The 202,918-nt window shown below is 43.8% G+C and overlaps 3 protein-coding genes across 5 annotated transcripts; all 3 read right to left on the bottom strand.

The window, feature by feature from the left end:
* Nucleotides 1-16,079: 16,079 nt before the first annotated feature.
* On the bottom strand, nucleotides 16,080-26,878 carry ARL5A (ARF like GTPase 5A; the record flags this gene model as incomplete). Its single annotated transcript, XM_082001611.1, has 6 exons — nucleotides 25,974-26,878; nucleotides 23,883-23,943; nucleotides 20,687-20,834; nucleotides 19,442-19,525; nucleotides 16,647-16,798; nucleotides 16,080-16,128 (listed from the first exon to the last, which is right to left on the bottom strand). Exons 1-6 carry the CDS (start codon nucleotides 26,017-26,019, stop codon nucleotides 16,080-16,082), a joined length of 540 nt encoding a protein of 179 aa, XP_081857737.1. The 5' UTR covers nucleotides 26,020-26,878.
* A 9,619-nt stretch (nucleotides 26,879-36,497) lies between these two features.
* Nucleotides 36,498-146,370, bottom strand: CACNB4 (calcium voltage-gated channel auxiliary subunit beta 4; the record flags this gene model as incomplete). Of its 2 annotated transcripts, none has more annotated exons than XM_082001742.1 (13): nucleotides 36,498-37,418; nucleotides 41,449-41,634; nucleotides 48,152-48,247; nucleotides 51,242-51,393; nucleotides 53,005-53,114; nucleotides 57,131-57,189; nucleotides 59,320-59,400; nucleotides 59,515-59,534; nucleotides 59,910-59,986; nucleotides 62,395-62,525; nucleotides 66,435-66,557; nucleotides 66,896-67,015; nucleotides 146,263-146,370. In XM_082001742.1, 13 exons carry the CDS (start codon nucleotides 146,368-146,370, stop codon nucleotides 37,158-37,160), a joined length of 1,524 nt encoding a protein of 507 aa, XP_081857868.1. In that variant the 3' UTR covers nucleotides 36,498-37,157. The 2 variants fall into 2 exon arrangements, with proteins under 2 accessions (XP_081857868.1, XP_081857869.1); XM_082001743.1 differs by lacking the exon at nucleotides 146,263-146,370 and adding an exon at nucleotides 101,865-101,909.
* Nucleotides 146,371-151,773: 5,403 nt separating this feature from the next.
* On the bottom strand, nucleotides 151,774-176,508 carry STAM2 (signal transducing adaptor molecule 2; the record flags this gene model as incomplete). 2 transcript variants are annotated; one of them, XM_082001307.1, is made up of 14 exons in its annotated part: nucleotides 151,774-152,005; nucleotides 152,233-152,402; nucleotides 153,901-154,054; nucleotides 154,712-154,766; nucleotides 155,570-155,657; nucleotides 155,840-155,922; nucleotides 156,667-156,761; nucleotides 157,499-157,685; nucleotides 158,428-158,497; nucleotides 160,191-160,337; nucleotides 163,135-163,248; nucleotides 163,448-163,523; nucleotides 167,154-167,238; nucleotides 176,469-176,508. In XM_082001307.1, 14 exons carry the CDS (start codon nucleotides 176,506-176,508, stop codon nucleotides 151,774-151,776), a joined length of 1,596 nt encoding a protein of 531 aa, XP_081857433.1. The 2 variants fall into 2 exon arrangements, with proteins under 2 accessions (XP_081857433.1, XP_081857434.1); XM_082001308.1 differs by having other exon boundaries at nucleotides 163,135-163,230.
* Between the last annotated feature and the right edge of the window lie 26,410 nt (nucleotides 176,509-202,918).

Raw genomic sequence — 202,918 nt, 5'->3', positions numbered from 1 at the left:
CTCAGCGCATGCTCGTTAGGGTTATTGAAGGGTGGGATGGTTTAACGCAGTCGTTCACGTCACAATCTGAAATTAAGCGTAATGATCTACGGGCACGGGGTTACGTCAAGTTCAAACACTTTCATTAGGGTCCATCATCTTCGGTCTTAGCTGGTGCGTGCTCCTCTTTCATCAGATTGCAAAGGACGCGAATAAAAGCCTATTTACCAAGTCATTGGAAATCGAACAGCTCCGGGACGCTAATTGCTGCTAATTGCTGCTCAGTCAGCGGGGGCCGGGCAGCCCTGCAGGCCCCTCCTGCCTGTCCCGCGGCTCCCAGCCGGTCCCGGGCTGGATTCGGCCCGCAGCAGGTCAAGAGTCTTGGAGCGACACCAAAGTATCTCTTGCTGAAACGTAGAGGAAAGGTTCAAAAGTGATCTAACTCTCGCAGAAGTGGTTTTAATCCACAGATTTCTGAGCCACAAACATGGAACAAATATTTTTGTTTGTTTAGTTGTTGAATTTTTTTGGCTTTGACATTGAAAAGCAAGTAAATAATTTTCAGGTTGGAATGGAGTCGTTCCTACAACGAAAGTGTCTGCTGAAAGCTCGCAAAACCTGCCTGTTTAAAAACAATCCATCTCCTTCACTGTTTAAAAATACCGGAAAACTTGTTGCTTTCAAATTTACTAAAGACAGAGTTTTTTTAAAAAGCAGAAACAAGCTAGACTAAAGCAAGACTAAAGATAGACTTTAACAAGCGAAGCGCCTTTAGGATCTCCATCAGACTGTCGACAGTGGTGTACACCTTATAGAATCATAGAATCATTAAGGTTGGAGAAGACCCCTAAGGTCTTCCAGCGATGCCTCTGTTATTAGCCCTAGTTTTAAAAGATGCTTAAGTATCTAATTGCAGTGAAATCCATTGGAGTTAAGCAGCTACTTATTGCTGGGGACCTGAGCCCCGAATGCCCATCTCCCATGCTGGCAACTTATTTTAGCACTATGACAGCTACCCTTCGGCGGTCATGATGCTTTATGGTGTTTCTCTCCCGGGCGGCTTGTTGCGGACCCCGAAGGTGATGCCCCGTCCCTGCTGCGTGCCGGCGCAGCTTCTTGCGGGTCCGTGTGCTAGATCTGCAAGGGGTCTGGACGCGCTGGGCGCTGCGGGGAGCTGACGAGACAGAGGAGGTTCCCGGGCAGTAGCTGAGGGCAGGGGCACAGGCCGGGAGCGGCCGGGTCACGGGCACGGCAGGCGGCCAGCAAAATCCCCATGAAATTGCTGTGTGACTGTCTTGGATAAAAGCTCATCCTAAGATATCAAGACCAACTTGAGTAAAGGGTTACCAGTCTTCAAAACAGATTGTTAAATTAATCCGTGACACTGTCAGCAGTTATTTGGGCTAAGAGGGGACCGAGTTTTTATCAGCACATGCAACTGATTAGTTAGAGGAAAGACGATAGTCCGCAAAAACGCGATTGGCACAGGAGAGACCAGACAGGGATAACTCTGTTTTTGTAATACAGAGCCAGCTGAAATCCATGAGGCTCCAGCTCTAGAGCGAAACCCAGCAGCTTTTAAAATCATTGCAAAAACTCCAGCATGAGCAGGATTTCCACCCCAAATGCTTAACAGAAAGACAAAAAGCTGAAAATGCAGCTGAACAGAAGAGCAAGCCCATGCAACTCAAAGCTTAAGTTTTAATAGATAAAGATAGGAATTTGGGGAAGTTAATTTTGCTTTAACATTCGTTCATGTAAAATCAGAATAAATGGACTTTATACATGGATACCTGAAAGACTAAAAAACTAGTTTTGTTTAATGTCAAGCTGAGTAAATTTGAAATTCAGCCTACGTTACAATCTTTACTCCAGATGATAAAAATAGTGTCTGCTACAGCTGCTTCCTTAAGACAGCGGCTCTAAAAGCAGAATTTTCTAAGGGAAGACCTTAGAGTGGCAGCGGCTTTATGGTCTTAAAAGTTTCCCAGTTATAGAAACACCCTAATTCTGTGAAGCTGCAGGCTGAAAGCCAAACCACGGGCAGAGGTCCCAAGCAGCCCTTCTTTCAGGTGCAGGTGAAGCCGAGCACCATGCAGCCCAAATTCACGGCTGGCAGGAACCTCCCCGAGTTCACCGGAGGCAAACGCGACGTCCCGCCCGGGCGGTGCCGGGGCGGAGACGGGCACCAGGGCAGTGCCCCGGGGCGAGCACTAGCGAGGGACCTGCCCCCGCGGAGGGCAGGGCCCGTCTCCAGCAAACAAAGTACTTGCTCGAGAGAGGTGGTCACCTCCTTCCCCAAGCTGTTGCAGTGCTCTCCTCGTTACAGGAGTTAATAAATTACGTCGTGTGCGTACGGAAGGTGCACTGCGAGCGTGGAAGAAGGACCTTGCCTACCGCCTGATGGAGGGACCGAATGGAGCGTGGAGCTGCCAGGAGCCTCTTCGCTCGCTGCCGCAGGGCTGCTGAGCCCCTCTGCCCCACTGCTTGTTCTTCAGAAGCCGTTGGTGAGCTAAAACAACATTTTCCCATGTTTAACAATTGATGGTTCCAGCTGTGGCTCTTCAAGCACAGCTGCAACTGCTTCCCCCCACCCAGGTCCTTGCAATCTGCTGTTCCTTCTGGGACGTCTTTGATGTACTGAGCTTATGCATGACTTTTCCTTTTAAAATACTGGGCTGAGGATTCAGCTTATCCATCAATTTAACTCAAAACCCCACAGCACCCGTGGCACGCAGGCAGCCGCCGCATTAGCCGGGACACAGCGTTACAGCTTTTGTCTCGTGAGTTCATCTCATATTTAACGGAGAACGTGGCCTTTGACTCCAGTTCCAGAGCCGTCAGCTTGTAGCACCTCACAACAAAACCCGCAGCGACGCTCAGTTCCATCAGTTTTTTTTTCTTTCTAATTGATTGCAATTTGCAACAGACTTAGCGGTAAGAGTTTGCTAAAACCTAAATCCTCTGAACAATGTAGCAGTACAAGAAACGTACTGCCGCAAAGATACTAAGGTATTACCCCTTGTGACAGAGGCCACTCTCGTGCTTAATGACACAGGATCACAACCATTAAAAAACGCATTACATCCACATCAGACCTAGTCCTGACCCGCGGGGCTGGGACAGGCGAAGCCCCGCCGGCTCCCGCTCGAGGACAGCGCCGAGGGGCACGCACTGCTCGGACACAAGCCGCTGCGGGGAGAAGCCTCGTGCACGGTGCAAGGGGTCAGGAAGGGATCGGGGAGGGCTCTGGGGCGAGTCTGCATGTGGTTTAAACACAGAATCAAACACCAAGGCTTTATGGTGGATTCAGTCAAAATACTGCGTTCGGTACTCCGTTTTTGAGACCATTCTCACGCTCTGCCCCTGGTTTGGTCGCGAGAACTAAATCACAGTTTAGTGACATTTTATTAGTGTGTGTTGGCACGGTGAGAGCTGACCCAACCATTTAAGACGTGGTTGTCCACCACCTGCAGCTACATCACCTCCTTAAATACCACCCTCAGCCTAAGCCCGGGGGCCGGGGCTGTGGCAGGGCGGCGGAGCGGCGCAGCCCTCCCAAGCCGAGCAGGAGCGAGTTTCCCTCCCAGCACTGCCCGCCTTGGGGACCGGCCGCTCCCGACTGACCGACGGCGGGACCGGGCTCACTGCCTTGTACCACTCGCGACGCAGCGCTGTCGCCCCAGACGCTTTCTGCTTTTCCCTCTGAAGGACCCAGGTACTAAGGAAAGCGACAGCATTGGCCCAGGCGAGGCTCAGTAACAGTGAAGCGCAAAGGAAAGTGAGTTTATACGTGCCACCGTGGGGGAAATGAGGCAGTTTATGCGACACATCCTACCCACGCGGACGGTATGACTCAAAACTGCATCTCTTGTAATCTGCTCCTATTTTTCCCCCGTTCCCTTCCGCATAAGAGGGGATCTGTTCAGACAGGCTCGCACACGAGGACGCAGAGCGACAACCGGGCAGCTCGGGAAGACGCACGCACCCCGGCGGCGCTGGGCGGGGGGTCCGCTCTCGCCGCAGGGTGCCGCCCGGGCAGGGCACGCAGCGCGTCCCCACATGCAGAGGGACAAGCCCCAGCCACGAGGGACCCTGCCCCATTTCCACAGCTTCTCAGGAGTCCTGCGCCCCTCGCTGCAGCCCCAAACTAGTCACTGCAAACCTGGCCTAAACCCACGGGTTTTGTCCCAAGGCTTTTTCTGTAATTCTACCAAATTCACATTTGTGGTTTGTTATGCCTATGAACCCTGCAAAAGAGAGACCTGAAGCAGATGCGGGTATTTTTCTGGGTGAAGGTAAGGCTATTTTTAAAATAAAAACAGGGTTTGGAAATTTCACACCTACGTAGGATTTCCTTCCCCTCCCAAAATGCCGTGCAGCTTCGTGGTGGGTGAATTAGAGCAAGCATTCAGACCTTGTTCCCGCTGAAGTCTACGACAATCAGTACCATGCCAAGGACCTCAGTCCATGCTCTTCACCCAGTAACCTCCTCACATCAGTGACGGCCTCTCCTGGGGGCCCCGCTGGCCACTGCTGGCTTCAGCTGTTAACGGTACCTGGTGTAGGCTGACAAATGGGACATTGCCATAAAAAAAGCCACAGGTTTTCCATCCACCCGACAGCGCCGGGTCTCAGCCCCAGAACTTGTCTGGGCTCCCCAGGGTGCCTGGACTGGTGCGTTGTGATTAGACTTTCAAACATGAGGCTGACACATTCCCGGCTCCACGTACGAAGTTTTTTTCTTGTTTGCCCAAAACGAGATGCTGAGTGCAATGCTACGCTGGAGCGGGGACGCTCAGCCTGTGGCTCAGTTAGCAGGGAGCCACTGTCTGGGCACAGGCATCATCTAAATTCATTGAGATTACACTGTATAGGCAAGCAGGCTCTTTCGGTCTCACCTCCCTCCCGCCCTCTCCCGCTCCTCACCACCTATTCCCGCCCCTTCCCAGGGCCAAAAGCAGCTGTTTAAGCAGCCTGAACCATACTGATTTAGCTAAAAATTATTTGGAAGGATAGAAATAAAAGCAGTTTTGTCACAGCTTGGTCCCCAGCTGTCACACAAGCGTTCAGGGTGCTGTGAGGGAGGGAGCAGGGAAGGGGCTTTCTTTTGGCAGCAGCACAGGCTTAAAGTGTTTGATCACCTTGGATATAGGAAAATTCACTTTAAAAAAAAAAAAAAAAAAAGCCTTTAGTCTGAAGTATTTGCTAATAAAAAGGAAGATCCTGCCCCCGCCTGGCCTCCCTGGAAGGAAGCACCCCGAGGTGGGGCCGGAGCAAGAAACCCTTTGCAGCAGCTTCGCAAGGGCAGCGCCGGGCAGGATGCGAACGCTGGCTCCCCAGCCCCTCTCCGCGCCCAGGAACGGGTAATAATTCAGGTTTTGGATCTAGGTTTGACGGGCAGAAAAGCGGAGATAATTATAATCTTCCTGGAGCAGCTCCAGTCACACCATCGTTTGTTTGTGGGGTGCAGATGGGTCCAACTGTGCCGTGCGAACGGGAATATATCAGCTTCGCCATCTGCTGCCGCTGTGGGAAGGGAACCATAGTCCCCTCCGTAAACCTGTGCCCACTGCTGAAAACCAGAACAACAATAGTTTTCTTCGCTTTGCAGCTATAAACCTCTACCCCATCACGCACTCCGTATCCCACTTCGGGGCAGAAACGGCCGTTGGCAAAAATTACTCGGCCTGCAAAGCTGAGCCGTCTCTCCCCAAGGGCCGCGAGGGGGAAGGGGGAGGAGAAACCCGTCGGTCAAAATCCAGGAGGGACGTCTTGCTTTCAGAAAAACAGAAATGAGGTTCAATTTTAAATCTCAAATTGGCTGAAGCCCAGATACCCCTCAAATGCCGTCCCCGCCTCCCTGCCCCAGCCGCCCGCTGTCCCGGACCTCCCATCCCTCGCTGGGCTCAGCGGGACGTAGCGGCTGTCGCTGCTGGCAAGCGGCGAAACCCCGCGTACGAATGGGATTTTCCCACCTTATCTCAGTTCAGAGCTACCTCACTTAGCAACACGCGCATCTTTTTTTTGCATTATCCCGGGATTCTCCTTAAATGCACCAGGAAAGGCAGGAATTAACCGTCGAAACACACGGCAGAAAAAACCTTTCTGGCTGGGTTCAGGCTTCTCTCCGCCGCAGCGTGGCGAGAGGCACGTTCCTCTCTGCGGGATTTTACCTTCAAGGAATAGTCCACACAACTGATAAAAATAAGGTTTGGCTGCGGCAGTTTATCCACACGCAGATCGTTAAGGGATTCTTCGTACAAGGCAGCCAAAGCTGTGCCTTTAAGACTTTGTCTGCAGCGGATGAAAAGCTTTGGAGCTAGCGGCTAATGCCTTTTGTGTAAAACCAGTTGTTTTAAGCAGCCACTTTGTCTCTTGCACAAATAGCACAGGTTCATATTCGGTGCCGAGGTCCAGAGGTGGTCAGTGGAGTGTAGGTGTCCGGAGGAGACACGGATTTCTGAAGTCCTGTAAAAGAGGGTCTCGTTGGTCTTAGTAATTATTATCAGCTCACACCACAGAGCAGGCAAATGATTACCAACAAGAGACTCACCCCATGCAGCAAAGACCCTCCACGACTGAGCAAGGCATGGAGGAACCATGCTACAGGCTCCTCCGTGGCATCTGGGGAGACTCCCCTGTAGGGCTGCGTCCAGCTCTGGAGCCCTCGGCACAGGAGAGACACGGACCTGCTGGAGCGGGGCCAGAGGAGGCCCCAGCAACGCTCCGAGGGCTGGAACAGCTCTGCTGGGAGGACAGGCTGGGAGAGCTGGGGGGGCTCAGCCTGGAGCAGAGAAGGCTCCGGGGAGACCTTCCTGCAGCTGCCAGGGCTGAGAGGGGCTGAGGAGAAAGATGGGGACAGACTTTTTAGCAGAGCCTGTAGCGACAGGACAGGGGGTAACAGTTTTAAACTGAAAGAGGGCAGATTCAGACTACACATAGGGAAGAAATATTTGACCATGAGGATGGTGAACCCCTGGCCCAGGTTGCCCAGAGAGGTGGTCGATGCCCCATCCCTGGAAACATCCCAGGTCAGGCTGGACGGGGCTCTGAGCAACCTGATCGAGTTGGGGATGTCCCTGCTCATGGCAGGGGGTTGGACTAGATGGCCTTGACAGGTCCCTTCCCACCCAAACTATTCCATGATTCTATGATCTTGCACACCACTAGTCGTGAACAAGTACGGGCACAATACAAGGACTGGTTACTATTTATCACTTTATGAACTCACGGCAGTTTTGATTTCTCTCTCACGCACCTGGCTGACACATGCAAAAGCTGCACCATGGAGAGAGAGAATTTACTGTTAAAAAGTGTTCTTTGGAAAACAGCTTTCCCTTATTACGTTAACAAGTTCTTAAGCAACTAATCATTCTCCTCACTTTGTTTCTTGAGACATGTTTTATGAAAGTCTGGATGAAAAATAAAATATTGAAAGTTCTTACGACGATTTGTCTATCAAGTTCAAGAACTTTCCTTCATTTATCAGCTAGCCTGTTCACTGCAGTGTAAATAGTACAGCACCTTCAGCACCCTGGGGCAAAACGGATTCGACACCTGGCCCAGTAACTACGGAGAGAAGCGTACTGCTCATGGGAACACGCTACCAGCAACGGCAACCTGTACTCAGATATGTTGTCAAATATATTTAAAGATTAAAAAAAAAAAAACAAAAAACCCCACTTCTTAACCGAGAAAGCAATTGGATTATTTGTCACTTAGTACACTGTATACAACTGAGCAGGTGCTAAAAGGACAAGAAAATCTGTATCACAACAGTGAGGGAAGACTTACCGACCGGCACCGCCTCGCGTGGCGCAAGCTCAACATTGAGGCCAGCGTCTCCCCGGCCGACCGGCCACCATCGCACCAGGATGAGACCAAGCATATGCCCAAGTCATCACTGCCCACGGCCTTAAAAACAATGCTCATGTACACTGGCAAAACGCATTATGCTAAACAAATTCAAAATTATTGTAATATAGATATATCACCTTGAAAAACAAGTTGTCAAGATTACTCTGAAAATGGTATGGTGAGTCTAAAATGAAGAAGTTATCTGGCCAACTTCATACAAACAGTTCGGTTTATTAGTTGTTTACACAGATCTAATATGCATCCATTAATTCGTGTTTCAAAGCAATACATACAGGTAATAACGGGGCGTCTGTTAGGATTCAACAGTACAAGGACCTCAGAAGCAAGCCTTCAACAGTGCCAGCATTTATACTAAATCTTTATTTATGTACAAAAAACTTAGACAATTTTCACTGTTACTATTCCATGACCTGCATCTCTTTGCATGACCCCAATAGTTTGCCAACACATATATATACACACACCTATATACACTGGGGTAGGGGGAACCAAAACCAAACCAAGAAACCTTCCAATTCTGAAGAACCAGGGACAAAAAGCAAGACAGTAAGTTAATAATAACAAGAGTTAACTCTGAAGACATTGACTATTCTGTAGTTTTGTATTTAATTCAACCTCGTATTAAAGACCCATATTCAGAGCGAATAAATCAATGTAGGCTATGCAACGGAAAGAGTAATGACACGACTTGTAATTTTAAAAGTGGTAATAGGATCAAAAGAGTGTTACATTATGTTTTAATTTAAAAATAACACAATTAAGGAGAACATAGCAGTCTTTAACTTTCATACAGCCAAGAAAAAAAGCCAAAAAGTAACAGCATTTTCTGTTAAAAAGTCTATTTACAGTTTCATACACCAGGTGTAAATGACTAAGCCAAGGCTCATTTCAGCAGGTTGGCTCCATACAAGATACTCAGTTGCTGGACGCAGAAGTAAAACAGTCTGAGTTTAGCTGTGGCAAACATTTTTTTTGTGCGCAGTTAAAAAGAGTAAAGGTATGTAATGCTAAAACCATACCGGAACAAAAACCTTCGGAAATACTTATTTTGAACGTATTTTTTACGGATCAATGTGGTGATCTATGGACTAAGACTAGACAGCACCAAGGGGACATGAGGCAGGCAACAGGCACATGGCCCGAGGAATGAACTCTGGACTAAACCAGACAAAAATAAGTATGTGGTAATGGTGTCTTTTTTTTTTTTTAAATCACCTTATATTCAATTGGATTAAAAATTAAAGTAAGAGCAGTTTTCAGAAAAGCCATAGGGAAGTCAAGGAATAACAGAGTTAAGAGGAAAAGAAACAGGCAGGATGCAGCCAAGAGCGGGCACGGCTTTGAAGGTAGCTCACCGTTCCTTCACCCTCCAGCAAAAAACGCACAGAGGAGTACAGCAGCATGCCACACGGACACACCGCCCAGCGCCGGGGGCAGCTGGGGACAAAGCCCACCCAAACGGGAAAAAATTTCAGCTAGACACATCGCTAAACCTGGAGGCAGAAGGATAAAGAGTGTGGAAAAGCCTTTTACCATCTATGACACCAAGGTGATAGAGGGGCGATGTATTCCCTTATTCCTCAAAACTCCGTTAACAACATCATCTGCCTACGCGTTACTTAGCAGAGAAGTTATTCTACCAGATTTCCATGCGGATACAAATAGTGCACCGGTAGAAACAAAGCAAGCAGTCCAAAATTAACACACACGGAACAAGACTGTTCGGGTTGCAGAGCTGCTGACCAGCAACATACCTTTAGTGCAGTAGCACAGTAATGTTTGTTTTTAACCCAGCTTTGCTTTTAACTCTTTTGCTTTCTAAGAAGTTACCTGTAATTCCCCACCGCTCCCAAGGCTGCAAACACCAGCGTGCGATACGTGAACGTGCACGAGCGCTACACCACTGAATTTAGCATTTTCTAAAGGCAAAAATGCTGTTTTCCTATAATTTTAATTCCCATTCTATTTGAAACCATCCAACACCTACTTATTACCAGATTTGTCCCAAATGCCAAACAATCTCCCAGTACAAACCCCGTCATCACAGGTTTGGCAGAACGCTGCATTTCACCCCAATAACGCCTAGATAACCCCACATGCTAGGTCAGAAATCGTATCTTTGCTTGAAAAGTTTCACTGCCACACATCCACACAAAATGTTCAATGCAAACAGTAAAATTCTGACAAGTGCTTTCATCTTAAGGTAATAAATACTGGTAGGTTTTCAGTAATTAGCGATTCTGACATTATCTAGAAATGTGTTTATATGCTTATACACGGCTTCTCCCCTCCCTCCCCAACAATTTAGATCAGATTTGTGTTTGTTTCACTTCAACAAGAGTTAAAAGAACTGAACAAGTTCCCTTCAACTAAATGAAAATCAGATTTTAAAAGCTGGGAAAGACAGAAAGAGGTAAGAGGGAAACAATTCAAGGAATGTTCCGATAAAATTTCAAGAAAAGTTACTTAATAGAATCATAATTGGACTTTATTATAATAAATAGCTTTATAAAAAGTTTTCGCTAAATTACTTTATAAACGTGCATAAGTTTGCGACACAGACGTGCTCAAGCCAGGAAATGCCAGCCCTTGCAAGTCCCAGTATTAATTTGAAGCAATAATTTTATATGTTCTAGAATGAAATTTTATTGCAGTATCAGTGTTAGCCACATACTTAATGCATTTCTTTCAGAAAGAAGACAAACCTTTTAGAAAGAGAAGTACAAAGTACACGTGATGAAAAGAAATATTACCCGGGTCATAGGATTAATGCGTGTACATACAGACTTTGCATTTGTAACAAACAGACAGATAATATACTATCACATAACTACATCATTAGCACACTAATCTGATTAGTTTACTTTATACTCAAAGAGCCGCAGGTTTAGTGTTGGACGTTCGTATCTTAACCCAGTACTTGGTAGAGTCTAGGCACCAAGAGCTCGGCTCCCCCCGACACCTGCTCGCCCTCCCCGGAGAGCCAGAAGGGCAGACTCGGATTTGGAGCAGCACGTACAGACCAAGCACAGGACTGTGGCTACAGGATGAAAAAATTTGAAAGAGAACATCGTAAGAAAGTTGAGGACGTGTTGAAAACATTCATGGAAACTTAATATAGACACAGTTTAAACTGGATCGGTTACCATTCCTCTACCATATACTACCAATTCCTCAGTTTATTAGCCATGAAAGTGCTCAGGCTTTCCAATCTGAGGGTTTTTTGTTTTATTGTTTTAATCTTTCAATCTCTCCACAGGAGAATATATCTTTTCTTGGCCACCTCTTCTACCCTCCACAGTATTTGATGCAGGAAGTACATAGACAAGAGTAACACTGAGACGATGATTTACAAAGAATGATTTATAGCTTTCTAGGTAAAGCAGCATTTTCTAACTTAATTCAGTATCAGCTAAGTGTTCTAAATTTACAAATAGGAAAAGCTTAAAAAAACCCACCCAACTTGCGTCCTTACTCACAAGACATCTGTCTTAAAAGGCTAAGGGTGGTACATGAGTATGATCCTGTTACGAAGAAAGACTACTATCTGATGTGAAGAACATTTTCAAAAAAAGTCTCTGTACAATATAAAAATTAACCAGTAAAATCCTAGTAAGGCAAGAATATAATTTCTGCTTATGATTCTAAAGCACACTGTAAAAAAAGTTACAGTGGCAACCACTTACAATTTCTCATTTTTGTACATTTAATATATTCACTGCAACAATTATATTCAAGTCACGTTTGTTTTTATAATACATATCACAACTATACGCAGAGACGCTTTTCTTTCTTAGTGCCATTCTTCGTGACATCAAATCATTCTTGTCCTGTAACACTCGATGCACCATTTAAAGGCTTCATATTACATTCATTTGAATTAGCTGAAAACTGTTTTTCAGACATAACTAGTCTGACAGTCGCAGAGTTAATGTTTTACTAGCCAGTTAAAAGGAACTACCTACAAGAGGATGCTTACAAGGCCAAGTATTCTTGGATTAAGTTATTTAACCAGAGTTCCTTGAAAAGAACTCCAGCTAACCAATCTGACACAAGGACAAATTCAGTATTTCCTTTCACAAAGCAAGCTAGCTATGTGATGTCTGATAAATGGAAAAGTGCTTGGAATGTAGAGGATAGAAAGAACTGTAGCAAATAAATTTATCATAAATCATGTTAAAACCAGTGTGTAGGGAGGGGGAAAAAACCACTCATTTACACACATTTAGGTGCTTTTATAGAAATATATATACTTTAAGGAAAATGGTAATCCTAGCATAGGAAGAAAAAGAAATGATCACTGATTTAGTTTTAGGCACTTGAGCTGCATAGACAGTAGAAGGTGCCCATCAGATACGTATAACATTCACACATGCATACCTACGCCTAGGAACACGCTATATAATGCATAGGAGAACAGCTATTAAGCCTCCCTGAATTAAAAAAAAAAAAAAAAAATTAAGCTAGGTAGATCCCTGTTCACATTTTCCAAGTTCTATACTCCACCTTTCCCGACTATTAAAAACTTGCATAATTTTCAGATCACAGAGGCAGCATATTATAGAGATTACCAAGTTTATTATTTGCTAAACCAAAAGAAACATTTTAAGTATTAGATTATTGAAATATGACTTACTGCTGTATTTTTTTTGCTAGTAAAATGGCATTCTGCAGCATAAACTTAAAGACCCCTCCTTTTTTTCTGTATAATATCCTAAGAATGAATTTCATGAACAGCAGCATGAAATGAACATCATGAACATCTTAAGCTTTAGCTGAAAGCCAAGGCAACACAACACACAGAGGGTGAAAACACAAAAGCAATACAAATCAAGGTCATGACTCATGTTAAGACAATCACTTCCAAACAATAGCCGAGTGAAGTTGAAAGCAGCAAAGTTAACTTGCTTTCCTATCGACAGAGTGGTGAGAAAAATGTGAATTGTCCTACAGGGAAAAGAAAAAAGCTGTAAACAAGAAGCACATACAAAAAGGGTTTGTCTGTCCAAAAGTTTGTCTGTTCTTCTGCAGCTCTACTAGGTAACTAAACTTAAAAACATTTCTAACTACACAAAAGGCAAGGTGTATAGGAAAGGACTGTGACAGCCACAACACTACCATGAGGGCACATACTTGCATATTCTTCTAGTGTTCATCTCATTAGTATCTGCGCAAACACACTTGTTCTCACAAAGAACCTTCGGGCAGACAAACCTTCCTACAAAAGCTTCCACTGCAACGTCTGGATGACGCTACTCTGCTTTTGCTATGCTTTGCTGCGTTTAAAAGCACGATCACACCAGCCACACAAGGTGAGAATTTGGAATCGTCACCTCTGTTTACAATGGGGTGACAAAGAGTTCCCAGCTACTATAGACAAAATCCATCATCCTTACAGAGACTGCAAATCCAGCACTCAAAACCAAGGTGTGTCTTCCTTTCATTCCTAAGCCCCAGTTGAGAACGCTGCAGGCACGCAATGCGTCAGTAAGCATTAGCCACCACTGAATTGTAGCTACTGAAGAGCACATCTGCCCTCTAAAATACTACAGGATCACAAAATAGATAGAAAACTCATTGTTATACGTGACATGACACACACCTTTTTTGTAGTCGGGTTAAGGCTGGATTGTTCACCGTCCAACACACAGACAACGATTTAATTTTTGGATTATAAACTCTTTAGGGCACAAAAGACATTGTTTTAACAGGCAGTCTTCATGTCTGCAGTTATTCCCAACTCCCTACGAAGGGCTCTTGCCACTTGTGAAACAGAGATGAAGTAAACCACGCAGTATCTTTGAGGCCACACAAAGTGGAAGTGGCCAGGATACTGAGAGGGGGAAAAGAGTAAGCATAAATTTACTTATGTGTAAACATATAGTATCTGATTGCAACATAAGCCATACCTGGAAAAAAACACCACACTTTCATTATATAGATGTACTAAGCCCTGCAAGTTTAAGCAAGGGAGTAAGCAGCAAATTTCAGCAAGCAGCAGGTACCAGAACAGTGCTCCGTGTTTTTTCTTTCATTAACAGGACTCATTTTCTTATAAATAAACAAAAAAACAACACACACAACCTGTGCGGATTCAGGCAAAGGTACGCAGTATTCAACAATACTAAAGCAAAATATTTCAAAGGGATGAAAGGGAAGACATAAGACTCAAAAACCAAACACTTCAGTTTATAAGCAAGTCTGCTTTTTCTTTTTTTTTTAAGACTAGAAAACGTACAATTCCATTTCATATGCAAGTGTGCACAGACCTCATTTCTTGAGGATACTACCAGATAAACTGAGAAAGTCTTTGCATTAAATTGTTACTTCTTCAAACATTTAGACATTTTGCAATACACTAGTTAAATACCAATATCTATGTGCATGCACTATAAATATATGCATGTACACATTAAAATGCTTACCAAAGACAGCAGATTCCCTAGCCAGTGAGCATCATAAAGAGATACCAAAAATATATTAAAAAGTTAAATTCTTTACCTGCCTTTGTTAAATACAGACTTTTGAAATTGCCTCCCTTTTCCCCACAAGTACACAACATGATCCCCAGTGGAGCAGGCAAATGGGAAGGCAGGTGCGCCGACCAGATTATCCCATAACCAAAGATAAGCACCTTAAAAAGTTCAACTAAGCTTTTTCTTTAAAATGACTTTTCAATCCTTATCAGATGTATGGGCTAAGAAAGGGAAGGACATTTTAAACAAAGTTTTATTTCATTTTACTATCCTCCCCAAACATACACGTCCAATACAAAAGCCTATGATTAAGGCTACTTACGCTTTCACAATACAGACGACATTTCAAACCATCCAACTGTCATCCCACCGAAAAGCCTGTATCCTTTAAAACTGTAATTCTGAAAACTGCTGTATGGGACATCCATCCCGTTAGGTACTACAGTAAGAAAAGATAATCACATAGTGTTCTGAGACTTCTTTATAACTCACCTGGGGACCATGCAAGGGAGTTATATTTTCAAGAAGTACTGCCCTGGAACTTCTGTGGGAACACAATCAAGGGGTCACTTACAGCTTTTCAAGTAGTGTAATCTGTTTTGTTTCCCACCCCAGTTCTATCCATTGCATATAGATACATATACGTTTTACGCTACCAAAGAGAAGTGTGCCTTCCTCTGAAAAAACACCTAATACAGAGTATGACTTGTTTTGTAAGATTCCCGTGGGACTTTTAAACGTATTTTGTGCCTTTTCTTTGGTTAAGGAAAAAAAAAAAAGATGACTTTTTCCCTTTATGACAGCTAAAGGTACTTCTACTAGACTTGAATCATAAATGAACAGCACTGCAAAAAATGAAAAGCAGTACCATAGGGCAGCGTGACATGCACTTTTTGGACTACAAGATAAAAAATAAAATCCATTTCATTTTAAACTCTTTGGCAAATTTTTAATGCTTGCCGACACTGCAATTTGAAGCTCAATCCATATGCCCCAATCCGTTATGGCATTCTCCCTAACTGAAAAATCATGTGAAAAATCAAGAAATGGTCTCAAGAGAGAGTTTGCTTTATAAAGTTGTGGTGAGCCAACTGTCTGATGGACTGCCCTATGGACAACAAAGGAAAAGAAGTTGTGACGTGTTGGCGATGACAAATGTTAGTACCACTGTCAACATACTGATTCAGCTTTACACACTGGTCTGAACAGATTGCAATCAACCTAAAATTGAGGTATCAATATACACAAATATGTACAGTACACATACAGGAAAATATTTTTGCATTTGTAACATCGGTAACCTTAAAAATACTGGAAAGTTGATATCTATGCCATTGATTTGCTTGCTAATTTACTGGAATAATGAAGCCAGCATCTTTGACTAGAGAGGACTACAATGGAATAATAAAACTCAAAATTAAAAGCGCCTTCCTCTCACTTCATCTTTACCATGCTCAACATTGGACTGTTCTGAGTGGCTGTATCTTGAAAAGAAGGTTGATCACAGCTTTTACACGCATCCTCAGAGGAAAACAAACAGGAAATCAAACTGGAGCCATCAACTGCATCTTTCTTTTTGCTGAATGGTCTTAGTTTATATACATGTTTGTGTGTGTGTGCACCTATGTAGAAAATAAAGTTGAATTCAGTTCAGTATAAATACATCTAACCCATTAATTCTGCCACTGTGATCATGGGTACAGCTCTTTTTAAGCAATGTCTGTGCAAAGAGGTCATTAAAAATCATCTGATCTTAAGTCTTGACATCATCCACTCGAGTCCTTGGCACAGTCTGTAAACAAGAGAGATAATTTTTTAAGGAATACATCCACTTCTCAGGATAGCTTCAAAGACAACTCCATGGCACCAACTTAAATTCTTCCTAAGAACTCTGTAATTCTGACTGAAGGAATCACTTCCAGAAACAATTCACTCTGAACACAGCGTTTCCTACATCTTATGCAATCTACGGGTGAGAAACTTCAGATCCCAGCACTTCAAGACATGCACTGAAGTTATCTCGAATTATGATTATTCTTAATTAACGAGAACAGATTTTAGGTCGTTCCCACCCCTGCCCTCATCAGGCCCAAATCATAGAAAGTTTTATCAGTGTGAGGTGAGACTGTGGATTTGATGTGAGAGATGGTTTTCAGACCACATTGATCCTAAGTCAGTACGTTCTGAGCCCAAAAATTTTTATGTGTAAGATTATTATTGACGGGAAGAAAGTGCGTTAAAACCAAAAGCCTCTATAGAAATACCAAAATAACTCAAGATTCCCCTCCTACAGACCAGAATAACTCTTACCCTTCTCCAGTTAGAGCACAGCATGCCTGGATGTGCCACTGGTGATCCTTAATTGAAGTCAGTTTCAGAAACTGAGATATTTCAGCTACTGTCATACACTCTTTAACATCTTGCTTGTTAGCAAAGATCAGCAAACCTGCTTTTTTTAAGTCCTAGGGAGAAAGAAGAAAAAAAGAAGATGATTACAAATCAGGCCTCAAAGACAAAAGATGTGATACCAAAGTAGAAAACCTTAAGCCCCAGCAAAACAACCCCTAAAGTATAAAACGCTGCAGGCTGATTGACACGTAACCTCAGAAAATCCTTTGATCCAGCAGACCGAATGTCCAATTTTTGCTTAGGATGATCTGTAAAACTACACACAATATTGTGCTGTGCTCCGTGAGGCTCAGAGGCATCCCGTACCTCTGTAGGTGTGCAGCTGCAGTAACCCCACGCACCTCTAACAGTCAAGGCCTGCTGTTTAACCCTGACCTTGCAGGTCACTCCTGCCCGTGTACCCCAACCAACCACTGCATTCCCCCTAACCCAACTTTTACATATACACACACCATACTTATGTATTACCACACTGTTAAGATTGATTTTAGTACCAAATTAGAAGACTGTGCAGCAGTTCTTACGTGGGGAAAGAGTGGGTTACCCCACCAGAACTTTTTAAGCACTGGTAAAACCTTGCCAAGCCCGACTGCAGTAAGCACCAGCAGCGTGCGTGCTGGCACCCAGCCCGGCACCGTGGCTCACCAGAGCCAGAAGTACCCTCTGTCTGCGCCACAGCCGTCTGCGAGGGAAATCCCACCCATTAAGAAGCATTATGACTGCCACTGACAGTGTAAAGCAAGCTGTAATACCGTATTTAGAGGATACACAGAACTCGTAGAAAATAGTCACTTACACTGCTTTAGAATCAAAGGATGGACATCTACATGAACAAACACATTGCAATAAACTTCTTTATAAGGCATGTGCAATATTTAAAATATCAGTACGAGCAATTTAGAGAACAATGACTCTAGGGACAAGCTTATTTTATCCCAGGCTGCTTGGAATTACACTGGTACAGGCACATATTATTGAAAATCTCTCCCTCCAAAAGCAAAAAGCAGTAAAATTCATTCCCAAATGATCTACTGGTCCAGAAAACAGTTGGAACTGACCTGGGCACCTCAATTTTGCCTTAACAAAAATTCAATTGAACTGCTTAACAAAAGCAAAAGATTTTCAAGGACTGCAATGAAAAGCTAGTCTAAATAAATATTTGACTTTCATTTCAGCTTATATGTGTTGTTGCTCTCTTCAAACATCACAGCATCTGGAGAGTTAGCAGAATATACTGAAAACATCCTGTTGTAAAACAATGGGCACATTTGCTGTTAGATGGGTGCTTCTGGAGCACAGAGTCTCCCAACACGAAGCAAGGGCATTCATGCTGCCTGAAGTTCCAGATTTCCCTCATTTCAAATTCAGTTCATTAACAACTTCTGCATCTTCCTTTATAGATTATGAAAGAGAAGATGCAGATTTTGTTTAGGAACTGCAACAGACTGAAGAGTACATCTCTGAAATTCTAATTATGACAGCAGCAGACCCAATGGCAACAGTCCCCCCATGCCACATTTAATAATTCACCACAACCAAGAAAGCCAGACCTACTTCATTAGAGTAAACATAATTTTAATTTAAATACAAACGATTAGAAATTCAAGACACTAGGCAAAGCAGTCGTTTTTTCTCAAATGCTTTAGATCACCATGATGACTCAAAGAAAATACATAGGCAGTCCTTGCCCTTCCTGCAGTCACCTACTAAACAGAGGCTATAGTTCAAATACAGATGTAATATTTTGGGATATAATGCCATCAACTTCACACACATCTTTGTATTCCAACATTAAATTTGGAAGCTCAGTGTCATCTCATACTAACTGATCCAGTTTGCATTAAACTTGTCTTATGAATCCCAGCACTAGTCAAGCTTATACAAATACATCTTTAGTAAAAATCGGGGCTCCAGTCCTGCTGCACTGCGGGGATAGATTAAAATCTTTGGGATGTTCTGGTCATGCAATAGGTGCTCCATGGCTTATCAGCAGCGCAGTATTTCTAAGTCAGACCCAGATAGCCCAGTTTTAGACCTGACACAGGGCTCAATTTTAAAGAGGATCTTTACAAGTTAACAAATTATACTCTCATTCTATGATTCCAAGTACACCTAGAATGATGGCTACTATAGCAGCCTGTTTCTTCAGTTTTACAGCTGGTTGCTAAAAGACATATTATTAATGTATTTGTTTCACTGTGAAAACAGAAAACATCAAGCAACCATGACATTATCAAAAATAGTAATTAAGCTGTTGGGTGAAAATCTTTTTTTAAAATTATTTCATTCGGCTCTTAACATGGATTGAACTATAAAAAAACCCACAAAAGTCATTTACAGGACCTAACTTCTGTTTCACTGAAGCACTCAGAAATTGAAAAGCTACTTTTGTGGGAGTTCTCTTCAGTAATTTGGTATTAATTTACAGCTTTACTGCAAGCTTCATGAAAGACAGAGCCTCTAGCAGGAACAAGACAGCTCTGACACAGTACTACCTGCAGCTGGGAGAACGTGACTGTTAATGTTCGCCTTGGGCTTGACCGGAGAGGCCTTCTCTCCATTCTGGTCTGCCTCCAGCTAGTAGGCGTAAGTAAGAACTTTCACAAAGAGCGTGTGAATCTGCTTCCCTTAACATGTATCATCCAGATCTTACCCACAATAAATATTAAAACAAAGAAAACACAGGGTCTACTCACCTCATGTGCTAACATTTTATACAGTTCTTCTTTAGTCACAGAAATTCTCTCTCTGTCTGTACTGTCCACAACAACTATGACAAACTTTAAAAAGCAAAAAGTTAGTCAGAGAAGAAACTCGATCTTTCAGCAGAACACATTACTGTCCCCATCACATTATCCAGACAGTCAAGTGGATTATCAGATATCATCCTATTCCAGGGACACTTCTCCCAGACAGAGTGTGATTACCCACAGCACTGCTATGGTTTACAACTTACACCCTGTTTTGTATACAAAAGTAGCTCTGACACATCTTTTGACTTTCCAGTTTCAAGTGAAAAATCTGTGTCGAAATCAAGTGTTTCTCTGTAATCACAGATCTGTTTTTGTGCTTTGTTTGCATAACTGCGGTAGCACAGAAATCCCCCAAATAATTTGCTGCAGTCTTAAAAAGGTAAACTGTGTCAGCTTTCTCCCTCTACTTCAAATACTAGCATGCAAATAGATATTTGCAAGGGATTTTAAAAAACCTCCATAAGCTCCATACTTCCAAAAGCACACATGCAGATATAGGTCACAGCATCTTATAGGGAAGCACAGGAGAACAACGTTAATTACTAGAAAAATATTTTTTTTTTTTAAAAACCACAATGTATAGCACATAGGAAACCTTGACTGAAATCATTATTTTAATCAAGTCCAGTATATGTGCTGCAACTTCATTGCTAAAGAGTTCTTAAAATTCTTGGGGCTGCTTAAGTAAATTGATCATGGGAGCTTGCAAGACAGAGCAACACCAGAGATTTGCTGGAAAACTTTTGCTCTTTCAGTCTTACTCCTGAGGGGTTACACAGGTTTTAGAGTAGCTGCTACAGAGATAGAGCAGTCGCTACAGAGATAGAGCAGTCATGGTCCACAAGAGGGGACCTGTAAACATGGGCACCTGCAATACCAAGACAAACTGAGCACCTGCTCTAAGGCTGCAGATCCCCAGAAACAAAATCCTTACAAACAAGTTGCTTTTAATTGCAACTCCATATTACACATCTTACATAAGAAATATAAAAGTGAGTTGTCCAACAGCTTGCTAAGGAGGAGACTTCAAAAAAAATCAAAACAGGAATACCCTGAAGTAGCTACGGTAACGTTCAAAGCACAGTTAATACAGCCATCTGGAAGTGTCTGGTACAGATCTCCGGTACGCTGTATTCCCTTCACCACCAATGGTTCTACTAAGTCTGCCAGCAAGGTGTTCATTCTCACCTCTGTGTTTGTATAGTAGGTGTTCCATGAAGACCGAAGAGACTCCTGCCCTCCGATATCCCACATCAGAAAGCGCGTGTTGTTAACCACTATCTCTTCCACGTTACTCCCTATGGTGGGTGAGGTATGCACCACTTCATTCATGGAGCTGCAGAGGGAAGAGGGCAACTTGGTGAGAAACTGCAAAAACCGGCAAGTTAGCTGCATTGTTGAGCATCTTAGGATTCCAAATCGACCTCCTTCTACAAAAACTAAAGCTGATGATTATTCTGAGGTTGAAATCTTAGTCGGAGAATTATACCAAACACTCCTTACGCAGCAAATAGAGACAAGGTTTGACGGTGGAAGGTGAATAAAAATAAAAATAGCAACAAAAAAGGACTCAGTGAACTATATAATAATCGAATTATAGAGCTGAGAGAGCATTCATAAACAAAACTATATTATAATTTATTAAATCATAAAGCTGAGAGAATATTTGCTTCAGAAGCTGTTTTAAGCAGTCAGCTTTTCTTTTTCCAGGCTGATTTTGGCAAGCATGGGAGAGAGCCGTTGTTTTGCTTCAAGAATGTGGTTAAGCCACAAGATTTCCAAGGTTGCAGAAAAACAACAGCTCAGCATCCAGCTCCACCAAACAGACTACATCTCGCTCTCGTTCCAGTACGGGCCAGTAAGGGTGTACATTCTTCACGATGCAGTTACTTTATGTCCAAACTTTCTTCTCTTTCCCTTCAGCATAGTCCAGTAACTACTTTTTGGAGACAAATGCAGACATTAAATATTTCAAAAACATTGAGATACTTTAGAGATACTGAGTGCAACTTGGTCGTTAAGACAACCAGTTTCACATCAATAGTGATAACCAAATGGGTACTCTGGATACTCCTAAAGTTCAAATTATTTAAACTCTTCTGTATGCGATATGCAAAAAAAATTCAAAGCAGCTTCAAGGAAAATGTCAACCATTTTCAGAGAATTTAACTATTTTTTCTTCTGATAATCTTGATACATTTTTTCATTTCATACGAACATTTTTTGAAGTCTCAGCAGACCTTTTAGTTACAGTGACAGCAATTTGAGACTTGTAACAGTGCTGGAATATTTGCTGAAGAGGATACAGGGAACCAAGGAGATAAAGGGATGGTCCAGTGTTCTGAAAAGGAATCCCAGTTACCCAGTGTCTTAGCAGCATATAACAAGAAACCTTCCCACCACACATTTGTGGGAGGCTATATAAAGGCAAGGGAAGGATTAGAAGAAAGAACCATAAAATCAAATTAAAGATAACAATGGTATAAGATGATGCCTGTGGCTGATTTCATATTTAAAAAACAGGTTTTAGCAGAGTTCTTTTAAAGCTTGGAAGAGACGTATCATGAATTCCCTTTCCTCAGCTGAACCTGCAACCTTTCACATTCAAGCTGTTGGCATCTTGCAGTTTGCAATACGATAGGTGGATTTTTCCCTCCTCCTCACTGAAACAAGGTGAGCATGAAGCTTCATGGCATTTCTAGACACCTGATCACAAAATTGTACCGCTACCTAAGGGGAGGGAGAAGATCTGAGCACGAGAACAGGAAGAAATGAAGTGCCTGTGAAGCTGCCGTGATCTGTTAGAAGAACCACCACTCCAACGTCTGCTGTTACCCTCCATGACATCAAAGTAGCGGCCAGTACACTAGTGGTCCTGCTAGTTATCTCTGCCCATCTCTTAGGAAGAGAGTTAAACATACTCATTCATGCTCAGAACACTCATCTGCCATGAAGAAATGGTAAGAGAAAAAAATGAGATATGCAAAGATGGACATAGGGTTTAGGGAGAAGCCAAGCAGAAGGAACAGAAGACAGAGCTCTGCCAAAGCAGCAGACAGGGGAAGGGGAATACAATGAGAGAGAAGGGGAAGTCCTGTGGAGCTAAAAAGGGTATAAAGGAAAAGGAGGCGTATAGAGATCTACTGTACAAAAGGGAAAAGAAAACACCGAGACTGCAGAATAAGATGAGAAGAATCATGAGACATTCGCAGAGGAAGTGGAAAGACACAAGCAACACTAAAACGCACTGAGGACAGCCTTCAGCTGCAGCAGTTACTAGTATTAAAAAACCTCTTCATTCTATTTATGCTTTTAAAAATCTCTTACTCCCGATTTAAATAATGACAACCACTTTCATCCTTTCAGTTCCTCTGCAGAGCGTGCTAAGGCATACATGGCTGGAAATGTTGCACGAGTTCTGTGTTTCAGAAAGGCAAAAGCAGATCATAATTTGACAAAACCCAAACATTTTAAGAAAGCATATTTTAAGTGTAGGATTGGACCAGTATGGCTATATCACTTAACGGGAATTATTTCTGATACTGACACAGGGATAATTCCTAATACCGGACTACTTCACATGAGAAACTACAAATCTGTTCCTATTAAAAACAGACTTTGAGTAACCTGTCCCACCTAGCAGCTTCTGAGTCTGTGGACAAATTTGCACCCTTTTATCAAAATGCAGTTGAGGACCAGAGATATGAAGCTCATACAAGTTTCATGTAAACCAGTAGCAAGGTTAACGCCAAGACAAACACAAGTCAGTGCCACTATTAAGGGCGGAAGCTCCACGACAGCTACGAACGCTGGTGGCTGAAATAAAGCCTGGGCCAGGCAGCATGGGCTGTCACCAGCCGCAGAGCTATGCTGTCCTGGGTTCAGGCAGAGCTCAGCCTTCCTCCTTCATCCCGTACCACAAATGACATGAAAGTACATCTTGGTATGCAGGGGACAAGTCATATAGCAGGGAGAGGTCAGGCTTCACTGCTTTGCCACTCACAGAACAATTTAGTATTTATATGCTGCAGCATGGATCAGTTTAGCAACATTGTCCTGTGGCTAAACCTCAATATAATCATATTTTATGGATCTGGCAAACAGCCTACATGGTGACACCAAAGGCAGTTGTGATTAAGTAGTAATAGTAATGTAATCTGATAAATAAAAGCTCTGAACAAAACCTTATTCATATACCAGGCAAAATACAGACATTTCCAAACTCTAAACACATGCTTTGACCCACTGTCCCCTATACTATCCAGTAATCTTCAGCGTAATGCTCGCAAAGTAAAAATGAACGGGGAAAGCAGCAACAAGTCAGAGTAAAATATACAATGCACACCTTGACATACATGAAATGTCATCTGCAGTTTATACTTACAATTGATAAAGAATGGTTGTTTTTCCTGCATTATCCAGACCAACAATGATTACTTTGTGCTCTGAAATAAAAATATCACTAGTAAGTCACATTGTTAACTTTGCTATCACGGTAACAACTGTCTTACGAAACAAGGTTAGTGTTGCATTTTTGACTGATTTCCTAAGCAAACAATGCCAAAATCCAGGTGCCACATTTCATGGGCCATACCTAAAAGTTCATTTGCCTGTGGAGGTGTACAAACCAGTGTACCGTTCTGAGTAGGAAAGTGACTGTCAATTTTCCCCCATCTGTACATCTACAGGAATGATTTCTGAGAGATTACACGTGGATTTTTTTCCTTCTCTAAACTGCTAGAGCAACCTCACTCTGGAATCCTTTCCCAAGCGTCTACGCATTTTTGCAGACTGTAACAGACTGTACTCTCTATTCCCCCCAACCACAGTAGTTTGCCAGAACACATGCTTACACATGTTAAATGTTCATTTCCAGGGCTGTACTTTTATTATGGCCTGCAACATCTTAATCTATTTGCAAAGAGTTGTTAAAAGCCACAACGATGCTGGTTTGCACTGTGAGCAGGGTGATCCACCTGTCTCCCTCAGCGTGCTCTTTTCCTTTCAGCAGGTTTGGAACCTGGAGAACAGATTTGCCTACGAATATTTTACAGAACGCATTCACCCAATTTAGTTTTAGATGAACCAACGAGTACTGCACAAAACTACTCTGACACATATGCAAACATGTTTTGGAGCTCAATGCCAGAATCAATTATTGTTCCTTTTTAGCACCTTCTTTCCTATACATTGCAAAACTGAATTTGAATTCTACAGCTGGTGTTGTCAAGCACATTCAAATTTATGATTTCTAGGAGCACTGCCTGCTCTCAGCTGTATTACACAACTTTTACTTGCACAAATAACCTTGGCTTCAATGGGACTATTCATGCAAGTAGAAGCTTTGTGAGAGGGGCTTTCTTCCCCCCCTCCCCAGTGGTCCACACAAGGGCAACAAAAAAGCCATTATAAGCCTGCCCAAGCTTCAGATGACCAGAGATCAATTCCTTCTGTTAGCAAAGTACATTCGCATTGATTTATCACAGAGGAGAGAGGGAGGGGATAGGGGTCAGGTAAGTAGGGTTTCTTGGTTTTGATTTTATCAATATTGTGTGGTTTTGCAGAGTTGTCATATACCATCAGATATAAAATCTGGTTTTAATAACTTTGCATAACTGCACAATATTGTAAAAATATCTGCTTACCTGACCCCACATAACTAGGAACTTTTGTTTCTGGTGTGATGTTGCCAGCATAGTGGATGTTAGGAAATCAGTTGGAACAGAACATCTGAGGTGGGGCTGGATGCTACAAGACAAAAATATTTTGTTGTATTTGCACCAAGTGTTAATGGGCATATAATTGGGACATTCAACATGCATGTGCAAGAGCATTTAAGTTCACTCAAAATCAAATTTAAAAGACCTTACAAACACAGATAAGCACGTCAGCATGTCTTTTATAGTTAAAGTTACAACTCTCATTAAAACCTTTCAGTAAGGAGACAGGCTTTACTAATCTGAAGTTACTTATAACATTTACTCCATAAATGAGCAATTTTGCCAGATATCGAGGTCTGTCACTTAAAACCATTAAGAAAGCATACTCTGCAGATGACAAGATGAAACTACACGCTACAACACCGCGACACAGCTGTGTTCTTTCGGCGCACGTTAATAAATTAATAGCCACCTTTCCAAGAAATGAGCTTTCCAATGACTTAGAGGAGAGGAAAAAAATTTTAAAAAGGTTAAAAACCCCCAACCTCTCTGGCCGCAGCCTGTCCTCCCGGGCCACCCCTCTCCCCACCCCGGCCAGGGCTGCGGGAAGGCGGCCACCTGGCCCTTTAGCCCCGGTGGCCAAAGCTAACGAGGGCGGGCAGCCATCCCCTTACCGAACCCGGCCGCCCCCAAAGCGGTTTCACAAGCGGCGGGGAACCGCCGCCTCACCCCGCCGGGCATCGCCCTCAGGCCCGGCCCGCCACCTTGCGCGCCCCGACACGTCCATGAGCCTCCGGCCGCCGCCTCACCCTCACCCTGATGGTTGAACAGCCTCCATATCCTGGTGAAGAGGATCCCCATCCTCAGCCGGGGCGGCTCCGGGCCTCGCCGGCTCCTCAGCGCCTTACTGCGGGGTTATCCCGCTCCCGGCCCGCGGGCGGCTCAGGGCCCGGCCCAGCGCCCGGTTTGCCGGCAGAAAGGCGGGCTAGGGCCTCGCCGGGCCTGCTCACGCTCGGACATCGCCGCCGCCCCGCTGCTCTCGCCTCACCGCCTGCCCGGGCCGGCCGCGGAACGGGGAGAGCAAGGCGCCGCGCTGCCAGCAGCGAACCTCCTCGGCCACCGTAGGGACTGGGAGGAGGCGGGGGCGGACGGTGTGACGCGAGGAGGCGGGGCCGCCGCGACGGCCGCCATTACGTGCTCGCCCAGCTGCCTCGCGTGAGGCTGGGCAGTGGGGCGGGTGCGGCCTTGACCGCGGTAGCCGCTCGCATTAAGGTCTTTCCTGCCTGAGGCCGGGTTTCTGAAAGTCACTGCTCAGCAGCTGCAGCTGTGGAAGTTCTACATTCCTCTTATTATTTTTTTTTTTTTTAAAAAGCACCCAGGCTGCCTAAAGAGAAATTTGCTCCAGGTCCAAACCTGCCACGGTGTTTAAAACCTCATGGATTTTAAAAAAAACCCAACAAGCAGGTAATAAATAGGTTATACACACCTCTGTGTAATAGGCTAGAGGCAGGACATGGGATATTTCCCCTCGTTTGTCTCATCCCTGACCTTTAATATCTATAATATTATATATAATTTATATTATATAATAGTATATATTAGATATTTTATATGTATAGTAATACTGCTTTATTTAACAGAGAAACTTTAACAGAGAAGCTTCCCTTCTATTTGCAAGCTAATGCCCAGCACCACCTGCATTTCAGCCTGAAGGCCTTTACTAACTGCTCTACAAACAAAACTTTACGTGGGTTAGTCCCGTTCTGTCTTTCAGTGGCACCAGTGCTGGATGCAACTTTAAGCAATGGGTGTTCTCAGCACTAGGATTTGTAATTCAGTTAGAAGTATTCTCTAGGGAGCCGCAGGTAGGTTGCACAGCTGTTGGACACATCTTCATTTTAAACACTATGGGTGGTTATGGTAAAGAAAACCCACACCTGCAGTTCTCTGAAAAAGTAAATTTAACTTTGGGAGAGCTAGTGTGAAAGAGTGAAACTGGTGGAAAGTCTGGTTCAAAAGTTCAAAAGGCATCTCCTCTGAAGATCAGAGTTTGAAGGCTTTGCTTATCACTTAACCACCACAGTAATCTGATGGAGTTCCTTTTTCTTGGAAGCTTGGTCGGGTGGCAGCTGAGCCAGCCTGGGAGTCATCCTCTGTCCCCACTCAGGATTGGGAAGCCTTCATCTTGAGCTAGACCAGCTCCTCTTGGGATGCCTTCCTTGGGACAGAGAAGCCTTAAAGTCCTGTGACATGCTGTTGTTCCTCAGAACTGTCAGTAGGACATAGTATAACTTCCTGTCATTGATAGTACACATTACTGTCTTTGCTCTTCATTCCCTATTGTCCTGTCACTTGCATGACAGCCTCCCTTTTTCCTGTCCACTGGCTTAATTTTTCATGTACTCTGTTGCAGGCTGGCATGCCTACTCACTCAGTTCCACCTCTCCTTTCTTATTTCAGAGGTTTTTTGCTTCTTTCCTTCTTGCTGCTTTTATTTTTCCTGCTGCAATTATTGGCCTGTACTCGAAGTGGCAAGGCCAGTAGTAATCTCTGAGATTCTCTCTGTGTCTGCAGGCTTTCATGCTTTCTGTTGCAGTGGAGTATATGGTCCTTATAGTTGAAGAAAATAAATACCCCAATAATAAACTGGCATGTTACAACTTTAATAGGATAAAAATAATTCATACACTGCACTAGTAACAGATCTGTAGTCATCTAGGTTTGAAATAACTAGATATAATGTGTTATCGTCCATGGTTTTCATGCTTTACACCTTTTTCAGCATTAACAATAGCGATGCAATATCAGCTACCTAATATGTCAGGGAAAAACACAGTTAGCCCAGACACCTTTCAGCTAGTCTGTGAAACTTCCATTTGCTCAAGAGTCACCAGCAGCATGTGAAAAAAAAAGCGTCTCTCTTAATATGAAGGCTGTTTACCCTTTATGGTTTTGGTCTGCTGTTTTGGAACCATACTGCTGATTTTTAACCTCAACAATAGGCATGACTTCGGAGAAGTAGCGATGCTTTTATCATATGTAAGGGCAATGCACAAATATCTTTCCATACTGTTCCACTGCTGGAGTTACCAAGATTTGTGTATTCCTCCTGGGACAAGCAAGAAGTCTGCTAGCTGAGGGCAGTGGCTTTGGAGAGGCTGACGGGGGAAGGCAAAGGAGAAATCGAGGTATACAGCAGGAAGTGTCAGTCCCCGTGTTAGAGCTGCAGTCGCTGGCACGGCGTGTGACTGGCAGGCAAACGAAGCAGCTCCTCCAATGCAATATGCTTGCCGCAAGTTCAGCATTCAGCCTGTGATGGAATTAATTATTCATTAGCTGACAATTATCCCCCTTTCTGCCATAGCTCAGCTGAGAATTTTAGATGCCTACGATCCATTTCTATTCTCGGTTCTCCTGGTGTAAACACAGAGCAAGTCTGCAATCCGTGGGCTCGCTCCAGGGTTAGGTAGGCTGCACAGCTATGTGAGAGGGTAGCAAAATTAAATTCAACCATTTATTTTGATTCTTTAAGTAGAAGAGCATCGTGGTTTTTTTCCCCCATGTACGTTTGGGTTTTTTTATAGACCCTGTGGCCTACTGAAGCTAAGATCAGACTGCGCTGGCTAGTATAGCCCTGCAGCCAGCACCCCTTGGTCCTGCCACATAACACCCCTGACTACCAACGGCTTGCCTGTACCCAACAGCTGCCAAAATGGAGTGACATTTTCACAAGATGTATGAATATATGGTGTATTTTAGGACTAGGAAGCTACTGAAATTTCATTCCTCCTGGCCCCTCTGGCAGTTAAATCATTGTTTAAGTCAGTCATTTGTACAGCAGCCTGGTTTAACCTGTATTGTTCTGCTGCCTTTTTACGTGCCAAAACCAACGCTGGGCTTCCCTTTGCTGGTTGAAGCTTTCTAAGCAGCACTCAGATTGGCATGGCTTATTGTGAATACAGTGACACAGTTTCCTCCTGGAAACTCGAAAAGCTTTTTTCAGGTCGTGTACATTTTGTTCCAAGCAAGTGTAATGCAGACAGTGGGTCACCTGAGCATGTCTATGCTGCAGGAGCACATCATCTGCCTACAGTAGGAAAGGGAAAATACTCCTACGCAGAAGAAACCTGAACATGTAGAGAAGACAGACAAGTGGCTTATGAACTTTTAACTTCCAGGATCTTACGAAAACACACAAAAGAATACGTTTTTGCTCAGTTACATTTATTTGAAAGACCTTAAGCTTTTTATTAGCAGCTTAGATTAAAACGTGCATGCTCGTAACTGATTTTGGACACTTACGACAAGATAATGCAATTAAACAGAATTTTAAGACCCCTGCACATGCATTAGATATGTAAAAGCCAACATTAATTCACATGTAACATGCAGCTCACCTGGGAAATGTCTTTCTGGCCTTCAAAAGCAGGCTCCTGACAGAAACATCGAGGAAAGCAGCACAACTGTGCAACTGGTTATCGCAGGTGCTGCCGGGCCGAGAGAGATGCGAGAGGAATGCCCCAATGAGCGAAACCTGCCTGAGCCCCGCTGACGGCCCCTACACCTCTCCCCTCCGGCACGAACCCAAGGGCAGTCGTACAGGGGAGCCCAAGGGCACAACGCCCTTGCTGGTCCGGCGGGGCTCAGTACAACCCCGTGCTGCCGTACAGCTGGTTTGCTCCCCTGCTGCGTACCGCGTTTGAAGGCACTGTACTGCTGGGGTTGGTTTTTTTGATGACTGTAGCACCTCTGTTAGGTTGCTGGTTCCTGTTCGTCACTCTTTGGAAGAAGGAGCATGGAACTCTGCTAGGGGCTGCATTTTCCAGTGCTTTGTTGTTTTCAAGATACTATAAACATTATTTCATTTTCTTTTAATTATTCATTCAATCCTTAATACCTCACATCATTCTGATACTTGTTTCTGTATAGGAACCAATTTTAAATTAGTATGAGAACATACTGGGGACCAGATCCAAAGACCATTAATGTTCATGAGAATCCTTCAACAGAGCAGTTGGCTGAAAGTATTTTCTATCTTGATGGAAGTGAGATATTGGATATATTTATGTACTTCTGAGTTGCAGCTATTTAAGAGCAGGTAGATCTAAAAATAAACACCATTCATTTGACAGACTAAATGCATCCCCTCCTTCAGAATCTCATTAATTTTTACTAAAAATGCTAACACGTGAAGCTGCTGCCAAAAGCTATCGGCAAACAAGAAACATACCGCAGCACTCTGAACAGTTTTCTCAAGTGACTCGCCCGAGCTTTTTTCCAATCTTGAATGCAGAACACGAAGGGACTTAAAAGACTTTTGAACGGTTTGTAGTTTTTTCGTTTATTGTAGAAAAGTTATTGTAATGCAGTTCATTTTTTTACATCTAAATTCCATAAAACAAATCCATAGAAATGAGGATACTATCAGCATGCAGTCTGCATTTTCTTTTTTAAATGATTCTGATCACAAAAATAACACCACTTTTTTTCTTTGAAAGCCACTAAAAGCAGAGGGAGAGCAAAGCATGCAACACTGTACACATTTGCATAGTATATTTTACCCAGCATGCCTTGTAGAATGCTACACATACAGTATCTATAGAAGTAAAAACAGAAGGGGCAAATCAGCAGAAAAGAAAACATAAATTTTGTGGGTATCTTCTTCTGTTTTTTAGTAAAGGCAGCAATGTCTTTACCAGCGTGACTCTGAACTGGCTCCCAGCAAGGCAGGGAACGCTGCCAAGCTATCACTGGGAACCAGTTTGGGTGAGAAACAAATTTTCTGGGATCTGAGAAGCCCAAGGTCCAAAGTTTGCAGTTGGAATGACTGTTTTCAACTTCGTTCTTCCCCCCTCTATTTCTCATGCATACATACAATTGGCATTTTGCTCGATTCTCTTCCTATGTCGTTCTTGTACAACGTCACTGACGCTCTCGCTCTCTGCGTGAGGAGAGAACCGGGCGTGTTTCAAATGTAAATACACCTTGGGCCTAAGCCTGCGCTCCTTAAGCTTACTTTCCTTGACATTTTAAATTCTCAGCAAGATCTGTGGAAGTCTTGGCTGGACTCATCCACAGCTCTGACGGTGTAATGTTCTTCTCTCCCCCACCTCCCCATCCCCATACACGAAATCAAGCAGCTCTGCAGCCCCAAGAACTGATTTACTGGGAGTATTTCATTCCAGACCTTGGGCTACTAGTGGATTCGTGGTATATTCATCAGTCACATGCCAAAATCTATACATTTGGCCAAAATCAGAAGTTATTCATGTAATTTCAGCTTTGAGGAGGAAAACTAGCAGAAATGAATGCAGTGGACTTTCTAATTTTAAAAGGCTCTTTTTTTTTTCATTAATCAGTATGGAAGGAATACAAGTTCTTGAAGAACCAATCACATGCAGAATGCACTGCTTAGAAATAAACTGCTGAGTATCAGGCAGCAAGTTAAACTGATCAAAAATGCAATAAATCCATTGATGCCAGATCAAAATATCTACCCCCCTTTTTTTTCCCAAAAATACAATGCCAAATGCAACAGTGGAATTGTTGTAAATTTGTGCTATTACAAATGTGCTTCTTTTTCCTTGCTCTGTTTTAACATTGTTGGCAAAATATATTATTCTGTACTGTACAATGTATTTTCTCACTATATTGATTTTCTACTGCTTATACAGTGTAGAATTAGCATCAAAGCGGACTATGGCGTTAAATTTAACTATATTTTGTTTCTCAGGAAATTTTGATAAGGCATATGATCGTCAGTATGTGACATTTACGGCAAATACCGACTCTCGGAGAAGAGAGTGATAAGTACTGCGTCCAGTAGTAAGATCTAGTCCAGATACTAACTCACTGCCAAGAAATATCAGGGGCAAAGGCACATCCACTAAACATCGCCGAGACCAAGCCAATGCTACTCCCAGCTTCACCGCTTTCAAAGGAATAAAGGGATGACACACTCTTACTAACATTTTAAAATGATTTCTACCTTCTCCCAAAATTATCTATATGGATTCAATTACAGCATTTCTCTTGACTTCTTAAATGGATTCCACAAGTAATGAAAGAGATCGTAACACAAATTTCAATACTAAGACGCATTTTCAGCTCTTTCTCCAAGTTAATTCCTTACATATATTTTACAACGTTATTAAAATGTCCCTTTATTTTTAAAGACATACCTTTATTTTTCTGTGTAAAATAGACTGGTCTTGAATAACTATCTAACAAAGGTTATTCAAATGACGACTCCTCAAATAATACACTCTCTTTTGGCATAATTTTAAAGACAGCAGGAACTTAATTCCTCCAGAGTTGAAATGGGCTACATTCAGTATCTTGCAGTCTTGTTACTCTTTGTAGAACCACTATTTGAAGGAATGAGGGGTAACTGCAACAAAACACGTGACAGCAGAACCCCATGTATCCCAACTTGTATTAGTCCCAAGTGGGGTAATACAACCCAATTTTAAAATACAGATTTTTAGGAGTGAAAACAGATTCATTTCAATGGTATTTTACACAATATACATTTGATTTTTTTCTTTCATGGTCTCCAATTATTTTTGCTTTAAAAAAACCGAAGACCATGGAATCAAGGACAGGCTTCATAAGCACTGAAACTTGGAAAACAAAATACAGCAGAGGATACATTTAATACATTCTTAAAGAAAAAACTACTCATGAAAGCCCTACCTTGTCCAAATCAGTATGCTGCAAAACATAGTATTAGCAATATTATTTTGATAATGGTAACGTCAGTAAAGAGAGGAGATTGTGGGATGTTTCAGAGAAGTCTACGGTATTGAGACTGAACTGCATTCAGAAGATTTGCAGTCAAACTGAACTTGAAGGTATGGGCCTACGCACATCCAGAGGAACTACCATCATCTTGTTATTCCTACAGGTACCTCTCCTCCTCTTTGTAATTTTCACTCTCTTAAGTACGTATTAAACATTTTTTTAAAAGGAGCACAAAAGATTAAACCCCCAAATATCAGCTTCAGAAGCAGCTTTCAAACCTGGAGAAAACATAAGAAAATGTTTTTCTATTTGGAGCAAACACAACGCTAACACTGAGTGCGATCGCCGGCAAACGTGTCTGCCGGGTCACAAAGCCACCTTGACTCCCAATCGCACCTCATTTATCTGGGTCCATCCGAGTTATGTCAAAAAGACACGGTACCGGAAGCCGCCTGAGTGCCCCGTGGCTGGGAAGAAGGGTGATTAGCAAGAGATAGCAGCACTTGCTTCGGAAACTGCTCTTGCTTATCAAGTACAAAGTCAGGGCACCACCTGACCTCCATGGCAAGATGGTTTTTCAGGATAAAATCTACGTGTCAGGCCATACTGCACTATCAGTTCTCAAGCAGATAAACCAATTTTTCCCAGACCGCCCTGTTTAGAAAATGATCATCTAATTTGGCCCACCATTCGTAACTCCAATTTGATGCAGAACTGCTTCAGCTGCATGCCTTTAAACATAATTTCATAATATACTGTTAGAAAACATAATCCATTGTGAATTGCACATCCCATGGGTACATGTTCATCTTTGTAACTCGTAAAAGAACCTGTACATCTGTTAAATATAACTTGCCAAAGTATTTTAAATTAAAAGTTTAACAATTAATTGTCTTTAAAGTGGCTTCAAGATTTTTAATTCTTTGTTAATTCATTCAGAAACGTAGGAATGCACTGACATATATTGTCTTTAGATATTAAGACTGTTGTTATCACCTTTATTAGCTAAATTGTCATTAATCCAAAAGTATCCTAATGAAAAACTCAGATAACAACAACAACAAAAATGTTATAAACATTTCTAAAAATCCTCTGTATAAGCCAGAGCTTAGGAACAGACCTCTGATCTGTAATAATATTTTAATAACAAGAAGAAATGGTGCGAGGACTGGAAAATTATTCTTACTCGTATTCATTCAGGAATACATGAACTTCACGATTTTATATAGCGCCATTGCATAATAAATCACAATACAGCTGGCTAGCACTGCTGAAGTTCTAATACAAATACTATGAGTTAACATGTCCTGATCAACATTGCAGCTTTTGCTGATTACTGCGTTCCCTAAAAATAATTTACTTTTTAAAATAGAGAGTTCCCATAGCTTGTATCTAGAATAAATTAATAAACTATTAGCATGTTCAGTATATTTGTACTTAAAGATATATCTACCTTCAAAGAATAAAAAAACCAGCAAGCAAGGAGACTTGCTGGATCACTTATAACTGATTTCTTATATTAAAATGGAATGGGCAGTGGGAGAGGAGAGGGTGAACTAATTACAAACAAGAGTAAAGTAAACTTAAACCCACGTAATGAAGGAACTCAATGTGTTCTTTCAAGACAATACATGACTTCCCTCACAAGCTTGTTTTTATTAGAACAAACAAAAGTAGTTTTGGCACTTCAGATGCTCCAGGTGATGGAATTTGTGCATATGTGTTGTGTCGATCTTTCCCTTTACTAGCATGACATGGAAGACTTAAAAACAAGGCTCCAAAAGGCTCTAGAAATAAATGACATTTTTGTCTACGAAATGATAAAGTAGTAACCTTGTTTACTAGAAAATATATGTAGGTGCTTCGCAGCTACCTGCTGTTAAAATGCAAATATCTTCAAGCAGTTAAATGATCCGATCCCTAATGCTACTACAGAATAAAGATAAAGAGCTGTCTAATCTAGGTTTATACATCTCAGTGCATCCTTTGCAATTAATACTTTAACGCACACAAACAAGAAACTTATTAAAGCTTATAGAAAAAAGTGTTTTGCCTAATGCCTTCTTTCTCATGCAGGTATGTGTGCTGTACATGTAACAAAGATTTGTAAAAATTATTGGAGAATGCTCCACTGTGCTATAGCAGAAAATATTAGAGAAGGCAGCTGATGAAGCTACCGCTCCCAGACCAGATCTTGCAGTGCTTTCTCAGCCTAAATGCTCTTTTGGCATCTGCAGGCATTCAGCCTGAGAAAATCAAACAGGATCAGGTCTGTCATATCCATTCTGTTACTCCAATGGATGCAGATATTTTCATTTTTTGCTTAGTAACTGGTCCATTCCAATCATCTAGTGGTGTTGAAGGTTGCCTTTTAGGCAGTGAAGTTCTTAAAAAAACTGATCGTGCAACTAATCTTTTAATGCTGCTAGAGATGTACATCATTTTTGGTTGTACCAGATATGAGAGGAATTACTTTTCTTGTTGTTAACATCAAGAAGATAACCAGCCTCAACGGTGGTGGAAAGTACCAGTGATCTCTGCTAACTGGTCCAGAAAGTAGAAGAAACCATAATATTCAGGAAATTCATTTAGTGCTACATGCATTTAAAGCCTACTTTTAGCAGGCTTTGGGAAGAAAATAAGCAAATATAAAACTTAACGATCCTCATGTTTGAAAAAAGAGTTTTGACATGAACCTGCATTAAAAAAATGCATGTTCAGCATAGTTCTGTCAATTTTAGAAAATGCATGCAGTGGGGAATTTCAGGAGTCTCTGTTTAAAGACATTAGTGGGTTGTACAAATTGTCAATTATGGCAAATTTTTCAATCACGCTGGATCTAAGGCTTTGCTGATCATGTAAGATGTAAGGTCCAATCACATGAATTTATCTACCCAAAGAAACTGAAGACTCAGTAGGCGAAAAGAAGTGACTGTTAGGAAGTAAGGCAGCAATATCTCCAAAGATTTACCATAGTTCTTTGAATCAAAAATGTCAGCTCTATGACTTTACTGTGGGCAGATTTTTTTCTGATACTCTTGTTTTTATTGCGCACTAATTTCGACCAATATGTTATTTTAAATGTTCATCATTTATGAATATTTAACCCCGCCCCCTTCCCTCAGATTTCACTACCGTAATTTAAACTGATGTTCTTCTGCAGAGTCCTTGTGCGACACTGGAATTTTCAGACATTCAAAGATGGATTTTGAAAGATGTAATGGACAGGGAGGTACTCAGATGTACTGGAATGTAGGTGCTCTACATACTGGGTAAGAGTGTATTCTCCATTTCGAAAGGCAGAATACTAAAAATGGGAGAAAAAAATTACGTATCTATACAGTAATGTTCCATTTTGGGACTACTAGCTGTATTCAGGTAAACGAGAGGGGGAAAAAAAAAGACTATTCTCAACCTCAAACCATACAAACTATTCTTAAGTTTGTTCCTTTTCCTCCTTCTATTTCTCCTTATCCTGTCATAGTTCATCATTGCTGACCGCAACAAAAGTGTCAGTACTAGCTAAACTAAAGAAATCATTTTGCTGCAACATTCATGCCAGGTCTAAAAATAACTTCAAACTGGAAAGTATTTTGTAACTGCTGCAATAATTTGTGATATTTGGCACTCTCAATAGTTTACATTTGGTTTGTCTGAAAAAGCCATTCCGGAAATAAGCAGTTAGAATAAATCCTTTTATTCTAAGTTTAAATGTAAATTGAGCTTCCAGCAAACAAATACTGTAGCTGACTTTCTGGCTTCTACTGGTTTGTAATTTTCAGATTTTTCATTTGCATTTTTTTTTTTTTCAATTGATCGCAACATGCTCACGTCGACTTTCCAGTCAATTCACCCAAATTCCAACAGGAATTGGTTTATAAATTGGTTCCAACTGGAACTGGTCATTTGGAATTTCCAGCACAGGAAATTATTTTATAAGTGCCTTGATAAATACCCTAAATTACAAACGGATGTGTCTAATATCTAACGACAAGAAAAAGCATGGCTATAAACGCAAATGCTTTACTAAAAAAAAAAAAAAAAAAATCCAAAAAAACAACCTATATGATCGGGCATAAATGTAAGGGCATGGTAACTTTTTTTTGCCCCCTACTTAACATCAAATGACAGCAGAGTGCAACTTCAGTATAACCACGTTACATCTGCCAAATCAAGATGATTTTTTTTTGTTTTTCCTAGCTATGTTATGGCGAGTTATCAACTGATGAATACTGGTTTTCCCCAGGTTCTTGAATTCAAAGCCTATGTCGTGAATCATGGCTATATCCTCCAGGGGATCCTCGGTTCCTATGGGGTTTGTAAATGTCCTGGTACGAGTCAGAGTATTCTTCTTCCACTAGAGGATAGTGATCTCGGCTGTGTTGGGAACTGGAAGACAAGCGGTTCCTGCTCTTCCGAGCCCTTTCATTGTGATAATTTTCATCTGAGGTCATTAGACTTCGTCGCTCAATTGGAGAGTTCTCTGTAGAATGGCTGCTGTGCCTCATACGCTGGCTCTACGAGTGCCAAAGAATCCAAGCATTAATACAGACAAAGAGTATTTTACATTGTTCAGCTTGTTTTGAGACTTATTCTGAGGTTTTTCAGAATCCATCCACTTTTCTGTTACTCATTTTATATTAAAATCTGTATGCTACAGGAATGGGTTACAAGAATAGTCTGGTTCCTAGAGCTGAAAGCAGACCAAATGCAGCATCACAGTGTGTACCTTACGGTATTCACCTTTTAAATATTACAGGCCATTTAACATGAAAAGTGAGCTGATGCATTCAGCATTTATCACTTTTCTCTGATCATGAACATAACATTCATGCTTCTATTCTGCTTAGAAAATTTTGAGCATTGATTTATGTGGTTTTAGAAAACATCTCTAGATGTTTGTTGGTTTTGGGTTTTTTTGTTTTTAAAGCTGTAGCTCTGAGCCCTATTTAAAAACTGTCATATAACCAAGCAAATTATGGACTACTAACCAGGCAGCTACCGGGTGGCTAAAATGATTAGATTATTAACAAATTCTTTCAACTAAAACTTAATAAATATTTTAAATAATGTTGACAGAAAATCCTTTTCAAATATAATTTATTAATTAAAAGGTTTAGCCTTTGCTATCCTCACATTCTTGTAATGATAATGTGCTACATTTGTCACATGAACAAAATTAGTTCACATTTTTTGCCAGTAAACAGGCACAGTGAAGAAATAGCCTAAAAAAAATTTTGTTTGCTGTCATCTCACATGAAACCTCTAAAGAGTAGAACCATCCATAGTCTCAGAAAAAACTGGGTCAATACTTTTCTGTCTCTAGATTACACACCCAACACCATTCTTCTGATCCTGTGATTGCCAAGAGAATGCTGCCGCGATGGTTGCACTCTCCTCTGCGGCATCGTCTGCTCCTCTCGGTTCTGAAATTCTGGCCAGTGCTCTCTGTGCTGTAAAACCTTCCTCCTATTGCTATGCCCTCTCTGTATGGCAACTGTTTAGCTGCATAATTTATAACAAAAGGCTTGTCTGCACGGGGAAGTAACTGTGCAGATGGGTGTACATTTACAGCACAGCAGATGGGGTGTCACACCTCTTTCTGGGGATCGATGCTATCAAGGTTACTGACTGAGAGACAACTCGCACAACGAGCCGGCATGGAAAAGGTGCTCTTCTGCAAATTCACACACTGGGTAGCAACTTCTACCACATTATTCCCAAGTTTTCCTTATAGCACCATGTTTTAGTAGTGATTCTATGTCAAAGTCCACATATTTTCTTCACAAATTCTACTTCTCATATTTATTTGACCTAGGCGTAGAATTTCGATATATAATCAAAATAATCAATGTCAACTTTAATCAACTTTTCAATTGAATCAATAATTCAACTTAATCAATTACAACTTTAACTTTCTGTGCTCACACCCTCTATCTTCTCTGTAGTAATTTACCTCTCTGGCTGCAACCTGCTCCTTTCTAGAAACCTTCCTGTTTCCCTGCCTCGATCGTGTAGTCATTCTGATCCTGCGATTTCCCTCCTAAGAGGTGTAAGCGTGGCACAAACCTGGTGTGGCTGCGTGCTGGTCTTACGCCCCAAATAACTTTTGCTCCTGCAGCACAATCTGAATGATAAACTGCATTACGTTCTCTGCAGTAATGGACTTAAAATGCAAACCCCCTGCAGCATAAGAAACACATATCCCCAGAACTTGAACAGGATTTAAGCCCATTTGCTGAAATTAGACTACACTGTGTAGGTTTAGAGCTAAGCAGGGATTAGGTACAAGGGCAAACCACTGGCCCCTAGGAGTTAGCAATGACAAAATTTACTCTCCCTGTTGAGGACTGCAAACACACACAGCTTAACATCAACATCTTCCTCGTTTAGGCAAGGTCATGACCAAGGACCAAGTGACCACTGGCTTTGGCAGATGCACCACAGACGGTGCCATGGGACACAGAGCTGGAGCACACTGTCACTTATACCCTTCCTTTTTCCCTGATTCTTCTCCATCTAGGCCACTTAACTTCACCCTAATGACCTTCGTGAAGCCCAAAAACTTATGTTAAATCAGAAGTTTCAATTCTCAGTAAACTAAACTCTCAGTAAACTAAACTCCACGCTGCAATCAAGTACAAAAGGGATACTCGCACATCCTGATTAGGTAAAGCATGTACAGATTGTCCCAGCAGATCTGCACCGTTCTCAGGTGTGACCGTTACACGAGACTCCAGGCTTTTGGTATTCATTTCCCCAAGGTAGAGGGCGAGACGGGAGTCACAAGGCATAAGTAGTATAAATTCTTAATATATTATAAGCAACTAAGCTATTTAATTCATAGGATTCATGTGAGTACTTTAATTACCAAATCACATCAGTACAGTTCAAACTGATGCAAACCCTTCTGAAGGCTAGAATTAATCTAAACCCTCTAGGTGGATAAGCACTTCAGATGGTGGAAGTCTTTACTGGGGGATAACCATGTAAAACATCAGAACTCTTTAAATGGGCCTGAAGGCTTCAGTGGCACTGAAAGCCAAACCCTGACACCTCTAGTTGGGCATCATTCACTCAGGGAGAAATCTACCCCTCTGCAGAGAACTAGCACCATTCAAGTCCCACCTAAGCCTTCACGATTAGGGTGAAGTGGGGATTAAGTGATGCGTACCTTCAGCCAGCCCACTGCACAGGGGTGATTTTCATCTTCAGTGTGAGTTTTCCCTAAGTAAATGGAGCAACATTTCACAGTCACTGCTGGTGTCCATTGATCAGAGAGAAATAAATGCCTGAAAAAAATTCTGTGGATACACCCAGTTTTCAAAATGAAACTGAAGAGGTGACAGTTCTGCAGATGGTATTTTATTGTCATGAAGGGATGCAAAACTGAAATTTTAAGGCAAGTGAAAATGGAAACAACATTTCACATGTGCATGTTATTAGTAATAGAACAGTGCTTGTGCATTCAGCCAGTCAGGAAACAGTGACTTACTGACCCTAATAAAATCAAGCACAGCATTAGAAATGTGAGTATCGGGATTCATGCACCTTCAGTGAAGTGCAATCCACTCACAGAAAAAACAGCTTTATGTTAATTTGAAACACTGAACAATGAATCATTTCCTTCAAAATTGTTACCTGCTTCCAGATACTCTACAAGCAGAACAGAGGTTAAATTTGTCAGGTGAATTATTCATTAAATGTAAGTTGCTCAACTCTACTTTTGACATACATTAGAATGCGCACACTCCTAGAAAGTCACACACATACAGAACTCCTTCTGGAACTTTCAGAATTAAAAAGTTCGCTGCAATCCTGCTCTTCTCAAGCATTCATAACTATTAATCAAAAACATTTTCTGTTTCCAAACTTAGTAAAGCACGTACTTCTCATTAAGGACTATTTACATGCCACGTTTGAAGTTTCAAAGTTCAGCCGTTTTTGAGCTATCCCTGTGGAAAAAAATGGTCAGAATTTTTTTCAATGGGTAAAAAAAAAGTATTTTATTCACACTCAAAGAACTCAAAAAGGCGAAGGCATTTTGCTGATACAAGGCATGGAAGTTTTTCACCCAAAAGTGAATGTTTTGTGAAGTTACGAGGGTAGAAATAAAAGGGATCATTATAGACACTGTTCGCATAAATGCTGGCTCAGCTGCTGGGACACAGTGCACATGCTTATTCGCAGTCTGCAAGGGCCTCATTTGCAATGGCATTTTTTCCACATTTAAAAAAAAGGCCATTTTCCAATGACAGAGTGTCATTTAACTCTTCCTCAAGAACTAACTCCTCTATGGCCATTTCATTTCCCATTAAAGCAGGAGCAGTCACAGTGCTTCAGGACTCAGCTGACTGACTGCTTCTTTGCCAGCCTTAGCTTGCCTTCTTACTGCTGGCAGTGGCCAAACAGTGAATAACTGATGAAACAAATATAAGTTATGCTATGTAAAATATATTACACTCTTTTCCCATAGATTAAAAAAAAACAAAAAACCAAACCCACCTGATCTGCACTGGTGTTTGGGACTGAAAGATATTTTCATACCTGTAATCCAGAGATTGCAGCAGGGTATGGTGAAAGTGCAGTGGATCCTAAATTCCGCCCCAGGAGAGGAGTCATGGGTGTGCTACTGGTGGTGTGAGTAGCACGCCAGTATGCCTCAAGGTATTCTGCCAAGTGTTCGCAAGCATCTTCAAGCTGGTTTTCATCCAAAATTACATCAAACATTTCCTGATCACAACAACAAAGTTTGGTTCATTACAATGTTACAGGTGAAAAGAAAGAGATGTTAAATAATTCTCGTCATGCTAATCCTTTGAAATTCACTAAGTGAGAACCAGAGCATGGGGCTGCAAAAGCAAATTATACCAGTGGGTTTATAAGGTGATCAAAAGCCTTAGCTTTTGAGCTCTCGGAAGTCACTGTATCCTTTCAGCGAGGCTCACTAGACGTTGAGAGTGCCCTACCACGCTCAAAGGCACAAGACTCCTTTAATGAACTGATTTTGCTCTAAGAAAGGAACTCAAGCTAGCTGTTTGCGTTGGTTTTGGACCCAAGGACTCGTGTATACTCCTCTCATCCTAACTGTGAACGCACTTCCAGGGCGACGATGCCCCTAAACCCACTTGGGCGTCAGTGAACGCAGCACGCGGTTCTGTTAGCAGCAGCATTTCTGCTTCAGCAAGGCTACTGCAGGACATGCAGCCCTTCAGATACCGATGGCTGAGAGTTCTTCAGGGACCACCTCCACACACTAGTTTTTAACTACGCCTATGACTGTCTGGGTAGGCTTACCCGTCTGTCCTCAAATCTGCAGGACCATGCAGGTATGGCCTTTCTCTCTATTCCTCTGTTCACTGGGGGACAGTACCTGCCCACCAGTGCAAGGCCTGGTCCTTGCCTCGGGCCTGCCCACCGTGCAGTCCACAGAGAGGCTATTTACCACTGGACGTGGAAGGAATTCAAAGCCACGCGGCTTCTGTGCTACCCAAGAAGTCAAAGGGACACTCTGCAGCCAATGTTTTTAGATTATCAGCACGACAAGTGATGATAACAAACAGCCGATGGGAAACAGTCAGAAACTGAGTCCCTTGAGAGAAATATAAACATATTTTCAGCAGTGAAATTTCATACCTCATCTTTAATCTTAACTCACGCCTCAGTGGAAAAAAATATTGTGAAAATAGCACAGGAAATGAAAAATAAGTGCAGGTGTTAAGAGTAACCTATACAAACTACAGGCTGCTTTTCCTCCATGCATATTGATAGATTTATTCAACATACATAGAGCTGACAACTCTAGAATAAGATATAAAACTGCATGATCGATTTATCATAAATCTTGATCATGCATCTACCTTCTGCCCAAAAGTCTGGTCCAGAACTTACTTTCCTCCTCTGCCAGCAAGTAGAGAGTTTTCTTCTAACAGAAATACTCCTAACACTATATCCTTTGGTCGAATTCAGTGTCTATTGATGCTTGGTTTGCTCCTCTATTTGTACCCCTTCTCTATACCTTTTACACCCTCCTTTGCTATTCAAACACATGTCGATACACTACATACTCCATTATATCTCTCACATCACCATTTGTGGAAGAAGTTAGCAATTCAAACATAGTTAAGTTAGGAAATAAAAGAATGTGGCTTGCTTACATATACTTTGCTTTGGCAAATACTGAAATTAAAATATTATACTTGGAATATAACATTTCTTAAATCAAGAATGAATATTGACATTTTCTGCTCTGAGACTAGTAAGCAGTTTTCCTGCGCTGCTTGTTCTTTGCATGGTCACCGATTAGAGGGCAACACGGGCTGTCTATACAAAACTCAGCTTTGCAGGCTGCAAGGTAATTCTGTCTCGGAGCATATTTTCAGCTGTATGGGGTTTTCACAGCAAACACTGAACACTCTTCCAAACCCCTCCTGCTAAACTAGGGAACTGTTTCTCAAGTTTCTTCTTAATCTGGATCAGTTGATTCAGGGAGCTCACAAAATGCTGTATCGGCATGACTAAACGTGCTGCAAGGTGGAGGTAAGACAAAGAGGTCAGGGATGGGAATGCCAGTACTGCTGCCTGTGGCTTCCTTTCTTCACGGAGCTTCGTGCACTTCCGAGAAATACACAGCTGATACTGCAGCTATCACACCTAAACCACCCCGTTCTGGGACGCCAGGTAGCTTTGCCTGGTGTTCTGACAGAGATCTCAATTGAGCTGAACTTAGGGAAGAACTTTTAACAGTTGCAGTAGAACCGTCACCTTTTTAACAGTTAACTGTAAAGTAACACTAGGACCGGTAACGGCGAGCCTCTCAGGCTGTCATTTGAAGGTCACCTGGAAAAGCTGCAGGACTGGCAGGATCCCGATTCCAGGGCTCTACAGTGCTTTACAGCAACAGTAATACAGAGAAAGCACTCAGGCTTTTTCTTGCCTTTAACAGTTCCGCTCGTAGCTAAACTGTGTTCTATTTCTTTGTATTTGTGAGGAAAGAATCTTTCAAGGACATCCTTGTTTGTAAGGGCCATGGAGTAAAGTAATTTCTTCCCAGTTCTCCTTCAATGCATTTTATTCACCACAATATTTTCTTACAACATGCATAAAACAGTTGCAATATGAGCATTTCCATATACTAGTATTTCTTAAATGATAAACATTAAAGCAGCAGTCTTTCCTGAAAAGAAGATAAAATTAGGTGCTGCTGTCCCCTGCTATTTCTTTTGGTTTACTGTATAACCATTGTGAAATATTCTAGGGGCTTTACTCCATGTTAGCAACACAAAATAAAATGGTCAGGACTACAGAGACATCTCTTCACCACAGGAATGTTCAGGACAGGGAGTGTAAGAGGGACTGAGCCTCAGGCGCAGCCCAGTGTTGGTACAGCCGAGGGCAATCCCAAATCCGCCTCCCTGAGGCGAGCTCAGGCGCTGGGGGAAAAAATGCCCCAGACAGAACTGCAAGGATGGAGGTGTACCCAAGAAGGAGGAGGAATGTGAACGTGTAAATATAGCTGGTGTACTTGCTATTTTTAATTATACCAATGCATTTTCGTTCTGCTAGCATGTAATTTCTGGTATTTTTTAGGTTATGTCAAAGAGACCAGAAGGACTCTCTCTCAGCACTGGTGTGAATCCAGAAGTTAAAAATAATAATTGTAACAAACTGTATATGACTAGTGTATTTAAACCTGTATGGTGAGTACAGCTCATGTGTCTTTGAGCCATATAATGTTGCTGCTTAACGGAGTCATGCAGTGATAGGCACGCTTAGCACTGGCTTGACCAGCATCAGTGAAAGATTAGGAAGGAATTAATAATGAAAGCAGTTCCTGAGCTTAAATATGCCAAAAAAGACAGCTATTTTTAAAATGTCTAGACATACAGCACCATCTGATTACTTAAGGCTGGCTCTCAGCAAATGAAAAATAGTGAAGTTTTTATGGTTTTCAAGTATCTTCACATAAATACTCCTCTTGCAGGAATTTCAGCTGCGAAACAGATGAAGCAGGTCACAGTGCAGTCTTTGGTCTTAGCAGTATACTTTTACTTAATTCAATTGTGGATCAACTTGGTCCTTGAATTTAAACTTAACCAAGACTGTCATCTCTCTCTGAGTCCTCTAAGTCAGCAATAACTTTCTTGAAATCAAACAGTGCAAAGCTGATCAGGTGGTTTCTGCAGAAGGCTGTTGTGCAAGTCAGAGTGGAAGGCAGCCTCTGAGCATGTATGGTTACATGTTTGAAATCTGGATACTCTGAAATTTGGAAATATTTTTCTTATCCAGGTGAGGTCTCACTTTGTTGCCTTAGGGAACAAAATACAATTACAGGATTGGGTGCTAAGGCAGAGTTTAACAGATCCTGGGGATGGACAATCTAACAATTGCAATGAACAAGCCACAACATGCACCCTGCTGCCGCATACTGTTGCAATCGGCACAGCTATTTGCCTCATTTCAACTGATGTGATCAAACCTAAGTGGAATAAGAGGAAATCGCTGTATAAAGAGCAAAGAAGGCTCTGAAACATGCACAGGCTTCTCAGTGCAGGTGGAAAAAGAAATACACCTTTCAAATGTGAAGAATGTGCAGCAGATTGTTCTGTGTGTAAGCTCCCTGACGGCTCAGTGTAAATACCACACACTGTATTCAAACAGGTGCAGGTGCAACTCCGTTTGACTTGGCTCGCACCCACTAGGAGTTAGGATGGTATATGCCTTTATAGAAATTATGCTGTACTACAGAAAAGGGTACAACTTGGTTTTAGTTAATGGGACCTGAATGGCTCACAGGAATTCTGTCAGCATTTTAAGAGCTAACAATTCAGTAGAAAATTACAGGTGAGAAATATAACATAGTTGAGCTCTCCAGAAGAACTCGAGATGGCTCGAACATCTTTCAGTGCTGCTTGAAGTGGAAAACAAGGATGAGAGAGTGAGCAAAGCGATCTGCAGTTACTGTAACCAGAAGCTTCCACATCTTTGCAGCAACACAACCAGCTGGCTGTATACGCAGCTGCCATCTACCACTTCCCACAGCTGGACATCTGCAAGTGGTGCTGGTGGGGCAAGAGGGACAGCAGGAGGGTGGCTGCGAAATCCACACCCACGCGAGAAACAGCTGTCTGGGGCATAGTGGGAACTGCAAGAAGCGTATTGAACTGGAAGAATCGAGATATGTCCCCCACATACACACACACCCCACCACCAGCACTTTTCTGGATTATTTAAATTCTTGCTATGTATCAGGCATAGGAGGAATTTGAAGCAGATCTCTCATTCTGGACACATTCTTAAACCATTCCACTTTTAGATAAGGAGGACAGAACTTTCAGTCAAGCCTACTACCTTTTTTCTTGGCATTCAGACATTTCAGTGTGAATCTAGCCCGCACATACACTAAAACACTACAAAAAACCTGCCAAAATTCAAAGTTTTCACAGATCCACATTAATTATTCTTCATTTTGTATCTGGCTGAAACCACTGAGCAAACCATCTGAACTCACCAGCAGTGTCAGTCAACTTGAAATGGTATTTTTCAGAAAGCCGATCCATACATACAGGATTACCCCAGTCTCTTGCTAAGCCAAGGCAGAATGACAGGGCAGACCTGAGACCACAGAGGTCTCTTCCAGATGGGCAAACACAGGCACCCCGGTGCAGCAGAGGCTAGCAGTCTCCATGCACTAGCTAGCAACTAGGCCAAGGTCTACTTGATGGCAGGAGAAAACCTAAAATGTCAGCCAGTGGTCAAGAAGAGAGAGAAAGAGAAAGCTCTCTCCAGGTCTCCCTTTCTGCTGGATGGAGTGCCACCATTCCCACCAACAGTAGCTCTGGGACATCCGAGGGGCACGAGAGCACTGGTCTAAAGGAGATGGGGCTCGGCCTCAATCCCTACCAATGAGAACAGTTAAAAAGCAACATTTATCGCTATAATTTAGGAGGATTGCCCAGGAATACCTGACATACCTTTTTATGGCCAGTGGGGACAAGAGGGGAGGCGGCTGTGAAGTTTGGTACCTTAAGAAGCATACAAAACCAAGTTAAGTTTCATGGAAGTAAACCCTTGTGGATCATTACTCCAGAACACAAGCCGCTTGAACTTTGTTACTTTGAATTGAGAATAAAAGCCATCTGAAACGGAGGCAATCTCTTTAAAGTCTGCATAACACAAGGCAAAGTCTTCTAGAAGCATTATCTGACCATTAGGGTTGGGCATTTTTTCTGCTGATCTCAACTCCCAGATTTGTTCCTAGATTGTTCCAAGACATTTCTTTCGTCAACACTTTGCCTATTTTAAGTCAGAGAGTACCATCATGGAAACCTTGATGTGTCTATTCTGAATTTCTCTGAATTAATCTGATTTCTACTCACAGTTCTTTGGCACGAGAAAGATGGCCAATCAGCAAGCCGTAGGCTGGACTCCCTGATCATTCCCCCGGTGTGAACAGCAGTCCCCCCCGCACTACCAGACCAATGTTACACACAGCTATTACACTGTAAAAGCAAGTCCACATCCAAGTTTGTTTCCACTGAGTAGCTTTCTCTGTTGCAAAAACCAGGCGAGGTTTTCAAAAATAAAAGCAAGTTTGAGCTGCCCCATCCAAACACCTGTACAGCTTTTCTGCACAGCACCTGCCTGCCTAACCAGCCATCCGGGACCTCTGCTCTTTAAGCAGCATGTTGTTCAGGGTAAGTAATCAGTATCTTTGACAAAATGGTGGGTGAGCAGTGACTGTGCTCTGATGAGGTCACTACCATGACTTGCAGGTACTGCTGTGTCAGGAGGCTCAGAGATCGCACGCATGCAGACACACAACTCACACCATACAGATGGTAGGTCCGGACTCCCTACGTAGCTGAAGGAAAGTCCTCTGCAGCCTCCTCTCAAACCAGGAGTCTGAGACTTTGGCCCTTTGGGACCTTAAGACAGCACTGCTCCACAAATGATGTAATTTGCTAATGTGCTAGTCGATCAGTTTTACCATACATCTCATTTTTGACCTGTCACCTTGCCAAAGATCGTAATAAACCCAGCACAGGAGATAATCAGAATGAAAGTATCAACCAACTTGTTTCTTAGCAATAAAAGCTGATCGAGGGTTGCAATTGCAGGGCTGCCTGAATCACCCTGCAAATGAAGTCAAGTCATAACGTATGAACTTGGCTACAATCAAGGACCTACACAGCAGAAATCTTTACAACTCCACGTATCACAAGTTCTTTAGCTTTTCTTCTGTACTTACTGGTGGGCATTGTGCAAGTTTATCAGCTGCCACCAACTGAACATTCAAGTGTTTACTTTGTGATTTTCCTCTAGATTTAATCAGTCGCTGCAAAACCTGACAGAGGAAAAGAGGAAAATGTGAGTTTAAGAATCGCAGATCTCCATAAAGTTCAGACTGAGATCCCATTGGAGGATTACCAAGTTCAGAAGCTCTCCATTCTGTTTAACAAAATGGATAAAATACTGTCCTTGACTATAAGCACAAACCTTTCTGATAACCTGCCTGAAAGGTGTGTACATTTCCCGCTGCATCACATTTGATCCCTTGCAAATATTTCAACTGCAGTATGAATGGTGATTTTGCTTTATTCTACTTGAAGCAACAGGTTATTTTTGACAAACGTTATCTTCTAGAGAACCACGAAAATTACATATATACAGAATTATACTGGATTGCTGGGTTGTCTGCGGCACAACAGTAGCAGCATGTTACTTTGCATAGTAGTAACGCTGTAACTCAATCTGTTCTGAGGCACGTTCTGGGTACAGAAGGTATTTTACGCACTGAGTTCATGCTACTTCCCCCCCCCCCCCCCCGCTTCCATTGTGTTCATTACTAGAATTTAAGGGACGGAAAAAATAGGAATCCTACATTATTTCTCTGTAAAGTTTCAAAGAAAATTACAGGATCATAGAACAACAGAGTATTTTTTAAGTCAGAAGGACCTCTAAAGGTCTCTGTGCCAACCCTTCACTCAGAGTAAGGCTGGCTGGATCACATTGCTTGGGTCCCGGTGCAGCTGAGTTTCACACATTTCCAAGGAGATCCCACCACCCTGAGCCAGGATTGACCCATCTTTGCTCGTGCAGTCCAACATGAAGGTGATTTTCTGCTGCAAGGGCACACTGCTCACTCCTGTCCAAATTGTTACCCATGGAGACCCCAGGGCCCTGGCTGCAGAGCTGCTCCCCAGCCAGGCGGCCCCGGCCTGGGGCAGGGGGCTGCTCAGCCCAGGGGCAAGACTTGCTATTTGCCTTTGCAGAACTTCAAGAGGTTCCCGACAGCTCGTTTCTCCAGCCTGCCAAGGTCCCTCTAAAGGACAGCCCTGATCTCTGGCATATTAACCTGCCCCAGAATTGGGTATTGTCCACAACCCTGGACATCAATAAAGGCCATTAACAAAACCGTTGAACTGTACTCGCGCTATTACAGATCCCTGGGTGACAGCACTGGTAACCAGCTGCCAGCTGGACTTTGTACCTCTGCACCCAGCAGTCCATCTTCCACCTCTCTTGTAGCCCACGCTTACCCAGACCATATCTCACCAATTTGTCCATCAGGATACTACAAGGAGACTACATCAAAGCCTTGCTAAAGTAAAGGCTAACAACAGCAACTGCTCTTCCTTTGTCCACTGGGGTCATAATCTCGTGACAAAAGGCAGCCAGGTTGGCCAAGCATGATTTGCTCTTGGTAAATACCTGCTGGCTGCTCCCAATCCCCTTCTTGTCCGGCATGTGGCTGGGGAACAGCTTCCCACAGGATTTGCTCCATAACCTTCCCAGGGACTGAGGTAAGACTGACTGGCCTGTAGTTCCCCAGGCCCTCCTTCTTACCCTTCTTAATAATGGAGGTGACACCTCCTGGTTATTGGGAACCCTCCCTGATCACTATGGGCTTTAAAAGGTAATAGAGAGCAGCTTTGCAATGGCATGAGACTGCTCCTTCAGATGAATCCCATCTGGTCTTGCATATATCCAGTTAGTTAGGTGGTCTAACTAACTAACTAACACATCAACTTTCTGCTACCGTGGTCCTTGTCACACACTGCAGTGGGCCCACACTTTTCTTAGCTTTCTTTCTGCTTGCCATGTTCTTACAGAAGCCCTTTTTGTTACCCTTAAGATCTCCTGATAGTTCTAGCTCCCACTGAACTCTGGCTTTCTTAACTTCCCCCAAAAGTGTATTCCTCCTGGGATGCCTGTCCCCACATCCATCTTCTGTATGCCACCTTTTTCTGTCCGAGGTCAGGCTGTTCCCTGTTCATCCACACTGCTCTCCTGCCCAGCTCCACCTAGGAACAGACCATTCTTGTGCTTAGAGGAAGCTGTCCATAAAGATCACACAGTTCTCCCGAGTGTCTTTGTAACCCAGACAGTCTTTTATGGGATCCTGCTGAACGGGTCCCTCAACAATCCAGTTCTAGAGTCCAGGTCTGCAATTCTGTTATTTGTACTGCTCACTTCTTTCAGGGTCTTAAATTCCACCATCTCATGGTTGCTGCAGCCAAGGCTGTCCTGGACCTTCACAACTCAGTCCAGTTCTTCCTTTTTGCCCCCAGTAGTAGGTCCAGCAGAACCTCCCCATCACTTGCTGGTCACCTGCACCAAGAACTGATGCATGGCTCTCTGCAGACATCTCTGATGTGTCACGGTGGTCACTCCAGCAGGCGTTGCACAGCATCCCACCATCGCTGTGCTGATTCCATGAGACCCAGAGTCTCTGTCATGACTCCAGGCCCCCTTCTGCACTAACAGCCGTGGTTGCTGCACTCCTGAGCAACAGTCGCATTCACGCTCCATGGCAGGAGCTAGCCAGCAGCCTGGCCACGCTGGTCCAGACTGAGCTGTGGATGGTGCATCACCATGTCCCAGGAGGAAACCACAGCCAAAAGCAGACAGGCTTTGTTTGTCATCAACAGACAACCATCATTGACTGCCTGGGAAGTGGGCAAAGGGCTGTGTGTCTTCTCTGAAGCTCAGCCTAAATTTTGGGCTTGCAGGGAGACAACCCAGAACTACAGCTGTGTTGGGGCAGGGGGGCTGCAAAGGGACTGCCAAGGGGAACCGAGAGCTACAGAAAGAATTTGCTCCTCAGGAATTTTTTTGTCTACTGAATTGGTGGGTGCCTTGTCTAAGGCTCAGACTAAGACTAGGTTCAGGTTTAGGGCAGAAAAAAGAAATTGCATCAGACATTCCTTCGTCAAGCCCTTGATCTAAAAATTTCACTTTTTTTCTCTTCATCTCACTCAATTTCTTCAGATGCAGATACCATACTGCCCACCAGGACCCTCTCAAATACAGATATTTTAAGGGTGAGATACATTACCTTTGGAGAAGACACTTTAACATGGACAATAATTGGTGCTAAAGATGTCTTGATAAGTTGTGCAGGGTGATTGATAGTGTCTGCATCTAGGACGACCAGTTGTAAGGACCTTGCCAGTTCAAAGATTCTTTCAATTTCGCTCTGGACTTCAGCTAGTAAAGGCAAATAAAACAGGTGAAAGCCATTCAACCCCAGCAAAACTTAGACAGAATATCATCACCCATTTATTTTCATAGACTGTATACATTCAGTATATGAACTCCATATGTGAATTGATGTTATTTCCATAAAATAACCTATTACTCAAGGTGATTTTAAAAATAAATATTACCTCTGAGACAATTCTGTTGCCTGAAAATACATATGTACTATGTTCCTTTATAATACCAGTGTATTTAAACATTGGGTACAATTAAAGGCATGTTTCTATTAACACAAAATGGACTTACGCATATTTTCCAAATCTGCTAAATAGCTTAGGAGTCATAAGATTTTTTATTTTAGACAGCAAGTGATGTATGGATATTTCCTAAAACTTTTTTTGTTCTCAGATTGTAATTCTGATTTAACTTAAACAAAAGTCTGCATGAAAAGCAGAACTGTGACCTCCTAATTCTGTAATCACAAAAAATTGTTTATATTAAATAATTGTCAGGGTATTATTTAAAAAGACACTAATGGCAATGTTCACACCAAAGCACTTTTGTCTGAAGAAACAGGACAGATATTTATTTCCATATAAATTATATTTCTGATACTAATTGTTCTGACCCTTCTTAATCATTCACATGCATGTGATGAATTTTAAAGAGAAACTCAGCACAAATTGAAGCCTGTAAGTTATACCACAAAAGCACCTAAGAGCTGTATGTCAGCAACTCACATGCATTTAATTTGCCTAAGAACTGTTCCACAGAGTAACACATGTTCACAGACACAAGATTTTTAGTATTCACCTTTGCAGTGCTTACTTTTGGGGTGCCTACTTCTGTACTAAAACGCCAACTAGAAGTGAAGTGTCCTATGACCTGTATCTCTAGTTCAAACAGTCACTCAGGATGTCAGAGAATTGGGTTTAAGAGCCTCTTCTTCCTGAGAAGACTGAAAACGAACTCCTACCTCCTAGGATGGCGTCCCAGAGACCAGGTTACTGGCATGCACATACTACACACAAATTTCCATCCTTGTGAAAGAAATAAAAATTCATCACGGCAGTGTAACACAGCAGTCATGACATGGTAAGGAGGTGGTGGGAAGACCCAGAGTCTCATAGCTAGACAGCAAAATTAAGCTGTAGCTATTCAGCATTAAATACAAAACCAGTCCCAAGGTCAGGAACAACATGTTTCCTTCTTGGCTGGACAAGGTGAAAGGTCTTTGGCACCTTGTGATGTGGAATTAAAAGCACAGGGCTGAGAAGAGGGAGCTGCGAGGCCAACTCACCTTGGGAGGAAACAGCACTGAACCCGTATTCTGACGGCAGGCCCCTAACTCATCTGTTGCAAATAGCAGCTATAATACTGCTTGCTCTAGCCCAGGTAATTGCTTAACGTGAGGCTAACACAGTACATTGTGCTCTGATGCCCCTCCTCAGTCCAGAAAAAACTGTCTCCCATTTGAGTATGTGAAATTCAGAATTATACATTAAAATGCTGTAGACACATTTAAAATTGCAGAACTGATGACATCTTGAAGGCTGAAATCCTGTCGCTTTCCTCCAGCATGTAACCACGTTCAGAATTACATCTGTGCCAATGTCTTACCTAAACTGGATCTTGTATTTGACCGCTCAATTATTGCCCTCTTGCTTGGATTATTTAGAACAGACCTCTTAGCAAGAGAAATGTCAGCTGTCACTCTAGTTATTGATATCCTATGAGTAAGAACACAGGACAGAACAAAAACACAGTAGTCAAATTTTCAGTGCACTGTGCATGACTTACAGCTACATTCCATTCCAAAGTGCAAATACAATAAAATACCACTCAGACATGTTTTATAGCTGAGTTATGTCATCATTAAAGAACAACTAAAGAGAAATGCTGCATAACTGTAAAGTACTTTCTATTCCCTACGCTATTGTAGACTCTGGTATATAGTTTCTGCTACTCTACTTAAAGCATTAGTTCACTTTTCTCCTCCCCAACTCACTCATCTCCTACACGAATTTACACAGCACCATAAATCCTGCAAGGTATGTGAGTCTTACGGCAGACAGAACAACAGAGCCATAACAGTAACAGCACTTCTCCTCCCAGATATTTAAGCCATTGATTAAACCTGACATTGCTGAGAGGTAAGGTAGGGCCATGGTTTAGAGGGCATGGTGGTGTTGGGTTGACAGTTGGACTTTATGGTCTTAAAGGTCTTTTCCAAACTTAATGATTCTGTGTGACATCTGAGCAGACCACGTCACTGCTATCGGAGTGCCTGTGAGTCACTGAACAGAGCTGCTTGCTTTGAGAGACTGCTTCTCCAACACGCACTCTCCTTTTCCAGACAGGGAGCTGTGCCAATGGGCTAAATGACTTGGCTCCTGGTTGAACAGGAGAAAAGTAAGTTGAGCCACAGCTATCTGTACTGCTAGAGCCTTCCCTTTAACTTAAGGAAAGTGATTTTTTTTTTTTTTTTTTCACTTGATCTGTCAGTGAGCTGACAGGAGACAAAAGGTTATAAAACAAAGACCGCACAATCACTTCACATAAAATCCATTTAGGAGGACTGTGATGAGCCAAAGAGCCATGAATAATGAAAAGAAAGCAAGCTGGAAATGACTAGCCGCTATGCCATAGAACGTGAGATTTATACAGCTCTAAGTGAAGTTATCAGATGGAGGGTTAAAAAGAAGTGCAAGTATTCTTCTACATAACACATAAATAAATTTATTGCCAGAAAATATAGCAGATACCAGAAGTATAAATTAGTTTAAAAAAGAAATGGGAGAAATTAATGGATCATGGATCTAGAGGTGACAATAGGTGATCACACCTCTGGCTCAGGGAGCTCCTAGATCTCCGACTGCTGGAATCAGAGATGTGTAACACTCACCTACGGTGCCAGATATAAGAAGCGTTTCATCCTTCCTGAGTAAGAAGTAATCCTAAGTATCACTGTTGCTGAAAGATGTTAAGGAAAAAAATGTGGCCTTACTAAGTTTTGTTTACACAGTGTATAGAGTCAGGCTTGGTCTACAACAATGATTAAACACAATGCATTTAGAAAATGATGCTCTTAGAGCCTCTGCAGCAGCCATTCCCTGAAGGCCTTGGGCCAGCCAAGCCTTAGCAGGCTCCTTTCAGCATGCCTGCACAACACAGCCCTCGGGCCTTTCCTTTGGTTCACCGGCCAGAAGAGGATGTTGCGGTTACAAAAGGCGGCGGCTGGCAGAAGGCAAGTGGATTAAGAGGTAGGGAAGGAGTCCCGCTACTTCAAGTCTTACTGACTGAAGTCTTTTGAAAAGCTCCTCCTTGGACAGTCATTTTCTTTCTTGGTAACATGGACCTGTCACAAAATTGCAGAAGAGATGGAAAGAACAAAAAAGAAAAGGCTGGGGGGAGAAAGACTGCAAAGCCATAAAAGTTGTCAGGAGGACCAAGAAGTAGCTGAGGTGCCTGAAAAGTAATTTAATTCATTTTCCTAAAGTTACTCAGAGCTAAAGTCAATTGTAACAGCTTGCTTGGGGCTTTTAACTTTTTCAATGCTGAAATGTCATACTTCCCCCTGATCTCGTTGCCAATATTGCTAATGGCAATAGGATTCCCAAGGAATACCTCACTGCAGGCCGAATCCCTCCCTTTTGCCCCTCTGTGAAGACCAAGGGCATGGTGGGGGAGAAGACCAAGGAGCAAGGCAAGGAGCAGTCCTGCCTCCCAGCAGATTAAGCAGCCTAAACAGATGCATCTAAGTGCGTTTTACATTTTCTTCTCCTTACTTGGGGACCTCTGACCTTCATGGATCAGGCCTCTGCTGAGTACATTCTCATATAGGGTATAAAAATATACCTCATAAAGGATATATTCATAGCAATCACGTCATGGCAACTGGAGATGACTTATCACTTCCCGTTGCCATGGTTTCCTACCAAAAACAATGACTCTCCGTTACCCGACCGGCATATGCAAAGCTGACAGATAACACGCCAACAGCTGGAAGAGAACATACGCTGTGGTTCTGTACCTACACCTAATGCAAACGGGCACCGGAGCTCATGCAACAAGCTGCAGCGCAACCAGAGCAGTCCCACTGCTCAGGAGTGGGGAAGGAGGTACTGACAGCTCAGAAAAATGGTAAATTTAACTGCAGGCTGTCACATACAATGCTTCATCTGTCAGGTTTTAAATCAATCACTATGTTTAGAGAATCTGCTAAAATCACTTGAGCCAGGCAATTAAAAATAGGGGAGGAGAGGAGATATTCTGCACAGATGATGATGGTTAAACATTTTGTCTAAGCTGCTTATGGGTTTGTTCAGCACTGCCATCTCCTCACTGCACCCCAAAAGGTACCTTGACCATAAATGCTACTCCACCTCTTCTAACCAACAGACACTATTATTTTCAGTGTCCTAGTGCCAATGTTTTAGGTATTTTCAAACCTGATGTGCTGTTATATACTAGCTAGCACAGTATAAGCTCCTTTTCACAGTTAGAATATACTGAACGAACTAGGATGAAGGAAGGGCAGAACATCCCAAAGAGGTAGCGGACACCTACGACTACTACCGAGCTCCAGTGGAAAGGAAGAGACGCCATGGACCAAGCCTATGTTCCTAGCAAAGAAATCCAAATTATCCTTCTCACACAGCTCATGAGGAAATACCCTCTGCATTCCAGTTGAACAAAATGAACCCTCCTTACAATTTTTGAAGTTCTAACACACTTTTTTCTATATTTTAGTTCTCAGCACTTCCTTCTTCAAACTGCGTTTTTAAGTATTTTTAACTACTGAGAATATTTAAGAGTTGATTTTTCTTAGGTGTTGGTCTGAAGCACTGTTACCACATCCTGTTAAAATCTGCTGTTTCCAATACTTATTTCAGGACTAGGGTGTGATTAGTTATATTTAGAGAACATCCTGCTGTAAAGGAGTCTGGAACGTCACAAAAGATGTGCTGGAAAGAACCTAGCCCAAATAAAGCAACTTCAAAATAAAATCAAGATGCACTGATTATTTGGCGTCTGCACACTTCAGCGGCTGGCTGAGCTGGTCCAGAATCACAATTTCATATCCAATGGTTAAGAAATTTTCATATCGCCAAAGGATTGTGAATAAAACTGTACCTTTATGTGCAATCAGTCATGCTTTCTCAACTGTTCCGTGACATGAAAGGAACGGGACAGCTCTTTAAAAAACAAGCGATGCACTCAGTTCAATTTACCCAACATGCAGGCAGCTCAGGCTGCAGAGCAGTGGCTTGGGAGCTCCAGAGGAAAGCGGGCCAGCAGCGAGCCGGAGCCAGGCTCTGCCAAAAGGGCTCTGCACGGAGCGGCACCGTCCCTCCAACTCCCGGCTGAACAAGCGGCACAGCCTGCTTCCCAGGGCAACATTAACCACCTGAGCCTGGTAATGCCATCTTTAAAGATATTTTGGCACTTTCCATGTGTCACCTTTCACCTAGATTTCTCCTGTAACTTCAGGCTGAATTATTCTGTTAAACCTAAGAAATCCTACTACAGACACAGCAAGTATTAAGACACATGCACTTCTAGTAATACATTAGCTGTGTTCCACCCCACAGCTGACTGCATTTCAGTGTTGATGCAAAGCCAGTAAATAAGTTTTGAACATGCACCAATCTTCTTGCATTAAAAAAAAAAAAAAAAAAAAAAAATCACTAAAATGTTAGTAACACATGGAGGGGAAAAGCATGAAAAGGACAGTATTTCTCACCTCCCATCAAACCTGTGCTTCAGGAAGTCAAAGAGAGCTTTCTGCATCATGTCTGTCACCTTTGCAGAGGTGAGGAAGATTGAACAGGGAGGATTGACAGGATGAAAAAGAAGTCAAAAGTAAGAAAAGAGGTAAATAGAAGGTAAGGATACTGCCAACAATCAATACCTTTTATAGGTAGCAATCATTTAATTTTCATGCTCTCGGCAGCATGCTTTGTAATAAATTATTGCAAGTTTTCTGACTCATTCTCCAAAATGCGGAACGGAGGATGTGAGAGCTGTCACTCTTTCTGCTCTTGCCTTAACTTGCACTGAAGCATTAGAACACACCTCACCACCTTCCATAGCAATACCATTCCCAACAGGCTTCAGAACATGTCAGAAGCATATGGGACTATTCAGGTTGAATAGATAATTTGTTTTTTTCCTACAGTAACATTATTAGAACTGGCTTAAAATTTCAGATACAAGATTTATTGTGTTGAACGACTGTTCTAACAGAAGAGAAAAATAATTCTCAGAGAGGCATATAAGCAGAAAAAATGGATGCCTCCATTCCTGTACATGGTAAAGCTCAGCCCAACAGCTGTCATCTACTTCACTGACTGAGCTCCTTGTCCTTTTCAGGACAACTTGTGCTGACACTTAGCATCTGCCAGTCTACCTAGCAACTTAATCAAAGCCCCCAGGCCTCTGGAAGTTTATTTCTCCTCGGTTATCTTTCAAAATGATTCCTTCAGAATTTAGTCAGAAAAAAAACAGTCAAAAGAATTTTCCCATGGAGGTTGCAAAGTAAGATCAATGCATTTCTGTTATGTAGACCACTACTGGTAATTGAAATTAATATTCTGTGTTACTATTTATACACCTTTATATGTTCAAGATGTCATGTTTAGTATTATTTTCTTAAACAAAGGCAGAGGTATATATTAACAAACAGCCTCTCTCCTCTCCAAACTTGAGAGTCCCTAGGCAAATTAATCTGTGGCGCAGCACCATGAAGTCAAGGGATGACATTTACTCCTGTCAAGAAACATCACCATAAAATTAAAAGGCAGAGAGTAGAACGTGAAGTACCTGCTTTGCTAAACTACACTTTCAATCACTCTTAGGAAAAAAAAAAAAAAAGGCAAGAATAATGCATTATGCTAATAATGGTAACATGTTTTAATCTTCCAAAAAGAACCATTCCAATATGTTTAATAATATCCTATATAGTACTAACAACATTAATGAAGCTAAATGAAGTGTATCTTTGATTTTATGTTCATGTTCATTTGGTTCCTAATTCAGCAAAACACTTAACAGATGGTTAAGTTCACTAAAATGCCCTGCTAAAAGCCTATGCTCGTTTAGCATGTGTTAAATGCTCATTTGAATCTGCAGCAGTCTTGAAAAATGGGTGTCCTGTTTATCTGTGCATGTTGTGATACCTACTTCTACTTTGAACAGAGGCAAATAATTCAGAAGGGTTAAAGGTTTCTTTACAGATATATTTCAATATACTAATAATCTTTAAAAAACTAAACATCAAGGAAACATGCTGACATAATAATCATTAGTTCCCATATTCAGTCTCAGGTGCTGGACAACAAAACTGAATATGCTGGGATAGCCCAGCTACTTTATTTGCCAACACTTGAGTTTCCTGGGAAGATGTAAAGTTTTTGTAAATAAAAAAAGGAGAACAATGGGGAAGCTTCTTCAAAATTTTTGCTAATTAAGTTCAAAGTATGTGCTAGTTAGACTAAAATTGTACATGTATACAGAAGTCTAGCTAGTTAATTTGACTGCTCCAACTGTTTCTTGTAGCGGACACAAATTCTCTTTTTCTCACTGGATTTAATCAAGAATAACTATACTGAAAATAATGGATGTGCACTGTGTTTAAAGCAGTAGAACTGCAAAGAGAGCGCCAGTGTACTTATGTTACCTACCCTTCAGCTGAGACATCACAAGTAACAGACACTGTTGCAAGGTAGAAAAAAATTCAGCTGGTACCTCACACAAATAGTGCAAAGCGCTAACCATACCCTTAGTTTTTGTGTAACATTTTTGACAATTATTTAAGCTAAGATCACTTTAAATTATCATAAAACCGTTGCACTGGACCACACAGGCTGAATGTACTAAGGAAGATTATAGATAAGAAAATACTAACTAATTGCAAATACCTGGAATACATACCTCATAGCCTTTCAGTGATGGACCCACCAAGACAACAGGTCTCATTGATGGTACTACATCATACGGGGGAACATGTTCTGTCTAGAAGAAGAAAACAACCCTTCAGATCATGAACCAGAGAAGATCCATATGAAAATCCCGGGAATTATGTATTAGAATTAAAGAAAATAAAATGAAAATTAAAGTACTACTTACCACTTTTTGTTTCTGTTTTGCTAAAAGACCAAACGAGAACTTGGTTAAAAGACATGCACTGTGTATAACAACCACAACACTTGCAAATGAAATTCCCTTTGTCAAGGCACTTTCGATTTCTCTCAGTGTACCTCCCTTTTGGTCAGCCCTGTTTAAATTGGTCATTCATTCCATTCTGGGGCAGCTGCCACTCTTCCTGAGATTTTTTCCCAGTCCCTTAGCAACTACCGCATGTCTAGAAATAGATGCCTTCCTCCACCTCCGCATGCAAGCACTCTTCTGTAAAATGTCTTAATAAGCCAGCAAAGAGGGGAAACCCGCATTTTTCATACAGGATTTTTAAAACAGAAGTATTAGAAATAGCAAGAGTTTCCTTAAATAAAATTCTGTCTTACCCGTGGAAGTGGGTGTGGCTCGAAATGTGCCAGAAACCATTTCTCCAAGACTTGAAGAAGAATTTCCACTCGATTTCCTATGGTAGCAGAAAGAGCCCCATCAGCACGAAGCACCCAGAGATGCAAACGTGTGAGGTTTTAGGCAGCAGCTATGAGAAATTGTCCCATAAGAAATCACATGGTAAAGGAGAGTCTTCACACACACTCATGCTCGAGGAAAGCTTCCTCTGAAGTGACAGGTGAAGAGTACCAGGCAGGGACACAGGGAAAACCAAGCATCTGTAATTAAGTAGACCTCCACATCTGGAAGAGTTGCGTACAGGCTACGAGGGGAGAGTGGGTTCTGTCTCAGTCTGAGCAAAGCTTTTCTGCGATCTGCCCGTAGGTTGGGAAACGCAGCAGCTCTTGGCATAGGTACCTGCTAAACTCAGCGCATAGCCCAGCTCTGCACGAGATCCCCCCACAGCGCTGCTCTCTCTTGCTGGGTCTCTCTCCCAGCGTACATAACCACACAGACATATCTCTCGGGAGGTTTGGGATCTTAACAGGTGGTTTAAATAGCTTTTGGTGTGTAGCAACAGTGGTTTAAGTGGCTCCTTTTTCCATTCTCTGTACCCCCCTGCTTCCAGCCACGCAGTTCTGCCCTGTGCCCTGCCCTCCTCTCCCCGTGTGATGCGCCCAGCACAACTGCTGTGCAGCAACCCACAGCAGACTGGCATGGTCTGGGGAGGGGGAAGATGTTCAGGTGAATCAGGTCTCTGATTCAGCTCATTGCACAAGCAGCTGAGGAGGAGATGGGAGGAGGGAAGGAGAGCTCAGGGCAGAAAGGACTGTTTAAGCAACATGATTGCTGCACGTGACATAGTCCCATGGTAGAATCCACACCTTTAGCACAGTATTTAGTATTTTTCATCACATACAGACTGTCCAGCAAGAGGATATTAGTCCCAATCAGTATTTTGTCCTTGCTTTCCTGCCATACGCTCTCCAGAGCAGGGATTGTTTACTCCTGGACTTGGCAAATCCTTTGCAAACATATACTAGACTCTAGAAACCCTCTTTAGTAGATGACTTCTCACTGCCTTACTCAGACAAAACTAGAATTCTTCTTCATCACACAGAGCTTTAGCATCACAACCAGTCACACCTTTTAAAGAAATCTTAAGGTACAGATACTATATGACCATATCCAACAAAGGTGCTCAAAAATAAACTATTTTATCATTATGCATTACTTTCAATTTTATCATATCAATCCAGGAATGCTAGTGCAGACTGATTAAAATCTTAATAGATACCCCTTATAATATTTGCCCTCTCTCTTTCACATGTGATTTTATTCCTAATATTCTCCATAGGTGAGATTAGACAAAATCTTCACAAGAATTGGTGATTCAGTGGAGTCATGTCCATTCACACAAGCAGAGCATTTTTCAGATGTGCAGTATCTGAAACAGTATCCTAAATGCTCTGTTAGTGTCCATCTCTCTGAATTAGATCATCTTCTTTCTGTACATTGAGATACACTGGCCTCCTCTGAAACTACTTCAAAAATTATGAAAGCAATTTGGAAAAAGCAGTTAATGTTGTTCACTCATTCTAAAAACATTTCCCCAGATGGCTTATACTTGACATGATTCCTGACCTTGATTAAGTATATTTGCCAATTCCCTGACAGTACTATACAGGCTAAATGATGCTCCCCTTACTGCTATCTATTAGGTCCAGATTCAATTGTCTTATGTCTGTTTACTCTGCAGTACTAAAGGTTTTGTTCTCCTTGTTATCTGTGTGAACATTTAAATTGGGTTTCCAATTAGTGGGAATAATATGCTAGTAGTAAAGTAATAAAAAAAAGAAGAGAGAAAAGTATTTTGTGTATTCAGCCAATAGAAGAGTGACCTCACTGCCTGAACTGAGATTATGAAAAATCAGTTTTACTTCCTAGACCTGTGACCAAGTTTATATTTTTCCAGGGACTTGCAATCTCCAGCTCTAGCAGCATGGAGACATAGGATGGTCGGGCTAGAAGATGAAGAATAAAGGATGTCAAACGACAAAGCTCATCTTCGAAAGTTTGAAAAGTCTGGTTTCCACCAAAATGGAGAGAAAGAAAAAAAACAAAGAAAAAACCACTACAAACTTAAGAACATAACAGTTGGGAAAAAAACATGGCAGCCTCTGAGCCCCAAGTTGACTTAAACCCATGGGGATGTAAAACTCTCTATCCCTTCAGAAATTTCTGTCATTACCGCTCATACTGTATTACTGATCTTTGCTAAAGTCAATATACATTTTCTTCTTGTTTCTCATCGTCAATATTGAACACGTCTATTCTCTGCAAATATGTATTTTCATCTGGAATCCCAAAGCAAACACTCCTCCAAATGCACTTCAATTAAAAAAAAAAAAAAGTAACCTTTGAAAATATTGTCTGGTGTCAGAAACGATTTTAAATTATTTTAAAAGGTTACAGCACTCTTACCCTCCATGGAAACGTCCCCTCTTCTGCTCCTGTTGAATGCGGATATTCTCCAGTCTAAGCGGGCTTGGAATAAAGCCAATCTCGCAGCCCTCCTTAACCAGCCTTCCTATCCACCAGTCATTATTATATTTCTGAAACACAGAAAGGTTACTGGCTTTAGTTCAAAATGCTCCATGTCCAAAACTCTCTAGTTTTGTTATCCACGATCCTTAACTCCATACTGGTCAACAAAACCAGACTCACACTGACGTATGAATGCTGAATGATCAGTGTGAATTTAAGTGAAGTTAAAAGGTGCGAGGCAGTATTTGAAAGGTTAACGTCTTTGCAGCTGGACTGTGGGAAGTGGCATTACCTGTGGCAGTACTGTTTCATCTCTTAACTGCCCCAACACATTCTGCTGTGACTTCTCCTCTGATGACACCAACTAAGGTTGGACATCACTAATATGAGGGTGACTTAATGAGACAAACCAATTTGTGGTGAACCAAGGTCACCAAACTACCTCACAGCGGCCATACAAAGCAGTCAAATATAAAAATAACACCTTCAGATCACCATCAAAACCATTGTTATTGGTTCCTTGTAAAATTTAATGGTCTACACCAAAGATCACCACCACTGCCATTTTCCCCACCTTCTTTCCAGGTACTTGTACGGATATTATTAACATCCCTTTGCAATATCCTTGTGTGGTGGAAAAAGTCTACAAACAGTATTCTAGAAGCCGAAATAAAGACAGACCAACCTATCCAAGACATCGCAGAAAACTTACCAGCTCCAGTAACAAACCAAACCCGTATCTGGTTAACACTATGGTAGAGCTCCAACCAAAGTTATGACACCGCTCTACAAATGAGGCTTTTATAGTGCCCCTAAGCTAAATTCTTTGGAGACATAAATTTTCAAATTTATGACAGCTGAAGCAAAAATTCACCTTTAGGAAGAAACTTTAATATATACTTGAAAGTATAAAAATTAATTTTATCATTAACCTTTAGTAGCATGTATTTTTCTGCATTATTGAAAGTCTGGCCTAACTTTAATGATGGAAAGATGAAAAGCGGTATCATAGTGGATATCGTAGTGGAAAAGGATTTGTTGTAGCTGGCTGCCAGCAGAGCTTTTGAAGACAAATATCTGAAAACCTTATACTCTGCTATGCTTCATTAGGCACCTCAGTGTTCAAGAGAAACATTACTTTTCACAACTGACTTTCAAGTCATTAAGACCAGCACAAGTGTACCAATTTTGTTTGCATCCCTTGAGGAAAAAGTTATCACAGAAATCTCATCTTAAAAATGATCAGTTCTCTTGGCTCCATATTCTGAAGCACTTAAGTTCTTGCAGAAACATATAAATACCACGTCCTAGCTGTCAAAGGTACAACAGTGCCTAACTGAAGTCTCTGAAACAAACAGAGCTTCAACATATTTGAAAAATAAATATAGCCTTTTTATTAAGGCAACCCATACACACAAATATCAACATATACAGCTAAGGGAAATGCAATCCTTATACCCTCATCTTGAAAACCTGTCCTCTTTATATAGCTGTTATTTATGCAAAAGGTTCCATTATTCTATCATTTCAACTTTTTAAGTATTTATTCTTCGTGCTGTTATGACCCCGATTCAGACAATGTCAGTAAGGAAAGTAATTTTAAATATGTTGCTTCTGCTTAAGTCGACAGAACTATTTACATTCTTTAAAATTGACAAATACTTCAGGATCTAGCATTCTGCTGTTGTAAATCAGTGAAATCAATCAATGGATTTAAACTGCTGTAAAACCTGAGTCCCATGAGCATTATCCATTCTATTTTGGTTCTGAATGTACGCCTTGAACATGGGAATCTTTCTTCCATTAGCAAGTCATGGACCAGTGAGTGATGCCTCTAGGCATGAGATAAGAATCAGCGTTATGCTGAGAATATCCGAACAATACAAATGAGAACGATGCAGCAAGGAACACAGGGCTATTTGCATTAGGTCATTACCTCCCATATGTTATTCTTTGCGTTCAGCATGTGGGAGGACGACAGTTCATCCCTATCTGTTGCCATGCCCATGATTTCTGCTGCATTGTCAGTAATTATTGCCACTTCATCTTTTAAGTAAGCACATAAATGTATAGTCTTGTAGGAGACAGATGAGAAATATAGGACACGCTCTCAATATAGCAACTCATCAGTTACTGCTGCTGTTTCCCCTGTCAGCAGGGTGACCTTACTTCTTACCTAGTTTAGCATTATTCTAAAATCGGGAATCATGCTTGTTCTAGTCCAAGCAAGCCTGCCAGATCATTAAAAAACAAATTCTGCATTTTTCCAAGCAGCTAGACTCCAGCATGGGGAACCATTCCTGAAATCCTACTGAGTTACAGCCACAGCTTCACGCAAGCTGAAGGTTTCAGTGTTAACAAAGAAACTATGCTAAACCCTTAGCAGAGCTGACAAATACCAGTGAGCCAGATGGCTTACAGTTTGGTGGCAATGCAATCCTGGCCATTTAGATCTTGGAAGAAAACTCACAGAATGCAAAGACATGGACTCAGGACACTTCTCTGGAAAAATGTACAGAGCAGCGTGATAGGAGCTTAGTACATTAAATTCAACCACTGGCCTGTCAATAAAGGTAGCCACATTCCTAGGAAGGACAAGATCAAATACTCATTTTAATGGTGATGCAGAGAGTTATGCAAATGGTTACACAGGACAATGTACACTAGAAAGACAGTATGTCAGGCAGGGTACACTTCTGGTGCGGGTGGGAAAACATCAAGGAAGGTAGCTGAGAAAGTGATCCAAGTGCTGTAATGGATGCAGCTGTCTGCATTCAACTTTGAGTGCTAGCAAAGGACCTTTTCCTGATGGGAAGCAGGTTTAGAAAGTGGCTTACATCAAGGGAGTTCAGGTGTGGAGCTAGACAGAACAGAACACATTCTTGGGGAACGAAGAGGAGGGGCAATCCATTCTGCATGCAGAGATAGGCAGATTCAGATTCAGTGCTCCACTTCCTCAGCAGGGCTTTAAGCACTGTTCCACACCAATATTAAAAAAACAAACACACAAAAGAAACAAAAAAATTCAAATCAGACTTCCATTTGCAGCAAATTGAGAAAAAGGAACAAGGGAATCAACTGTCTCTCATGTGTCCTTCTCAGAGAGAGAGAATTTAAAGCAAAACCCCCATTCTACCACCAATCTCTGCTTCTAGAGGTGCAGAAGGGGGTGTTTTCCTCCTAAACGTGCTCAGTCTAAGGGAGATCAGTGCTCTCAGGCAATGACAGACACACGTTCAAAGAAAGAGACAAACAAGTACTGAACATACTAAAATAAACCCAGAATGCAGATATGAAAAAATGTTTTTGCAAGCTGCAAGCCTATGTACAAATCTACAAAACAACAGGGGTTTATGCAATTTTGGAGGGCTCACTTCAGATAAAGAATTGCAGAAAATATTCTCAAGATGCAATAAAACGTATTTTTCTCTACCAAAGCCATACTCAGGGCCCATTTATGCAAGTTCCTTTTTTCTTATTTTTGTATCTGTCCTCTTTTTTTATTGTATTATTCCAAGTCTTATTTCCTCCCTTACAAGCCTATCTGGTGCTTTATGAAGACCTGGTGTAACCTGGTGCTATGCCGCTTTCTGATCAATAGAATCCCTCTCTATTACATAATGTCTGATCCATCACAAACTTTGTTTGATAAAAAGAATCTGAATCTGCCATGTTGAAGGGTATTTAAAATACAGCAAGATATTACTTCCTTCCTGTGACATGAAAATCCAACAAGTCAGTAACATCAAGCGTTTAAAAAGTGCAAGATAACCACCCCAGGGTGCTGAACTCTAAAAAGGCTGAAGTACCACCACATCTTCACTAATCAGGCAGATGTGCTGTGGTCTCCTGCCTCCACTTGGCTCTTGGCTCCCTTTTTAATCTGGTATGGCTCAGCCCTGACTGTTCAAATCGTAGTCCTTGGCATGTAAAAAGATTCCCTTTTCATGTTCCCTTTTACTACTTATTGGTTTTACCTCTTTGATGTGTAGGAAGTCCTTGGCATCAAAAGAGATGGCGGTGCTTGGGACAGGAACATCTTCATCCAGAGCTCCACAGTAACTCACGTTAGTCTTAACAGCAAATGCTACTGGTTTGGACTAAAAATAGAAACACACATCACAAAGAGTGGAAACTTTCCTGATCAAGAATTGTATCAAATTACCAAAAACGTAGCCGGGGACATTTGCTATCAAAATTCAGACCTAATAATTTCACGCAAGCCAGCAGAGTTCAGCTCACTAGAGAAGATCCCCATTTATACAAGAATATTTACACTATATTCCCCCAAACAACTCATCTGCAGATAACTTGACTCAATTGCCAAACTATTTCAAAAGAGAGCATCATCATTATAAACCAACAGTGTGTATTTCAACACTAGGCAAAAGATAAATGCCACAGAACTTAGTTATTATTAAAGTTGAAAAGAACACACCTTCGCCCTTTCAAGTTGTATAGCTGCTTGTTGTTCTCTTTCTTGGCGGATTGCTTCTCTGTCTTCTTCCAAAGAGACATCAGAGTCTGAGGGTCGGCTTGTGTATGAATCTGCTGAGCCCTGAAATTAAATTAATGTCACTGAGAAAACAGATGTAAGAAACAGAAACCCTCTCCCCAGTCAGACTCATAAAATACTTTTAAATTATTTGTTTCTTAATTTCTTTGAGTGGGTTTTACATATTGTTTCTAGCATGAAAAATCCGCAGAATTTACAGAGAAATAACCTGGCTTTACCAATCAGGTGCACTAAGCCAAAGACAAAAAACCCAAGAAAAACCTCTCTCCCCACTTCTAAAGAATCTCTTCACTTTCTTACTGACACAGTGAAATACAGCTCAGTTGTGGGTACTGTCCAGAAATATTCATAATATTTAAATCCTGTTTGACAACCTTAGATTCCAGATTGTCAAGGGCCACGTCACATCAAATATAATTAAGGTATTATAAAGCTTGGTTAGAATCACCCCTCCCTGTAAATACAGTACCATTGTAAGTACTTCCCTCCCTACTGTGGGTGCCACTCAAAGTTTTGTTCTGTGCTTCAGGAGGGAAAAACTGGCAAAAGTCACATTATTAAAAGCTACTCATCAGGGCAACACAAAACCTATACAATGGTGTGAAATGAAAACAGCACATACAAGCAGCAGCAGAACACAACAGCCTACAAGGGACAAAATAAGGTACTGCCACAGTTAGATTTTTTTTGTCTGGGACATTATTCAGGACGCCTGGCAACATCTGAAGTATTCAGTGGCTCCTCTCCTCTTTTTATAAAGCAACCTGACTCCAGCATCCTACACAGCTATCTTTGTCTTTGCGTGGAGCCAACTGAAAGACAGGGGTTTAATCTTGCAAAACAGATAAGGTAAGGTAAAGGGAATGTTTGCTCGTGATGAATCTGAAATACCAGTCCCCCTCTCTCCAAATCCCCAAACACACACTTGACCCAGAAGCCTAGCACGACTAGGAATTGAACCTAGACTTCAAGGAGCACCACTGATGGAGCCGCGTATGACTGGGCATTCATACAAAAGGTGAAGTAAATTTTCACTATAGGAGGAAAGTCCTACAAAGATCTCAAAATCCTGAAGTCTGGGTCTAACTTTCCACTCAAGGTAAATGATGAATGGGAAATACATGTCCCTTATTGAACCATTTCCCAAGCAAATGAGATTTTTACTAATAAATTAGTATGTCTGTCTGGTGAACAATGCTCTTTGCTTAAGCCAGACTCCAGCCTCACAGAATCCTGTTCCGTTCGATACAGCATTTGACTAAATTGTGTTTGGGTGGTTAGTCTGGTCCCAGCACAGGAGAGGGCTGCGTCTCACCCTCCCCAGCCCGACGCGCTGCACTGGCTGCAGGTGACATGCAGCAGTCACACGCCCCCAGGTTCTGTATCACAGCACTCAGCTGGTCCGGTGATGGCTGCTATAAAAATCAGTATATAAAGTTTAAAGAGCTGCACATAGTCTGCATTGTAGTCTAACTTTTTAACCTACATATTTTGCATGTCTTAGGAAAAATAATTACACAAAAACACTATCATAAAGAGAACTTCAAAAGCATCAGGATAATGCAGAGCTGCAGAAAGATCCAGCTGCGGTACTGTACTCAGTAGGAGGAATATACAGCAATGTCTGACCATTGCTAAGAGACATTGTTTTTAAATAAGGGAAAGGAATAACATGCTGGACTACGTATGCTATATTGTATTATATAACCAGCGTAACAAATAATTTCTAAGTCATCACATTCCTAGCATGAAGAAGACATATATATCTCCATACTTGTATCTTCATGGAGCTCCAAAATCTGTAACTCTATACATGTTCCAAAAGAGCCATTCTACAGCATTATGACTTGCAATTTTTTTTCTTAAATTGATTTATATCCTATAGTACAGGGACACATATTCTACGTAATCTACCATAGAAGTCAATATTCTTACTCTCCATGTAAACTAACATATTCTTAAATATTGATGTGAATACATATCCATTAGAAGACTTCTGGCAAGGAACCACCGACGAGCATATGTTCTCTTCTTGCTACATACTCACAACTTGGCTGTGAGCATGGTACTGTCACTAGGGAAGGCAGATTTCCTCCATGTCAAGAACAGGACTTGCCTAACATGAGCTAACACGCACCTATGATTTGAACGGACCAGAAAAATTCCCTCCCAGGACAGCCAGGGTGAGAGCACAGCCCGGGGAGCTGGGAAGGGCACAGGGCCTCGCAGCAGCCGGCTGGCTGCAGAGACACACGCGTTTCGGGTCCTGAACAAGGCTAACATCAATAGGCTGAAAACTAGCATTAGCTGCTGGCAGCAGCACAAGCTTTTCCCAGTTCGGAAGCTAGACATGCTGCTCTTCCTTCTGCTTCCTTCGGGATGTAGCAGAGACCAGGGAACTCACCAGCCACAGCACTTGGCTATGCCTGCACCAAAGACACCTCCTGCACTGCTCAGGGGCTGCCAGTTATTCCTCTCTCCCCATCCTGGGGGCAAGACTAAAACTTCAGCTACCAAATGCATCACTAACAGAGGCATAAGAACATCTCTTCCCCAATCAAAAGTGAGTGCAAAGCATGCCAGCTCCTCAAACCTAGGCGAAATGGGTAGCAGGAGACTCCCTGCCTAGCCTACTGTTCCAACCTACATCTCTTTTCACCAGCTGAAGGAGAAGTCTATCAGTGGGAGACTGAATTTATATGGTCAAATATCCTAGTCCTAAAATTACAGCCTGTCCTCCATACCAGAGCCTGCATTGTTCAAAGCAATGAAAAAAGAAGGGGGGGGGGGGGGGGGAAGAGAACAAAACAAACAAAATGACCCAGAGCAGGAGTTGCAAAGATAGACCAACTTTGTGGCAGACAACAGCAGTTTATCATTTATTGTCCACTAAACACTCTGAAGATACAAAATGCTCTATAGCTGCTGATCATCACATTTTTTAGAGACAACAAAGCCTCAATGGCAGCAGAAATGAAGAAGGAAAAGCAATCACACTCTCGAAATAGTAAATCAAAAGGCATAATAATAAATATAAATAATATATTGCAGTAGGAATGGGCTTCTTTCCAAGATTTTAGTCCTACCTGGCATAATACACAGCAACAGGAACGTACCACATCCTGGCATGCCTGAAGCCTGACAGAAAGTCACTGCTGCTGTCATCGAGAGCAGCAGATGCTGTTCCTCACCCACGTGCTCTCTGACCATGTTATTGCCCCCTTAATTTTCTATGTACTGAAAGGTGTATGAGAACAAGGCACAGAACACATAACCGACAGGACAGATATCAGCATCACGCACGTAAGTGGATTGCAGAAATCTTCTGTATGGGGAAACGGTGAACAAAAAGTCCACAGGCTCATAACTATATATTTATTCAAGTCCTCTGGATATGATTCAGTGTAGCTTTGTAAAGAAATTTAATAAAAATAGATACCTACGCTGGATGCAAAGTTTCCCATAACGGTTTTTAGTGGTATATATTTGAGCACTGACTTATTTAATGCTGACAGAACAAAGTAGTCTTAACCAAAGTAGCTGACACTGCAGGGATACCCCAGGCTGCTCTTCAATGCTAATCACTGCCTGTATGCCAAATGATATGGATTGGTACAATCACATCCACATGATCCCTTCTCTTGCAAGTTATGCCAAATAGCAAGTGGCTTATCTGAAAGATGCAGCCCCAGGACTGTGACTCACATGATGCTGAACTGCAGCATCGCACAGAAAAAAAGGCACGATTCTGCAAATAGCAGCAAGATATTCGGAAAAAGCAGCCCAACGCAAGCAATGAAAACTGGTGCCCTGTTACGTACCGCAAACACGGGCCAAGAACACGAGCATCCACATTCAGTCAGAGCAGAAGGCCAAGCAAGATTCAGGTTTACTTTTCTCAGCTCAATCCCTGCCCCACACCGAGCGAGACTGGTGTCCTGCCGGGTGTGCACATCTACCCTTGCAAGTCGGCTCACTGACTGACTTCACGGTCGTCTCTCTGGCTTCTGGGACCACCCCCCGCCCCCAATTCCTGCGCTCTGCATTCGCCGGCCGAGATGCATTTGTAGTTACACCGGACTCTTGGCAGCAGCGACTTCTACTCACAAAATGGGACTCAGAATCTGATTAAGGCTTCCAGGAACTACTCTAACAGAAGCAGTCCATAAATTAAAAATAACCCTTGTTATCCTCAGAAGTCCAGCTTTTGACTCCTTTTTAAAACCATGCACAGAGAAAAGCATCACTTCTTGTATTTAATTTTCGGATCCATTTAAAGTTTTTGGCTGAAGATCAGAATACCGACAGAATATTGTGCAACAAGCCAACACCAACACTCATGCCTGTACAGCACCAAGTGCAATGAAGTTCTGGACTCACAACTCCTGTTTGTTGAACCTGCAATAGATGTGATGATACTACACACTATGATGCAGCCATGCTCTTGTCACAGCTGGGAAAGTATAACTGACTGCCTGACCACACAATGAAAACCAAATTGTGTTAGAAGTCTTAGGGAAGTGAGAGGAGAAGAAAGAGGAAAGACGGCATTCCCCATCTTCTTCTGTACACCAAAACTTTATCAAAAAGACCCCTTAATTTCTTTATTCTCATTGCTTAGAGCAGCAAGCTGAGAGTTTGGGGCATATCGCCTATGTCCACAGTTTCACATTTACACATAACATTGGAGGACCGATTATCACGCTGCTACCCAACCTCAACCTCACGACCCCCTGGGAGATAGAGGAACTTTGTGATGTGGGAGCATATGCAATGAGTTCAAGTGCACACCAGATTTGACAATTTGAAGGAAGCAGCCTCTGCTAGATAATTACATTATTCAAGGCAATGAAAGACTGTCTTCTTATTTCACAGCCTTTTTACTTTGGGCTTCTGTGAATTAATTTTTCTTGCAATTTATTATTTATTTTCTCCCTCATTCATTTTCCTCTCTCATCAATTAGTATAATTCCGCTTTGATAAAAACATTGAGGTTTGAAGCAATCCCAAAAATGCTAGAGAAAAAGGGTAAAGCAGAAAGAACAGTGGGTCTGTTTATTCAGCACTTACAAAATAATGGTAAATCATCAGTCCCTCTTGCTCACTGACTAATCTTACACTTGAGACTGCTGAAAGATAGGTGCCGAGGTGGATGGATGACTGGAAAGGGTAACACAACACTCCTAGCGAACATGGTGTTTGTATGCCCCAGCCTGTGTAGGGAGGAAAAGTTTACATGCATCCTCCTCCTGAACAGTACAAACAACAGCCAGCCAGGTCCAGCCTTCCTGCTTGCTGAAGGGAAGAGCAAAAGAAAATACCAACCTTTAGCTGTTAGGGTTTCAGAAGGGGAAAAAAAAACCCCAAATGACTTCAGTGAGGTTGCAAATAATTTTTTTTCCAACTGCCATAAATACACAGATCTGAATTGCCCTCTATCCAGCCATAACTTGTAATGCTCTGTCATATAGCTTGTGCAATTAAAGCATCAATCCATTAGGAGCTCCAATAAGCCAGATGACAGGCAGTCGCTTTTGAAAAGATTTAGGGTGCTGCAGAGTCCATCACAACCCAGAAAGCATTTCTGAAAACATCCCCTGCTCAGAGAAAAAGCTTCTGCCTTATCCATTAAGCAAGACAACAGGGCAGCACTGTCTAATTGCAGGCGTCCTTCTCCTACAGGAGGACTAGCTATGGGCATTTTGAGCACATCTCTCTACCCAGGAATAAGCAGACATTGAGCACACATGGCAATCACTATGCTTAATAAAGCATACATGCCACTGAAGAGGAAAGCCCTAGTATCTGTGTTCATATGCACACGCTGTTTTCAGCTGAGAACGTGAAAAATGTCTTTGCAATAACAGAGAGTTCACTTTGAAAATCCATAGCACTTTAAAATGACGAAGTATCAGGACTGGCAGCACACCTCGAGGCAGCCAATTATTTTGAATGGCTTGCTGGAGTTCGAATAGTATCAGAGCTAGGGACAGCATGAAATACTTCAGGGGAAGAAAGATCACTCCTGCCCCATCCTCTCCTCACCCCGTCTCTCCTCCTGTGCCTCCTGTTAGTGCCTCCCCGCAACAGGAATCCCGCTTGGAACTGTCAAGCTTCCCCAGAGGTTTTTGGAGGCTGAAGGCAGTTTCACTTCCTCCAAGACACAGTATGCAAAGGCCCCAAAGACCCTAAAGATCCTGTCCTGATGCTGAACACAGAGGTTACTCAGCAGACCAAAGAGCTGAAACAGAGGTCACTCCAATGCTTTTAAACTGGTCAGGACCTCAACTACAAATTTTCTAGCAGACACCCAAGTGTGTGAGCACACATACAGCACAATGGAGGTTTAAGACAGCAATATGGTACAAAACAAGATTGCTCATCATTGTTTAGCTGTTTTATACTGGAAAACAAACAAACATGGCCTTATAAAGCACAATGAGACTTTCTCCTACATGCTGTTTTTCACACTCAGCCTGTGTTGTCACATTCCTGTCTCTGCGAGGTTGGGGACAGCCAGCAAAATCCCGACTGCAGGCTAGTACACAGAAGCCCTGCTGCACAGGAAGTCTGCAACTTATGTAATAATTAGCAAAAGAAAAATTTACATTTACAGATGGCTATGCAGATAGGGGAACTTGTCTTATGTTGCGATTTGTTCCGTGCTGATTCTGCTGCATTGTGTTGACGCTGTACGGCAGAATCAGAACCACGCAGGCTGGGAGGAACTCCAGACCCCTGCGTACCCTGGAGGAAGAGGACAATACAGTGGATCTGGCTGTCTGTGCTCGTTTTGTAGCTGTTGGTTTTTTTTAATGAGCTATGTTACCAGCCATTAAAGCATCAAAAATAGACTTCTGGGTGCAATCTTGATGTGTCCTTTAATATGCAGCTCATTCAAATGTCCTTCTATAAAGCTGGATACTAACTTACGGATCTCTCCCCTGCCTCCAGTTCCCACAAAAGCAGGGAAGTACCACATTTAGGACTGGAGCTGTTGTCACAGCACTGCCAGGAAATGCTAAACTTGCATGCAGAGAAGCTGAAATTTCATTTCTCAGCTAAGACATGTAAGCACGGAGAGACAGGCTACTACTAGTCACTTTAGCTGGATTAAATATATACTATCATGAGGCTTGAATTTTTTTAGGATTTTTGCTTTGCAAGAATCAGAAAGCATTTCTTCCCATTGAATAGAGCCATTCACGATTAACTGGGCACTTCAGTGCTTGTGGTTCCTCCAGCTGCCGAAACCTCTGATCAGAGACCTGCACATGAAATACGGTGCTCCTGGAAGGGACTGGCAGGGTGCTAGGATGCCACGTGGCTATCACTCATGGCTAGGCTGCTATCAGAAGGGGCTGCTTCCAGACACTTTGTTCATTTCCCAAGAAATTCAGTCTTACGCTGAAACACAGAATACAGCAAAGTAACCCTTGCTCTCAAGCCAAACTATATTCCAACCCACACTAGGCATGATTACTCAGTTTACCTGAGCAGCGAAAGACGGAAGAGTTCATTCCAAACCAGTACCATTTGTGTTCTAGCTGCATTCTTCATGTCTTGTTACCACAAGTTATCTGCACGAGTACTGTAATCAGCAGTGTTTTGTACAAAAGCAGGCAGGAAGCATTCCTCCGGCCACAGAGATGAAATCCCAAGATTTCATCCTCCCAAACCAGAGCAGAAAGCTGAGATGCCAAACCCCCTGGTGCAGACAACTCTGTGCTGAGCCCGCTGCTCCTGGCCAGAAGAGCAGGCCAAAGCTCAGCTCAGAGCAGCAAACACCTTGTGCAAGCCATCCCTGCCTGCTCACAGTCCCTCTGACCCACAGCACCAACCTGGGCAGGCAAAGCCCATCTTGGGCAGCCATGTCTTCTCCGCAAGAGTAATTTTTTCTGTATGACAAAAATAGCTATTTTTCAGTGTATGTATTTAGAGAGAATTAGTTATTCAAGTTACATTGCAACACAGGTCTTTAAGTACTTATATACAATACTTCTGAACTTGGCATATACGTGCATGGAAATAATGAGAGAAGATTCTTTTTTACTACCAGAATAGTATATGCAGGTAAAAGGCCAATATAAGCCCCTCAGAGAGGTAGGTGGCTCCTTCTATTTGCCATACATTGCAAGGTTTCAGCAACTCAAGATTTGTTTATTGTTATTATTACTGTTATTAGATTTTCTTCATCGCTTTGTCACTTCTTTTCCATTGCAGTCAGTGCTCCATTCATTCACTTTAAAAAGAATAATAAAACCCCATGTAATCATTTATCTTCAATAATATCCTATTGCTCCTATCTTCAATAATAAGCAACAACAGCCTGCTCAGACTTCAATGTGATTCAGGACGTCAGCACTGCTCAAAACCAAGAGATATATCCTAAAGGCTATTTAAGTCCAGACCATAGCTCTGTGCCTAGTTGGGGCTGAGGTCTCTTCACACTCTGACAGTGGAAGTAGCAAAAACCTAAGAGGCTATCCAGAGAAGGAAGACTGATTTCATTGGCAGGAAGGTTACATCAGCCCATCCTCTACCTGCCTTTCACACAAGACATATTCATCAAGAACTGGAGCCTCAACTTCAAAAAAGACTGGGTGTCCTCTGTCCTCTGCAACTTTCAGCAAGAACTGAAGTCAATGCGCATTGCACGTGAGGCTGTATACCTCCTTAACGTGTTCCCAGAAACTTGACAAAGTTCTTGACAAAGCAAAAGGAGAACAAACAGGCACAGTGCTGGCTGCAGGGTCGTATGCTGCCATATGCCATGTGCGTACAAGGAATGATGTGGGTTTTTTTTAAAAACAGAAGAACCATTCATTTTAGATGCAGTTCACTGTAAGACTCACCATAAACCCTATCTCTGACTGGTCCACATGCATCGTGCAGTCCCTCTGCGCAAGGTTAGGCTCTACACAAGCTAGTCCTAGTATCTGTATTATTCCCACTGCCTGAAAACGTAGGTTTAACTCACAGAAGTTACTACTGTATGTCACAAAGACAAGTGTTACAGAAGATAAGTACTAACATAATTTTACATGAAAACAGGAATCAAAACTTGTGGACCTTAAAAGAACCCCTCACATTTTAGATAACAGTGGCCACTACTGTTGCCCATAGTCAGTGCTCACCTGGTCTCACTTCTCAGGGCAAGCAGATAAATTTAATTACTGGGCAGGTGATGTAATTAAGAGGCAAATACAAATCACAGAATCACAGAATCACTAGGTTGGAAAGGACCTTTAAGATCATCAAGTCCAACCATTAATCCAGCACCACCATGTCCCCTAAACCATGTCCTGAAGCGCCACATCCACACGTTTTTTGAACACTTAAATCAGTGGGTATCTGTTCATTTGGCATGACAACATTACTGTGCTGCAATCAAAGTCAGGGCCAGAAAAATCTGTGTGTGCTAGAAGAACAACTCCAGTAAAATCCTGCAGAGAGGTCCTATCCTAAGCGCTGGAGCAAGACTTCTGTGGGAGCCCAAGGCAGGAGGAGCAACCCTTTGCACTAATGAAACCAAAGGGGTTATTCCCATGGACTAACAGCTTTACAGAATGAGGTGCAGAGATTACACTGGAAGCACAGCCCCTATTTTACTTTCAGTATCCTCTAGAATTATTAATATCCCCCTAGAATTACAAAATCTGTTACAGCTGTTGTAATATTAAACAACAAGGTCCCACAGAACTGTAGGAAAGCATTTTAGTAGGACTTTTTCACAAATTCACATCTAAGAGACAATGTGAATGTGCCACTGAAAGTCCAAACAGGACAAGGTTCAGTTCCCAACCAAATCATTTTCTTGCTAAGTGACAAACACACAAGCCAGCTGCATAACCATTGTGCATTGCGTTGTGATTTCAGACTTAAATGCTCAGTAATTATTTCCTTCTATATGTTTGGTAAATTTATTTAAGACAACTCATTAGGTGTCTCAGCAATTTGGAAATTACTAGGTAGTTAGAACATGTTTTTCTTTGTGAACACTAATTATTAGAAAATAGGGCAATTGTTCTAACATTTCTTTTCATGATCTCTTTTTTCCCCACGAATTTAAGATCTTGCAGTCACATCTCCTTTCTCAAGCTGCCTTCAGTTCAGCAGATTGTGTTTTTACATCTAAGAAATGTGGTTTTAAAAAAAGTACTAGTAATATATACATTTACTGCCAAAATACAACATCTTTTTCTGTAACATTCAAATGAACATGCAAGACGTACAAGATTTTGACCAACATACGTTACAGGTATACATTCACTAGATGTTACACATGGAAAAGGTCTACAGTTTAAAGATCTACGTAGACTAAAAAAGAAGCCCAAAATGGTGGTCACTGAATATGTTACTTGTTCTAATAATTTCCTCTTCACATTTTGCCAGATGTAATTTCTTATGTTATAAATAACTGTAAACTCAAATGTTGTTTTGCCTTTGCTGGAACCTCAAACACTCATCGGTCAAGACAAAGCTTAGATGTTTTCAGTTGCGAAAAGGACAGCATAAACTACTTGAAGTATAAAGACGGACAAAATGTTTCACTTGTTTATCCATGAGTGTTTCCATTCTCTTGACCATAAAAATGCACTTACACATTAACATTAATGATAAATAACTTGTTCAATGCATTGTCAAACTAGTCAAACTGCTCCGGATCTCTCACCTCTGCTGGTAACAACTACATAAACCAGCCGAGGTACCAAAAGTTACCCAGTCCCCTTCACAGGAACACTTCTTAGCTGTTATATCATTCTCGCCTGCTATTCAGCAAAGCAACGAAGCACATGCCTACATGCATCCTCTTACTCAGCAAAGCCCACCATGCTCCTCTGACGACTGCCGGGTAACCTACGTCCCTGCAAGCACCTGCGCGAGGGCTGGGCCGAGTTCCGTACCGGCACTACTGCGCTGGGAGTTGCACCCCTTCCTGGGAAATAGCATTAAGTCCTGATACGAGTCCCTCCTGCCACAGCCGGAGGTCTGGTTGGGTGTCCCTTGGCACTAAGCCTTGGAGCACTCTGGCACAAGGCAAAAAAACCCAAGATTGTCCCTGGGCCAGCTCTAAGCTGAAATATTCGCAACAGGAGGCTGCCAGAACCTGCAGTGTGTTTGCCTGCCGCATTCACAGTAGAACTGGACAATGACAGACATGAGTATCTGCTTATATGTCTCCCTGCAAATCAGTAATTTGCATTTTGGGGTGGGGATTTTTCTCCCCCTCCAAAAAGTGCGTTTAAATTCAGATATTCCCACAGGATGTATCACCTAAAGCACTTACTCTGCAGTCTCCAAGCAAACTAAAAGGTGAGGATCACAGCCAGATAGATGATTACAGGCTCACATTGTTCTTCTCCAAAAATGTCTCTGAACCATGAAATTTGAACAATACACAAACCTTTCAAACTCCATTTTTTTCTTCAACCATAAAAGAGCAAAGATCTGTCTGGGAATGCTCTGATCTGTGTTTTACTCCAATTGCTTGTAGTTAGAAGCATGATTGAATCAACAGCTGAACAACTCTAGTCTGAATTTTGCTTCAATCTCTGCAGCTGGTCCCTCTTTTTCATGAAAGCTATTCATGAGACCCAGGAGGGAAAAAAGGTGTATTTTTCAGTGATAAAAGGCACCAAACTAAAGCTGCAGCAGTACAGAGACACTGCTTTATTTCTTCTAATTACTTTGGCTCTTGCAAGTATTGAGTGATCTTCCCAAGGCTCTGGGGAAGCTACTACTATTGGGTTTTATGACACCTGATAATAATATACCAGCTAATAAAATTGCACCTGTTACCCTAAATGAGCTCTCCTGCAAAGATGATGCTTTGCATCTGTCCCTAATAACACATTATGAAGTCAAGAATGTTCCATAAGTCTTCAGGAAAAAAAAAAAAAGAGACTAATATTGCCCCCAAACTAAACTTAATCACACTGCCAACTACACAAACATCTGTGTTTACCATATGTGGTCTACCACAATGTTTCCTCAGATGTACAGCATGAGGTCTTCAGCCAGGAAGTCCTGAAATAATGTGGTGCGTTTCTAAGTCACTCCCCAAGCCCCCCGTCTCTCCCCTGCCTCCTCTGCATTATTCTCAGAGACCTCTTTTGCTCCCAAGTGCACTGGAGCGCAGACACGTGCTGGACAGAGAAGCAGCAGGTCTCTGAATATTATGGGTGCTTTCCTCTGCTGGCTGTGATGGAGCATTCTTGCTGACGTGGGTGGACCACTTTTTTTTTTTTAAACCACACCTATATCCAATTCCTTTTTACAACATCATAGGCATGTAACTTGCTGATCCAGATGAGGATCAGCTCCTATTTCTCCCCTTATTTCACTCTCTCCAAGTTTATTCCCACTTCTCTCTTATTTTCATCTAGCTTAGCTTTGTTTTCTCTCCCTGGTGCACTCGTATCACCACGTGGCCCTTGTGAAAACAGGGCTGCCCTGTGCCAAGCTGTGCCTGCTAGTGCCCTGTCCTGGGACTGCTCTCAGATACACTTACCTTACCTTTGAATAGAGGCCATCATGGGTTTTTTGGCATGTCTATAAATCAGTCTTTACTCTTTTACAGTGAACTGAATGATGAGTAAGTTATCGTCATGGATTTAGGAACACTTTTGAAGTCAGACGCAGGAAGCATCACCCCAAAAAATCACACTTTGGGACTTCATGGGGGCAATGAAGCACCTGGTGAGAAGGCCAATATCATTTGCTTGGTTGTGTGGTGGTTTTTTTATGACAATTTAAGTTTGTCAACAGGCCAATAACAATGCTTCTGTAGCAATGATCTCTAGAGATCATCCCTACTGTTTTATTTGCCTCTATAGGACTTCTGTGTGGTTTTAGTCTTTGGATCTTTATAAAAAGCCACAGGGGAGTACAACAAAACATACAAAACCAACAAAACCACAAAACATAGTCACTGCTTTTAAGATACCCCACTGTAGCCTGTTTTGCCTGAATTTTATTTGCATAAGCATAAAACTTTGCTAAAGAGCTCTGTATCTAGCCACAAAGGCAGCAACACCAACTGCCTGACACAAGGACCACAGCGGACTGAAGGATGTACACACACAATGGGACGAGACACGTCCCACTTGTGCCAGAACAAGCAGGTGTTTTAAAGTAACACAGTTGTTATTACCTAGCTTACGGTTGCCAAGCAGATAGATTAAAAAGACTATCTAAACAGGCATTTGGAATATTTAAACATAGTATTTCCCATCAACCTATTAGGCTACTAATCCAGCTTGAAGCTTTCCAAAATACCAACATGCAAAAGTAAATACAGCTGAGAGAAGCCATGAATGTTGTCTTATGTTCACGAGCCAGTTTTCACCTCCCACAGATGATTCCCAAGCAGACCCACCTTCTGTCCCACCCTAACTGGCCTTCTGCAATCTCTCACAGTTCACTGAAGTTCACCAATCTGATGTGACAGTCGCAATTTTGTCCTTCCATCCTTGAACGTCTTACCTTCTCCACCCCTCCACCTTACCTACCTTCCCCTGGATGAAATTTACTCTGAGCAGGAAACCAGAGTACGCCTGTACAGTACCTCAAGCCTCAAAACCTGCTCTGTGTGAGGTTTACACACAGATAAACCTTCTGCCAACCTTTTGCCAAGGATGAGTTTCACTCAATTAATGGCACAAATCAAGCTAGGAGTTCTGGACACTGCAGATTTTTATTGAGAAACCTTGTTTCTACAGACAAGGAGAGAAGTATGTATTAGAACTTAAGTTTTTGATCACTTAAGTGAACAAGAACTATCCAACACTCTTCAAACTGCTCCCTGGAAGATAAAAAAGCCCTGAAAATTTCAAGTATTTGAAATTTATTTTCTACCTCTGCCTCTCTTTTTCTTCTGGTGAACAGACAGTGATCTGTTTCTGAGAAACTGATTTATACAAGGAGCTGGAAGTGACCAAGCACAAGCTTGTTACTCATGCTTTCTTCTGTGCCTGAGGATCGGTGGTATTTCAGCTGATTCCTTTGGAAAAAAGGCAAAATTAGAGAGCTCAGATATAACAGGTAAGTTTATTTTCCTGGAAGACTGTTCAGCAACACGGGGACTTTTGACATCAATTTTCCTCAGTATTTGCTATGATCCCCGGTTTCTATTTCACAGATTATGTGCCTAAGGGACCTTATTTTAGTAAATGAGACTCGAGTGCAGAAGTTGATGGCACAGAAACAAAGTAGGTAGGGCGAGCCAGATTACTGCTGTTTTCAAATTGGTGCCCTCGCAACATGGCTTGCACAGCAGAGACTCACAGAATTACATTGCCAAGTGGCTGAGAGGCCACAACCGGGGCAAGGACCCTCGCCATCGCCTCCCTCCTTGTCAACTCTTCCGCACAACACACGCTGACTTGGCATTACTGGAAAGGGTAAAAAATGCCAAATGAAGGGTCTCAGTAATTCTTTCTCCCATTCATTGGCTAAAATGATTTTTCTCAACTTTCAAAAGACCAGTGCATCTCTCCTTGGGTTGCAAACACCGGCAGAAGATTTCAGCCCCCAAAGCAGGAAGGCTCAATATAATAATCTTCAAAGTATTACAAATGTGAGGAAAGAAGCGGAATTTTCCTCGAGACCTCATTGTCAAGAAGATCCTAGCCACCTCTCTGTTTTCACTCCACGCTTTTCCTAATTCAAACAGTTAAATTTAAGAAAATAGATCATTTTAAGGATTTTTATGATCACAGTGTCCCAATTTGCTTCTAGTGTGGTGTCAGCACTTCCCACACCATCAGGTTTTATACAACCAAAATAACCTGGAATATTTCTTTTTATTTTTTAAACAGAAGTTGTGTAGAACATGCTGAACTGTCTCACAATTTGACCCAAAGCTGATTTGGTAAAATCACACAATCACCAACGGTGCTGAAGCAGACGAGTGGTTGGCTTTGCAATTACCCATTCGTTTATAAGCCGCAAACAAGCCCTGCAGGTCTGTAGGGTACCAGGTACTCCAGCTCCGTACCAGGCCCCCATCTCACAGAAGTTATATTCCAGAGAGCACATGCTTTGTAATCCTTCACTGAAGAAACCTGGTGGGCAGCCAAACTCCATGTATTACACAGAGGACTGCTGTGACAAGTTATATTTAGGTGGCAATGACTTCCTCTGAAGTCATCCCATCCACTTTGCTTTTGCCTACCTCTCACAGGTTTTGCTAAGGGTCTCACCAGGGCACAAAAACCCAAACCAGACTTACATCTTCAATCAAATTAAAGGAAAATTACCTTGTGAATGGGAAAGAATTGCGACATGCTGTTACGGTATTGCTGAAATGAATTTCATGCTGCTTAATTTAAGCCAAGCAACTGACAGGGTTTGGGCTAAGGTTTAGTATGTTGTGTTGTATTGTGTTTTTAATTAGCTTTTTCCTTCCCCAAGCTTTCACACTTGGAGGCTTAGATACAGCTTGAAACACTAATAAATGAGGCTAACACCCAGAGCATTTTAGCTTTTTTCTTTTTAAATTTTCCACTCTTTCTTCCCCCATTTGTTTTTGGTTTGTGGTTTTTTTTCTAGGGAACCACCTTTCAGCTGCCATGATCTCTTACTATTTTTCTTGCAACAAGGACCAAATTCTGAAATCACAAGACTGCTGAATTCACAACACACTATTATATATATACTGCTAGAAATATCTTAGAAAATCAGGGCTTTTTCTTACTAAGTACTATACACTCTGTAAATAGCAACTCCTTTCCCCAAAAACTTAAAATCTAAAAACTGTACATGCTGAGAGCAAAATACAAGTGAAAGGGCATCTTGCTATCACCCACTGAGGTAATATTTGATCAACACTTTATGGAACTTAATTGCTGTAATCATTCCAGGACTCCACGGACTTTCTAGGACCTCAGGTCCTAGGGCTGGAAATTCAGTTTGCCCAATTACAGGGCAACTCTGACCTATCTCCGCAGCTCTGAGACCACTGCTGAGTCACGATGGAGCACAAGCACCCCAAACAAACAAGGGTATTTTTACCACTACTACACAAAATGGGCAAAAAAATCCCCACCAATAATATTTGTTCTGATTTGGATATTAGTTCACATGTTGAAAACATACCAGTGTTTTGAGAGGTACTTGTTATTACCATATGTTCTCCAGTGGTTTGTAAGAAGGATTGACAAAACATAGGCCAAACAAACAAACCAACAACACTTTATTTTTGGGAGATTATAAGCAGGAACAAACAAATATCAAAGATTTTTAAAAAAACTTGGGATGCCACTGGCTCAAGTAGTCTCTCCATATGTTCACTGTTGGGATAAATGGGAAGGTACTAAGTTATGCTAGTTAGAACTGCAAATCCAGGAAGAGGGAACAGCTGAAACCTTAGGTTACATCTAAACTCCAGACACTGTAAATATTTTTTTTGATACATAGCATAGTCTGAACATATTTTCCCAAATTCTTATAACTACCATGAGCTTATGACAAACTACTTCAATTTTACATAGTACAACAGTATTTGAGAGTTATTTAAGAGAGTTAAAAATTAGAAACTCAAAAGACAAAATCCTTCTTTTTTTTAATAACTGCGTCCAGTATTACCTCAAAATGGATTCTTAATTAAATGGCTTAGGAGAAACAATAATTTAATACTGCTTCTTACTAGCATCCAATAAGCATTCCAACCAAGAAAAAAATCCTTTAGGAATCACTATCATACTCACAACCTCTTTGATCTGGCAAAAGCAGTAACTGAGAAAGACACCGAAGACCTCATCCTGTGCAAAAAGCTCCTTCTCTTATCAAAATCCCCAAGTGCATCAGAAACACAAATCTACAGAAGCAGCAGCAAAGAGGACAACTTTAAGCACCTGTATATGGTTCTTTGCGGAAAGGGAAAGAAGAAAAGGAGGAAGAGGAAAAGCATTGTCAGCAATAGCATCTGTCAAAAGCTTGACAAGATTTAAAATTGTTATTTTGGTCTAAGTTTTTGCCATTATTTTGGGATATTCTAGAAGAGGTACATCTGCTCCCAGAAATGTCACTGCTGTCAAGGGTTCTGCTACCGCCCTCTAAATCAGCACCGAAATGTAACCAAAAAGGCAGGGAATGGGTACGATGCTAGAGTGAACTCAAAGACTGGTCAAAGGTACAGAAAAATATCCATCAGAAAAAAAGGGAAATGTTCAAAGATCATCAACCAGAACATGAAAATCTCAAGTAAGGAACTAAAGTCCAGAAGATGGTTGCTTCCTCACAACCACCCTTAGGTTGATACCACTCCGAGTCAGTTCTCATTGGGTAGGTAAGCATCTCACTGAAGTCAGATGGAAAACCATTCCCTGCACGTCCAAAGAGAGGAGGACGAAGGTAAGGTCGCAAATCAAAGCCAGTCAGCTAAACTTTACGAACCACCCGAATTCCCGTTCTGCCCTGGGCAAAACAAAGCAAAACCCCCAGGGCTCGATTCTTGGGTAGACAAACTGCTCATCAGACAAGCCCTCAACCTACACTGCAGCTGTTATAATAAAATATTTCAATGTCATGATAACATGATGTTGATCTAAACATATACATAAACAATACCCATAATTACCTCCTATAACAGAAGAGATCTGGGGATGGGCATACACTCAGGTATAGTTTAGGTAAGTATTAATGAATTTGTGGCACCCCTTGCAGGAAACAGATCACCAAAACATCTCCATGCTCCAGAATACTTCACTTCAAGTCCAAATGCCCTGTGCTGCTGGCAGGAAGGAACAGCTTGTATTAAACTCTCATTTTCTTTAGCGCATTTTAGCATTAAATGTTTCGTATTTCATTCTTTATGTGCATTTGCAGAGAGTTTTCCATGCCAGGGGCTCGTTCCTGGAAGCTCTAGGGTTGAACACTCCTCTGGGATCAGGTCTGTGTTTAGCCGCAGTGGCTGCCGTGTACATCCTACTTTCAACAGCACAAAACCTGCAGGAGAATTCAATTACTAAAGAGTTCTCCCCCAGATCGTTTTGTAAATCCCCTTGTGTGCCATTAGCTCCATGCAGAGGGCACAGCGCTGCTGTACTCTCGTTATACCAGCGCTTCTTCCTGCGCCCAGCATCTCTGCCCAGCGTAGCAGCAGGTAGGAAGGCTGCGGAGACAGCAAACAGCGTGGAGGAGGAATGCAGAGGGAGGAGGAGGCCTCACGCCACGCTTCAGCAACCTCTTCCAACCCGCACAGCCCCGGAACTGATGAGCCCCTGGCAAGCATGGCCAGTCCTTCCCACCGAAGGGACGAGCCAGCACAGTACCGTTTTCAGAGAAAGAGGCTGCCAGCGACAAGTGGGGGTGGCAGAGGCCACGTACGCCCCAGTTCTCCCTCGGCCTTACAGAAGCACGAGCAGTAAGCACAGCCAAGCCTTTCTGAGACACGGCCAGGGAGGTGGCAGTCGCCTGCTCCATCCCCAGCACGGGCACCCCAGCCCCAGCCAGTGCAGGCTGTACTTCCATGAAGGCATGGAGGAGCTGAGCACTTGCACACAGGGTACCCACACTCGCCTTCCATCCCACTGAGGATTGACATGACCCTTCTGCTCAGAGTGATCTCCTAAAGGCGGATTTTTACCCACCTCTATCAGCAATGCACAGCAGAGTGAAAACTACAAAATTCTGGACTCTTCCCCCCTCTGCCCCCTCCTTGGAGGCATGCTTCACGAACCTCCTCTGCAGAAACAGGGCCTGGGAGCCTGGGTTACTGTTAAGTTCCTACTCCACTGTACATCTTTTCAGGGCATACTACAGGCCGGGAGTGGCAGAGCCAGCACACCGTCATCACAGGCACAGCCAGGATTCAAGCTGTTTCTTGCTGACGTTTGTATCTGTATTGCTCTTGAGTTGCGGTCCTGCTGCCCTAACGCAGCCCCTTCCGTATCTCTGTACTGCAGCTCTCACGCTCGTCTCAAAGTTGGAAAAGAGCTGTGCAAGCCACACTACTGAAATACTAATAAATTACCAAATTAGTAAGCGGTACGGAATAAGTGAGAGGGGGGGAAAAAAGTGCTGAGCCTTAGGGAGGAGCGATGCCTCTTCCTCCCTCCGCCCCGTCACCCCGAAGCAGTGACCAGCGGGGTGCTGCTCGTGCAGCTTGGCCAACTCCCTCCGATCTGACAGGTGGAACGATAACAGCAACTGCTGAAAGAGAGAAAACCAGAGAAGAGCAGATCTGGCTTGTGCCTCCTGGCAGCTTTAGCTCCTCTCCAGCAGACCCTTTCACTGCCAGGCTCTGTGTCAGCAGCACCGTTGCAATACAGAGCAAAGGCAGGGAAGGACTTACTCTAGGAGAAAGGAGCAAAGTAAAATGAAAGCAAAAAAACCCTACCCCAAACACCTCTAAGATCTCCAGAGACTGCAGCATGTATCCAGCCAGGCAGGCAGCCGCTTGGAAAACTGCTGATTTGCTTCCTGAAAAGGTTTGATGGGGGAAAGCTGGTTCATCTTCCAGCTGCTGGGAAGTAGCTTATTTTGTAAGTAATGCAGCAACTGCAGTGGGGTTGAGAGAGAATACAACCAAAGGGAACAATTATTTAATGACTGAAAGAAACAAGCAGGATCAGGACTTTTGGGCTGCACTTCCCTGAAATACATTAGTCTAGCTCCACTAAAACCTAGGCTCTCATTTTGGTTTTATCCCTCAGTTCAGTTCTGGTCCCAAATTTCAGAGTTAATAATGGGCATACATAATTCATATTTAGGCCAGATAGGTTTGAAAATTTCAGTAAAATCATCCTGAAAAGCAGGCTATGACGACTTCGGACATAACTCTCGCAGATCAGTTTTCAGCAAACAACACTGCAGTGTTTTAATTTATTTACATCATTGTTGTTGTTATTCCAAGGATACAGAGTAGGATTTCTGTATCTCTTAAGAGATCAGACCATCCAGAAGAAAGGTAGTCCAGCTTTTTTTGATGTCGAGGAATGTTAACATATTCAATTCTGATGCCAAATATATCTCACGTATCTTTTATAAATACAATTCTTGCTTATGAAGGAAGACACAAAATATCTGTGCAAAGTTACATTCCTTTGACTGTATTTTCCCCACTTAGTGGGTATCACTTGCATGCAGAGAACCTGAATAAGAAGAATCTTACAAACAGAAGCTTCCTCCTGCAGACAAGAAGTCGTCTATGGAAACATGATGTTTTTGTATTATAGCCAAACATCTTAGAAATAGCTTTTAGTACTGTGCATATTACGTATTAAAATGACTTCCACAATCATCCCTTAGATATCATGGCTATAATTTTAAGCTTGGTCAACACCGGGGACACACTTGGCCTGATGTAGTAAAAAACTCAGGATGCTACTGTCTTAAAACATTTAAAACCAATGGCTAAGGATTAACCCAGGGATTTTGAGCCTGGAACTGTACGCACAAGGAAATATTTGATGTAGTAATCTTTTTCTGGACCACCCTCAACTAGTAACAGCATATTCAGCAAAGCCCTTATCCTGCAAGTGCTTTTTCAGTAGTATGCAAACTTTTTTTTCCACCTTCCAAATGTATATAGTCCAGTCACTGGGAGCCATAATGCCTCTTTCATGAAGCACAGTGCTTTACACATTAAATACATTGAAATATAGGTATTTGTGAAGTTATCAGTTGAACACTTCTCCCACACTGGTGTGGTTTTATCTGCAGAGTACGTATAGCCCCAGCCATAACCTCCCTTTCTCAAAAAACAGTACTGGAAAATGAGAGGCTCAGAAAGAACAAGAAGAGTAGCCAAACACATCAAGGATGTGTTTGGACAGAGAAAGACCAAAATAACAGCGAAATTGCTTTCTCAAGGGCTGGGGGGGTGCTACATAATTCAAAACCCTGTGTACAAATTCCTGCACAATGTAAACCTATACGGTAACTGAATGAGCTGGGAGGGTAGTATGGGACACCTCTTGTTTAAAAATAAGATGGAAAGGTTTTACAATGAAATGGAAAGCTGCAAATTTGATTCTAAGCCAACAAAAAGGAACATTTGTAGTGATATATTCAGAACAGAGCAGTGGAGCTAAAAATTCAACAAGGTTCTTAAACATTATAATAGATAAAACATCTTCAGCAGATGTATAACTAGTGGCAGCATCAGCACTGATGATGACATTCAATGGCAAGTTTCAAAGTCTAAGTCAACTTCTTAATTCCATTCAGCAAAACAACTTCTGTGTCTCCACCACCATCCTATGAAATTTAAATATGTAACAGGAAATACTCCAGTCTGTGACTCTTTTCCTCTTTACACTCCCAGTCATACTGTATGTTTACATATAGTAGACCTAATCTATTAAAGGGAAAGATTACTTAATGCAGTCCTGAAATTAATCCACCCTAGGGCGTAACACAATAGCTATCCAACAATGTACTAAAACACCTCCTACCACTCTGCTCCTTAGGACAGTAAGTAAAAAATAGCAGACAACTGTAATTAACATGGAGAAACACAGGGAGGCAAAGTATAATTAATTTGTCTGTTTTTCCATCAATATCCTGTTTGTTTTCTAATGAGAGATTGATAAAAAGTGCAGAGTTCCAATATTCCTGTTTTATGGGGTGCAAAAAGATCTTTGGAACATTGTAACTAGAACAAGTACTACAATGGGGATAAAGGTACTTCTCATACCTTGTCAGAAACGTTGAAAATAAATATACCTAGAAATAATTTTGCCTGCTTTTTTTTTTTTTAAACAGACAGTTCAGTAAATACACTTTATTACACATATAAGGCAAGCTAATTTTGCTTAAAAAACAAGAGCTCCTGTGAGATAGGAGACTGACATCATCCCAGATCCACCCGTAGCTACACACGTAAAATGACATCAGGTATCTCTGCTAAGCAGCTTTCCCACAATTCTCACAATTGCTCTCTCAATTCCTTTGTCTCCTCATGCTCCATTACAAGGAAACAAAGTGGTGATAGGGACTTTGCAAGAAAAAACTCTAAGATGAACAAAGTTGGTCAAAGTATCTGGAGCGTAAAGAGACTATCACTCCCTGGGCCCCCGCACATTTACCCTCCTTTCAGCATTGACCTAATACATTTCAGCAGCTAATACTTGCCACTTGTTTGCTTCTGGCTAGGTCGAACACTTCTTTGTTAGCCCTGGTTTCCGGGAGGCCTGAGAGACATGTTAGGAACACGTCATGTCCCACCGCCTGGTCTTGGCAGTCTTTGCCTGGAAATCCTGAAATACAGCGACAGCATGGGCAGCATTCAGCAGGACAGAAGAGATCCTCACTAGTATGGGAACGTGTATTTCCTCCAGACCTGGCTCATTCTGGTATTCAGACATGAAAACCGTGATGGAGATGCCTTTTTCCCCAGGGGTTGAAACTTCCTTCTGCATGTGTGAAGACCAGTGTCCCGGTTCTGAAAGGCTGAACAGGAATCCTGAGGAGAGGGTCTGACCCTCCATACACTGGGCCCAGTGCCAGACTCAACAGAGCAGCTGACACCTCAGCCAGGCAAGGAGAGTCCATGCCCAGCCACAGACTGCTCATCGGCAGGGAGAGCGTACACCAGGAGATAGCTGGAAGCAGGACAATTTCTTCTAGGTGCAGCACCAGCGTTTAAGGCACACTTGATGCCACAGGTCATGCTCATGCTGGTAGCTTAGTTGTGTTCCCACACTTGACAAACCTTTCATGGGTCTAGCTTGAGTCAATAGCAAGGACTGCCTTGGTGGAGGCAAGGATGAGTTCCATCTCAGCCTGCTGAATCACAGGTACATCTTTTCCTAGCTTGGTGTCACTTGGTGACATATTTCTGTGGTATCTGTCATTCCTGGAGTGCAGCAGGTTTATTTATGAGTTTTCATCATGCCATTTAGGACAAAGCCCTTGGTGCCAGGAGCTGGTGCTAGGTCTCACGCAGAAGCAGCCTCTCCTGACAAAGGCAGGGCTAGCTGCCACTGGATTTTTTCCCTTGGTGAGGTTTTCTCTGCATTGGTCACAACTGAAACTTCTCTGCTCAAGAATGATGCTGGGGCTTGTTTTGTCAGAACCTGATGAGATCACCACTGATAATTCTGGAAGATAAGATTTTATCATGGTATCTCATGACCTATATATCTTAGCAGAGATTAACTGATGACTTGTCAGAATACAGCATTTTCCCAGGCAAAAGAAGAGGTACATTCTTCAGGGGGTACACCAATCACAGAAGGAACATGGCTTAAAAATATTGTGAAGAAATCCCACATGGAAACAATAAGTTTGTAAAGAAGCAGAATAGGGGGTAACCATTAGAAACATGATTTTATTCACAAGGTTCTTAAAATAAGAGATTAAAGGATGAAAGGTTCTGAAAAAGTTTAGGTTGAATTAATAGGCCAGAGGCTTTCGGGGTGTACCCAGCTCTGTGGATGGGATGGGGGGAATGGAAGGATGCTTTGGCCACCTCACTCTATAGCTTGTCCCATGGGGGCAAGAGGTGCAAAGGGCTTGTTTATGGCTGTAATGGACATGGCTATTAAAAAAATAATCCTCCAGCCTCATACACACCAAAAGCACCTAGTACAGCATCTACAGCAACACATTTTCAAAGAAAACATGACCCTTATGATAATGTAATCACTAACCATGATGCAATTTGTGCTGCTTTTGGCTGGGATAGAGTTATTTTTCTACACAGTAGCTGGTACGGGGCTGTGTTTTGGATTTGTGCTGAAAACAGCATTGATAACACAGAGATGTTTTTGTTACTGCTGAGCAGGGCTTACACAGAGTCAAGGCCTTTCCTGCTCCTCACGCCCCCCCACCAGTGAGGAGGCTGGGGGTGCAGGGGAAGCAGGGAGGGGACACAGCTGGGACAGCCGACCCAGGCTGGCCTAAGGGACATGCCAGACCATATGGCATCATGCTCAGCATAAAGAGCTGGGGGAAGAAGAGGGAAGGGGGGTACATTCGGAGTGATGGCATCTGTCTTCCCAAGTCACCGCTATGCGTGATGGAGCCCTGCTGTCCTGGAGATGGCTGAACCCCTGCCTGCCCATGGGGAGTGGGGAATGGATTCCTTGTTCTGCGCTGCTTGCCTAAGCGGCTTTTGCTTTAGCTATTAAACTGTCTTTATCTCAACCCACGAGTTTTCTCATTTTTACCCTTCCAATTCTCTCCCTCATCCCACCGGGGGAGAGTGAGTGAGTGGCTGTGTGGGGTTCAGTTGCTGGCTGGGGCTAAACCATGACACCATTGTACCAAGGACAAACAGCCCATAGGAGGAAGCAGAAGGTGCAAGCGATCTGAGCAGTGACAGAGTTGAATTGCAGGGAAATGTCCCAGCACAGAAAAAAACCAAGAGAGGACTCACAAAGAAAATGTATTTGGTATAAGCAGAATTCTCTCAAAATAGAAAGGCTTGTGAAGTTTTATATGAAGTGTTAGCTGCTCATTCAAATACGCACTTCACCACTTCAGTACTCAGCAAGATGATAGAGAGTATTTTTTCCTCATGATTTGTTCCATGTTGCTGCAATAAATCAAATCACTGCCAGGCTGCATTTCCCATGCTGGTAAAACAGCACAAACAAATAGCTCCATCTCCGTAACTTACATAGCCTTTGTACTACCTGACTTTTTAGGAAAAAACAAAACAAAAAACAGAAGAGCAGCCCGTTTTCCCCCATCCCAGGGTTTTCTTGCTTTTCTATGCCCTTGTAAAAACTAAAGTCCTCAGAGCTCCGAGGAGCAGAGTAGACCCTGTAACCCACCATTGCTCCTTCTTAGCCTTTTCCTCAAAACACTTAAAACCCTTTCTGACAAAGCTAGCTTTATAGAGAGAAACAGAAAATGCAGATTTACATCCTGTGCTGTGCATGCTGAAAATCAGGCACAGCTGGCTTCTTCCAGCTCTCCATGCTGGGACAAAAAGCTTGGCTGGCTCTGGACATATGGGTGATCCCCCAAAATCAAGTCTTCCTGATCAGTACCATGGGGTAGACAAAGATAGATAGGTGAGCACAAGACAGTCATCAGAACTTGCAGTTGGACAGAAGTCCCCGATTCCTGCCTCCCTTTCTGCTCTGAAAGTCCTCCTTCAATTTTCATAGACTAACAGAATAGCTGAGGTTGGAAGGGACCTCCTGAGCCCAAGCCCCCATATATACATATGTATGTATATACACATATGTATGTGTATATATAGACACAAACCCATCATCTGTTCAAAGTGAGTACGTTAGGAACGGAGCCAAGTTAAGGAAAGACAGAACCTTAGAGCAAGGGAAGGTAATGAAAAATGCGGGAGAGAGGAGGAGGAGGCCCAGAAGTTATTCGGCACATGCTGAACTGCGCTGCCTACCTGCACCTGGAGGCACTCTCCTCTAATCCACCCAGCTGTCCACATCTCCTCTCATTTTTCAACAGCTGCTCTCTTGTGTCTTTTTCCAGAGGAGAAATCCCTTCCGATGCCCAGTAATGCAAGCAAAGATGTGGTGGAGCATTGGTTTGTGCCCACGAGCCAGTAAGCTTTAATGGGATAAGGGAGCTCCAGTCCAATCTTTCTCTTCTTTGGTTTATGAAACAAATGAGAAGTTCCCTCTAAGTTACGCTCCTGAACAGTTTCATACATTGATGATACTACATCAGAAGTGACTGGCAGGCAGCAAAATTCATTTGACATGCATAGGTCCATGATCCGAAAGGTGTCACGAGTGAAGAGAACCAAGATACCCACTAGTGACGGACCTCTCCCTCTGAAAGAGGGAAACTACCTGGGCAAAGACAAAGCCCATGCCTATTAGCTCCACACAGAAGCACAAACATATTGCATCTGAATGTAAGTACATGTTGAAGACACGGAAAGAAGGGAGGGACACAGCAAAATGAGACACTCAAGAACAGTCCACTGTTGGCATGAAAATCAGCAAGAGAGCACTGTGGAAAAATACAAACCAGGATCTGACGAAAGCTTGCAAGCAAATCTCGACATCACCTGCAATCCCTACAGAACTCAGCGTTCAGGCAGCTAAACGACATTTTGAAATTAATTACTGGATTCCAAATGACCATGAACAGTTGTCAGGCTTGTCCTGCTTGCAAAGTAATCCGCATTTGTGCAAGTTGCTGATTTTTAAAACCAGGCTCTATCATCTCTGTAAATGCATACCCAATGGAAAAATATCTAACAGCTCAGTATCTCACAAGCAGAACATGTTTTAGGGAGATAGGAAAGCAAGCCATGGCACCAACAAATCCTAGGTTAAGCTTCTCCCCTTGTTATTTATTATTCTTATGATGTGTTCCTTCAGCACCAAGAGCCACATTCTCCCTCAGATGCCCTTGTGCCCAGAGAGAGCCGTTTACACTTCCCAGCAGTGGTATTTTCTTAAGCAGTGGGCAATTTGAAAAGCAATCTACAATCCAGGATCAGCACATTTGTGAGAAGCCCTTGTCATTTCAGCCACACTCTATAGACACTCAGGAGTTCACCAGAAGGAATGCAAAAGCAGGAGTAACGCTGTAGTTAATTATACACCTCAGTCCTTCATATGGACAAACAACATTACTAAACACACACTATCCTGACCAGGTGAGCTCTTACTTGCAGTTGAAATTGAAAAACGTACACTGTTAGCTATTCCTTATCATGTTTCTTTTGTTTAGCTTTTTTTTTTTTTCATTTTAATGTATTTTTGCTGAAAAAAGTACCTCTATGGAAACAGCAGGTAGTAATTTATAAAATTTATGTATGATTCTTACTGAAAGTTTTATTTGACTACCATACTATCAAACCACAACATTACATTTAATAAACAGAAGATCTGAGTCTGATCAGATAGAAAATCATTTTCATGTGAGCACAAAACATGAGACATGGTAAGAATAAGTCCTGTTGCAGTAGTACGAGTACTTTGGAAATTTTAGTAGGAAAAAACCTAAGCAAAACCAACCAAGCAAACTTCAAAACAGAAAACAAGCTAACTTTCCAACCCCTATCAGACAGCCCTTCATACAAAAGAAAAATATTAGGCAGATGATGATTCATTAGTCAAGGCAATCTATTAAGAACTAAATGGAAATGAAAAGAGATTTGAAACTGTCAAAACCACACAATCGCTTTGACCGTGTAAAAGCCAATCTCAATGAGAATTCAGAAGACTTGATGGGCAGAGGATAATCTCTTTTTATCAGAGATTATCGAATATGTGCCCACTCAAGGCAGACTTTAGTGCACACTTGAAACTAAAAATCCTACATAAACAAACAGCAAGTAGATAACTGGCAGCAGTTAGGTAAATGATCCTGGAATGACTAGGTCCTGACATTACTCATCCTTTTTGGATTAAACAGTAGAAAACTTAACTAATTCAAATGGAGAAACAAAGAACAGCTATGCTTGAAAAGCAGCCAAGTGTCATCAACAAACGAATGGCACTGCAAATGCTGTTCTCTCAGTTCACCTATGCATCCATGTCCTCAGACAACTGAGGGTCTTACAAGACCCCCCAACCTGCTGTTTTAAGAAGTAGACCTCCTGAAGAAAGATGAGCATTGGCACAGGCTGCCCAGGGAGGTGGTGGAGTCACCATCACTGGAAGTGTTCAAAAAATGTGTGGACGTGGCACTTCAGGACATGGTTTAGTGGGCATGGGGGTGTTGGGTTGATGGTTGGACTTGATGATCTTGAAGGTCTTTTCCAACCTTAATGATTCTGTGACTTCAGCAGCTTCCATGTCATTTCCCTTTGTGTCCACAACCACAAGGAAAGCTCAACATCTCATAGATGGTCTGTACGGCTGTGTACTCAGCACGTTCCCTGTGCAGTGTTACCCTATTATTAATTTTACCTATAAACCAAGCAAAGATTTTGCAAGTATGAAAACTCCTTTGTGCACTGTAAAGACAGTGTGTATGACCAGGCTTTCCACCACCAGAGAATGCTGCTGCCAAAAAGAAAAATGCATTGACTCTCACTAGCAGCCTTCATCCCTGCCTGCAAAATCCATCAAGCTATATATAATGACAATCAGATCTAGACTACCAACTTTCAATCTTCAGCTTGAAAATTTCAGAACGGACCTGTGTAAATGACACACCCAATAATCACTGAAACCCTTCTAACCCCATTGGAAGTCCTAGGTTTTATTTGACCGCAGCATGAAGCCTTCTGCTTGGTCTCAGCTGCCCGTTGTACAAAGTTGTTCTATAAAACGAATTGGGTATTACAAAACTCACTACAGTAACTGGTTCTGGGATATCGGAAAGAGATGACAAACTCTGCAGGCACAGAGAATGAATTTCAGAAGAGAATGCAAGTGAATGCTTATGACTGCAGCCCCAGCATACGTGCTCTGTGGGCATCACCCCTTCCCAGGACATACCCACTGAGAGGGGTATGAAACCAGAATACACCAGCTGCCACTTTAAATATACTTGCTGTGTAAAGAGCGTACTGACGTTTTAAGCTGCAACTTCTGCATGGATCTACACTTACCGCAAGCAACACTGCGGAACAGTTTACAAGTAAACAGAATGCAAAGCGTTAAGTCTTTAAAATTACACTAACTGGAAGAGTTTTGTAGTATAATCACCAAAGAGACAGGATTAAAAACACTTCTAAATACACATTTTATTTATTTCTTATTCTCAACCTACAACAACTGAGAAAGTGTATAGAGCAAGCAAAACCACCTTTCCTTTGCCTTCAGAAATCAGAGAGGTACCATACAGAAATCCAATTAATATCTGAATACAAACTTCCCTACCAAGGTTTGTGTTTCTATAATCTTTTTTTTTTCCCTACTTAAGCAGCATCCAGGGATCTTCCTGTCTCAGTTGCCACGAGAAAAAGTGTACACTAGCAACAGAAGGAATGACTGGTGCGAGGAGTCATGCCACTGAACTTGAGAAAGGGAGTGGAGTACTCTCCTCAAAACACTGACACTGACCATTTGTGTGGTGAACAAAATGTGTTTTCTTACTATTCCCGTCACCTCTTTCCTGAAAATTCTCAGCAATGCTCTCTCAAGAATTATATGCAACAATTGGAGACAAAACCTACAGATGAACACGGTTTTTACACAGACGTCACATCAAACTTTTGTATAGTGTAATGAATGCCCAGTGCTATCGCTGTGCATCACAGCAGCCTCCTTTCTGGCTCCTGTAGCATACACATGATGTTATCAAGTTGTGTAATACCACAGTTTGTACCACTGGTTAACAATACACTTGAACGACTCCAGGCAGAGCTTTCTACCCTAATGTATGACCCAAAGCCATTAACGCTGCAGATAAATTCAGACCTACCATCACACCTATTGCCAGTATGATAATGCTATATGCTGTAATGATATGCTATATATTGCACTGCCAGCCACAATTCCCCAATTCCCTGCTACAGCCCTTATGTGCCAGAGCTGTAGAAGCTGCTACAGAGTCTAGGCAGGCTGCTGCATACACAGTCCTTCTCGCTGCCCTTTTCATGGCAAACTCTGAAGATTAGCTATCAGTGTCAGTCCCATCAGTGTCCAGTTCCTATAAACACCAAAGGGCTTTTGGCACCTAGAATGCTTTCCTGCATATGGGCATGAATCCTAAGTGTTTATCTAATTCTTGGTGATAGAGTTTGAACTCGCATAGTACCTTTGATTGAAGCATATCGTCCTGGCTTACAAACCAGTAAAGAAAAGGTCCTGCTTCTCTGGTGGACTGCGAGCCCCCTCTAGCACCGGCAGTAGGAGGCAGGCAGGCTGTGGATGCAGGGATGAGAAGAGCCTGAGGGGAACCAGAGCAGGGTTAGATGCAGGCCAAACGGCTACGAGAAGTCAAGAAAAGAAGGCGCATGTACAGCTTAGGAGAAGGAGACTATGCTGGAGAAAAAGCAAATAGATAAAAGCAGTTAACAAAAAGATCTACTACAACAGAGATGTACAGGGCAAGAAAAGACCACCTTTCCTCCTCCTTCAGAGATCAGAGAGGTACCACACAGAAATCGAATCAATATTTAAATATGAACTTCCCTACTAAAAAGACAGGTGTAAGACAAAGGCATAAATTAAATGCCATCTTAAATTACTTGAACACAAGGAGGAAGAAGATGACCTATATGGGAAATGCTGGCATTATTAAGCAGAAAGGCACGCGGCGCGAGTGCTGCAGGCTGTCACCAGCTCCCGCCGAGCGGCGATGCTGCGCAGCACCCGCACTTCCCCGCAGGCATCCCCACGGCCGTGCACCAGGGGCTTCTCACCCAAGCCGGCTCCCCAGCCCTGCCCACACCAGGCCCTTGCTAATCCCATGCCAGGCCACCCCCTGCTTGCCCGCAGTTCTTTTGCCTCCTGCACAACCAAGATGAACTTCTAAGCCCCTCTCCAAAGGCAGTTATTTCCAACAGCCCCGATAACTGATTCAAGTACACAAGATAAAGCCTCTCACGTGTTGATAAGCGTTAAACTTACACCTTGTGAGAAGTGAGGAAAGCCATTTCACATGCTCAGGTGTCACTCTGAAATGAGTGCTTTGGAGGTATAAACAACCAACCTAAAAGGGACTGGTCTGACAGCTTCGCAGGTGCAGAAAGGGTGACACTTGCAGCGGGTGTCATCCCCCATCGTTTGCTGTGGCTGGTGAGGACTCTGTATTAGATGGTACTTGTTGCTATCTCCTGGAGAGAATTTTTCAAGGAAATGCTGTTTTAATGGCAAAAGTAATTTTACAGAAAATACAATTTCTTATGGGAAGGTTTCATTGAAGCTTTTTTCTGAAAAAGATGGGGTCTTTACTGAAACCAGACAGTGCTGGGAAATTCTGGACTGACATATCAAGCAGCATTCACATCTTTCCCTGCCATAACAGCCATACACTTATCAGTTCACAACTGTGAAGGTAAAACTATTATTTTCTTACTCAATGGACCTCTTTGTCTTAAGCCCCCTATGCTAATAGGTTTTTATGTCCTATTCTTTTGTTATCAGGAATGCGAGACATACAAGCTTTCATTCCCAGAAGGGGTGACCCTGTTTAGAACTACTCAGAGGACTAAAAAAAGCAAAATCCCTAGGCAGGGCAACAAACAAAGCAAAAATCTTCACTGGGAAGATGTTTCTCTTTGTGGTCATGTACCTTCCATCACCTGAAAGATTGCACTTTCTGTGTTCTTTAGAAGGGCACTTGTGCTTGCAAAAGTTGTTTGCTTCCGTATCTCTGCACCTCTTTTCTTCAGCGTGGCAACTACTTTTTGTCTGCAATCACTGCTGGTTTTTTTCAGCTTCAAAAGTGTAATTTTCTTCCTCCAAAAAGACTCACACTAGCTAGTGCATCATCTACTTCACATTAATCATCACAGCTGGTAATAGACTGTAATACCCATGCACACACTTACCTCATTTCTTTATATATACCTCAGTAAAAATATGTATTTTTGCACATATTTTATATATATGAACACATACAAACACACTATAACAACAGCTTCAATTACAAAAATCACCTATATATCAGTTCACTGTTAAAAAATGTCATGTTTGTCCCTAGTTTTAACAGGAAAATTCCACCACCACATTTCTCCTAGAGTGTTCTCTCATCAGTTAATCTGTATATTACCTACCAAAAGAGACTAGGTACAAATTCAGAACATACCTCAGCTTCCCTGTCTTTAAATGTTGTGATTTTATAGCACCTTTCCAAGTGAGCATGTTTAGTCTGTGTAACTGCCATACACTGATCGTTCACCTTTTCCTCCAATGCAAATTAAAATCTGATATGTACACATAGGACTTATATTGGGTACACTTTTATTACCAAAAAACCCTCATCATGGATATTTGAAGCCACTGTACCATTCAGCTAATTTCTAGCTGTAATACCACTACGTTAGCTTGAAGCAGTTCAGAGGCACTCAGCAACACGCATCTATTTCAGACCAGTGAAGATCGACAAAGGTTAACCCTTGATCACAACTTGCTATGCTCCTCTCTGCCTACACCGATAAGAACAGATTCACTGTGATAAATCCAGCCCAAAATCCTCTTTACGTTGCAGGGACAAAGCCCAGGAAAGGGGAGTGAGCAGATTTTTGTTTTGGCCCTACCATGAGAGCTAGGCGCAGCTTTAGCTTCACTGCATCTCCGCTTAAGTCCTGCCTGGGAGAGCACCCAAAGCACACTCAGCAGCCTCACCAGTTAGGCTCAGAGGTTGAGACAGACCTTCTGGGTGAACACCGCTAGTTCACGAGGCTGCAGCAGCTTTCTGCTACTTTGGACATGCACCAGGTCAGAGAAAATACAGAGTGAACATGGTCCATGTGCAAAATAACTAAAACGGGGGTAAAAAATACAGTGATTTGTTCACTCATTTCTTACCATGGGTATTAGGCAGTATGGGCTTTATAAGGGCAAATGCACACTTTAGGAATATGTTACTGTACTAGAATGACTCATCTTGATATGGTTTATTTTATGCTAGAAGCATTGCAAGTAGCAAAAGTCCTTGATCACATCTCCCTGTGCTTCAGGGAATGAAAGAGCACGTAGGGCATAAGAGCTTGTAGTTCCTTCAGTTCACAAGCTGAACAACATCAGGGCTAAGCCTTCCAGGTCCTAAAACCCAGAACAATATAGAGGCCTTTCCTCTAATCTTTGCACACTCACACTTACTTTTTCTTAACTGCAGGGAACCAGTATTCTACCCTCGATATGTTTTTCACTATATTAATTCTATTATGTTTGCTTGCTTTGGCTCGAAAAGTAATACTGTCATGACCCATCACACTACCTGTTTGCCAGAATATTGTCTCAACAGGCATTTTCAATTCATGAATCAGAATCCAAAATAATAATAATGTATAATTATTTAAGCAAGTGGTTCAGAAGCATAAAGCAAACACTTGCAGAATTTTATCTAATTTGTGTCTGAGCCTTTGGGGTTTATGACCTCCAACTTTTCCATATGACTGTGAGGTCTAGACTGCTCTCGGCGTTTGGTGGTTCGGTTTTGGGGGTTTTTTGTTGTTAATGAAAGCTGAGATTCTCACGTATTCCTACAATACCAGAAGTCTATCAAAAACATTCTTAAGTACTGAAACGCTGTAAAATTACAAAAACTCTAAGCAGCATTATCATGAACTAGTTAAGAGTTTATTAAGGAACCCGGAAAAGACTTCATCCCAGCCCTTCAAAGCGGACAGCTAAAGACCTAGTTCCTCTCTTCTACTACTAAAATGATTCTTACAGTACAAATCCTAACACAGATATCTGTGTAACAGGTAGGCCTCTGGTCTTCTGCTGTCATTAAAACTGCTTAAACTGCTTTACCCAAATAATGTTCTTGGAAAAAATCAGTGGGGCTTTACCGAACTACATGGAGTTAAGCATCTCAGAAGCACCCTTGAATCCCACTAGACATTTACCTGTGTTCTCTAGTGACCTTTAAAATCTGGCTTTTATAGATAAAACATTTCTTTCATAGCAGCCACTATCCAGCAAGTTTGCCTTCTTAGCCATGCTACTATACTTTTAAGTTGTCTTCTTAAGACCATATTTATACTTCGCTGAAACACATCATACAAGCACAAGACAGATTCAGGATTGAGAACAGTTCCCAGGAATTCATGCTTTGCCTTACAAATGCCTGGTTTACAGATATATCTAGTTGGATGCTAAAACACATCCTTAAAGGAAACAACACACTCATAGGCACTTGGCATGGCAGCTTATAAGCAGCAGTGAGAGAAAACAAAACACAAATTAACATATGCATACTAAAAAGGCAGGATTTTATAAACTGACCCAAAGAAGCACAGTTTTGAAGGAGTTCAAACACATAGTTTTGAAGGGTTCAAATACATAGGGTTTCCTCTCAACATGGTGTACTGCATTATTGAGTTTCAATTCTGCACAGTTGTGGTTCCTCTCCCTCCAAAATAAACTGATGCTAAAACAAGCTCCTAGTTCATGAGGCAACACGTAGACGGGTTATACTTCCCAGTCCTAGACTGACACCACCTCCTTCTCAGGCAAGGAAAAAAGCCTCATCTGAAGCGACACAGGACCTTGTCCATTCTCCTGGGAATACAACATCGTACGATATGTACGTCTGCATTGACGTACACTCTATTTTATGTTATAATCTGTATATTTTACGAGCTGGCCACAATGCCTTATGTAACAGATCCCTGTTTAATATGGAACAGCGTGTTCATCGCCGCGCCAGTCCCAGCAGTTTCCCTCGCCCGGAGTAATTCTGCCCCACGGGGCTCCTGCGCAGCTACCGCTGGACAGAAACGCCACTGGAACAACATTTCTTATTTTGGGGGTCCAACTCTGACCACGGTAACGAGGAGGGGGCCTCCGTGCTCCAAAGAGAACCATTTTGTGAGGGATGTCACCCGTTTCCCAGCAAGGCTGTTGCAGACAGGGGGGAGGCGGCGGAGAGATCGTTTCCCAACGAACGCCGGCCTGTCCCGGCTTCTTTTGGGCGACACAGCTGCTGTCACCCCGGCGATGCCCCGGCCATCACGGCACCTGCACCGCCGCCTTGTTAGCCCGCACCGAACGCGCCCACACCGACCGGCTGGCCAGGATACGTGCGATACCGATGGCCGCCGAGCAACTTCTGCTGCTGCCCTCTCAAACACGCACCGAGTGTGGTGTCATTAGCAGCTTTCCCTGCTACGCTGACGAACGTACGCGCAGCGGGAGCCGGCGCTTCCCGCCCCGGGAGGCGCCTGCCCGCGGCCGCGGGAGCACAACCGCGGGTGACCGTGCAAGCTCTGCCGGGCCCCCGAAATACTGCTGTGTGTCCCCCGCCCCCCAATTACCTAACGGAGGATCACTTCGGGTGGCTCCGACCGGCACACGCCACCTCCGGGAACAAAGCCTGGGGAGTGTGGGTTTGCGGGCCCCCCTCTCGCCCCCGCGGCGGCACTCACCGCCTCCGAGTCTTCAAATCCATGCAGGTACAAATTGTCGTACATGGAGGTCCGCTGACGCCGGGCGTCTCTCTCGGTGCGGAACCGGCGCTGCGAGGCGCCGCGGGGAGTGGGGGGGGTGGCCGGCGGCGGAAGCCTGTGCGGCGGCGGCGGGGCCGAGCCTGCCCTCTCAGCGCTGCGGACGCCCCAGCCGCGCGGCGCCGCCTCCCGCGCCCACCGCCGCCGCAGGTGCCGCGCCGCCCCACAGCCCCCTCCGCCTTCCCGCCCGCCGCGGCCCGCTCCCCGCGCCGCCGCACCCTATTGGCTGCGACGCGCCGCCGCCGCACTACCACTGGCTGCGGCGCGTCGCCGCCGCGCCACCATTGGCTGCGACGCTCCGCCTAACGCCGCTGCCGCGCGGGGCGCTCCCGAGCACCGGTTGCCCTCTGCAGCCGTCTCGGCAACCGCCTCACGGCGCCCGGCCGCGGCCCTGACAAACTAGCGATAGCCGCTGCCTGCTGGCACCGGGGGCACCGCCTGCCAGGCTGCCCGACCGGGCAGCAAATAACGGGGGCGTTTCCCTCCGTCTTTTCCACAGCCTCAGTTCTTCAAGATCCCAGAGAACAGCGGTTTGTTTCTGAGGAGAAACACACCCCCCCGTTCCCCCGCCGCCCAGGTCTGGAAAGAAACAAACCAAACCCTAAACACTAAGAATTAAAAGAACCTCAGTTTGGGCCTTATTTACAACTAAATTAAGAAATAAATTTCTAAAACGGGTCCTACTGGAGGTCTAATACTGAAGTTTCTGGTTCTACCTCTCATTTCGAATAGCTGCGTGTTCTGTGGAGCATCAGCCAGGCGCGCACGCTGTGCCTCACCGTACGGCGGCAAGCCTTATTCCCCAGGTGAAGAAACCACGTGCAGAGAAGCGAACTGACAAACAGAGTCAGTCACACAGCGAGGAAACTGCAAAAGCCAGCCCTTCGCTTGTATGTCTCTTGATCTCGTACTTCAGCACTGAATGTTTCTCCTTCCGAGAACTTCAGAACTTGTAGTGGGCACGCATAACACTAAAGAACAGTCCTATATGAACAAAATAATAATTCAGGAAAATAATGTACAATTTACTTCCTATCATTATCGAAACAATTATTTTAAATCTCATCTTCAGTGCGATCGGATCCAACATCTCTGTGTTCAACACCTCCTATCTGTCTTTTCCATTTGCTTCCTCTACTATTCCTTCCAAAGGCTTAAGCAAAGTTACCACGAATCACTTGGGAAATGTCCAACGGACATCTGAAGCAAAGCCAAAGGTATTATTCTCCCCATATTCACAATCTCTTACAAATTTCATTAAAGTTCTTCCACAAAGTTATGGTAAGTCTTATTCCCAATTTACTATTTCCCCTGTGCTCCCAGTGCATTCCTTCCTTCTGCCCATAAAACCTCCTGGTCTGCAAAAGCTTATGTATCTACATATAGAGGAAGCATAGTCTCACTGATGATCAAGAGAAGAATCTCATGGTTAAAGTAGGTCTTTTGAAGTGTTTTTCAGGATTGAATTCTCAGACTATGACACCTTCCAAGGAATAGCAACTTCATCCCTAGCCCCGTGCAACAAGCTCATCGCCAACGTCAACCCAACAAACAAGGCACCGCAAGTAGTTAATAATGAATCTCTCTGATGGCTTTTCAGTGGCCTGTTTCAAACAAGAGAGCACTTCTGTCAAACTGCTCCTGGTGGAATGGTTGTTTGGATGACAGAAACCACCTCTATGACTGATGCTAACTGGCACCTTCTTGGCCATCTCGACCAAGAGTGGAACGCCCCGGGAGACTGAGCGGCTCCTCCTCATTATCCTTCCAGTTACATCAGGGTTGGAGAACACAGCCAGCATGTTTTGAGACACTTCATGGTGGTTTGAGCAAGGCTGTTCGGACAGAGGAGGATTTCAGCTTCTAAGACTGCCTTTAAAATTCTCATTAAACTCCCTATACAGGAGTTAATGGATCAATTTTAGGGCCTGTGCTATGGAACAGGTCCCCTCCCCACTTTGAAGATCTGTGATGTTACAAACTCAAAGAAATAAATACATTGTTGGTGGGAGACTATTAAAATTTAAAAGGAAAAGGCATTTCTAAGTGCAACATCAGAATCATTTGTCAGCTCAAAATAAAAAAAGGCCATGAAATCACAAGAAGAAAAAAAAAGTCTCTGAACTTCACATAAATTTGTAATGAAATAATTTAATTCAGAAGTCAGGGGAATCACTATTGGATTTCCAGTAGTTACATTTCACACTGCCCTTTTAAGAGACAGAGGTTATTGAAAATATGTATTTAATGACTCAGCTTGAAGGGCTCCTAAAAGATGCTATAAAAATACACACAGCTCATTAAATAAGGATGGTACTTGAAAAAGATCTAAACATAAGGGACAGTCGCACAACCTACTTCTAGCATTTAGCTTAGGTGCCTAAAATACAGTGCTTAGGCCGTTCAGTTAGGGTAGGGGCTCTGAATCACCCTCGAGGAGCCTCAAGTTACTTCTTCCCAGTTCGCTTGAAGGGCTGTGGGCAGGTCTGGCAGTCCTGCCCCCCAACACCTCCGCAGGGCCACCGGCACAGGGTCCTGCCACCTGCCCCCCCGCCACCGGGAGCAGAAGGGCTGGGACGTGGGGCAGACCTGAACTGCTCCCTGCTCTCCCAGTGACAGAGCAACCCTCAGTCAGCCCAAACATACACGTCTAATGCCCGTTTTCATGGTCTAAGTTGGAGAAAATTACTAGAAGAGCCAAAAAAGTACAGGAACCCCTGTACTTAATAAGGTTTTTTTCTTTCCCAGGCACGTGCCTAAAATGCAAAAACATGAATACCTGTCATATAGAGAAACTCTAAATCGAAGACCCTTTTGAATATTCTGAGGTAATTTATCCACAAAACATGCAGCAGAAACAAACAGAGGTAGCACACCAAAGCAAGAGAGGAAGATGTCAAAGCAAGAAAGGAAGACGTCCAGGTCTTTGGAAGATACTGAAAAGTAATCAGGCTTTCAAAATACAGAATCATAGACTGGTTTGGGTTGGAAGGGACCTGTCAAGGCCACCTAGTCCAACCGCCCTGCCATAAGCAGGGACATCCCCAACTCGATCAGGTCGCTCAGAGCCCCGTCCAGCCTGACCTGGGATGTTTCCAGGGATGGGGCATCGACCCCTTCTCTGGGCAACCTGGGCCACGGGTTCACTGCCATCATTGGAAAAAATACACTGAAGGAACAGGAGGCTGGATGGAGCTTGGAAACAGGGAGCAAGGAAGGTTTGCAGAGGGGAGGGTATACAGGCTAAGGAAAATAACTCAAAATTTATTTCAGTGACGAGCCGTCACTATTTCATTGCTTTCTGTAACACAGATATATCTATACATGACTGCTAGAGTATGGGACACTATTCAGTAAAACCCTTGTTTTTACAGCGAGGGACACTCTGTTACGCTGGATATATGGGTCGTCATCTCTGTTGGCTTCCAGAAAGTCAAAATTCTTTGGTTTCAACTTACAGGATAGCTTAGCACAGGTGAAATGGAAAGAGTACAATGGCAGAGACAGTTAAAAGCTTTGTCTTTTTTAGGTGAGCTTCCCAAGGAGTGGTTCAAACGAACGACAGAAATCCACTACAATAAAAGATGAGGGTCACCCATTACTGAAGGTTTTGAGAGATCAAAATCATCCCTGGCATGCTTCCCAAAGAGAATACAGATGATCTGATATTATTAGGCAGGGAATTCCACTGCCTCAGGCCAGAGAGAAAGACTCTGGTACCTGTCACCTTCAGTCTGCACTTGGCTAACACTAAAGCAACTAGCATCCAAAAACACATCAGTTTGTGTGTGTGCACGTGCACAGCTCTGAGACACCTAGTGAAAACATGTAATGGGTAAATGAGCTGAACTGAGTCTTTTTAACATCTAATGCTTTAAAATACTTTTTTTTTTCTAGTGGTGTCAGTTGCTGCATTATACATTTTGTTTGTATCATTCATTTATGACACTAATCTTCAAAGACTGGTAAATAGACATTTTCAAGCATTCCAGTCTCTACTTTTGTTACTAGGATTTAATCATGGTGCATTGCAATCTCTGTAAGCATGTGGGATATTCCTCACTGAGGATGGCCATGCTCTGATGATGTCATCAGGACTGCTATGAAGTAGCTTTTGCATGGATTTACTGCAATATTGTATGCAGAGAGCGTATGTTGTCCTTTGATCTCAGCCCACAACTCCACATGTTCCCAAAAGCACAGGAGATTTTGAAGGAGAAGTAACCAAAAAAATACAAAACAAGCCAGTTTCTGTAGGACCTACCCAGTGCATCTGTCAAAACCCAGGCTGTCCCATTGCTGAAGATGCGTAAGGTGAGTTCAAGTGGCTTAACAACAAAGGTATCATTTGGCATCACCTTAAGGACTGTGAATTGTTATTGCTGGGTAATTAGAAGCCTACTCCTTCTCAAGAATTTTTACAGGCTTCATAAGAAGTCTGAAGTTAAAAGGACAGGCTTGCCAAAAAGGTGTGCTGGACTCGGAGCAGAATGGGAAACAACAGCTAGCAGTTAAACTCAAGTCAGCCTTGTTTCCTTCCCACACTCAGCAGCAAAGTGAAAGAGATCTCATGAAGAGAAATGCAATTACCCCGTTCCCTATTAACGCCAACCCTTGCTTTGCGAGCAGGGCTGTTCAGGGAACACAGGAGTGCCCGGGCACGTACCCGAAGGACTTTGGATCGTCTCTCCACTGAGTACCTGCGTGCAGGCAAATATATACTGTAGTGTGATCACAACTGGCTGAAAGTCTCTGGTCTCAGACCTGGTATGGCACCTGGAGGAAGCTGGTTTTCTGTGCTTCCTTTTAATCTTGGGGTTGGAGAATGATCCTGCAAACATGTACCATAAGATAGCACTACCTATAGCTGCTGTTTCCACTTGGCTACCTAAGATAATATTAGCAAAAGAGTCTTCTAAGCCCTCTAATGACTGATAAGTCACTGAGGATATAACACAGACTAACACATTTTCTTCTGGCCTTAAATAAATGCAAAATATGGAAATTCTGCATAAAACGAGAGCAAGTAACAGTGAATAACTATGCCTGCCCTCAAATACTACCTACCAAAAACTCCTCCTGAGCAGAAACAGGAACCACACAAGGAAACCCAGGAGTTATTGCAAAGAAAGAATTCCTCCTGAAGTTAGGGGCCACCTAAGACACTGGGCTCAATGATAACTACGCTGCTCCTAGCATTTTGAGCCAGCATTAACATTAAAGCCAAGACTTTATTGCACCCTATTGGGGGGTGGGGTAAAAGAAGGGACCGGAAGTCACACTATTTTGAGCATCCCACAGACCTCTGAAATACTTGGCTTCCTCCAAATACTCTGATCCCACTAGAGTTTCTTGATATTCTCCTTTTTTATTAAAGCCAACCCTTTCTGAAGTACAAAGGAGGTCTCTTTGAGACATGCATCCGTATATTCCCGACTATCAATTATTTAGTGACTTCTGAGCTATCCAAATGTGGGAATACTGTTTTTTCCCAGGGCATGAATTTTGTACAGAACCATAAGAAATTTTATTTAAAGACCAATCTAATGATTACACAATCAAATAACAGCACTTGTATGGTTCTTTTAGGAGATGTAACTCCTAAACTATGCAATGAACTATTTGCATAAACACACTAAAGTGCTATTTGAATAAATGTGCAGTAACTAGAGTGCCAAGTCAAGTAAATGCTTCAGCACTGCAGTGCGCAAAGCCAGAATGTAAGTCAGCAAGTTCTCTCTTTTTCATACTTTAACAAATTTCACTTTCACCGGGGATTTCGCCGTTACTAACTCACTGCCAGTCGCGCAGCAGGACTGCGGGCCTCAGTGCCTCTTTTCCTGCTACTGTGGAGGAGAGAAGGATCGACAGGAATATTAACCCTGAAGCAACAAAAAACAAACACCCACTCAGTGAAGGTCAGAAATTCTTTATGGCCTCTTCCCGTTCTGACAGTAAGGTTATGATCCTGGCCTCTTATTAACATTACTTAGGGGTAATGAGGGTATCTCCACAGCAGGCGAGGGCATATTAACAAACAGCATTAGTGGTTATATTAATAGCACATTTGGATATGGACCCACTCCTCCTAGCTGTTTTAAGCACATGGAAGACTCCAAAACCAGTTGTCTTCATCAGCATACTCCGTATGAAACATAAGCATTGGTTTTGATCTTCCATTGCCTGAATTCTGGGACCTGTTGAAGAAAATTGCTCTCCCCCATATAACGCTGCTCTTGTTGAAATCAGCAAACAGCCCAAGTAATATATTTCATTAATATAAAGGAAAAAGACCGTCAGCATTCTCCAGCAATCCACCTAAGGCACAACTTGTTTCCATCAGTTGGGTGGAGTCCAATTCCTCACTCTTCTAAGTTATTTGGCATAGGCAAATTGCTTACCCATTCTCCCTCTAAAGCAATTTTTTTTCTCTCTCTCCCCCGTCCTCTGTTTTATAACACAGATCAGCTAAGAACCTGCTTCAGTAACAACAGCTTCTGCCTTGGGGTGGAGGCACAAATAAGATAACCTCTTGAGATCCCCACTAACCCTGTTCTCCAACATCTCACAAGCAATGAGAACTGGATGATAGTGGTGGTATTTGGCAGTCCTCAAAGCTATCAGACGGATAAGTATGTATTTATATTTCAAAAGAAAGTAGTATTGTGCTGTTTGGGAAATGTCGTGGCACAGAGGACTCTGCACATTTAAAGGTTTTATTCAAAGAGACTACTGGATGGCATGCTTTAATTCTTTGAATTTCAAGTAATAAATTAGTCTGGGAGGGTCTAATTTTACAGTTCTGGAGGAAGTGAGGTGCCACCTATTCTAAAACACATTTATCTGACACTGTTATATAAAGGCTGCTATAATTAAAGAGAGTGTGAAGACTTCATTGTCACTTTCTCTTGGGTTAAAGCACCTACAATGAGAGAGGTAACTAGGCTACATTTGTAGGTATCCTCTATATTTAACTAGTTGTGAAATTTCTCTTTCCTGCAGGCACTATGGAGATTTGCAAGAAGCTGAGCTGTGGGGAACTTGAACCATAGCTACGGCCTTCCAGAGTGTTTTTGATAAAGAAGAGTAGATTATGTCCACCTCCTGAGGCAGATATGAATGTGCTCTGAGGTTTTAATAACTCAAGCCAACTCCACTAGTGCACAGTATTGAGCGAAGCAAATCCAAAATTACCTGCGAAAGGTTGCAAGACATAGCCCGTAGCCATACCACTGTATTAACATGGGTGTCCCTTTTAAAGACTTGGAACTTGAAATGAAGTACCTACGCTGCTACGTGGGCAGCTGAGCAGTCATGGTGATATTCACAGGCACTGAGCACGCAGACATCTTCCTCCAGCAAAACTCCCATCGATCAGCAGCTCTCAGCATCCACCAGGCTGCTACTGGCTGCAGGTCCAAAATACAGGTACCAACCCAGAAAGACAGAATGGTTTTATGGCTGGAACTGTGTTATATTTCTGTGTTGGAAGGAAGATAGGGGGGTTCTGTTTTCAGAGAAGATATACATTTTCATCTTCCCTGCCAAAAGCCGTCTGGGCCAAAGGATTAAGCATTTGTTTTATTTCTTATCTTAAGCTCCTCTTCTTTTCTTATGAACGTTAATCAATCTCCTTAACTGCTGTAAGTGCTGATGCTGGGTTGCTCTATACCACTTCAGACTGCAACTAATGAAATTATGGGAAACTATCAATAAAAGCCAATTACAAAGTTTACGGGAAGCTGGTGCTATTTTACCCAAGTAGAGAAAGTCCCCGCTGCATTCTGGAAAGCCTCATCAGTACTGAAACACACACAGACACAGGAGAGCACCAGTCATCCACCCGGGGCTGATAAAAGCAAAGTTGCAGGGAGCCTGTAGCAGGGGAAGGAGCACTGCGAGCGCACGGCCGCGGTGACCGGGAATGCCAGGTACATCACGTCCAGCCACGGCTGTTTGTTTAACATTGTGCTCTCTGCATATGGATCACCTCCAGATTTTCAGGAGTATATTAGCTGGTGGCAGTAAAACGCTGCTATCCTAAGTGAGTTGATCAAAATCCCAAACTGGTAAGGTGGAGGATGTTGCAGAGGCTACAGAGCATTAAGCAGAAAGATTTTCCAATCTCATAAAACACATAACAGTCCAGAAAGCTCCTGGTCAGTGTTAATTTGATGGTTGGACTTGCCAATCTTAAGCAGTCTTTTCCAACCTTAATGATTCTATGATTCTATAATTTCCCAGATACATTCAAATATTTGTAGTTTTATCAGTAAACATTCATAACAGGGTTACTTGAAATACATTTTTGATAAATTACAACTATCAAGTAATAGCTCTTTTAGAGAAAACAAAGCCTTGACTGAGCAGTTGGAGCTGGACAAAGATGACCCTGCTAGCTAAAATGAAATGCCAGCTTCTGTAAAAAACATTATCTCACTGGAGATTTTTTCTTTCCTTAGATAAACTAGTAAAACTACAATTTCTATTTTGTATTTAGAGTAACTTAGACTAGGACAAAGAGTGTCTTAAAAGGAGTCAGACAAAGTTTTGAAGTCCTAGTGCTAAGGAGAATTTATTGTTCTTGTTAAGAGGTTAAAGGAAGAAATAAATAAATAAAACTAGGCAAACATAACACAAACTTATGTATAGTTTGCTACTTTTCCTTAGAATTTTACAGGGATGGCCTGACTGGCCTGTTGAATTTGTTGCATTTTCATATGCTTTATAATCCAATTACCATACACCGCAACACAGCACTTAGAATTTCATAGCAGGGACTATAGGAAACTCTTCAGTTCCTTTCAGTAGATTTCCATGACACCCATCCAAGTGGAGAAACTGATCCAGAAACAACAGATCAATGAATAGGAACCACTTATCCAACCTGATTTCTTTAAATATTTAGTCAGGGTAGCTGGGAACCGAGTAGAAAAAAAACAAAAATTCAAGGGTTTGGCTCTGCATATTTAAGTTGAGTTCTTGCCTGTAAAGTCTCCATGAGACCTTTTCTTATGTACCTGCTGAAATGATGAGTTTGTGATAGCCTCACCATCCAGAAACAGAACACAAAATCCATGTAAAAGGTCCTGAAAATGATGACTGCTTATCATCGTTATCCTAAAACGTATTTTTAATGTGTCTCTGTTAGAGAGGTTCACCCCCTTCCATTAGTAATTCTTACTGTGAGTCTCCTTTTTGAAGGAAACAAACAGCACCATCTCCAGGAGGACTAAGCCATAGTCAAGCTTGCCAACAGCCACTTTGTGCTAGGTAGGACGGCTCAAAACAGACACAGAATGGCCAAAACATCACCCCTCTTCCTTCCACAGTCTACTCTCACTGCAGGGAGACCTCATGCCAGGTGGGGTCTGGCAGATCCAGGTACAGCGGTGACTTGGGACAGGACAAGAGTTCAGGGATCCCCAGGCACTGCCATCCTCTAGCAAAGTCAGCTGGGAATCTGGGACAAACTGAGTCATCTGTGCTCCGTTCAGGGTGATAAACACCTGCAATTCTCAATTCATTCAACATCTCAAAATACTCCACATGCCAGCAGCACTGTACGAGTCCTTTTACAAATCTAAGGCAGTTAGGAAAGACTAAAAATACCTTCTGCCTTTTCTTTACAAAAGAGAACAATCATAATATACAAAAATTCTTGCAGCAGCAGAGCCCATCTTCATGTTACAGGTATGAAAAGCCCTATGTGTAAAAGGAGTTTGATGCATGAGGTACTAAAATAGGATAGAATAGAAGCTGTTTCTCAGCTTTTTAGGCAAAGACGTTCGCGCCCATTGGTAAACCTTCAAAACTCTCAGTTTGAAATGATGCACCAATGCACATGATGTTAGAATGTAATTCTGTGAAAGCTCAGGTATAGTTCAGAAGCTTGATCAGATCAGGTAGTTTCTGATGCTCTGAACACTTATACAAATATGAATATTTCTTCCCTTGACTCTTCCATGAAGTTGTTAGGCATGTATTTTCCCTAATCTCTCAAACCCTATAGTCATGCATAAAAAAAGAACAGAATGATTAGTTTATTCCGGCCTTTGACAACATCCTTACAGAGGCTACTTAAAAAAAAACCCCAAACCCTAAATAGACTGCTGAGAGGAAAGTTCTGTCCTAGATCTAAAACTGCCTGTGAGACAGTAAACAAAAAAAAAGTAGGAAAAAATGCAGAAGGATCAATATTTAGGGTCTAATATTTGCTGTGGTCCAACAAAGAGTGTCCATAGCAATAGCAGTGTTCTCTCATGAAATGAAGTCATTTGAGAGCAAGCATGGAAAAATTCAGCTTGACCAGCTAAGCTTGACAGAGTTACAAGCAGAAAACAGAATATTATAATTGGAAGTGTTGAGAATAATAAATAAAGGCAGCTCTGCCATCCTGCCTATAATCATTACGAGCAATAGAGAAGCAGGTCAAAACCCCATGTTCTCAGAATTTAATTCAATATCCAGATGAGGGAGCACAGAATTAAAAGGTAATAACAATCAAAGTTTATAAAAGGACATATTTATCCAAACTGTAGAAAAATTCCAGACTATTAAAATCAATGATGGAACCAAAGACTTGTAAAGCTTATCCTTAAAAAAAAGGATTGGACATTTATTTGAATACTACAACTACTGTAGCAGCTCTACACATTCTGCTTAGCAAAATTTGAAGGGATATAGTCAAGCTTTGCTTTCAGCCTTGATGCCTTGGCAGGGACAGAATAGAACAGACAATTTCAGTTGGAAGGGACCTACAACGATTGTCTTGTCCAACTGCCTGAACACTTCAGGGCTGACCAAAAGTTAAAGCATGTTGTTAAGGGCATTGTCTAAATGCTTCTTAAACACCGTCAGGCTTGGGGCATCGACCCAGGATCAACTCTAGGAAGCCTGTTCCAGTGCTTGACCACCCTCACGGTAAAGAAATGCTTCCTCATGCCCAGTCTGAACCTCCCCTGACGCAGCTCTGAATTTGAACCATTAAGGCTTTGGAAGAGACCTAATATTGTTGACAGCTTACACGAGTTTTCCACTGCATTTTATTCTCCAGAAACACCTGCCATTGGCTGCTGTGATGGACAGAATACTAGATTAGACTTGTATTCACTCTGTTCGAATATGGTAGTTATTACTTTCTACAACACTGACCCCTGTGCAGCCAATGGTAACCCAACTTTTTAGGTCTAGACCAGAAACTTAGAAGCATTCTTTTCAGACACATTGGTGCAATAATTATTTTTATTCCAGTTCAGACTAGAAATAAAATTATTACTTGAACCCTCATTACTTCTATTAAACTTTATACTACAGTAAAACATAGCAAATGTCTTAGTAGTGAATATTGCTGCCACCTCTTGGTTGAGCAGAATAAAAATAGCAGAGTAAGATTACAGAGTAGTGTTCTGCAGATGGAGCGTATGTACAAGGAGCTTTCACTAATCTCTGACATGACTTGTACAGTCAGAAATTTGGCCCTTGGAAACCTGTGGTTTTAGGATGGCTTTCCAAACCTAGCTGGTACCGCAATACTCTGGAGTCACTTCTCTTGACCTTGACTGAAGTACAATTGGCTGGACATGGAGCAAATCCAGAGGGGGAAAAAGCCACATTTCAATTTTACTATTTTATCATTCAAATTCTCCTTGGAACTGCATTAAAGAACGCATCTCCTTCACATTCGGAGCGTGAATTTGGAAAGATGGCCACATTACAAGCCATAGTGGTATGCTGCTGTACCCAACGGCTGTTTCACCCAGGAAGCAAGAAAGGACTCATTCAGAAGTTCAGAGTAGACAGTGATCGAGTTTGACCTCCTGTAAGTCGTAGACCAAAGAATTTCACTTACACACCATAGCCCTTAACTGAGACCTACAAATCTGTGTTAGGAAAAATAATTTATACCAGGTGAACAGACGTTCCCAGGAAGGCATTTGGTCTCAATTTGAAGACATCAAGGACCGGACAGTCCACAGCTTCCCTTTGCTCCAGAGGTTAATCATCCTTGCCATTAAAATGCAGCTGATAGCTACCATTAGGGAGCTCAGTTCAGAGACTTTTATCTTTTGATTTTTGGGAACAGTTGTCTTCTTTCTTTTTAAGGTACCCGATGAAAGGTTACTGAAGATAGCTATTCCCTTAATATAGCATTGGGAGGTCACTAGTAAAAACGCCACTGAAATTTGCTCAGTTTTTCTAATTGTTTGAATAAAGAGACAAGATTTGGAGCATTAAAATGGCGCTTTCACGCTTTAACAAGAGACATGTTTCTGAGAAGCATAATGCATGTTTTATGCTCACCTTTGTGAGATGACTTCTGGCCTTGTTTTTCTCACCATCCATCTGTTCAATGTATGCTTACGATTACTCTCCTTCAGACTGTATTTTTGCAGCCGATTAGCATTTTATTTTCTACCCACATTCATAACTTGCCAAGATCCCTTTCAATTAGTCCTCTGTCCTGACAGGTAGTGAGACAGTGGCTGGCCAATGAACAGGACAATTTCAAGCTTATAATGAGATTTTTTTACCAAGAAACTGAAAATTTGGTCAAACAATGGTCAAACATTGGCATAGGCTGCCCAGGAAGGTGGTGGAGTCACCATCACTGGAAGTGTTCAAAAAACTTGTAGACGTGGCACTTGGGGACATGGTTTAGTGGGCTTCGTGGTGTTGGGTTGATGGTTGGACTTGATGACCGTCAAGGTCTTTTCCAACCTTAATGATTCTATGATTCTATGAAAAGACCATCAGTTTTACTGGATGCAGGTCTGGACTCCCAAGGTCTCTGGTTCACACAGGCAGTGCTCCCAGACCTACGGTCTGCCCAGGGAAGCTGCAGTGTGGTTCAATACCTGGTGCCCAACCTGCTGGACCTCCAGAGTCCCCGGGCTTGGGGAAAAACAGAAGCATGGTGGAGGGGTGCAGCTAGCCCCAGCAAGGGACCATGGCAACACCAAGTCCAAGCCACAGAGCAGTCATCCTGAGGAAGCTCTGGGACTGTGGCTATTATACAGGACAAGGAAGCACTTCCCAGTTCCTGGTCCCAGCATTGCTTCCCTCACTCTGACCGCTTTTAATCTGGACATCTGGGCACCATGATGTGACACAGGCTACAGCCACCACTACAAGTCTACACACTACAAGTCTTGGCCTGAAAGTATCGGATACTTGTCTCGGGAGTGGCCCACCCAAAAGCTACGCTGTCTTGCATCCAGCGAAACCCACTGGTCCTTCTGATCATCCGTTTCAGACAGAAAACCCTGTTCCACTGGAAGATTCAGAGTCTTTAGTTATGACTCCTCTCCATCAACACCTATCAGCTCTTGACTTGATCTTATGTATCACACGTGAAGGTGGACAGTCCAGGTGGAGGGACCTCTATGCTCACCTCAGTTACACACCACTCCACACGCTGCTTCACCCCTTTCTCAACGACACAGCATCTCTCCGCAGCGCAAGCTGAACTCCTTCTGCTTCCCACGCAGCCCGGATCATAGCTCAGCCAAGGGGTTCCAGCCTAGACCCAGGTGGGATGGAAGTAGGGCACCACAGAAGTAACGGAGTCAGGGGAAAGTGATAGGGAAGGGTGCAGCTATCATCCCCAACCAAGAAACACAAAGCAAAAATCACTAAATACTTGCAGAGTAACTGAAATTCGAAGGCAAGACATAGTATGCATTACAAGAAAATGAAACGGGGAAAGTCCACCATGAAAAATAAATAACTAGCACTAATCCTGCCTGATGGAAAGATGTAGCAGGGCCCACTGCCTCCTCCGGTGATTCATCAGAGAGGTGAATTGATTGAAACAAAGGCTGAAGCACTGCATGGCTTTGAGCACAAAAGCAACAAATATATCATGAGAGAATGCTGAATCAGCATTTTCCTGCTTCTTCAGCCGCCTTTGTGTGTGATGCTCCTTGTACTTCTGCGTCGGTATTCCAACACAGTTGGACCTTCATAAACCCCCCCAGCTACTCCTCTGAATGACTTGCTACTGCTTCTGCTAGCTGCCGGGACACGTCCCTGGCGCGGGCGGACGCAGCAGCCTTGCCTCACTGTTTGAGAGTGTATCATTTACGCACCTTCCCGCTGCGTGGGGAGGCACTGCTGCGACTTGGTGAAGGTAATAAGACGTAATTGCTTTGCAGATGTACGGGAAGCAGCGAAGTTAAAAATATGTTTTAAGTAAAATTCTGTGCAGTCATAGATCACAACAGCAACACAGCCGAACACCACTGACTCCAGAACAGGGAACGCTCCTTCAAGCAGGTGTTAACGCACAGCTTCTTATAGCTGAGGAATGTACCACAAGTTCAGTATAGCAGCCTTACAGACTTAGTAATAGAAAAAAAATTAAAAGATTTTTATTAAATGTCTTCAACACTTCTCATAGTAGCAAGAAGCAAGCATTAAAGATTTAACAGCTGCTTTTGTCAGTGGACTCATTCCTTCCCACACACACGCGCACCCGCTCTCCCCACTGAATTTGAGTGCCCTGAATTCTTCTTTGTGCAGCTAATTCAGTTTTATTCATCTTTTGAAGAACCCACCTAAAACTTGGGGGTGGAAAAGTAGGTGGTGAGGGCATAGATGACAAAGAAATAGCAGCAAGCTGAATTATGCTCTGAACTGTGAATATCTAGCTCAATAGGTGAAGCTTGATGGGTCTGATACATTCATGAAAACATTTTCTTAAAATACCAAATCTATTTTAATTCTATGCAGATTGTAAAACAGATGTTTGAATGCCTTTATCTTAAATGAGCAGTGACGTAGGGGTGATGAGTATAGTCCTACCTGCAGACAATTTTTCCCTTCCCCTCTGAGCATTAACAGACATTAGCTCCCGAAGTTTTTTCCATCTTTCTGATGTCCATAACGCAGACTAAACCATCAATTTCAAGACACTGAGAAGCTATTTCCAGAAAAAGTTTTTGTTGTAGCAAGACTCACATGCATAGTTTGCCAACCACAAATAGCAAACAGCCCAAAAGTATAGTCAGATGCCAGTATCACCTTCACAGGTAATTTACAGTACAGGCAACACATTCATAAGCCCCTTAAATACATTTAAGGAACGGAATAAGCACATTATGGCCATTTGTGGCACACGTATACTTCATGCGTACTATGCTCTCTTCTTGTTTCAAATGAGCTGTCTTTGGACTTGAAGTCCAACACCTGAAACAAGTGTCAACTAACGGTGGGTGCAGTAGTTACCAGCCCTAGAGACCTGGACTCTGATTTTCAGCATTTCTGAGAGGCCACTGAACATACACGTGAGCAAGGCAAACATGCTTACCAGCCTAGGCTGGATTTGGTCCAGTAACCCAAAAAACGAAAAGCTGCAGTCTTTGCGAGAACACAAAATTGCTAACTTGCTTCTGCTATTACAAAGCAATACAAATCACTTAAAATAACCTTATAGAATGAGGAAATGGCACCACACTATGTGTATCATGGGAAAAACAGCTTTATGCTTGCCCTGGTATTATTCATCAAGCAAATCCAAGGGAGGAAAGTATTTCAAGAATCTGTTCATAAGAAGAGCACCATGTGGTTTCAGTTGAGTTAGTAACTACAGATGAGCCAGCTTCCCCTTCAGTGTTTTAGGCAGACTGAAAACACACCCTGGACTTGAGTTTCGGTTCCGCATCAAGTCTCAGAGAGGTGAAGCAAAGGTGAATTTTCAAAGGCTTCATCGATTGTGTTCTATAACTACACCTCAACCTCACTGAGCATTTTCTGGGCATCCACCGCCTCAGACAGAACTGTGCAAGTAAAATAATTGGAGGATATGAAAGAATGCATTCCTGTTACGCTTCACTGATAGCAGAGGGATAGATAAATAAAAACACACCATAGAACAACTAAGTTTTCCACCATCTATTTTAAAGCTCTGGGTAATTCTGCTGCATTCAGGCTCCCTTCCACCCAGAGCTCAGGCTTACCTCTCCGACGGAGCCCGGCTCCCCGCAGCCTGCCTCCCAGGCCTCCCCACACCCCCTCCTCCAGCTCACTGAACGTCCCCCAGCACTACCACGTCTATCACTTCCACACTTTTGAAGAGCCACATCTGTAACAGCTGTTTTCTTGCCGGGGAGACTCTAGTTGCTTTGCAGCATGAAAGCCATGTTTATTTACGGGTTCAGTGCTACCAATCTCTCCCCATTCCCTGCCTGCCTCTCCATCATGGGGACTTTGGGTCCCACCATGGCACAAGGGAGTGATTCTCTGCATCACCTTCTGCAGTGGCATCCCCAAAGCCCCTGCCACAGCCTTTCACATCAGAGCTGGCCCCACCACCAGCAGCTCTCCTACAGATAACATCATTCTCTGTTGGGTCTGTACAGGCTAGGCTCATGCTCTTAACCAAAAAGTCAGCAAGGCATTACCAGGATGCCCTGAAACCTTCCTCTGCAGCTACGCTGGGGAATGACTCATAGCAGAAAGCTCATATTTTTACACCAGTGGTGAGTAAATTATGTACAGGATGGGAAAGTCTTTCAGTTTTGCCATGAGTGCTACAACATCATATGCTTTTCTTAACTCTTTAATTTCTGGAGAAAGATGAATATATAAAAAAATAACAAAAATCATAGAAACATACAATGGTTTGGGTTGGAAGGGACCTTAAAGATCATCCAGTTCTAACCCCCCTGCAACAGGCAGGGACACCTTCTGCTACACCAAGTTGCTCAAAGCCCCATCCCACCTGGCCTTAAATCTCAGCTTTAATTCAAAAGCTTCTGGCCAACACAACTGGGGAAAACAGCCTTCAAAAAAAAAAAATCACACCTGCAAACCACTTGAAAACAAATATACACCATATGCACAGGTATAAAGTGAATCCAAACCAGCTATTTTGAAAACAACTGAAGTCAGCTTTATTCCTGAGAATCAATACTTGACTCCTAAATTCTTGGAGTTGTCAGACCCTCACGGATTACATCTGCATGAGATCCTTTTAGCCCAATCGATCATACAGCTCAAGCTTCTCTGAGTCCAGAGCTACAAACTGGAGCTACAGGAAGAACTGCATAGAACTTAATAGCTGTGCCTTCAAGATGCACCTAAAAATAGGCTGCCTTGCTAACCTGGGAATTCTGCCTGTAACAGCCACTTGTCCTCCCTTAGTAATTGCCGTTAGTCAGAAAAGTCAAAAATATATAGCACGTGTTCTGCAAAGCAGAAGATTAGCTGTTCTGCAAGAGAGATGCTCCTACCAAGACCAGTCTTCACCTTTTCCTAGGAGGATTCACAGTGTTACAACACAACTGCAACTAAAAAGCGAAGCGCCTCCATTTTAAGGATTTATCAAAATCTATAGCATGGATGTTAATAAGGGATGAAACCCTGTTTTTCGTATGCTAAGTGGCCTTATACTGCTCTTTGGTATGTGGGTTACCATGGTAATCAGCAGAATCTGGAATGAATTTCTTTCGTCATAATTGCTGCATAATTTTGTGCCAACAGCTAAATACTATCTTACTATTTCTACCAGATCGACTCAGTAGCTGGAGCTTTCATGAAGCTCATGATTTAATGAACAAGCCATCACAAAATATGACGAATTAAAGCAATTATAATTATTTAGAACAACCAAGTCTGAGTACTGCAAGCGTGTAGGAGTGTTTATTAGAGTTTTCATGACTCAAAACAATTCCATCTTTAGAGCATCTTCAAGGTTTTCCCTGTGCTCTACGACGTCGAGGGATAACGCGGAGAGATTTGCACATCAGCATACTGCGTTTGAGGCTCCAAGAAGACAACAGCAAAGGATGAGCCAGCTCTGAGATCCCTCCCAGCCTGTCCAGTTCTACCAGTCCAGGACACAGAGAGAACATACCCCTACCCCACGCTCCCAGGAGATGCTGGAAACGCTACGGGCTGCCCTAAAAACATACAAACACACACAGCTGGAAAGCACTTATCCACAGGGCTCATGAATTCCCAATCGAATAATCTTTTATTGAAAGGACTAGTTGGTGCCCAAAGCAATAAGTTACTGAATTTGAGCCACCACATTACTCTGAGGCTTCAAGGCCGTGATATAACCCAGGACAGTAAGGACATAGATTTTTGTATTTAATTATAAATCTATAAAGTCATCATGCAGAAGACCTTAGGAGACCTTCTCCTCTGCTAGTTTCCATGTGCATTGTCCATGGCCCAGCAAGCCTGGATTTAAAAAATAAAAATAAAAAATAAAAACCACAAAAAACCCACAACAAAAAACACTGGGTCAGGAGTAGATAGCTAGCCATGGAAAATCTTGTGGTGGTAGGGGAAATCTGGGATTCAGACACAGCAACGTGCTTCTACCTCGGCTTCCAGGGTGAAAATAAGGCAGTGGCCTCTCCCCACAAAAATGCCAAGCACCGCGTGGTGGGAATAACCTCCTTTTCCCTATTAAAGAGCCTTCAGGACAGCACATCAGGGGATGGGCCTGCAGTCTACTGAGAAAAGTACGCCTGTTAAGTACTGTTTTTATCAGATTTCTCACAATTTTTTGTTTCCAAAACAGCAGAAACAGGGTCATTTGCATTAGCAAATCTGGCTGCCTTTACAATTTATTTTTTTACAAATTAATCGGGAAAAAAAGCCAAGAGCTTATAGTTTAAAAAAAACCCAAACAACAAAAAACTGTTTTTAATTTACATAACCCCACATCTCAGCAGTGCCACCATACATTACAGCTCCCTGCCACATTGCCCAGTGGGTATTTGTATATCTAAGCACATCGGCGTATCCCATTGCCATGAGCTAAACGAACAAGGCAAAAAAAGTGCTGCATTCCAGCCCCTTGCTTTTATGAGCTTCAAATGCAGAGGTTTAACGGTAAATTAGGTGTATATTTGTGGTCTGATAGCATGTAATTTTCTTCTAAAGCTGTGTGCTGTAATTCCCATCCCTTACTCTCAGGACAAATATCGTTATGAAACTGTGTCAGCACAGCACCAACGTGCTCGGCGCAGGCACTGTAATGCGGCGAAAAGAAATCAATAAGCACTTTTGAGTAAACCCCATCAAAATAAGACAATGGTTGTTTGTGATGTAAATAGAAAAAGAAATGCATGTCCAAACATTTGGCTTACGGAGGAGTACAAACCGAAAGATCATTCCTCAGTTCCCACTCATCAGGGGCTTCAACACCGCAGGGTTCTGCAAGCGAAGCTTTAGGAGGTCGAGAGCTTCAGGCAGCTGCTGATACAGATGTCAGCTGCCCAAAATACAGCGCTAGCGCTAGCTGGGCAAGTGGGCAGAGCGCTGGACACCTCATTAGGAGTGGGACTCTTGGCCACAAACGAGAGACGACAGACAACGCGGGGACAGGCTGCAAGGAGCCCTTGGCATGAGGACAAAGGTGTTAGATTTGCTTGGGACTGAGAAAGAGATGTACGCAGGAACGTGTGTCAGCGGAGTCCTGAATGTCGAATCGAAGAAGCAATTTTTATTGCATGCCCAAAGAATGCTAATTCATCACAGAAAACTTTTTTTTAACGCATCTCCCTTTCAGAGGACACATTTCAAAGAGCACACAGCGCCGATGTTTATTTGTCTTTGCACCTTTTAGAATGTCTTCATCAAAACAGAGGGCTTTTTTTGTTTGGTTGGTTTTAATCTGTGGGTTTGCCCAGTAACTACGGGAAGACAACAGAGAGTGCAGATGAGAGACAGGGAAAAAACGGAAAAAAAAACCCCAAACTTTTCTCTGTCTGGGAGATACACGACAGTCATCAGAATCAGGCTGCTTACCTGCTTGAGTTTAACTAGGACCAGCTTTCCTTGGCACCTAGAAAACAGACCACAGCTTATGTGATGATCTGTTGTGAACAGTGAGTACCTAGCAAGAAAATGCTCTTTCCAGGAAAAATACTTAATACGGAGAATAAAGAAGTGTAGAAGAGTCCACCTCAGTGGTTCAAGAGGACAGAAACTTTCCCATTTGTGTACCAACACAAGGTTTCTATCCAATGTCTAACCTGCAGGCTGGAGGAAATGGGCTTGGGATGAAGGCAGGCAAGGGGAAGAGGTCTAGCCTAGTGCCCAGCCTAGGCAAACATCAAATGGTTCCATGATCACAGAATCACAGAAGCATTAAAGGCAGAAAAGACCTTTAAGATCACCATATCCAACCATCAACCCAACACCCCCGTGCCCACTAAACCATGTCCCAAAGTGCCACCTCCACACGTTTTTTGAACACCTCCAGCGATGGTGACTCCACCACCTCCCTGGGCAGCCTGTGCCGATGCTTGACCATTCTCTCAATAAAGAAATTTTTCCCAATATCCAATCTAAACCTCCCCTGGTGCAACTTGAGGCCGTTTCCTCTTGTCCTGTCGCTGGTTACTTGGGAGAAGAGACCAACACCCACCTCACCACAACCCCCTTTCAGGTAGCTGTAGAGAGTGATGAGGGCTCCCCTCAGCCTCCTCTTCTCCAGACTGAACACCCCCAGTTCCCTCAGCCGCTCCTCATCAGACTTGTTCTCCAGAGCCCTCACCAGCTCCGTTGCCCTTCTCTGGACACGCTCCAGCACCTCAACGTCCTTCTTGGAGTGAGGGGCCCAACACTGAACACAGGATTCGAGGTGCCAGTGCCACCAGTGCTGAGTACAGGGGCACGATCCCTGCCTGGCTCCTGCTGGCCACACCATTGCTGATACAGGCCAGGACGCTGTTGGCCTTCTTGGCCACCTGGGCACACTGCTGGCTCATGTTCAGCTGGCTGTCAGGCAGCACCCCGAGGTCCCTTTCCACCGGGCAGCTCTCCGGCCACTCCTCCCCAAGCCTGTAGCGTTGCATGGGGTTGTTGTGACCCAAGTGCAGGACCCGGCACTTGGCCTTGTTAAGCCTCATACAGTTGACCTCAGCCCATCGATCCAGCCTGTCCAGATCCCTCTGCAGAGCCCTCCTACCCTCCAGCAGATCAACACTCCCACACAGCTTGGTGTCATCTGCAAACTTACTGAGGGAGCACTCGATCCCCTCATCCAGATCACTGATAAAGATGTTAAACAAGACCGGCCCCCAGAACCGAGCCCTGGGGAACACCGCTTGTGACCGGCCACCAGCCGGATTTAACGCCGTTCACCACAACTCTCTGGGCTCGGCCATCCAGCCAGTTCCTCAACCAGCGAAGAGTAAACCTGTCTAAGCCACGAGCTGCCAGTTTCTCCAGGAGAATGCTGTGGGAGACGCTGTCAAAGGCTTTACTAAAGCCCAGGTAGACAACGTCCACAGCCTTTCCCTCATCCACTAGGCGGGTCACCTGGTCATAGAAGGAGATCAGGTTGGTCAAGCAGGACCTGCCTTTCATAAACCCGTGCTGGCTGGGCCTGATCCCTTGGTTGTCCTGCAGATGCCCTGTGAACACTCTCAAGATGAACCGCTCCATGATCTTCCCTGGTACGGAGGTCAGGCTGACAGGCCTGTAGTTCCCAGGATCCTCCTTCCGGCCTTTCTTGTAGACGGGCGTCACATTGGCAAGCCTCCAGTATTTGTAAGTTGTGAGAGCTGGGGAGCTCCACGTGGTGAGAGCCAGAGCCTGGCTCAGGAAAAAAGGTCAAAGTGTTTCTCACGTGGAAACATGCACATGGCTATAAAGGAGCAGTTTTGGAGGCTGGTGGGGGTTTTGGTTTGTTTTGGGTTTTTTTGCAGTTCAGTTCACACAGCCACAGAGTGCTATGAATCCTACACAAACTATGACTGACGTCCCCCTTCTGTGCCTTAATGATACGGGAAATATTTCATTTAAGAGTCAACAAATGCTTTGTAGTTTTCGAACGTTCGCTTTGTCTTGTGCATCCTGCAAGGTCAACACCTACAAATGTAAACTCAAAGCAAGAGCAGGAACTTGCATCATTCTTACCCGGGCTACAAAAATCAGAAATTCCTGGAAGCAGCACTCCTTGGAGCTCCAGCTAGCTCCTCTCTCCCGAGATAACCCAGGCGTCTTACCCGCACTGCAAATCATTCCCCCAAAATCAGCAGGAGCAGCTCTTTGGAAATTAATTATACAGGGCTTGCGATGTTTGTGCCCGAGACAAGCTCTCTGCTGAAGAACCTGAACGGTATAAAGACGGCATTTGAATTACTAAAAGGACATAAAGACTTCCGGACTCGAAACCGGCTGCGCAAGGAGTGAAGTGTTACAGCAAGCCTTAAAGTAGCAACCCCACCCTGTGGCTTTTACCAGAACTGCAGATTTTTTAGCTCGCCTAAAAGCCCAGCTCCTGCTGCCCGGTAACTGTAAAGACACACGGCAGGTTTTCCTGCATGCAGTTCTGCTCGAAAAGTGTTTTTATATGACTTTATCTGAGATTATAAAGAAATGTGAGTTGTGTGTTTGATAAGCGATGAAACGCCTTTTCGTTCATCAAGCGGATCCTTATCTTCATTGATAAACGATGAAATGCCTTTTAGTAAATCAAGAGAATCTTTATCTTCATCTTAACACTGCCACAAGAATGTAAGAGTGCTCAAAACCCCAGCCACTTGTCCTGTGCAGCGGTAACTGGCACAATTACCCTTAGCAACTACATTCACATTTAACTATCAAAAACTGTGCTCCCCAGATGAGCCGGGATTTGCCAGGTGAATCTTGCCTGAAATACTAAGGAAGAATTTCGTGAAAGGAAGCTTTTAAAATGTAGTAAGCGTAATAATTAATGACTGACTTTGTAAGTGAATAGCTGGCTCAGAGGTCTAAAACTTACCTGAAACACTGTTCCTATTTTTTCTAGGATCAGATACTTCATTCCCATGAAATTCAGTGTTGTCTCTTCTTACAAAATACCTCGACCGACAGCGTTAGGGTGGAAGGACTACAAAAAACGCAAGTCAGCATCAATGCAAACCGCCAGCTGAGACCGTGCGCAGCGCAGGGCCGTGAGCTGACGTGCTGCCGACAGCACCCACCTTCAGCCAATCTTCCAGCTCCTTTTATCCACAAGATAAAAATCAGCAACAACAACAGAAAGAAACATTTCTGAAGCCTAAACCAAAATTTGATGTTTTAGACAACAGCCCAGCTATTTGTGCTCAACTCCTGCTGAAGATCAGAGTAACAAGGGCCTGAGAACACGACCACAGCAATAGCCGGTTGTGTGATCTATGAGCCCTTGCCCCGCGATTCTGCCTCCACAGCCCAAATGGTCCTAAGCCCCCGTTACAGGGAAGGCACGGGATTTATTTCTGTCAAAACCTTTCATTTTGGAAGGTTATTATCACTGCTGGATATCTGCCAGAAAAGCAAGGTCCTGTGTGTTCGCTCCCTTCGCGCACGGAAGGCCTGACGGCCTGCTTACGCCCCGGGAGGGACTCCTGCCGGCAGCTGCCCCCGTAATCCCAGCCGGGCACGGGCGGGCTCGACTCGGATCAGCCGCCGCAAGGAGAAGGCGTAAGGAGCACGGGCAGAGCAGCAAGGACTCCGGCACGGCCATCCGGTAAGTTGCATGCCTTGTAACGGAGCACGCGGCACCGGCAGCCGCCGCACATGCCCACCGCGTGGGTAAGGTGGTTGATGAAGTGCGGTACAGCAGGCGCCCGACGGAAGGTGGTAACCAAGAGTATGAGTGACGCAGCGTATTAGACATGTCAAAGGCTTGTAAAGGGAAGCTGGACTTGCAATCTTCCAAGCCCAGCTGCTGGATCAGCAGGATGCCACTGGATTTGGGGTGAAAGAACAACAATAATTATGCTGCCACTACAAAGAAACCCCAGTGGCAAATCCAGCCCAAAGACAAACGTGCCAAGGCAAAGCCAGGGACGTTTGGTCCTGCAAGATGGAGAACCAGGGCCGGGTGAAGCAGCCGTCGGCATCAGTGGGTGCGCTGCCACGCTCCCAAACCCAGAGGTGGGCCAGCCCCCCGGGACACCGGCGGTCGCCGATGCTACCCATGGTGCAGAAGCAAGACGGCAGACCCCAGAGGGAGCAAGCAAACCCCCTGGGGGCTGCTGTTTAAGGAGCAGCAGCATCTGTGTCTTGCTCCCCTTGTCATGTGAACGCACAGCCATCTTGCTACATGGCTTCTCCCTCCAGATGGTCACAAACTTCCAGTGATGTTTTGAAATTCTTTTTTTTTTCCCCCTTTGAACAGCATTTTGTTTCCATAAGAATAATGCAAGTTCATTTGACCCTAAAAAGTTCATTTTCCGGTACTAAAGATAAAATTTTTCCTCCTACAAAACAGTAACATGTAGGTGAACACAGCAGAACTAATTAATAAGCATAGTCCCAAACATGGATACCGGAGAGTCAGTAACCATCTGTACAGTGCATTTTGTTAAAATATATCGTAGCAAGTAAGTATTCTAATAATAGAACTGAATGAGAAAAAAACATGGCTTGAAACTGCTGCATACAGCAATGTTATCCATCTGTAAAAGCCGTGTTTAGCTGAACTTCAAAAAACCCACGGAATTAATGCTGTAAATTAATACAACGCATTCTCACTGCTCGTTAGCGGTTAGATCAGCAGAATTCCAGAGCCTGAACTTTATTTACACATTTGACAAGGACTAGGCTGGATGTGGAAGCGAAACAGCGCTGGCTGGCATCCCGCGAGTGGCCGTGCCCCCTCCTGCCAGCTGTGCCAGCCCGGCACGGTCCCAGCCCGGTGCAGATGCTTGCCGCGTGCCAGCGGCTGCCCTCCAACCCCGGCATCAAGCCAGAGTAAGACAAGAACACAACCACGTGAACAGCGAGGAGCGGAGAACGCTCAAGCCTGAAACCGCCCAAACCCCATCTTAGGCTGGAGACCCGGTCCAGCCTGGGGAGGACGGGGAGTGGGAGCAGCAAGTGGAGGCAAAGCAGATGAGACATCGTGAAACCAACGGCTGGGAGTAGAGGGAACCCGCACAGAGCTGCGGGCTGTAAGGAAAGGCAAAGGTACCAACTGGCCAACTGAAGTTTAAGAGCAATTTAAATGTATATTGAGAACAGAAATTTAAACACATTGTAAAAACAACTTAATGTGTAGCTTTAATAATAGTAAAAGTGGCAACGGTGACGCTGTGGTGCAATGGAGCCCTAAGGCAGGAAAGGTATGACTCTTTAATAAAAACTACTGTCTTGTATCGAGAGATATGTGATATGATGTATTCACATCACACGGTAATAAATTCTCTTTTTCCTCTATGAATAACTAGGAAAGGAGTGAAACAACATCTATTACTTTTTAGGTAGTTGGAAAAGACAATTTTCACTGAAAGATACTAGTAAAATTGGCTAAAGGCCTCTCTGAATTGTTAGAGGTTGACTGGGTTTTTTTCTTTTAAAGTAAGTCTTGAAATACTGAGGAACTTTCTGAGGACTAGGAGAAAGGTAGCATTGTGTAAATATATAAACAGGGATAATTTCCAAATCATATTAAGGGAATCCTGAGGTGGACCATTATCTCTGAAGAATTGAAGAGAATTGGCAAAATAATAGAAATAACTATAATTTCACTGGAAATAAAACAGACTTTGAATGGTTTTCACTGGACAATATGTACAAACAAGTTGATAACATTTTCTTTCAGATATACTGATATTTGATTGACAACTGCCTGACATTCTGGTAAAAGGGCTGCTCTATCCAAAAATCAGCAGAGTCCAATATTAAAGAGATTAGAAAATGGTTGATCGATAGATCTCCGTAACATTGCTGCTGAAAGTTACTGAAATGCTTATAAGCAGAGGTGCTGCAGCCACAGGATGGTGCAAGTCCAGAGCATGTTCACCTCTCCCCACCGCATGGAGCCCCCTCCCCAATGCATGGAGCCTTCTCCTCCTCATGCTCTGAGCCTTTGCCTTGCCTTTCACTGAGCACGCATGCTCCAAGTTGCAACAGACCTGCCCATAACTTCACTTTTTTAGCACCCTCTTCATTAATGATGGCCATACATCTTCTCTTTGTACTAAACGCAGGTTGTGACAAAAGTGTTATAATGTTCCATTGCACGTAAACTTCCATAAAATTGCTTAACATGAGTATCAAGCATCGGGGGAATGCAGTTTCCAAGTATATGTTTTCGTATGAGCATGCACAAGATCTATACGTCTTCAAGAAGTAATATTTGCCTATGTAAGACTGGAGACAAACTCCAAAACACAGTGACATTGAGGAGGGGGATTTGGGGAGTAAAAGGCTGAATAAACAGCTCCACAACACGGGGGAATGCAGCCCTTGGAGGCCTGAACACAACCACAAAAGAAACAAAAAAAGGAGCATCAAGTAGCCACAGAGGAGACCTGGCATGACCTTGCTTAGGGCATTGCTGCGGTCGTTCCTGGATATGCCATCTTCTATTATCCACACTGGGAGAAGGATGTTAACAATTGGGAGGAATCCAGAAATGAACTACAGAAATAATAAAAGCTCTGAATATGTGCCCTGAGAAGTGTGAAATACAGTTGGCTTAGTTTATCAAGAAATGTCTTTCTCACATGGAGGAGAAAAGCCACCTTAGACCAGATCAGAAATCTGCCTGTCCCAGTCCCCTGCCTGTACTGGTGACCAGCAGCGCCCTTCCAGAAGGAAGAGGGTAAGTACACCACCCTGTGCTCCGAGTGCCTGGGATGTGGCTCCATCCCAGAGCCAGGATTTAAAGCCAAGTACTTGACAGCCTGTGAAAAGACTTCCCTCCTGCTGGTTTGTCCCCTCCCTTTTTCTTTTTTTTTTTTCTTTTTTTTTTCTTTTTTTTTTTTTTTTTTTTGCATTCACAGCATCTGGTGGCAAGGCATTCCCTGCCTGGAAGACAGCAATGAACTACTCCAAAAGATAATTATTCTCACTACCTAGTAAAATGGTGTATTATCCATCCACATGGAGCCCTTAAAAGTCAAGTTGCAAGACCTGGCACTGTTTCTATCACACAGACCATCAGTGGAAGAGTTTATCAGCCTAGTGCTACCTAGAAAACCAGACTATATGAAAATTACTTTTTCTAACCACATCACTTCTGAAGTATGAAAAGCCTGCTGATGACATACATCATTCACTCAGGCCAATCATATTTCATTTTTCTGTTGGGAACCAAATTGGTTTTGGTGCTATTCCCACAAATGTTTTTTCTTCATTTATCAAAATGTAGATGTGCAGGGGCAGCAAACTTCAATTTTAATGACAGTGGCAGACAGGGGGGAAAAAATTAAATCTGTTTCTGTTATTAGCTCACGCAATCCTGCTCACGTTGCACATGGAAGGTCCTCACTGATTTCAGCAGGAGCAGGACAGCAGCAAGAGAGATTTGACCCCAAAAATGCAATCACTGTTTGCTTAGACATATCAAAGGAAGACAAATAATTATGCTTAAAAAATAACATAAAACGGGAAAAAAACCCACAAAAAAACCCCAAGAAAGCACATCCCCGAGACCAACTCTATATATATCCTAGGCAGGCTCCTAGCATGACAATAAAATATACGAAGTATCTCTCTTCAGCATCCTGAAATTCCTTTTTCCACATCCATGACAGAATCAAAATGGTCCTCCTGACTGCCCTCACCTTCCTCCCCACTAAAGCCTTTGCTCCCTCGCATCTCTGCTCCTCCGCTCCAGCCGAAGCCTCGTGCCACCCCCTCTCCCAGGCTTGCCCACGCTGGTCCACCCACACCTTTATTATAATGAAAATCACACTTCTCTCTGACTTGTTCTTTCCATAACATTCTGTATCCTTGTAGAAAGCTGATTTTAGGTCCAAAGCTGTTCCATCTTCTTATGTTCCAAACAACCATTCTCCACCTTCCAAATCCTCCTCAAATTACTTTTCTCAAAGCCCTTCCACAATTGCATCTTGCTGGTTGGTGCTCTGACCACCGCTGTCTCACAGACGGAGCTCCAGCTTTGCAACTGCTCCTGAGGTGAAGTTCAGGCCACAGTTATTACTCATGGCTAAGTAGCCAGGGCTATATGCAGTGTTCCTCTAACCATCCCCAAGCTTCAATAGCTTATGGCCAAATAAATATTAAATTTACATATGACGCCAAGCAAATATTATATGGTGGACAACATCATACTTTGATTTCTTCGTGCATTGTTTGCAACTTCTTTATTCCTGCGCTCAGGTTCAAAGGCTTTGCGTTGCCCATGACCCAGGTGAGAAGGCTGCAGCTCCAAGGAAGTCTGCAGCCATGGTTTGCAGGGAGATGACTGTACACAAGAGCAGGCTGCATCTTCATAACCACACATTTATTCACATACAACCTTACTACAACAGCCAAGGGATCTCTTCAGAGATCTCCGAAGCATAAGATGGAACTCTCACGTGGGAGGGCTCTGGGAAAAGCAGTAAATTTAGGAGGTCCTTTTCAAAACAGGGTCCTCAAGGAACAGGTCTGTTGTGAGGAAAATAAAGAAACATCCGGAACTGCACATTCCACAGAAGTTTACAGATGATCTAAAAATAAAGGTGGGGCAAAAGGGAGACATTTGAGTCAATGTATGTGCTGTAGAAATTTAGGGCATGATTCATTAGACAAAAAAATCTGAACACCCTCTGTAGCTATTTTCAAGGAGGTACATGCATAATTTATGTGGAACAAGAGTGGGCTGCAATTTCCCCCACACTGCTTCTGCATAAATTACACTGGCTTGTAATTCATCACACTGCTGTTTTTCCTGCATGTAAGTGGTAACCTCTCATTTAATGATCACTGAAAACAGTCATCTGCAGAAAGGAAGGTGAAGTATTTACCGGTGAAGCAGCTGCAGGGCTAACACATAGATGTGGTCCAGAGAACTGGAAAAGGTACCATTTTCTGGTGAGAGGTTGGCTAATGTGGTGACTTTTCACAGTTATTTCATTTTCAATGACCACAGTTAACAACAGAATACAGAAGTCTTTCTAAACCACCAGCACTAATCTCAGAGAGTACCCAAAGCACAAGATTATGCAGAATTCTAAAATATCAGGAGATTTGTCATGGAGGGATGTAAGCTGCTCAATTACTTGTTAATGGTCTAAAGCAAAAAAATCCTTAAGTGCATGAAATGAATAAATAAAACAACTTTGCTTTGAACAAGAATAAAACCCACACAAACCTAACACATAGAATCAACGCTCTGTTACAAGCAATTACCCAGTTGATTGAACAAGTGCAAAATGTACAGCCTTGCCTTGCAATATGAGCAGCACAGCCTCCGTCGAGTCCACAAGTTTTTCCTCTAAGCAAAGATGGGGATAAGAGAAAATTAACCGTGTTGCAGTTGTTCAGCAAGAAGCTGGCCATCAGATTGGCACTAAGAAGAAATACAAAGCTTGCACCAAGTTATACACTGGGAACATCAGTAACACATTTGTACCACTACACCTGACAAGGGGACAGTGCATTAGAAACGAACGGAAAGAGAAACAGATGAGGATGAAGGAGGCACACTGCACAGCAGGGACACACTGTGTGCACACTACTCTTCATACCGTTCTTTGGAAGACAAAATCAGCCAACATAGTATTTATTTCAGCACTTACCATCAGAAGCAAGTTCATAAGTTCATCATAAAAATCAGAAGGAGTCAAATGGATGTGCTCTGCTCTGTAATGCTTACATCTTTTTCTTTTTTTTTTTTTAATGTGCTTTTTGGGCTCTGAAAATCATCTTTTGACAGCAAATGCTGTCTACCTCCTGACTACTGAACAGGGCTAGGAATAAAGCACCCTTTTCTAATCAGTCTCCTCTCCTTGAGGCTGGTGTTTGGGGGATCAACATTAAGATTGGTAATTACAGAATCATTAAGGTTGGAAAAGACCTTTAAGATCATCAAGTCCAACCATCAACCCAACACCCCCATGCCCAGTAAACCATGTTCCAAAGTGCCACCTCCACACGTTTTTTGAACACCTCCAGCGATGGTGACTTCACCACCTCCCTGGGCAGCCTGTGCTGATGCTTGACCACTCTCTCAATAAAGAAATTTTTCCCAATATCCAATCTAAACCTCCCCTGGCACAACTTGAGGCCATTTCCTCTCGTCCTGTCGCTGGTTACTTGGGAGAAGACACCAACACCCACCTCACCACAACCCCCTTTCAGGTAGTTGTAGAGAGCCATGAGGGCTCCCCTCAGCCTCCTCTTCTCCAGACTGAACACCCCCAGTTCCCTCAGCCGCTCCTCATCAGACTTGTGCTCCAGAGCCCTCACCAGCTCCGTTGCCCTTCTCTGGACACGCTCCAGCACCTCAACGTCCTTCTTGGAGTGAGGGGCCCAACACTGAACACAGGATTCAAGGTGCAGCCTCACCAGTGCTGAGTACAGGGGCACGATCCCTGCCTGGCTCCTGCTGGCCACACCATTGCTGATACAGGCCATGATGCTGTTGGCCTTCTTGGCCACCTGGGCACACTGCTGGCTCATGTTCATGCTCATGCTTTCGCTTAAAGACAAAAAACTGCAAAAAGGGTAATACAAAGAACAACAGTTGTCTTTCACCTTCTGCATCTTACCATTCTGCCATGCAGCCTACTGCAAGTCATGCAGCTCACCCTGGGATCCTTCATGCCAGGACTGCACCAGGACAGTATATGGCTGGAATGGGCCAGGATTCTAGGATTACTGCAATAACTTTGTAAGAGTTATTCCATCTTCCATCTTCAACGTCTCTTTCTGTGGTAAATAAGGATCTTACTCTTGGCTGAGTGGTGACCTCCCTTCAAGAAGTGAAGTCTGTATGAAATAATTCATGTAAATCCTCAGTGATGGATCAGCAGCAGCACCTAATCTTTTGGGGCGTCACTCCTGGAGAAAATGACTTATGTTAATTAATAACAAGAGACACGTGATAAGGCAAAGAGCCTGAAGCAAAACCGAATGACCATCTTCATCTGAAAAGAAAAAAAGGAGACTTCTGCTCAAACCAACACCTGGCACAGTGAGCCAACATCAAACCACAGCCAAGAGGGACAGGTCCGAAGGAGCACATGAGGCATTGGAGTCATCCCAAGAGAACCTCATGGGGAATCTGGATGAGTGCCTCAGACGGTAGACATGCAATAAAGGCGTTTGTTTTGGAGAGGGTTGGCTTTGGAAAGGCTTTTGGACCAAGTAAACTTTGCTTTCTGAAGGTTTGGTCCCCAGGTAAACTTGTCATTACCACTGAGCTAACAAGACCACGTGTGCTGACATCAAGACTGCCAGGGAAAATCTCAGTGTCTTGCACAAGCCTTACAAACTACATCCCAGGCCTAGAAAAATACCTTGGAAAAAGAGAACGGCAGAGGTCTGACATCAAGAGTCAGAAGGCCATCAAGTGGCAGAGAGGCAGCAGATCACTCTGGCCTTCCTGCTGCCTCCTTGTTGCCAGTATTTCTACCAATCCTCTCCCTAAGTCTACAGGGAGAAAGAAGAAGAAAAGGGATGCAAAAAGAAAGAAAAGAGAAAGGAAAAAAAAGGGACAAAACCAGAGGAACCTGCTATAGTACCAGCTTAGTGTGACTAGAACACATCTAACTGCACCCTAAAGGAAAAGAGAAAATCTTCCTTCCAGAATACCAATGAGCAGGGCTGAATAAAGCCAGAGAAGACGACAGTCATACAAAAGTCACCCATTCTGGGAAGCCGCTACTAACATTTTTAGTTCATATACTCTTTGTTCTGCAAACCAGCTAGAGACATAGTCTGCCCTTTCTTTCTTAGTCTCTCCTTTTTCCCCCTCTTCTACTTCCCCCCGCCTTTTTCTCTGCCCTTGGCTTTTGTTGGGAGTTTTGGGGATTTTTGCATGTTGCTGTTTTGCTAACTTGATGGCTGGCATCCTGTATACTCATCAGCTCTCATCAGCCTGGGAGCGAGTGTCACAACACGCTGTGTCCACTGTCAGTTTTAAGAGAGAAATACAAGATGTGACATCCTGAATGTGTGTTGAAGAGATAACAACATTCCCAGGAAAAAAGCAAACAAAAAAATCCCACATAGTGTCCACGGTCAAATTTAAATAGTTACTTAAGTAAAAATTTGTGATTTCCCCTCTCCTCCTGCTCTTTTTGTCTTGTACAAAACTGGGTAACAAGGCGGCTGCTGACATTCAGCATTGAGGAGTGAGAAGCACAGGGGATGAGAAAGGAGACAGACAAGCCAAGGGCAGTGACCAACGGGGTTTTTGGAAGAGGACAGGAATGCCAACAGCAGAGCTGGAAGAGGACAGAGAGGAGGAACAGGGCAGTGAGCTGCACGAGGCAGCGCAGCAGCAGTGCAAGCAAAAGCAGCTCAGCGACAGGAGGTGAAACAACGGCAGAAGAGGGATATTAATTAAAAAAAGTGCGAATGTGGCAGGAAGGAAAGCATCATGCAAAGGTTTGTTCTGGCACATGGCGATGCCCATTTACTCGTACCTCCAGATTCTCACTTCCAAACTTGCTCAATCCTCCCTTCATCTCACGAACACCCTTCCTACCCACCACTCAACCCGTGCTCTGACTGCGTCCCGGCTCTCCCATCTCCTCTCCTCTCACCTTCCCGCTACCTTTTTAACCCCATCTCATTCTTCACTTCTCTGTGTCGCCAAACTTTTTCTCTAAGGAACTAGGTTACACTCAGCACTCCTAGATTCCCTCTTCTATCACAGTCCGCAGAAACGTGAAGCTCAGCTTCATTACTGCTGCCACCCAGCACCACCCCCCAGCTCTCCCGTCTAACACCCCCAGGTCGCACGGCTCGTACGTCCCCAGCCAGCCCATCGCAGCAGCTTGCGTTATCGCCCCGCGGGACGGCTGTTTTCTCCCCATGATCCCAACACGAGTGGCGAGGGGAGAGAGAGACGAAGATGCTCCTGATGGCCCAAGATGCACAAAACCAAACCAGGAATAGAATATTTAAGCCATTACTGCCACCAGGCAGTTTATTTGAAGACGAATGACTGGATTTTTGTTTAATGTATCTCGGGACATGAACATCAACTCATCATTAAGCCCTACAAAATGCCTGGTGCTGAGGTCATTTTTATCATTCTAAGATGAATAAAAGAGAGGGAAAAAAACCCATCAGCTTATGAAATGTCTCCTAATGGGAAAATCAGTTTCAATTGCTAAGAAGAGATCACCCAAGGAACGAACGTCCCTCCAGGCACCGCAGATCAGGCCAGCAAGTCTATAGTAAGAACTGAGCCTGGACTAGGTTTTCTTTCAATCCTCCACATCTTCTGTATTTAAGAAGAAACCATTCCTTTTGTGGCTCAGTGTCCACGACCAGTGCTGTGCTGCTGGCTGGCCATGGGGAATCTGCCACCGGAGAGGCTCGGGAGTATCTGACCTGTCATATTAACTGGAGGAGACAGGGGAAATGGATCTCCATTTCTACATATAACCACTTCACTTCTGCATTGTATTTATAGACGCATCCTTCATTTCTAAGCACAGTCACAAAAATGGCCCTAACACACAAAGATGCTTTAGCAGAACGTGCAGCCTAATTTCATCAGGATTTTATTTCAACTAAATCCTCATCCAAAATTTCCAGTCATGAACTTCCAGCGACATAGTATCTTTGTCATAAAAGGCTCCAAAAAACACTTCACAAAAACTGGAGTAGAACATGTATGTATGATGTGCGTGTTGTCACCAAGAAGGTCTTACACAGGACAAGGTACCAGTGAGCCCGTAAGGTAGGACATGAAGAACACTTATCACCACAAGAATTAGGGCAAGCAGAATCCAAATCAAAGATACAGTTTGGTTGGAAAATCATAAAGTAATCCACCTTTCTCTTCAGAAAGAGACCTGTAACCCTGTAGTTATCACGGCTTACTGAAGTCACAAGTGAGGAGTGTAATTTGAGTTCTCCATAACATGCTGGATGGGATTCTCCTGCTTTAGCTCAGGTGTCTAAGGTTGTTTCAGATGACCCAAATCCCTTGGGGCTGCAGCAGGGTGATGGTCTTCCACACGTGCCCACATCCTACCTCCTACCCGCTACTGCATGCTGTCCTTGGATGCTCTATGCCAGGAGAGCCTGGGATGTCCCACGTGGGACCAGACACCAGAGCTGAGGTGACTCCTGCCTGTTGTGTCCCACGACTGCAGAGCGCACCACGAAACAGCTTGGCTTCCCAAAGCCCCACCAGAAGTGCCACCTCCTCTTTCAGCGTACAGATGAGCACCCTTACAAGTCTCTCCTGCCCACGGCAATTCAGGTACAAGCTTGTTTTCGGTTCACAAGACCCGATGTATTCCCACCCAACGACTGGTATGAGAGCAGCTCTTCATGGAAAGCACAAGAAACAAAACCAAACAAGACCCTAAGTACAGTATTGCTGACTGTACATGTCCCTAAAGCACCCGTTAGGATGTGAGCTTAAGGCCACACAGAAAGCCCCAAAGAAGCATTTCCTTCCTGAGATGCTTATAATAATAAACAACTAAGTTTTCTAAGTATTACACAAAGAGAATCTACTACGTTGCCAGAAAACGCAGACCTCTACAACTTCAGCTGACAGTCAGCTCCCCCCCAAATTAATCCCCGCAGGAGGAGTGCTTCGGCAGGACATGTTTCATCCAGACCCGACGGGAATTTGACTACAGAGCTGCCCACGTGCAGCTTGCTGCCTCCCCGCACTGCCTCTTCTTCCTCCCAGAGAACAAACCACTCAAAATCTTTCCACAAGTGAAACGTGCAATGTCACTGGGTAGCAGCTACTGGATTATCCCAATAAAAGGATTATCTTGGCTTTCAAAGAAACAAGCATTTTCAAAAGGTGTTTCCAAAATTCTGACTTGCAGCATTATCTGAATCAGGGTATCAAATTTTGCAAAGGATATCGAAATGCATTAAGTGTATTAACCTAAAGAAATATTGAGACATAAGGACAGTTCCTGCTGTCCGTACGTATAAATGGAAGAATGATGTATTATGTAAGTTGGGAAAAAAAAGAGTTGCTAGTTAAGCACTGAAACCATCAGTCCGGAGAATGACTGTCATAAAAATAAAATACAAATGATAGCAGAAACAGAACACAAGTAAATCCAAATGAAGATTACAGCTAGAATATTACTTGCTCTGTGCAAGAAAAGATGTCATAACCCAGACCCAAGCAACACAAAGCCCTCAGAATCCAGGATTCAAAAGTGACTCTTACTTAAGGACATTAAATCTCTTATTTGGTTTCCCCCCAAATCCATGACGCTCGTCGTAAAACGTGTCAAGGAAACAGAGCACAAAGAGGGTTCATTATTAAGAGGGAATGTGACTGGAGTGTAACTACTAAGATGTATTTTTACCCTAGTACCTTAGAGCACTTAACACGCTGCGGCCCAGATCTCACAAAAAACACGTGCGAGCCGCTTTGCAAAAAGCGGAAACCACAGAGGCTGGTGTGGGAGCACGCCGATACAAGCAGGCACCCACGGGAACGCCCGGAGCAGCACCCTTTCGCAAGCCGTGCGACTCGCGGGAGGTCTCCGAGCTAGCGGCAGGAACGCGCTTCGTTTGTGCAGATCACAGACGACTTGCAGGGGCAGAGAACCGGGGCAGGCCGGGGTTGCCGTCCTTCCTCCCCGTGATTTAAGAAAGCTGCCGATTTTGACCAGCGGGACGGGGGAAGGCACTCGAGTCCTGTCTGTTACCCACCCCGCTTTGCCCCGAAGCACCAGGGACAGCTGGAGACCTCGTTACAATCAGCCAAAAATTAACGCAACAGCCAAGAGACACGTTGTTACTCGACTCTATAAGCACGTTTTTGACGTCTTTTCTCTATTGTCAAATTATCTGACATCGATCAACAACATCGCCTCCTGATTGTTTTTATTACATTTGGCTGCTAGCCCAAACCCGTCTTTAAACGGGAGATCTTTTTAACATTGCAAGTGGCTTGAAGAAGTTCCCATCTAAATTTTATTTTGCTGGAGTTCTGCTTTATTATTTTTTAAAGTAGAATTTTGAAGATTATACACCTCAGGCTTTACCACACAACCCTGAAACCAACAGAAAGGAGTTAAGAAGCTATTTTTTCCAACTCTGCAGGTCACCCAAGCCCTGAGGCTTTTAGGAAAAAGCTATTTCTGTCCCAACCAGATTCTTTTCAAAGCAACGGAACATATTTTAGCAAATACAGGTTTGGAGTCCCATGTAATCATCTCTGCTTCTTCTATATTCAGCACAGACAATCGCATCGCAGTTGCGTTTGACACAAACCATCGGTGTCCATAGAAACTGCATGACAGCAAAGGCAGCAAAAAGCTCCCAAAAATCTGCTAAAAAGGCTCTAGCATGCGGCATCAACCACAATCACACAACCGGAGCTCTGCACATTCTGTTACCGTGCAGCAAAAATTATTGGGGCTGAAAAGACGTCAGCGAGACTGTCAGAAGGCAGCGGACGAGGGGAGGTGGGGATGGGGCTGCCCAGGCCCGGCTTAAACCCAGGGCTTAGCACGTGATGGAGCACTTTTGCCCCCAGCCTCCCTTTCAGAGAAAGGGGGACAGCAGGAGCACCCTGCATTTATATCGCTGTACGCCATGCGTGTTTATAACGATTTTCTTTTTTTTAATGGTTGCCTATTATGCATTTGGTATCACGCTCGTCTTCTGTTACCGTAATCATGTAAATGCTTCATTGGAATAACGTTGCACGAATAAAGAGAATTAATTTCACAGGTCATACGAGAAAAATACGTTTAAACAAACACCCACCGTATGTACAAAGAGACAGAGAACTCCCAAATGCCGGAAATTTTGGATGAGGGATAGCCAAATCCTATTTTTTTATTCGTACCTACGCTGCTTATGCTATAAATATCTGACATCTCTTTTGTGACTTTAGGCTATTTTAAAAACGAAACCTTGTTACCATGGAGACAATAAGCCGGTCAGCACATCTGCTGAAGAACATAAAATTTTTAAAGTGAGAATTTCAAAGGCTCAGACTTTTATGAATCCGCACCGACGACTCCATCAAACACACAAAAGGAAGCCTGTTAATTTAGGTAGCTGTCACCTACCAGGTTTCTGACAATCTTCTTAGCTGCTACCGTGCAGCAGTACCCACCAGCAGAGACAGCAGCACCACGAGCACTGGCACGCTGAGGAGATGAATCATGTTCCGCTTCCACGTGCTGCGCTGGCCACACTCGTGGAGCCGTGAGGACAACGGCGTATTAGGAAGATAACCTGGTGAACCTGCCCCAAGGGTTGATAGATGGCTCCAAACAAAAACAAAAGAAGTGGGTCATTCTTCTTTGAAAGAACGCAATCACGATCATTATTTGCTTGCAAACAGACACACACAAAAAAAAAAAAAAAATCTTTTTCCTTTTTTAACAGAACGCTAAGCGGGAACATAACTTGAGATTCAATTAGTACATTAAGAAACGTTCAATTAAGCTTCCTGGTGACACAGAGGTACACAGCTACACTCGCCTTCCAAATGAAGAAACAAAACTCGCAGAAGTCTGCTGACTTCTTCATGGTCAGATGAAGTGATGGCAGAGTTAAAGAGAGAAGCCAACTTTCCTATTCTTTGTTTTATAACAAAAAAATCCATCTAATTTTCCTTCTACTGTTATTTCAACCTTGTGTAGCATCTCCTCCTCCCAACCATGCAAGGAGAAACCCAATCAAGGCAGGATCTTGAGGCGCCTGGGATCAAAGCAACACGGTTAGATAGGACAAGGCAGCTTCCAGGAAGGCAGATGTGCACACGTATGTGTGACAGCCACGTGCCACCAGCTGTTACCAACAGGGAAGCCAAGAACGGGCGACACGCTCCAAGTCCATCGGCCTCTCAAGCCATATCAGAAGACAGCTCTGGAAGAGCCATCAGCTCTGTATCCCGTGACTCTGACTTCATCCGCACAGGCAGCATCCCGTAGGAAGTAACGGAGAGGAGAGATGTTACCCAGAAGTCATCAGCACAGATGGTTAGAAGCTGCTCAGCTATAGCACCCTCCATCACTGAAACACCCGCAGCAGTAGCAAAGCGTGGTTCTATTTGACAGCCTTCATCATTTCAGTATTTCTCCTAATCACAGTTGTCCTTACGAGCCTCACCAAGGGTTGTAACAGGCCACGTCTTCCAAACCCAGCTGTGCCCATCGGCCCAGTGGTCTCCCTCCAGCCTGCAGGAGACAACTCCATGCAGGCTCTCTAACCCATCGCAGGCAAATCCAGCTGTGGTGGCTCAGATTGTCCCGGTGCCACGCTGCACCACTCGGGACTACCTACGGGTACAGCCCCTACGTAGCACACAGCCAAGACGGACACAAGGGATGGCCTCATCTCTGTCCTCCAGCAGCAGGCTGTCTTCAGTAGTCACCTCTGTGATTTGGAAATGAAATTCAGGCCACAACATCAGTGGAAAACACCGATTTCCCCTGAAGCTCACAGGACTTTTTGTAAACTTACTGAATGGTGCTGCACACAAGAGAAAACTGCAAACCAGCCTCAAAGTCAAATGGCTGTTGGGGTACTAGAGCAAGATGCTCCAAGGACTTTTATTTCTGTTCAAGTATGCCTCACTCTGCCTTAGTATAAATCTGCGTATTTAGGTTAAATCAAAGTAAACTGGTCTTAAGCACGGTTTAACTTGAAAGATGCAATTGTTGTATTAGTTAACTACATCAGTTTAAGAAGAAAGGCAAGTTAGAACAATGTCACTCTGCCATGCAGACAAGGCTTATGTTCTTTGGAGAAAGGGTTGAATCTTTTATTCACCTGTCAAATGCTTTACCAGTTTCTAAACACTGTACGGAGAAAAACAACGATCCAGTCCTGTGTCTAAGAAATACTCATATTCTATGACAGTAAGTTATATTTTAGAAATTAATGACTCATCATAGAATTGAGCTCATCCTGGTAAATTACTGAAATTCCAATCTGCTCCTTTGCAGATACATATTTTATCAACTTAATCAGCATTAATTTTGAGAAATGCCTGGTTCACTGCATACCTAGGTTGGAGCGGACAACACTACTCAGCATCACCCACCTCCTGCGTACCAGAAAACCTGTATTACAGAAGACCAAAATCTCAAGAGCATCAACTGAGGTCTCATTCCATTCTGAGGAAAATTATTTTAAGGCAAAAAAATGCAGAATTGAAGGAAGAAATCAAACACACATTAAAAAGTTTGTTAAGAAATGGTCACCAAAGCTGCCTACATACATCGTTGACAAGACAAGACCAAATGTTGATTCCCCCTAATTCAGGTCATTGCTTTGCAGGACAGTGAGCAAAAAACATCAACTATAACCCTCAATCCTGTATTTCAGGCCATGCATTGCTCTTGAAAACATCACTGTACGTAATTAAGCTAACATCTGCCAGGGCTGGTGCATGACCTTGCCTGCTTCGCATCTGCGAAGGCACACCTGAGGTGGGAACTGGGCAGACGTGGGCCCCGTGTGCCAAGGGAAAGGAGTTCAGACCTTATAAATGACAAACAAAAAAGCTTCCCAGATCTGATCTAACACTACCTTTTCCTGAGTAAACAAGAAGATATCTGAATATAGATGCAACGCCCAGCTAGAGTCTACTGCTTGGTCCTGAAGGAAGGACACCACAATCCCATCTCCACACACACACAAAAAAACTCATCTGAAAACAAGGCAACAAAACTCTTGCAAAAGATTTTTAATTTTTTCTGGTCAGAATGTCATTAACTTTTTTAAAAGTTGTTACAGCTTCAGAGCTGGTTTAGTAACAGAAAATCCCATTTTTCTTTTTGTCTCAATATTACATAGGAAAAGACATATTTAAAAGGGGGAAGCACAAGCACTGCCAGAGATGCAACACTAGATGTAACTTTGTCTTAAGAGAAAATTAACTTTAACTTCGACTATCTCTAAACGTAAGCAGCGAAAACTTGCAGAAATAAACTGCATGTCTAAATATAATTTTATGTAAAGCTAAATGTGCTTGGACTGAACAGGTACGCTCGGTGGCTTTACCTGAAATCTCTGGCACCAGCTGGAAAGGATTTCCACCCATTACTGAAAGTGCTTCAAGAAGATTTTATTACAAGGCTCTGTGGGTATCAAAGAGCAGATAACTCGGTATTTCACTTCAAGCATGTAAGTTATGGTAACGTTATACAGCAAGGCAATCCGGTGTGCGAGCAGATGAGTAACAGCCCCGTTAGGGACCAAACCATCAGGTTTAGTGGGCATGGTGGTGTTGGGTTGATGGTTGGACTTGATGATCTTAAAGGTCTTTTCCAACCTTAATGATTCTGTGATCAATTGACTACTCGATTGCAATTCTGGTTACGTCTTCAGAAGCAGAGCTACTTGACAGGTCTTCAACACAGACCACCTCCTGAAAGTTAATTGCACAAAGTCTTCCTTAAATGAGGAAGGGCACGCCGAAGGGAGACCTAGAGTAAGGAGACGTTCAATCACACCTGCACTAAGGGCTGCAGTTTGGTCAACAAAAAGCAAAATGTATAAACAAACGTTTCACACACCCCAGGTCAGAGCAGGCAGAAGGACACCGCCGCGGGGAGACGCCCAACCGAGTTGAGGAGCACGGTGGAGGAGGACGGGAGGCTGAGCCTCCACCTCCAGCACCACAGGAGCCCTGCTCAGACCGTTGGCAGCCTCCGAGTGTAAAAGTCCCTCTCTCAGACGCTGACCTCCCCCTGGGGATCCCCACCCCCGTTACACAGACGGAGCCTTTCCTGTGCGGCTTTTCCCTCCCAAAACTGCAGTATCACGTGCATAAAAGGTTTTAATGACTTCTGGCAGACATACCCATAGCTGCAGCCCCGGCCCTGCTAACTCACCCGGGACCCTGCCGTAAGAAGCGGCCACCGTGGCGCTTGCTTTTGGCAAGAAGTGATGCCCTGACACAACCGTCGGGTGACTGGTGTTGCTCTTCACACGTCACTTTACTAGAATTTATTTCACTGAGAAAAGTTAACATCACCAGCAATGAAACTGATGCTACCAGAAGTCAAAGAAAAAAAATAAATTGCATATACTAGTATGTCACACCTTGACAAAAGAAGTGATGGAAATGTAAAATCTTCCAGCAAAAAGCAACAATGAATTATTATTATTATTACTACTACTCCTACTACAGCATTTTGTAAAATTAAAGTATATGTTTTCAGCTGACCTACTTATTGTCTTATAATTGACTTCTATCCCTTAAGGGCGTTCTTAAATATAATTGAGCAGCACCTTACTGCCACGTAAGAGGAACAATTTTGTACACTCGTTCCTTGCTCAAATACTGCACTTAACAGCTTCAGCGCCAGGCTTACTCGCAGCCTTGGCCATGCCACTGGAGACAAGAGGTGCTCATCCAAAAACCTGGGAACCTCCTCTACCCCAGGTCACTCGAGGACACAAATGATCTTCCTCATTGGAGTAGGTCTTATTTTTTATACCAGCCCAATCATTTTCAGCACAAACCTGCCTGTTCCCACTTGTACGTCACTCCATCCACGTCTTTCGCAGCAGCGTTTGCCAGAGCAAGAGGCAATCACGGGCACTGCCAGCTTCCCACGCTGGTGATGCTGGAATTGGTAGCTCTGACCTTGCTGACACACGCATGGGATTCGGCGCGATGGACCCTCTTTGCTTATCACCACGCGGCGTTGACAAAAATGTGAATTCAAAAGCTCGTCCAAACATTGTTCCCTTAATAAATTAGATTGACCAATGGACTGAAACCAAAAATTAAATGCAACATAATGAAAAGTCAAATAAAGAGTTGGAATGTGGGGGACCTGCACCTCTGCTGACACAAAAGGAAACCAATGATAAAATTTCCATCAGTACTTTGGACTTGGACAAGAAGCTGGTGCACAATTCTTAATGCGTACAAGATCTACAAAAGATTTAAACTCTTTTTGGACATTTATTGCAAGTCTTACTGACAGAATTTCTGTTTTTTTAGAATTACACCTACAGCCACCACGATGTTACTTGAAGTTAATCCCTGCTATTAGGACTTTTTTTTTCCACTTACGCTTCTAAAGCCTGATTGCTATTACAGAAGACTTCACAGCAGGAGGAGAGGACAGCAACACCGGGCAGCTGGGACTGCTCTGCCTCTGCGGAGCCACAATCCCCCGTTCTCAAAGGAAAACCACTAACCGCAAAGGTTGAGGAAACCAGCTCGGTGAAGCACTAACAGAGCAGCAGAAACACCGTTGTGCAAAGGAAACTTTGTCCTGAGGAGCTGACTCACCCCATGGCGAGGAACACCACATGAAGGCCACGCGAAGGAGCAGTGAGACCCTCACCCCAGCACGCCTCCAGCTCAGCCCCACCGCGCTCTCCCCCGGCAAGGGGCAGGCGACCCCAGAGTCGGTCCTGATGCTCAGCTCACACAATTCAAATCTTCTCACCGATCTCCCCACGAGAGCTACCGCGCTTGCCTGTTTAAAAGCCCTCATGGTAGTCACCTCAGAAAGCGACAGCAATTTGTCTGGTCCCCCCTCATTTGGGATAAGCAAGGTCCGATATGGATCAATTCATTTCGCTCTGTTTTAGCCGGAGCTGAAATTACATTGATGCGGTAGCTTCACCTGACGCAGCATCATCCTCTGCCAGGGCAGCGCAGACAGATGCTGGGGCGGGACGAGCCCCGGTGCCGGCGGCGGTGCGGATACGCTGCCGGGCCCCGCGGCTGCCATGCGCGGGTCTCACGGGTCTGCAACCGTGACCAAAACAAAAAGATCCCACCACCCGATCTCCCCGTTACTCTCTGGCAGTGCCCCTCAGATGGGTCATCTAATGTAAAGCGTGTTAACGTAAAGCCCTCGGGGGGGCGCGGAGCAGAAGTAAAAGCGAGACTCCCCTTCTTCCCAAAAAAGACAACAGACACTGAAGTGCACGGCACTTGCGGAACACGCCACGTCCCAAGACACGAGGCATAAAAAAGGCGCAAAGCACGGGGAAGGCTCCAGCGTGTTCTGCGGACGAACGAGGTGTGTGATGCCGCCTGCGTAACTCAGCTACGACGCCCAGCGCGTCTGTTTGAGGAGCCAGGCTCTTTCACACGCGCAGCAGCGGCCTTCCCAGGGCCAGTTTTCAAAACCCCACGTTGCATCCTCCCTCAGACACTGAGCGCTCCGCACGACGCCAATTGCCCTCCATTTGCCTAAATCCCAAGCCCTCGGTTTCCGCGTGAGCACGGCGCGAAACCCACCGCTTGAAACGTCACTTCTGACAAGCCGAAAGATTCTCCAGGACGTCTCCAAGAAGGGCCCTCAGCCGCCTGCAACGTCTCCTCAACTGCCACGACAGGCTGACGCAGCCTAAAATTGCCTTTATACTTATTTATCCCTGTTTCAAGTCTAATTTACACGGCTGAGATGACATTAAACATCAAATTCTTACCGCGACCGTCACATCTCATTCTGCCCGTGCTGGAAACGGTGACTGCCAGCCCGACGCCGCTGCGGTTCTGCTCCGGGATGGAGCGGGGACCAAGAGTCACCACAAAGCAAAAGAAAACTTCCCTGGGTTATTGAAATCCCCTTCTCTGACAGACCGACCTGGCAACTTCCACGTTCTGCACAAAGTACACTTCCACACACGACAAGTGCCCCCGAATTAGTTAAGGGCCCAGTTCTGCCTTCCTTGCGCTTCCTTAAATTTCTACTAAAGTCACTGAGGAATCTGGGGGTGTGTGGGATACACGTTCCTGCTCCAAGAAATGTTCGAACTCCTTTACTTTTAAAGTCAATTAGTAATATGGACTCCAAGAAGCACCTTTTAGGAGAGAAAGTGATGCTTCAGCGAGGCTGGGGATATTAGTCTTTATTTTACCAAGGGACAGCTGTCAGGCAAGAGTCTAAGACTGGAAATGGGAGGGGGGAAAGGGTAACTATTAGCAGGAGGTTTCATCTAGATCTACTCCCGCAGTGCCAGGGGAAGCAGGGCTGCTGCCTAATTAGTGCTGACGAGCCCGAAGCCCCAAACCGAGATGCCAATGCTCTTGACACCTTCACACCCCCCCCCTTTTTTTTCCCTCCCCCCAGAAATCCTCAAGTCAGCAGATCACTAAAATCTCAGCTTCCATCCTTTAAGAAAAGTGTATTTCTTCCCCTCACTGCTGCAGGGAATAACTGGCAAACCAGCCCAAGGCGTAAATCGCAGCCCGGGGGCCGAAGGCAAACACGCTACGTGCGTTTATCAGAATTCACGATGCCTTCAGCCGGATTTCTTAGGCCCCTCTCCTAATTCTGGAGCTCTCCGGGTTTATCGCTTTAAGCCCAGCTCTGGGCTCAAGTGCTCGGAGTGCGCCGGGGTTGGGAGCCGAGGGGACGGGCAGCAAGCGGGGCTGGAGCGGCAGCCTCACGGCAGCCCGCGGACGGCGGTGCCGGTCTGAGAAGGCGCTTTTCCTTCTTTCTTTCTCTCTCGGGCGAGCCCCCCGGCCCCTCACCTGCCGCAGGATGAAGCTGGTGGAGGTGGTGCTGCCGTCGGAGCGCTTCAGCCGGCTGCGCCGCGTCGCCGTGCCCCTCGCCACCTGCCCCGGGGGAGGCCAAGACATCAGGGTCGCGTCGCCGCCACCGCCACCGGAGCCCAGACCGCCCCGCCCCGCCCGTCCCCGCGGCCCCCAGCTGCACCCACCGCCGCCATGGCGGCCAGGCTCGGCGGCTCCCTCCGCCCGGCCGCGCGCTGCCCGCCGCTGCGCGCTGGGAAGGGCGAGGGCGGGCGCGGGGGGAGGGGGGGGAGGTGCCGGGCGGACCCCGGGGCGTGGCGGGGCCGGGACACGCGTGTGTGTGTGTGTCCCTCCCCGCGGGCGGCCCCGGGCCCGGCCCAGCCGTGGGCGGGAGCAGCCGTCGCCCCGGGGGCTGGCGCACAAGCGCGGCGGGTCGCGCGCGCGTGGGACAGCCGAGGGGCGGGAGGCGAATGTCGGTGAAACCGGCCGACCCCGCCCGGCTTCTTCCTCAGCGCAGCGCGTAGCGCACACGGGCCCCGCTCCCCACGTCGCGGGGGAAACTCCCGTGGCGGCTGTGCGGAGCAGGCGCCTGATTTTCAGGAGTGGGCAGTCGTGGGTCCCGGCGAGCACAAACCACCGGGAGCCCCCGGGCTCACGCTCCTGCCCTCGGTTTTCTGCACCGGTGACCCTCGCGCCCCCCCCGGCTCCCCACATCCTACACAGGACGCTCCTGCTGCGCCCCACGCGGGACTGGAGATGCGAGGGGGATGCTGCCAGCCAAGCAGCGGCCTCTGAGCCCAGTTTAATCTCCTCAAGCTGAAAGTGAGCCACAACCGCACCGAGCGCCATGCCGCCCAACGCTTCGCGCGTTGACCGTCTGCATCGCCTACCAGCCGCGAAGTGCTGTAATTCCTGGGGTACGGTGAGGCAAAAAAAGATAAATCAGGAGATCAAGCAACATGTTTGCAGTTAGAGAGGAAATCTGGGGAAGAATGGGAAGCAGGACCTGGATTACCTGCTTCCCACGCCTGCGCTTTAACTACAAGCGCGTTACACCTCCCACTGAAATGAGTAAGAGGAGAAACGTGTACATCTGTGAACAGACCTCGCTTTTCCAGCAGAAAGCGCCGAACACACACACACACACCCCTGCCGTGAAGGTCCAAAGTACAACAGAGCAAACAGTTCATTCTCTCTCGCCATAGACACAAACGGCAGCTTTTTTTTTTTTTTTTAATTCCTTGGATGAAATTAGGCAGCCTGGTTTCTTTGTCAAAGATGAATGTGGGTCATGAATGCTGTAGTTTAAATTAGATTATTTTTAAATCCAGTTTAATCATTAAATTGGTACTAGGCGGGGTACTTTTCTTTAAACATCAATTGAGCGTGGCTGACTTCCCAAGCCACGCTGCTGTCCGGCTGCTGAAGGCACCAGTGTCTCACCTTAGCAAGACACAGCAACATTTGAGATTCAAAATGAAAACCAAACAGGCATTTGCCAGAAATTCAGTGTATGCTTTGGCTTTGCATGGGCTTCGCAAGATTTCGGATCTGCAGCCAACCCGAAACCAACCCACTCAAGTCAGTACTCAAAATGGCAGGAAACTCAAAGGGCTGTAACTCAAAAGGGCTTAAATAAATGATGTGGTGATTTGTGTCTAAATAACCATTAAGTTGTTCCCAGGTACATTAGTCTGCTTGCACACATTTTTTTGGTGTCCGTCCACAGCATTGGCAAGTATCTTTAAAGCATAAGGATTTATTCTTGTTTTGGAGGAGCTAGAAATCTTTCTGGATCATTTGTTTAGTCTCTGTGAACACCGAGAAGAAGCCATAGGCAATCACGGCTCTTACTTCAGATGTGCGGAATGGGGAGGGCTGCAGCCCCCACGTCCACACTCCCAGCTGCAAAGAGCGACTCACCTAGAGCTCACAAAGAGCTCTTGCCTCATCTTTCTGGCAAGGACTTAACTTAGGCGGTAAACAGAAGACTCTTCACCCGTGTTCGTTAAACAAACTTCGTTTTATTCACACAAGGCAGCACACACATATTGCGGACAGGAGGCCAATCGGCTATTCCAATAAAACAGATCCCCTCTTCTTAATACTGCAAACTCTTTTAAGATAATTTTCTGTAAGAACCGTGATACACCTATTAACCAGTACATATTCACCTTAAATCCCAGACAAAAGAGAAGCAGAACCTGGGTCTGAAGTCGAAGCTCAGGTGTGCCATCCGTTGGTGGCCGGGCCACTCGCTGGCTGACGCTGGCAGAAGATGTTACAGAGCCAGCGATGGGAGCAGAGCCGTGACAGCTCAGACGTGCTCAGAACCTGCCCCGGCTGTATTTCCTTTCCTTCATTTTTCATTTTCACCAATTCAAAACAGTTTGAGTCAGCTTCATGTAAAATTTAACTGGTAAGAGCCATAAATCCTAAAAAGTTATTCATGTGTTCAACAGACACCTCAGAGTGTTCAACATAAGCAAGAGTAGTGCCTGTTCTTTCTTAGAAAAGATGCATAGATAAAAATAAGAAAAAAAAAATCTTCCTATCAGAAAATATTTCCTGTAAGAGATTGCAGCTGCAGCCACATCCCGCTCAGCTCTCCCTTCTGAGGGACAGCCGTCAACAGAATTACACTGTTCCACAAGTCCACGAACACCTACGGGCAAAACCTAAAGTAAAACAGACACAGAACATTATTTTTAAGGTTTACTTGTTACAGAAACCGTCTGATTTTAACATTGTGATTTCTGTACCAAATTAAATAGACAATGCATTTGTCACATCAAGGCTGTATGAAAGACCACAATTTCTCAAAATACGTCTCTGCATGGCAATATTACAGACAAATTCAATTGTTGCTTTCAGACGACGATAACTTCGACATAATAGGTCGCCAACTCATACGAGAAGAAAATTTATCTGGTACTGATCTTTGACACCCGTGAAACAAATACATTACAATAAAATTCTCATTATAAAGTTGCACAAATTTCTATGTTAACCATTCAGAGTTTATATGAAAAAGCAGAAGTTATCTACTGTTGATTCCTGATATAAAACAGTAGGTAGAAACCTAATGTAGAAATCTGAAGTTAGATAAATCCTTTGGCAGCATGTTCAGTTACAATCAGGCCTTAAAAATAAATATGATAATGTATAGAAGTATGAAGAAAAAAACCAGATCCTATTAACACCAAAACCCTCTAAATACACTATTTTAATAATAATTAAATTATTTTACACTATCTACAAGTTGTGTATCACAGAATGAGGAATACAAGAGATGACAGAATGGCAAATCCTGCTTTTATAAAATTTCAGGCTTTAACGGTATGCATATATGTAGCTGTGTAGAAAATCTCAGACAAATGAGTATATACATTATTTATATTTAATAATGAACTGAACACAATCAAATCACATCTCTCTAGCCATCTCAATTTAAGATACTCAATATTTCTGCTGGACCAAAGTTTTGAATCCAATAAAAACACCTATCCTTGGCCTCAACTTACTAACAAATATGGAGAATCTATCTAAATGATAGCAAGGTTTCGTTTGGAACAAAGTAAACTCTTACAAATAAATCTCCAAACGGTAAGAATTTTAAACAGCAGCATTGAAATGAATTATTCTTCTTGAAGAACGCAAGGAACAAGTTATCAAAATACTTCAGTATTGCTGCACATGTTATTTATACTACACTACTTCAAGGGGAAGGATGAAGACAAATTAAAGTCATGTCAAAAGCAAAGAAAAAAGCTTCCTTCCAATTGCACAAATTTAAATTAAAAAATTATTTAAAGAGCAGGTACGGAATACCTTATTGCATAAGCATGAGGCTGCAAATGAATACGGTCATGATAGTAAATAATTAAATAAAATGTAAAAGAAATGGAGATGGCGCCGAGTGAAGGGTGGTTTTTATTACTCAACAACAGCCTACAATCTAATAGATCTCATTTGGTAGAAAATTTATACACCAAACATACTTAGAGATTTGTGAGTTTCATGCATTTAATCAGGATGTTACCATCAGTGATTTGCTTCTATTATTTTCCCAATTTAAAGATTATTACTCATCATAAAATTGTTAAAATAGGTATAAATATGACTATGCTAAAGTTGAGTAGGTAAACAGTGATGGTTTTTCCAAAGGTTGAAACAAATAAAAGAAAAAAATCTCACATTCCAGAAAGATAATTCAGCTCATCTGCTCCTCTCGTACAAACCCCACCCATTAAAAAAGTGCATCAGGGAAGAAATTCTTAGGTTTCTTTTCTTAGCCACCAAATGCTACGCTTCCACAGTTCCAAGGCAATTCCTTTCCTAAAGACACGTCTGTCATTTTCAATATGCAACCACTCCTTGGATTAGCGGAGCACAATCCCACTCACAAAGCCTATACAGATAGCGCATTAAATACACCTTTTTTTAAGAGCTTCTCTGACTGCAACTGGCATTTACAGATGGAAATAGCGGCAGAGAAAGGAAATCCAAGAGAGGCAAGAACCCCCTGGTCCCATAAAGACAATTCCTGTTCCACACAGCTCCCCGTTGGAACGGGAACAAGGCAGATTCTCACAGTCTTAAGAGGCTTCAAACATTCCCGAGCCCCATCCTTTACTACAAGGAACTACAATACTCCTTCACTTCTAAATACATCCAAAAAGGAAAAGAGAAGAGATTCTGTACAAGTTTCTGGCTCAGCACCTTGTTATCCACAGAGTGCCCACTCAGTCAACTTGGAGCATCCCTTGCCTGCTCTTGGCAAAGGAGACTTTGCTCTCCGTACCACCTCTGCCAAAAGACGGGAGCGAGTTCTAGCAAAACCCCACCTGTTTTCTTCCAGAGAAACACATCAGAAGTTCTCTGTAGTTTCCAAAAAATCTACTAGGCAGCACTGTAAAAATCTCATTTCTCATATTTCTGTAGGTTACATGGTCCTCGCCGTCACAATATCAAATAATTTTCTCTTCCAGCTCTCCACTGCTGAACTCGTGCAGTTGTTCCAATTACGCAGTGCACATCATATTGTGAAGCTGACTACAGCAGCGCAGGGCGAAGGTGGTGTCTAAATCAGCAGAGACTCTCTAAAGCCACTGGGATAGAAGAATTGCCAGAGGAGGCAACACGTAACGAGAGCAACGCATAACAATGACTATGCATCCTCAAGTGTTCAGAAACACATTTAAAAGAAAATTATTTTTGGACAATCTTTTCACTTAATATTCACAAGTGGCATTTCTTGAAAGCACTAAAATAAGGGCTCAGAGTAGTCTGAAATTATTTTAAACCACCAGCTAATCTAGTTCAAACTATCTTTACACAAATGCTTAACAATCAGATCTGATGCATGTTTTCACTCTGCATCACTCTAATGCACTAAGTTGGGTTATTTAAAAGGAAAATGTATTTTGATATCCGTGACAGGTATTCATAAAAACCCTTAGATCAGGTAACCTTTTATTCATTAATTCAGAAATATGAGCTGGTTTGTTTCTAAAGGAGAGGCTGTTGGTGGTAATTTGTTTGTTGCTGTAGAACTGAATGAGCAGGAACGGCCACGGGATAACCTGGTCCTTGAGGCAAACTCGATGTATTATTCTGGTAAGTCGACATATCCACTGACATTCCCATCTGCTGCTGGGTGTAAGCAGCTGTGCTGGCAGCTGACGGAAGGCCAGGGTTCTGGCTCACGTACGTCTGGTTTAACACAGAATCCGGTCCTGGGCTGTAACCAAACAAAACAAATCTAATTCTGACAAGTTCATGTCTATTTATCTGATAAGCAGATTTGCAAATAAGAACATTGCTTTGTCCAAAAGCGATCTGTACATTTTCAAAATGATCAAACAGTATTGCGTGTCACTGTAAATATCCCAAGAACACACTACCTCTAGTCAAGTAGTAAAATTACCATCAGGAAGAAGGTATTTTAACAGTTTCCTGAAGCAATACCTTAAATATGCAGCTTGAGCTGGCTGAGTTGCTCCAGAAGAATTTATACTTTGAGGCAGAGATCTCAACTGCCCCATCTGATCAGGTCCTAGGCTATAACCTGGAGAAATGGTGACCTGGTGAACACCCTGGATCATGTAGTTTCCACTAGGCGGCTGTACAGGATATGACTGTAAATAAAAAAAACCAAAAACAAACAAAACATTGTACATTTTTTATTTTCAATTAAGTAGCAGCAAACGTGGCACAGAATACCACCACAACGAACAAATATGTTAGGGTTCAAAGGCTGAATGAACATAAATTAGTTTTTCCAACAAGGCTCTAAAACCAAAACACATAACTTCTCATAACACGTTTTAAATAGGCATCCTTTATTTCATTAGGAGGCAACTTTTTCAGAAATGCACTGCTAACGAGGTCAGTGCTTAATATTTGAAAGAACCATCTTTTGTACCACGTACAAGACCTCTGCCCCTCCCAGCAACCTGATTTCTTTCTCTATAATTTGCCTTGTCTTCAAAACGTTCAATCTTTAAGTATTTTGATGCACAGAGTGGAGTAGGAAGATGGGCACCGTATGAGATTTGTTATTTAACACATTTCAGAAATTAAAGCATAAGAATATTCTAAGACTGGAACACAAATGGAAAGCAACCACCTTAGTTTCTTGCATTTCTGGTTTAAGATAATGCAAGTCTTTACTCAAAATTCAGATAGAACAGGTGGTATAACATGCTTAGTCTACAGAAGTCGACGCTGATCATTGGTTTTGCACTAAGCTCAGCATGGTTAGCATTATCTTGTATTTTTCACCGCGGGAAGCATGCATCTTGGAAGAAACAGTAAACTCCAGTTGCCTTTTTGCTTAATTTTTTTTTAACCTCCAAATATAATGAATTTTCCATCGTTACCAGGAGTTAAGGACACAGAATTACTTTTAACTGACAATTTCAGATTTAGCAGTTGCTATGGCAACTATTCTTTTCCCATTGAAAAATTAACATTAACGTAAAATTTGCTTCAAGTAAAACACTCATTCTATGCTTTCTCCAAAAAGGATCTTTAACGTCCTTCTCTCCTCCATTTTTGTTTTGTTAAAACATCAGTATGGCCTATTAGAGATACTGTAAAACAGTTTAGAATAACTACACCCCCTAATACAACATGTTCATTTCTTAAGGAACAAGAAGAGACCTAAAATCAGACTAGTGTTTCTACATTTAGAAAAAGTACACTGCACTCATGATTAATGCACTAGTATTAAAGTTCACTCACATCCCCACTATTAGATAAGAAAGTAACATTTTACTTTAAGACTGAGGCCATGACTCACAGCAAGAATATCCACCACGCTGCTGAAACACACAATTCTAACTGTAAAAATTTAATCCTGGAAGGAATCTTTTAGTATTTTCAATACAGTAGCTTTCTGTTAAGTAGAGCAAAATTAACAACTATACCTTATTGTACAAGCAGATAACTGCAAACTGAAGTACTCTGTTCTAGTGCGTAAATGATATTTTATTCTAAGGGCTATAAAAAGTCACCAGGCAATGTCAGATTGTTCGTAGGCTAGCAAGAAAGCGTACGCTTCATTTTTGCTGTCATCTTTTTAAATAGAAATCTATATTAGGAAAGTCTCTATTTCCAGAAAAGGATACTGACCTGCACTGAAACACCAGAAGATGTAGGTGGGTATTGTGCAGGATGGTGGAGTTTTGAGTAGGCTGAATACATCGGTGTTTCATTCATCAGTTTGTTATAGAGCTCCAGAGCTTCTAGAACTTTCACATTCAATTCAGATAATTCTGAATGCTTTCTGTTTCAAAACAAATATATGCAAACACTAAGTTTCTCTAACATCTAGTGTTAGATGGTAAAAAAAGAAGAGTGGATCATTAAACAGTTTTTAATATGCAAGGAAAAAAAAACTTAAAAGGTAGATTGTGAATTTCTTAAAGTTTCTACGCTGTAAAATTGCCATTCTGGTTCTTCCACCATTCTGTTTCTTATACCAATGGGACTTACACCAATGGAAGGAGAGTCCAAGTGGTGAGTAACTATTCTTTCCTAGCTGCAATAAGGCAAGCAACTCCACGGGTGTTAGTTACCTTTTCACCCTCAGATATGCCTAGGAGGATGAGGGAGAAGAGGTAAAGGTAGCATTCAACAGATTTTCCTGTTAAGGAAGACAGTCAGCAGCAGAGTGAAAACACCAAGCTCTAGACAGATCACAAAAGGCTACAGTCAAAAAGTGCTAATATAAAATGCACCCAGTAAATTTTGGAGAGCAGCAATCAAATCTTAGTACACACACTGGGACCTTGGTACCTAAGCGTTAAAGGTAGAATTGTCAAAATTTCTTTCTTGCAAGGTTTTCTAGCTTGGGGGATGAAAGTATTGAAAAAAAATTAGTACAACTGCACAATTTAAAGTAAATCATATTAAATAATGCAGAAGCTACATTATGGCTCACCTATCTATCTCTTCTAGTTTTTCATCTATCATTGGACCCATCTGTTGACAAATATCTGTGAAGACAAAAGTGTCAAGGTAGTTAAAGTCTTGCACAATTAAGAGTTTAAATGCAGCCAAAAAATACTTTATCCAAGTACACTAAAATAGCACACGAAACCAGAGAGTGCACTTAGTTATCATGTGTGTCCCATTCCTCCAGCCCAAACAGAAAAAATACATTGGTTATTCTGGTTTGACATCCTCTCTCCTCTTTCCCTCTACCCTCTGAAACAAAAGAGTACTGATGAAACACATGGAAAATTTTGCATTTCTGCTTGCGCCGTGTGAGATCTATGACTTTCATCTCCTACTGGAATATCCAGTCTAGACTGCCTATGAATCTATCTGGATCTGCTGTACTGTACAGCTTCCTTTACCTTCACTTTTTCCATTCTAGGAACTCTCCTTTTTTAATTTTCCCCTAATTCTTACTACACACCTTGAACTAATTGGCTCTTAAGTGAACTCCCCTCCTAGCCAGCAGTATTTGAGAAATTTTGACACAAAATTAATTACTTATTTCAAGCAGAGGTTTGATAGGTAGACAGATCTTGCAAAACCAGGCATTGCACACTAGCTGGAAGTTATGCAAATTACTCTGTTAAGCATGGAGTTGGCTTGGCAACTATTAGAAAATGTAGAGTTATACATATAGTCCCTTGCTCCCCCTGTGAAATAAGCTATTCTATGGCACACTATTAGAATGGACCACAGTTTCTCTAAGCTTAAAATAAACTCAAAGGAATTGCCAGCTCAATCCACAGGAGGTAATTGTGAGGAAAAATTCAAAAACTAGCAAACTTAGTGCTCAAAGTACCTTCTGAGTCTAGAAGATCTGGAGAATCAAGCTTTAAGTCTGTAGGATCTATACTCTGAAGTACCTGCAGTGTTTTATCCATCTTATCCTGAAAGGTGAAGAGAAGATTAAAAACAGTTATTTCTGAAGCATGGCAGATACTGTTTTAATTTTCAAATTAAAAAAAAGTTCTTTATATAAAGAGTTTTCTGCTAACATTCCGTGACAAAATAATATTTCAACCAATGTAAAATCTCAGCAATTTTTTTTATATTGAAAGTGACTGCATACCTCATCTATATAAACTGGCTCAGGTTCTGCCTTCTTAATTTCTTCTGTAGTATCCTCAGGAACAGAATTTTTATCCACAGTTGCTGAAAGAACAAACATTAGTTTCTTTTCTGCAGCTGTGTTACTATGCTAACTTAAAACACGCATTTGCTCCTTGCTTGCCATCAGTTCTTTAAATAAGAAAGAAATTTGAATAAGTACTTTAAGCAGTGATGCACCTAGTTGCTGGAGAAGGGAAAATGGGTTTGCTTAGATAATGTTCTGACAAGCTGCTTCCTTTGGGCTGTTAGCCTGATTATGAACCTAGGCCCAGCAAGGGACAGACTCTTGAGTCATATTAGGATCTAAAACCACCTCCAACACACGTACAGTCGCTTTCATCCAAGTCGTAAGTGTTAAGATTTATTTTGGTATCATGGGCATGAATAAAGCTAACAATGTGATTCTTACAAGCCACTGACAGGGTTATGAATGTTATTCTACACGGCGTCTGATGTCTGAAAAGACATCAATTAAATTAATGTCAATTAAAATTGACAGTTTAAATGATAAGTTACTGGATTCATATGTAGTACGTTACTGACAAAGAACTGAATTTCTGTAATAGGAAAAAAGTTAACAACTTAGAGAATTGGAAGATGGAAATCGTTGAAGTGAGCTACAGCAAGCTATATGCTTGCTTGCTTGTTTGAAACAAGGGCAGGATTTCTCTCTCAATTCTTTCCTTGGGCTGATTTCAGAAAATTATTTTGCTGATGGGCTAATTAGTGGTTCTACCGTAAGGCCACCTTTCTAAAATAATCTGTCAGCTTTAGTAGCTAACTTACCTGCCTCAGGTTCCACATTTAAGTCAGAAGACACAAAATTAGATGGAAACAGTCCTACTCCTCTATGATTTTCACCTTTCCACCAATTGGTGTCACTGGGGAAATAAAGATGTATTACAAAACTCTGAACACTAACACTTACCGTCAGCAACATATTTTGGGCTTTTGACAGAAAACCTGTGATATCCAATACACTGTTTCCCTGTGTATCCAATAACAAAGGCAAAGGAGAACATTTGTAGAGATTAACAGCAAAGACTAAGAGAGGAGCTGGGGCAGAGGGGTGGGGAGGAAAGGAGGGATCAGGGGAAGTAAAATCATTCAATCACTCAAAAATTTAAACACAACTCTTCAATTCTTTAGATTGATTAGACAGTATCAACAATAATAAACTTAAGTATTTTTTCCTTAAGAAAATAAAAAACAAGGAAAAAATAAAACTAAGTTTTATTCTTAACAAAGTGATACTTGATAGCCAGAGATTTAACAATTTCTGGAACTAGCTGGAATTTAGCACTGTAATGTGTATTGTGTATTCTTACAACCTGTATTACCAACTAACATTTGTCTTAAAAACTACAAACAACTGGGACCTGCACCACAGAATGAAATACCCAATGTAATATGGTAAGGATGTCCCTGCACCAAAAATGTCTTGAGGTCAAATACTTGGGTTACAGAACGAATAATGGAAGATAAAGGGATAAAGATAGAGGGAGGCCAGAGTGACAATATACATTTCTGTGGGGAAAAAAGCATCAGAGGAAAAATTTGCTATCCTAAGACAACAACAGTTGTGGAATAAAGGCACCTTCACCGGATTATATTATACCTGTCATCCAAAACAAAAATAATTTCTCCACTTTTAAAGGTGAGCTCATTGTCCTCGACGGCTTCAAAGTCATACAGAGCTCGCACCTTCCTTGAGTTCTGATTGTTTTGCTGAATTTCTGCAGATGGGTACAAGGATTTAGTTTCCATTTGGTGCTGTTTCTGCTCTTGCAAAGACAATTCGATAGCTACAATTAGGGGAGGGGGGAAAAAAAAGAATTTGTATATTTTATCCCTGTATTAGGAAAGCAAACTGCCTTTGTATAAAAAAACCAAACCTATTTATTGCTATATTATAAATATGGCCTGTATCTGCTTCTCTAATATTTCAAGTTTAAAATCTTTGCTCCAAACTACTAGCCATATTTCACATTTCAACAGCTTTACTCTGCCCTGCAACAGGATTAAAAGACAAGATGTAATCATACACAAGTTATGAAACACTTAAAAAACCCTCTGCTTGTCATGGTACAGCCCACTAGAAGCAACGCACGCACTACTAATGTCAGTAGCATCATTAGCATGATCAGAAATACTGATAAATTCTTCACTATGACATCTGAACAACAGTAAATATATTCTTTCTCCTCTTTCTTGGATAAAACATTTAAATGTTCTGATTTTTTTTTAAAGTATCAAGATCCAGGCTCAAATAAAACATGTGGGTACAGAAGGAAAAAGACCAAGCTCTCTGGAGAGAAAGCAGTCACAAAACAAGGCTAAAGGCTATGTGGTGGGGAAGAATATATCTTACCCCAAATCCTCACCCATGAGGAAAACACCTTGAATGATACATACACTAATTCCCAACCTGCCGTGCCCTTGCTTTGAATTCTATGCAGCAGAAGAGAGTACAACTTCCTATTTCCATGCATTCTGACAAAACTTCTAGAGCACAAATCTAACCCAAGGCTGTGACTACCAATTTACCTTTAGCTATATCTTCATCTTCTTTGTTTTTACTTAATGATGAACCACTCTTAGCAGCATTTGTGGCAGCCTGCAAATGCATTAACAACAAAATAAGCTCAGGTTACGAAGGAAAAAGAAAGCTCTGTAATTATATACTTTAAAAAAAGTAATAGTAAGTCCTTCCTGGTTAGCTGCCTTACTGTAGCATTTCAATACTGAATCAGAATGACCTTCTTGAAGAAAAAAATACTACTCTTCAGAATCTCAGCCAGGTTTTACTTTGTCTTCAGCAAGGAACAAAGGAAAACAAATAATCAGATCTAATTTAAATAATGGATCTCATTTAAATGATTATTTTAGTCTCATTTAATAAAGTGAGACTACTCATTTAAATGACTGCTCTTTCCACCTTTGTCTGCCAGTCCTCCACCCCTCCCTTCAAAAGGGAAGAAAAGCTTTTTGGAGTCCTACATCTGCAAAGACCCAAGTTATTAAGCAGCATCTGGACTCGCTGAAAAGGGAGATCTCTCTCTGTATCAGAGCAAAAAGCCACCCTGTATCTCTGCTGGTAGGACAATGGGAAGGAAGAGCAAATGCACATCAAATTGGAAGCTGCTGACCTAAATAATACCAGTCTCCACAACAGCATAGTGTAATCCTTAAGCTTTCATTCCGACGAGGAAGTCTTCCCGCACATACCAGGAATGAAGAACCTCATTTCAGACACTAGCCATGTCTAGGACTTAGCAATGCTCCTAGAAAACAATTCTGTACAAGTGTACCAAATAATAATAAACCTCAGCTTTGCTTGTTTAAAGTGAACTGTATGAGGTAAAAACATCAAGATGTCATTTTATATGTAGTTGTAGGAAAGGAAGCATAGTTGTTTGCCAGTACTCTAGATCTTCCATGTTTCTGCCATATGTTTTAACACATATGCTAGATTTAGAAGTGAAAACATCTTTGTGGAGGAAGGAAAGATTGTAAAAGTAAAAAAACCCTCTGTGTTTAATACAGAGAAAAGTAAACTTCATATAAGGAATACGTAATAGAAGCTGCACTTCTCATTTTCAGGACTGATCTTCACCTGACTCATAATTAACATGAAAATATTTAGAAGCATCAATAATAAAGCATAGAAAAAAACCACCTGTCATCCTATCTGCCAGATAGGAGATTAGTCATAACACACCACCAGAAGTAAAATACAAAGGGTAAGGTTAGGGATTAGAGCACCCCACCTACTGCAGGGCCAGGACAATTCCTGACATGGACAGGTAACTGCATGAACAAGAAATGGGGACTCAGAAAAGGAAAGCATAGCACAGATCATCCTCAAAAGTGTCCCAATTCCAGATATTGTCCTTTGTTTTGTGAAACTCTGTGAAGAAAAATGAAGTTATGTGCTGCAAGTCAGCAATTAGAACCATGAAGCACCAACTACAAAGTGTGGGTGTAGAATTGCTTCAATTGCTTGTTGGTGACAGCTCAACGAAGCTCTAAAAATGATCGGAGGAAAAGAAGGATCTAAAATGAAACAACTCATAAAGGCATCATGAAATAGCCTTTAGTCTGTTCTTATTTTTCATAGGAAGGCAAGGACACAAAAAGGCAGAATGAATAGAAGTGAACCTCAGCATAAGGAGGCAACCAAACTAGAACAAGGATCCTATTCTCCTCTGATCAAAAGCAGAAAATGTATCATTTGGACAGCTTTTCATTTTGTTCACTGCCAGGAACAGTGAACCCAACAGTACCATGTATCCCAAATCAGCTTTTACCTGTGATCCAGCTGCAGGAAAAGTTACACCTTCTTCTTTTAAAGATTTAATAGTTGCAGATATTAAGCTACACTGTGGGTCTTTCTGAAATTCTTCAGACCACTCCACCATCAGAGTTTTTAGCTTTTCACATACTTTTGGATGAGCCTAGAAGACAAAATGCATAGAAAGGGATGCTTGTGCCTCAAAATGAACAGAAACAGTTATTGCCTCTCAGTAAACCTTTGTTACCAAAACCATTTTACTATAAATATCCTTAATAATTAATAATTGGCTTGATTAAGAAAATCTGGAAAACAGAGCTGAGAATATATGGTCTCTTATACACTGATTCCGATATTACAAGACAGAATGCTTAGCTTCTGGAGCATCATCCTTTCATTGGAAAGCTGGCGTAGTTTCCAACACCATTACCCCAATGCAGAAACAGACTGCAGGTAGTTCAAATTTCCTTAATTCTACCAAGTAACTGGTTATTTTACATCAGGGCTCCTTCAAGCCTTACAGCAATCCTCTGAGGCAAATTCTCTTGCACAGCCCAAGCTTAGATCTTGCAGGCAGCTCACCTACCTATGCTGCCATTATTTTAGTGGAGTCAATTTTAGGTGGTTAAGGAATGGTTAAGGAAAAAGACTGACAAACTTTCTGACTTCTCAAATGTTCACCGTTTCCAACTCAATAGTTTTGGAGAAATTCAAGCTATCTACCACACTTACCCCAACTTTTCTTCACCTCTATGTTAGTTAGCCTTCATTTTACCTCAGTTTTCTCTTCATTACTTCTAATTTGTATTGTTATTCCCCTCCCAACCGTGTAATTTGGTCTAATGTAAGATACTGTCTTTCCCTACAAGACAAGACTGCTTCCCCACCTTTTTTGACCTCTGTCGTCTTCTCCTTAGATGACAGAAGACATTTCTCCCTGCTGACTTCTCAGGTGACAGGATCTCACAAAAACCTGATCTTAGTACCATCTCTGTATATACATAAGAGTGTACGTATGTCTCCTTGGTCCAGATTCTCTCACAAAAAGGAATTACGCATTTTGCATTAGGTACAGTGCCAGCCAGCTCATGGGACAATTTATACTATCAGGTCCTGAATTAGGAACTGAGGTGCAGGGACACAGTCTGGTACAGGAAGATATTTGCTTGTTCATGCTCTGCCTGCAATTCCTCTGGCTCCCACATACTTCTCTAGCCTCTTGCATGAAAGAGCCTCTACCTTCCTCCTCCAAGAAGCTCCCCTTCCTCCACCCTCATCCACAGGATTTATGGCTACTCTGAATCCTCACAGGACCACTGATTTCATTCCACACTGCAAATTTTATGTGCTAACAACCTAACGCAAAGTGGTAATATACCTTCTGAAAATCAGGTCAGTCTCATGTATTACTCTACTGTATGGCTAAAGAATACCCTTCAGAGTATACCTCAGTCACATTAAACATCAGCTGCTGTTAATCCTGCAATAGTCTTAAAAAAACGTATTGGAGCAAAAAGACCAACACTTCAACAGAGCAGTATGTGAAGGCCATGCCAACACTACGCAAGAAAACAAACCAAAGCACTACAGACTCCATACACTTTCTGGTTTTGTTGACAGTGGATGAAAAGACTGTAGTTTAAACCCAAAGCATCCAAACTAACCTCAGGATACGTGCTGGTAAATAAGGAATCTGGGGCTTGCTGCGCTCACCTACATCTGCTTCACTTGGCTTATCTGGATAAGAGCCTGGGACTGCATAAATGCAGGGCGCGGCCAGGCTTTCTCATTTGAATGTAGCTGAGATCACATTGTAAGTCTGTGCCTCACATCCAAACATATGCTGAACAGTAAGAACGTTGACAAGTTTTGGCTCAAGTACGCATTTAATTGAAAGAAAAGATCTAGCTTGATAGTCTCAGTATCAGCACAAAGACATTTGTTACACTTGTCTGAACTAATTTTCTGTTGCAGAAAAGGGAGAAAGCACAATTTTATCTGCCCTCTGAAGATTATTCATCCAAGTGGGCCCGGGATGGCGTTAAAACATGTATTTTCTGACAACAAAATAAATTATACTCTAGTAGACCATTCTTCAGTGGGATTAAAGGTTTGTTTTTACGTCCACAAGTGCTGTCAGACCATGAAGGTCAATGTTCTATTTCAGAATGGACCACGGCTAATGAGAACAAAAGGGGAGGACTTTAAGACCTATTTTTCCACACAAAGAGAGAAACAGAAGAGCTGTGAACTCATTTTGCTTCCCAGCAATTTTATTAGTTTCCTTAATTGCTTTGCTCCACCTCTGATGATTCCAGGCCTCCCATATATTTGAAGACTTAACCCATTAGCCATTTTTGTCTTCAACTGGAGTGGTAATTAGGGGAAAGCTGTTTCTGCTTATTCAGTTCATTACATCCAGATTTAGATATCATCAGCTGCTTGACCCTAACCATTTACGTCTTCCTTTCTTGGTTACCTTCTCATTCAGCATTCTGAGAATCTCTGGAAACTAAGAAAGTTGTCTGAAGATTTTATCCTTTTCCTTGTAAAAATGTAGTTTAACTTTCTCAGAGTTTTCCCTTTGCACTTCAACCCATGAATTTCACTCAAACCAAGTAAAAACTCTCTTTAAGAAAAGTTACCTTCACAATTATCAAATTAATTGAGCTTAGGAAGAGTCACAGATTTTAATTAAAAATGCTCATGTAATTTTGTAATAATTTGGATTAGGTACTATCAGCCTGTCACTTCTTTAATACCTTATATTTTCATAGTAAAAATTAAACTACATAAATTTCAGTGATAAGACGAACAGCCAGCAGTTTCTGCAATTACACCAAAACTAGAAAATGCATATTAACTAGAACATTAGTTTTGTCAATTTTTTTCTATGCTGAGACAAAGCAAAGAAGTTACCAAAATAATTCTCACCAGTACTTGAGGTTATAAAAAATTACCTTATTTATTATACTTCGAGCTTCACTAGCAAAATCACGAGAACATACTTCTAAGTGAAATATTTTTCCGCAGTTTGATACACAGGCTCCTAAAAGCTGACAAGAGAAATACAATTGTGAAAATGTATGACAACAATGAAAATAATCCAAAATAAGAGCATACATAAAAAGAGTTAAATTTAATAATCTGTTCAGCATGCACACTCTGACTTCTACTGAAGATATATAAAGGTATTAATTGATCAGTACACATTTAATGCTGCATTACATAAAAGAATACAAAGTTTTTTGAAAACAGTGATAGTCTACTCACTGTAAGTGCCTGCAAAGCAACATGGGGGACTTTATGATTTACTCTCTTCATGATGGCTTTAAGGCAATCCTTCGCTCTGAAAAAGGAACAAAGAAACTAGTAGTGGTAAATGTAACTGACACGATCTGTGGAATGAATGATACCAGATACTCAAGCTGGGTAAGCAAACAAAACTGGGCCTATTGAAAAAAAATGTAACCCAACCTAAACTTTTCCTAGAGCTAGCCTGGAAAAAATATTTAAGAACTTGTTTGTTCTTATACATGTATTGGATTGTAACAGACTCCATTTTTACACTGGCATTTTGTATTAATTTCCATAAAACTGCTGACAGGTCACAAAGTTGCCATTAAGTTGACGAAATGGATTTCAAACAGACAATGAAAGAAACATCTACATAAGAAAAAAGAATGAGGAACAGTAATGACAAAACAAATGGTTATTTTACTGGCTACTGTAAAGGTTTTCTATGGATTTGATTTAAAAATCGTGCTCACAGACTGTCAGCTCTTGGATCCCATTTTCAAGATAGGACACACAAAGATTTTATAATTTGTTTCAGCAAAATCTGAGATAACTATGATGATACATAATTGTATCATAAATGATAACATTTAGCACTCTAAATGTTACTCTACTAAGGAGTTTCATACTTAAAATCAACATTAATGGCATGTACAAGCTACATGGGCTGAGGCATATGTAAGGCTTCATTAGCACTATTATTTTGAACCCACTAAAAATGTGAAGTCTCTATGTAAAGAGCTGATGCAGTATCTTTACGACTAATATCACTTGCAGTATACTTGAGCTGCTGTGTTATCAAAGCACAGAAATGCCTCTGGAAGGCTGCGTTTCTCCACATCGCCTAGCGATCTCAGCTTGAACAACCTGCGCTCTTCACCACTAAGGCTCTGGTTCCCTGGTCACCTAACGCTGGCACAAGTGAAAGCCACTGATGAAAGTCGTGGACCAAACACCTACCACCTCTTCCTACGGCGGCGCAGTCCCCTGCCCTGCCTGACTGAGGCTTTAGCAGTCACGCAGTGCCTGGATCAAGGAACTGATCTGGCTGAGCACTGCTCGTTCTGATTTTGTCACGTTAGTTTTCAGCCAGATCACTGCCAAGATCAGATTCACCAGGAATCCACCGCACAAGGGGCTAGAGGAAATATTTGACAACCATTTTCAATGGAAATTCTCTCTCCTGTCAATTTAAAGTCATTGTGGAATTGCAACCTTAGGCAAAGCTTAAAAAAAGCCTGTGCAGAAATGAAACAAAAATTGTTTCACTGTTAACATTAAAAAAAGTTTGTTTCACTGCTTGCTTTCATTTCAAAAGATGTCTGTTTCAATGTATTGTGTGTACAGTGAGAAAGATTTTACACCGCTACATTAAACAAGAGAAGAAGCTGCATCTAAATTCACATTTTGGTTTCAAAACAAATTTTCTGATTGTTCCCACATGTTGTATATTTAGTTCACAGTGGAGTTTTGCGCACGCAAATTAATATCCTTTTGGAAGAAACCAAGCCAGAAGCTCCTCTCTGCACACCAAATGTGCTCCAACTTCTCAAGGAGCCATACGAGTCAGAGCCAGCGACAGGATCCACAGACAAATTTGCACCAATGCTGGTGTGGATATTAAGTTTAGTAGAAGAGATCAAACCTGGTCTAAAGGGGGGCAAAAAACCAAACACCCTGAGCTGCAAATTGGACGGATGCAGTGGCTTCAGTACCAACTGCTCTGGTTTACTACTCCATCCCTATTGTGCCGAGTTACTTGGTAATGAACACATAGCCCGAGAAGTATGGGTTTAGTCCTAATATTGAGTATGTTTGGTCATAGTTAATACCAACAAGTCACAGAATCACAGAATGGTAGGGGTTGGAAGGGACCTGTGAAGATCACCTGGTCCAACCCCTCTGCCAAGGCAGGATCACCCAGGGCAGGTCGCACAGGAATGCGACCAGTCGGGCTTTGAAGGTCTCCAGAGACAGAGACCCCACAACCTCTCTGGGCAGCCTGTTCCAGGGCTCCGTCACCCTCACAATAAAGAAGTTTTTCCTCATGTTGAGGTGGAACTTCCTGTGCGGCAGCACGTTGATGCTCATTGCCCCTTGTCCTGTCACTGGGCACTACTGCAAAGAGACTGGCTCCATCCTCCTGTCAGGCACCCTGCAGATACTTATAGACATTGATAAGGTCCCCTCTCAGCCTCCTCTTCTCCAAGCTGAACAGGCCCAGGTCCCTCAGCCTTTCGTCACATGAGAGATGTTCCAGTCCCTTAATCATCCTCGTAGCCCTCCGTTGGACTCTCCAAAAGTTCCCTGTCTCTCTTGAGCTGGGGAGCCCAGAACTGGACACAAAACTATCTCCTCCAGGTGAGGCCTCACCAGGGCAGAGTAGAGGGGGAGGAGAACCTCTCTCAACCTGCTGGTCACACTCTTCCTAATGCACCCCAGGATACCATTGGCCCTCTTGGCCACCAGGGCACATTGCTGTCCCATGGATAACTTATTGTCTACCAAGTCAACATACTTCTTGTTAAGCTATATATTTATTTAAGGGTAGGCAACAATATTTATTATTTTCAGAAGGCGGCTCTTAGTGAAGGGCAGGAGGGAAGAAAACTACACAAAATTGAAGTAAAATATGCTAGCAGTAGTGGCATTTAAAATTCAGAATTTAGGATTTTATTGTATATACAAAAATATATATTGATTTAATTACATATTTTACATATATTGTTATATATTTGTATGTGTAATTAAAAACCCCACAACTGAATTTTTTACAATCTTCTTCCAAAACAAGTAGATTTAAAAGAGCTCTCTCTACAAAAGCCTTTTGACACTAAAAGAAAAAGAGACTTTTAATAAAGGACTCAAAGGACATGCTACACTTTTTTCTTCAGGACTAAAGATTCCCAAATTGAATAGATTTACTATTATTCCCTATGGGAGGTAATTAATTAAGAAAACCCAAACAAGACAAAACAAAAAACCCTTTCTCAGTGTAGTAATCTTAAAAGTTACATGTAACTGATAAAAATTCTACGATCACTTAAGAATTCAGCCTATGCACTTATTCATGTTTACCTCAATTTAAAACATGTTACCACTCAAAAAGATTACCTTAAAATTCAGCAAATTCTTTTGGCCATTATAGCATCACTGAACTACCACTTATGTTTCAGTATTACCATTTAGGCTGAACTGATTCAAACTGATCAGTGTTTTGATCCCAAACTTTCCCCTTTTCTCCTCCATCAGTTCCATTCTTCCTAGTGAATAAACACAGACAAATTTCTCATCATAAATAGCTAACTGACCTAGCAAGATAATTTTCTGCAAAGAAACTAGTTCACTTTTTCCTATTGGCACAGTTGCTTCTCGAAATTTATGCATGATCATGAAATACGAATAACTTGGTCTACTGTACTTTTGTACAGAGTTTTCTCTGTAAAAATTGGAATGCACTCAGCATATACAAATTGCTCTACTAGAAATCCTGTTGGAACATTTCTTTCCAAGAATTTTAAAGCCAACTACATATATTTGTAGAGCTTGCAGAAGTGTCAGATCGGTCGCACTTTTTGCATCCCTGAATACAATGAGCATTTTGAGACATGTTCTCTCTGAAACAGTGTTGTTCTTCACATGAAGATGAAATTACATGTTGTAATGCTGAGATACAGCTTACCCATTAGGAGTACTTCCAACTTTGTCACATATATCCATAATAAGACCCCAGTCCTCACTGGTGTTATATTCATTTGTAGCCTTTTCTGTAAAGAAAAACAAGATTGATTAAGTATAATACCCTATTAAGTTCAGATTCTAGTCAACAAACACTGTCTCAGTCATTAAAAAAGAAAAAAAGACTCCACATGCATCATACTGAGAGGCAGTGTCTTCTACAGATTAGCGCTAACTCTTGCTATCTTGTAAAGCGTTATGTACCAGCTTTCATATGGGAAGAACAGCACTGGACTAATAGATAAGTGTTTAAAAGATCCCAAAATATAAACAGTTCTTGAAGCGTAATGTTGTAAATGATGAAAAAGAAACTGCTTCTCTACGTTTTGTTTAGTACTCCAAGTTTAAGTCATAGCCCTAGTTTACAGTTTGCTCAAAGTCTTCTAACATTCACATGCCATTATATATTTTTTCTTTTCCAAGAAAAGAAAAGGAAAAAAAAAAAAATCTCTTTAGGACTTTAAAGGAAAACTATCTCCTCATTCAACATACTTATTAAAATATTTTTTTCTACTAGATTTTTCAGGAAATCTAAATGCCACAGTGAGCGTCGAAAAAAATAAATGGCATGGAAGGATTAATAATGAACACAGAGGGGGGCAATAAACCCGAGACTGCTCTATTGAAAGAATACATCCCTAATTAATATTTGCAACCTATCATTCTATATATTAACTGATAAGGCTTAATGTTATTTATTTGTGCTTTCCTTTTAAGTTTTTATTAGAGCCATGTTATTTTAAACATATGTAAATACTACAGTTCTATTAAAATAGCTGATAAATAGCAAAATAAATATTTTATACATTGCATTTGCTGCCTTAAGGATTTAATTTTAACCTGCCAATTTAATATTTTAACTAAATTCAAAGGTAAGTGCTTTTAGATTTTTGTTATATATTAATCCCATCAGAATGCACTTCATAATCATGGAAATATCCTAATCAGTACTTTTACAGAATTTTACTTTGGTAAGAGAAGCCTCTAAATCCCTTTGTGACTGAGTATTTTAAAGACTACTTAGTAAATGAAAGCAAAGCATAATGGTCACTCACTATTAATGTGATGATGTTCTGTGATAGCAGCCGTTCCAAAATTACGAGGTTTGCTGACAGCAATACTACTGCAGGATAAACCCAATTTCATGTACGCAATTAAGCATCTTCTCTGATAATGAGCTTCACTACTTAGTTTTGCAGTTAAAAGTTGCAACAATACTCGCGTGAATTCAGCAGAATGGCTTCCACAAAGAAAACGCAAGCATAGCGGCCAACAGTCCCCCTAAAAACCCTTTTGTTATGGGTGTAAAAGCAAAGCGAGAAGGAGGAATAGAAATTTGCAATTTTGGGCATAGGTTATCTTTCACATGCTTAGACTAACTATTTAAGGGAAGCAAATTCTGGGTAGAACGCATGTTCCTACAGCACAAACCTTCTTAAAAACTTACCCAGAAAGGACATAATTGTTAAATTTTCTTTTAAGTACATCAATATTTTTAGGCGACTAACAACAAATTCACTGCTTGTTCTTAAAAATAAATGAGCACCTGCAATTTTAAACACTGTAAACATCCATTTTATTAAAGAAAAATAAAAATCAAACCAAAACAATCCTCATATACGCACATTTCCTGGATATGTGAACCACAGGTACTGCACAATCACAAAAGAACAGCACAACGCAACGTTTGGTGCACAGAACTCCAGCCTGGTGTTTCCTGTGAAGTTCTGCCAGCTAAAACTGCTTTTTAAAAGCATTGTCTTGCATGTCTCCATGCCCAGTGGTGTGAATCCTCCCATCAAAACCCGTCAGTCAAATGAATCCATCTCATCAAATGACAGCAGCCATCAGTTGTGCACATAAAACCAACCTTCCAATGACAAACGGCACTAATGCCTATAAAACAGACTGGGCACATTATTTAATCCCATAGCCTAGTGTCAGCCTGATCTGAAACCCGTCTCCCTTCTGAAATTCCTGACATATTTTAGAGACGCCTCTTTCCACAGGTCTCCCTCCAGAAGCAGAGAGGAAGCAGCTAGCAGTAGGCAGTAAGAAATGATGGTAGGTGAACAAAAAGGCATGGAAGCCAAGTAAAATTGAGGTTGTGTTTCACAGCCAAGTCTTCAGAAAAGTAAATTGCCACAAACAGCAATGACCAACACTGCACTTGGACTCTTCCAGCTCTCAGCAATGTCGACTGACTCAGGAGTATGCAAGCTCAGCTGAGACACTGGAGTGCTTCGATATGGGTGGTTACAACTAGTGAAGCAAGCCTAAAGACAGGTATTGTCATACCTGTAAGCTTTGTTTATCATTTCATATGCTCCAAAATCCAGACCTCCAAACTCTCCTCTTCCTAGACTCCCTCCAAATGGGAAACAAATCAAATAAGGTAATTTACTTTTGGAGAAGTTATTAAAAAAACATAATTGCGTCCGCAAAAGCATAAAAGATGCTTTGAGAAATCACACCTATCTGATTTGCTAATAAAAAACACTCTCTTCTAAAATATCACAGCAAAGAAAGAAACTGAAATAGATACTCAGACATAAAAATATGTGGGAAGTTTGATTGTTTACAAGCCAGTCAAATGCAAGCTTGTAAACTGACCCTGCAGTGTAAACACTGCCAAACCAAGCACCTTGCTTTGCACATGCTGTCATGCAGATCCAGGAAAAAAAAAAAAGATCCCCACAAAGGGTGCCAGATAAGGATCTGGGTAAAACAAACGCAGTGGTGCAGGTCTGTGGGGCTCCAGCTCCTTCAGTTTGCCAGGAGGCATCAACAGATCTCCTCCCTTTATGGTGCTGGTTATGGAGACACAAGTGGCTCTTTGTCCTCTACAAAAGTCTCTAAAGCCCTTGAGAGAGAGTATATACTGAAGTTTTCCTGGACACTTAGAGGAAATCACAATCACCTTTGCCTGCCGTGGCAGAAGATGCCCCATGCTAACCTGATCAACTCTTCCACGGTCAACAGGAAGGCTTCATGTTTACCAGGCTTCACTAAGAACTCTTCAACTCCACACCTTTTACACCTTGAAGAACTGCATAGCTACCATAACAGTGCTACTTACTCACAGCTCCCATGCTTTTCCTCCTCTCCCCCAGCCAGCACGTTCATACATGGAGGCGTATCAAATGCAAACTTCCTCCTCTCACATCTACGCAGCCTGTTCTAGGAGCAGACGTGGTCCCAGTGAGAATATGAGAGTTTGCCGTAGGGCAGCCTTCACAACTTTTGAGGTTTTTTCCCTGCCAGCATGACAAAGTTAACAGCATCTGCTTTTTTGCTTAACATGAGCTCCAGCTGAAGAATAATCTTGAAGGATAACTACTTCACAGATGCTGAGACATGGACTTCGATCAGAAGAAACAGATGTGGGAAGATGTGTTTTCCAAGATTTTTTCAGTGCTAAAAGAATACAAACTTTAAAAAAATGCTATGACTTATACTCTGTAGTCCTCCAATTAATGAAGTAACATTAGACTTGAGCTTATTTTTATAGAAATAACAATAAAAGCAAAATATGCTTCTTTTTATTGCTGCTTGGTATATTTTTAAAAACCCACAAAGAATTGAAAAACCACAATTAATCATTTTTAACTGGATCAGTTCCCTGATCTGATTTGCCATGCAGCTGCACGAAAAACTATGCCAATCCAAGAGAGGAGATAGCACTAAAATGAGCAGCTGGGAAGGGGATGGGAACTGTTTACGGATATTACTGCCAAATGAAGAAATGCTTGTCAAGCTACTGCCTCAAAACACTGTCACCAGATCTTCCATGCTTCACCATGGCATGCTAAAGTCAAGTTTTTCAGTATCCTCTAAAAGGACTGCTGCATCTGAAAGAAAAGCTTTTCCACCCTAACTGTGCTAGTTCTTTTCCCCTTTTCCCACAAGAAAGGGGTGGGTAATACACAGAAATAACACCAAAAGACAGGAAAAAAAAAATACTACCGAGGACTGCAACTGGGCAACACGTGGCAATCCTCAAAAGCATCCCTGTTTACATCTTCTCAAACATCAAGTTCCTCAGTCTCTAAACACCCTGGCATAATGTCAAAGATCTGCATTCATAATGAAGTGTGCTACTGCACGTTCACTCTTACAGGCCTGGAAACACCAGGCAGAGCCCGCAGCCGCCCTGCCTTGCGGCTTTTGCACAGCGCTTCTCTCGAGGCCTGCTGCAATTTTCAGCAACGCACAACCAGCATCGGATTCCCTCAGGTTTGCAAATACAAAAGCAACACACCCCATTTCTAACACAACACTGAGAATTCTGCAGGTATGTTAGGATCCATGTTCACAATGGCAAGAAGCAAGGAAAATAGCAAGAGAGAACAGCTATATGAACGTGAAAAGGAAGAAAAGAAAGGGAATTGCGAGAGGCATAGAACCCCCAGAATTCCCCAAGTATCATATGAGCACCGCAAAAGTTCTGTGGAAATCTCTGCCACGGTAACCAATGTGACACTGTGATTCCTACCAGGAGTATATCACACTGTTACACTGCACAAAACTAACTGCTTGTGCTGGAAATCTATATCCCATTTAACATACAGCATTACCATTTGACACTGACACAGAAAAATAGGCAATCCTGGTCCGATGGCAGCTCTACCTCTATGCTGCCCAGCACTTATGACCTTCAAACTTGCAAAATATTTGTTATTTCAGTCCTGAATTCCCTTGAGTCAAGCTTGCCAACAATACCAAATAATATGTCAGTTAAAAAAATGAAAAACAGTAGAACGTAACTTTTTTTTCCCACCTGTGTCAATTTTTATGCTAGAAAAAGAGAAAACAAGCAGTCCAACACTGATTTAGCACAAAGACCTTTTCAATTTGATACGGCATTTGCTAAAGACTGTGATCACTAAAGTAAAAATTTTCTAGAGACTTATTTGGCCCGTGAAACTGTATGAAATAAAATCTTGTCTGCACATAGATATTTCAACTTTTATATAGAGCCATTCTACATACATAAAAACAGAGTTCATATATGAAAAGTGAAAGATAAAAAAATTGAGGACTACTCCAGACTGCTGTTTTTCAGAAGATAAAGCAGAACCACACAGATCAAAACCAGAAATTTCATCCCACGCACCTTCATTTGTTTACTCTGCGTTTGTATAGCCAAATTAGAAAATTCTAGCTTTAATTTAAGTAGTAATTATAGACACGATGTCACTATAGTCATGAGACTTGCATTTCCAGTAACACTGCATGGTCCACTTGGTCCCTGCTGAAGACAACCCTACTTGTAATGATCCCAGGTCCCTATTCATGTCACTGAGTATTTTATTCTAAAAAAATTGGATCGAAGTGGAATATTACAATAACTTTTTTGCAATGTAAATCCAGTTCACTGAGAAGGTTTTTTGAGATACAATTTTTGCTTAAAAAGCAAGTCTGACATTTTGTTTCATTGAGTCAACTGGCCAATAACCTCAAAAGCAAACAATTCCATTTGTCAGTCAATCTGCAAACTACAAGAAAAACATTGAAAAGGCTAGAGAGGGATTAATAGAGACTTGCACTCTAGAGCCTGGAAAGCACCAAAATGAAAGTTACCAAGTCACTTGTTACATAACAAAACATCCCTCATAATAATTAAAAACAAAAATAGTGAGGCTACAATATATTAAAAAAAAAAAAAATCAAGGCAGAGTGGGCAGAGCAGACCAGTAATAATCTCAAAAATGAGAAAGAAATGCCTCAAAATTGCACACTCAGGATTTAGGAATTTTAAATCAGTCAAATCAAGGTAAAGCCACAGACTGAAGACTGGAAAATACTGTCCCTACATTTCAAGGAAAAAACAAAAACAAAACCACATGAAACACCCAAGCAACACCCAAAAAACCGCCTCAATTAGCTTGTCCTCAAATATTTGAAAGACTTTAGGCCCAACACTGAAGACAAGAATTATGACAGAAGACATGAGACATGAAGGGGAAACCTGGTGAATTGTAACAGAAAGCAGCCACTCTTCTAGGCAAGGACACCTGGCCAAAGCCTAACCTAACATCAATTGGCTGTTCCAGTTGCAGAGAACCATTCCATAGGAAGCCTGGTGCAAGTTATTCCCTACAGTTCTTGGACCACTCTACAAGTAATGGGAAGTGCTCTAATGAGGGTGGGGATAGTTTACTCCCCCAGTGCCTCTAAAATCAGTATTAATATATCCTGGCTAACACTGGCAGTAACGGTAAGGGTCTTAGAGGGAAGTTAGAAGGTATCATCAATAAAAGGAAAGGTTAAAACAGAGTAAGGTGAAACATAAACCCTTGAGGACTGGATTAAGTAGAAAAAGTTAACAGCAAGACAAAACGCAAATTCACACAGTCAAAGTCAAGAAAAGAATCTCCTAGAAACTAAGTACTCAGCAGTTGGAAATGAGGAGAACGAGTACGCCAAGTTCCAGCATAAGAGGACATGGGCCACCAAAGTAAAGCAGCCATAAAAAGGCAAATACAACCCTAGAATAAAACACGCCAGGTAAACATTTCAGCAAAACACAAGGAAATGTGAAATGCTATCGTACAGCTTATCAGCGATCCACGATAGGGTGCCCAATTCTGGATGTCAGTCAAACTACACAGAAAAATACTTCCTAATCCCTTGATCACGTCAACAATCTCATGAAAGAAGGCTAACTAAACAAAAGATGAAAGGGAATAGGCTTGTACTCTGTTGAAAGAGCAACTACTTAAGAGATGAAGGTTATTTAAGAGGCAGGACAACCCTGGGAAAGCAACAAGTACACATGAACTAACTATGAATAGATTTAGACAGGCAATTAAAAAGCTTCTAACACTCTAAAGAACTGAAGTTTTGGAGTATGCTCTCAATAAGAAAACCAGATGAAAGAAATGACACTCCTCTAAACACTACTCCATAGGTTAGTCTTGCAACACTGCAACTATATAGAAAGCAACCAAAGCAAATACCAAGGAATTAAGACTCTGCGCAACTCTGCTGAAAAGCAAACATACGGGTTTTCTTACCAAGAAAGCAAAAAGAGCTGTGGCAAAGCACAAGTGTGTTTACCTACATTTTCTAAAGGTAACCCAAGAAAAGAGCAGTACTATATGTATGGTCTGAAGAGAGAGCTGGATCAACCTCATTGCTGGCTGCTAACAACAGTGGGGTCCTGTTCTTCCCATTAACCTCTGCAGGGGTGTCCTGCTCCTCTTTTCCACCACCTTTTCACAGGCTTTGCTGAGCTGATTCCAGTCACCAAACTTCCAAACTCATCACCTTTGCTGATGATCCAACTCATCAGTCAAATACCTTTTTCTGGCCAATTACTTTTTCTGACCAAAAAAAGTTGAATCAGCTCAATGGTGAATCAAAAAAACCCCCAAACAAACCAGGGTGGATGGGACCATGGAAAAGGATGTCTCCTTTCCAGTAGCATCAGGCCATCAGCTGGGCTCAACTATTTTCTTGATATGTACCTTTTTTCTTTTTTAAATGAAAAAGAAAACAAAACATAAGAAATTAAATCCTGACAGATGCATATTAAAAGCATGAAAAACCACTCGCATAAATACTGCGAGTTAAAGTACAGACCGTCCACATTTGATAATTTGATACTCTGGAGGTTCTAATTTACAATGGAATAATAACTTTTTTAAAAGCTCCTAATGGCAACCAGAATTTTTTCCTGGCAAGGGACTGTAAGTTTAGCCTCAATGATTACAAAGTTCCTCTTCTGCTGAACTTGTTTAATTGTAATAAGTGCAGACAGGTACACTCAGTGTATATATAAGGCAAAGTTTGAGAAATTGCAAGTGAACAGACTGTCACTTTTGAAGTACTATAGTCTTGAAGTTCTTGAAGCATTTAGGTTAGCCAAAGAATTCTGCACAGCTTTGAGAGTCCCCAGTTCAAAAAGTCTTCACTTGTGCAAATACATTAGTTAGAACCATGTGAAAGGTAAGTCTGGCAAAACACACATACAACTTCACAAGGTATTTGAAATAACTGAACAATGCGTAGCTGGCCTGGCCAGTTTCTATTTCCATTTCATTCACAGGTCAACATTAAAAATCTCACAATGGTTTGCAAAGAGATAAAAAGAAAGGTAGTGGTTTCATTACACAAACTTCGCAGAAACATTAATGGTGAAGAAAATAGTGCAACTTAACACAAAAGAGCTGGTGTGGTAATAACAGTACTCACAACAACCTCTTCCATCTGTATACATCCCCAGCCTTGACAAAAAACCCACAAACACTTAATTCTCCTATTAACTAAAGTTCCAGTGTAACAAGAAATGTAAATCTGACTCTGGTATCTAGCTTAATTTAATTGCTTTTTCCAGTGCTTTGATTTAGAACAGGCATGTTTAAAAAAAAAAAAAAAGGCAAAAGGCAAAACACAGAACAAGTTTGATGCTCAAGAAAGCACAAGACAGAGTAGAAGCACAAAACAACTGAGTCATCATCTTCATCCTGTCGATGGCACCAACTCCAGCCAAAGTTGCCTCATGGTTTTGTAATCGGAAGAACTGTCAGCTCAGGCTTAACTTGATGCCCCTAAATAAGCCTCTAGGCGATGCCTTAGTATCAGGTACTGAAAGAGACATAAAAATGGACTCCTATTGACGTTAATAGGTTTTCACTCTCGAGTTCTACACCAAAATGACAAGCTTTGCATACCACTTCACACCACGGAAGCCTAGTGTACCGAGCAACTCAACGTGAAAGGCAGGAGGTAACACAGCATCTCAGGGACATGCCACAGCTGTAAAACTTTAGAAGTTACCGCACGACCGGCCACAGAACGCCCCCTTAAACTGCTGAGCGCAAACGGGACTAGACAGAGTCTGAGGTCGCCGTGCTGGAGGACCCGACCGGCCCCGTTTCTCTGCGGAGGCCACAACACTGTCGGGGACCCCTGAGGACAAAGCAGGCAGGACAGGCAGGCCGGGCCGGCGGCACCGAGCGCTGGGTACCCAGGATACTGTCGCAAACGGCACCCCGGTTTTCCCCTGAAGCTTCGCGGTGGGACTGCCAGCAGCTGCCAGCGCCCCGGGGCCCGACTGAGCAGCTACTCACGGAGCAGGCCTGGAACCGCGGCTTCCACCACCGGCCGTCGTTACCCTTTCCCCCTCAGGAGCCCAGGGCCCGCCGCGGGGAGGAGAAGGAGGCCGCCGCCCCGCAGGCACCGGCCCTGCCGGACAGCCAGGCCCAGCCACTGCCACCCGGCCTCTCCGCACCCCGCCGTTTCGCTCGCTCACCCACGTCCTGCTCGAAGGGGTTGGGGGCAAAGAGCGGCATCCCGGCAGCGTCCGCCCGCTTCTCGGCCGAGACACCCCGGCCAGCGGCCGCCTGACCCGCCGCCGCCCGACCGCCGCCGCCGTCTCAGGCCCCTGAGGCCGCCCCGCCGCGCCTGACCGCGTGCCGGAGAAAGAACCGCAACAGCACCGCGACGGCACGCCGGTCAGACGGTGGGTGCGGGAGAGAGCCGGTACCACCCGGCGGGACGAGGAGGAGCAGGGCGAGCCGTGGCGCGGCGGCGCCAGGCGCTCGTTGGGCCACCCCGGCGGGATGGGGGCCTCGCGGGGGCGGGGCTACCAGCGGCCGCGCGCTGAGGCCCCGCCCCTCCTGGGAGAGGCGGGAACGGGGCGGGGCAGGAGGTGGAGGCATTGTGGCTGCTCGTGGCGTCACGGGGGCGCCATCTTGAGGCGGAGGCGGTGGGCGGTGCTCCTCCTCGTCTGTGTTGTTCGCGGTCGAGGTTTCTCTCCTGGGCGGTGTCAAGCTCCGATTTGAAATGTCTGAGGGCAGGAGCTTTGTCGCCTCAGTGGGTGTGAGGAGGGGTGGAGGGCGGGGAACAGCGCTCGGCAGCGGGTGCTGTGGGAGTGCGGCCGGGTGAGGGGATACGGCTGAGGGGGGTATGGGCTGAGGATGTATGGCTGAGGGGGGTGTAGTGCATCCGGGAGGGGAAGCTCCCCGAAAAGCCCCTCTCTAGGCACACCTGAGGGCCTGCTGGCCTTGTACCCGCTGTGGGCAGCCATCAAGAGCTGCCTGCAGGAACCGGGGAGCTACTGACCGCTGCCCGGTGTGCCTCCTTCTCTGAGGAGTGGCGTGACTCCAAATGAACTCCTGCCAGCCGGGGTGTGAGTCAGTAGTTTTATACCCAGTGCCATGTGCTTTTTGGAATATGCATGGTCATGCGTTTTAGTGCCGCGTCTCAGGGTAGTCATGAGCCTTAGTCATCGTCACAGTAGTGTCAGCGCATTAGTCAGAGCCTATTTTTGACTTCTTCCGCAAGAGAACTCGTGGAAAAGTGAGGCACAGCAGCGTTACAGTGGCTGTATTTCTATTATAAGGATAGGACTTTGAAAATACTGACAATAAGATTCCTAAAAGGTTTCTGTATGATTCAGTGGTATTTTCCTGCCCACTCACCTCAAGTCTATGGGGACACATTTATTTCCTCAGTTGTGATAGGCAAGTATAAAACTTAAAGATATACTAGTTTCACCTACATGTGTGAAAAATATTATTTAGAGTATATTGTAAGACATTTTAGTTCATTAGAATTTAAATTTTATTTGAAGAATACACTGATGTTTCTTCAAAAATGATGGTAGAGTTTATATTTCTTGACTGTTTTGTATATCAGGAGCATTTATTTTAAATCATCTGGGCCTACAATGTCACAGTTTTATCCAGCATACTGCAGTTTTGTTTGGTTATGAAGTTGCGTTAGCAGATCTCTGGCCCAGCTGGGTAGGCAGTCTGGCCGGCGGTGGCTGTGGTCCGGTCTCCGATGGAGTTTCCATTTTGTTCCCATTTTCCAGGGTTGGAGGCAGTCTGCAGATGGCACCGTTGTCTCACGTTCACAGCCCTCGTTGGGCGTTCTGCACTGATGAAATGAACTCTTTCTGTCAGATTTTTAAGGCAAAATGGAGCGCCTTTCCTTCAGCCTTAAATTCACTAATTACATTGAAACTTATAATTTCACTTAATGAATCAGACCGAATAAAAATGGCACTAATTTGTTTAATTGCTTTAAAAAAGAAGGATGAATCAATTTGTACAGAAATGCAATAAACACTAATGTTGTCTGGCTGAAATAGAAAATTTTAATGAGTTCTGTATAATTCAAGACAATGAGTTTTCTCTTTTATTAACTTCAGCACCCTTCCCTTCCGGAGTATCACATGTGGTGCAATAATCACAGCAGCTGCACATGTGAATAAATGGATAGTTTCTCCAGTTCTTCAAACCCTGTAGCGTTGTTTTCATCACTTTAGTGTTGAATCAGATGTCACACATTTCCATGTACGTTTGCTACATATTTTTATCCGGTTGTGGTGGGACAACGCGTCTGAGACCTCCTAGAGGTGAAGGACTGGGCAGGACCGCCTGTGCTGAGCCTAACCCCTCCCTGGTTCAAGGAGTTTTGTGGAACACATAGTCCAGAAGCATCTACAGAATCACAACCAAAGCCATGGGACACTTCCCAATGGAAGAACCTAAATCCCAGAGTAAATGATAAAATCCACAGTAATGATAAGACCCAGGAAGAGAAAATATTAGGCCACTGCCAGTTATTCCAAGTCCTGCAGGAACAAACTAAGGAGGACTCTTAGGAAGCCCTAGAGAGAAGGACAGAAAAACAGCAATTAAAAAAAGGTGATTTCTAAACCTACTCGCCCAGACTTCGGATCTGGCAATTTGCTTCGCCACCTTTCGGGGGCTTTACCGTCATTAGGACCACCTGCAAGTTCTGGTGTCCCTATCACTGACAGATCACTGGGGCTTTGGGAGAGGTCGATGCTTCTTCCCCCTCTTCACCGCCCTCTCACACATCAGAGGTGCCAACTCTGAGCTTTCCGCGTTACTTCAGTAACAATGTGTTGTTATAATATTTCATTTCAAGCCTTAATTTTTTTAACAGATCCTTTAAAGGATAGTTTATATTGTCCAAAGCGTTTGCTTTTAGAAAACTTGGGTAACTCTCAGGAAGCTTTTTCCTAGTGCACAGAAGCAGCTTGCTAAGGCTTCTGGCTTTGTTTTGTATCTGACAGGATTCTCTGTATTTCTCCAGCTGCCCTCTAGTTTACTTTGTGGTTTACTGAAATATTTTTTTCCTCTTTTTATAATGGACTCTCTCCCCTAGTGCCCTGTGTAGGAGTCATGCAGACAGAGGAACTGATTAAACAGAGAAATGCTGAAAACAATTCTGTGTAAAGCATTTCAAGATGTACACGAGGACTCTTCCCCTCTCAGTTCTTCTGGTTTTACTGTTGGGTGACGAAGGAAGTTGGTGAGAAGCACACTCTTTAAAGTGTTAATATTCTGTGCTTTTACGGCTCTCTGCTCAGCAGATGGACAGACTTTGTATCTGTCATACCCTCGCATGAGAAATGCTACTGCATTAAAGAAGTATGGAAAAGCTTGAGCGTTTTTAATAACAAATTTTACTGTACACACAGTCTGATGCCACTTAAATGGAACATACCCTCACTGTTTAAAGACTTTGATTCATTATTGTTAAGTTTTCTTTGGCTTTTGTTATTCAGCTCAGGCACTCAAGTTTCCTCATAAAAGCATCTCGGACACTTTTTAATGTGTGGCTATTGCAGCCCACTTGGAAACAAGTTGACATTAACTGGAATACATCTATTTTTCTAATCATAGATTTTATTTTCTGTACCTGTTGATACACAGTGGGATTCCTCTTTCTTACGTTAGCTGCCATGGAGGAGAAGGAGGGAGAGAGATTAGGCAGCCCAAATTTTGCATCCCACTTTTACCTGCTGCTTTCATGCACAGCACCCACCCAGCATCTAAATCCAGTAGTCACCCAAAGGCAGAGAGACAACTTCAGTGGCTTAGGACCTGGTTAATGGACCTTGCCCTGGGGTCTTAGCACCTCCTTCCAAAAATGGCCTTAGCCAGGGCAGGGTTATGCCAGCAGGATGGGTGGCTGCTTTTGGAGCAGCCAGAAGACCCCACCCTTAGACGTTTCCCAGTACGCTGCTTGGCCCCGGCGTAGCTTTTCATATGGGAGTGCTCCTTGAGCCACAACTCTTGACTCCTTATCTCCAGCAGAGAACTCTACAAAGCTGTCTAAGGCCTTGGTCTGTGAGCCTTTGGGAGATGCTCTTCTAGCAGTGTCGGCTTCTGGGGGTGCTTACGGCACTCCGCAGCAGTACGTGAATGCACAGCGCCTGTAGTGTCTGCGAGGGGTGGCAGCTCAGACAAGAGCACGTGCAGCCGGGACGTCACCTCCTCCTCTGTGCTGGGCTCGCCGTGGTGGAGGAGCTCCTGCCCACTTGTTCTTTCACAGCAGCACATCAGAGGCAGGTGGACCAGGCTGATCACGGGACTGTCTTTCCCACCCACCCGTCCCCTTCAGCCGGCAGTTGAGAGGAAATGAGTATTCTGGCGTGTAGGATAAGTGCTCCAGTAACCCAGTAAATTTGCCTCAAAGAAGTGGTTTTGTTCAGTGGCAGGTCGTGTGGCGAGTTTCTGTGCCCACCCCATATGGCAGTAGATACTAAACCAGAGTCCCAGGTTTTGTCAACAGATTTGCCTCCCTTTGGCACCATATGCCCCCCCCAGCCACGTCCCCTGTCTGAATAACTGTACGCCAGGGAGGAATGCGGCTGTCAGGCAATCCCAATTGTTTTACAGTGCAAGCCAAATTTTGGATCAGATGCTTCCTCTCATGAGCTCCCAAGTTCAATGTCCTTTCACTGTGAGCATTTATGCTCTGAATGAAAAATGCCGGTACGCTGCTTTGCATCTTGTTATCCGGTAACGGCATGCGCCCAGACAGCGTGTAAGCGATTCTTTCTGCAGGACCGGGGACGAGATTTGGATCTGTCTGTGTCTCTGTCAGTGGGATTGCATCCAGTGTACTGGGACATACTCCTTCATGATTGACATATCCCAAAATATGTAATTTTTAAGAATGCCTTATAAGTCTGGCTCATGCTTTTCAGAGCTGTGGCTGCAAATAGTCAGAACTCAGTGCTGGGTAAGAAGACTGCACGTTATTTTGGGATACTCGCCCTAAACAAGACGGAGTATCCAGACATACTGTGCCTTGAAGCATGTAATTAGCAAGACAGTCTAGAATATACAAATGCACATTTTTAATTAGTTCTGAATACATACAACCACCTGTGTGGATGTTCAAGTAGGGGAGAGGACAAAGCACCACAGCTGCACCCCAGGCAGTCAGTCATTGTGTCAGAGACACCTACGCCATCGTGTGCATTTAATGTATGCTCAGCAATCATCTGATTTCAAATTACAAAACATGTCCAGGCTGTGCTGCCAGTCTTGTCCAGTTCTTCCCCAGAAAAACAGAACCATGTCAAAAAGAGACTTGGGAGGTCACGAGACACATTAGCAAGCTTGACAAAATTAACCCCTGCAGGTAACTCGCAACACAGGTTAAAAATAAATGTGTCCAAAAAGTGGATGGAGTGGGAAGTGCGCAGGTTTGAATTGCACGGGCTGTTGCGTGGTGCCTGTCACCCTGGAGATGCAGATATCGTGGACTAAGGTGGGCCTCCTGTCCAACCCACAAGCTCAAATGCTGGGTGCACGATACTTCTCTCAGTGTCACCCCCTGAAGGTATGGAATTTGAACACCCCCCCCCCCACACGGAGGTAATTAAATGGGTTTCACAGGTTATTTAATAACCAAGGAATCAAAGGGTCTTGATATTACCAAGTTGAGATTTACTGAACTTCAGCAGTGGTCTCGTTGCAATGGCAAGGGTTTGTGTTTAACAGCTCCATAGAGGAAGGTGGCTTTACGGTCTTAGTAGTGTCCTCAATCAGTTGTACAACTGGAGAAGGTACCTTCTTTCCAACCCTAAACCACCTTCTGCCACCTAAGGGCTCTAAACTTTTCACTATGCTCAATATAAAGTGTTAGTTACAAACATTCAATAACTACATGTTTATCTATCTGAAAGCCTTGATATCGAATTTGAATTGATTTATATTTCACAGACTCCACAGCATGCTGATAATCTGTGCAAGAAGGTATTTCCGTTCCTCTAGGCGTTCTGAAATCACCAACAGGTAGCTGAGAAAGAGACTAATGCTGATGGCAGCAAATTTTAAGAATTAGGGGGAAAGGTTGTAAGCCCGAAAGCAGGCTTCTAAGAGAAGATGACATGGTAGAAACATCCCAGGTCAGGCTGGATGGGGCTCTGAGCAACCTGATCGCATTGAAGATGTCCCTGCTCATGGCAGGGGGTTGGACTAGATGGCCTTGACAGGTCCCTTCCAACGCAAACCATTCTGTGATTCTATGAAGTAAAAGAAATCAATAAATTAAGCACTGGATGATGCCCTCCAGGTATGATTTACAAATCCAGACTAACTCTTCTCAGCAGGATCCTGAGCATGACACCGACGTAGTCTGCTACAACAGGGCTGTGCGGGGAGGGCGAAATAGCTGTGTCTGTGCAGCCAGGACTTACGGTGAGGGCAGCAACGGCTCCCACTTCTTCAGCTGGTAAGGGCTCTTCTCCCTGGCAGAGCAGCATTCGGAGTTTTAGCTGAAACGTAGGACTTCTGCTACTATTTTAAAGTGTTGCCCCATCAACTCTTTTCCTCTTCTAAACGGTATCAAATACCTTTTTCTTTTCCCCAATGACAAGATGATTAAAGTGGGAGATACTTAAATAAAGAATTGCACAGTCCTCGCCCCAGTCCCAGCACCTATGGTATGTTTGAAAGCGGAGGCACCCAAAGCTCTGCAGCTGGGGTGCAGGGCTGGAGGACGGATCGAGAGGCACATCTAGAGAGGAAGACTCAAAGACAGGAGATGCTCCTGGGACTGACGCAAAAGCGTGAGAGCGGAGAGGCAAGTGCCTGCCTTTTCCCAGCCAGGGATGTTGGCTAGGACGAGGCCAGCAGCCGGCCGCACAGGGGGATGCCAGAGGAGCCCCCGGTCCTGCTCCCTGACCCCTCCGGCTGCGAACAGCCTGCCTTTGGGCTGTTTTCTACAGCATTCTGCTTCCTCCGGGGTTAAACCTCCAAAGGTTAACTTTAACGGTTCCTTCGGAAACGTCCTTTGCTCCCAGGCGTGCGTCCCACTCGCAGCAGGATCCTGTTGTACTTCTGCGTGTAAGAGCAGAGGTTTGCCCTGGTGCCCAGACGTGCTGCCGGGATGCTGCTGCCTCAGGCTCAGAGACGCCATGTCGGTATGGTTTGCAGTTCACACCGCACGGGAGAAGATTGCCCCAATTTCCCATTGTAGCAGCGTCTTTTAAGAAAATGTTGCCTTTGGTGTTCCTGTCTTGCTTTTTTTGCCTGTATTTCAAATCTGCCACAGTATGAGTTAAAGGACGTTCCCCTGATTGTAAGGAAATGTCCTCTCCTGTGCAAACCTGGGCAAGCTCTGTGCCTGATTACACACTTGTTGGACAAGTATGATAGGACGGGCCCTGCATGGGTGTTTTGTGGCTTCGTTCATGTTTATAAACTACTCTGAGATCTTCAGATGAAAAAGGATTTATGAGTGCAAAATAATAAGTTGCCAAACTGTTTCTAACCTCATAAACAGATAATTTTAAATTCAAGGAGACACCGAGGAGGGCAAGATCGCACAAGTGATCTGGGAACAGTTTCCATCACCCATCCTGGGAGCTCAAAATGCAAAATTCCCTTCATTGCTGTAAACCCAGGTGGAGTTTTATCATAAATTGAGAAAAGCCTTTTTAAATTTATTTTCTAAGCTTTAAAAGTGGAAAACTCATTTGTTTTTAGCTGGCCTCCTCCTTCTTTTGTTTCTCTATTTGTGCTGTATTCACACAGCGTTAGAACAAAGCTTCCTGTAAATATTAACCGAATTACGGGAATCAGTTCAGCTCGGTTTGACTTTGTTCCTTTATGTCACATAAACTGTGGCAAACATGTTTGTCGTGGGGCCATTCACCAAAAGAGCTAAATCAAACGATTGTGGAAGCCGAGCTGGGACCCTGCATCTTCCCTCCTCCTCCTCCCGCTTATGGTCGTGCACTCGGGGTGCCGAAATCGGCGGGCAGGCAGCCCGCGGGCCGCCGGGGGCAGAGCCAGCCACGCACCGTGCTTAGCAAGTGATGCTCGTGTTGGGGAAGTTTATGAGTTATTCACGGGCCGTTTTGCAACCAGAGCGGGCTGATCCATAATTAACCAGAGGCAGCGGTGGGCGCATGGGCTGCACCCGTATACGGCTTGGTGGCCACGAGCTGCTTGCCCGACCGCCCTGGGCTTCCCTGTCCCGGGGAGCGCTCGACCTCAGCCCCCTCACAGAATCACAGAATCACAGAATCACTAGGTTGGAAAGGACCTTTAAGATCATCAAGTCCAACCATTAATTCAGTGCCACCATGTTCCCTTTAGGTTTACCATGTCCTGAAGTGCCACGTCCACACATTTTTTGAACACTTCCAGAGATGGTGACTCCACCACCTCCCTGGGCAGCCTGTGCCAATGCTTGACCACCCTCTTGGTGAAGAAATTTTTCCTAATACCCAATCTAAACCTCCCCTGGAGCAACTTGAGGCCATTTCCTCTTGTCCTGTCACTAGTTACCTGGGAGAAGAGACCAGCACCCTCGTCGCCACAACCCCCTTTCAGGTAGTTGTAGAGAGCCATGAGGGCTCCCCTCAGCCTCCTCTTCTCCAGACTGAACACCCCCAGTTCCCTCAGCCGCCCCTCATCAGACTTGTGCTCCAGAGCCCTCCCCAGCTCCGCTGCCCTTCTCTGGACACGCTCCAGCACCCCAACGTCCTTCTTGTCGTGAGGGGCCCAACACTGAACACAGGATTCGAGGTGTAGCCTCACCAGTGCCCAGTACAGGGGCACAATCACTTCCCTACTCCTGCTGGCCACACCATTGCTGATACAGGCCAGGACGCTGTTGGCCTTCTTGGCCACCCGGGCACACTGCCGGCTCATGTTCAGCCGGCTCATGTTCAACCAGCACCCCCAGGTCCCTTTCCGCCGGGCAGCTCTCCAGCCACTCCTCCCCAAGCCTGGAGCGTTGCATGGGGTTGTTGTGGCCCAAGTGCAGGACCCGGCACTTGGCCTTGTTAAGCCTCATACAGTTATCCCCTCTATTCCTTCAAGGGACACGTCCCCTCCCTGGGCTGATGCGTTGCGAGTTTTTCGTCCTGCAAAGGCAGAAGCTCCCCCCAGCCCCGAGTAGAGCAAACCCCCAGGCAGAGCGTTCCCCCCGCAGAGCGCATCGCAGGCCCCTTCCAGCACGTACGGCAAACCTTCCGCGGTCAGCGGGAGTCCAGCGTGCCCGCGGGGAGGCCCCCGCCCGTGGGCGCTCCTCACCGGGGCCGACGGCAGAGGATGAGGAGCCTCCATGGAAGCCCTGGCGCTCCTCGGGTGGACGACGGGCCACAGAGCTCCCTTCCAGAAATGGGCTGTTCTCCGTGCGACGGAGGTTGCGCTATTGAATATTTTAATAGAAGGCAACGTACCTACAGCTTAATCTGATTAATGCATCACGATACGAGCCATTGTGATATTTCCTGTTCAATAGTCGCACGCAGTTGTTATTGGGTGCTCGGCACGGAGCAATGAGTTGGCACGCCAAAACTGGCCACCCACGGCAAGGGATGCTGCGCACACGCGGACGCGGTGGCCGAGCAGGGGAAAATGCCAAATAAACAGCATGGACGGCCATCTGCCACTTCCGAAGCAGCAGCCAACATTAACACCCCATTAGGACACGGACCAACAACACAAATCTGGTGGTTTGGCCACCGGCGATTCTCATTTTTCTACAGAAAAGGCTTCTGGCATTTATTAAAAAAGAAAAAATAAAAGAAGAAAAAGGAAGAGGGCCAAGGAGTTTGAGGACTTGTTTAAATTATAAAAAGGCTGCTGCTGCCCATTTTGTTTATGTCATCAGAAGAGGTTATGGCTTTGAACTTACTCATGGGCAACCACAGCACTGACTTAAAAATGCAGCAGATCTGCGATGTTGCTGGTTTGCTCACCTTTCTGGCGCGAGACTCTCCCGGGGTGACCGCATCCGAGCGGGCTGGTCGCTCACTCCCCTGCTTCTGAACCAGGGCTGCTGACCTCAGAACCAGCTGATTATTTGTTATTTTCAATACAGAAAAAGGAGAGGGCAAGAATCGTAGCGCTTCGCTTCCCAAAACATTTGATGTGCTACTCCTATATCTGTGAAATGCCACTGGAAATCCAATAAAGCACAAACCAGGGGGGAGCGTCACCCGTCCTGGCTGCAAGCGAAGCACATCCTCCTGGTCTGAGACCTCCTCCAGATACTGGGGCTAATTGATTGATTTTTAAAAACATTTTACTGTCTTTTGTAACATTAAGCCCTAAGGTAATGTTATAATTCTATAAATCTCAAATCTTTTCTTACGACAGACTTAATTTTCTGCTTACTGAGCTATCCGACATCCTCCCGGTTCCCATCTCCAGCCAGTGAGCAACTCCAAGAAAATGCATTCGCGCAGTCCCTCTTGTGTTTTACCTTTATTTTCTAAGTAAATCCAAGCTGGGTCATATACGTAGGATAAATGTGTGTGAAATAGCCTGGTGACCTAGCCAGCCCAGTTTCCACGAGACAGTGATTTATGGGGAGTTATTTAATTAGCAGGAAAAGCATCGTTTCTGCCGGCATAGCCCCTGCTCTGCCAGCTCCGGCCAGGTAAGGGGCTTGCCTGCTGCAGTCCCGCGGCTGCGATGAAGCCGGGCAGAGAGAGGGGAGGAAGGCTTCCCTGTACTGTCATTACGAGAGAAGAGTGCAGACGTGTGAATGCCTGATCTAGACATGTTGGTATTGTGTCGAATACTTCCTGCTTAACCACTTCTAACTCGCTGCATTTCCCCATCAAATACTGGATGGGTCATTTGAATACTTTTTTTCGCATCTCCCTGTCTCTTATTCGTGTTGAAATCCAAATTATTCTCCCTTGCCAGAGCCTCGAAAAATGAGTACAATGAGTAAATGAGTGTATGAGTCGAAATACTGTGTCACACGAGTTTTCTTAACGTTTAAAAAGATGTTATTTCATTGCTGCTCCAGAAGTAGATTTGCACGATGCTTTTTGTGGGACACACGGTGGGTTTGGCCGGCTTGGCTGGGGAGCAGAGCAGGCGCTGGGCTGTACGGGATCCAGCGTATCGGCACAGCTCCCTGCAGCGCCTTGGCCCAGGAGGGTGAACAACCGTGGGCTTCTCGGGGCTGTTGGTGTTATTCCTTTTACCCTTATTATTGCACTTATCCACCCGACTGTATCACAGAAGGTTGCCGGAAGGACGCCGCTGTTACAGCGGGGTTTTCTGGTGGCTTCATTAGGGCTAGTGCTAATGTGCAGGAGTGATTTGTTCAGGCAATAAAGTTTACCTTGTTTCAGCGTGGGGCTTGATGGGTTCACGACGGGACGGGGCTCTGGCGACCAGGCAGGTCCCACCGGTGCCATCTCCCATAGCCCACGGGGACGGCGGTGCCGAGGTCCGTTGCTGGGCCGTGCTTCGGAAAGAGCTGCTCCGTCACAGGGGACGCCGGCTCTGAAGATCATCTCGGTCAGAACGAACAGACGTTAACCACTGCTGCTTTATACGTATTTTAGAGGAGAGAAAACTCAGTTAAAAAAGCTGGAGGAATGTCACTGGCCGCATTCTACATCTGTTACATCTCAGGATAATTTATTTTAACCTCTGAAGATACAAGGGAAAATATTTGAAGGAGATGGAGACTTGCCAGTATTTCCAGTTCATTATAAGCAAAGAACTGTTGCTTATAGCACTTTTTTGGAGCAGAGAGTAGTCTGGTTTTAAATCCCTCAAGCGATGAGGAATCACATACTCGCCAATGGAAATTGTTCTTCAGTAAAGTATTTACTAATTAAAAAAGCTTAATTTTTAAATTCAGTCTGCATTTCCTCCCTTGACATAAATGTTCCGTCTGCTCTCTACGTGCATTGCTGGGTCCCCCAGCTAACCTCAGCTGGGCTTCACCCCAACGTGCTGCGTGTTCTCGGCACACCGGCTCACGCAGCGCAGCCAGCGCTCTGGGCTCGGCTGTGCTGGGAGCTGGAGGGCTGCGGGGCGCGGGGCAAACCCTCCAAACGTTGCAGTCAAGAGGCAGAGGTGAGGCCAAGGACAAGCGGTGGCCCGGTGATGGATCTGCATTTCGGCCGCGCTGGGGACCGGCAGACTGCGTGCCACCCCGAGCAAGGAGTGCTCCACGGGAGGTGGCAGACGTGGCCCCTCCGCAGCCCCCCGTGACCAGCCCACGCAGCCCCTGCTCCGCCACCGGCAAAGCGCAAATTAGCGATAAGTTGCTCTTTTTCCAGCTGCAGACTTGCTTGTTCGGTAGCGCTTTGCGCGGGACCACGAGCACGGGCAGAGGGACGCGCTCAGGCGCGATCAGCTCCGGTTGGGCTGTGCGAGAAGAGGGGAGCAGGCTTGGTGACGACAGGCCAGAAAACTGAATCGAGAAGACCCAGAGACAGAAATAGTGGAGCAGCTTTGCTTGCAGATGACACTGTATGAGCAGATATGTATGAGTGTTACCAAGATTAAAGTTTAATTAAATTCCTGCAAGATTTTTGGGTCTTCATAAGTTTCCTTTGAGCTGTCTGCCAACTAGGATATGCTCGCTGGCTTCAGAATATAAAAGCAAGTGTTGTTGTGTTTTGCAAATATATTTTATAATGCGTGCAAGTGCTGACTATGCAAAAGTCTCCCTGGTTTCCACGATTAACAAAATTACAAAAGCACAAAGGGTAGCAGTTCTTCTTGTTTTTGAGTATCCTTTACAAACAAGAGACGGATCAAAGTATCCTGTGATTAAGTTCATTAATCACACCCACATCATGAAAAACCATTGACTCTCCTGGACCCACTTTTCACAGAGGGAGGATGCGAGGAGTGGCCAGGGTGGATTCAGGTGTGGGTTGGTTGCTTATTTACTCGTTTTTCCCAAACGAGGACGTGGACGGGTTGGCACGTCCAGCGGGGCAGGGATGTCTCCGGCCGGGAGCAGCCGGGTGGGCGGGCAGCGGCAAACTCCCTGCCTGGCCCTCGGGGTTCGGGGTGCACAAGAAGCTTTGCTGCTTTTAGCCTGTTTGTGGGCAATCCCTAGCAGTGGGGGACTGAGCTGCAGGGGGAAGGGGTCAGCGGGCAGGATGGGCGCAGAGGTGTCTGTCCTGAACGTGGCAGAAGCAGCCCGACGGGCAGGGATGCACTGGAAACCCACCCAGCCCAGGCGCGGGACTCCCCCGCCCTGTCATGCCGCTCCCGTAAGGTTTGTATCTTCATTGCTTTTCATCCAGCGCTTGTCCTTGTCGACGCGGCAACAGCTTATCTAACGTGAAGACCTTTTAACTGGTGTATCTGGTAGCCGAGTGCCGCGCGAGCCTTCGCGAGAGGGACGTGCAGACCCTCGCCGCCAGGCTCGGCCCCCCCGCGCCCCCCACATCACGCTCACTCAAAAGGCTGCAGTGAACGTGCTCTCTCTGGGACCCCGCAGCAATCTTGCTAGACGCGTGTTAAAGCACTTGGAAAATTCAACAGCAAGCCGACAGTAGCGTTCCCAAGCTTGCAGATAAGCAAGAAAGGGCTTTCACGTGAATTCGAGCGAGGGCCACAGCTCCGTCCCTACGAGCGACGTCTGGCTGCAGGAGGTACGCTTGTGCTTCTCCGAGCGATGGAGCTGGAGGAGCTTCCAACCAGCTGGGAAATCACAGCAACCCATATAGGACGTAAATGTCACCTGCTGTGTTTAGCAAAAAACAGACCTTTTTTTGATGCCTAACAGTTAAGGGGACACCGAGAAGGACGTGTACCTGTGAGGGTCCTCCCTGTCCTGCAAAGGTAGAGCGGCCGGCCCTGGGTTCTGGCCAACGACATCCCTGCAGAATGAACTGCACGTCCCAGCACAGAGCCGGCAGTGACCTGAGCTACATCCTGCCCCTTCTCAAACCAGCCCACAGACGCATTTTTGACCAAATCCTACCTTTCTGCCCACAAGAGCCATCTGCGTCGGCTTCGATGGGTCAGGGGTCCAGGTCTGCCGCCTGCGTTGGCTGCAGGGGCCCACGGGAGCCATAGGAGGGGGGCTGGCGGGGGGACGAAGGGAGCGTTTTCTCCCCCACCCTCCAAAAATGTTTTAAGGTGCTTTACCAGTTCTGCGGCTGGCTGGTATTACAAATAATACCCATAGGGCTTGCTTGCCGATAACTGGTGATTTTGAGGTCTTTCCCTGGCCTGGCCGCTCTTGGCCCCAGCCCCTCCGGAGGGGCCGGCAGCATCCCGCCCGGCAGCGTCCCGCCCGGCAGCGTCCCGCCCGGCAGCCACGGCAAGGCAGGGCACAGGCGGTGACAGAGCTCGGTGCTGCCTGACCTGGCGGCGTGGGCTGCCTTCTCTGCCCACACTTAACGATCTGGGGATTTCCGCTGGAAAAGAGATTAAGATTTAAAAGACGGGAGAACCAAAGGTCCAGTGCGACGGATACTCTCGACCCCTTAACCAAACTAGCAGGCTCCAAAGGAGGCGAAGGCCTGAGCTGGCGCTGGGACAAGAACTCCTCTAGTTTCAACCTGTTCTCCAAAAACCCACAAAGGGACACAGTGACACGGTGAACATCCGTGCACAGGAGTTTGGAACACCAATCATGCAATTAACGCAAAAATAACAGGTGGCTTTTCCAAAACTCATTTATCAAAAAACAAAGCAAGTTGTGGGTACAAGGAGTCTCATCCCCACCTTTTCTGTCGCATGCGATTTGACTACGAGCCAACCACTTTATCCCGTAAATACGACAGCCCAAGTGAACCTTCTTCGAGCTCTCCCTGCTAGGCAGCGTGGCTGCGTGGTGGTGACGTCCCCTTGAGCTGGGACACCTCTCAAGGTTGCTCCTCAAGGCAGAGAGACCGTTTGCCAACGGCAGATCCTTGGACGAGCCCGATTTGAGCTCGCCCTGAATTGCAGCTACTCTGCTGCCAGGTGACTTTCCCCTTGAGCAGAGACATCTCTCAAGGTTTGGGATTCCTCACCTGAGACTCAGAGATCCTTCCTTGCCTGAGGCGGAGAGATCCTTTACTCCTTGAGGTTGAGAGATCCCTTACTCCTCAACGCTGAGAGATTCCTTGCCGCAGCAGACCCTTGGTCAGTGACTAATGGCTTGTTAAACTTCAGAAGTTTCGCCAAGTCAATTTTCCTTTGTATGTTCCTTCCACGCAGCAATTAATAAAATGAACCTTGCCATCAAACTTATTGAACCTTAGTAAACCACTGTCAAACTTCATTAGATTCCATCAAATTTATTGGACTCTGTCAAATTATTGGTTTACATCAACAAAACATATTGCTGCTTCGCTCTTCTGAGTGAGGTGCATTCCACTCCTCTGTGACAAACTGGCGTAGTCAGCAGGATCCTAAATCACTCTTCCACAGCACCCGCCTAGCTTTCTGTCTCTGGGAACGGCCAGTAGAGGATGTGTTGGGAAACGTATAAAAAAGAGAGATATTCTTCCTCTGATGATTTGCCACCTCGAGCATCCTGCAGTCCAGGGATGGGACCATCTCACTCTGAGGTTGCTCCACTGATAACCTTTCTCCTCCATGAACTAAGTCAGTGTTGAATCCCACGATTTAATAATTTTTGAGAATTTGTGAGCAAGCTCCCACAATTGCACAGACTTCGGTCACGTTCTTTGCCGTCTCCCCAGGTGGTGATATCCCACCTTTTACAATCTGTCTGCCCCAAGCTTTTCACCATCCTCCGGTCCCTCTGCTCCGTGTCTCGCGCTGGTCTCCCCGACACGGAGCCAAGCTGGGGTCCCTTGCAGCCCACGAGAGACGAAGGTGTCCGATAACGGAGCCAGGAAAGCCACCTGCCCAGCAAACGGCAGCCCAGGTTGAGCAAGAGAAAACAAGGAAGGCAAGGTTTGACTTTAACCCTTCTCCCGGGTTTAAGTGCCCAAATCCAGAGTGCCGAGCACTGTGTGGGATTCACAGCCCTCAGTATGTTTTGCTGGAATCGAGCTCACTGAGGAGAGAGCTGAGGGTGCCTCGCGCGCCGCAGTAAGTGGTCTGCTGCCGAGACACTGGATAAAAGACACAATACTCTCCTCCTCTGCCTGCTTTCTGGAGGGGACCAGGCCCAGCAATTGGGAAGATTTGTAATCTTGTAGATGTTAAAAAAATTTCTCCACCCACGCTTTCTGATTAAGCCACAACCAGAGATGAAAACACCTGATTCTGGGTGGATTTGTACCAAACTGTGTATTCTCTGCACAGAGAGGATGAGTTGCTTTCAGTGAGTGGCATTGCACCACCCTGTCATCCCGCTTGATCTGCCATTTGCCAGGTGCAAAAATAAGCCTTTACACGACACCACTATTTTTTAAAAATCCGAATTAATGATAGGGCAGAGACTGCAGAGTTTAAATCTCGGTCGGTGCAGCGTCGAAGGGGTTATACCGATAAACCAGCAGCTCCACGTGGAACAAAGCTGGCGTTTCAGGGAGAAGACAATGGATTGTATTTTCTGTGTTCATTTTAGTCATCCATTTGGCATTGAGACTGAGGTCACCCACCCAATCGTGCACTGCAGCATCTCTGTTCTAGCTAGCAAGGAGAAGCAAAACAAAGAGGAGCTGAGTCGGCAGGAATCGGATAGCAGTCATGTATGGAAAACTGCTCCGTTAAATGGCTTTTAGATAACGTTGTTGCAGTACATTTCAGGACACTGTTTAAAATCCTTCTGAATAAGCATTTTCTGACACACATCTTAGCACTTTGCATGGCCACTGGTCACACTCAATTCCTGTTTCGCATCCCAAACAACAATTACTAGCTTGGCCTGGTTTTGTGGCTGAATGATACGCTTTGCAATGCATTCAAACACCAGCCAAAAGGGTGCAGCGACTGCTATCCATCTGTAAATATTTTCTCTAGCAACAGCTTCATTTCCTTTGAAACATTAAAAAGGTTGTAGTTCCAACATGCATGCGTACGCAGGCGCGTGTCTTAAAAAATATACAACAGGCACGCGCGCAAGCACGCACACGCGCCTTGGTTTAGCCTGAGCTTTGCACCATGCAAAGAAGAGGCTCAGTTTGTCACCCCGTCCTGTTTTCTGGGACATGTGCTTTAATTATGTCACCAACGACTCTGAAACCCGTGTTCTCCGTCGGATGGCTTTATCCCCGGGGAGGCGGCACTGCGAGCTCCTCCGCCTCGTCAGCCGAAAGTGCAGACAGTCAAGGACGAGGTGCAATGCTTCCAGCTGCGCAGCTGCTGCTGCTAAGCAGAGGAGAGCATGCAACGGGCTCCAAAGCAGCGCTTTAGCATTCGTTCCTTGCTTTAGCCAGAAATAAATCAGGTGTGAGCCGGTACGGGACTGCTCCGTCACCACGCTTTTCGAAGCTCACCGAAGGAGGTGTCTTGGTGCTGGCTGGGTGCAGCTGCACGCACAGAGAGGTGCCCTACGGAAGGGGATGCCTCGAGGCTGCCGATGAACCCTCGCTACCAACACCGTGGGCATCCCCCCAGACGCAGGAGGGTTTGGGATGCAGCTTTCCCAGGCTGTGCTGGTGCCCACGGCGGTGTTGCCACACACACGACCGTAACCATCAGATGTAGCTGTACCGTGGGCCATAAAGCAGCGGGGACTTTGGAGGTCGTATCGGCTAGTACCTCCAAAACCACGCAGCTGATTCCTTAAAAAAGCTATTAAAGATGCAGCAAGTCTTCTTCACGCTCCCTGCATCTAACATCATTTCACTGTTGTTTGGGTTCAGCCAAAGTGAGCCAGTCTGCCTTCAGTCCCCTGTTTCACTGAGGCAGTAAATAATTCAGCGTGAACTTCTGTTATCCTTGTCTTGTAACAGCAGCAGAGATGTTTGGAGTTGGTTGGAATGAGGAAATTTTTGTTTTATGGGGAAATCTACATTGCTGACCTTTCATTTAATTTAGCATCGGAGCAAAACGTTGCACTGTGAGACCCGGAGGGAAACCACGTCCTGGCCCGCCGTGCCCCTGCCTGCCTGCCAGCCGTGGGTCAGGGGCAAAGCCGTGGCTTGCCCAAGTGTCCAGCTCCCAGCAAGCTCACTGGGCAGCCGAGGAACTCCAGATTCATGTACCTGAGCCGGCATGGCGGTGCTTTTTGCTCCCCGGGTAAGCTGTCAGCTGGGGCTGATGAACCTCAGACCAGTATCCACCACAAACAGGCCCTCAGAGGTGAAGACAGTCACGCCAGTTTGGTGAAAATCAGACCTGTGAAGCCTGTGACACCACTTGTCCTCCTGACGACCCTCCCCACACCGCGGGACCCGGTGGGACCTCGCAGGCTACAGCTACGCGCAGAGACCCCACGTCGTTACGCGACCGCCGCTTCGCCAGCTCTCAGGGATGCGGACATGCACGCAGCCAACTCTTTCACTTGGGAAATGAAGGAGAGTCCCTACGTTTAAAACAGAAGCAAAAAAAGGGCCGCGGTGCCGCCCGCCCTGCCTCGCCTTGCCCCGCGCAGCGCTGCGGGGACACCGGCCGCCCGGGGAGGAGGGGGCTGGGGGGGCCCAGCGCAGCCCCGCCGAGGGGAGCGCGGCGCCGCGGGGAGCTTCGGCCGCAGGGAGACGCCGAGAAAGGGAGAGGCGGGGAGATGAGAAAACGTGCTTTAAAACGCGGGGTCTGGAAAAGGTGTTTCCAGCGACTGCACAACTGCCGCTCCTGCAAATCCTCCCCCTCCCCCTGCCTTGCTGGGAGACAAATGTTATTAATCAGTCCTGTAAATGGAAATCCATATTTTTCTCATGAGTTCTGAAGCCCATTTAAGGCCTCTAAACAGCTTCTATCAGCTGAAAAAATTGAATTAATTTTATTCCTCTTGCCTAACCATCCTCGGGAGTTCTTTGTCAAGAGCCTTCGGTGGAAAAACAATGGAAACTTGTGCGGCATTTCTGTCCGGAGCCTGCGTGGAAGCACACCGAGCTTTTCTCCTGCCGCGGGTACAATGGCCGGCATTGTCCCGTGGCTGTCGTTCCGAGCGACGAGCCAGCTGAGGGCTGAGAAGCTGACCGAACTGCAGCCCCTCCATTCCCCACACTGATAACTGCTCCAGGAAAAAAAAGAAAAAAAAGAGAGCAAAATATTTTTGCTATCAGTAACAACAGTCCACAAAGCTTGGAAAATGTCCCTGTCTTAAAAAACTATTCTGATGCTCCTGTCCTAGCTATGGTTTTTACAGCCAGTTTAAAGCTGAAAGATAGGCACAGATACACATCTAGTCTAGCCTGTCTCCATCTGAGTTCAGAAAGTGCTGCTTTATGCTCAGATATAAGCTTTATTAAATATTGACTCATTCCCTACCATTATTTTCTGCTCCATTATCTCAGTTTCATTAGCATTTACAATTCTTTGCCTTTCTGGGAATACAGAAGTTGTGTTTTGTCTGCCTGCCTTCCTGCCAATAAATCACGAACGAGCTCCCGGCCAGGGTGCATCACACCAGAAAATGACGCTCGTGTTACATTTGCTCGCGAGTGAGACGGCACGAGGCTGAACACGGCGATCCCACCTCTTGCTCCGCCGCGGGCTCTTGTCGCCGCCGCGGTCTGGAAGGGCACGTGCCGGGGGCTCTGCCGGTGAGCGCTGCCTGCGGGCTGGAGTCCGAGCATCTCCCAGTCGCTGCACGTCCCGGCAGCATCTCTGGGGCACACAGATACAGGCTGAGTGAGGATCACAAACCTAAACCTGTATCCTCTCGTTTTCAGTGCACGGAAGATTTTAGCCTTAAATGGCATTAATCTCTTGAAGAAGTGTAACAGATGAGTGAGCACCCTGTGTTTGTAAGTGCCTCTCTCGGGGACATGTTTTAAAAGCAGACATTCTCTGTACTCCATCCCACTGAACAAATGCTCGTGCTGTTTTAGGAACTGATTTTTTCTCCGAAATGTGGTACATCATTCAGACTAGCTGTCCAGAGAAGAAGAATAATCTGAGCTTTGCTAAAAATGTATTGGACCGGGTTCCCCGCAGCCCATGGTGCCAGGCAGGCTTGCACTCCACAGAGGAGAACAATCCCGGTTTTGCTGAAACAGCACGTCCTCACCTTTAAAAAGGGACAGGATCCCGCACTGCCCCTGCCTGCCAAGATCGTGATCCGGCAGGGTGGAGCGGGGGGGCCTGCAGCACCCCCCTCTGCTGCTTGCTCGGAGGCAGGGGAGCCGGGCCTGCCGGAGGTGTTTTCCCAGGAGCCATTCCAGCCCCGATCCGGGGCTGGAGTGCTGCTGCTCTGTGCCCAGCTACAGACAGGGGAAAGCCGGGGTCCTGTGCGCATCCTTCCCAAGGTCCACCCCAACCGTACGGTGCCACCCAGGGCCACCTGGGTCTGCAGGCAAGAGGCGTGTCCCGTCAAATGCAGCTCTCCGGGTGTTGGTCTCTTCTCCCAAGTAACCAGCGACAGGACGAGAGGAAACGGCCTCAAGTTGCACCAGGGGAGGTTTAGATTGGATATTAGGAAACATTTCTTCACTGAGAGAGTGTTCAAGCATTGGCACAGGCTGCCCAGGGAGGTGGTGGAGTCACCATCACTGGAGGTGTTCAAAATACGTGTGGACGTGACCCTTTGGGATGTGGTTTAGTGGGCACGGGGGTGTTGGGTTGATGGTTGGACTTGATGATCTTAAAGGTCTTTTCCAACCTTAATGATTCTGTGATTCTATGATTCTCAACCTCTGAAGCCACAGGGTGTTTGCAAAGGTGGAAGGTGCTGTGAGACAGAGAGTCCAGGCAGGACTCATGAAAAAGCTGCTGCAAAAATCAGACGACCTCCATTGTGGTCTTGTGATCCTCCACCCGCTCCTCCTGCCAGGCTTCTCTCTGCAGGAGAGGGAAAGGGGAGAGGCTGTGCCACAGACCGCTCGCCCCTTCCCTTGCATAGGGGAAAAAGAAGGAAAAAGGAGAAAAAAAAAAAAGACCCCGCTGAATTTAAGAGATGGCAGCAGCACCAACCAGGACCAGGCACGAGTGTTTAAGGACAGCATCGGGCTCTGGGTCCCCGCCTGAAGCCATCGGTAACGCTGCGGTCCAGGCCCTGCCCTCGTCAGCCAGGCGGTTGGCCTGACGCTTCAGCCTCGTTAGCAGGCAGAAAACCAGGCGTGGGTCCCACGGGGAGACGGCAAATGAGTTTGGGGGCCTTACTTCACCTCCCAGAAATCCAGGTCAGTAAACCAGCAGTGGCAGAAACAGGGCTGTTTGCCATTACTGCAGTTTTTCTGCTAAACGCATCTCCTCAAGCTTCCTCTGAAAATCACACTCCCCAGGCTAGCGAGAGCTCTCGCTGCTGAGCCCCGACCCGCTCTCCTGGTGCCACGCAGCCCTCGCACACATGGCCCTCGCTTACCCGCTGTGGTGGGTTGACCCTGGCTGGGTGCCCGGTGCCCCCCAGAGCCGCTCTGTCGCTCCCCTCCTCAGCTGGACGGGGAGCGAAAATATAACGAAAGGCTGGTGGGTCGAGATAAGGACGGGGAGAGATCACTCAGCAATTACCCTCATGGGCAAAACAGACTCGACTTGGGGAAATTAATTTAATTTATTACCAATCAAAATAAGAGTAGGGTAATGAGAAATAACAATTTAATCTTAAAGCACCTTCTCCCCACCCCTTCCTTCTGCCTGGGCTCAACTCCACTCCCAATTTCTCTCCCTCCTCCCCCGAGCAGCGCAGGGGGACGGGGAATGGGGGCTGTGGTCAGTTCATCATATCTGGTCTCTGCCGCTCCTTCCTCCTCAGGGGGAGGACTCCTCACCCTCTGCCCTGCTCCAGCCTGGGGTCCCTCCCATGGGAGACCGTCCTCCACGGACTTCTCCAATGTTCTTCACTAATGGGCTGCTCCAGCCTGGGTCCCCCATGGGTGCCGTCCTTCAGGAATAGGCTGCTCCAGCCTGGGTCCCCCATGGGTGCCGTCCTTCAGGAACAGGCTGCTCCAGCCTGGGTCCCCCCACGGGTGCCGTCCTTCGGGAACAGGCTGCTCCAGCCCGGGTCCCCCCATGGGTGCCGTCCTTCGGGAACAGGCTGCTCCAGCCTGGCCCCGCGGGGTCCCAGGTCCTGCCAGCAAACCTGCTCCAGCCGGGGCTCCTCTCTCTCCCCACGGGGCCACAGGCCCTGCCAGGAGCCGGCCCCAGCGCGGGCTGCCCACGGGGTCACGGCCTCCTTCGGGCATCCCCCTGCCCCGGCGTGGGGCCCTCCCCGGGTGCGGGTGCAGATCTGCTCCCCCGTGGAGCTCCATGGCCGCAGGGGCACAGCCGGCCTCCCCGGGGGCTTCCCCGGGGGCTGCCGGGGACCCTCTGCTCCTGCCCCTCCTGCTCTGGGCTGGGGGCTGCTCCTCTCACATCCTCACTCCTCTCTCCGGCTGCAGTTGCTGCTGCCATTTTTTCCCCCTTCTTAACCCTGTTCCCCAGAGGTGCTGCCACCGTCACCGATGGGCTCGGCTTCGGCCGGCAGCGGGTCCATCCTGGAGCTGCTGGCACTGGCTCTGTCGGATGTGGGGGAAGCTTCAGGCAGCTCCTCACAAAAGCCATCCCTGCAGCCCCCCGGCTACCAAACCCTGGCCACAGAAACCCAGTACACCAGTTAAGCCTACATATTTTTAAGGAACAAACCAAAAGTCAGAAGAAAGATGCAAAATCATTTTGCTAAATATTTCCACATGGTATTTCTCCTCAAAGCTGAGAAAAAGCAATATCATACAGGTACTGTCAGGGTTGCAGTTAACCCGCTTGCGTGTTGCTGTGTGTCATCACACGCTCGGCGCCGGGCTCATACGCAACCTGGCTTCAGGCTCGTCAGTCCAGTACCTCCAGTACCAGGTGGCCCCGTGCCTCGGAAAGAAGCAGAGAGGCTGAAAGGATCGATCGGTCTTGGATTAAGCGGGCGTAACTCCATGCACCCTCCTGTAGGATCTGGGTGTGATGTTTAGTGCTCGCTGCGGGTAGAGGAGTTGTCCTGAGCAGAAGGTGGGGGCTGATCTCACCACTATTGACATCACTGTTTGCTTTGGTGAAGCTGCATCTGATCTACACAAACAAGTGTTGGAAGTAAGGCTAAGGACGTCAGCACAGTTAAACCAGAGCATAGCTGCTGCAAGTAAATCAGATTCAAAGCTAATAATTTAATTTCTAGTAGACAGAGAAAAATCAGAGGGTTAATAAGATATGAACCTAATAACTCAGTGTACTGGGACCGAGCATTTCCATCTGTTATCACAAGCTCAGATCTCGGCACAAGATGCAGAAATGGCAATTGTGCAATGAGGATGTGGACACAGGCATGAAAAGAGATAGTAGAAGACAAGCAGACATGCCCACCTGCGTGGCAGAAGGTAGGATCAAAGCCGATGAGGCTTTATGTGCTGAGGTGGAGGTTGTAGAAAAGATGTTGGTATGGCAATCAGCGAGGTCCTTGGAATGACTGTGAACTTTTCAGGTTCCAGGTGGTTTTTAGATTTGTATTTAATTAATTCTCAAACAAAATACGCGCTATTCTAAGATAACCTACAATAACACTAAGGCTAACCGGCCTGACCATTATTTTGCAACTTATTTCTACAATCTGTTGAGGCTAGATAAGGCAGGTTTCTGGTACATGTAGGAAATAGCTATAAATAAAGGACTAATAGGCACTGAAGTAGATAGCAGATATGTTGAACACGATGAATCAAAGTGAAGCCTCTTCTTCTTTAACAGTGGATGTGCAGGACGATAAAGACTATCAGGTATTTATTTCCCATCATCAGGAAATCCTTGCAGAAGCTGATTTTCCTTGAGAAGACTGTTCTCAGAAAACAATGTGGGTTTTTTTTTTTTGCATTTATTACAGAAGAAGTCTTCTGTAGTCTTCTAGGCAAGGTGAGCTGCTCATGTGCTGCAATCAATAATCTCTTCTTAAGCATACATTGCTGAGTTCTTGCAATGGAGTTTATGGTTGCACGACATCTTTATTATGAACGAATACTACCTTTGCCACTGCTGCTCTAGGATCTAGCTATTTATTAAAGCCTGACACTGACCCTCCAGCTTTAAGAACATTGTATCAGATCACCTGGAACTTCACTGAAATGTCAGCTCAGTATCTATTGGGAAATGCTGAGCACTGGGGGAAAAGGAGGGTTCATAAAACAATATTCTTTTCCCTTCAGAGTTTCTTCCATAGATAGGAAACTAGACACTGGTTTGGGGGAATTTAAGAAAGCCTCGGCCCCAAACTTCTAGCTTTGTTTTAATGTGGAGATTTTGGTGACAAACAGAGGTACCAGTTAGCTCAGTAAAGGCTGAGCAGTATTTGCCTCATTCCACCGGCGCTGAGGGCACGGAGCCCTTGCAGAGCTGGTACGGCCATTAACCCCAGTGCAGACAATGACTGCCCTGGTGGCATCCCCCAGTGTGAATGGCCCAGGTGCCTGGGATGAGCTCTGCAAATTAGGCATTGTGTAGATGGTTATTTATTTTAAATACATAAATGTAAAAGCGAAAGCTCTTGTTTGTTAATTTTTATCCCAGAATAATTTCTTTACCTTAAGTGTGAGACAGCTAAGTAGCTTTTTTATTTGGCAATGCTGCCATACTAATTTTGACATTTGCAAATGTTGACATCCCAGTTACAGACTACAACAAGTTGCTCAAAAATCATCTTATTCTCTTAAAAGAATTCCTCTCCTTTGCACTACTCCACTGATGTTAAACAGTCGCCGTGCGTACAGATGGTTAGTTTCATTAAAAATTTTGCAAGTCTGGTTTTGAACTGAATATGCCTTATAGCATGATTTAGAGCTGCCTTTGGCTTCTTGCCTAAATGTAAGCCAAAGAATCCAGTTTGCCCTGCAATTATCCTAACCTTTCCCAGGTATGTGTGGCTAGCAGCGGCTACCGGTCCCTGAGCGTATCCCTTTGTCCAGAGGGCCTTAAAGACACTGAGATGATTTCCCTTTGATTCAGAAAACGAAGGCTCCTGAGTGCTTCCATGGTGGGAATTACTGAGTGGGCAAGTGCTGTGTCTCCTCATACTGGAGTAAGTTTGTCATCATTGGCAATTAAAAGCAACACTCAGGTTTATTTGTAAAGCTGTGTCCTGTTCCCTTTCCCATACGCAATACCAAGCAAATAACACTTCACTACACCACGCAACTGCTGTGTCTGGGATCCTTAAGCAGCATGTTTTCTGCCGTGTTTGAAAGGGAGCTGAGGGTTAGTGGTGGGTCATTTCTGATTCGCAGTGCTCAGCTTCAGGCAGCTGGGACCCCTTTGGGGGGTCAGTGAGGTCCTGCTCCCCAACAGGAGCCCGGGGAGCAGGGCAGCACAGCTGGCAATCTGCGGCTGGGAGAGAGGAGGATCCTTGGCTAGAGACTGTCTTCAGCGCCCTGTACCCTGACCCTCATCTGTTATCTGTGATAGTCTAATGCTCCCTTATCTCACAGCAGTCTTGTGAAGCTTAATTAACTAATTAATCTTTCAAAGAATTGTGATAGACTTAGATAAAAGACATCAGGCAAAGTATCTATTACTATTCTTCACTATCGACAACAACATTGTTATTAACTCCCAAGAACTGTCTAGGGTTTTAAAACTTTGTTTATTAAGGATATTGCAGGAATTTTAGGCTTTTAACAAAGCAATTGTATGAAATTCTGACCTTTCCCTGGGGTAACGCCCTCCCCAGTGCCTGTGGAGCGGCGATCCACACCTTCAGCATCGCTCAGGGTCCTGGGCCAAGTCCTGCACGGGCTGAGGCTCCGTGGGCAAGGTGCCCTGGTGGGGTGTAAGCCAGGGCAGGGTGTGTCACTCACCCGACCCAGTCATGAATGTATTACATCTTTTTTTAATTAGAATGAGCACATTTAATTAGTAATGGGTTTAGAGCACACACAGCTCACCGTCTCTTCCTTGGGTTTCGACTGCAGCATTGCGTGTGTTGCAGCACATGGCTCCCAACACATGGCCTTTGTGGCAGCTTCCTAAGCTGTGCCTCTAGCACAACTGTCATCCTAGACAACGTAAATTAAGAAATGGTCATTTTCTAAACAGTAATGCTTATCTTCTTGCTTTTTTCCCCCCAAATTAATCTCCATGTCAATAGTTACCATCTCCTATCGGGCAAAGCCAGAAGTGCTCCCACATCCCAGTAGAAGTTTACAGATCTGGCCAAATCCCATTGCAGAGCACACTGGTACGTTTACTGCCAGCCGCCAGGTAACAAGCGTTAGGAAGTCATTGTGTACCTTGATTCATGAGATTCACTGGATTTCCTGAACTAGCTGGCAGCTGACAGAACTTCACAGATAATCACTGAAAGCCTTTAACAATGTTTGTAATTTTATCCGTAATTGTGAGGCTGGCACAATGCTGAGCACCGAAGCGGTGCACGTGTGCACCCCTCCGCTGGGACACCAAAGTTAGGACGGGCTGAAGGCAGCGATGACCAGGAAGAGAAACAGCAGTAGGTGTGTCGTCGTGAAGGTGAAAGCTGAGCAAAAAACATTCTTCTCTGGAAGGATAATTGAATGTTAACATAGGACAGAGGGATATGGATTGGTGGGGGGTGACAGTAAAGGAATTAGGTCTTGGACTGGAGAATAAAAGAGATGTAAGTGTGATAGAGCACAGTCACCAAGTGGGTCAATACCATCTTGAGTAGAGCTGCAGAATTTTCTTTGAACCAGAGGGAGGT

The sequence above is a fragment of the Phaethon aethereus genome, assembly GCF_964289735.1.
Source record: "Phaethon aethereus genome assembly, chromosome: 6".
NCBI lineage: Eukaryota > Metazoa > Chordata > Aves > Phaethontiformes > Phaethontidae > Phaethon > Phaethon aethereus.
This window is presented reverse-complemented; position numbering and strand designations above follow the sequence as displayed.